Below are 288,358 nucleotides of genomic sequence, written 5' to 3'. Positions count from 1 at the left end.
TTTCCTCAGCTCGTTAATTTCAATGGGCTGCTTAATGTGTGGGAACATGCAAAAATACTGCAGGCATATTATTTTAAAAGTGTGTTGCACCTAACTGCGCACATCTGTAAAGGGCATTGCATTTCTTTGCTGTGATGGAAAATGTGTGTTCTTGCATGCGTTTCTGCACCACCAATGGTGTGAACAAGTCCTAAGGGCCAGTTCACACTATAGAAATAGTCTATATGTGTTCTGGATGCTTTTGCATGCCCTTTTGGCATGCATGTTTAGTGTGTTCCAGTACATTTTGGATGCGTTTTGGACACGTTGCATTGAATTTTTGTATCCTTCCAGTTAGTTTTTTCTACTTTCTTTTTATTCAATTTAATTAGGGACATGTGCGTTTTAGTACATTCAAGTACGTTTCAATGTGTTCCAGTACAGTTCTGTGCAGAAACAATGCAGCGTGGTCAACTTTGTTTACAGCACCTGCAATGCACTGAAAATGCAAGCGCTGATGTGAACTATGACATTGACAACCATATAACCTTCTTTCTGTGCGTTTGTGATGCCGAAAAAGTAACTGAAACACATGTAGTGTGAACTAGCCCTAAAGATTATTAGAGGTAAGGGAACGGGACTGACCAGTGAATTCAATCAGACTAGTGGTGATATACAATCAGCAATCGTATAATTATGTGAGATCTGAGCTGTAGCTGATAGAAAATGAGACACATTCACTTGATCAGTAAATAGTTAGAAAGAGTGGGGCGGTGATCCATAGATTTGCATATGGGACAGGTGATGATGGGGTGGGGGAGGGTGTCAAGTTGTATAAGGAGACAGATTTAAAAGAAGAGAAAAAAGTTACAATGCACAATACACAATACGCAGCATGAATTTCCTAATTTGCAGAAGAACAGGACGCAGGTAACATTCATCCACTTTCTAGTCATTAGGCAAAATCATAATTGATTGATCAATATTCCTGGCACTGACACAACCCAGAAAATTGATCACCATTTTTTTCACGTTCATAAATGTCAAGGAGCTTTTAATCTAAGGACAGACACTCAGTCATGTAACTAGGTCCAATGAACCTAACAGCATGTCTTTTGAGTGTTGGCAGAAACACATCCATACAGAGAAAGCATGCAAACTGGGATGCAGCCATGACTGGGATTAGAACCCATGACCCAAGTGCTGTAAGTTCTGAGCTCTAACCACTAAACATTGTTTAAAAATGATAAAGCGAGCGCTGGTCAAATTATATAGACTACTAAAATGGTATTACACAAGATAAATATAACCACGAACAGTAGTGCATGAACTCGTGAACGGTCACCCACCCTTGTGACAGTGTACTACACTATTAAGCACCTTTCTGGCTCCTGTGGCTGAGCTAATTCCTCCCCAGGACAATTTGGGCACCCACCCTGATGGATGGATGGCTGGAACTGGATGACTAACCCATAGCTGCCAGCATACCGCTGCACCCCCAGATGTGTGATGTGTATAACCCATGCGCATTAATACTTTTGTTCTGGTGAGTGTAGACCAGTCCCAAGGGTGGTTTATCTTTCACGAGTTCATGCACTACTGTCCGTCACGGAGAAACCACACGTGCCATTCATAGGCACTCTCTGAGTTGGTACTCTCACACGAAGGACATTCCATTATTCAGGAATGATTATATGAACTTATTTTAGCACCATTTACCATTTTACATCATTATTGCAATTATTTGCACTTTTTGGTTTTTACATGCGTTCATTATTGATCACATGCATTTATAGCGCTGCACTTGACTTTAACATAGAATAGTTACATGATTAAAGAGAATGAAGATATATCATTATATTGGGAAATTAGAACTAGACATATTTGAGATATAAGTGTGAAAATGTTTAACATTTGAAAATAGAATATATGACATTCATTAGTAAATGCATTAGTTGTCTGATCCTTTTGGAGAAACAGCAAAAATAAATAAATAAATAATATAGGTGTACTAATTATGTTACATTCTAAGTATTCTCTTTTGCTAACAGAAAAACGCCAATGCTACAAAGCCCGCGCTTGTGCGCCATCTAGCGAACATATCCGGTATTGCACCTAAAAATGTGCCAGACAGGATTTCACATTTACTAATAGCAAAGTAGACGTTCATCAATGAGATTACTAGACGCCGCTCAGAAGACTGACAGGTTGATTGATTTAATTGAGTCTGAATGTTCAGAGTCTGCTGGTAGACTCAAGTCTTAGTAAATCAGGGCCTTTGAGTCACCTCACATGAGTTCATATCTAGGAAAATAAGGTGGAGTCCAGTCCGGGTTTTAGGCCACTTTGGCAGATTTCGTTCTGTACCGGATTTTGCGGTCCACTGATGACCACCAGCAGGTGGTATAAATAAAGCAGGACTGAAGCAAGATGTTGATCTTGGCCTGGGACTCGGGGAGCCATACTCGAGAGAGCTGTGGATGAAAGAGTTTGCTTTGTACAAGAAAGTAAAAGATTTGCACACCGTTTTGTTCTGGTGGTGACAGGGAGAAGCCCTTCACCTGTGAGATAGGAATCTCTTCTGTTTAGTTAGTGCATGGATGGCGAGGGTTTATTTTCTGTTCTGTTTATGATGCATGCAACCTTTTAAATAAAACTGGCTACCTTTTTCCCAGGGAAGGTAATCCCCCATCTGAGCTAACCCCCACAGTTGTTATCACGGTGCCACAGAAACCTTAGGAAGTTCCTACAGTCTTCTCTTACTATAGAACAATAGAACATTTGTTTAATGTTATGGCAACTGGCTCTCTTCTGAACCTCATCAGTACTCCTAAAAGTTTCTTGGGTAGCCTCCCTAGCGGTCTGATTATGTCCATATTTCTGTGCTCAAAGTGGTACTTTTTTTGCATGGAAATATGTATTTTTTTTTTATTGTAGGCCTGTAATTTTTAGGAATAACTCACTGAAATCTGTCCAAACAAGAGTCTAGTAAGCAGCCCGGGAATGTTAAAATTTGAAACACGAAATCATAAATTATAATTTAATAAATAATCATAAAAAAGAATAATAAAATAATAATAAATTTAATTAAATAATATAATCAAACCAAAAACACTGAAATTTGAAATATAGCGCCAAGTTCGCACATCACTAAGCAAAGTCGCACAATCGTTTTCAGTGTCTGATGACGAATTTCCCCACAAATAATTATCACTCAATTCTGAAAGTGATTCTAATTTACTATCGCTGTTCTCTAGCTGGTCTAAAACCGCTTTTGACCTAAAGGGACGCTTTTTGGTTTGCCGTGGACATTTCTGTTTCCAGACAGAAAGAACAGTAAAAATGCAGGCAGGGCACAGGACAAAGCACTAGGGACAAGGGAGCAGCGCTGCAGGGTATTCCCGAGTGTAGCTCAGGGTTACTGCTTGTGGTGCTGAAACTTTACCCAGAGCTACACTCGGGAATACCGCCAGGGAGGTTAAGTTAAGACCAATGAGAAGAACATCATTCGTCATTAATATGGGGCATTGTCAAGATTTCAGCATCCATGTCCAATGGAGGAATCTTAGTAACCAGGTGCCTTAAGTGGGGATATGCAGTTTCCGGAGTAGGAATTTCTTCTCTGTTGTCTGGTATTTGGTCACGCTCAACTAATGTTGGCAAGGGTATCCCCTTGTTTGGATTTGCCTTGATATTCCTTGACCATGAACCCATCAGTTCCTCCTGCCAGTGGTTTCTACATAACCAGAACAGGTGTTGAGAGTATATGGTGCTGCATGTCCCTTTATGGCAAAGCTCTCAAAGAATTCTCACATTCTCCATCTCCCCCTCCCTCAACTCCCCCCCCCCCCGCCGAAGCGTCTAACCATCACCCGCAACCTCCGCAATCTGAACCCGACCCATCTCCACCCAACAGCTGACCGTCTGTATGACAGCATCCTCCCTCTGTCATGCCCTGACCTGGCCACTACTGCATACAACGACTCACTGTCAGCTGCCCTTGACTCCCTGGCACCCCTAACCACACGTATCATTAGACCCCGACCGCTTCAACCCTGGCAAAATGACCACACGAAATGCCTCAAATGACGCAGGAGCGCTTATGGCGCAAAAACAGATCCCCTCCCGCGTTCTCCCTCTATAAAGCTGCCTACCTCGCCTACACCACTTCCCTCCATGCCGCCAAGCAAGCCTATTTCATAACCCTTATCAACACCCTCTGCACCTGTCCTTGCCGGCTCTTCTCCACTTTCAAATCCCTGCTCTCTCCCCCCCCCACCCCCACCCAGCACCTCACTCACCACCCTTGAGATTGCCACTCACTTCCAAAACAAGATTGACGCAATCCGTAAGGACATTGTCAACTCACATTCCACCTCTCCACCCAGCCTCCCGCCCTCCTTCAACCCCTCAACCCTCCCCTCCCCTGACCTCATAGTCGCACTACCCCCCACTATACCTAACGCCCCGCACATCATCACCTCCCCAACACTCCGCTTCTTCAGCCCAACTACCCCCGAGGAGGTCTCTAAGGTCTTCAATGAAGCCCGCCTCACCACCTGCCCCCTGGACCCTATCCCCTCACAGCTCCTCCAGTCACCCCCCCCCCATCCATCATTCGCTCCCTCACCCACATCTTCAATCTCTCCCTCTCCACCGGCACCTTCCCCTCCCCTCTAAAGCATGCACACATCACCCCCATACTCAAAAAACCCTCCCTTGACCCCACTAACCTTAACAACCTTAGACCCATCTCCTTGTTGCCCTTCACTTCCAAGCTCCTTGAGCGCCTGGTCTACAATCGCCTAAGCGCCCCCTCACTGAGAACAACCTCCTTGACCCCCTACAGTCTGGCTTCCGTTCCCTGCACTCCACCGAAACCGCCCTACTTAAAATTACCAATGACCTGCTAACCGCCAAAGCCAATGGCCACTATGCTATCCTCCTGCTCCTCGACCTCTCCGCGGCCTTCCACACTGTTGACCACCCTCTCCTCCTTGCCAAACTGCACTCACTTGGCATCAAGGACGCTGCTCTCTCCTGGTTCTCCTCCTACCTTTCCCAGTGCTCCTTCAGCGTCACCTAAAACACTGCCACCCCCTCTCTGTCGGGGTCCCCCAAGGCTCTGTCCTCGGGCCCCTCCTCTTCTCCATCTATACCTCCTCCCTTGGCAATATCAGACTGGATGTCGCTCCATTTCCTCAAACTTAACCTATCCAAAACCGAGCTCCTGGTCTTCCCCCCACCCCGTGCCCACCCCCATCCTCTCCATCACTACTAACAACACCACCATCTCTCCCACCCCACACGCCAAAGTCCTGGGTGTCACCCTGGACTCCCACCTCTCCTTCCTACCCCACATCCAACTGCTATCTAGATCTTGCAGGCTCCACCTCCGCAACATCTCCAAGATACGCACATTCCTCACCCCAGACACCACCAAACAACTCGTACACTCCCTCATCAAACGAAACGCTATCCCCACTCCAGTCGATCCTACACTCAGCGGCTAGACTCATCCACCTCACCAACCGGTCCACATCTGCCTCCCCCCTCTGCCAATCCCTTCATTAACTCCTGATTGCCCAATGCATCAAATTCAAACTGCTAACTCTGACCTACTAAGCCATTCACAATGCCGCCCCGAACTACATAACTGACCTGATACCCAAATACTACCCTACCTGTGCCCTCCGCTCCTCACAGGACCTCCTACTCTCTAGCTCCCTGGTCTCCTCCCACGCCCGATTGCAGGACTTCTCCAGGACTTTCCCCATCCTCTGGAACTCCCTACCCCAATCCATCAGATTGTCACCTACCCCCCTCACCTTCAGGCGCACCCTGAAAACCCTCCTCTTCATGGAAGCCTACCCCAACCTCACCTAACACCCGACCTCACCTAACAACTAACCTCCTCCACTCCTCCCACCACTCCATCCCCCACAGCCATCTCCTCCTGTACCACCTTCCCCTCCCTCCTAGATTGTAAGCTCGAAAGAGCAGGGCCCTCGAATCCCTCGTGTAGTGTATTATTACTGTCTTGTCTCATGTTCTGTCCCCCTTGCTACTGTACAGCGCTGAGCATACCCTTTGGCGCTATATAAAGACTGTATAATAATAAAAATAATAATAATTTAGGTCTAACCAGGAATCTGTTGTTCTGCTCATCTGTTATGGCATACAGTATGTCCTGGTAACTTTCTCAAGTTGATCCTTTGGATATATTTTGACTAGACATACCTTGGCACATAATGTGTGTCTCAATCCTTTTCTACAGACTTCAATACATGAAAATACATTTGTTCTTACTAAAGCATGGCTTTGTTGCTACCCGCCATGATTGAAGCAGAGCTTGATGTAGATGGCTGCAGTGGGTTGTCTGGAAGTGAAGCAGGATGCATAGCTGTAACGTGTTTGTCACTATGGCATTCTGTGCTCTTGATGACAACTTTACAATTTGTAGCAAAATGTTCATGGGAAGCACAGAACATATAGCATATTCCAAGTTTCTGGAGCATCTCCCTGTTTTCTTGTACAGTCCTTGTCCTAAGCCCACAACATTTCTTAAGGGGGGGGGGTTTGTGAATAGGGCGCTGACGATTAGGTTCTTTATCTCTATCACCTGAATCACTCTGGTGAGCAGGAGATGATATGGGAGGTGAGATGCCTGCCTTTTTAGCAGATACTGTTCTATTTAAGTCTCTATGTTTAGCTGCTTTCTTATCATACCTTGATGATGCTGAATCAGACAAGCTAGATTCTCTAAAGCTGAAGCTAGGATCATTTCTCCAGGTCCAGGTTTGTTCACTGATGAACCTGCAAAAATATGAGAATGGAATAAAGGATACATTATAGTTTTTAAAAATATTTTGAGCCCTGTTGTGCCCATTTCTTTTGCGGGTTGTATGGCAGTTTAGACATCACTGGATACATGCCATGAGCGTTGTCCAGATAGCTTACTCCAAGTAGACAAGGATCTGTCTGTGCTAACTATAGCTCTATGAGGAGGTCGCTTAGTTCTTGAAGCTTGTGATAATCTTTGTTACCTATTTTTGGAAAGTTTTGCAGTCTCTTGAATAGAGCGTTTTCTATGGATGCAGAGCTACTATAGGTTTGCTCAAGTCTTGCATGGGCCTGTATTAGCTTGTCACTTAATGTGGAGCTTCTGGAGTGGGAGGATCTACAAGAAAGTGCTGTGAGCTAAGCAGATGTGGATTTTTAAAATCTGGTCTCCTGCAGTTGAGCATTGTGGAGTTCTGCCTCATCATTAGCATCCTGCAATAGAAGATCTCTTTGTTGGTTTAGTGCATCTGTCTTAGTCAGTTCTGCTAAAGAGCCCTCTACATTAGAGTCCTTTGAGAAAGTCATGTATTTTGCAGACAGACCCTAGTAACATTCATAGAATGCAGAGAGGTGATCTATAGTCTTCTAATTCAACAGGTTGATCATTGAAGCTTGACAAAACTAACATGCAGTATGTAGTTCTGTCTTGTATATCTGACAGATTGCTGGAGAACTCATCTCTAATGGTTTCATGGTTTTTTCTAAGTTTCTGCAATGGTATTATTGTGCATTTACACTTTGATGTGAGATATCTGCAGAATCTGCTTCCTGTACATACGTGTGGTCAGAGGCATAATGTATCTGTGTTGATTTAGCAATAATAGAATGCTCAGAACCTTGTCTAGACATTTTTTCAAGTTTTTGCAAACAATAGTTACAATCTTTTTAAGAAGATGAACAGCAGCTTAGACAGGTGGGATAACACACTCCGATGCAGAAAAACAGTTTTCAGCATTCACAGGTGAAGCGCAGTAAGCTTGTGCAACCATGTGTTTTCACAAAATGGCGGATGGCATTGAGCTTGATTGCAGATTGGATACACACATCTACACAGCAGGCTTTAGGAAGTCTACTATATTTTTACTATTCTGACTCCAACTGTTGTATTAGTGACCTATCCCTTGATGAGATCTCTATGCCTGACCTGTATAAGCAGATACAGTCATTGCGGACAGTCTTTATCAGATAGATGGACTCACCAAACAGCTATTTTTCTCATCCACAGATGTTTATTGCAATGGAAAAGGTACATCAAACAACAAGATGTAGCAGATGAATGAAGGGATGGTATTTGTAGGTTAAAACATGGTAATGTGTTCACAGATATGTGCAGACTACATGTGGCTTAGAGACTAGCAGCCATATTCATCCGAAAAAAACTGTGAAGAAGGAAGAGGAAATGCATCACTAGCCAGTGGGAGGGGGCCGGATGAAAGACAGAAAATTAAATTGCAATAACCAAGATGTCCACAAATTGGCAGTATATTAAGACTATCCATAACTATGCATTGCATTATATTGTTACACAATAAGTGTAACAGTACACTCCTACTATGGAAGCTCCGGAAAATTAGAGTTAGGACCACAGTATGTACAGAGGTCCATTGACGTGGGCACTGCTGCTTATGTGTGCAAAGAAAACACTCCGCTTTTAATGTAAACTGTTGGGCATGGCCAACTTGGTTGTTCCATGTGTTCCTTGCTACAAAGGCTAGTTATAGATTGGGGCACTTGCCATTTGCTTGTACTGTTGATATACTGGGGAGGGGCACACTGGATACCTTAGCCGCCATTGTGTTATATGCTGGATGTCCAATGCTCCCCTGTGCCTTTAACCACTTGCCTACAGGGCACTTATACCCCCTTCCTGCCCAGGACAATTTTCAGCTTTCAGTGCTGTCGCACTTTGAATGACCATTGCGCGGTCATGGAACACTATACCCATATGAAGACAGAGCTTTCTTTTGGTGGTATTTAATCACCTCTGGGTTTTTATTTTTTGCTAAACAAACCAAAAACAACTGAAAATTTTGAAAAAAAATGGTTTTCTTAGATTCTGTTCTAAAATTTTGTTAATAAGTGATTTTTCTCCTTCACTGATGTGCGCCAATGAGGCTGCAGTGATGGGCACTGATGAGCACTGATAGGCGGCACTAATGGCCACTGATAAGGAGGCACAGGTAGCTGGCACTGATGGGCATTGACAAGCATCACTGATGGGCACTGAAAAGCAGCACTCATTTATGGCACTGATAGATGGCACTGATAGGCGGCACTGACTTGCACTGTTAAGCGGCACTGATAGGCGGCACTGATGCACACTGTTAGGCGGCGCTGACTGGCAATGGTAGGTGGCACTGATTGGCAGCACTGATATGTGGCAATGACTGGCACTGATAGGTGGCACTGAAAGACAGCTCAGATGGGCACTGATATGTGGCATTGATGTGCACTGGCAGGCACTGATATGTGGCATTGATGTGCACTGGTAGGCACTGATATGTGGCATTGGTGGGCACTGGCAGGTGGCATTCATGAGCACTGACAGGTGGCATTGATGGGCACTGACAGGTGGCACTGATGGGGCTACACTGATCATCAGGGCACACTGATCATCAGTGCCCTGATGATCAGTGTACATGTCCCCTTTTAGTTATGCCGATTACCAGCTCTCCTCTCCTCATGAGGTGTCAGCGTGACAACTTGTGAGGAGAGGAATGCCGATAACCAGCATTTCCTTATTTACATGTGATCAGTTGTGATTGGACACAGCTGATCGCATGACAGAGCCGACGTCATCGGCTCTTTCCATTGATTGGTGATCCGCTGTGTCCCAGGGACACAGCACACCACCAATCGCTGCGCTGTATGCCCCAGGGGGAACGCACACGAGATTAGAGTGGGAGGACGTCATATGATGTCCTGCCAGAATGAGAGAACCACCTTGCACCCATCATTACCTTACATGGCTAGCGGGAGGCGGCTAAGGAGGGCTTGGCTCCCTTCAGGTTTACATGCCTTCAGTCTATCCATTATTATGCATGTGCTTCTACTATGGAGGCTCTCAAAATTTATAGAGTTAGGACTGTAGATAATACTGGGGTGCTGTGATGAGGCTCTGCAGGTTACGCATGTATTTACAAATGTGTGCAAAGTAAACCCCTGTTTTTAATGTGAACTGTTGGACAGGACAATTCGGTTGGTTGCAAGCTTGTTGGTAAGTTGAGCTGGGAATTTTTCTTTGTTGTTGTTTGACATGCATCGCCCTTCCACGTGCTCCTTGCTGCAAATGTCAGTTTTGGGGCAGTTGCCATTTGTTTGTACTATTGGTTGTTTTGTATGCTGGCTGGTAAGTGTGCTGGGAAATCCTTTGTGAATTTGTACCGGTTCAAGCAGTCCCTGACAGCCAGGATCTCTTTTTCCCATGAGTCGCACAGTAGGTACCTATAAATTTAGTGGCCAAAATGTCCAAAGAAAATTACTCTAGTGAAGAGGCCTACAGGGTTCTGAGGATGTCAGATAAGAGTGAAGGAGAGTCCTCACTGACAGAATCTGCCTCAGAATACGAAGCAGTAGAGAGCAGCGGCAACCTGTCAGGGGGCTTGGACGATGGAGAAGTCGTCCCTGCTAAGGTTATTCTCATATGCAGCAGAGTGCCAGTACTAGCACTGCACTAACTTTCAGTGAGCTGGTGAGCACCAGCAGCCTAGTACTTCCTGGCCTTTTACACCCCAGCACTGCAGTATAACTTGGTGGCGTGGCAGTATAAGAAGCACAGTCCAAGCTGGTGAGGTGACTAGCACTAGTAGCATCCCAAGAATGTGAACACAGGCTCATAGATGCATTTTCCTGATGTCTTCCCTGGTACCTTGACCCACATGTCAACCCAAAAAAGATGTTGTGTCTGTAGCAGACACAGAAATAGGCATGACACTAGTTATTTCTGTCCCTTCTGTCCTGGCCAACCTGGTCTCTGCTTCAAGGACTGCTTCCATTGCTACCACACGCTAGTGGAATATTAGTTTAGGGTGCAGAATGGCACAGTCTAGGGTACACAATTCACATGCAAGAGTCTTGAAAGATATTAGGTAGTCAGGAAACTGTCTATCACATTTTGAGAGACCCTAAAGTCACAGGCTACAAAGTATATGGTTAAGTTACAAAAAAAATGACAAAAGTAAAAAAAAAAATACAAAATACTTGCATGTTAACCACTTGCCCTCCAGAGGATTTACCCCCCCTTCCTGACCACGCCATTTTTTGCCATACGGCACTGAGTTACTTTAACTGACAATTGCGTGGTCATGCAACACTGTCCCCAAATTAAATTTATTTTCTTTTTTTCCCACACATGGAGCTTTCTTTCGGTGGTATTTGATCACCTCTGCATTTTTTTGTAATTCTTTATTTATGTAAGATTTTCAACAAAGCAGGGGGAACCAAACAGGAGGTTCACCGTAATACAAACGAAACAAGAGGATGCAACATACAAACGTCACAGTACAGAAATCAGCCAAGGCCTGGTGCAAGAATACTAAAAATTGAGAGTAAACAATCAGGTTGCAGGAAGCAGAGGATCTGCTCCATTGCCAAAAAGGTTAAAGCCTCGGGCACTGCCAGAAGACATGGAAGAGAAAACCACTCCCCGATCCACAGCGCCAGCATACATTAGAGAGCTGCGGAGAGATGCGGTGAAGAGTTGATGGAACCCAGTACCAGCGCGTCAAGACTTTGTAGTTGTTCTCCTGGATTTTAGTGGCCAAAGAAGACTTGTGAGCAAGAAGAAAAATTTTCCCTTTTTGAGCCGGGGTAAAGGTCCTTCCCAAATCCCGCTCCCACTTAGAGAGAAAGGGGGGTGCAGAGTCCGGCTGGATCAGGAATGAGTAGATGGTAGAGAGGCTGTGTCAATGTCACATACCTGGTTGGGGAGCCTGAAGTGGAGAGAGGGCATCCTCTTACAACTCCCGCTCGGAGCCCCTGGAAGTGGGAACAGAGGCGCAGAGCCAGGAGTGGTAGGTGTGCCGTGTAGATCTTGAAGCTGTCGACAGGTAGCTGGGGACCCAGGAGATCCGGACACAAGCCAGGTGTGGGTGCAGGAATGTAGGTGCAGCAGCGAGCAGGTGAGGCGGCAGTCAAGATGCAGGTCTTGGGACCGAGCACCGGTGCGTGGATGCGGTGGCTGACAGGTATGATGGTGATCCGGATGCAGGCCAGATGCAGAGCCATGGGTGCAGCGGTAGGTGAATATGGTAGCCGACAAGATGCAGGTCAGATGCAGGTGCAGGCAGGATAATATAGCAGAGTCAGGCAAGCCGGGTCAGTATCCAGCGGGCAGATAAGTACCAAAGGAGCAAGCCAGAGAATGGTCAGGGATAGCCGGGGTCAGTGCAGGCGAAGTTCTTTCTTAGTTGGGTAATGCAGAATACAGGTATCAGGATCAGGAATGTATGCAGAAACGTAGTAGACCAGAAGACAGTGATTTTACTACTAAGCAGGTTTAAATAGCTCGCCTGACGTGACTTGTGCGCTTACTGCACATGTGCAAGTTTTCTGTGCTACTGCGCATGCGCGGCCACACGCTCCCGCGCCTGCGCACTTGCACCGCTGCGACTCGAGGGGATCCGTCGCCGTTGCACCACTGCATGGCGACAGGATCCCTGAAAGTGCCTCCTCCCTAAGGGCAGCCTCCAGATGCCCAACTGGGACATCTTCTCTGGATGCCTGCGTTTAAATGCCTCGATTAACTATTTGGCATGGATGTTAGACTCCGGCAAGAATTATCTTCAGGACCATACCCTTTCCATTTAATCAGATATTGGAGTTGGTTCCTCCTCTCCCTGCAGTTAAAAATGATTTCAACTTCATATTCTTCTTTGTCGTCAACGATTACTGGTTTGGGCGGCCCCACTTCCAGACCTAGGAAGGGGTTAGAGGGTGCAGTGTTGAGTAGTGACATATGGAATACAGGATGAATCTTTAGGGAATCTGGTAATATGAGCTCATATGCTACATCATTGATTCTCCTCTTTATGGGAAAAGGACCCACAAATTTTGGGCCTAACTTCTTTGATGGACAGGTTAATCTCTTGTCCCGGTTCCAGGACAAGTTCTCCTTTCCTCTTCCTGTCAAAGAACTTCTTATTATCCAGCTGAGCCTTTGAGATTGTTTCCTGTAGTATTTTGTTATTCTGTTGTAAGAATCCAGAGATATCCTGGACTGCTGGGATCGCTGATTCAGGTATTGAATTAGAAAAAGATGCAGGGTGATATCCATAGTTCGAAGAGAAGGGAGATTGTCTTGTGGCCGAGTGTCTTGAGTTATTATAGTCAAATTCCGCCAAGGGTGAGAGTGATACCCAGTCATCTTGAAAGAAGGATGTAAAACATTGAATATATTGTTCCAAGGTTTGATTGGTTCTCTCTGTCTGGCCGTTAGTCTGGGGGTGATAGGCAGAAGAGAGCTAGAGTCCTACTCTCAATTTCTCACAAAGGGCTCTCCAAAATTTTGAGGTGAACTGCACCCCTCGATCTGAAACAATGTTTCCTGGAACACCATGGAGCCTCACCACTTCCTTAATGAAGACTTGGGTTGTTTCCGCTGCAGATGGTACTCCTTTCAAGGCAATGAAGTGGGCCATTTTGGAAAATCGATCCACTATAACACATATGGCTGAATATCCTTCTGATGGAGGTAGTTCCATGATAAAATCCATCGATATCATCTTCCAGGGATGGTCAGGTACTGGTAGAGGCCTCAATAATCCCCAGGCCTTGCTCTTATTGCCCTTATTCTGGATGCATGTTGGACAGGAGCTTATGTTGGCCTTGCAATCCTTCTGCCATTCAGGTCACTAGAACAGACGCTGTACTAAGTCTAGGGTCTTGTGGACCCCGAAATGTCCAGCCAGCGGATGATCATGGCATAGCCTTAAAATTGTCAGTCGGGTGGCTTCGGGTGCAAAAATTTGGTCCCCTGACCATAGTAATCCTACTCTGGATGACAGGGTTACTCCTGGAGGAGAAGGAGCCCCAGCAGATACCTGCTGGATCTGCAAAAAAAGATCAGGTTGCAAGAGGCAGAAGTTACCTGCTGAGAGCACTGTATCTGGGCTAGGTGGATCCCTCGGATCATCAAATATTCTAGACAGGGCATCCGGTTTGACATTCTTGGAGCCTGGTCTGTAGGTAATATGGAAGCTGAATCGAGAAAATAAAAGCGCCCACCTGGCTTGTCAGGGTTTTAGACGTCTTTCCGTCTTTAGATATTCCAGATTTTGTGACCAGTGTAGATTAGGATGGGATGTGCTGCGCCTTCTAACAGGTATCTCCATTCTTCCAAGGCGGATTTGATGGCCAGTAATTCCCGATCTCCTACATCGTAATTTCTTTCTGCCGGGGATAATTTCCTGGAAAAGAAAGCAACAGGGTGAAGCAGAAGTTTTAGACCTTGTCGCTGTGAGAGGACGGCCCCAACAGCACTTTCTGAAGCATCTACTTCTACCACAAAGGGTAGTACGGGTCTGGATGCCTTAGTATGTGTGCTGATGTAAAGAGTCTCTTTAAAGTTTCAAAAGCACCTTGAGCTTCCGGTGTCCAATGGAATCGGACCCCCTGTTTGGCCAGTTGCGTAATCGGTGTAATGATGACCGAGAATCCTCTGATAAATCTTCTATAAAAATTCGCATTTCTCTGGTTTAGCATAAAGTCCATGCAGACGGAGGCGACCAAGGACCCTTTGCACATGAGCCCGGTGAAGCTCGATGGAAGCAGAAAAGATCAGAGTATCATTGAGATTTATGATCACAAAAATGTCTAGAAAATCCCTGAAGATGTCATTCACCAGATGCTGGAAGGTTGCTGGCGCATTACATAGCCCGAAGGGCATAACTAAATATTCGTAATGCCCAAATCTGGTACGGAAGGCTGTTTTCTACTCGTCCCCTTCTCTGATCCTTACGAGGTTGTAGACCCCTCTTAAGTCTAGTTTGGTAAATATGGTTGCTGCTCTGAACCTCTGAAAGAGTTCTGGGATTAGTGGCAGAGGATATCTATTCTTCACCGTGATATTGTTGTAGTCCACAGATGGATGGAGGGAATGGTCTTTCTTTTCGACAAAAAAGATTCCTGCCCAAGCTGGAGAAGTAGAGGGGCGGATAAACCCCTTTTTGAGATTATCATCAATATAATCCTTTAGTGCTTCCAACTCACGCTCTGACAGTGGGAAAATCCGACCGAAGGGGATCTCACCTCCGGGTAGTAGCTCAATTGTAAGGCCTGTGAGCTGGAAGGCTGTCTGCACCACGTTTGCTGAAGACATCTAGGAAGCTGATAAGCTGCTGGGACTAACTGGCCTACTTCGGTATCGTTTTCCACACACAGCAAGGGCCCGAACAGAGCAGGAACTTGAGGGAAGCAGTGCTCATGGCATTAGGCCGAGTTAAAGTCCACTTTACCGGATACCCAATTTATGCCAGGGTCATGGGCCTGTAGCCATGGAATCCCCAGGATAACAGGAGATAGTGGTGACAAATGACATCTAGGCGTAATAGTTCCTTGTGCCCAGATGAGATATAATCACGGGAAGTGGAATCGTTTCCTGTGTGACTTCCCCAGATTTAATGTTGGATCCGTCCGCCAGAAATACTTTCAGTCTCTGCGTTTTGGCCCTTAAGGGTATCTGATGTTGCTGAACAAAAGTTGTGTCAATGAAGCAATTGCAGGCTCCAGAGTCAATAATAACGGTTACTGGTAGAGTTCTTCCTGAAAGCTGAAATGAAACGGAGATGGTGAGCTGAGCAGGGTTGACAGCAGGCATTTTAGCAGGCAGGGTCGTCAGAGACTTACTTGATTTTGCAGGGCAGTTTCACATATAGTGCCCGAGGCAGCATCCATGTGGGGCGAACTTGACCTGCGGATCTCTCCAGCCTTCGTTCCCTGAGTCGGCGGTCAATCTGAATAGTCAGCTTAATAAGTTGCTCCAAGGTATTCGGTGCTCCAACTCGAGCTAACTCGTCTTTCAGGGGTTCGGCCAGACCTAAGCGAAATTGATAACGTAGGGCAGCACCATTCCAACTGGTATCAGCACTCCAGTGCCTGAACTTGGTTACATAGTCCTCAGCTGCCCTACGACCTTGCTGGAGAGAGTGTAGCGCAGCTTCCGCAGACGCAGATCGTTGGAGGTCATCGTACAGTTGTGCCATAGCTTCAAAGAAACTGTCTAGGGAAGACAGTTTGGCATCTGCCTTTTCCATTAAATGATGGGCCCATGCTTGTGGCTCACTCTGGAGAAGGGAGATCACAAATCCCACTTTGGTTACTTCTAGCGAGAAGGTGCGAGGTTGCCATGCAAAATATAACCCACATGCGTTTCAGAAGGCTCTGAATTTGTGGCGGTCGCCAGAAAATCTCTCGGGCGTAGGTACCCTAGGCTCAGGAGGCAACATCATCACAGTGGGACTTGCCACGGCTCCTGGAGCAGCAGTTGGAGGGGTGGAGCTGAGATGTTAGCAGCGGATGCCGGTGGAGATCGGGCCTGAAAACGATCCTCCAGGCGGTTGTACCCCTCTTGCAGACCCTTGACGGCTTGCATTAGTACTGCAATGTGTTGGCAAATTTCTTCCAGAGGAGAGGCCCCTCTCTCAGGCTCCGACATGGCCTTCTGCTACTGTCACGTACCTGGTTGGGGAGCCTGAAGTGGAGAGAGGGCATCCTCTGACAACTCCCGCTCGGAGTCCCTGGAAGTGGGAACAGGGGCGCAGAGCCAGGAGTGGCAGGAGTGCTGTGTAGATCTTGAAGCTGTCGGCAGGTAGCTGGGGACCCAGGAGATCCGGACACAAGCCAGGTGTGGGTGCAGGAACGTAGGTGCAGCAGTGAGCAGGTGAGGCGGCAGTCAAGATGCGGGTCTTGGGACCGAGCACCGGTGCGTGGATGCGGTGGATGACAGGTATGACGGTGATCCGGATGCAGGCCAGATGCAGAGCCGTGGGAGCAGTGGTAGGTGAATATGGTAGCCGACAAGATGCAGGTCAGATGCAGGTGCAGGCAGGATAATATAGCCAGTCAGGCAGGTCGGGTCAGTATCAAGCGGGCAGATAAGTACCAAAGGAGCAAGCAAGAGAATGGTCAGGGATAGCCGAGGTCATTTCAGGTGGAGTTCTTTCTTAGTCGGGTAATGCAGAATACAGGTATCAGGATCAGGAATGTATGCAGGAACGTAGTAGACCAGAAGGCAGTGATTTTACTACTAAGCAGGTTTAATAGCCCGCCTGACATGAAGTGTGCACTTACTGCACATGCGCAAGTTTTCCGCGCTACTGCACATGTGCGGCTGCACACTCCCGCGCCTGCACACTTGCACCGCCGCGACTCGAGGGGATCCGTCATCGTCGCACCGCTGCACGGAGACAGGATCCCTGACAGTCGAATTGGTTCACCATTATGGCAAAGTGTTTAGAAAGGAGTCAGCTTACAGGAGATATCCGTTTGGCGCAGGAGAAAACAGAGGTAAAAGCAGAGTTGTAGACCCCTCCAGAAGTTCAGTGGAGGGTTTATCAGATCAGAAGTCAGGTCTGTGTCCAACAGACCTCAAGAGGGGCTGAGTAAATCCACAAGAAGAGAGTAGCGGGAGACAGCAAGGTGAACAAAGTAAGGGTCAACGCGCCCCGAGGGAAAATTGGGGTTCCCACGCACGGGGATAAAGGGGAAGACAATGGGAAAATGTGGGTAGAATGCATAACTACGTGTTTCTAATAGAGCTGAGCCCAAAGTCAGATGGAACTTGATCTCAGGAAGAAGGGGGATATGAAGCCAAGCAAGGCTCAGGGCTGTGCCACCCGAATCCTCCAGCTCCATCGACACCCAATGTTTAGCTGCCCTGTGACAATGCCAGTCCACCAGGCGCGTAAGGTGAGTGGCCTTGTAGTAGGAGAGAATATCTGGTAGACCAACCCCCCAGCAGACTTTGGGAGGGACAAGGTGCGAAAACCTAAGCACGGGCCCCCCTTATGCCAGATGAAAGAACGGAATGAGAAGTCAACCTTGTGGTAAAAAGAGACCGGGAGTTTGATGGGCAAAGCTTTCATCAAATAAAGAATCCGGGGCAAAACCATCATTTTAAGAGCCAAACCAGGTAAGGGTAAGAGATTGCCAGCGAAGAAGGTCTTCTTTGATGTCAATGAGCAGTGGTGCGAAATTTGCTTCAAAAAGGTGCTCCAAGATATCTGATTGAAGCTGAGGACCAGCGGAAGGAAAAAGAAGGGCGCAGGTTGTCCAAGACCAAGGATGCCGTGGAGATATTCAGAGCTGAAGATATTGAATGATTGATTTTAAAGAAGGATAGGTTGCCATTATCCTTGAGTGCCTTAATGAGATTAGGAAGTGAAATAAGAGGGTTAGTCAGGAAGAAAATTAAGTCGTCTGCAAAAGCGGCAACTTTGTATTCCCCCGAAAATTTGTGAAATCCAGAAATCGAGCTGTCAGCGCGGATTGTGCATAAGGAGGGCTCCAACGTCAAAATGAAGATCAGGGGGGAAAGGGGGCAACCCTGACGAGTTCCGTTAGTAATGGGAAAGAAAGGAGAATGGGTTTCATTGACGATGATTGAGGCTGAGGGACATGAATATAAAGAAGCGATCCAGCGAAGCATAGAAGTTTGAAGCCCAATATAAGCCAATGTTACTTGCAAGAACTGCCTGTTAACCCAGACAAAAGCCTTTTCAGCATCTGTGAATAGTAACAGAAGAGGGGACTTGGCCATCCGTGCAGCATGTATCAAGTTCAAAACCCGGATTGTGTTGTCTCTGGGTTCTCGAAGAGGAACAAATCCCGCTTGATCCCTGTGTATCAAGCTAGGAATATAGGGTAAAAGTCGTTCAGCAAGTATTTTTGCAAACAATTTCAAATCCGTATTAAGGAACGCAATAGGGAGGTAACTTCCGCACTGTGCAGGGTCTTTACCCTCCTTTGGGATCAATGAGATTTACGCACGCAGTGCATCCGATGATATTGGGGAGCCCTGTGCCAGAGAGATAAATTCTGCCAACATGTGGGTAGAAAGGGAAGAGAGAAAGGTTTTGTAGTACATAGCCGTGTAGCCATCTGGGCCAGGGGCCTTTTTAGGTTTAGAACAAGATAGCGCTAGTCCCAGTTTCTCCGCCGAGATTGGAGCCTCCAGTCCCTCGCAAGTGGAAGGGGGAAGGGATGGCATGCCAGAAGCAGCCAGGTACGACTGTATCAGCTGCGGTATATCGTGAGAGGGACCCCGGGGAGTCATCACAGAGATGTTGTATAAGTTCCGGAAGAACTTAGAAAATTCCTTAGCCATCCCGTCGGAGGTAGATAGTAGTTGACCCTTGGACGACTTAAGCTGCATTATGTGGAATCGGGTAATGGTGCCGCGAAGAGCACAAGCCAGGAGGGTACCAGATTTGTTGGAGTACACGTACATGGTGCGATGGGACCATGCCAGTTTCTGTTTAACTTTGTGAAACAGAAGACTGTTCAGTTCCTCCCTGATTTTCAGGATCTCTTAGCAATACTGGCCTTATATGTACCCCCCAGCATCTGAGGATGGTCCATGAGAGCATCTACTTGGGAAGAGCGCTCCCTTTTGATTTTGGCAGATATAGAAATCAACAAACCTCCAAGGCCTCGGCAGGGGGCAAGCAGCTGGTTTAATATGGCAGCCACTGTCGGACACAGGTCCGAGTATGTTGTGGCCTCCGGGATGCCCCTCAACCATAGGTTGTTTACCCTGCTCCGGTTCTCCCCATCGTCAACCAGCAAACGTACCTCTGTGAGCTGATGGCAGTAGACAGAGTGTGCCCTCTCTACGGTAGTGAGGTGGAATTTGGTGTCTGTGGAGGTGGTTTTCAGGGCTGAAACCCTCTCCTCCACTTTGTCAATCTGCTGGCGAAGGTCATGGATCTCCCTAGAGAGGGTGGTGACGATGGAGGATGCCAGGACCTGCATGTCCTGTTTAAATGGTAGGTCGGCCAACAGGCCCCAGAGGTCACCGGGAGCCAGAGAGTCAGGTCCGGGGTCTCCCGGGACATCCGGGTCAGGTGGGTTTGGAAGGTGAGGGTCACCCCCAGAGAGGGGAGAGGGTGAAGGATCGCAGGTTTCCTGATGGTCGAGGATGCGGCCTGGCCAGACTTCATCCGTGCAATCTTAGGTGAGGAGGCTGCGGGTGAGTCTGTCGTAGGAAATAGTGGGTAATCTCCATATTATAGGGTCCCCCCGTGTGCCGGTCTCCTCTCCCCAGGAATATGTCGCAAGTGACAGAGCAGTCTGGATAGAGTGTCTTGGCGGCAGTGCCCGCAGAGCTCTCAGAAAAAACGTGCTCACGCCGCCATGCCCCACCTCTGCATTTTTAATTTTTTGTGCTATAAACAAAAAAAGACCCCCAATTTTGAGAAAAAAAACTATATTTTTGACTTTTTGCTAATAAACATATCCAGTAAAAAATTTTAAAAAATCAAATTTCATCATAAATTTAGGCCAGAATGTATTCTGTACGTCTTTGCTAAAAAAAAATCCCAATACGTGTAAATTAATCGGTTTATGTGAAAGTTATAGCGTCTACAAATGGCGGTATATATACTGGAATTTTTTTTTTTAATGGTTTCAATCAGCGACTTATAGCGGGACTGTGGTGGGCAATCTGACACTGGGGGGAACTGACTAACTGCCACTGACATCTCCAGTGACACTAACACAGTGATCAGTGCCAATAAAAAGCACTGACGGGCGCATGTGCGGCCAGGGACGATGGCGGTGGTATAGAGCCTGAGCTCCGCTCATCCCTGGCCAGCACGGACTCACCCGACTGCCTCCCATCCGATATAGGTGAGTCAAACGCACTTGGCACCTAGGGAGGGACCTATATGGGGAAGATAGGGTGCTAGAAGCCCCCCTCCCCGCAGCCACAGGATTCGCAGCCCTCGACGCTCCGGCGGTTCCTGTCCAGGCCTCAATCCCCGGCCTCCAGTATGGCCAGGAACCCAGGGAGAGATCCCGCCCCCCGGTGGTCACGGAGGGTACTGCACCCTCATGCATCTCAGCTTCCATGCCTGCCTCTGGCCTGATCCAGCCCCAGATGGAGGATTCTGACCCCCAGAACATAACTGGGGGAGCAGTGGATTACTCTGCATCAGGGAATCATCCTCCCTCCACCCAGATTTCCCAACAGGCCGTTTCATCATCTTCCCTCACAATTTTAGCGTTAGATGATAAGCTGCAAATATTCTTACTAGAGATGAGCGAATCGAACATGACGAAGTGGAATTCGTTCCGAAGATTTGGAAAAATTCTATTCGCGACGAATCCGAAGATTAGCAAACTTCGGATGCACGAATCGAATTTTCCCAAAAATGGCAGCGACATGTGCGGCAACGGAGAGAATGGACAGAGAAGATGGGGCGGGGATCTCTGGGAAGGCGCGCAGACAAGGCGCACTGACCCATAATGCATTCATGACATGTGATCGCATTAGCCAATCAGCAGCCAGCCAGCACTGTGTAATGGTGGAGCTATAAATCGCGGCCATCTTAGAATTCTCCATTAGCCTCCGGTCATTCAAGAGAGACAGACCTGTGTGTATTAAGGGACAGAGTTAGGGCCACAGAGACTTTAGGACCACAGAATCGTTACTCAGGGACACAGAATCGTTACTCAGGGACACAGAATCGTTACTTAGGGCCACAGCTATCAAAGAATCGAAAATTTAAAGTGACATACACCCTTTTTTTTTTTGGTGGCTGTCGTGCACAGTTGGTGCTGCAGTTTGCCGATTGTGCAAAATAAACTGACTTTCTGCTTCACAACCACTATTGTACGTTCAAAGAGTTAAATCCATTTACACGCCGGCTGACGGTAATATTTTTTGGGTGATTAGTGCATTCCAGTGACATAAACGTACAGTTTCCAGCCAACGGCAAGCTGCAATTGACCGATTGTGTACAATAAACTGACTTTCTGCTTCACAACCACTATTGTACGTTCAAAGAGTTAGATCCATTTACACGCCGGGTGGCGGTAATATTTTTTGGGTGATTAGTGCATTCCAGTGACATAAACGTACAGTTTCCAGCCAACGGCAAGCTGCAATTGACCGATTGTGCTAAATAAACTGACTTTCTGCTTCACAACCACTATTGTACATTCAAAGAGTTAAATCCATATACACGCCGGGTGGCGGTAATATTTTTTGGGTGATTAGTGCATTCCAGTGACATAAACGTACAGTTTCCAGCCAACGGCAAGCTGCAATTGACCGATTGTGCTAAATAAACTGACTTTCTGCTTCACAACCACTATTGTACGTTCAAAGAGTTAAATCCATTTACACGCCGGCTGGCGGTAATATTTATTGGGTGATTAGTGCATTCCAGTGACACAAACGTACAGTTTCCAGCCAACGGCAAGCTGCAATTGACCGATTGTGTACAATAAACTGACTTTCTGCTTCACAACCACTATTGAACGTTCAAAGAGTTAGATCCATTTACACGCCGGGTGGCGGTAATATTTTTTGGGTGATTAGTGCATTCCAGTGACATAAACGTACAGTTTCCAGCCAACGGCAAGCTGCAATTGACCGATTGTGCTAAATAAACTGACTTTCTGCTTCACAACCACTATTGTACGTTCAAAGAGTTAAATCCATTTACACGCCGGCTGGCGGTAATATTTTTTGGCTGATTAGTGCATTCCAGTGACAGAAACGTACAGTTTCCAGCCAACGGCAAGCTGCAATTGACCGATTGTGTACAATAAACTGACTTTCTGCTTCACAACCACTATTGTACGTTCAAAGAGTTAGATCCATTTACACGCCGGGTGGCGGTAATATTTTTTGGGTGATTAGTGCATTCCAGTGACATAAACGTACAGTTTCCAGCCAACGGCAAGCTGCAATTGACCGATTGTGTACAATAAACTGACTTTCTGCTTCACAACCACTATTGTACGTTCAAAGAGTTAGATCCATTTACACGCCGGGTGGCGGTAATATTTTTTGGGTGATTAGTGCATTCCAGTGACATAAACGTACAGTTTCCAGCCAACGGCAAGCTGCAATTGACCGATTGTGTACAATAAACTGACTTTCTGCTTCACAACCACTATTGTACGTTCAAAGAGTTAGATCCATTTACACGCCGGGTGGCGGTAATATTTTTTGGGTGATTAGTGCATTCCAGTGACATAAACGTACAGTTTCCAGCCAACGGCAAGCTGCAATTGACCGATTGTGCTAAATAAACTGACTTTCTGCTTCACAACCACTATTGTACGTTCAAAGAGTTAAATCCATTTACACGCCGGCTGGCGGTAATATTTTTTGGCTGATTAGTGCATTCCAGTGACAGAAACGTACAGTTTCCAGCCAACGGCAAGCTGCAATTGACCGATTGTGTACAATAAACTGACTTTCTGCTTCACAACCACTATTGTACGTTCAAAGAGTTAGATCCATTTACACGCCGGGTGGCGGTAATATTTTTTGGGTGATTAGTGCATTCCAGTGACATAAACGTACAGTTTCCAGCCAACGGCAAGCTGCAATTGACCGATTGTGCTAAATAAACTGACTTTCTGCTTCACAACCACTATTGTACATTCAAAGAGTTAAATCCATATACACGCCGGGTGGCGGTAATATTTTTTGGGTGATTAGTGCATTCCAGTGACATAAACGTACAGTTTCCAGCCAACGGCAAGCTGCAATTGACCGATTGTGCTAAATAAACTGACTTTCTGCTTCACAACCACTATTGTACGTTCAAAGAGTTAGATCCATTTACACGCCGGCTGGCGGTAATATTTTTTGGGTGATTAGTGCATTCCAGTGACATAAACGTACAGTTTCCAGCCAACGGCAAGCTGCAATTGACCGATTGTGTACAATAAACTGACTTTCTGCTTCACAACCACTATTGTACGTTCAAAGAGTTAAATCCATTTACACGCCGGCTGGCGGTAATATTTATTGGGTGATTAGTGCATTCCAGTGACACAAACGTACAGTTTCCAGCCAACGGCAAGCTGCAATTGACCGATTGTGTACAATAAACTGACTTTCTGCTTCACAACCACTATTGAACGTTCAAAGAGTTAGATCCATTTACACGCCGGGTGGCGGTAATATTTTTTGGGTGATTAGTGCATTCCAGTGACATAAACGTACAGTTTCCAGCCAACGGCAAGCTGCAATTGACCGATTGTGCTAAATAAACTGACTTTCTGCTTCACAACCACTATTGTACGTTCAAAGAGTTAAATCCATTTACACGCCGGCTGGCGGTAATATTTTTTGGCTGATTAGTGCATTCCAGTGACAGAAACGTACAGTTTCCAGCCAACGGCAAGCTGCAATTGACCGATTGTGTACAATAAACTGACTTTCTGCTTCACAACCACTATTGTACGTTCAAAGAGTTAGATCCATTTACACGCCGGGTGGCGGTAATATTTTTTGGGTGATTAGTGCATTCCAGTGACATAAACGTACAGTTTCCAGCCAACGGCAAGCTGCAATTGACCGATTGTGTACAATAAACTGACTTTCTGCTTCACAACCACTATTGTACGTTCAAAGAGTTAGATCCATTTACACGCCGGGTGGCGGTAATATTTTTTGGGTGATTAGTGCATTCCAGTGACATAAACGTACAGTTTCCAGCCAACGGCAAGCTGCAATTGACCGATTGTGTACAATAAACTGACTTTCTGCTTCACAACCACTATTGTACGTTCAAAGAGTTAGATCCATTTACACGCCGGGTGGCGGTAATATTTTTTGGGTGATTAGTGCATTCCAGTGACATAAACGTACAGTTTCCAGCCAACGGCAAGCTGCAATTGACCGATTGTGCTAAATAAACTGACTTTCTGCTTCACAACCACTATTGTACGTTCAAAGAGTTAAATCCATTTACACGCCGGCTGGCGGTAATATTTTTTGGGTGATTAGTGCATTCCAGTGACAGAAACGTACAGTTTCCAGCCAACGGCAAGCTGCAATTGACCGATTGTGTACAATAAACTGACTTTCTGCTTCACAACCACTATTGTACGTTCAAAGAGTTAGATCCATTTACACGCCGGGTGGCGGTAATATTTTTTGGGTGATTAGTGCATTCCAGTGACATAAACGTACAGTTTCCAGCCAACGGCAAGCTGCAATTGACCGATTGTGCTAAATAAACTGACTTTCTGCTTCACAACCACTATTGTACGTTCAAAGAGTAAGATCCATTTACACGCCGGGTGGCGGTAATATTTTTTGGCTGATTAGTGCATTCCAGTGACATAAACGTACAGTTTCCAGCCAACGGCAAGCTGCAATTGACCGATTGTGCTAAATAAACTGCCTTTCTGCTTCACAACCACTATTGTACATTCAAAGAGTTAGATCCATTTACACGCCGGGTGGCGGTAATATTTTTTGGGTGATTAGTGCATTCCAGTGACATAAACGTACAGTTTCCAGCCAACGGCAAGCTGCAATTGACCGATTGTGCTAAATAAACTGACTTTCTGCTTCACAACCACTATTGTACGTTCAAAGAGTTAAATCCATTTACACGCCGGCTGGCGGTAATATTTTTTGGCTGATTAGTGCATTCCAGTGACAGAAACGTACAGTTTCCAGCCAACGGCAAGCTGCAATTGACCGATTGTGTACAATAAACTGACTTTCTGCTTCACAACCACTATTGTACGTTCAAAGAGTTAGATCCATTTACACGCCGGGTGGCGGTAATATTTTTTGGGTGATTAGTGCATTCCAGTGACATAAACGTACAGTTTCCAGCCAACGGCAAGCTGCAATTGACCGATTGTGCTAAATAAACTGACTTTCTGCTTCACAACCACTATTGTACGTTCAAAGAGTTAGATCCATTTACACGCCGGGTGGCGGTAATATTTTTTGGGTGATTAGTGCATTCCAGTGACATAAACGTACAGTTTCCAGCCAACGGCAAGCTGCAATTGACCGATTGTGTACAATAAACTGACTTTCTGCTTCACAACCACTATTGTACGTTCAAAGAGTTAAATCCATTTACACGCCGGCTGGCGGTAATATTTTTTGGGTGATTAGTGCATTCCAGTGACATAAACGTACAGTTTCCAGCCAACGGCAAGCTGCAATTGACCGATTGTGCTAAATAAACTGACTTTCTGCTTCACAACCACTATTGTACGTTCAAAGAGTTAAATCCATTTACACGCCGGCTGGCGGTAATATTTTTTGGCTGATTAGTGCATTCCAGTGACACAAACGTACAGTTTCCAGCCAACGGCAAGCTGCAATTGACCGATTGTGTACAATAAACTGACTTTCTGCTTCACAACCACTATTGTACATTCAAAGAGTTAAATCCATTTACACGCCGGCTGGCGGTAATATTTTTTGGGTGATTAGTGCATTCCAGTGACATAAACGTACAGTTTACAGCCAACGGCAAGCTGCAATTGACCGATTGTGTACAATAAACTGACTTTCTGCTTCACAACCACTATTGTACGTTCAAAGAGTTAAATCCATTTACACGCCGGCTGGCGGTAATATTTTTTGGGAGATTAGTGCATTCCAGTGACCTAAACGTACAGTTTCCAGCCAACGGCAAGCTGCAATTGACCGATTGTGCTAAATAAACTGACTTTCTGCTTCACAACCACTATTGTACGTTCAAAGAGTTAAATCCGGTTTTATTTTTGGGGTGCTTATTGAATTAAAGAGTATGTCAGACAACACGCAGAGGAGTGGCAGAGGAGGCAATGTTTCAGGAGCGAGCAGACGTGGCAGCAGAGGAAGGGGTCGAGGCAGCACTAGTCGCAGCCAGAGGCCAGTGCTCCCGGTGTCATCCAGCGGTCGTGTCTCCACCGACAACCCTGCCGTCATCGATTGGTTGACTCGGTCGTCTTCTTCTTCCCAGGTCACCTCTGACACCTACAGCCAACGGTCGGTGGGTACGTCAGACATAACCGTTAGTTGGCATGGCCCGGGAGCAAGCCCACTGAAATCACGTGTCCTCGACCTGCCCCTGTCCTTTGGTGTTCCCTCACCAAGCGAAGTATCGCATGCTGTGGGCTCAGCCCCACTGTACAGTGAGGAAGAGCTAACAGAGGGCGGTCAGGAACGGGGGGAGACATCCGCCTCTTCAGCAGCCAGGCGAAGAAGTACTGGTGAGGAGAGTGGCTCGGTAGCCGGTCTAGAGACAGGTCTGTCTCCTGACCCACACGCAGCCGAGGGGGCTAGCAGTGACGTGGAGACCCTAATTGATGATGATGAGGCTGATCGCACTTGGCAGCCTCGTCGTCATCAGGCTATTGCTTCCGCATCATCAGGAGAAGAGGGTGCCAGCTTGCCAGCGAGCAAAACAGTCGGTGGGTTGCCCAGGAGGCAGCAGGGTCGCAGCAGTGTCAGTGGAGCCAAACGGCCACGGAGTAGAGCACCAGCTCCACTGCAGCCTACCACCACGGCCAGTAGTGGTGCCGGTGTGCACGGAGGAAGTAGCAGTCAGCCAGTGAGGAGTAGCGGGGGCAAAGTTTCCTACTCGGCGGTGTGGCAATTTTTCGTCAAGCCGCCCGAGGAAGTAAACGTAGCCATATGTTGACTATGTGGCCAGAAAGTCAAGCGTGGCCAGGGGGCCAATGTTGGGACTACAGCGTTGCGTCAGCATATGCAGCGTCGCCATTCGGTGGCCTGGGAAAACCGTGATAAAGATACGGCGGTTCTGCCTGCCCCAGCCCCCGCTCCATCACCCGCTCCGTTACTTGCTCCGTCACCCAACGTCAATCGCCCTCTATCAGCCAGTCAAGGCTCCAACACCTCTGCTGAGGGGAGTTGTCGCTCATTGGCATCTTCCGCTCGTTCAGATGCTCCTTCTCCTGCTACTCCTCTTCACGGATTCCGTCAGCAGTCTTTCTTGGAATCCGTTTCCAAGAGACAACAGTTTGCGAGCACGCACCCGACGGTGCAGAAGCTGAACGTCCTCCTGTCCAAGTTGCTGGTGCTGCAGTCCCTCCCTTTCCAAGTGGTGGACTCAGCACCTTTCCGAGAAATGATGGCTTGTGCCGAGCCGCGGTGGAGAGTGCCAAGCCGGCATTTCTTCGCCAAAAAGGCAGTGCCAGCCCTGCATTCACATGTAGAAGAGATGGTGGGCCAGTCTTTGAGCATGTCGGTCTCTGCCAAAGTGCACGGCAGCGCCGACGTGTGGAGCTGTAACTACGGTCAGGGACAGTACATGTCATTTACGGCCCACTGGGTGAACGTGGTGCCGGCACAGCCGCACCAGCAACTTGGACAGGTCACGCCGCTTTTGCCTCCACGTTTGCACGTCCTTGGTCCAGCAAAGATGTCCGCCTCTACCACCTCTTCTTCCGCCATGTCCTCAGCCGCCACCCCCGTGCCAAGTCCCATTACCCGACCGGCATATCACATGTGCAGGGCGCAACGGTGTCACGCTGTGCTGCACCTGGTATGCCTTGGCGAACGTAGTCACACAGGGGAGGAACTTCTGAGTGTAATGAACAGAGAAATCGACAGATGGCTGTCTCCGCGCAAACTGAAAATCGGAACCATGTGGACCGACAACGGAAAGAACATGGTGTCTGCTCTGCGTCAAGGAAGGTTGTGCCATGCGCCATGCATGGCTCACGTGTTCAATCTGGTTGTCAAGCGGTTCCTAAAATCCACCATCCCACTGCAAGACATCCTTAAAATGTCACGTCAACTTTGCATGCATTTCAGCCATTCCTACACCGCAAAGCACACCCTCCTTGAGCTGCAGCGACAGAACGGAATTCCACAGCATCGCCTGATCTGCGACGTTGCAACAAGGTGGAATTCAACCCTACATATGTTAGACCGCCTTTACGAACAGCGAAAGGCCATCACCGATTTCCTGATGTTACAAGCGGATAAAGGTACTCCCCTGTGTAACTTAGATGTCAGCCATTGGCAGCTCATGCGTGACACCTGCCGCTTGCTCAGGCCCTTTGAGGAGGCCACGCTATTCGTGAGTCGGCAGGACTATGGGATGACAGATCACAACGCCACATGACCCCTGTGGGGGCAGGACAGGAAGAAGAGGAGGAGGTAGAGGAGGACATTGGTGCTCAGGAATTATTGAGTGAAATGGGTGGTTTTTCCACTCAGCGGACAGGAGTGGAGGAGCAGGAGCATCTGGTAGAGGAGGAGGAGACAGAGGACCCAGACGCACCGTGGCAGTATGCTGTGGAGATGGAGGCAGGGAGTCCCTCGCATTCCTTGGCACAAATGGCCCATAGCATGCTCGGTTGCTTGCGTAGCGACAGCCGAATAATAACCATCAGACAGAGGGATGACTTTTGGCTGTCCACCTTGTTGGACCCTCGCTACCGTTCAAAAATGGTGGCCTTTTTCACACCTGCTGAGAGGGAGGCCAAAATAAAGTACTATAAAAACCACCTATGTAGTCAGTTGGTCTGTGCCTTTCTGCGCCAACGTCCATCCTCAGACACTGTGGGCCCTGTGCACTCGCGTTCCGCTGCCATGGCAGCAGGGGAGGGGTGGGGTGGTAGGAGCAGTGGCAGCTCCACCAGCAGCGGCTGCCTCAGTCTGCAGTCGATGATGAGTAGCTTTCTTCACCAGCGCAGTGAGGAAACTACTAACCAGCCGCAGCAGCATCAGGTGGACCTGGAGCAGGACCTCAAACAACAGGCTTGGGCCTACTTGGACAGCACCCTGCCAACCGAGGTAGACAATCCCCTTGACTACTGGGCATCGAAACTTGACCTTTGGCCCCAACTAGCTGAATTTGCCCTTGAAAGGCTGTCATGCCCGGCCAGTAGCGTGGCATCGGAGCGCGTGTTTAGTGCGGCAGGAGGTATTGTAACTCCGCGGAGGACACGACTGTCCACCCAAAGTGTGGAGAGACTCACGTTTGTGAAAATGAATCAGGCGTGGATTAGTCTGGATTTCAAACCACCAGTTCCTGACACAACTGACTAAATCCGCCATGAATCATGCCCCAAACATGTTATTAGGGACAAATGGAAGACCTCCACCTGATCCGTACATTTGTATATATATTTTATTGAGAGGCTGCTGGTCGGCCGACTCATGTTTTGCACATTTTTAATGACTTATACTCTGCAGGTCGGGCCCCTCATGAATTGGGGTTTTTAAATTATTTATACTTTGCTGGACGACCGTCACATGAATTGAACTTTTTTAATGACTTATACTCTGCTGGTCGGGCCCCTCATGAATTGGTGTTTTTAAATTATTTATACGTCGCTGGACGACTGTCACATGAATTTAAACTTTTTAATTATTTATAGTCGACCAGATCCAGACCGATGGAATAGCAATTTTTTTAAATATTTATTTGACACGTGTTGTCCATCTCATCAATGAGGTGGACTGTTTATTTATTGGCCACGGTTTGGCCCCCTCCTGTTTCTTACATTGTTAACTTGTTGTATCGGTCATGGTTTGGCCACATGTTTGGTTGTCTTGTTAAGATTTTCTGTAATGTACACAGTTACGCTTGACTTGTCGACTTTCCACAATCTACTAAGGTATAGCATCGCATCAAAGTTTTTTTTTTTTTTTTGGTCTAAACCATTTCTTATAATGTTAATTTGTAGGATACGCCGCTGTAAGGCGACCTACTTTTTTGTCACTGTGTAGACATCTATTTATAGGCCGATGTTTGGCCAGAAAGATATATTTAGTAATAACCTAGCCATTCAAGCCGCTCACTGAACACCTCGGGAATTGCTTTGTATATCTGTCGCCTTAGGGGCCGCTGTCTGACGACATAATTTTTTGTCACTGTGTAGACATCTATTTATAGGCCGATGTTTGGCCACAAAAATATATTTAGTAATAACCTAGCCGTTCAGGCCGCTCCCTGAACACCTCGGGAATTGCTTTGTATATCTGTCGCCTTAGAGGCCGCTGTCTGAACAGCTCATGAATTGCTTTCTATATGTGTCGCCTTTGAGGCCGCTGGCTGGACAGCTGATGAATTGATTTGTATATATGTACTTATTGTCCGCTGTCCGGACAGCTCATGAATTACTTTTTGTATATAGCCTTCCAAACCACTCTCAGAATAAGTCATGATATTCATGCTGTGTATAGCCTTATAGGCCAATGGTCAATCAAGTCATGATTGTTATAGTGTGTATAGCCTTATAGGCCGCTGTCTTTACAACTTTATAATTCCATGCAGTATATAGCCCTATCGGCCACTTTCTGGCATCCAGTTGCTGTAGCCCCCATCACCACACTGTGCCACGGGCCCCTGTACCGCCTTCTCATACTGCTGCCAGATCCATCCTCTGCCATGTGCATCTTTGTCGTCTGCTCACGCTGCTGGGTTCCAGTTTTAAACCTAGGCCTGTGTATGGCTTCCGAATACTGCTGCCTCCACCGCCACCCTGCGCCATGTGCCTCTGTCGTCTGCTCACGCTGCTGACGGCTTCCGCTTTTTAACCTAGGCCTGTGTATGGCTTCCGAATACTGCTGCCTCCACCGCCACCCTGCGCCATGTGCCTCTGTCGTCTGCTCACGCTGCTGACGGCTTCCGCTTTTTAAACTCGTCCTGTGTATGTCTTCCGAATACTGCTGCCTCCACCGCCACCCTGCACCATGTGCCACTTTCGGGTCTCGTCACACTGCTGCCAGGTCCATACTGATTCATGGCCCCCTGTACCGGCTCCTCATGAACGTGGTTCAGCGGGTTTGCATCACTTAACGGCAAATCGTTGACAAATGCTGGGACGTTCAGTGTTGTGCGCATTAAGCCAGACACCAAAGGGCAGCACAGACCTGTTATTACTCGCTCAAGCATGGCTGAACAAAACCAGTCTCTACCACAAATTGGACCCAGACCTGCCCAGGGTCTCGTAACTAGATTGCACGGAGGAGTAGAGTCCGTTATCGGAATTAAATAGACAAAACGCCACACCAAAAAGAGTGGCCATTTCCAACACTTATTCCAGAAAGAGGAACAATCCGTTTCATATACGGCCCGTAGACGTTTCACGTCTGCCACATTCAGTCGATTTAAGACGCAAGCTCCACTTCCTGTGGTCTCTGACCGTCGATATACCTTTAAGTGTCAGCTTTGAAGCTATATTCCCTCCGGAGCACTGACACTGGTGCCCTTCCGTCAACATGCCTTTAAGTTTCAGTTTTCAACCATATTCCCCACAGAAGCCAAACTCTTGGGTATCCCAGAAGCTGCTCAGCGGGTCAGGGCAATAAAGCTCCCGGTTCGCAGGTTGTTCCGTCTTATGGATGGAAGTACGACGTTATATGATCTTCTTCGCACCCACGGCATTACTTCGTAGAATTTCTGCATTGCATCTGCAATCACAACGCTGACTTCCCGGATCGCCACTCAGCCATTGGACTCTTGATAGTCGTCTCCCCACACTGCTGCTGGGGGGAATTTTTAACCTAGGCCTGTGTATGGCCTTCAATTGAAGCTGCTTCCGCTCCGCCACTCTGCCATTGGACTCTTGACAGTCGTCTCCCCACGCTGCTGCTGGAGGGACTTTTTAACCTAGGCCTGTGTATGGCCTTCAATTGAAGCTGCTTCTGCTCCGCCACTCGGCCATTGGACTCTTGATAGTCATCTCCCCACACTGCTGCTGGGGGGACTTTTTAACATAGGCCTCTGTATGGCCTTCAATTTAAGCTGCTTACGCTTCGCCACTCTGCCATGGGCCCTTGTACCGCCTCCTCTTGCTGCTGCCAGGTCCAGAGTGTGTCATGGGTCCCTGTACGGCCTCCCATTGCTGCTGACTTCATCGCCAGACTCTGCCATGTGCCACTTTCAGGTCTCCTTACACTGTTGGTGGGTTCCATTTTGTAATAGGGTGCTGTATGGCCTTCCATTGCTGCTGCCTCCACCGCCACCCTGCGCCATGTGCCTCTGTCATCTGCTCACGCTGCTGACGGCTTCCGCTTTTTAACCGAGGCCTGTGTTTGGCTTCCGAATACTGCTGCATCCACCGCCACCCTGCGCCATGTGTCTCTGTCGTCTGCTCATGCTGCTGACGGCTTCCGCTTTTTAACCTAGGCCTGTGTATGGCTTCTGAATAATGCTGCCTACACCGCCACCCTGCGCCATGTGCCTCTGTCATCTGCTCACGCTGCTGCCAGGTCCATACTGATTCATGGCCCCCTGTACCGGCTCCTCATGAATGTGGTTCATCGGGTTTGCATCACTTAACGGCAAATCGTTGACAAACGCTGGGACGTTCAGTGTTGTGCGCATTAAGCCAGACACCAAAGGGCAGCACAGACCTGTTATTACTTGCTCAAGCATGGCTGAACAAAACCAGTCTCTACCACAAATTGGACCCAGACCTGCCCAGGGTCTCGTAAGTAGATTGCACGGAGGAGTAGAGTTCGTTATTGGAATTAACTGTGAGGGACTTTTAAACCTAGGCCTGTGTATGGCCTTCAATTGAAGCTGCTTCTGCTCCGCCACTCTGCCATTGGACTCTTGATAGTCGTCTCCCCACGCTGCTGCTGGGGGGACTTTTTAACATAGGCCTCTGTATGGCCTTCAATTTTAGCTGCTTACGCTCCGCCACTCTGCCATGGGCCCCTGTACCGCCTCCTCATGCTGCTGCCAGGCCCGTAATCTGCCATGGGCCCCCGTACCGACTCCTCATGCTGCTGCCAGGCCCGTAATATGTCATGGGCCCCTGTACCGCCTCCTCATGCTGCTGCCAGGTCCAGAGTGTGTCATGGGTCCCTGTACGGCCTCCCATTGCTGCTGTCTCCATCGCCACACTCTGCCATGTGCCACTTTCAGGTCTCCTCACACTGCTGGTGGGTTCCATTTTGTCATAGGGTGCTGTATGGCCTCCCATTGCTGCTGCCTCCACCGCCACACTGTGGCTCCACACTCTGGTTTTGGCCCCGTGACTGCCCAAATGAGTGAAGTGTGCGGTGATTCTAAGATCGACGGCACTCATCTGCATGTCATACTGACTGACAGTATTATTTCTCTTCCCCAGCAGACTCCAAGGGCATTTAAATTAAAGGTACAGTGTTCTGCACTAATATAAAGGCTCTCTGAAGCCTAGAAACACCCTTTTTATAAGTTAAATTCGCAGCGAATTTATTCGGCGAATCAGCCGAACCGAATTTTTGAATAATTCGCTCATCTCTAATTCTTACGCAATATCACCGCATCTATATCCACTGAAATTGGAAAACTGGCCTTGGATCTCAGAGGGGAAATAGCTCAGATTGGAGACCGCACGGATAAATTGGAAAATGAGTTTGATGATTTGGTGCAATACGTTCATGTTCTGGAAGAGGATAACGCATATCTGAAGCTTTCCATGTCCCAAATGCAGCTTCAGCAAGAGGATTTGGAAAACGGAATGGCGCCAAAATATCCGTATATGCGGTATGTCCGAATCTATTGCTGATGCACAATTATACCGTCACCTACTGTCCTTCTTCACCGCTACTGCTCCCTTGCTTCCAGAAGCAGATTGGCGAATGGACAGGGCTCATCACCCCTTGGGCCCAAAACCTGTTGAAGGCACCAGACCACGCGACGTCATAGTTCGCTTCTATTTTTTTCAAAGCAAAGAAGCCTTATTATCAGCTGTTCGCCACAAATCATCTCTGGAATTTAAAGGTGACAGACTCCAACTCTTCTGCGACCTGTCCCCGATTACCCTGGCCAAGCGGTGAGCTCTGAAGCCGATCACCACACACCTTCAACAACACCGTGTCCCTTACCGGTGGGGGTTCCCCTTCAGGCTGGTCGTAACTAGGGACAATACCCAAGCTGTGCTCCGTGATCTTCATGAGGCGGATTCTTTTTTAAAGCGCCTGGGACTTCCACCTTTGTCAGATGATGTGTCCCCACTGCCACCAACTCCATCCCGTCCATCCGCCACCCCCAACAAGATCTGGACTCCAGTCCGCGGAGGTTGGAAGAGACTCTCACGTACCCCACAACATCCACGTCATCCTCAGTCAACCGATCCGCCTGTCTGATGATTCTCTGGGGTGACCTTCTGATGTGAATCCGGTGACGACCCTTCCCTCCTGGTTTATACATGATTTTTTCACAGGTTTTTCTTTTTTGACCGGCCAAACCATTGTTGGGTGCATTTTTCACTTTTGTTTTTTCTGGCCGGGTTTGACGACCTTCCTGATGTCTTGGATGTCATGCTGCTCCCAATTTTGTCTAGCCATAGGCCTAGACGACTTGGGTCAAATTGTTGCTCCCAAGTTTATATCCTTGCGGATACTTATGTCACTCACTGTGTTTATTCTTTCCTGTGTTATTTTAATGTTTTTTGTTTCCCATTCTATTACATCGATGGTATATCATTCATTTTTCATGCTAATACATGTGCTTCATTCATTATTATTTTATAATGGCTTTGAGGTTTCTGTCATATAATGTCAAGGGCCTCAACTCCATTCAAAAATGGTGGATGGCTTTGAAGGAATTTCGATCCTCAGGAGCAGACATTATTTTTGTCCAGGAGACCCATTTCAAATCAACTGGCTCCTTTTGTTTTGCCTCGAAATTTTTTTCCCAAGCCTATTCGGCCTTTGATCTTTCCAGGAAGGCTGGGGTGGCAATTTTGATTAGGTCACACTGCTCCCTTCGGGCTGTTTCTTCCAAAGTTGACCAACAGGGTCACTTCATTATTTTGGAATGTATGCTGGGTGACACTCCCCTTGTTTTGTTGAATTTATACGCCCTAAACACAGGTCAATTGCAATTTCTTTCGCAAACAACTTAGATTCCATTTCCACTTTGCATGTGATTGTTGGGGGTGATTTTAATTTGATTTTTTCCCCCCATAAAGACAGGAAAGTCCACACCCTCAAGGCGGCAATGCCCCTCTTCAAAATCCTGTCGTAGACTGATAAGGGAGCATCGTCTCTTTGACGCCTGGCGGATTAAACACCCCCTCCATAAACAATTCACTTTCTCACCATAGCTTCTCCCGCCTAGATCAATTTTTCGTCTCTACCCACTGCTTCCTCTCCTGGTCTTCTCTGAAATCAACCCCCATTACCTGGTCTGACCACGCCTCTCTGACTTTAAACCTTTTCTTCCCTCCTGTTATACCCAAACCATGTCATTGGCGCCTTAATGAGACCTTTTTTTCCACAGAACATCTTAGGGATGAACTGTCTCGGGGACTTGATACTTATTTTACCCACAATGTTGGCTTCGTAGCTTCTTCCTCAACTCTGTGATAGGCCCATAAGGCGGTATTTCGAGGACTCTGTATTTCTATGGGTTCTCGTTTAAAAAAGTCCTCGTCGAGTGCTAGTGCCTCTCTTATTCATCAGCGACGGTTATTGGCCAAACTGTCCATTTCTGGGCTCCAGAGGGTAACATCTCTACGTGACCAAATTAAAACTCTCGACTCCAGTAAGTCTGCACAATCCCTCCTATGGGTTAAGCAGAAATTTTACAAATTTTCCAACAAACCTCATCGTATGTTAATCAATCGACTCAAAGCTCAGTCTCCTTCTACGATGCCTGATCTTTTAATCCAACCAAATGGAAGCCCTACCTATGATCCTCAGGTCATGGCATCCCTTTTTGGCTCATACTATGAGAAACTGTATAACTGTCTGACCCCAGACCTTCACCCGCTCTTCACACAGTTATCTTTTGATAATTTTTTTTACCCCCTGTCACTTCCGATACTATCACCCTCAGGCATTGCCACCCTTCATGCTGACATTACGCCAGAGGAATTACTTGACACAATTAAACATCTCCCCTCTCGTAAAGCCCCGGGACCGGACGGATTGCCCTACTCCTACTATAAATCCTTTATTGGTATCCTGGCTCCTCATCTCCTCCCTTTTATCGAGATCTTTTTAAGGGGGTCCCACCCCAGACTGAATTCTCCCGTGCATATATCTCGGTTATCCCTATACCCGATAAAGATCACTCTATTGTAGACAATTACCGCCCCATTGCCCTACTTAATTCCGATTACAAGATTTTCACCAAAATTCTGGCCAACTGACTGTCCGGAATTATTTCCAAATTCATACATAGGGACCAAGTGGGCTTTGTACCTGCCAGACACGCTACAGATAACACCAGGAGATCTATTGATCTGGTTGACTTGGTTAACCGATCCTACACCCCTGCTATATTATTGAGCTTGGATGCTCAAAAAGCTTTCGACCGGTTAAGTTGGCCTTACATGTTCATGGTTTTGGAAAGATTTGGTTTCAGGGGTCCATTTGTAGCAGCCTTGAAGGCCCTTTATTCTTCCCCCTTTTTGGAGGTCAGATTAGCCTCTTTTTTTTCACTCCCCTTTCAGATGTCAAATGGTACACGTCAGGGTTGCCCACTCTCTCCCTTGCTGTTCATTCTTTGTCTGGAACCATTAGCCATCGCCATCAGGTCAAATCCGGATATTCGCAGGATAAAATCCCATACCCATGAGTACAAATTATCGCTGTTTGCAGATGACATCCTCCTCACACTTACGAGTCCCCATACCTCCCTACCGATTTTGCAAAAGACCTTGAAACAATTTGGGGCTATATCAGGCTACAAAGTTAACACATCTAAAACTGAGGCACTCCCAATACATGTCCCACCTGTCGTTCTATCCTCTCTTCAGGAAGCCTTTCCCTACCGGTGGTGCACCCATTCTTTAAAATATTTAGGTACTAATCTTACTTCCTCTTACCAATCCATATATGAGGCCAATTTCCCCCCACTATTTATAGCAATTTCTCGGTCTCTGAAACACTGGGATGCCCTGCCCATTTCTTTCCTCGGACGCATTAACGTACTAAAAATGACTGTGTTACCCAAACTTTTATACCTGTTTGCGACCCTCCCGTTCCTATGTCCAAACTTCACTCCCTTCAGAAATCTTTCCTGCATTTTATTTGGCACAACAAGCGGCACAGGATTGCACGTTCTGTTTTGCTCTCCCCGCGTTCTAGGGGAGGCTTGGGGGCACTGGATATAATAACATACTACTATGCTACTCACCTTCGTTTTCTCATGTCATGGTCCACCCACTATCCTCCCAACACATGGACTGAGATTGAATCTTAGCAACTGTCTCCAGCTCATCCATGCTCTCTCCTTTGGTCGACCTCAGCAGTGGATGTCTCTTCCTTTCGCCACCTATTCCTTGGTCCCATGCACTTTTCTCTGACTGTTTGGCAGAAATGTAAGGCTAAATTTACACTGGCCTCTGATTGCTCCCCACTGACAAATACCCTCCATAACCCTAATCTTCCAGACAATATGGCCATGTCCCGGATGTCTCTTTGGGTAGTAGCTAACCTTTTTCAGTTGCGTCACTTGGTACACCCGGTGACTCGTAAGTTACACTCATTCCCAGATCTCCAGAAAAAAGCTCTTCTACCTTCTCAACACCTATATATTTACCTTCAAATACGCCACTTCTTTTCCACTTTATCACCCTCATTATTCCTGGGGAAGCCTACTCCCTTCGAACATTTATGCATGCAGGGTCCCCACCAAAGGGGTATTATTTCTAATATTTATAAACTTCTTATGGATGCCCCCTCTTTATCCAATGACACTCACCTTTACATGAGAAGGTGGTCTCAATTCGTACAATGTGATATTGATGTATTAACGTGGAAGAAAATTTGGGAAAATGCATCTACAGTTGCAAGAAAAAGTATGTGAACCCCTTGGGATTACGTGGAGTTTTGCATGAATTGGGCATAAAATGTGCTCTGAACGTCATCTAAGTCACAACAATAGAAGAACACAGTCTGCTGAACATAATACTACACAAACATTAGATGTTGCCATGGTTTAATTGCACATAACATGTAAACATTCACAGTGCAGGGAGGAAAAAGTATGTGAACCTTTGGACTTAATAACTGGTTGACCCTCCTTTGGCAGCAATAACCTCAACCAAACGTTTCCTGTAGTTGCAGATCAGACCTGCACAATGATCTGGAGTAATTTTGGACCACTCCTCTTCACAAAACTGTTTCAGTGTAGCAATATTATTAGGATGTCTGGTGTGAATCGCTCTCTTAAGGTCATGCCACAGCATTTCAATCGGGTTGAGGTCAGGACTCTGACTGGGCCACTCCAGAAGGCGTATTCTGTACTGTTGCAGCCATTGTTTTGTTGAATTACTTGTATGCTTTGGGTCATTGTCCTGTTGCATCACCCATCCTCTGCGGAGCTTCAGTTGGCAGACAGATGGTCGTACATTTTCCTGCAAAATGTCTTGATAAACTCTGGAATTCATTTTCCCATCAATGACAACAATCCGTCCAGGCCCTGAGGCAGCAAAGCAGCCCCAAACCATGATGCTCCCTCCGCCAAGATTTACAGTGGGGATGAGGTTTTGATGTTGGTGTGCTGTGCCTTTTTTTCTCCACACATAGTGTTGTGTGTTCTTCCCAAACAACTCAATCTTGGTTTCATCTGTCCACAGTATATTTTGCCAGTAGTGCTGTGGAACATCCAGGTGCTCTTTTGCAAACTTCAAACGTGCTGCAATATTCTTTTTGGACAGCAATGGCTTCCTCCGTGGTGTCCTCCCATGTACTCCATTCTTGTTTAATGTTTTCCTTATTGTAGATGTGTCAACAAAAATGTTAGCATGTGCCAGAGATTTTTGTAGGTCTTTAGCTGACACTCTGGGATTCTTCTTTACCTCATGCAGCATTCTGCGCTGTGCTTTTGCAGTAATTTTTACAGGACAACCACGCCTAGGGAGAGTAGCAACAGTGCTAAGCTTTCCCCATTTGTAGACAGTCTGTCTTACCGTGGACACATGAACATCAAGGCTTTTGGAGGTACTTTTGTAACCCTTTCCAGCTTCATGCAAGTCAACAATTCTTGATCGTAGGTCTTCTGAGAGCTCTTTTCTGCGAGGCATGGTTCACATCAGACAGTGCTTCTTGAAACCAGTAAACCCAAAACAGGTGTGTGTTTTTTAAGGGCAGGACAGCTGTCAGCAACACATCCAATATCATCACACTGATTGGAGTCAAGGTTGGCTCACTCCTGGCTCCAATTAGCTCTGGGAGAAGTCATTAAGCTAGGGCCTCACATACTTTTTCCTCCCTGCACTGTGAATGTTTACATGTTATGTGCAATTAAACCATGGCAACATCTAATGTTTGTGTAGTATTATGTTCTGCAGACTGTGTTCTTCTATTGTTGTGACTTAGATGACGTTCAAAGCACATTTTATGCCCAATTCATGCAAAACTCCACGTAATCCCAAGGGGTTCACATACTTTTTCTTGCAACTGTAGATCTTTTGTCTGTGTGGTTTTTAAAGAAAACATATACAAGATCATGGTACAAAACACCTGAAGTTCTTCATGCTTATAATCTGAATGCTTCTCCTGTCTGCTGGCGCTGTAGTAGAGACCTCGGTTCTCTCTACTATATCTTTTGGACATGCAGCTCCATTACTCCTTTTAAGGAAGATGTTCTCTCCTGTTATAATCACTATTGCATACAATACCTCTCTCCCACTTGATCCACTACATTTTTTGCTAGGTTTACCATTCCCGGGACTACCTAAACCATCCAGAAAACTTGCTGTACATGTTCTGACCGCGGCCAGGAGAAGCATTCCTATGTGTTGGTTATCTTCTACTCCTCCTTCAATGCCGATTTTGTACAAACTTATTGCTGACGTAAGACAGATGGAATATTTGCCTGCACCACATAGTTGTTCGTTTGCTGTGTTTGAGATGATTTGGCTCCCATGGGATACCTTCACTTCCTCTATGCTGGCCCAAATTGTAAGGTCCTGATAACCTTCACACTGTTATTTTATGATTCTGCTGGTCCTGACCCTATGTAGTTTTGCCATCGATGTACCTTTCTGTTATGCTTATTTTCTTTTCTTATCCTTTTTAAACATACTGTTTGTCTTTTCATGAAAACCCAATAAAAATTGTTAATATAAAAAAAAAAAAGCACTGACAATATACTAATGATACTGGGCAGGAAGGAGTTAACATCTGTGACGATCAAAGGGTTAACTGTGTGCTGTTTTACTGTGTGTTATGTGTGTGTTTTTAAGTGTAAGCATGCTGCTTTGTATTGCTCTGCTATGAAGAGCAATTCAAAGCAGCATGCTGGACCTGATGGGAAAGATCTGTATTGTTTACATACAGACCTCTCCCCCATCAGTGAACTCGGTGATTGCTAGGTGCCAGTGGGGAATTACCGTCCGGGACCTGGTGATCGACAGCTGAAGCCGCCAATGATTTTGCACTGCCATGCAGCCTTGTAGCAGTATTTCTGCTATAGGGCGGTGGGCAGCAGTTAAAGCAATCCTAGTGATTAATGGCTCAGGAATGGCTCTGATCATCTCAATGGTCTAAGAAACCGGAAGCAATGAGCATTTCATCACTTCTGCTTTCGCCAGATGTAAACAGCGCAATTTTAAATTGAGTAAGCATCTGATCCCACTGATCTTGGTGTGATCAAATTCTGTTAAGGGCTGAGGAGAGATCTGAGTCTAATAGACCCCAGAGTACTCAGTAAAGAGTGTCTGTCATGGTCTATTTCTATCACATGGGATAGTGTAAAAATTTTTAAAAAATGTAAATGGCATCACCCACCCACCTCACACACCCCCAACACTCACACGTAAACCTGCTACTAAAGTGTGTTTGTGAAAGAGTTTCTTGTCACAGGTCATACACCATGGCAAGACTAGGCACAGCAACAAGACACAAGGATGTTATACTGCATCAGCAAGGTCTCTCCCAGGCAAAGATTTCAAACCAGACTTGAGTTTCAAGATGCGGTGTTCAAGTAATTTTGAAGAAGCACAAAGAAACAGGCAATATTGAGGACTGTAGACATGGTACTCGGCCAAGGAAACTTAATGTGCAGATGAAAGACATATCATACTTACTTCCTTTCAGCATCAAAAGATGTCCAGCAGTGCCATCAGCACAGAACTGGTGAAAACCAGTGAGACCCATGCACACCCATTTACTGTCCGAAGAAGTTTGGCCAGAAGTGGTCTTCATTGAAGGATTGCGGCCAAAAAGTCATACCCTCAATGTGGAAACAAGGCCAAGGGACTCAACTATACACAAAAATATAGGAAATGGAGTGCAAAAAAATGCACTGAGGGGTCATATTTTGACATATTTGGCTCTAGCAGGAGGCAGTTTGTTTGCCAAAGGGCTGGAGAGCAGTACAATAATGAGTGTCTGCAGGCAAAAGTGAAGCATGATGGAAGTTCTGTGCAAGTTGGATCTACATTTCTGTAAACAAGTTTGAGATGTGGTCAGGATCAATGGTGTCCTCAATGCTAAGAAATACAGGCAGATATTTATCCATCATGCCATACCATCTGGGAGGTGTGTGATTATCTCCAACTTATTCTGCAGCAGAAAAACAAACCCTAAACATACAGCCAATGTCATTAAGCACTATCTTCAGTGTTTCACCCCCACAGAGCCTTGATCTCAACATCATCGAGTCTGTCTTGGATTACATGAAGTGACAGAAAGATCTGAGGCAGCCTACATCCACAGAAGATCTGTGGTTAGTTCTCCAAGATGTTTGGAATAAGCTACATGCTGAGTTCCTTTGAAAACTCTGTGCAAGTGTACCTAGAAGAATTGATGCAGTTTTGAAGGCAAAGGGTGGTCATGCAAAATATTGATTTGATTTGGATTTGTCTTCTGCTCATAATTCATTTCATAATTAGCATTTTTAGATTTTTGTCCAAATGAGCCTGTAAAGCATTGCACCAGCGATCAGGTCTCCTGAAGACATGTCAGAATATCTGCTTGACGTACGGGATGTACGAACAAGCAGATATTCTGAAGGAAGCATCAATGAACTACTACGGCGCTCCACAGGGCTGTGGTAGTTCACTGAAAACTACAAGCCCACAGTTGCTAAGGCTATCAGGACTTGCAGTTCATTCCTTCACAGAAATCTGTGAATAAATGATGCGGACTTCAGGGAGGAGCCCCGCACGGCCATGCTGTTTTCAAATCTGACAGATAGTACGGGGAAACTTCTAACTAACTACACAGACATGGGGGTTAGCAATTTCAAACAGTAGACTGGCTGAATACTTCAGCCAAAGTAACATCTTCTAATGTACTTGCAAAAAAGAAGGCACGGTTAAGCACAACCTAGATTTGGAGCATCACCTCCAAGGAGGTGATCCTCCAGCAAAACAACCCACTAAATACCCTATCACCTAAGTTTATGAACAGACTTCGGCCAACAGGTACTAATAATCACAACAAAGAAAAGTAAAACTCTTCAGTACGGTGCTGGCTGGCCCACCAACTCCAAACTAACTCCGACACAAGTGGGGTCTGAACTTCAGGCAACAGGCCCTAAGAGGAACAGGTTTGAAAAGTTTAACTTTGGCAGTTGGCTCAGTTTCAGCAAGCCTGTAGCAGATGAACACAGAAATACCCCCCCCCCCCTTTTTTTTTCTCTCTCAACAATAGAAGTCAGGGTAAGAGACCTGAGTCATCTGACCGTCTGGGCCCCAGACATTGAGAGACTACTCCTGATCTCTTCTAGATTTGCGAAGTACCGTCCTGTCCTTTCCAAAGTTTCAGATAATGGGAGCTCCTGGGTGGCTTGGGGGCATGTAGAAACCTCCTGATTTCTTCATCTTTCCATTCCTTGCACCTAACCTCAATCTACTCCATAAGATGGCGGGGCACATGTGGGTAATCATACCCATACTTCAAGGCTGCTGTCCTACACACCAGTCTTTGTAATCTAGAAAAGGGGGGCAATTCTTTAAGCTGGAAAGATGTAAGGATTGTTGTCCTTTTTAATAAGGTCTCTGCAAGCTTTGTTTTGTGCAAGGGCTTGGGCCCAAGGGTGAGGAGGGGACAAGTCCACCTAACACTGTCATTATTCTTTGCTGAGCTGCAAATTTTCTGCATTTTGTAAGGAGTATACAGTACGCTCTTGCTCTGCCAATTCAAATCCAGTGGGCAAGGTGAACCTCATTGCTACACTAGTAGGCAGGGGTAAGTTGTCTCAGGAACCTTGGTTTAGGTAGATGGTGCTTCCTTTGGCCTTGCACTGCTCCCCCAAGACCACTCTGATGATGACCCCTCTGTGAAGTCCCCTTCACTGTCCTCAACTTGATATTTAGCTGATCCAGGATCAGACTCAGTCTCATTTTGCTTCCCCCTGGACTCACCTGTGGTGTCTGCTTCCTCCACCTTTCTTTAAATTCTGATTCTGGCTTTGTGGTCTCCAGTTCTGCCTCTTTAGGCTGTAGCTCTGGAGCCTCCACTTCTGTGGGCTGTTCTGCAGACAGTTCTGCACTAACAGGGATTTCCTTGAGGGGCAGCCGTTTCCCCCACAACCTGCAGGATGGGGCCACTCCTGCGGCTGTAGACATAACCTCAGGTCCTGACACACAGCCATAGTGGTTCCCCACCTCCTCTTGACTCCACTGAAAGAACTGTGTCCTGTGATTCACAGTTCAGCACTCTGGACTAATGCAGTAACTTCTCAGCAAAATGCAGTCTCCCACCTTACTGCATAGGTAGCTGGGGGCAAACAGCTTGGTATGAGCTCAAGCAGTGGCTCTGCACAATGTTCACACTTGCTCCATGCTTTGACCACTGCAATGGGTCTCTGGCAGCCTGGACACAGCAGGCACTGTTCATTTCCCCACCCGGTCACTAGGGTGAAACACTCACCGGTGCCATGTCTCCTGCAAATGCAGCCATCCTCCAAGGAGCTGGTATCCACCACGTATGCAGCACACACGTGCAACTCTCTCCACTTCCACACCAACTCCGCCCCCTTCACCGGAGCCACTGGCACCAACTCTCCCACACCAACACATAATCCTGTCTTCACAAGACCACAGTCCATCTCCAACAGGCTGTAATCTTCAATAAAATCAGTCTTCATTGCACTGTACATATACTAGTTCAACCCGCACGAACATGCCCTTGTCACTGGCTATGTTTTTGTTGCACAAGTCTCTTCAGCAATCACCCTTAGCAATGGTTGCTTGGGCCAGGTGAGGATCCAGGACAGAGCCCCCACATGTAGCACAGACCCCAGACCTGGCTGACCATTTAGTTTCAGGTTCCATTCTCTGATAAGCACATGGCAGCCAGGCACACAGTAGTTCACAATCACTCAAGTCAGAAAACAGGCCTTGCGTGTCTTTCTGCAGTTTATTTGCAGGTTCAAATTGGATGGAGTGAGGGTGAGCCTTGGGATACGCCAAAACTATGTATATAAATATTAGGACCAGGGTCTAACTCTCCTACCCACTATATTCCAGAGCTCATTGGAATGCAAGGGGAGGTAGTTAAACATGCGCCAGCAGAACCCAGAACAGCCGAAAGCAATTCAGCAGTGCTTCCCTGCTAAAAGGGAAGCCAAAAACTAAACTTTGCCTAAACTCTAGCAACATGGTTAGGAGATTGCTACAGATATATTTGTACACTTTAATCATATCCCCTTTTAAGTGCCTCTTTTCCAGAATTAACAACAGTTGAATTTGCAGGTTGTTTTTTTTTAATGATGTTTTGCCTACTATAATAGATTCCTGATGTCCTCATGTCTCATCCACATGCCACATCTCATAGGGGCTAATAACCCCTGGTTATATTACCAAATAGAAGAAAATAAAAATGTAAAGAAACAAATCTAATAAATAAAAAAAACATATTTTAGAAAATAGTTAATTTCAGCAATTACCTGGATAGGGTACAGGGATGTGGGATACTCCACATTACTAAGTAGAACAGTGAGAACACTCTTCCTTGTAGTAGCTCTACAGAACAGTCCCTTAAGCATTGGGACAACAGGTGGACAGCACTGGAGCACCATAGAAATGTACCAGGCCAGACAAGCCTTGTACTGTGAGCAGCAGCGGTGATAAAAGCAAACAGTCAATGAAATTCTTCCCCCTTTGGATCAGTACTCACAGTACCCTTCCAGCTTGGAATGTTACTCCCTGATTCCAGCATACAAGCTCCCCCTGTTAACTCCCATAGCAGATCACTGGCATCCCTATTTATTCCCTGAATGGATTTGTGGTTGAGCAGGCCCTCTTAGCATGGCTGGGATCCTAATGATTAGCCTTGACCTTCGAGAGGACAGCAAGGAAGGCAGGCAGCCCTCCCTGGCTGGGAACTTCTCCTCCTGAACAAGAACCCAGGCCTATGTGCTCCAGACTATTTATATACTCTCCAACCATTATCTGGATGCACCTCTCCAGAGATTGGCTGGGACTGAATATATATTCAGGCTGCCTATCTGACTCTTCCACCCATTAATGTATATTCTAGAAAGCTACGGAAAACAGGAGGAAGATGGAGTGCTGAGGAGACTGTCAGTGGCATGGGAGGGGTCCCCTAGGTTTAGGGAGGCTGACCTCCAGGCTGGGCTTGGGCTGGCTCAGAAGGATCCATTCAGCATCACAGTATGAACAGGATCAATGCCTGGGAGCAGTGGGAGCAAGGAAGACAGAGTGAGTACATCAGCACACCCAGGGATTTACAAGGGGAGAGACTGCCACATGTAGTAAGCTTTCAAAGGACAGCATTGTGCCTAATTCTTTATACTTGTCCTGGGAGATCTTCAGGGCAGCAAGGAGGACTGGTAGTGTCTGCAAGCTGTGGAGCTGGGAGCAGTTCTACAGGGGAAAGGAGATACTTCTGCATATAGTTTGCAACAATCTGTGCTAACTTTAAGAGGGGCTGAGAGTCCCTAGCCTGTAAGAGGCTTTTGCTACTGATCTGTAAAGACTGGCCGCATTCAAGGAGAAGAACAGTCCAGGATCTGTTTCTGTAAATAGAAAGGAAGTTGTCCCTTTTGCATTGATTCACCCTATCCAAGTTATTTCACCTATTAAAATAACAAAAAACCAAGCTCATGGACTGTTCAATGACTGTGGATGTAAGCGTGGAAAATGTGTGCTGCTTGGCTGTGCAGAGCTTAGGGGGAACCAGAAACACAGTGGCCGTAAAGAGGATAGAGCTGCATTTACAAGTTGTTGTCAGCTTGTGAAGCAGCAGATGAAACCAGATCTCTCCATAAAGAGAACCTGTCACAGGCCATGCTATCACCAGGGATGCTGTTCGATAAAATGCAATAAAAAAAAAGTACAGTGTAAAATAATTTAAATAAATGAAAACATTTAAAAAATGTTAAATGTTCCTGTTCCCCCATGCTCAAAGGTGAACGCACGTGAAGGTCCTGCACGAATATGTAAACAGCTATTCCATCACATATTAGACATATCACTGCAAATGCCAAGCAAGAGTAATAATTCTAGCACCAAACCTTCTGTGTAAATTTAAACTGGTAACCTGTAAAGGCTTTTTTTTTCCATAATAGTTTTTATTCAAAAACAAAAATAGAGGAACAGGAAAAGAAATTTGTCCACAGATTATAAAAAAAAAAAGGTCAACATCCAAGCTGATACAACACGTAGAATCATACATAATACAGTGCCAATATATAAGCACAAGAATGTCTGTGATGTCAAAACCCCCAAGGGGTGTAAGAAGCCACAACTATTTGCAAAATGAGAGACAGAAACTGAATTAGAGACAGAAATAAAATAAACATCAAACAGGGGACCAAGAAACTACGTCACACATCAAATGTAAGGTGGGTAGGGGTAGAAGTTCATTGTACCAAGCCCAAAACTGCTAGGTGACCCCGATTAACTCTTAGCAATATACTGAGGAAGATGCCAGGTAAATCTGCTCCGCCTCAAACACCCAATTGTCGACAGCTTCCTGGGAACAAAAAAAACCCCAACAACCCCTTGGGGGGATGGGTAAGAGCCAGGTTGGTAAGGTAAAGAACAAGAAAAAGATAAGAAAGAGACAGAGAGAAAGGATGAAGTAAAGAGACTCTTAGGTCTAATGGAACGGTCCCTTGGAAAGAGAGGGGACACCCCTCCTGCAGGGAGCTAGGAAAAGGGATGCAGTTCGATTACTGAAAAATCATCAGTGATTTGTCCTTCGTCCTCTCGGCAAAGCTGTGTCACATCCCGGAAAAAAACAGGGCTCCCTGATGTCCTGTAAAGGCATTTAAATTGTTGTCTATGAATAATTTAATGTACCACAATTTGTCGCCACAGTTTCACAGGCATGTGCAATTTTAAAGAGTGAAAAGTGTGGTATCAATTCATTATTATGTTTGTGTTCACTAAAATTCTTTAAAGTATATTTTTTTCCCAAAAGTTGCATTTGAAAAACGTGTAACCAAATCCAGTGTGACATAAAAAATTGTGATACCCATGCCATTTTTATTCTCTAGAACCTCTGCTTAAAAATATATATATAAATGTTTGGGGGTTCTAAGTAATTTTCTAGCAAAAAATGCATATTTTTACATGTATGACAGAAATGTCAGAATTGACCTGGTAGGCAAGTTGTTAACCAAGACAGAGTTGTAACAGGCTCACTCTAACACTGTTTATAAACCTTTCAGCCAGCCACTTAGTTTTTTAAACTGACAAGCAATAAGCAAGCAAAACTTGCTCTGTGCAATGGTTTTGCACAGAGCAGCCTGATTCTCCTCTTCTGGGGTCCCCCAGTGGTGCACCCTGCCGAGTGCCCCTATAAAAAGACACTTGCTATGGGGGCACTTATGCTGGCTGGTCTTGAGCCACTGATTTTTTTAGGTACCTCTAATTTCGACATGCCAGTAGGGCCCAATTTCTGAGTTTCTGTCATCCAGCAGATCTTGACCCTCACATCAACTTTTGCCCACCTCATAACTCCTCATGGTGTTAAGACCCGTTCACTCTTCCAGAAATTGCAACACGACATCCCTACTACTTCTGAAGAGGAATGGGAAGATGTGGTGGCCCAATACACAAAACTGATGATCGCTGCTAGGGATACACTTGTTCAGGTGAGGTTTTTACATATATCCCCTAGAAGCTGCATTACATCGATACCACTCTTTCTGGAGTCTGTAACAAATGTGAGGATACGAATGGCGCTTTATATCACATGTTGTGGAGATGCCCTCAGATGTTTGAGTATTCAAAACAAGGTACAACCTAAGTGACTAAGGTGCTGAAGGTATCCTTGACTTTAGATACTTATTTTCCATTGTTAGGTCTTTACTACTTCCTCTCTATTTTGAAACATGCTAAGCTACTGTTTTCCTACACATTCTACTATGCCAGGAGGGAAATCTTCCTCAAATGGAAACTCTCTGCCCCACAAATCACATTGCTTGGTGCTCAGCTATTAGGGCAAGCCATAGATTAATTGATTTTCTTTCCTTTTGCCAGTAGGAAAGAAAAACACTTGATTCCCCCATCAACACAGTCAGTGTTGGTGGGGGGATGCCTCCAGCAGTGCTATTGTGTCGTGCCAGCGGGAGTGCAAAGGTAGCCTTCCTGGATGTCAGAACACAATGATAACTGCTCCTAGATTGTAAGCTCCAAGGAGCAGGGCCCTCTTATCCCTCTTGTTTTGAACTGTATGGTTGCTGTATTGTCTCCCGTTATATTGTAAAGCGCTGAGCAAACTTTTGGTGCTATATAAATCCTGTATAATAATAATAATAATAACTGCTAGCGGCTATAGCTGCTGGAAGTAATTGCATGCTAAAAATCTGGCAAGCTGGTTGTACCCGTCAATCAATGGATCTACTTGAGTACAATCAGCCTACCCATAGATGGACTGAATTTCAACCGGTACCCTGCTGAACCAACCAACATTTTATCCATCTATGGCCAGCTTAGGTCTGCACTTCCTCTTTACCAGTTGACCTAAAATGTACAGTCAGGTCTATAAATATTGGGACATTGATACAATTCTAACATTTTTGGCTCTATACACCACCACAATGGATTTGAAATGAAACGAACAAGATGTGCTTTAACTGCAGACTGTCAGCTTTAATTTGAGGGTATTTAACGGTGAACGGTGTAGGAATTACAACAATTTGCATATGTGCCTCCCACTTGTTAAGGGACCAAAAATAATGGGACAATTGGCTTCTCAGCTGTTCCATGGCCAGGTGTGTGTTATTCCCTCATTATCCCAATTACTATGAGCAGGTAAAAGGTCCAGAGTTCATTTCAAGTGTGCTATTTGCATTTGGAATCTGTTGCTGTCAACTCTCAAGATGAGATCCAAAGAGCTGTCACTATCAGTGAAGCAAGCCATCATTAGGCTGAAAAAACAAAACAAACCCATGAGAGAGATAGCAAAAACATTAGGTGTGGCCAAAACAACTGTTTGGAACATTCTTAAAAAGAAGGAACGCACCGGTGAGCTCAGCAACACCAAAAGACCTGGAAGACCATGGAAAACAACTGTGGTGGATGACCGAAGAATTCTTTCCCTGGTGAAGAAAACACCCTTCACAACAGTTGGCCAGATCAAGAACACTCTCCAGGAGGTAGGTGTATGTGTGTCAAAGTCAACAATCAAGAAAAGACTTCACCAGAGTGAATACAGAGGGTTCACCACAAGATGTAAACCATTGGTGAGCCTCAAAAAACAGGAAGGCCAGATTAGAGTTTTGCCAAACGACATCTAAAAAAGCCTTCACAGTTCTGGAACAACATCCTATGGACAGATGAGACCAACATCAACTTGTACCAGAGTGATGGGAAGAGAAGAGTATGGAGAAGGAAAGGAACTGCTCATGATCCTAAGCATACCACCTCATCAGTGAAGCATGGTGGTGGTAGTGTCATGGCGTGGGCATGTATTGCTGCCAATGGAACTGGTTCTCTTGTATTTATTAATGATGTGACTGCTGACAAAAGCAGCAGGATGAATTCTGAAGTGTTTCAGGCAATATTATCTGCTCATATTCAGCCAAATGCTTCAGAACTCATTGGACGCCGCTTCACAGTGCAGATGGACAATGACCCAAAGCAGACTGCAAAAGCAACCAAAGAGTTTTTTAAGGGAAAGAAGTGGAATGTTATGCAATGGCCAAGTCAATCACCTGACCTGAATCCGATTGAGCATGCATTTCACTTGCTGAAGACAAAACTGAAGGGAAAATGCCCCAAGAACAAGCAGGAACTGAAGACAGTTGCAGTAGAGGCCTGGCAGAGCATCACCAGGGATGAAACCCAGCGTCTGGTGATGTCTATGCGTTCCAGACTTCAGGCTGTAATTGACTGCAAAAGAATTGCAACCAAGTATTAAAAAGTGAAAGTTTGATTTATGATTATTATTCTGTCCATTACTTTTGGTCCCTTAATAAGTGGGAGGTACATATGCAAACTGTTGTAATTCCTACACCGTTCACCTGATTTGAATGTAAATACCCTCAAATATAAGCTGACAGTCTGCAGTTAAAGCACATCTTGTTTGTTTCATTTCAAATCCATTGTGGTGGTGTATAGAGCCAAAAATGTTAGAATTGTGTTGATGTCCCAATATTTATGGACCTGACTGTATATAAGTAGGGCCTGCCCAGCCAAACATGATGAAATCTGGTCTTCATGGTTGAATTCCATTTGATCCCCCTCATAGCCCTCTTTTTTCTTTCTCCTTTAAACCCTCCCCATCACCGACTTTTCTCTCATGTGACTTAAAAACCTATGTCTTGAAAAAGCAATATATTATCACAATATTGTTTCCAGCATTTTGTCTCTGAATTAAAATGTTGCAAGGTTTATACAAACTATTTCTATATGTATATTGGGCTTATCTGCAATACTTCGAACTGTGGCACTACTTTTCACATTTTATGGCGCATTGTATTTTTAAAAAAACTTTTAATAAAATTTGCTACTGATAAACAAAGAATTGTTGCATATCCAGGTGTTCTTGGCTTTCACTTTATCCTGAGAAATTATAATGAACAAAACATTTTTTGATTTTTTTATAAATACAGTTACCTACATTTTTTTCTACAGCCAGAGGAGGAACCAGGCTGATAAATGATCAGCCACCAATGTTCAGTGCTGCAAAGGAATGTAAACAATTCAGGCCCAGCCTAACAATTAGGCCAGTTGTTACTGTGGTAACCACAAAGCTTTATATACACAACAAGGTCTAGCTAAATGCCATAGTATGACACTAGCAGGCTTTTCAAGACCATGCAGTGAAGATGTGGAAGAATCCATCAGAACGTTTAGCCAGAGCAACAGTGAAATATTTTCAGAGGCATAAAGGGGAGGTCAGTGCATTGATGTCATTTAGCAAAATCTAAATCTACAAATCTCATCGATGAAAAGCAATGTGTTTAACATTTTGATTTAGTAGTACAAACATTGAAAAACTTTAGTTCATAACTAAGATACCTTAAACTTTAGTTTGCATTCATAGATTATTCTTCCTGCAGATTATACTAACATTTTCTTTTTATATTTTTTAACATTGTTCTTTAATTATTTAAGTATAATTTTAGGATTTTGTATAATTTGCCACTGGTTTTATTCCAAATGTGCCTGAAAGGTCTGGCTAGTTACAGCCAGAGAGTGTCTGGCATTACTGGCATTCTACAACCAGCCCAAATCTTCCAAATGTTCTAATTCAGTAAGTAAAGAGCAGTAGTGACAGTCAGAACCACTTTTTTAAATTCTTTATTTAATAAAAAATCAAGCAAGTTGACATCATACATGCATTCATATATGGAAGAGAAGCAATACAGTATATGTAATTGGAAAAATTAGCATTGAAGCACCATAGTGTTCTATATCCACTTGAAAACCCACTAATTTTAAAGTGGTTTATCGGCAATATGGCTGCAGCTGTCAGCCATAATTCCAGTATTAAAATTTTCAGCCAGCGATTCTCTTCTGTCTAAAAGTGATCCAAGCAGCTGATTACCCGCTGGATCGTTTTTAGAAGCAGCGGGAGGAGTTGTACCCACCCTCCACCTCTCGCCGGTGTTTCTTGGGCTTATCAGAAAGCCTGGAATCCGATCCAACAGTTTTTGCAGCTAGGCATAGAGGTGAAGATTGTAAGCTCTAACGAGCAGGGCCCTCTGTTTCCTCTTGTACCAAATTGTATTGTAACTGTAATGTCTACCTTCATTTTGTAAAGCACTGCGCAAACTGTTGGCGCTATACAAATCCTGAATAGTAATAATAATAATAATAATAAGAGACCAAATTGTCTCTGATCACCTGTATGATCTAGGAGGCCAGAAGCGACATCATGGCGTCACTTACGGTTTATGGCAAATGTAAACACTACCTTTTTTGGGGGGTGGGGAAAGTTTGGAAATTACATCAATGTTTTTTTTTTTTTTTTATCTGATACTTTCAAGGGTAGAGGCGAGATCTGGTGTCTTATAGACCCCATATTTCTCCATAAAGATGACCAGATCGAGGATCATGCTTTATTTTTATCACAAGGGATGTATACATTTCTTGTGATAACAATAAAAAGGATAAAAAAAAAATACAGGCACAGTGTAAAAATAAAAAAAAATTTAATAAAATAAATTGAAAAAAAAAAAAAATGTTATGTGCCTCTGTTCCCCTCGTGCTTGTGGGCAGTAGCGAACACATATGTAGGTTGCACCCGCATATGTACACAATGTTCACACCACACATGTGAGGTATTGCCAGGAATGTTATATCGGGAGCAGTAATTCTTGCATTAGACCTACTCTGTCACTCTAACCTGGTAACCTGTAAACATTTTAAAAGGTCACCTATGGAGATTTTTATGTACCGTATTACCTGCGCAATTTTATAGCGTGACATGTTATGTATCTATTTACTTGACATAACATCAAATTTTATATGGTACGGTATGGGATATATTTTGTGTTTTTTTGCAATAAAACACATTAACCCCTTTGTGCCTAAGTCTTAATCTTAATGCCTAAGCACAATTTTGCAACGTTGACATGTGTTGGCAAAACTGTACATATCATCACAACTACTTTGCACGCCCAGGTAGATTATACCTTGTTTTTTTCAGGACAAATTGGGCTTTCATTTGGATGGATATCTATTGACTTTATTTTTTATTACCAAATTAAAACTGGCCCAAACTAGTAAAAAAAAAAACCAACATAACCTACCACCAAAGAACAACCCAAAATAATTTCTCCTGCTCCTGATGATCTCAGTGATATCACATGTGTGTATGTTAGTTGTTGTTTTTACCCGTAGTACAGGCCAAAATCAATAGTGTGCAATTTGCTTCTTTTTTTTTTAATCCTGCCACTAACTGAAACTGATACTCATTTTAAAGAAAAATGAAAAGAAAACCCTGGAAAAAAAAACTGACCCTGACCTATGGAGATTTTTAAGTACAGTAGTACCATGTGCCTGTGCAATTTTAAAGCGTGACATGTTAGGTATCTATTTACTTGACATAACATCATGTTTTATATGGTACCAAAATGGGGTTATATATTGTGTTTTCTTTCAATACAACACAATAAAGTGTATTTTTTCCAAAAAAAAAACTGCGTATGAAAAATTGAGGCACAAATAACATGTAACATAACAAATTGCAATGAACACCATTTTATTCTCTAGGGCATCTGCTAAAATATATATATATATATATATATATATATATATATATATATATATATATATATATATATAAAATGTTTGGTTGTTCTAAGTAATTTTCTAGCAAAAAAATGCAGATTTTTACTTGCAAAGAGTGTCAGAATAGGCCAGGTCATTAAGTGGATATGAAATTACTAAATGACCTGTGTGCCCTGTGGCGCAAAAGCGCGCATCAGAGATTGACACAATTCAACCATTTTGGTTTCAACCTCCATCTTGGGAAGGGACTACCCATCGTGCAATATATTTTCCTGCATCCTCCCCCCTTCCCACTCTGTTCAGCCACAGCGACATCTGGTTGTGGGTCACTAGCAGGTTAGAGCAGCAGGGGGCCCAGAGCTACAAAGCCCCCCAAGAGAGACAGAGCCGCTCTGCCCAAGAACCTGTGGAATCTCTCACCTCATAACAGAGATAAGGCAGCTTTTCCCAGGAATTGAAAGAGATTTTAACCTCATAAAACCTAGCAGCGTAGGTGGCAGAATTAAATGAACATTTCTCAAGTCAGTTTTTCCCCTATGTTTCATCTTGAAATATGGAAGACTTACATAAAAACCGGACACCTCGTCAGATGGCCAACACGCAGACGGACATTCTGATAGGTCTCTCCACTCGTTTTGCATGCTCCGGGGAGCCAAAACATAGAACTCCGTTGTCAGGGCAGGAACGCTGGAATGGGCAGGCAGGCCTATGGTACGGTCACGCTGCGACTGACGACAGCCACTACCCACAGACCAGAGTCCCTCAGGGCGCGGAGTCTAAGCCCCAGGCTACCCTTCACCAGGGCCCCTGATGGTAGGGATGGACTTGACGCAGCCTGAGACCAGGTCGCGGCCCCCGAGTGACCCCAGCTGCGATAACGACTGCCGCCAATGCTGTACAGCTGGTGGGAGCTAGATGGGAACACGAGTAGAGTAGTCAGACAAGCCGGGTCAATAACAACGGAGCAGACAGTACTAGACGGTAGGCAAAGAATACTCAGGTCACGAGCCGGGTTCAGCAACGGGAGGTCAGTTAAAGGGTTAACGCAGAGAGTAGTCTTGTCCAAGCCGAGTCGGTTACCAGGAGAGCAATGGGAACAACACAAGAGCTTGCAACAGGGCAACATACAGGACACAAGTGCAGCGCACACTTGCAGACAGGAGGTTTAAATGTGCTCAACCACACCCTTCTGAGGAGGAGCCGCAGAAGCCTGAAGGCATAAAGGTTCCCACCATGCTTTGCAGAAAACCAAGATGGATGCCAGCTCATGGAGATGCACAAGCTCTGAAGAAAGGTAGGACCTTGACATCCGTGTAACGTACAATCTCATAATTCATATCTACATGATCCCTAGACTTATTTGCATAAGAAAATACCCGCGGAGAGATTGTCGCTTGTGCAGCTGGAAAGTTATAGGCCAAAATGTGGATTTTGAAAGATGTTGGTTCTAATTCAGAGTTCCACCCAACGATCCCTCACTAAACAGAGTATTGGTCAGTTACTCAGAGCCACCCCCCTGCTGGGAGACTTTAAAAAACAGGCTAGCAGGGCTAAAAAAGTGGTTGAAGACATCTCCCATTTGTAACATCAATACCACCTGGGGAGACCCTTTCGCTCTGCAACTTGGATCTGCTTACATCAAAGGCTTAAATGGCAAGTAACTTAACTCTTTAACTTCTCCCTGTTATCTCTTTGCTGTGCTATGGTTCTTTGTGTGTGTGTGTGTGTATATATATATATATATATATATATCTTAGTTGCATCTTTTTCTGTAAATATTTTATTGCACGTTCTTGACTCTTTTAGTAATAAATCTTTCTTTCTGAAAGTGTTAGACTGTTTCTCAAGCGCTTAGTTGCAATTTATGAATTCCTGCCTCTAAAGAGACGCTACTGTGTTTGTTTAATCCTCTGCCCAATCGGCCTGCGGTAACCGTATTGGACAGACGACTTTTCAACCATTATAGTGTATATTTGATAAAGAGTTTCCTCTTTCTCTGTACAAAAAAGGGTTGGTGGCAGTGTGTAAGGGTCAGTTGCGTAATTAACCTGACCCAGTAACAAGCGCATCCAGGCTGCAGGCACAGATTGAAATCCATTAGCTGGAAAATCGCTGTGTAGGGTGCAATTGGGTGTGGCATTGTTACACACGTCACATCGCGGTCTGGATCGGCCAGTCCTTTGGTCACGAGTTTGGTGAGAAGGTCTGGGGTCTGACGCCGCGATCGTGACACCCTGGTTGATATTTCACAGCTGGTGGCATCTTAGTAGGTGTACTTGCAACAGGGACATTGGACTTTCTTGTGCCACCGTCTGAGTACATGGTCATGACTTAAAGCAGAACTCCATGTAAAATTTTTATTTTCCCATGCAGTGGGTCTGTACCCGCACTGCATGGGAAAACTGCTCGTTTTGTCCAGGGGTTTAGTGGAAAAGCTATAATTACCCCATCCTCCGATCCTCCGCAAAACCATGCTCCCCCACATCCAGTGGTGGACTGTTCCTGCCATCCTCGTGCTCAGAGCCGGCCTATGGGCATGATGGAGTAAGGAACAGTTCATTCACAAAACTGTTAGCATGCAGGGAGGGGAAGAAGCGTCAGGGACTGGTCTTGCGCTCCGAGGATCGGCAGATTCGGTAAGTATACCTTCACTCTTATGACAACTATGCAAAAACGAGCAGATGGCCCATGGAGTGCAGGCATAGTTTTGCCCGGATTTCTGCTTTAAGTGAGTGTAGCGCCATCCCCAAAGGACCCACTTGGTAATCTTGAGTTCCCTGTTCTGCGCCTAACAACCTCATCTGCTCTTACACACCTAGTTAAATTTAAATCACTGCAAGTACAAATAAGGACACAAGTGGAAAATGTCTTTATCCTGGCTGTGGACTATTACAGTGAATAGACACACACCTGAGGGAACAAACATACACTTTTGCTAGACAATTATTTTGTTTACCGTATTTTCCGGCGTATAAGACGACTGGGTGTATAAGACATAAAAAACAGTGCAGCGCTCTAAGAAATTAAATAATAATAAATCAATAGCATAAATAAAATTAGTATATTAATAGTGCCAAAACACATATAAAAAATTAGTGCCAAACCATGATAGAGAAATAAAAATAAGGTGCCAGACCATAACCATATAAATGGTGTGTACACAATTAATAATAATAAATCACACTCCAAAAATACCATCCAATATAAGAAAACTTAGCAGTGCTCACATAGTGCCACAAAAAAATGAACATGAATAAATGCATCCAAAGCAAATGTCCTTTTAGTGAAAAATGACATAAATCTTAGCAGTGCTCACATAGTGCCACAAAAAAAAAAATATACATAAATAGATGCATCCAGACCAATGTCCTTTTAGTGCAAAATGACATAAATCATGCGACGTGCAATAGTGATATTGAATGCAACACGTGACTGTGCCAAACTCCTCCTCGTTAGCGGCTAAATTGCCTCCTCACCTCCTCCTACTGACCCCTAGGGGCCAACAGGCTTGCAGGATCACCCTGGATCCTTAATAGATCATAGCCAGCAGCTTCCTTCCTTCCCTGGATCTCCTTAGAGGGGCTCCTATTTCCCCTATTCAGTCAGGGCGGTCCTGAAGAGTAATAGCTCACAATCCAGTGAGCCACAAAAAAAGCCTCTAAGTGCAGTATTCGATTAACTTGGTTTTATTTTAAAGAGTAAAAAAGGTTTCACTCACATTACAGATAATCTCCCTCCTCACTGATGTGTGGGTGTACTGCATGTGGCTGGGACCTCTTGGGTGTAGCAAAATGGCGTCTCCCGCCGGAAATGCGTCACCACGCACCGGAACTACGAACTCGCGTACCTACGCGTTACGTCACCATCTACTCGTGACTTCATCTGGGGATATACCCAGATGAAGTCACGAGTAGACGGTGACGTAACGCGTAGGTACGCGAGTTCGTAGTTCCGGAGCGTGGTGACGCATTTCCGGCGGGAGACGCCATTTTGCTACACCCAAGAGGTCCCAGCCACATGCAGTACACCCACACATCAGTGAGGAGGGAGATTGTCTGTAATGTGAGTGAAACCTTTTTTACTCTTTAAAATAAAACCAAGTTAATCGAATACTGCACTTAGAGGCTTTTTTTGTGGCTCACTGGATTGTGAGCTATTACTCTTCAGGACCGCCCTGACTGAATAGGGGAAATAGGAGCCCCTCTAAGGAGATCCAGGGAAGGAAGGAAGCTGCTGGCTATGATCTATTAAGGATCCAGGGTGATCCTGCAAGCCTGTTGGCCCCTAGGGGTCAGTAGGAGGAGGTGAGGAGGCAATTTAGCCGCTAACGAGGAGGAGTTTGGCACAGTCACGTGTTGCATTCAATATCACTATTGCACGTCGCATGATTTATGTCATTTTGCACTAAAAGGACATTGGTCTGGATGCATCTATTTATGTATATTTTTTTTTTTGTGGCACTATGTGAGCACTGCTAAGATTTATGTCATTTTTCACTAAAAGGACATTTGCTTTGGATGCATTTATTCATGTTCATTTTTTTGTGGCACTATGTGAGCACTGCTAAGTTTTCTTATATTGGATGGTATTTTTGGAGTGTGATTTATTATTATTAATTGTGTACACACCATTTATATGGTTATGGTCTGGCACCTTATTTTTATTTCTCTATCATGGTTTGGCACTAATTTTTTATATGTGTTTTGGCACTATTAATATACTAATTTTATTTATGCTATTGATTTATTATTATTTAATTTCTTAGAGCGCTGCACTGTTTTTTATGATTTATTGACACTGTGGATTGGTATCAGTTTTGAGTGCTGGCAGCTAGTCAATAGGTTGAATACTTTCACTCACATAGCGCAGGAGGACCTTGAATTATTTTGGGTGTATAAGACGACCCCCTACTTTTCCTGTTAAAATGTAGTGCTTGGGCTATACTCGCCGTATAAGACTACCCCTCTTCCAATGCACACCAGTGGGAAGAATCGTGCCCCATCATTGGTGTCAGTGGGAAGAATTGTGCCCCATCATTGGTGTCAGTGGGAAGAATCGTGCCCCATCATTGGTGTCAGTGGGAGGAATAGTGCCCCATCATTGGTGTCAGTGGGAGGAATAGTGCCCCGTCATTGATATCAGTGGGAGGAATAGTGCCCCATCATTGGTATTAGTGGGAGGAATAGTGCCCCATCATTGGTATCAGTGGGAGGAATAGTGCCCCATCATTGGTATCAGTGGGAGGAATAGTGCCCCATCATTGGTGTCAGAGCGACGAATCGTGCCCCATCATTGGTGTCAGTGGGAGGAATAGCATCCCATCATTGGTGTCAGTGGGAGGAATCATGCCCCATCATTGGTGTCAGTGGCAGGAATAGTGCCCCATCATTACTATCAGTGAGGGGAATAGTGCCCCATCTTTGCTGTCAGTGGGAGGAATCGTGCCCCATCATTGGTGTCAGTGGGAGGAATCATGCCCCATCATTGGTATCAGTGGCAGGAATAGTGCCCCATCATTAGTATCAGTGGGAGGAACAGTGCCCCATCTTTGGTGTCAGTGGGAGGAATAGTGTCCCAACATTGGTATCAGTGGGAGGAATAGTGTCCCAACATTGGTGTCAGTGGGAGGAATAGTGTCCCAACATTGGGGTCAGTGGGGGGTGGAATAGTGCCCCATCATTGGTGTCAGTGGGGGATGAAATAGTGCCCCATTGTTGTTGTCAGTGGGGGGGAGGAATAGTGCCCCATCGTTGGTGTCAGTGGGGGGGAGGAATAGTGCCCCATCATTGGTGTCAGTGGGGGGGGAGGAATAGTGCCCCATCGTTGGTGTCAGTGGGAGGAATAATGCCCCATCATTGGTATCAGTGATACCAATGATGGGGCACTATTCCTCCCACTGACACCAATTACACTTGCTGACCCCTGTTCTAGTATGGTGCTGCTGCAGCCAGCATATGTTGTTGCAGCAGCACCTCTGGACGGCACACTTACCGGCCGCTCCTTCACTCGATTTTTGCGGGGCCGCTCGGCTCCGCCTCCTCGCCGGTGATTGGCCACCTGTGTGCCTTTCCTGAGCTACAGTTCTGGCGGCCAATCACCGGTGGGGAGGCGGAGCCGAGCAGTCGTGCGAACATCCAGTGGCCGAACCGAATGAAGGAGCAGCCGCGCTTCCTGGACCAGATCGTCGTGGGACCGGAGCCAGGTAAGAGACAGCAGCCCCTGCCCACCCCTGTACTTAGTGTCCCTTGGAAGGGGGGAGGCGGCGGCACCGCGCCGTCCCCCTAAAAAGTGTCAGCATGCCGTATACCGGCGAATAAGACAACCCCCAACTTTAGAGAAGATTTTCAAGGGGTAAAAAGTCGTCTTATACGCCGGAAAATACGGTATATTGAAGTCAGATTAGCAAGAGTATAATCACAGAAAGGTCAATGTCTGTTGTACACAAAAGCAACTACATATTGGAATAAACAATACAACACTGTCCAATACCACTTTAAGTAGACCTAACTGTCCTGCAGGACTCTTACTGAGAGGTTCCTCTCCCAAGTGAGCAGAGAAGAAAAGAGAAAGAGATATTAGGCTAGCTCACTGATGGACTCCCAGTAACCAGAGTCAGGGTTTTACTCACTGATGAAGAGGATAAGAAATATTGCATTAAAAACTAAACATACAGTGAGGAACAGAAGTATTTGAACACCCTGCGATTTTGCAAGTTCTCCCACTTAGAAATCATGGAGGGGTCTGAAATTCACATTGTAGGTGCATTCCCACTCTGAGAGACAGAATTTTAAAAAACAATTCAGGAAATCACATTGTATGATTTTTAAAGAATTTATTTGTCTTGCACTGCTGAACATAAGTATTTGAACACCTAATGTCAGCACCTGTGATAGTGAGCTCTTAATCCACAGCTTGGGGTTCCCCAGGGCGCGGAGTCTAAGCCCCAAGCTTGTTCACCAGAGCCCCTGATGGTGGGGATGGACTTGCAGCAGGCTGGGACCAGGTCGCGGCCCTAGGTACACCCAGCTGAGGTAGAAGAGACTGCCAGCAGGAGCAGAGTACGATGGGAGTAGACTCAGAAGATCCAGTAGGCTAGTCAGGACAGGCGGAAGACAGGCAATGTCAGGAACGAAGCCGAGGTCGGTACACGGATAGACAATATAGGAGGAATGTCAGGGATAAGCCGGGGTCAGTACACAGATATACCAGAACGGATTCTCAGAGAACCACAGGGGAGCTCAGACAACAAACATTGCTAAGGCAAAGTGAGACAGACTGAGCATGTCTTAAATAGACAGGCCAGCTAGGAGGCGGGCCAGGAAGTGATGAAAGGGAAGCACATAAAACCCAGGGAATAGCAGACGACGCCCATAGGTGAGCACAGAGAAACACACATGTGAAAGAACAGCAAGGAGGTAAGACAAACAAACAAGAGGCTGCAGGCTAACTTGTGACACCTAAGAAACAGCAAGAACTCTGGCTCTCAAAGACCTGTTACTGTGCCTTTAAAAAGGCCACCTCTACTCCACTCATTAATCTAACTTAGTAGCACCTGTCTGAGCTCTTTAAAGACACCTGTCCACCCCACAGTCAGTCAGACGACAACTACTACCATGGGCAAGACCATAGAGCTGTCAAAAGACACCAGAGACAAAATTGTGGACCTCCACAAGGCTGGAAAGGGCTACGGGGCAATTGCCAAGCAGCTTGGTGAAAATAGATTAACTGTTGGAGCAATTGTTAGAAAATGGAAGAGGCTAAAGACGACTGTCAGTCTCCCTCGGACTGGGGCTCCATGCAAGATCTCACCTCGTGGGGTATCACTGATGATAAGAAAGGTGAGGAATCAGCCCAGAACTACAAGGGAGGAGCTGGTCAATGACATGAAGAGAGCTGCGGCCACAGTTTCAAAGATCACTGTCGGTAGAACACTACGCCGTCATGGTTTCAAATCATGCATTGCACGGAAGGTTGCCCTGCTCAAGTCATCACATGTCCAGGCCCTGCTGAAGTTTGCCAATGACCATCTGGATGATCCAAAGCAGGCATGGGAGAAAGTCATGTGGTCAGATGAGACCAAAGTAGAACTTTTTGGTCTAAACTTCACTCGTCGTGTTTGGAGGAAAAAGGATGAGTTGCATCCCAAGAATACCATCCCTACTGTGAAGCATGGGGGTGGTAACATCATGCTTTGGGGGTGCTTTTCTGTGAAGGGGACAGGACGACTGCACTGTATTAGGGAGAGGATGAATGGGGCCATTTATTGTCAGATTTTGAGCAACAACCTCCTTCCCTCAGTCAGAGCATTGAAGATGGGTCGTGGCTGGGTCTTCCAATATGACAACGACCCAAAGTACACAGCCAGGATAACCAAGGAGTGGCTCCGTAAGAAGCATATCAAGGTTCTGGAGTGGCGTAGCCAGTCTCCAGACCTAAATCCAATAGAACATCTTTGGAGGGAGCTGAAACTCCGTGTTGCTCAGCGACAGCCCCGAAACCTGACAGATCTAGAGGAGATCTGTGTGGAGGAGTGGGCCAAAATCCCTGTTGCAGTGTGTGCAAACCTGGTCAAGAACTACAGGAAACGTTTGACCTCTGTAATTGCAAACCAAGGCTTCTGTACCAAATATTAACACTGATTTTCTCAGGTGTTCAAATACTTATGTTCAGCAGTGCAAGACAAATAAATTCTTAACAAATCATACAATGTGATTTCCTGAATTTGTTTTTTTTTTTAATTCTGTCTCTCAGAGTGGGAATGCACCTACAATGTGAATTTCAGACCCCTCCATTATTTATAAGTGGAAGAACTTGCAAAATCTCAGGGTGTTCAAATACTTCTGTTCCTCACTGTAAGATATAGGAATGACTCTTCTGCTTGCTTGATGGGGCCCTTATGTTGGTGCACAGGGGATGTATAGTCCCTTTGTGTGGAAAGTGGCACTTCCCAAAAGATAGTGAAATAGCAGAGTCCCCCTTTTAATAAATGGTGACAAACTTTTTTGGTCACTTTAAGGACAGAAAGTGTTTAAACTGGAAAGGGGTGGACTGAATTTAGCAGCATTATGTCCCTTTACGTGCAGAACTGAATTTGTAAAACATTTCTTTTCCTTCCTTGGATAGAAAAAGCTTGTAGTGGAATGTACTCAGAATTCCTGCTTACCAGGGGCACAGAAAGTACTGTACTGTAAGAAATCCTGAACTTGAACAACCAGCAACAACAACAGCCTGTGACATGTAATGGCATAGTAAGTATTAGGAACCCTCTCACCTGGTCTTCTGATGTAGAAAGCAAAGTGATGACCTTGCTGTTTGGGATGCCCCCTTTGCCGCTTGGTCCTCCCACAGATGAAGTCACACCATTGGAGTGGATCTGATCTGCCAGACTGCCCCACAGTAGGCTCAGCAATCTGGACTCTCCCTCCTTGAGGGGGACACAAATAAAATAGGGGAAATAAAAAATATAAGGTCATCTGCACAAGCAGAGGTGTCCTGTCGGAGTTTGATCTTAGTGAGAGTGATGTAATAAGCCCAGGGGTGGACTGATAACCCATGGGGCCCCGGGCAATAGGGGATCATGGGGCCCCTGTGTCCTTGCCCAAACTCAAAAAAGCCTATGAAGAAGGTACCAGGGGCATCTCATGGGGACCCCTACTGACCCCGGGCCCTCGGGCAGTGCCCGAGTTTCCAAATGGTCAGTCCGCCCCTGAATAAGCCTTTATATGCTTCGAATTAAACTGTTGGAATGTTTCATAGTAGATAATCTGAAAAACTCATACAACTGGACAGTAACAGTGTGGTTGATTCTGGTTGAGCAGCAGCTAAAATGTTCACTAGGCTAGGCATAGATTAAATCTATTTTTTAAGTGCTTGGCACCAGCTTCTCTGGCGATTGCCTAAGTTTTTCCTGACTTTTTACATTTTCATTCATATAATTGTGCTGATATCCTGTATGCTTCTGTTTCTTTGGAGGAAGGTGTATATATTTATTTTCGTGATATTGTCTTCTTCTATTATAGTTGAAAATAATGCATCATTTCTGTTGTTTGTTTCAGGTGAATTCTTGTGCTGTGTCTCCAGACTGCCAGCTTATCCTCACATGTTCAGATGACACCAGGATACATGTTTGGGAAGCAAAGAATGGATTGCTAAAGCAAAAAGTAACAGGACATACAGGTAATCAAAAATTTAACCAAAAATTATTTCAGATGCTGGTGGTTATTACCTTTCCAAACCTGAGCAGTAAGAACTGCATTCTCTAGATCAAAATTCTTACAGTCAGGGCTTTTTTTCAGCGGCAACAAGGGGTAATGCAGTTCCGGCACCCCCACCACTGAATGTAGGTAATGGCAAGGGGGGCTGGAGTGTGCTGCAAGGTCTATTGATGCTGGCTGCACAGAGATCTTTTGTTGCTGGAGGAATCTTTTTCTGCGGGAGGTATCTAATGCTGCTGTGGAGGGCTACTGTTGCTGTGGTGGGTCTTATTTTGCTGAGAGGTCAATTGTTCCTGGGAGGGATCTATTGTTGCTCGCTGCTGAAGGGCCCATTGATGCTGGCATGCTGGCTGTGTATTCTGTTGTTGCTGGGGTGGGTCTTATTTTGCTGGGGAGTGAATTGTTCCTGGAAGGGAGCTGCTGTTGAGGGAAGGGTCTATTGTTGCTCACTGCTTAAGCATCCATTGATGCTGGCTGTGGGGTTGCTGTTTGGGAAGGGAGGGTCTTTTGTTGCTAGGCGGGGTCTTCTGTGGCTAGGGGGGATTTTCTGCGATGGGTGATCCATTGTTACTGGGGAATTTATTGTTGCTGTAGGGCAGGGATGTCAAACTGGCAGCCCTCCAGCTGTTGTGAAACTACAAGTTCCATCATGCTTCTGCCTTGGGAGTCATGCTTGTAACTGTCAATCTTGCAATGCCTCATTGGGGTTGTAGTTTGGCAACAGCTGGAGGGCTGCCAGTTTGACACCCTTGCTGTAGGGGATCAATTATACTGCTTATCTGGTTATCATTTACAAATTAAATAAAATTTATATAGCACCACAAAAAACTATGCTTGCTTCTGTATGCTTTCAAAGGGACAGTACCGGGAGGTGGGTAGGGGGTGGAACCAAGGAATGGTGCTCAGAGGTGGGTATAGGTGTAGACAAGGGGTGGCACAGAAAGGGGAGTTGTTGCACCTATTCTCTGAGAGAAAAAAACCCTGCTCACAGCCATCACATATCTCACTATTTGTAGGATTTCTCACTTGACATTGGTTACAGTGGCGGTAGAGAAATTGCTACTAGATTTACAAAGAAATATAAGAATCTATTGGGTTACTCAGCCTGTTAATATATACTCATATATTCTATGTGAAGGTAGTTGAAGCACTGAAAATATGTGAAGTGAAACTTCAGCTTGATGAGCTTTGTTTGATAGCAGGGGACCAAGTTCCTCTGAAAAAAAAAAAAGTATATATTGTCACCTTCTGCCAGCTTCAGAAACGTTCAAATTTTTTTTAAATGACAGGTGTTTAGATCATGTTGTTGTCAGTTTGGTCCTAAAATATCAAATGAATGAAGACCATTCTAGTCTATGTGACAGAACAACAGTAAGGCCTGTTTCACCTGGGCTTCAGCTTGTATAGGAGCATTGTGAACAGCAAGCTTTGACAAAGCATTTGTAGAGCTCTTAGCAAGCTTTTAAAGTATCATTTAAGTCTAGTTTGTAAATGCTGAACACAGATCCTAATGGGAGTGTTGATTGCCACTTTAAGGAATCTGCTAGCAGACTTCAGCAGGCTTTTAACAAGTGTGAAGAAGTGCTGGAGCCTGCTAGCAGCTTATTAAAAGTGACAGTCAGCACTCCCATTAGGATCTGTGTTCAGCATTTACAATCTGGAGCTGAATGGTGCTTTAAAAGCTTAAACAAGCTTGCTGAAAGCTCTGGAAATGCTTTGCCAAAGCTTGCTGTTCACAGTGCTCTTATACAAGTAGAAGCCCGTGTGAAACAGGGCTAATAAGCACATTAATTGATACATTGCATGCAACCACTTTTTTAGCAAGTGACCAGCCTGCATGTTAGTAAATGAGCTAACAAAAATACATACAAATCAAGGGCATTACTAGGATTATGAAAGACCTTAACAGAGCCTAAACGTACTCACTGTATGCACAGCACACATATGCCATATACCTTATATCTACAAACTTTTGTTTAAATACTGTGCCAAAAAAGTGCAAGCCCCACTGACGCCGAAACCTCAGCATAATAATTTTTTTTAAAATGCCAACTCTTTCATTATATATACTTGTAGCACTACCCCCTTAGGGATTGCTGTCTGAATTTGGGTCCCCCTATAGTCATGCACAGTCAGGCAATTAGCATCTTCCACACAGCTTTCAACCACAGACAGAAATCAGGCCTTGAGCTTTGGTTTTGTTGTTTTATTGAGATTAAACCTAGATAGGGTTTAGGGGTGTACAGGATGCCCAAGGGAACTGAAATCTGAGGACAACTTCCTGAACTAATCACAGCTTTTCTCTCTTATAGAAAAGCTCCATAAAAGCTCCATTTATATTACCCCAGGCTGTAGAGCAATGGAGAGGAGCCCAGCAATCTGGAGGTTTTCCTTCTGAGCAGGGGACCTGACTTCTGTTCCCTTAAATAAGGTGCACAGAGGGCTAATCTGGTTGCTCACCAGAGTGATCCTTCCCCAATCTGCCCAGGGGGTGTAGGTGTACTCACTCAGATACTCTTCTGTACAGCTTGTGGAATGGCTGCTGCTACCAGGCCTATCAGCTGGGCTGCTCCTTCCTTGCCACAGAGGTGGTCCTCTCTCAGGGGGCCAGTGCGTCCTAAGGGTTTTCTTCTCCTCTCTGGCAGGCCCCATCCCAGCAGGCCTCCTGGTAGCCTTCTTCCTCCAGCCTCACATCTTCCTGACTCACACTCCTCTCCCACCACCACACTCCAACTCCCCCTACTGAGCAAACTAACACCTTTAAAGGAAGTCCAGCCCCTTGCCAAACCTCCTGTTGTAGATTGGCTGAGGTCTCCCAAAAGTGCAGCCAACCACTCCTCAGATCCACTCACTGCTTCCAAGGCCCTCCCCCTGAAAGCCTCAGAGCGGGTGGAAAATTCCAGAGGGGCTGGCCTGCAGAGTCCCTCAGCCCTGACCTGAATTTGACCCCTCTGGATATTGCACCAGAGCTGCTGTTCAGCTCCTATTCAACCATTAGGGATCTAGCTCCACCTAGTGTAACTAGGAGGGTGCTACATCCATTTTCTGCACACAGAATATAGACATAGAGCTAACACTTTATCGTACCTTAAAGAAGCACTTCAAATAAATAATCAGAGATGGGACATGACTCGTCTATGGTGGGGTAAGGAGCCCCATGTCCTGCTTTTCCTCTGGGCTACCTACCTCTGGCTTCTATCTTACCTATTCAGGTATTTTAACACCTTATGATGGGTAACAAGAGTAACCCCAAGTTCTAGTTGTGTCCAAAGCCAGAAACATTCACAGCTTGTACCAACAAGGAGGGTGAAACCAACACAGCTGCTTCATGCAGAAATTCATCCCTACCTTAGAGACTGACTGTGAATGTTTCCACTGCCTCACCACCAGCAGACTTACTAGAAAAAGAGCAACTTTTTCCCACATGAAAAAACACAGACATCAACACAGACCTGCACTCCTACATCAGGTCACTGCCGACAAAATAAGATCTGAAAGAGCATGTTTTCAGGACAGTGGAGTCTCATACACTGGATTTAAGGCAGTTAAACAGGACATTTTGCAGATCACTAACAGGGTGGAAAGGTTCAGAGGTCTAGAGAACATATTCTTGCTAGACTTGATGATCATGTACCAGCGGTCTCTCCCCACGCCAGCCAAATCCTTGATTTGGTAGATGATTAGGAAAAAAATCACATGAGAAGAAAACATATTTTTGTTCTTGGCATTCCTGACACCCCAGAAAGGGCCTCTATGCTCCAATTAATTTTTAACCAGCTATTAAAGTGCCCAAAAGGTGACCCATTGTGAATTGATTGGACTAACCATTCTCTTGGACCAAAAAGGGCAGATCTAAGGCAACCGAGGGATATTATGACAGGTCCACTATTATGGGGTAAAGGAAGCCAGCATGAAAGCTTCAAGGAATTCAAATAAGTTCTTATTTAACTGTACTTAGATTCAACTACCTCCTGATTTATCCAGAAGGACCCTTTTTCTGTATAAATCACTGAAACCATTGCTAGATCTGCTACGTGAACACCAGATAAAATGTATCTGAGGATACCCATTCCAGATGACTGCATAAAAAGATGAAGTCAGTCACCTTTAAATCACTGGGTGATTTGTCAAACCTGCTGGTAACACATCAGCTTCCTCATGTCCAGTTACTGGGTTACTCCCATTTTACCAGGCCTTGATACCAGGGATGCCTGGAAAACTACCCCACAACCCCCTCCCCCTCTCCGGGCCAATATGTTGCAATACATTTGTAAGTCTCAACTAGACACATAACTTTATTAGGCACAACAGGAGGAAATTTACATAGACTTTTCTAGTATCTGGAAAATCCATTATTCTTGCTTGTTCATCTGCCCAAAGTAAGTATGTCATCAGTGAACACCTTACCTGTTTTTCCTTTTTTGGAACATTTACTGTTTCTCCTTTTCAGAGCATTTACAATTTAAAACATTTGAAATTTGAAACAGTTGCTGTAGTTCAGAGTTTTTCTTTTCCTTTTTTATTTTTAATAGGTTTGTTACCAGAGACTCTTTAACCCTTCTCAACACCTATTTAATCCTTTTGTCCTTCATATGCCTATGCTTTCACATTACTGACATTCCAAGAATTCCTACTGTTTACAATATGGTATTTATGTTCAATGGCTACAGAACAGATCTTACAATGTTAGCCAAGGTCTCCTTCACTAGACTGTTGCTATTTTACCCACACCTTTGAACTTTTGGTACTGTCCACGCATAGGCGACTGCCTCTATTTGATAGAAAAAGGATTCCCTATGGTTGGCAGACATAAAAACACCCACTTGCCACACTACTGTTTCCTGCATGGTATAATGGAAAACCCACTGACAACCCCACTCATTCATTGCTAGGCTTCATGTACACAAGCCTACTCTGACCGCCAGCCATGAAAAAATGCAAAACGCAGCAAGACCGCGGCAACTGCAGTACCGTGTTTCTGCCACGGTTTTGTGTTTTCCCACTGTCAAAAGGTTTCTATCCTGAACGTGATTCTTTTGCGTTCAGGAGAGAGAGGTTTGACCTCACCTAAACGTGGCAGCTCCTAAACTCTGCTAAAAGCCTATGTGTACATGGACACATAGGCTTTTATGGAATTGAGTTTAGGAGCTTTGGCAAAAAAATGCCAAAAGTTCCTAAACTCAAGTTTAGGAGCTGATCGTGTACATGAAGCCTAGGATAACATGTATTCATTGTTAGGCTAACGTATCCTCACTACTTATGTGCATCCTTCCTTCAACTCACATTGCATTCTTTTGTCTAATCTAGGTCTGCATGTGGAGGGCACAGTATAATGCAGAGCTGCTAATTATAATATACTGTACGTATATCTGAGACCATGTGTTGTCTCATCCACATGCTATGGCCCCTGGGGATGACTGGTCTTACAAGTCGTCTCTCTTAGGCCTTCAATATCAATAAAAAATACTTTTTGGAAGGATTACTATTTTGGATCCTGCAATATTGTATACTGACCTTAAAGCAGTATTAAGCCCAAAAGAAAACATTTTTATATTGCACCTTACCAATTCTTAGATATGGTGTCTGCATTCAGTTTCCTTTTTAGGCTTTCATTCTTGTATTTTCATCTGGACAAGTCTGTTGTTCCTTTAACAGAACAAGCTGTCCTGCAGATGTAGCAGAGGGTTGAGCCAAAACCATTTAACACTGACAGCAGTACTTATAATGACCAGCTTTTGTTTCTTTATTTAAAACTTTTATCCCAAAACAAAATAAAAATGAATGTTGTAACTGCTTAAAAAGTGTTAGCTGGGAATTGGCTTTAATTTTTTGATTATCTTTCCAAGCAATAAAAACATGCAAATAGAAGTCACAAACTATGACAACAGTACACAGACAATACATTGCTCCAGCACCAGCAGTCAATACAGCCAAAGGATCTTGTAGAACAAATAATACATATTTGTCATTATACAGTATAGATTTAGGATACATAAATCAAGACATTACCAATCCACCACAATTGAATAATCCATAATCAACCACCCCATTAATAACATATAGCAGCTACATCTCCCAATGGGACTCATAGACCTACACAGAGCCCAGAAAACAATAAAAAAATGCATCACAGAATCCCCATAGAACCAAAAATGCAATTCTGGAAAGATGGGTGTACATTGCAAACTTATTGGTTATGTATTGTAATTTCTGTAAGAATGCTCCAAAGATCGCTGGAGATAAATGGGAGCAGTTTGAAATGGTCGACCAATTTAGGTAAAGTATCAATTTTTAAGACATTGATTCTACCAAACTCCAACAATAGCAAAGAGGACTAGCACCAGAGGTCAGATTTGATAGACTTAGAAATCCTACATATAATTTAAAAATAAAAACTTGGTGTGGTCCCTTAAATATATCAGGGAAGCAAATTGTAATCTGAGGAGAAAGAAGCTTATATAGCATTTACTGAGTTTGAGAGGGATGTGTGTAAAAAGTTCAGGCTACTAAGCCTAGGTTCACATTGTGAACCACAAGTGAATTGCACCACATCCGCAATTCTTATTTGATTCTGTGAGGTGCGATTTGAGCCTATTAATTTTGGATTGCTCAAATGGCACCACATCCGCGTCAAAAAGGCAGCTTTTTTTATCACACTGGAACTAGATCGCATGGGTGTTTATATCCATGTGACACGGTTCAAGCAACCACACTGCACTTGCGACCTAATTTTGGGGTGTTGTTAACATTCCATTGACACCAGCAGCAGATCACAGAACACGGTGTGATTGCTATGCGATGTGGGAAACACAGCAATCGCTGTGTTTCTCGCATCGTATCAATGTGAACCGGGGCTCAAATCACCAAAATGCTTGGGTTCTCTCAACACTGCAGCTAAACTGGTCACAAGTGAAGTATCTTAGATCAATAATTCATCTGCATCAAGTGCAAGCCTATTTTCTGCTGGGCCAAAAGTCATGCCATGGATACAATGATTTTTACATTAGGCATCAGCAAGAGATATATTTTTATCATGTTCCATTAGCAATGGTGAAACATAGTAACATTTAGTACAGCATACAGAGCATAATGTTTCTGAGTGTGTAATGAACAAGGAATGTTGCAAAATCCTGAACGCTGCACCCTGTAGGGTCTATTCACTAACAGTAATAAAAGTATCTCATGCGATAATAGACAAGTCAGTTCATCAAAAGTAAATTGCCGCAAATTCGATACATTTAGAGTTAATTCACTAAAGATTATCACATGTGATATTTGTTGTTTTTTATTAAATATCACATGCTATAGTAAGAGAATCAATTCATCAAAGTAAAATATTGAATTTGAGGAAAATAGCATAGAAATTTGAGATAAATAATAAAGTAAATTCACTAAAAAAAACATTCATTATTTGTCTCATGGTTCAGGAATGTACAACACAACAATGAGGGGAACTCTGTTCTGGCCAGTAAGCAAAATAAAAGCAATATATTAGGACTGGTTCACACTTAGGTACGTTCCTGTGTGATACACGTGATCCCAGTGCAGTGCAATTTCAGGCCACTCATTTGAATGGGCTGAAATAGCACCAGACCGCAGAAAAAAACACAGAGCAACCCAATTACATGGTACTACTGTACCATGCAATCCGGTGAAGGCAAGAGCACTGTGTTTTTGACCTGCATTTGGGGTGTCATTACGTTTACATTGACACCTCCTTCAGATTGCAACTGCAATGTATTTAGAAAGCAGCACAAGAAACACACACAGAATGCAGGTTTCCTGCCCTATATTCTGGGGTAAACTGGCCCTCAGTGTGAAATGTTATGCCTTTAGCTCAGGAATGTAAATAAATTGTAACACTGCACCAGAGGGAGATCATTAGCTGATTGAAGGCACACTAACAATGTATTAATACATGTATTAATTCACAATATTTCATTCACAGATCAATTCTGCCTGTGGTGCAGTGTTAAAAAATGTGATAAAACAACATAACTAATTCAAAAAGTGCTAAATATTGTAAAACACAAATATTTGACACATTTGTGAAATCATTTTTTTAGTGAATTGACTACTTTTGAGATAAATACCACATAAATGATTTTAAAATTATGCTGTCCTCCAGTAAAATTTCCCTCCTCATACCCAAGCAAAAATCACCTGTCACGATCGCGGCGTCAGACCCCAGCCCTTCTCACCAAACTCATGACTGAAGGACTAGCCGATCTAAAACCGCGATGTTACGTGCGGAACAATGCCACACCCAGCTGCACCCTGCACAATGATTTTCCAGCTAATTGGACCACAATCAATGTACCGACAGCCTGAGCGATTGTTACTGGGTCAGGTTAATTATGCAATTAACCCTTTAAACTGCCACCACCTCCTTTTTGTACAGAGAAAGAGGAAACTCGGCGATATCAGTTATAACACTATAATGGTTCAGGTAATTGTCTGTATAACATGGTTATACAGAGGGTTAAACAAACACAGTAGCGTTCTCTTTAGAGGCAGGAATTCATAAATTGCAATAGAGCGCTATAGAAACAGTTCAACACTTTCAGAAGGAAAGATTTATTACTAAAAGGTCAAATGGGTACAATAAAAATATTTACAGAAAAAAATGTAACTAAGATATATATATAAATATACAGAGACTAACAGCACAGCAGAGAGAGGTGAAAGGGTTAAGGTACTTGCCAAAGTCCTGGGTTAGCAGATCCAAGTTTCAGAGCGAAAGGGCATGGGTCTCCCCAGGTGGTACTGATGTTAAAAATGGGAGAAGTCGTCCACACTTTTCTTAGGCCTGAAAGCCTAATTTGTAGTTCCCCAGCAGGGGGTGTCTCTGAAGTCAAGGACCAATACCCCGTTTAGGGCGTGGAGGTCTGGGCGTGGACCTAAACTAGAGACAAAATCCTGTGTAGTTCATATTTTGGCTCATAACTTTTCCTATGCACAAGTGACATTCCACTTGCGGGTAGATTATTATGCAGACATGTCTGAGGATTGATTAGATATGAATTATGAAATTATACACTGAACGGTTCACAAAATCTATTTGTCAGCTTTCCTATGTATTCGAGACAAGGCGAGTGACCTATCAAATTGTTTGTCTTCTCTTAGCCAATCTGACGATATGTCTGGTTTTTATGTAAGTCTCCCATATTCCAAGATATGAGACACAGGGGAAAAATGGATTTTTAAAAGTGTTAGCTGGTCCCGCCTTCCTTGGAATGTCTTGAACTCCAGGGAAAGCTTGCCTTATCTTATACGAGGGGTTACATTTTACTGGTTCTTCGGAAAGCTAGGCCCCAGCTCCCTTGGGGACATTATAGCTCCTAGCCCCCTGCTGGGCCCTGCCCTCCTGTGACACTCCTAACACACATACACACTGGCCAAATGTCGCTGTGACTCTCAGAAAGGGAGGGGGAGAATGAGGGGGAAATATGTTTGTCAGGATGGTTAACCCCTTTGCCAAGATGGTTCTTAAGAAAATGGAGGACTGCGTCAGTCTCTGGGTATACGCTGTTACATCACCTTTCCCTCAAGTAACCTTCCCAAATTAACTATCAAACATTCACCTTTCCTCTTTTACAGCCTACTTCTGCACCGCCCCCAAATCAACAAATCACCTCTCTGTCCACAGGTCACCTCTGCACCCCCCCTTCCACAAGTCACCTCTGCACCCCCCTTCTTTCCACAGGTCACCTCCAAGACCCCTGTCCAAAGATTACCTCTGTACCCCCCCCCCCCACCTACAGCTGACCTCTGCACCCAGCCATCATCTATACACCGCTCTCACCTTAACACGTCTCCCTCCCTGTCCACAACTTTTAACTCTACACCCAGCCCCCCTCCATATCTCTCACCTTTCTACCCGCCTATATCTACAACTTTCACCTCTGTACAGCTCTCTCATCTACATTCACAGATGTCATCTCTGCACATCCTCTCCATTCACAGCCCTTACCTTTGCACCTCCTTCCTTTATCTTCAGCTCTCACCTCTGTGTCTTCCCTCCATCCACAATTCTCACCAATTCTCACCTGTGCGCCCAACTCCTCACCTATATCCACAGCTCTCATGTGTGTCTTTATAACAGTTGCAGCTGGCATAGCTCTGTTAGTATATCACACTGATTCGGTTTTGCCTTGTATATCAGACAGATCCCTTTTAAGACCTGTAGCACAGAGATCCTGTGCACCAAAAAAGTTGAGTGTATTCTATTTTTAAGTAATAAATGGTGTTTTTTATTCAGAAAGCACTATATTTCCTTCTTTATTCTGAGTGTATTACCAATATCCATCCAAGGATTGCTAAGGATGGAGATGGATTAAAAAGCATTAGTGGATTGGAGGAAGCCATCAAATCTGTGGTATAGGGGACCCCACTACAAGGGGCAAATGCATTAGACCTACTTGTGAGATGTAATAAAAAGGTGAGAGCATACCATTGCTGGTGAAGGGTTATCTGCACGTGGTGACTATAAAAAAGGAGAATTATTAACACAGAATGAGAAAGTGATAGATGACACGGTTGAATTATTGGACAAGAAGGATATCAATGAGAATATATGAACACTTGGGACTTTTTTTGTCACAGTAAATGGTGTTGATTTTGCAAGATATATTGTTTGATATAAATGCATATGATATATGCATGTTCATTTAATTTTGTTTTTTTGTATAGTTGGAATGTATGTGATGTCTCTATAGTAGCACACAGCATATGATTTTATATTTTATCACTAGGAATAATTGTACTGCAAGGCACTGATTCATTTATATTGTTCATTGCATAACCTGCTCATGTAATCTACAGTATGTTGGCTGCACCATAAGAACCCTACATGTTTGAATTGGCGAACACAGGAGATTGATTGGGAGTTGAAGCTTAGACCATAGCATGCCCTACCACTTTGCTACAAAACACCAAAAATCCACAAAGTGTTCGCCATAGAATTCATTTCTTCCCAAATCATGACTACTAAGAGATTCCATAAGCTTGACCAGCAGGAAACTTAATGGATCTACACACTATACACATTATCACCTATAGGCTTAAGTAAGGATCCCATAACTCTTTTATATATGCTATGAATTAAATTTTTTCTGAGGTTCAACCATTAAGAAACAGACATCCATTATATTAATTCAGACATTACCACTTACATATGTACACTTTAGCCACAGTTGCTACTTTACTACTTTTTTTATTGAATCAATTACTGTTTCCAGTACATAGATTCTCTTTATAGCTGGCCTTTGGCCACTTTTGGTATCAATAATTTTATGAATGAAATATTAGTATGTAAAATGTTTTATTTCTATTGGATCAACTACAATCAATAAAACTACAAACAATAGGAACCCCCATTTTTAAGTGTTTTTTTTTTAATTGCAGATTTTATAGCAGCTGTTAGCCTGCAGTTTCCCATCCACCTTTCCTGCTTTTGATCACTATGTATACTGTAGCACCCCTGCCAAACTCCAGGCTTGAAAACAAGGTTTTGTCCTCAAATGCATCACTTTGCTCCCCAGCTCTCCACCCTGACATTGTCTGCCCCCCATCTTCCCAGAGGTACAGCCAAGGGACTGTGGACATTGCTATCGTGCAGATCAATGAAGTAGCTCATGGTATATAGTAATGACAACAGCAAGAATAACTTCACAGTCCCACCACTGGCCATGGCATATGGACTGCTACTGCAACTGGACTGTTCCCTTTTTGCCTGAAGTGTGATATCAGTGGAAATGTGTGAGCTGTCACTTTTCTTTTAATAAACAAATGTTACCCTAATTTATTGCTTAAGATCCATGTGCTCTATTTTTTGCTGTTATTGTTCTGGCCTGTGGGTGCCCTCCCACAGGGCACTAGGAATAATTGTACAAATGGCTGCAGCTGCAGGATCAAGTGTAACTGCTCCTAATTCAGTTTCTCCATCCTGCACATTTGCTACAAACTCTTACGATTACATGGCTCTGTGGACATGGCTTACTAAGTACCTTGCACTTTTGTTTGCCATTTTAATTTGTTAAAATTTAAATATTACTTAGTGACCCTGCCATGAAGAACCTGCTTTGCCACTTCATGTTATGGGGTGATAACCTCCTTCTACTGATCACCTGCATTATCATTCTGTCACATGTTCCTGGCTAAAGCTATATATGGCAGTATCATTGGCCATTGCATAGGCACTGTCAACGGTTGTCACCATCAGAAAGTCCAGTCCAGAGCAGGAAAGAAAATTGCTTGATTCTCCCATCAACAGTCAGCGTTGATGGGTGAATCCCTCCCACCGAGCTGCTAGCAATAGTTGCATGTAAAAACTGACATTCTGATTATACCCAAGTCATACAACAATCAACTTGGGTACAATCAGTCTACCCATAGCCTACCCTGCTTAACCTGCAGAGATTCAAGCCATGTATGGCCGGCTTAAGGCTTATATCTCCTTTAACCACTTTCTGACCGTAGGATGTCCAATGACTTCCTCGAGTTGAAGTGATTAATCTGGGTATCAAAGTGTTCAGCCGGTGGCTGTTTTTTAAGGTAATAATTGGTTAAACGAGTGCTAGGTAAAAAGGTAAGCTGCAAGCATAAACGGTCAAACCTCCAATCCTCATAAAACGTTCATAATCATAAAATGCAGCGCTAATCAAGTGATAAATAAAATGATAAATAAAACAATAATAGATAAGATAAAAAAATGTGCACTGTGGAGCGCTAGGGTGTTAGTGATATCAGTGTTTGAATATGACGCATAAAGTGCAATACTGACACAGATCTATATACATAGGTAAAAGTGTTCAATATATATAAAAGGGTGAATCCTGTGACTCCAGTGGATGGAAAAACGAGTATATATTGCACTAACAAGAAAGCGCAATTATAAGCACATTCGAGTAAATTATATCACTCCTGGTCATCTGTATCCTAAAAGGTAACCTCGGGGATCATCTGGCACATGTCTGCACATCAGTTGATCATCCGGCTGTTACTCTCCAGGTGTCCAGGGTAAAGGAGTAAATGGACCAGTATGGCAGTGGGAAAATCAGGAATCCACCTTAAACAGCTCATCAATAAACGAGCCAGAGAAAGAGTGCCTAATAGTGCTGTAATGTTTTATTGGAATTGGAAAAAATACTGTAAAACATAATGCACTCACATCTGGCAGTATAAACAGAAACAAAGATGGCCGCCGGCCTTCCTTGTGGCCCGTGCGGCATGAGCCAAGCCAGTGACATCACGCCACATGGGCAACGAGCCACCTTATCAAATCAATCTCACTTTTATCAGATGCTTTGGAGGCCAGAGGAGAAATCTGGGGTCTAATAGAACCCAGATCTCTCCATAAAGAGGACCTGTCAAGACCCATATTATCACAAGGGATGTTGTTCATCCCTTGAGATAGCAATAAAGTTGATTAAAAAAAAAAAAGAGGTAACAATGTACCGTAGTTTGTCGCTATTCTGCAGGTGTGCACAATTTTAAAGCTTGACATGTTTGGTATCTATTTACTCGGCATACCATCATCTTTTCTATTATGCAAAATTTTGGTTTTATTAGGTTTGTGTTCACTAAAATGCATTAAAATGTATTTTTTCCAAAACATTTGTGTTTGAAAAATCACTACATAAATACTGTGTAAAAACAATTGCAACACCCACCATTTTATTCTATAGAGCCTCTGCGTAGAAATATATTATTACATATATGAGGGAAATGTGAGAATCAGGCTGGTAGGCAAGTGGTTAAACTAAATTTAGAAGATTTGAACAAGTTGCTTTGGGCAATTTACTTTGCCTTTGGTTTTTAGGAAGGGTGGTGATGGATATTATTGGACCATTATCAACCCCAAGCACTTCAGGCAAAAGTTACTGTATATCCTGGCAGTTGTAGACTATGCCACTGGAATCCTTAAGCCATGTCACTAACTTCCCTCCAGGTACAATGTGGCGGGTGATTTACTGGGGCACATGTGTAGGACGTCTGGCAGATCAATTCTGGTGGAATCTATGCATATCATGGTTAGCCCTTACCATCCACAATTGAACAGCTTGTTCAAACAGTTCAATGGAACCTTGAAACAGATACTGCAGACGTTTGTGGAGTCCCAAGGCAAGGACTGTGAATATCTACCTCATTTGCTGTTTGCCTACAGCACTTAGTGTTTAAAACATCACAATTTGATATCTTCTCCGATGGAGTCCATGGTGATGATGTGATCATAGCATATACAGTAACTTCCATCCCTGTGATCTCAGTACAACCTGGGGGTTTTCATTTGGCACACTACAGATCTTTTTCTGTTTACCTTTAATGAGCTCTGGTCACTGACAATATCTACAGTACTTCACAGAAGATATGACTCAAACTCTCCTGCTCTCTGATTGGCTCAAGTCCACTGCCAGGAGGGGCATTTACACAGTGCCTGCTATGCTCACACGGCAGGGACGCTAAGGTTGAAAGGCAGCTGCTGCAGCACAATGAAGATGGGGAGAGGAAAGTGAAAGGAAAGAGGCACATGCAGTCACAGCACACCCATCTACAACAACATTTTCATATATACAGTTGCAAGAAAAAGTATGTGAACCCCTTGGGATTACATGGAGTTTTGCATGAATTGGGAATAAAATGTGCTCTGAACGTCATCTAAGTCACAACAATAGAAGAACACAGTCTGCTGAACATAACACTACACAAACATTAGTTGCCATGGTTTAATTGCACATACCATGTAAACATTCACAGTGCGGGGAGGAAAAAGTATGTGAGGCCTTAGCTTAACGACTTCTCCCAGAGCTAATTGGAGCCAGGAGTGAGCCAACCTTGACTCCAATCAGTGTGATGATATTGGATGTGTTGCTGACAGCTGTCCTGACCTTAAAAACACACACCTGTTTTGGGTTTACTGGTTTCAAGAAGCACTGTCTGATGTGAACCATGCCTCGCAGAAAAGAGCTCTCAGAAGACCTACGATCAAGAATTGTTGACTTGCATGAAGATAGAAAGGGTTACAAAAGTATCTCCAAAAGCCTTGATGTTCATGTGTCCACGGTAAGACAGACTGTCTACAAATGGAGAAAGTTTAGCACTGTTGCTACTCTCCCTAGGCGTGGTTGTCCTGTAAAAATGACTGCAAGAGCACAGCGCAGAATGCTGCATGACGTAAAGAAGAATCCCAGAGTGTCAGCTAAAGACCTACAGAAATCTCTGGCACATGCTAACATTTTTTGTTGACACATCTACAATAAGGAAAACATTAAACAAGAATGGAGTACATGGGAGGACACCATGGAGGAAGGCATTGCTGTCCAAAAAGAATATTGCAGCACGTTTGAAGTTTGCAAAAGAGCACCTAGATGTTCGACAGCACTACTGGCAAAATATACTGTGGACAGATGAAACCAAGATTGAGTTGTTTGGGAAGAACACACAACACTATGTGTGGAGAAAAAAAGGCACAACACACCAACATCAAAACCTCATCCCCACTGTAAAACATGGCGGAGGGAGCATCATGGTTTGGGGCTGCTTTGCTGCCTCAGGGCCTGGACGGATTGTTGTCATTGATGGGAAAATGAATTCCAGAGTTTATCAAGACATTTTGCAGGAAAACGTACGACCATCTGTCCGCCAACTGAAGCTCCGCAGAGGATGGGTGATGCAACAGGACAATGACCCAAAGCATACAAGTAATTCAACAAAACAATGGCTGCAACAGCACAGAATACGCCTTCTGGAGTGGCCCAGTCAGAGTCCTGACCTCAACCCGATTGAAATGCTGTGGCATGACCTTAAGAGAGCGATTCACGCCAGACATCCCAAGAATATTGCTACACTGAAACAGTTCTGTGAAGAGGAGTGGTCCAAAATTACTCCAGATCGTTGTGCACGTCTGATCTGCAACTACAGGAAACGTTTGGTTGAGGTTATTGCTGCCAAAGGAGGGTCAACCAGTTATTATGTCCAAAGGTTCACATACTTTTTCCTCCCTGCACTGTAAATGTTTACATGTTATGTGCAATTAAACCATGGCAACATCTAATGTTCGTGTAGTATTATGTTCAGCAGACTGTGTTCTTCTATTGTTGTGACTTAGATGACGTTCAGAGCACATTTTATGCCCAAATTATGCAAAACTCCACGTAATCCCAAGGGGTTCACATACTTTTTCTTGCAACTGTATGTAGTGCTCACTTCCACAGGAGTCCACGTTTTTAAGCTCCCTAGGGTATTTTCCCGTAATTATTCCACGGCCAGACCCATGGTCACAGTTACTCTGTTGGCTCAATTAACAGTCTAGGGGTATGCTTTTTTGATGCTTTATTGCAAAACTTGAACTAGTAACTTTTAGCAGCACCTTGAGGACACCAATCTTCCTCTTAAGATCTGAGCAGAGTCCTTGCACCAACAATTAATGAACTGAGCTTTTCAGGACACCAGATGCAATGTCCTCTTTGAACAAAACTGACTCTAGCACAGTAGCACACAGTCTGTCATGCACCGTCTGGCGGAGTCTCCAGCAACCCACAGCGCGGGGTTCCTCAGGGGGCGGGGTCTAAGTCCCAATCTGCTTATTCACCAGGGCCCCTGATGGTGGGGATGGATTTGGAGCAGACTAAGACCAGGTCGCGACCCCCGAGTACGTCCGGCAGTGGTAGAGAGCACCGTCAGGGGTGTGTGGAAAATAGAGCCTGACGTGAAGAGGCTGGCAGGCCTGGTAACAGCGATAGATCCATGTGGGATGGATGGATGGATTGTCAGGGTAGCGTAAGGAGTAGTCAGGCAGGCCAGGTCAGCAACGTGCGGGCAGCGAGGTACCAGAGGAGCAGGCAGAGAATGGTCAGGGTCACGAGCCGGGTTCAGTAACTAGAGGATCAGGCAGAAGGATGGTCGGGTCAAGCCAGGGGTCAAGCAGGAGACAATCAGCAGGGTCAGGATCAAATGCAGAGGTCGGCAACAGGAAGCTTCACAGGATCAGAATACAGGAACAGGACAATAAGACCAAACAGCAACTTGTGTCTGTGCAGGGCTGGTTTAAATAGCCCGCCCGGCACTGACAGGCGCGCCTGGGTCCTAGTGCCCGCCTGCCTGCATGTCTTGTCGGACACCTACGCATGTGCAGACTCGTGCATCGCGGTGATCCCTGACACAGTCTCAAGGATTGCTCACATCATCCTGTACTCACTAATGGCCTTGGATAATTGGTTGCCTCCTTCCAATATCTTCCAGATACTTTTCTAGTAATACTAGCCCAGATCCCCAAACGAAAAGTCACCCAGTCTGCTCCAGCAATTTTCAGTAGAATAGGCCCCTCAGCTAGCCTAGCTGAGACCTTGTTGAGCAGCAAACACATGGCAGGCTTGCACAAGAGGCAAACAGCCCCCAGGCTGTGATCTCTTCCTCTTAGGACAAGACCCCTTGTTCCAGTTATTAGAGTATTTATACACTCTTCCAGCCACTATCTGGGCACACTCTCCATAGGGATTGGCCAGAGCTGCACAAATACGCAGCTGTTGATTTGACTCTCCCAGCCCACTATCTTCCAAACCTTTTTCAGACAGACAGGGTGAAGTTGCAGTCGGTAAAACACAGAACAAACCAAAATAATTAAGCACAGCTCAACTGGCTACAGTGAGTCCAAACTAAATGAACCTAACACCTATCTAGGAGGGTACTATTCACACACACACATACATCTGTATATATTTCTGTATATATTTCAGACAACAAAGCACTGTTCTGTATGTATCAATGTTTGTGTTTTGCCTCCAAGCAAAAGTGTTTGCATATACTCTCCCTGTGCTACTTTAGTACTCCTACCATTTATAGATTGCAAAACAAGCAAAAATCCTGCCTTTATTTTTCCCAGCACACTTTAAACCTTTTTTTTGCAGGGAGAAGTGGGGGGGGGGTTGATTTCTTTATATAAATAGTTACAATGAGAACACTTTTTTACTACACTTGGACATTTCTGATTAGCAATTGCTTTTCAATTTGGGTGCCAATCTTAGGCCTGGCTTGTTTATGGGCTGCCCTTTCAGTTGGTGTCAAGCCTGCAGCACATCAGTTTCCGATCAGATTCTGGACTTGTAGATAACAGGTATACTAGTCTGAGTTAACATTTTATGACAATCATGTTTATACATACTGTAATTGTAGAGTAGCAAGAAAATGACAAAAAAAAAAGAAAATGTCTATGAATTGAGGTCCGATCTACCTTATACTTTTTTTTTGTTGGTCCATGGGGGTAATAAAACAGGAATTTCTATTTCTTCACAATTTCCATTGTCACATAGAACATGTTCTTTTTGTAGGGCCTGTCAAGTCATGCTGCTTTTCTCCAGATGGCACCATTTTTGCCAGCTCATCACTTGATTGTACAGTGAGGATTTGGAAGGTGGACAATGCAGAATGTATTCATGTGCTAACAGGTATGTTGGAGAAATGCAAACATGGCAGACAATGGTAATTAATACGTGGCATTTTGCAGTTCACTTCTTCATTATATGGCTTTGGTACATCTAACTGTAGATATCAACTGTACAATATGCACAACTGTCTGCACACCCCAGCTACGAGAGCAGAGAAAAACTAATGATAAAGGGATTTTGGATGTGCAACAAGGAATACCACTATACCATGAAATAAAAACAATCAACTTTATTACAAATTTAAAAACATTATAATGTATAATGACAATTGATGTAACAAAACAAAAAGATAAATCATATATTATAATAGGAAGGAAAAGAGGAGAAAAAAAAAACCAAACAACTCACCAAGCCACCCAAATAAAAACCAAACCATCCATAATAATCTTCAGTGACACTGTGGGTATAAAGATTTTTATAGTTTTGCTAATATACAGATAAGAGTACTGCTCATTGTGTCCCTGTGTCTAATTCTGTTTGCCCATGGCTTTTTGATCCATATGGTGGGGTATGTTGGGGGGTTGGCCATATCCTTGTTTTTTTTTGTGACTGCAGGTTTAGGGTTTTAGGATGATTTGGTTTTCATTTAGTTTTTTTCCCCCACCTTCTTTATACACCAGTAGTTCTCTATGTATTTCATTATTAAATATATAGCTGTTTTAATAATCTTCTTTTTTTATGTATTTATATTATAATATATGATTTATCTTTCTGTTGAGTTACATCAATTGTCATTGGATCCTGATGAACCTGTTTTTATGGCGAGACACGTTGACATGATACTTACCTAAGATTTACCACTTGCAAACTGCCCACAGTACTTTTACTGCAGACGAACAGCAGCTACAGGCAAAGTTACATACTGGTATGTCACCCTGCCTGTACCAACACAGGGAAGGTGCTGCACGCACACTGGGTTTCACAACATGTCCCTCCGCAACCACTGTGTCTATCGGACACAGCGAAATGTGGACCCGGTGATCATGTGATCACTATGCAACCACATGATCACAATGCTAGCAAAGCTTTAATGAATCAATCTGATTCATAATATCTTTGCTTCTGTTCCTGGTGAGCTGTGACTGGCCCACAGCTCTCATATGGTACATGGGTCAATCACAGCACCTGTTCTGTTGGCTCCAATCTAAGCATTGATAGTGTGATCTCTGTAACTTACAGTTGTGATGAGATAGCAATAACTTCAACCTCTGATGGATACCACAGTCAGTGACTCAATGAGAATGACATCTCGTAGATCTTGTGAAGTTTATTTCATAAACTGAGAGAATCTTACAACAATGAAATTCGATAGGTCAAAAGAACATGCTGTTTCCTGCTCCATGCCATGAGGCTTACTGCAATGCATCTCTTGGAGAGGGGGAGGGCTATCTATGCAGCATTAGCTAAACTAAAGGAAAGGGAGGAGCAGAGACAAAACACTGAAAACATTTAAAGGCATATGACAGTCAACATGACAGTCATGTGACACATGACAGCACCCTTTATCATGTAACCAGTTGGAGCCAAATTACAGATCAATGTAATTTGAACTCTCATGAACTTAACCCATTCATGACAGTCCAAAGCAAGCATTGCATTGCAGAGCAATAATCTTTATTGCTTTTGTAATGCAAAGTGTAAAAAAACCCCAAAAACCCTGATCACCCCCCCCCCCCAAGTAATACAATGTTACTATGGTAACATTGCACTACTCTTATGAATGATTTAAAACAAAATATAAAAAATTAAACAAGAAAAATAATGTTAAAAAATAAAAATAATATATTGAGGGTTTTTTTATTATTTTAAGGGTTTTTTTAAACTACTTGACCACCGCCCACCCACAATGTGTGGGCAAGCAATGGCTCTGGGCAAAGTGATGTACCTTTGCGTAGAATTCTATTTCCGGATGTGCTTGCGCTCCCTGTTGCCCCCTATGCCAGTACAGGGAGAGAATAGAGAACACCACACTGCGTAAACGCACTACATTTTACACACACATTAGATTAGCACATTTAACCCATTTATTGCCCCTATTAACCCTTTGATCACCTCGTCACCCAGCCAGTGCCATTAGCACAGTGTCAGTATATAAAATTTTTCACTGATCACTGTATTGCTGCTACTAGTGACATCAAATAGTGTCAGGGTCTGTAAGCGCCCCTCCCAGCCAGGGTCAGCTAGCGTTAGAATGCCTGCACATTATCGCACTCATGCTATAGGTTGCTGATCACCACCATTACTAGTATAATGTTTGTACGGATCAATATATTGATCATGAACAGAACTATACTACTGCCTCCTTAGTATAGTGTCCCCAAAAACACAGCATTAGTAGTATCAGCCAGCACTAGTGTTTAGCCCCTACCCTGTTTTTCACAGATTTGTATGAATTGATTGCGGGCCAAAGCAATTTATACACACAACAATACATTGCCGCCCACCCAAATGCACCTCTTGCCAGACAATTTGCATGAAAAACTGTCACGGTTTCTGAATGTAAAATTTTTTTGGACCTAACCCTCAACATGGGTATTACAAAAAAGAATGAATTGTGGTCATATTGGTCCACAGACCTGATTCATTATATGCCCATGTTCTCTGCTGTTACATATATGCCCAACGAGGACCAGCAATGTACTGGTATGTCACTGGACTTTGAGTGATTATAATGGGATGATGCCTGCAGCTACAGGCTTCATCCTGGTATCATTTACTTCAGCTGGCGATCAGCTTTCATGTAAAAGCAATCCTAGTGGCTAATTAGCCACTGGATCACTTTTACCAGCAGTGGGAAGAGACGAACCCCACGGCTTCCACGGCTTTCATGGGCTCTCCCGTTCCACAGGAAAACCTGAGAATGCAGCCGGTGCTTCCCCCGGCTGACCATAGAGCTGATCAGAAATCGGAATAGCTCCAATTATCTCTATACTCTAAGAAATCGGAAGCTAGGAGCATTTCACTATTTCGGTTTTCTCAAATAAAAACAGCATCATTTTAGAATTGGGAAAGCGACTGATCACACTGATCTTGGTGTGATCAGATGCTTTAAGGGCAGAGAAGATATCTAGAGTCTAATAGACCCCAGATTTCTCAGAAAAGAGTACCTGCCTATTGCTATCATAGGGGACATTTACATTCATACATGAAAAAAAAGCAAAATAAATAATTAAAAAAAATAACCCCTGACCCCCACTGTCACGATCGCGGCGTCAGACCCCAGACCTTCTCACCAAACTCGCGACCGAAGGACTAGCCGATCTAAAACCGCGATGTCACGTGCGTAGCAATGCTACACCCAGCTGCACCCTACACAACGATTTTCCAGCTAATTGGACCACAATCTATGTACCGGCAGCATGACTGATTGTTACTGGGTCCGGTTATCAGCTATCCACTATAATGATTGAAATAATCGTCTGCATAACACGGTCACTGCAGGCCGATTATACAGAGGATTAAACAAACACGGTAGCGCCCTTTTAGAGGCAGGAATTCGTAAATTGCAATAAAGAGCTGTAGAAACAGTTCAACACTTTTCAGAAGGAAAGATTTATTATTAAAAGGTCAAACGGGTGCAATAAAAATATTTACAGAAAAAATTTAACTAATATATATATAAATATACAGAAAACAGCACAGCAAAGAGATAACAGGGAAAGGTGAAAGGGTTAAGGTACTTGCCATTAAGCCTTGGATTTAAGCAGATCAAGTTTCCGAGCAGAAGGGCATGGGTCTCCCCAGGTGGTATTGATGTTAAAAAGGGAGACTTCTTCAACTCACACTCCTAGGCCTGACAGTCTATTTTGTAGTCCCCAGCAGGGGGTGTCTCTGAAGTCAGGGACCAATACCCCGCTTAGGGCGTGGAGGTATGGGTGGATACCTCAACTAGAGCCAAAATCTCCCGTAACTCATATTTTGGCCCATAACTTTCCACCTGCACAAGTGACATTCCACCCGCAGGTAGATTATTATGCAGACAAGTCTGAGGATTGATTAGATATGAATTATGAAATTATACACTGAACGGTTCACGAGATCTATTTTTCTGCTTTCCTATGTGTCCGAGACAAGGCGAGTGACCCATCAAACTGTTCGCCTGCTCATCGCCCATCTGACGATATGCCTGGTTTTTATGTAAGTCTCTCATATTCCAAGATATGAGACATAGGGGAAACATGGATTTTAACAAAGGTTATCTGATTCTGTCACCTATGCTGAGTTAGGTTTATTAGGTTGGAATCTCTTTCAACTCCTGGGAAAGCTTGCCTTATCTCTTCCGAAGTGTTACAATTTGCAGGTTCTTAGGACAGGGAGGCCCCGGCTCCCTTGGGGGCTTTATAGCTCCTATGACCCTCCTGTGACATTCCTAACTCACACACATCTGGCCAAATGCCGCTGGGCCTCTCCGATAGAGAGGGGGGAAGAATGAGGGAGAAATATATTTGTCAGGAGGGTAATCCCTTTGCCAAGATGGAGGTTGAAGCCAAAATGGTTGAACCGCGTCCATCTCTGGGTATACGCTGTTACACCCACCCCTTCTCCCGCTCGCGCAAAGACGAACACAAGCGTCGGTTCAGTGTCTGTATGCAAACAGATATTTCGCCATGCATGTGAAGTATCAATGTGAACATCAGATTGAGGGCAGTAATTCTAGCATTAGACCTCCTGTGTATATCTAAAGTGGTAGCTTTACATAGTTTGCCACTGTTGCATGGGTGTGTACAATTTTAAAGCATGTCATGTGTTTGGTATCTGTTTATTCTGCCTAACATCCTCTTTATATTTTATCAAACAATTGGGCAATATACTGTTGTTTTGTGCATTAAAACTTCAAAAAAAGTGTATATATTTTTTTTTTAAATTGTGTTTGAAGAATCGTTGTACAAATACTGTGTAACAAAAATGTGTAAATCCCACCAATTTATTTTCTAGCGCCTCTTTAAAAAATATATAATATTTGGGGGTTCACAGTAATTTTCTAGCAAAAAAACAGTTTTTCTTATGTAAATAAAGAGTGTCCAAAAAGGCTTGGTTTTCAAGTTGTTATAAGAGTGGGTGATGTATGGTATAAGCTTCTAATGTTGGGCATAAAATTCCAGGATAGTAAAGGCCCCCCCCCCAAATGACCCCTTTTTGGATAGTAGACACTCCAAGGTATTTGCTAAGGGGCATGATGAGTATTTTGTAGATCTGATTTGTTGCCACAAGTGTTTGGAAAATTAAGAAAAAAAACAAAAATGCATTTTTTTTCTGTTCTTTTTCAAAACCCTGTGAAAAGTTATATCTGCAAAATACTCACCATGCCTCTAATCAAATTGTGATAGGTAGTGAGGAAGTTACATGAGGAAATGGTATCGCCATACTGAGGAGAAGAAGCAGAATATATTTTGGGGTGTTAGTCCACATATACCCATGACAATATATCATTTATGTGACAACTTTGTGTAAAAAAAAAAATGTTTTGTCATTTTGTAAAAATTTCTGGCAAAAAAAAAATCTTTCATGGGCTCAACATGACTTTCAGAAAATTTCTTGGGGTGTCTACTTTCCAAAAAGGAGTCATGCGGGGTTTGTTTGTACTTTCCTGGCATTTTAGCACCTCAAAAAATGTGATAGGCAGTCAGAAAGTAAAAGCGGAGTAAATTCCAATATACTGTATATACTATAGTTTGTAGCCGCTATAACCTTCACACAAACCAATAAAAATAATGTTTCGAGATTTTTTTTTACCAAAGACATGTAGCAGAATACATTTTGGCCCAAAGTTTTGACTAAATTTGAGTTTATTGGATATTTTTTATAACAGAAACAGGTTTTTTTTCAAAATTTTTGTCTTTTTTGATTTGTATCGCAAAAAATAAAAAACCCAGTGTTTATCAAATACCACCAAAAGAAAGATCTATTTGTTTGAAAATAAGGACATAAATTTTGTTTGGGTACAGTGTTTCATGACAGCACAATTACCAGTTCAATTAGCACAGCGCCAAATAGCAAAAAATTACCTGGTCAGGAAATGGCTTGAAATTATGACATCTATTCAAGATTTTACACTTTTAAGTTATGATTGTGATATGAGTCATTATTTTGATGGAAAGTTGGCACTGATGAATTTTTATTATTGTCTATAATGTTCTTAAATTTTTAATAAGGTTGATTATTTTTCTTTCATGGTATAGTTGTATTCCCTGTAAGGCATATCCAAATCCCTTTACCATTAGTTTCTCTCTGCTCCCGTTGCTGGGGTGTGCAGGATACAGATAACTGTGTACAATGTATTAGAGAAGGATGGTGCCTTACGGGCAGCATGTGTGTTTGCTGGTGTCACCCCAGATTAAGATATAAGTGTACATTAACAACAATAAAATTATCTAAAAAAAAGAATCATAAACACCTCATACATACAGTGATACATGAGTGACATCTAATACTGACAGCTTGGGCAGTAGTTTAAACCCACTTCTTCGGGACGTTTAACCCTTTTTCCTATTTTTTACAAGTTATTTGCCTTCTCTTGGTTACTCCTGTTGGTTCTGTGACATATTTGTGCCTGTTGCCTTTTGGGCCCTGGGGCTGTGGCTCGGGGTTAGTTCTTAGGTGACACCGCCCCCGCTTGCTGCGGCGGACTGGGGTGCCTCCGGCCATGGTCTTACGGGCCTTGGGCCCTCCCACCATGTACCTCATCTACGCCTGGTTAGTGCCAGGTTATGTTTATATGTTTATTTGTCGAGGGTGGAGTCTCGTTTTTTCATGCCTGTTTGAGGGTTCATTGAATATGTTTTATGAGGGGGGTCATCCTCGTCTGAGGGGGACCTTCCTCAAAGTTATTATTTGCCTGTGGGAGGCCTGGGTCAGGATCAGATACATGCGCCTTTGATGTTCCCCACCTAGGTCTTCAGTGTACTGTGTTGTACCACACTGTATGTTTTTTGGACAGCTTGTCTGTCTATTAGTTTTTTCTTCTTTTCATTCTTTCTGCTCTTTTTTTTTCTCTCTTTTTCTCGGGGTTGGGGGCGGTTTTGCGAAGCACTGTTGGTAACAAGTTTTTTTCCTATTTGATCCACTACAAATGAATATGACTCCAATTAAATTTTCCTCTATTAATTGTAGGGGCTTTAACACCCCAGAGAAGCGGGGCCAGATGCTCTATCATTTCCATAAACATGGCTCGCAGATATTGCTCCTTCAGGAGACTCATTTTCGCACCGATGGTATCCCAGTCCTCCACAATCGTTATTATACTCAATGGTATCATAGTACTAATCCGCTGGCTAGGTCTAAGGGGTGTCAGTGGCTTTTCATCATACCTTTGGCCCAGAGGTCTTGGACTCACTAATAGACCCAGTTGGGCGCTACCTCTTCCTCAAATTAAAGTTCCAAGATTTTGTTTTCACGGTGGCGAATGTAATATCAGGCTCCATTTCTTGTAATGGTCCTCTCTAAGCTGTCCGATTTTGGGGGACTTCAACATATCTCTCTCTCCAGACCTGGACACTTCCATGGGTAAATCTTCTCTCCCTTCATCTGTCTTATCTCTTATTAAGTCATGCCTGCATGACTTACACTTAGTGGATGTTTGGCAAATCCAACACCCTTCGGAGCAAGACTATAGTTATTGTTCTGCAGCTCACGTGTCATACAGTCGTATTGACTATTTCTTTGTGTCACAGTCTTTCCTAGATTGTCCGACTTCTTCCTCTGTCGGTCATTTCCTGTGGTCTGACCATGCCCCAATACATCTTATGATTCAGGACCGACCATCATCTTTGCGCCACTTTTCTTGGCACTTGAATGATACTCTGCTCAAGGATTCTTTGTGTGTCAAGGAGGTTGTGCAGACTATTCAACATTTTGTTCTTGATCACTCATCGGACACAACCGGACCTCTCAATCAATGGGAGACTCTTAAATGTGTTCTTAGAGGGGTTCTTATTAAACATGGCTCTTGTTTAAAAAAGGCTCGAATGATGGAGGTGAATCACTTGTTTTCACTCATTGCGCGCCTGGAATCTTCTCACAAAAGCACGTTGGACCCGAGGATTTCGGTGGACTTAACTAATGCTCGCAGAGATTTACTCCAACTTTTAGATTCTTCCTCTCTTGTTGCACGAGACAAAGCACGCAACACTCACTACTCCCTAGCAAATAAATGTGGTCAACACCTGGCACGTGTACTCCACCCCCACCCATCAAGGCGCCTGACAATACTAAACTTTATCATAATCGGGGAATTTCATCTGTGTTCGAGCGTTACTATTCTCGACTCTATAATCTATCCTCGGTGCATCCTGATGCTCAACCCGCTTCTTCTCTTACAGTTATGTCCCAATACATTACGGCGATCAAGGCCAAGAAAACTGTTAAGTGCCCGGGCCCGGATGGGTTTACCCCTCCCTTTTACAAAACGTTTGCTGCCCCACTGGCCCCGCTTTTGGCCCAAGCTTTTAATATCATTGACGATCTGAATGTGCCTTAATCAGCCTTTTTGTCCGCCAACATTTCGGTTATCCCAGAGCCAGATAAAGATCCTTCTCTTTGCGGTAGCTACCGCCCAATCTCTCTACTTAACCTAGATGTTAAGCTGTTTGCTAAACTTTTGGCGAACCACCTCTCCCCTTTTTTACCAACCTTGGTCCATTGTGATCAGGTTGGTTTTGTCCCAGGTCGTGAAGCTAGGGATAATACTTCTAAAACTATCCATCTTATCTCTTATATCAAACAACATGGCTTAAAGGCTTGCCTCCTTTCATTTGACACTGAGAAGGCATTTGATCGCGTTGATTGGCGTTTTCTACGTCTTACCTTAGAACAGATTTGAACAGGTTTAGGCTCGTGGTTCCTTGCTCGGATTATGTCCCTCTAATCTCGCCCCTCGGTGTCTGTCCTGGTGAATGGTACGGTCTCTTTATCCTTCCCCATTTTGAATGGGACTAGACAGGGTTGCCCACTCTCACCTCTTCTTTTTGTCTTGGTAATGGAACATCTTGCGAGAGCCATACGAGCGAATGACTCAATTTTGGGCATCCACACTCCCTCTGCGCATCACAAACTGTCTTTATACACAGGTGACCTTCTAGTATACATCCAACAACCACTTATATCACTCCCCAGTCTTTTTCATTAATTCCGCAGATTCAGTCTCTTCAGTAACTTCAAACTTAAGATCTCTAAAACAGAGGCCTTGAATGTATCGTTACCTGTCCATGTGTTGGTGAACTTTTTCTCTTTTCAATGGCGCCCAAAGGCTATTAAGTGTCTAGGGATTATGATTCCTGCTGACCTTACTGCTCTGTATTCCCTTAATTACTTACCCTTGCTTTCTCGTATCCGAAAGGATCTGGCATCCTGGGGTGCTTCGGCTCTGCCCTGGTTCGACCTTATCAACACCCTCAAAATGGATACCCTACTGAAGTTACTATACGTTTTCCAGACTGTACCAATTACTGTCCCTAAGAGTTTCTTCCTTTCCCTACATTCCCTTTCAATTAGATTTATTTGGCGCCATGGTTTCTCACAGGTAAAATATAGGGTACTTACGTACCCGAAATCCGGAGGCGGAGTGGGTTTACCAGACTGTGAACTATACTATAGAGCTACATTGCAAGCCCGGACGCTTGACTGGTTTCCCAGGCCCTTCCATAAAGCCTCTTGTATGATTGAACAAGATTTGTCTTCGGTTGACCTTCGGGCTTTGCAATGGGGCTATAATCAAGACCACCGGCGTTTTCTCGGCCTGTCCCCGTTGACTGTCGCTGTATTGCAATTGTGGTACCAACGGGGCATTGTTGCTCTTTTATCATCTGATCCCTCTCCCTTATCACCCCTATTTCACAACCCTGCTCTTCCTCAGGGGTTGGGCTCTTCTGTCATCGGTCCCTTTACGCGCATCTTATGGCCTGTAGCTCGAGACTTTATTTGCCCTCAATCAGGTCTTCCGCTCCTTCTGGGCGGACCTGGGGATTGGTTGACCACTTTACATTTATCCACATTTTGCAAACACCTACACTCTTCTTCCGACATTTATCGTCCACTTACTGAGTTTAGAGAGGGAGCACAGCCGCTTAATCTGCCTAGACATGTCCTAGCCTCCCTATATAAAGTACTGCACAATGCTCTTCATTCCGATCTCCCTCCCTACACCAAGGCGTGGGCTCGGGATATAGGTAAAGACATCTCGGCTGCAGACTGGTCCACGTCGTTCCACTTCACTCATAAATCGACTATTTCTTGTTATTCACAAGAAAAGAACTTTAAGCTCCTTTCTCGATACAGGACCCCCTCTCCCTACCCAAAATATTTCCTTCTACATCTAATCTATGCTGGTGCTGTACTAAAGCTGTTGGCACACAGCTCCATATCTGGTGGGATTGCGACCTAATACAACCCTTCTGGCGACAGGTCTTTGCTATATATGACAAGATCTATGGTGAGTCCTTGGCCCCCTTGCTGGAAATTGCTCTCCTCTATATTACAGGCTCGCTGGCTGCGCAGAAGAAAAATTTGGTGTGCTTCTTTCTATCCGCGGCCCGCCAATTGACACCTCTCTTTTGGAAGTCGACTACTCCCCCGTCTCTTCCACTGTGGGTCTCTGTACTTAATGATACCATGCGTATGGAGGAAATGCTGGCATTTGGCAATGATACCTACGATAAACATAAGTTGCTGTGGTCGGACTGACTCCATTTCTCCTCCTCTTTGTCTCTCCGAGATTTGTGTTTCCCTGTCGTGCCTTAATGGAGTTGTGCCCTACTCCCCCGAGTCTTTTTCATTCTAGCATGTTCATCAGTGTAGCCCTGCGGTCCGTATTGGGGTGCGACAGGTGGGATCATTCTGATGGGATACTGATGGATGATAACCTTGTCTCCACTTGTTGCCGTGTCCGTCTCCCGACCCTCTTCTTTTGCTTTCCTCTCTTCCTTCAATATCTTTACATCTGGTGTCTCCCTTCCCCTTTTTCCTCCCCCCCCTTTTTTTTCTTTTCTCTTTCTTCTCTCCTTTTCTTTGTCTGGGTGTATTCACTTGGTTTTATGGAATTATCTCATTATTGTTGAATATCGCCTGTCTGGGGATGCCCCCCTTGTATCTATGTTTGGATTCATCTTCCTTCATCCCATGGATCATACTGATACCTATGTTGTTGTTTTTTTTGCCCATTCCATTGTCGATGTTATTATTTTCTTGCCATGTATTGTTTAATTTGATACAAAATCTAATAAAGACAAATTTGCCTTTAAACCCACTTCTTCTATATATCCAAAACATTTTAGATCACAGCAAAAGTGTGGAAACAGTGTGCTTCAGCCCAGATTCAAAGTATATAGTATCTGCAGGCTGGGATCGTCTTGCCATCTTGTGGAAAGTGCAGGTAATGCGTTTATTTCCTAGTAAATCCATAATAACAAATAGTAATTAGCACAGATCTCAAAAATCCCTGTTTAATTTCTGAAAAATTTGGAACTTGTCAGGAATAGATGTAAAATATCCTAAAAGCCAACTCATGGCAGGTCTTTAAAGTACATCTAAACCTACTCATGAATTTATCATGTAAGATTTAATTTGTTAATTAAAGTTGTGTTAAATATAGGAAAACCTAATGAAACTGGCATTAAGGTCCTTATTGAGACATGTCCTTTTAATGGGGCAACAACTGTCTCCCAATTGTGCTTGTGCTGTTACCCTGGCATGTGCAAAGTTAGTGGAAGCTACAAGCTCCCATGCCAAAACACATTCCTACAGACATGATCACTTCTATCTCTATCATAGAAAGTCAGTCCAGATTAGTGATGTGCAAATGGTGCCGGAGCAAGTCTATGTGGACAGAAGTGGCTATAGAGTATAGGAGATAAATGGTACTGGGATGAAAAAAAATTTATGAAAAAAAGTTAAAAGCAAAAATGTTATTATTAAAACAATGGTAACATTTATCACACAGAGTGGTTTTTCAAACTAAATGACATGCAGTTAAGGTTTAGCAGTACTTTAATTTTTCCTTTTCTTCATTATTCTGGGAAATATCCATAGAAACAGGGAGTTTGTAGGTGGAATAGCGTGATTTATGGGCACAAATGCCTTGAGCAATAACACAATTTTGAGATTGTTACCTCCCAGTGGAAAAGCACAAAAACATAGGGAAAAAAGTATCTAAGGGGCTATTCCCAATTGAGAACCCCCTAGAAAACACTTTAATTTACCACCTTTACAGTGCCATATCCTCACTGCAGTCTTAGTAAAATTAAGTTGCTGCCTGTGAAATAAGTGATCATAATAGTGTGCCCAGATAAGCATCCTTTGGCCTTCTTCAGGCATCATCGTTCCCCATGTGTTCTTGATGATGCATTCTTTTTTACCTACATCCCATCCTCTATTGCAGGGGCGGACAACCTGAGGCTCTCCAGCTGTTGTGGAACTACATTTCCCATGAGGCATTGCAAAGACCGGAAGTTACAAGCATGACTCTAAAGGTCCCATGAGACATCTCAAAACTGACAGTACAGCTATGACTTGCAGGGGCATGATGGAACTTGTAGTCCTGCTACAGCTGGAGAGCCGCAGGTTGCCCACCCCTGCTCTAGAGTAGTGATTCTCAAGCTTAGTAAGACTGAGGTCGTATTTTTTTTTTTCAAATGTTTGCCCCAACAGTACCGGCATCATTCAGAGAACACTTTGCAAGAAGATGTCCAGCTTCCACAGAGATGAAGGTCTGGCTAAGGCGTGATGTTCAGTGAGCTGGGGATAATGGGCTACACCGGGAGTGGGGGGGGGGGTGGAGTTGTAGAGAGATATATAAGGGTTCAAATAAAGTAGATGTGTGTGTGGCACTCACCATAATTAATTCCTGAGGGAGCTCAGACTTGTGCATATTGAAGAGAGTGCCCCTGGAGATCCCACACTTCTGACTTCTGTGAAATCACAGCAGCAGTTTCAGGGCCTCTAGTAAGTAACCAAATACTGCAATACTGGAAATTAAACTACAGTGCTCTCACAGCATACCACTCTTCTTTTTTAACCCCTTTATGCCTAAGGGTAAAACAAATCTTAACACCCAAAAATAATTTTGCAACTTTGACATGTGTTAGCAAAGATCATCACAAATACTTTGTGCATCCAGGTGGATTACACATTTTTTTTCCAGGACAAATTGGGTTTCCCTTTGATGGTAAATGGTAATGGATATCTCCTGATTTTTTTTTATTGATGATATCATGTGTGTATGTTAGCAGTTGCTTGTACCCGTAGTGCAGCCCAGAAACCATAGTGCGCAATTTGCTTTTTTTTTTTTTTTTTGAATTCTCCCACTAACTGACACTGATATTAATTAAAAAAATTAAAAGAGACTTCCGGTTCCGGCGCTGCATGGGGTAGGGAAGACATCCCGTGGCTCCGGAGCGTTCTGTATATAAATACAGCCTCCTGCACCGGAGGGCTGCGATACACGGCACGGAGTCCCCCCCGCCTCCCCCGCTCCCGACCAGCTATGGAGCGGTATTTGCGGGCGGCAGCACCCGGCCAGGATCCCGCTCCCTGCATGCAGAGGGACAGATCTCCCATTCGTGCAGCCAAGATGGCCACCGCTGACAACGCTGCAGATACTGCAGATAGCAGCTTACACTTACCTGAGCCAGCTACACAGCGCAGCAGCCACAGCTCCTCTACCCTGATGGCCAGCATGGAGATAGAACGAGGGCCAGACCCAGATCCAGGGTCAGGATCAGGTAGGAGAGAGGCACAGCCACCCCACATTATCTTGCAAGGACATGCTGATCATAGTAGTCCCGCGGACCAAGATGAGCAAATCGCACAGGCTGTTGCTTCTCTGTTGCTACCAAACATTACACAAGCAGTAGACAGAGCAGTGAACCAGGGAATAGAACAGCTTAGAAGAGATTTGGGAGAAAATGCCAAACGCATAACTGAAGTTGAACAACGCCTTTCTGACTTAGAGGATGAATGCCAAGCTATGCAGGCAAGTGCTACACAAGCCAAACGTGAGCAGCAAGCCATCCTAGAAAAGCTGGATGATTTAGAGAGCCGTTCACGTAGGCACAATTTACGGGTGGTGGGCCTTCCAGAATCTTGCAGTTCAGGTCAGCTGTCTGAAATCTGCTCTAAACGTATACCCGCAACATTGGTAATTACGACACACTTCCAAGTTGAAAGGGCGCATAGGCTGGGTGCCCCATCAAACGACCGACGTACGCCACGGTCCATAATCGCTAAATATCTAAATTACGCTGACCAAGTGGCCATTCCCAACTCGTTTCGTAACTCACGATCCCTGCAACTGGATGGGCACAAGCTTTTATTGTTTGCTGATTATTCGCCAGAAGTTTCTCGCAAACGCAAATCATTCCAGTCAATTTGTACTACACTATTTCAGAAAGGGGTAAATTTTACCCTTGCCTACCCTGCTACACATTTCGCTTCACTACTCCTGCGGGGGAATCCAAATCATTTGCGCACCCAGAGGAAGCCCTTCTTTACTTGCAAAGCAACATTCTTGATGCCGGTGGTCCTCAACAACCGCCACGAGATCTTGGCCCGCGAGACCAACGCAGTCCCAGAAAGGACCCACCGAAACGCCAACGCATTAACCGTGCATCAACAAACCAAAGATCACCCTGACGGCTGAGTCACACGTTACTGGCTAATCTATAAATTGATCTTCCTTACCTATTGACAAAGCCTAGTTTAAGTGCATTAGTATCGGTTAACTACGATGTTTAAGTTTGCCCTCTTTGGAATTGCTTTCTCATGCTTCTCATAGCTTGTTTTTTAACCTGTCTACACTGTGTTATTACATCTTTGGTTGCTGCGCTGCCATAGATGATGGGGTGATCTGATCCCTTCCCACCTTCACTAATGGCCTATGCTTCCATAGGGGGCTCTACCTTTCTCCTCTCTGTTTATACACCTCCTTGTTGCGGGATCTACAACCCATCATTTCCAGTAACGCAGGCTACTGAAAGGAGATCACATGCGGAATAATGTGAAGTCCAGGATAACTATGCAGTTTATCGTTCTTTTTGTTTTTCTGAGCGCCCCATGTTGGGTCGGTCGGATTATTGTATGTTCTCACCCCCTTCTCCCTCCCTCTCTTTCTCTTTATCTTTCTTTCTTATTACTCGGAGATCCCACAACGCCTCTTCCTCTCATACAGAGTCAAGGGGACACAGACCATGGGACTGATTTCACGGATCGACGGCTAGCTAAGCTCGATTTAGATACTTTTCTGATCATCTCTACACCTAGTTCTTTATGCTTCGGGTGATCTCTTGGAATGTTAAGGGCCTGAGATCGCCGCATAAATGCATGGCCATTCTTAGGCATTTAAAACGCATAAAGGCGGATATTAAACTCCTTCAGGAAACTCACCTCACCCAAACGGATCTTATACGTATGAAAAAATTGTGGGTGGGACAGGTATGGGGATCACCATCTCCCTCTGGCAAAGCAGGGGTGCTTATCCTTTTTCATAAACGTCTTACACCGGACATTGTCCAGTTAGTCACAGATGAGGAGGGCCGGTATGTTGTAGCACATGTCATGCTAGACTCCTCCCCTTTAGTGTTGGCCAATACATACGCCCCAAACTCCTCGCCCAAACCTTTTTTTCAAGATTTGTCCTCAAAATTGTCCAATTTTTTACACCTCCCTGTACTAGTAGGAGGTGACTTCAATCAATGTATGGACATACGGGAAGATAAACAAAAACCTTTTATACATTAACACCTTCATTACTACACAACTTCACAGAGTCGCTGCATTTCACAGATGTGTGGCGATTGACTCACCCAGAGGGGAGGGAATTCACGTTCTTCTCTCCGGTACATCATACTCTGTCCAGAATTGATTATTTCTTTGTTAATCACGCGCTTTTACAAAACATCTCAGATTCTGAGATACATGATATAGTGATCTCCGATCACTCCCCGATTTCTATTTACATACGACACGCGCAAAATAATCACCACCCACGTATCTGGCGTTTCCCCTCTTTTCTAGCACACAATCGGGACTTGCTTCAACTACTGAATACTGCATGGAGCGAGTTTTGTGAAACAAATGCAGAACATCAATCAGATCCCAACCTTTTTTGGGAGACAGGCAAAGCGGTCTTACGTGGCAGAATCATAGCGTTCACTTCTACATACAAGAAAAACCTTCTTCGCAATTATTCAGCAGCAAGTCTCTGTTTAAGACAAGCACAGCAAGATCTAGCAAATCTAAATTCCCATGAACATAGAACTGCATGGTCAGAGGCCAAGCATCAATTTGACATGTGGGCTGCTGCCCAAGAGTCCATACACAAATTGTACAATGACCTGCATTTTCATAAATTTGGCAATAAGCCAGGCAAATTGTTAGCAAGGTTGTGCAATAAACCGTTCACACCTACTCTTTTTACGTCCCTGAGAGATGCACAGGGAATGCTGAAAACGGACCCTCTAGACATTATACACGTTTTAGAACAATTCTATCAGACTCTGTATGGCCCGGACCCTATAGACATATCTGAAGCTACCTCTTTCTTGGACCAGGTCACATTGCCTAGGTTAGACCTCACCTCACTTCAAGCTTTAAATGCTCCCATTACTTTATCGGATGTGTCCCTAGCTATTAAATCACTTGCAAATGGTAAAGCCCCGGGCCCGGATGGCTATACAGCCAAATTTTACAAGTTAATGGCGGAATCCATTTCTCCTACATTACAATTGGTGTTCCAGACCATTCAGGCAGGAGGAGATTACATTCCCTCAGGTTCCCAAGCCTACATCAAATTGATAGCCAAAAAAGACAAAGACTCGCTGGAACCGTGCTCGTATCGTCCTATATCGCTGCTGAATCTAGATGCGAAACTTTTATCAAAAATCATAGCATCCCGCCTAGCATCTATCTTACCTGCTCTTATACACCCTTCCCAAGCGGGATTCGTACAAGGGCGCTCAGCGGCTTCAAATATTCGGAAGGTGATATCCGCTTTGAATCAAGCCACGACCCTAGACGCGGCAATAGTTTCATTAGACACCGAAAAGGCTTTTGATAATGTTAGTTTTGAATGGCTTTTTTTAGCGCTCGGAAGGTTTGGATTTGAAAGCTCATTTATGCATTTGATTCACACCATGTACTCATCTCCAACAGCCGGAGTTGTAGCAGCAGGTCACATATCTAACCCTATTTGCCTTCATAAAGGCACAAGACAGGGGTGCCCACTGTCCCCGCTACTTTTCAATCTAGCTCTAGAACCACTAGCTTGCTTCTTATTGTCTAAATCTGATCTACATGGCATCAATATTGGACAAGAAGAGTTGAGACTTGCATTGTTTGCGGATGATATCTTAATTTTTACTTCAAACCCCTCCCTTGACTTGCCCTATATCCAACATATCTTCTCTTCCTTCCGCCTATACTCCGGACTTCGTATTAACTTTTCAAAAAGCGAGGTGCTTCCGCTATTCCATTCCCGCCTTCCGGTATGGACTCGCAATTCATAAACGCTCCCAAATATATTACCTATTTAGGTATAAAGATAGGGAAACTTGCTTCATCATTATATACGTTAAATTATACGCCAACAATTACAAAGATTATTGGGGAATTGGACATGTGGAAGGAATTACCACTTTCCCTCCTGGACAGATCACATCTCTTCAAGATGGTCAGCTTTCCGAAACTCCTTTACCCACTCCAAACCATACCTCTTTTGCTCAAACACAAGGACATAGCGAGGCTGAACAGGGCGATATCGACTTTCTTATGGAAAGGCAAACGTCCCCGTATAGCATTGGACAAGCTGTTTCTACCTAGATGTGAGGGAGGCTCTGGGCTCCCGAATATTCGCATTTACAATCTTTCCTGTCTACTTCGTATAGAACTAGACTGGCTCACCCAATCCTCCAAATACTCTAATTATCACTTGGAATCTGCACTAGCATTTCCGTATGATCTTTCGGCCCTGTTGCACTCCAAGGTTAATTCTCTGCCACCCCACTTAAAACATAACCCACTCATCCAAGACACCCTTATTACATGGAGGGAAGTCAGGCGAAAATTGGGGGTCTCTCCTTGGCTTTCACGCTTCCTTCCTATTCATCATAACCCCTCTTTTCCTCCCCCTCAATCTCACGATGCATATGATACTTGGCGATCTCAACAACTGACTTTGGTACACCAACTATATGACATCTCTACAGGTTCCCGAAACTTCTTGATAGTATTCTACAAACCTATGGACTTCCGGCACATCATTTCTTCTACATACTACAAGTAAGGAACTTTGTTAATTCTATGGCCCCCCACTAAATCTACCAGATTTCAATCGACATTCATTGACGTCTTAGTGAACTCTCGCAAATACAACATCTCAAACATATATAGTCTGCTGAATCTTCTGTTTACCAAGCCTTTAGAGACATTCAATACAGCGAAATCCTGGATCAAGGACTTCAATAATACAATTACAGCAGACCAACTATTGTCAGGTTTTCAATCCACTTGTGCCTTTAATAGTAACGAGTTCTGGCGTGAACAACAGCTCAAGATTTTACATCATGCTTACATACCATGTCTTTACTCTAAAACAGACCCGGCCCTGTCTACCTGCCCTCTGTGTGGAATTCAAAAACCATCCCTACAACACAGATTGTGGACCTGTCCCCCTATTTTGGCATTCTGGCAGCAAGTGGTTCATTTCATATCCATCATTACAGCTTTCTGCTTACCCATCCACCCGCTGCCGCTGCTCTTCGGATTTCTGGAACATCCAATCATTGGCCTCTTTTCTTCACAAACATCATCCTTCAGAGACAATAAATCCTGGATATCAACCTGCCTTTTAATTGCAAGACGTCTCATTCTCCGTCAATGGGTATCCGACTCCCCCCCAACCATGATGGGGGTCAAACAAGACTCAACACTCTCTTACGCCTGGACAGGCTTCACCTAATCACCTCTCCCACTACATCAAATTACTACTATACCATTACTATAGAAAATGGAATTCATATATTACAGGCTCACTATCCATACAGGAGCAGGCTTTCTTTACCCAGACAAGGACTCGCTATAACTTTATTTGTTAATCGGCTGTGTACATTGGTTACCTATCTAATTGCTTATGTCCATCTCTAATTTCCATATTCTCATGTATATACTCCAACTCCATATTCACTTTCTCGATCTACGATCCTTTATAAACTCGACACTGTTCTTACACAATTGACCTTCATTAGCTGGATGGCAGATGACACTTCTTTCACACCACATCACATCACATTACATCACCCAAGGTGGAACCTGTACTAACATACATTTGATACATATGCAAGCTATCTGATCGATGACCTGTATCTTCTTGCTTTTTCCATATCTCGGTCCCTTTTTTCTCTTGCCTCTTTTTTCTTTTTCTTTTTCTCTATACTATCTCTACACCTTCGAGTATAATCCTCTCCATTCCTGGGTGCTTACTGATTTGAGGCCAAATTGTCTCATCGCCTCCACTTCCGCACTTCCACTTCCACTTCCACACTGCCCTCTTTGATTCTTCATAAACTTTACCCCCCTCCTTTCCTACTCATTTCTTTTCTCTTTTTTCTTCTCCTGCCCCTTTTCCCACTGTTATTTATCCCTGCCAACTAATTCCTCAGTTGTTCTCTCCTGTATTGTGTTTTGTGTTTTGGACACGGTATGGGCGGTCTACTGTGGATGTCTATGTACACTGACATTACTTAACATTAGATACTGGCAAGTTACACCATCGTCAGCTCATAATTGGATTGTATAATCCCGATGGAATGCTATTGTTTTCCCCATGCACGAACCTCTTCATTCACACCTTCCCATACTACTTTTCCTACTTGTTTATCATCATGATTAGTATATCATAGTATTGTAATAGCGCCCATTTCTAGCGGCTATCATTACCGATTTAGGGCTGTGTTCGGTTTATTTGTCACACTACTGCACCTAGTTAGACTTGATGTCACATGGGTACTATAACTGTGTCATTATTTCTTTATGTTTTAATTTGTTAAAACCTAATAAAATTTTTCTCAAAAAAAAAAAAAAAAACTGACCCTGACCTTAAAACACTAACCCTGGCACAGACCTAGAACAAACCTTGATCTAGGATTTTTTGTTTATTTTTTTATTATTTTTATTTATTCATTTTTTTTTTTAACACACTTGTTTTTTTTCTCTCTCTTTGAAAGGACAGAGGACAATGTATTTCTCTCCTCCATCAAGAGAGAAAAAACAAGGGGGGTGGGCTTCACAGTGACTGATCACTGTGACAGCCAATCGGAGGCTATCACAATCAGGTCACCCGGAATTTGGAATTTTGGGTCCCGATTGTTAGAACGGGACTTGGGGATCTCAGTGACACCCCGGTCTTCATGCTGGGAGTGTCCCGTGCAGTGTGCTCCCAGCACAAAGACAGGTACGCAAATTAGCGGCCCCACGGAAAAAAGCCCAGTTCTGTGAGGCCGCTTTGCATGTAGTCGATGTCAAGGGGTTAAAGCAGAATTACACTGTATCTGAGCACCACAAACCAAAAGTGCTATGTAATTCATTTTTAATATTCAAAACAAACTCCCCTATCCATCCATGTCTCCATGCTTTATTTTTCTGAGAAATCATTTACAAAAACACCCCGTATCATTTCTGGTCATGGTCATCTTGATTAAGGGCAGATGACATGTAGCAATTATTTCCTGGAATCCATGTGCCCTTAGCTCAGGCATGCAGACAGGAGGGTGTGCTTATCTTTGTGAACCCCTCCACCCCTCCTGAAGACTCCTGAGATGTATGATATCATTTGCCAAGACATGGAAACTAGGAAGTAACTAAAGAAATGTAAAAAAAAAACTATTTAAAACAAGTAAATATGATATACTTTCCTATTTACTAATGCTGGCAGGATACGGATTCAAAATAGGCAATGTTGATTGAGAGAATGAAATCCCACTTTAAGTCATGAATTACAAATGCTAAAAACAATTAATGTACACACAGCCAAACGTAAGAGGATTACAAAGCACACACTATCTTTGCATGCCCTTTGCAAAAGAAGCTTCATCGGCTGGAGGTGTTTTAATTGTTCTTCATTTAGTCATAAATTCCAAAGATTAAAAAGGAGCAATATGCCAGGACACTCCTAGCATATCAGATCCTTATTTAGCTTTGTTCAGGCATGCTGTGTTCATACCATCTGTTCACAATGTTATGTTGATGCAATTCTGCAGCCACACTCCACCCAGATAAGCACAAGGCTAGAATCTGGTTCAACACATCAGAAAAGGTATCAATACTCTGATTCTAAGAGCCTTTCCTGACATTAATCTCATCTGTTACTAATATCATAGCTCAGCTAGTCTTTATTGTCTGCTCATGAGCTGTTTTTGGTTTGAACTTAGCTTGCTTGCCAAGTTAGGGCTCATGTACACTGCAGCTGATAAACTGATGTTCAGGAGCAGTTCTGAGTTTTTTTTTTAGCAGTCCCTGAACTGTCCCTAATGTTTTCCTATGTGTCCATGTACACATAGTCGTTTACAGTCGTTTACAGGCAGTTGAGTTTACAGTCGTTTTTTTCAACGCACCAAACTTGCGTTCAGGAGTAGATTTTAACAGCGTTTCAAAAGCCAAATGCTTGTAAATGCGGCTAACCGCGTTTATAAGCGTTTGCATTTAGAAGCTTTTCTTTTAACTGTTCCATATCCAGATGCTGTTCAGAGCCTTTTTTCATCATCAGAAATGCATGCAAAGTGCTTTCCATGTATTCAAATGAACCCAGTACACCAGCACAGTCAGTTCCAGGTTTTGTGTGAAGGGAAAAATGGTAGAACGTGACGCATTATAATCATGATGGGATCCATAGTGAACACAACCAGAAAAGACAACTAATCTCAACACATACTGCTCTCTCTGCTTCTGCTCTCTCAATTTCTCTCAAAATGTCTGAAATAGTTAATTTTTTACTGTTTTCAGTGCATTCTGGGCATTTTGGAAGGTCTCCTGAGGTTATCTTTAAAAAAACGCTTCTAAACACAAAACGTGCATACATGTGGTATGCAAACGTGGCTAAACAGACGTTTTTTAACCTACATTTTCCAGCAGTCAGTTGCCATCATTCAGAACTGTTTTCCAAACGTCCCGTGTACATGAGCCCGTACTCTTGGTTAGAACCAGGGGCGGACTGACAACTCATGGGGTCCCCGGGCAATAGGGGATCATGGGGCCCCTGTGTCCTTGCCCAAGCTCAAAAAAGCCTATGAAAAAGGCACCAGGGGCATCTCATGGGGCCCCCTACTGACCCTGGGCCCTCGGGCAGTGCCCAAGTTTCCAAATGGTCAGTCCACCCTTGGTTAGAACATAGCTTGGATTCTCAGCTCTGTTCCTTTTTCATCCTATGTCTAGCTCTTTGACATCACTTGCCACCCTCTTTGACCTCTGGCAAGATCATGACTTCACAATGTTGTAGCCCTTCTGGTCTTAACTGTCAATTGCTGCCAGCCAGGCAACTCCAGGGGACATAATTAGAAGTTGCTGGATCCCATTCACATCGTCAGGAGTTCTGGGTGAGAAAGGACACTTCTGGGGACTGCACCTTACTGCTTCTTCTGCAAATAATACCCTCTTTGCCTGCTAATAGCTCTTTAAAGAAGGCAAATTAAATTAATAACTAAATATTTTTTGTAAAAGAAAAACTATGAATACAAAAACGTAGAATTCACTCTTCCCTCTTAATGAGAAAAAGCACAGCGTGGCTACCAACAACTTTCAGTGATCTCATTATACGGAGAAAAGACACTAAAAAGGTGTATTTGTAAAGCAATAAATCTGACATTCACCAGAAATTCACTGCAATGACTCTCAGCTGCATGTTTTGAAAGGTCAGTGTGACTGATTTCCCACAGTAAATGTTTAGTGAGTCACATGCACTGCTTCATAAGTATGCCTCTAAATAATTTAACATACATTATAAATTAAAGAACTTTACCCATAACAACTTGATACATTCCACATGAATAATTATACTGCCTGAATTGGTGTGTGTTGTAAATTGCCTCCAGCATTGTTCGTTCCTTCTTACTGCAGGCTGCCATTTTGCTGAAGCCCAGAGCCTCTGAGCAGCAGTAAATCTTCAGGCTATCAGCAGATTGGTCTCTAGTCTCTACATTTTTGGCACAATGCCAAAAAATAGAGAGCAACTGAGCATGTGCAAACCAGGGTGAGACTGTGTATTACTGGATTTTTAACAGTGTAGGCAATTATTTTTCACATTCAATAGATTTTTGGGGGGGGGATTTTTAAAAGACACAGAGCACAACCACAGCAAAAATATGGGTGAGAAGGAATACATCACTGAATTCCAAAGTGTAGAATAATAACTATGCCAGATAACATGTTAATAATATGGTTATGGTTTAACAATGTATACAGGATGATCAGATGTTTGGTGCGGGTGTTGGGTCTGCCCCAGAAAGTGTAAAGTGTGCAGGCTTTGAAAAATCCATATATAAATGGATAGAAAACTGGCTAAAAGACTGTATTCAGAGCGTAATAATAAATAAATAATTTGCGCTAGTAAATGTGTATAAATATATATAAAGAAATCATCAAATCATAAGTCCAGAAAAAAATATATATATATGCCAATACCACAAAAAAATAAATAAAAAAACTTTTAAGTGCAAAAAACTTTTGTGCAAAAAAAGTGTCTAAATATGAAAAATTTCACCAAAAAACCTTGATAATATAATGGCAGATCATCCATAAATATATCTTCAGAAACGGAAACTCTGCAACACACCGATCCTCATCGATCGAAATAACAGGATGAAAAACTTTGTAATTAATCGAAAATCCACTTCTCCAATAGATAAAGGACCACCTTCAAACGTATCCATGGGGGGAAATGCCAAGCACTCGAGAGAAACAGAAAGACTTCATGGTGCAATATTATAAAAACCAATTCCTTTATTAGATACTCATTGCACTTACTCAAGAGGTGTCCCAGCCGACACCAGCATCAACAGCATAACAGCAATCACATAAACGAGCCTGGCTACTCAGCACATGCGCAGTAGCTGGCAGCCAAAAACGTAATGACGTCACATCAATCAAGCTCCGCCCTACGCGTTTCGTCATCGACGTCCTCACGGAGCGGATAGATGTGAGACGTCTCAACCTCCTTAAATATTCACTCACAGGAAACGAACAGCTGACATCAATGGGGAATCAAGCAAAGCAAGCCGCCCCACAGATGACAGGAGTCCACAAAGGATATACAATGTATCCAATATATTTGCCATCACAGGCAAAAAAACTTTAAAACAAGAGAACAAAAATAGAATAAAAAGAAATTTAAATAAAACACTAATGATAAATAAATTAAATAAGTAAATACATTAACGGGCCAGCACCCTCTAAGACTGTGTTTCAAAAAGGGAACTTAAAGGGCCAGTAACACTTTCAACACAAATAAAGGGGAACTCTAGTAATAATACAAAAATAATGCAAAAATTGTACAAAAAACATACAATCTCCCATATATCATCTTTAAACAGTTGCCTATATAAAAATATACTTAAAATAACATAAAATTTAAAAATTAAAAATTTGTGAGAAAACAATTCAAATCTATATCGACATTTAACCCAAATGGTTGCAAGGAATTTAGTTCATAAATCCAAAACGTCTCTTTTTTGGAAATCTCATTAACCAAATCCGAGCCCCTCCAATGGGGTTTTACCATCTCAATCCCATAAAAGGTAAGTAAGCTCGGATCACAATTATGTACCAATTTGAAATGTTTGGATACACTATGTTTATCAAATCCTTTTACTATGTTTCTTATATGTTCGCCTATTCTTGTTTTTAAACATCTCCCAGTTCTCCCAATATATCTCAAATGACATGGACATTCTAAAACATAAATCACATGTGTAGAATTGCATGTAATCAGGGATTTAATATCATATTCTTTTTTGGAAAATGAAGAGCAGAATGACTTTCTTTTTTTATTATTACCAACTTTTACAGTCCTACAAACTTTACACTTCCTACAAGGAAAAAAACCATTTAAATTTGGAAACAGATCGAACTTTTTTGGGGGTTCGATGACATTGCGAGCCAGTTTCATCCTAAGAGACTTATTTTTCTTATAAATGAATTTAGGAGTTTTAGATAAGAATTTATTTAGTATATCATCTTTTAACAAACTGGGCCAATATTTTTTAAAAATTCGTTCAATATTTTTGTATTGCATATTATAGTTAGTAATAAAGGGTACATTATTTTCAAATCCCAAATGAGCCTTTCTATTTCCAAGAAACGTCTCCCTATCTTTAATACTAATCGAATTTCTCTCTTTAATCAAAAAGGTCTTATCATACCCTTTCTCTATAAATCTTTCAATTAACACCTCAGATTGATCGAAAAAATCTTTGTTAGCGCTACAATTTCTTTTTAATCTGGTAAACTGACTTTTTGGAGTGCTATATAACCAATTTGGATGATGTCCACTAGAAATAGGTATATAGCTGTTTTTGTCCACTTCCTTGAAGTAAGTTTTGGTACAAATTTGGCCATTATCTTTATATAGGACCAGATCCAAAAAATTAATTTGCTCAAAATCACTCATAACAGTGAATCTCAATCCATAGCGGTTCATATTAATATATTCCATAAAGGAATCGAGCTTTTCTCTGGATCCATCCCATACCATTATAATGTCATCAATATACCTCTTGTATAGCGCCATCTCTGGCCATTTATTGAAAATACTTTCTTCCTCCCATTTATCCATTACCAGATTTGCCACACTGGGAGCATACTTAGCTCCCATGGCAACACCCTTACATTGCTGAAAAAAAGTGTTGTTGTACCAAAAGAAATTGTTATTCATCGCAAATTCAAGTAATTCAACAACAAATTTCCTCTGCGATCTTTTCAGGAGTGATTTATGTTTAAGGGCCCATTTTACTGCATTAATTCCATCATTTTGATCGATGTTAGTATATAAAGATTCTACGTCTATAGTAACCAACATACAATTATCAACATTATGTAATTTTTTAAGGATGTTAATAAGATGTCCACCATCTCTCAGAAAAGCCCTATTTGTCATAACAATGTTTTTCAGAAAAGTATCAACATATTCACCAACTCTTGCAAATAAAGAATTTATCCCACTCACAATGGGTCTCCCCGGTGGGTTCTCCTTATTTTTGTGTATTTTTGGTAAATAGTATATAGTAGGTATTTTCGGATGTTTAATCAATAAATATTTTGCTTCTTTTTCAGTTAATACCCCCAACTTTTTTCCTTTGTTAATAATACACTTAAGTAATAATTTAAGTTTCTTAGTGGGATTTTTTTGCAAAATTTTATATGTATCTTCAGATTGTAATAATCTCTTCATTTCTTTTTCATAGTCATTCTTATTTAAAACAACAATACTTCCCCCTTTATCAGCACTTCTAATTACTATATTCTTTCTCTTTTCAAGATCCTCAATACCCAATTTTATATCTGGTGGAATACAGTACGAATTTTTAACATTAATACTCTTAATCTCATTTTCTACCATATTTTTAAATACCTCCAGAAAAGCATTACCAGAAATCTTAGGGTTAAATGTAGAAGCATTTTTTAAACCACTATTTTGAAAACCATGAGAAGATGAAGTAGGATTGTTTCCTTGAGATTTATTCAACTCAAAAAATTTTTTAATATTAAGTTTTCTCACAAATTTTTGCAAATCAATAAAAACATCGAATTTATTTAAATTCGTCCTAGGTATATATTTCAAACCAAGGTCCAAAACTTTAATTTCTCTTTCAGAAAAAATAACATCACTCAAGTTATAGATTCCTGCCCCTATTATTCTCTTTTTCTCTTTTTGTCTCCTTCCACCTCTTTTGCCTCTGTATTTCTTATTCCCTCTTCTCTGCCATAATTCCCTTGTTCTCTCCAATCTTTCTCCTGTGGTCTGTAACCCCTTGGTGCCATATTCCACCCTCGGTGATGGTATGAAAAACCCCCCCTCGATGGACTCGAGAGAAACAGAAAGACTTCATGGTGCAATATTATAAAAACCAATTCCTTTATTAGATACTCATTGCACTTACTCAAGAGGTGTCCCAGCCGACACCAGCATCAACAGCATAACAGCAATCACATAAACGAGCCTGGCTACTCAGCACATGCGCAGTAGCTGGCAGCCAAAAACGTAATGACGTCACATCAATCAAGCTCCGCCCTACGCGTTTCGTCATCGACGTCCTCACGGAGCGGATAGATGTGAGACGTCTCAACCTCCTTAAATATGCACTCACAGGAAACGAACAGCTGACATCAATGGGGAATCAAGCAAAGCAAGCCGCCCCACAGATGACAGGAGTCCACAAAGGATATACAATGTATCCAATATATTTGCCATCACAGGCAAAAAAACTTTAAAACAAGAGAACAAAAATAGAATAAAAAGAAATTTAAATAAAACACTAATGATAAATAAATTAAATAAGTAAATACATTAACGGGCCAGCACCCTCTAAGACTGTGTTGCACCATGAAGTCTTTCTGTTTCTCTCGAGTGCTTGGCATTTCCCCCCATGGATACGTTTGAAGGTGGTCCTTTATCTATTGGAGAAGTGGATTTTCGATTAATTACAAAGTTTTTCATCCTGTTATTTCGATCGATGAGGATCGGTGTGTTGCAGAGTTTCCGTTTCTGAAGATATATTTATGGATGATCTGCCATTATATTATCAAGGTTTTTTGGTGAAATTTTTCATATTTAGACACTTTTTTTGCACAAAAGTTTTTTGCACTTAAAAGTTTTTTTATTTATTTTTTTGTGGTATTGGCATATATATTTTTTTTTTCTGGACTTATGATTTGATGATTTCTTTATATATATTTATATATTTATACACATTTACTAGTGCAAATTATTTATTTATTGGTACACTTTATATATGGTGATTTTTTGCAGCTGGTACACTATTAGTAAGTTATATAATTTTGACCATAGGCGCTATTATTAATTTTTCTTATTTTTAGTAATTTCTCTTTTTAGAGGGATTTTATAATTGGCAGCCATGGATATTTTTGGATATATGGAAAAAAGAAAAGTTGATCTTAGTGAAGTTTTCAATCCCATGGGTATTTCAAATAGTATGAATTTAGAAGAAAATTTCAAAAGTTTAAAATATCTTTTGGAGAAGCAAATTAAAATATGGTGGGATGTGAATACTTTGGAACTCTATCTAAAAGAGAAAATTACTCCCAGGAGGCTGAGATGGGATATACAGTTGTGACCAAAATTATTCAACCCCCACTGAAATTGAGTGTTTTGGCCAGTTTGACATTGCTTTTGATCATTCAGTCATCTTGCTTACATTTACATTAAAGAGGCACTTGTAGGTCAGACAAATATAACATAACAGTTATAATGAAATAACCACAAATGTCTTTTCTGTGCTCACAGCATTATCAGTTTTATTCAACCCCCAAGTGACATTCAATCTTAGTACTTAGTACAGCATCCTTTTACAGTTATAACAGCTTTTAAACGTGAAGCATAGCTTGACACAAGTGTCTTGCAGCGATCTACGGGTATCTTCGCCCATTCTTCATGGGCAAAGGCCTCCAGTTCAGTCACATTCTTAGGCTTGCGCACTGCAACTGCTTTCTTTAAGTCCCACCAGAGGTTCTCAATCGGATTTAAGTCTGGTGACTGCGATGGCCACTCCAAAATGTTCCAGCCTTTCCTCTGCAACCATGCTCTAGTGGACTTGGAGGTATGCTTGGGATCATTGTCCTGTTGAAAGGTCCAACGTCTCCCAAGCCTCAGGTGTGTGACGGACTGCATCACGTTTCCATCCAATATCTCCTGGTACTGAAGAGAATTCATGGTACCTTGCACACGCTGAAGCTTCCCTGTACCTGCAGAAGCAAAACAGCCCCAAAGCATGATTGACCCTCCACCATGCTTCACAGTAGGCAAGGTGTTCTTTTCATCATAGGCCTTGTTCTTCCTCCTCCAAACATAGCGTTGATCCATGGGCCCAAACAGTTCTAATTTTGTTTCATCAGTCCACAGAACACTATCCCACAACTTTTGTGGTTTGTCCACATGGCTTTTGGCATACTGCAGTCGACTCTTCTTATTCTTTGGAGACAGCAAGGGGGTACGCCTGGGAGTTCTGGCACGGAGGCCTTCATTACGCAGTGTGCGTCTTATTGTCTGGGCTGAAACTTCTGTACCCACATCTGACAAATCTTTTCTCAGTTCCTCAGCAGTCACACGGGGACTTCTCTCCACTCTACGCTTCAGGTAGCGCACAGCAGTCGAAGTCAGCATCTTCTTTCTGCCACGACCAGGTAGCGTTTCAACAGTGCCCTTTGCCTTGAATTTGCGAATGATGCTTCCTAAGGTGTCTCTTGGTATGTTTAACATCTTTGCAATCTTCTTATAGCCATTGCCCTTCCTGTGAAGAGAAATCACCTCTTCTCTTGTCTTCCTGGACCATTCTCTTGCCTTCACCATGTTTGTAACCACACCAGTAAATGTCTAGAAGGAGCTGAGTATCACAGTCATTTTAAAGCTGCCTAATTGGTGCTTATTATGCTTGATTGCTGCTCGGTGACATCCACAGGTGTTTTCAATACCTGATGGAAAGCACCTGTATGAACCTCTGTTCTTCAGAGTGGTAGTCTTTAAGGGGTTGAATAATTGTGGCAATGAAGAAACCACATAAGAACCATTTACTACTGTATTACATAAACAATTGATGTCATTTTAGTTGCATTTGGGTAGTTACAACGTCCTTGTAGGATTTGATTCTGAATACAATTCCAAATGTACACTATAGTCCCTAAACCCCTTTACAGCATTGGGGGTTGAATAATTTTGGTCACAACTGTACCTGCCAATGATGGGATGGATGATAGAGAATTAGTAGATGAGTGGTTTCAGTTTTTTAACCATTGTGAAAGCAGTTTATTGGAATTAATTATAAAAAGGCGACAGGTTAAATTGAGGAAAGTAGACTTTAAAATTAAAGAGTTGAAGGATGTGATGTTACCTTTTGCAGATACCAATGATTATAAAGATCGATCAAAGAATTTACAGGTTCATATTGTTAAAGTCGATAAGGATACTAAAAATAAAAAGGTTAAAAAATATAAAAGAGACACTGAAGATTATAGGAATAATAGAGTGTATAAATGGCAAGATAAGATCACTACAGATGGGTGTGACTCCCAACTTTCTACACCTGAAAAAATTATTATACCTAATTTAAAATCCCCAACGGTTAATCAAACCACTATATCTCCTCCTAAACAAAAAGTGACATTTCAGAATTCTGGCAATAGAACACCTGAAAATGTTCATGATAAATCACCTCATCAATATGAATATAGTGGTAGACCTTCAAGAGGTTTTTCCAACTATAGAGGTCAAGGTGGATATAGGGGCAATGGATATAGGAGAGGAGGTTATCAAAACCAAAATTTTTTTCCATCGAGGGGGGGTTTTTCATACCATCACCGGGGGTGGAATATGGCACCAAGGGGTTACAGACCACAGGAGAAAGATTGGAGAGAACAAGGGAATTATGGCAGAGAAGAGGGAATAAGAAATACAGAGGCAAAAGAGGTGGAAGGAGACAAAAAGAGAAAAAGAGAATAATAGGGGCAGGAATCTATAACTTGAGTGATGTTATTTTTTCTGAAAGAGAAATTAAAGTTTTGGACCTTGGTTTGAAATATATACCTAGGACGAATTTAAATAAATTCGATGTTTTTATTGATTTGCAAAAATTTGTGAGAAAACTTAATATTAAAAAATTTTTTGAGTTGAATAAATCTCAAGGAAACAATCCTACTTCATCTTCTCATGGTTTTCAAAATAGTGGTTTAAAAAATGCTTCTACATTTAACCCTAAGATTTCTGGTAATGCTTTTCTGGAGGTATTTAAAAATATGGTAGAAAATGAGATTAAGAGTATTAATGTTAAAAATTCGTACTGTATTCCACCAGATATAAAATTGGGTATTGAGGATCTTGAAAAGAGAAAGAATATAGTAATTAGAAGTGCTGATAAAGGGGGAAGTATTGTTGTTTTAAATAAGAATGACTATGAAAAAGAAATGAAGAGATTATTACAATCTGAAGATACATATAAAATTTTGCAAAAAAATCCCACTAAGAAACTTAAATTATTACTTAAGTGTATTATTAACAAAGGAAAAAAGTTGGGGGTATTAACTGAAAAAGAAGCAAAATATTTATTGATTAAACATCCGAAAATACCTACTATATACTATTTACCAAAAATACACAAAAATAAGGAGAACCCACCGGGGAGATCCATTGTGAGTGGGATAAATTCTTTATTTGCAAGAGTTGGTGAATATGTTGATACTTTTCTGAAAAACATTGTTATGACAAATAGGGCTTTTCTGAGAGATGGTGGACATCTTATTAACATCCTTAAAGAATTACATAATGTTGATAATTGTATGTTGGTTACTAGAGATGAGCGAATCGAAGTATCCGAAGTGGAATTCGAGTCGAATATCGGAAAAATTTTGATTCGTGCCGAATCCGAAAAACAGCCTAATTCGGACGCGCGAATCGAAATTTTTCCGAAAATGGCGGCTGACATGTGCGGCGACGGAGCGGGGATGTCGGGGAAGGCGCGCAGACAAGGCGCGCTGCCCCATAATGCATTCCTCAACGACATGTGATCGCATCAGCCAATCAGCAGCCAGCCAGCCAGCACTGTGTAATGGTCGAGGTATATATAGCGGCCATTTTGGAAATTTTCATTTGCCTGCAGTCATTGAACAGAGGCAGACCACTCTGTACTAGGGACAGGGACAGAGTTAGGGCCACAGAAACGAGAATTGGGGACAGAGAGAAGTTACTTAGGGACAGAGAACCATTACTCAGGGACACAGACTTGTTAATGAGGGCCACAGAATCGTTATTTAGGGACAAAGAAACGCTAGTTAGGGCCACAGAATTCATACTCAGGGACAGACAGAATTTTCACTCAGTGCCAGAGAATTGTTACTTAGGGCCACAGAAACGTTATTAGGGCCACAGAATTTTTACTCAGGGACAGACAGAATTGTTACTGAGTGCCAGAGAATTGTTACTCAGGGACAGACAGAATTGTTACTGAGTGCCAGAGAATTCTTACTCAGGGCCACAGAATTCATTCTCAGGGACAGACAGAATTGTTACTCAGGAACAGACAGAATTGTTACTGAGTGCCAGAGAATTGTTACTCAGGGACAGACAGAATTGTTACTGAGTGCCAGAGAATTGTTACTCAGGGACAGACAGAATTGTTACTGAGTGCCAGAGAATTGTTACTCGCACAGACACAAAATTGTTACTTGCACAGACACAGAATTGTTACTCGCACAGACAGAATTGTTACTCAGGGCCACAGAATTCATACTCAGGGACAGACAGAATTGTTACTGAGTGCCAGAGAATTGTTACTCAGGGACAGACAGAATTGTTACTGAGTGCCAGAGAATTGTTACTCAGGGACAGACAGAATTGTTACTGAGTGCCAGAGAATTGTTACTCAGGGACAGACAGAATTGTTACTGAGTGCCAGAGAATTGTTACTCGCACAGACACAAAATTGTTACTTGCACAGACACAGAATTGTTACTCGCACAGACACAGAATTGTTACTCAGGGCCACAGAATTCATACTCAGGGACAGACAGAATTGTTACTGAGTGCCAGAGAATTGTTACTCAGGGACAGACAGAATTGTTACTGAGTGCCAGAGAATTGTTACTCAGGGACAGACAGAATTGTTACTGAGTGCCAGAGAATTGTTACTCGCACAGACACAAAATTGTTACTTGCACAGACACAGAATTGTTACTCGCACAGACACATAATTGTTACTCAGGGCCACAGAATTCATACTCAGGGACAGACAGAATTGTTACTGAGTGCCAGAGAATTGTTACTCAGGGACAGACAGAATTGTTACTGAGTGCCAGAGAATTGTTACTCAGGGACAGACAGAATTGTTACTGAGTGCCAGAGAATTGTTACTCGCACAGACACAAAATTGTTACTTGCACAGACACAGAATTGTTACTCGCACAGACACAGAATTGTTACTGAGTGCCAGAGAATTGTTACTCAGGGACAGACAGAATTGTTACTGAGTGCCAGAGAATTGTTACTCAGGGACAGACAGAATTGTTACTGAGTGCCAGAGAATTGTTACTCAGGGACAGACAGAATTGTTACTGAGTGCCAGAGAATTGTTACTCGCACAGACACAAAATTGTTACTTGCACAGACACAGAATTGTTACTCGCACAGACACAGAATTGTTACTCAGGGCCACAGAATTCATACTCAGGGACAGACAGAATTGTTACTGAGTGCCAGAGAATTGTTACTCAGGGACAGACAGAATTGTTACTGAGTGCCAGAGAATTGTTACTCAGGGACAGACAGAATTGTTACTGAGTGCCAGAGAATTGTTACTCGCACAGACACAAAATTGTTACTTGCACAGACACAGAATTGTTACTCGCACAGACACAGAATTGTTACTCAGGGCCACAGAATTCATACTCAGGGACAGACAGAATTGTTACTGAGTGCCAGAGAATTGTTACTTAGGGACAGACAGAATTGTTACTGAGTGCCAGAGAATTGTTACTCAGGGACAGACAGAATTGTTACTGAGTGCCAGAGAATTGTTACTCGCACAGACACAAAATTGTTACTTGCACAGACACAGAATTGTTACTCGCACAGACACAGAATTGTTACTCAGGGCCACAGAATTCATACTCAGGGACAGACAGAATTGTTACTGAGTGCCAGAGAATTGTTACTCAGGGACAGACAGAATTGTTACTGAGTGCCAGAGAATTGTTACTCAGGGACAGACAGAATTGTTACTGAGTGCCAGAGAATTGTTACTCGCACAGACACAAAATTGTTACTTGCACAGACACAGAATTGTTACTCGCACAGACACAGAATTGTTACTGAGTGCCAGAGAATTGTTACTCAGGGACAGACAGAATTGTTACTGAGTGCCAGAGAATTGTTACTCAGGGACAGACAGAATTGTTACTGAGTGCCAGAGAATTGTTACTCAGGGACAGACAGAATTGTTACTGAGTGCCAGAGAATTGTTACTCGCACAGACACAAAATTGTTACTTGCACAGACACAGAATTGTTACTCGCACAGACACAGAATTGTTACTCAGGGCCACAGAATTCATACTCAGGGACAGACAGAATTGTTACTGAGTGCCAGAGAATTGTTACTCAGGGACAGACAGAATTGTTACTGAGTGCCAGAGAATTGTTACTCGCACAGACACAAAATTGTTACTTGCACAGACACAGAATTGTTACTCGCACAGACACAGAATTGTTACTCAGGGCCACAGAATTCATACTCAGGGACAGACAGAATTGTTACTGAGTGCCAGAGAATTGTTACTCAGGGACAGACAGAATTGTTACTGAGTGCCAGAGAATTGTTACTCAGGGACAGACAGAATTGTTACTGAGTGCCAGAGAATTGTTACTCGCACAGACACAAAATTGTTACTTGCACAGACACAGAATTGTTACTCGCACAGACACAGAATTGTTACTCAGGGCCACAGAATTCATAACTGTGAAGGAGAACAACAAAAGAGAAGCGCACCAACCTTGCGCATTACCTCAGTAACCAAAAATTTATTGAATAAAAGAATGGTACTCACAAACAGCGAATAAAAACAAGCATGTAAGTCCTCAAGGGGACTTTAAAGGCAAGATGCCAATGCGAATCCCGTCATGGAGGAAGCCACTCAGTACAGCTGACGCGTTTCGAAGGACATGCCTTCTTCCTCAGAGCTCCCTTCCTTTTGGAGTTTGATTCCATCTACTTACCACCGGCCTGGGTCCCGGAGCGCAGGAGATATTGCATTTGGTCCACAGAATTCATACTCAGGGACAGACAGAATTGTTACTGAGTGCCAGAGAATTGTTACTCAGGGACACCTAATCGTTGAATTAAATAGTATGTCAGACAACATGCAGAGGAGTGGCAGAGGAGGCAATGTTTTAGGAGCGAGCAGACGTGGCAGCAGAGGAAGGGGTCGAGGCAGCAGTATTCGCAGCCAGAGGCCAGTGCTCCCGGTGTCATCCAGCGGTCGTGTCTCCACCGACAACCCTGCCGTCATTGATTGGTTGGCTCGGTCGTCTTCCTCTTCCCAGGTCACCTCTGACACCTACAGCCAACGGTCGGTGGGTACGTCAGACACAACCGTTAGTTGGCATGGCCCGGGAGCAAGCCCACTGAAATCACGTGTCCTCTACCTGCCCCTGTCCTTTGCTGTTCCCTCACCAAGCGAAGTATCGCATGCTGTGGGCTCAGCCCCACTGTACAGTGAGGAAGAGCTAACAGAGGGCGGTCAGGAACGGGGGGAGACATCGGCCTTTTCAGCAGCCAAGCGAACAAGTACTGGCGAGGAGAGTGGCTCGGTAGCCGGTCTAGAGACAGGTCTGTCTCCTGACCCAGACGCAGCCGAGGGGGCTAGTAGTGAGGCGGAGACCCTACTTGATGATGAGGAGGTTGATCGCACTTGGCAGCCTCGTCGTCATCAGGCAATTTCTTCCGCATCATCAGGAGAAGAGGGTGGCAGCTTGGCAGCGAGCAAAACAGTCGGTGGGTTGCCCAGGAGACAGCAGCAGGGTCGCATCAGTGTCAGTGGAGCCAAACGTCCACGGAGTAGAGCACCAGCTCCACTGCAGCCTACCACCACGGCCAGTAGTGGTGCCGGTGCGCACGGAGGAAGTAGCAGTCAGCCAGTGAAGAGTAGCGGGGGCAAAGTTTCCTACTCGGTGGTGTGGCAATTTTTCCTCAAGCCGCCCGAGGAAGTAAACGTAGCCGTATGTCGACTATGTGGCCAGAAATGCAAGCGTGGCCAGGGGGCCCATGTTGGGACTACAGCGTTGCGTCAGCATATGCAGCGTCACCATTCGGTGGCCTGGGAAAACCGTGATAAACATACGGCGGTTCTGCCTGCCCCAGCCCCCGCTCCATCACCCGCTCCGTTACTTGCTCCGTCACCCGACGTCGTCAATCGCCCTCTATCAGCCAGTCAAGGCTCCAACACCTCTGCTGAGGGGAGTTGTCGCTCGTTGGCATCTTCCGCTCGTTCAGATGCTCCTTCTCCTGCTACTCCTCTTCTCGGATTCCGTCAACAGTCTTTCTTGGAATCCGTATCCAAGAGACAACAGTTTGCGAGCACGCACCCGACGGTGCAAAAGCTGAACGTCCTCCTGTCCAAGTTGCTGGTGCTGCAGTCCCTCCCTTTCCAACTGGTGGACTCAGCACCTTTCCGAGAAATGATGGCTTGTGCCGCGCCGCGGTGGAGAGTGCCAAGCCGTCATTTCTTTGCCCAAAAGGCAGTGCCAGCCCTGCATTCACATGTAGAAGAGATGGTGGGCCAGTCTTTGAGCATGTCGGTCTCTGCCAAAGTGCACGGCAGCGCCGACGTGTGGAGCTGTAACTACGGTCAGGGACAGTACATGTCATTTACGGCCCACTGGGTGAACGTGGTGCCGGCACAGCCGCACCAGCAACTTGGACAGGTCACGACGCTTTTGCCTCCACGTTTGCACGTCCTTGGTCCAGCAAGCATGTCCGCCTCTACCACCTCTTTTTCCGCCGTGTCCTCAGCCGCCACCCCCGTGCCAAGTCCCATTACCCGACCGGCATATCACATGTGCAGGGCGCAACGGTGTCACGCTGTGCTGCACCTGGTATGCCTTGGCGAACGTAGTCACACAGGGGAGGAACTGCTGAGTGTAATGAACAGAGAAATCGACAGATGGCTGTCTCCGCGCAAACTAAAAATCGGAACCATGTTGACTGACAACGGAAAGAACATGGTGTCTGCTCTGCGTCAAGGAAGGTTGTGCCATGCGCCATGCATGGCTCACGTGTTCAATCTGGTTGTCAAGCGGTTCCTAAAATCCACCATCCCACTGCAAGACATCCTTAAAATGTCACGTAAACTGTGCATGCATTTCAGCCATTCCTACACCGCAAAGAACACCCTCATTGAGCTGCAGCGGCAGAACGGAATTCCACAGCATCGCCTGATCTGCGACGTTGCAACAAGGTGGAATTCAACCCTACACATGTTAGACCGCCTTTACGAGCAGCGAAAGGCCATCACCGATTTCCTGATGTTACAAGCGGATAAAGGTACTCCCCTGTGTAACTTAGATGTCAGCCATTGGCAGCTCATGCGTGACACCTGCCGCTTGCTCAGGCCCTTTGAGGAGGCCACGCTATTCGTGAGTCGGCAGGACTATGGGATGAACGACATCATTCCTCTGTTGCACGTCCTGGAACAAATGCTGTTAACAATGGCTGGTCAGGGTGCGGTAGACGTGGCGCACAGATCTCAACGCCACATGACCCCTGTGGGGGCAGGACAGGAAGAAGAGGAGGAGGTAGAGGAGGACATTTGTGCTCAGGAATTATTGAGTGAAATGGGTGGTTTTTCCACTCAGCGGACAGGAGTGGAGGAGCAGGAGCATCTGGTAGAGGAGGAGGAGGAGGAGGAGACAGAGGACCCAGACGCACCGTGGCAGTATGCTGTGGAGATGGAGGCAGGGAGTCCCTCGCATTCCTTGGCACAAATGGCCCATAGCATGCTCGGTTGCTTGCGTAGCGACAGCCGAATAATAACCATCAGACAGAGGGATGACTTTTGGCTGTCCACCTTGTTGGACCCTCGCTACCGGTCCAAAATGGTGGCCTTTTTCACACCTGCTGAGAGGGAGGCCAAAATTACGTACTATAAAAACCACCTATGTAGTCAGTTGGTCTCTGCCTTTGTGCGCCAACGTCCATCCTCAGACACTGTGGGCCCTGTGCGCTCGCGTTCCGCTGGCATGGCAGCAGGGGAGGGGTGGGGTGGTAGGAGCAGTGGCAGCTCCACCAGCAGTGGCTGCCTCAGTCTGCAGTCGATGATGAGTAGCTTTCTTCACCAGCGCAGTGGGGAAACTACTAACCAGCCGCAGCAGCAGCAGCAGCATCAGGTGGACCTGGAGCAGGAGCTCAAACAACAGGCTTGGGCCTACTTGGACAGCACCCTGCCAACCGAGGTAGACAATCCCCTTGACTACTGGGCAACGAAACTTGACCTTTGGCCCCAACTAGCTGAATTTGCCCTTGAAAGGCTGTCATGCCCGGCCAGTAGCGTGGCATCGGAGCGCGTGTTTAGTGCGGCAGGAGGTATTGTAACTCCGCGGAGGACACGACTGTCCACCCAAAGTGTGGAGAGACTCACGTTTGTGAAAATGAATCAGGCGTGGATTAGTCTGGATTTCAAACCACCAGTTCCTGACACAACTGACTAAATCCGCCATGAATCATGCCTCAAACATGTGCCACTTTCAGGTCTCCTCACACTGCTGGTGTGTTTAATTTTTTGACATAGGGTGCTGGCAGATTACGGGCCTCCTATAGCTGCTGCCAGGCCCCTAATCTGCCATAGGCCCCTATATACCGCCTCCTCATGCTGCTGCCAAGTCCAGAGTCTCTCATGGGTCCCTGTACGGCCTCCCATTGCTGCTGTCTCCATCGCCACACTCTGCCATGTGCCACTTTCAGGTCTCTTCACACTGCTGGTGTGTTTAATTTTTTGACATAGGGTGCAGGCAGATTACGGGCCTCACATAGCTGCTGCCAGGCCCCTAATCTGCCATGGGCCCCTATATACCGCCTCCTCATGCTGCTGCCAAGTCCAGAGTCTCTCATGGGTCCCTGTACGGCCTCCCATTGCTGCTGTCTCCATCGCCACACTCTGCTGCCATGTGCCACTTTCAGGTCTCTTCACACTGCTGGTGTGTTTAATTTTTTGACATAGGGTGCAGGCAGATTACGGGCCTCACATAGCTGCTGCCAGGCCCCTAATCTGCCATGGGCCCCTATATACCGCCTCCTCATGCTGCTGCCAAGTCCAGAGTCTCTCATGGGTCCCTGTACGGCCTCCCATTGCTGCTGTCTCCATCGCCACACTCTGCTGCCATGTGCCACTTTCAGGTCTCTTCACACTGCTGGTGTGTTTAATTTTTTGACATAGGGTGCAGGCAGATTACGGGCCTCACATAGCTGCTGCCAGGCCCCTAATCTGCCATGGGCCCCTATATACCGCCTCCTCATGCTGCTGCCAAGTCTAGAGTCTCTCATGGGTCCCTGTACGGCCTCCCATTGCTGCTGTCTCCATCGCCACACTCTGCTGCCATGTGCCACTTTCAGGTCTCTTCACACTGCTGGTGTGTTTAATTTTTTGACATAGGGTGCTGCAAGATAACGGGCCTCACATAGCTGCTGCCAGGCCCCTAATCTGCCATGGGCCCCTATATACCGCCTCCTCATGCTGCTGCCAAGTCCAGAGTCTCTCATGGGTCCCTGTACGGCCTCCCATTGCTGCTGTCTCCATCGCCACACTCTGCTGCCATGTGCCACTTTCAGGTCTCTTCACACTGCTGGTGTGTTAAATTTTTTGACATAGGGTGCAGGCAGATTACGGGCCTCACATAGCTGCTGCCAGGCCCCTAATCTGCCATGGGCCCCTATATACCGCCTCCTCATGCTGCTGCCAAGTCTAGAGTCTCTCATGGGTCCCTGTACGGCCTCCCATTGCTGCTGTCTCCATCGCCACACTCTGCTGCCATGTGCCACTTTCAGGTCTCTTCACACTGCTGGTGTGTTTAATTTTTTGACATAGGGTGCAGGCAGATTACGGGCCTCACATAGCTGCTGCCAGGCCCCTAATCTGCCATGGGCCCCTATATACCGCCTCCTCATGCTGCTGCCAAGTCCAGAGTCTCTCATGGGTCCCTGTACGGCCTCCCATTGCTGCTGTCTCCATCGCCACACTCTGCTGCCATGTGCCACTTTCAGGTCTCTTCACACTGCTGGTGTGTTTAATTTTTTGACATAGGGTGCAGGCAGATTACGGGCCTCACATAGCTGCTGCCAGGCCCCTAATCTGCCATGGGCCCCTATATACCGCCTCCTCATGCTGCTGCCAAGTCTAGAGTCTCTCATGGGTCCCTGTACGGCCTCCCATTGCTGCTGTCTCCATCGCCACACTCTGCTGCCATGTGCCACTTTCAGGTCTCTTCACACTGCTGGTGTGTTTAATTTTTTGACATAGGGTGCTGCAAGATAACGGGCCTCACATAGCTGCTGCCAGGCCCCTAATCTGCCATGGGCCCCTATATACCGCCTCCTCATGCTGCTGCCAAGTCTAGAGTCTCTCATGGGTCCCTGTACGGCCTCCCATTGCTGCTGTCTCCATCGCCACACTCTGCTGCCATGTGCCACTTTCAGGTCTCTTCACACTGCTGGTGTGTTTAATTTTTTGACATAGGGTGCAGGCAGATTACGGGCCTCACATAGCTGCTGCCAGGCCCCTAATCTGCCATGGGCCCCTATATACCGCCTCCTCATGCTGCTGCCAAGTCCAGAGTCTCTCATGGGTCCCTGTACGGCCTCCCATTGCTGCTGTCTCCATCGCCACACTCTGCCATGTGCCACTTTCAGGTCTCTTCACACTGCTGGTGTGTTTAATTTTTTGACATAGGGTGCAGGCAGATTACGGGCCTCACATAGCTGCTGCCAGGCCCCTAATCTGCCATGGGCCCCTATATACCGCCTCCTCATGCTGCTGCCAAGTCCAGAGTCTCTCATGGGTCCCTGTACGGCCTCCCATTGCTGCTGTCTCCATCGCCACACTCTGCTGCCATGTGCCACTTTCAGGTCTCTTCACACTGCTGGTGTGTTTAATTTTTTGACATAGGGTGCAGGCAGATTACGGGCCTCACATAGCTGCTGCCAGGCCCCTAATCTGCCATGGGCCCCTATATACCGCCTCCTCATGCTGCTGCCAAGTCCAGAGTCTCTCATGGGTCCCTGTACGGCCTCCCATTGCTGCTGTCTCCATCGCCACACTCTGCTGCCATGTGCCACTTTCAGGTCTCTTCACACTGCTGGTGTGTTAAATTTTTTGACATAGGGTGCAGGCAGATTACGGGCCTCACATAGCTGCTGCCAGGCCCCTAATCTGCCATGGGCCCCTATATACCGCCTCCTCATGCTGCTGCCAAGTCCAGAGTCTCTCATGGGTCCCTGTACGGCCTCCCATTGCTGCTGTCTCCATCGCCACACTCTGCCATGTGCCACTTTCAGGTCTCTTCACACTGCTGGTGTGTTTAATTTTTTGACATAGGGTGCAGGCAGATTACGGGCCTCACATAGCTGCTGCCAGGCCCCTAATCTGCCATGGGCCCCTATATACCGCCTCCTCATGCTGCTGCCAAGTCCAGAGTCTCTCATGGGTTCCTGTACGGCCTCCCATTGCTGCTGTCTCCATCGCCACACTCTGCTGCCATGTGCCACTTTCAGGTCTCTTCACACTGCTGGTGTGTTTAATTTTTTGACATAGGGTGCAGGCAGATTACGGGCCTCACATAGCTGCTGCCAGGCCCCTAATCTGCCATGGGCCCCTATATACCGCCTCCTCATGCTGCTGCCAAGTCCAGAGTCTCTCATGGGTCCCTGTACGGCCTCCCATTGCTGCTGTCTCCATCGCCACACTCTGCTGCCATGTGCCACTTTCAGGTCTCTTCACACTGCTGGTGTGTTTAATTTTTTGACATAGGGTGCAGGCAGATTACGGGCCTCACATAGCTGCTGCCAGGCCCCTAATCTGCCATGGGCCCCTATATACCGCCTCCTCATGCTGCTGCCAAGTCTAGAGTCTCTCATGGGTCCCTGTACGGCCTCCCATTGCTGCTGTCTCCATCGCCACACTCTGCTGCCATGTGCCACTTTCAGGTCTCTTCACACTGCTGGTGTGTTTAATTTTTTGACATAGGGTGCTGCAAGATAACGGGCCTCACATAGCTGCTGCCAGGCCCCTAATCTGCCATGGGCCCCTATATACCGCCTCCTCATGCTGCTGCCAAGTCCAGAGTCTCTCATGGGTCCCTGTACGGCCTCCCATTGCTGCTGTCTCCATCGCCACACTCTGCTGCCATGTGCCACTTTCAGGTCTCTTCACACTGCTGGTGTGTTAAATTTTTTGACATAGGGTGCAGGCAGATTACGGGCCTCACATAGCTGCTGCCAGGCCCCTAATCTGCCATGGGCCCCTATATACCGCCTCCTCATGCTGCTGCCAAGTCTAGAGTCTCTCATGGGTCCCTGTACGGCCTCCCATTGCTGCTGTCTCCATCGCCACACTCTGCTGCCATGTGCCACTTTCAGGTCTCTTCACACTGCTGGTGTGTTTAATTTTTTGACATAGGGTGCAGGCAGATTACGGGCCTCACATAGCTGCTGCCAGGCCCCTAATCTGCCATGGGCCCCTATATACCGCCTCCTCATGCTGCTGCCAAGTCCAGAGTCTCTCATGGGTCCCTGTACGGCCTCCCATTGCTGCTGTCTCCATCGCCACACTCTGCTGCCATGTGCCACTTTCAGGTCTCTTCACACTGCTGGTGTGTTTAATTTTTTGACATAGGGTGCAGGCAGATTACGGGCCTCACATAGCTGCTGCCAGGCCCCTAATCTGCCATGGGCCCCTATATACCGCCTCCTCATGCTGCTGCCAAGTCTAGAGTCTCTCATGGGTCCCTGTACGGCCTCCCATTGCTGCTGTCTCCATCGCCACACTCTGCTGCCATGTGCCACTTTCAGGTCTCTTCACACTGCTGGTGTGTTTAATTTTTTGACATAGGGTGCTGCAAGATAACGGGCCTCACATAGCTGCTGCCAGGCCCCTAATCTGCCATGGGCCCCTATATACCGCCTCCTCATGCTGCTGCCAAGTCTAGAGTCTCTCATGGGTCCCTGTACGGCCTCCCATTGCTGCTGTCTCCATCGCCACACTCTGCTGCCATGTGCCACTTTCAGGTCTCTTCACACTGCTGGTGTGTTTAATTTTTTGACATAGGGTGCAGGCAGATTACGGGCCTCACATAGCTGCTGCCAGGCCCCTAATCTGCCATGGGCCCCTATATACCGCCTCCTCATGCTGCTGCCAAGTCCAGAGTCTCTCATGGGTCCCTGTACGGCCTCCCATTGCTGCTGTCTCCATCGCCACACTCTGCCATGTGCCACTTTCAGGTCTCTTCACACTGCTGGTGTGTTTAATTTTTTGACATAGGGTGCAGGCAGATTACGGGCCTCACATAGCTGCTGCCAGGCCCCTAATCTGCCATGGGCCCCTATATACCGCCTCCTCATGCTGCTGCCAAGTCCAGAGTCTCTCATGGGTCCCTGTACGGCCTCCCATTGCTGCTGTCTCCATCGCCACACTCTGCTGCCATGTGCCACTTTCAGGTCTCTTCACACTGCTGGTGTGTTTAATTTTTTGACATAGGGTGCAGGCAGATTACGGGCCTCACATAGCTGCTGCCAGGCCCCTAATCTGCCATGGGCCCCTATATACCGCCTCCTCATGCTGCTGCCAAGTCCAGAGTCTCTCATGGGTCCCTGTACGGCCTCCCATTGCTGCTGTCTCCATCGCCACACTCTGCTGCCATGTGCCACTTTCAGGTCTCTTCACACTGCTGGTGTGTTAAATTTTTTGACATAGGGTGCAGGCAGATTACGGGCCTCACATAGCTGCTGCCAGGCCCCTAATCTGCCATGGGCCCCTATATACCGCCTCCTCATGCTGCTGCCAAGTCCAGAGTCTCTCATGGGTCCCTGTACGGCCTCCCATTGCTGCTGTCTCCATCGCCACACTCTGCTGCCATGTGCCACTTTCAGGTCTCTTCACACTGCTGGTGTGTTTAATTTTTTGACATAGGGTGCAGGCAGATTACGGGCCTCACATAGCTGCTGCCAGGCCCCTAATCTGCCATGGGCCCCTATATACCGCCTCCTCATGCTGCTGCCAAGTCCAGAGTCTCTCATGGGTCCCTGTACGGCCTCCCATTGCTGCTGTCTCCATCGCCACACTCTGCTGCCATGTGCCACTTTCAGGTCTCTTCACACTGCTGGTGTGTTTAATTTTTTGACATAGGGTGCAGGCAGATTACGGGCCTCACATAGCTGCTGCCAGGCCCCTAATCTGCCATGGGCCCCTATATACCGCCTCCTCATGCTGCTGCCAAGTCCAGAGTCTCTCATGGGTCCCTGTACGGCCTCCCATTGCTGCTGTCTCCATCGCCACACTCTGCTGCCATGTGCCACTTTCAGGTCTCTTCACACTGCTGGTGTGTTTAATTTTTTGACATAGGGTGCAGGCAGATTACGGGCCTCACATAGCTGCTGCCAGGCCCCTAATCTGCCATGGGCCCCTATATACCGCCTCCTCATGCTGCTGCCAAGTCTAGAGTCTCTCATGGGTCCCTGTACGGCCTCCCATTGCTGCTGTCTCCATCGCCACACTCTGCTGCCATGTGCCACTTTCAGGTCTCTTCACACTGCTGGTGTGTTTAATTTTTTGACATAGGGTGCTGCAAGATAACGGGCCTCACATAGCTGCTGCCAGGCCCCTAATCTGCCATGGGCCCCTATATACCGCCTCCTCATGCTGCTGCCAAGTCCAGAGTCTCTCATGGGTCCCTGTACGGCCTCCCATTGCTGCTGTCTCCATCGCCACACTCTGCTGCCATGTGCCACTTTCAGGTCTCTTCACACTGCTGGTGTGTTAAATTTTTTGACATAGGGTGCAGGCAGATTACGGGCCTCACATAGCTGCTGCCAGGCCCCTAATCTGCCATGGGCCCCTATATACCGCCTCCTCATGCTGCTGCCAAGTCTAGAGTCTCTCATGGGTCCCTGTACGGCCTCCCATTGCTGCTGTCTCCATCGCCACACTCTGCTGCCATGTGCCACTTTCAGGTCTCTTCACACTGCTGGTGTGTTTAATTTTTTGACATAGGGTGCAGGCAGATTACGGGCCTCACATAGCTGCTGCCAGGCCCCTAATCTGCCATGGGCCCCTATATACCGCCTCCTCATGCTGCTGCCAAGTCCAGAGTCTCTCATGGGTCCCTGTACGGCCTCCCATTGCTGCTGTCTCCATCGCCACACTCTGCTGCCATGTGCCACTTTCAGGTCTCTTCACACTGCTGGTGTGTTTAATTTTTTGACATAGGGTGCAGGCAGATTACGGGCCTCACATAGCTGCTGCCAGGCCCCTAATCTGCCATGGGCCCCTATATACCGCCTCCTCATGCTGCTGCCAAGTCTAGAGTCTCTCATGGGTCCCTGTACGGCCTCCCATTGCTGCTGTCTCCATCGCCACACTCTGCTGCCATGTGCCACTTTCAGGTCTCTTCACACTGCTGGTGTGTTTAATTTTTTGACATAGGGTGCTGCAAGATAACGGGCCTCACATAGCTGCTGCCAGGCCCCTAATCTGCCATGGGCCCCTATATACCGCCTCCTCATGCTGCTGCCAAGTCTAGAGTCTCTCATGGGTCCCTGTACGGCCTCCCATTGCTGCTGTCTCCATCGCCACACTCTGCTGCCATGTGCCACTTTCAGGTCTCTTCACACTGCTGGTGTGTTTAATTTTTTGACATAGGGTGCAGGCAGATTACGGGCCTCACATAGCTGCTGCCAGGCCCCTAATCTGCCATGGGCCCCTATATACCGCCTCCTCATGCTGCTGCCAAGTCCAGAGTCTCTCATGGGTCCCTGTACGGCCTCCCATTGCTGCTGTCTCCATCGCCACACTCTGCCATGTGCCACTTTCAGGTCTCTTCACACTGCTGGTGTGTTTAATTTTTTGACATAGGGTGCAGGCAGATTACGGGCCTCACATAGCTGCTGCCAGGCCCCTAATCTGCCATGGGCCCCTATATACCGCCTCCTCATGCTGCTGCCAAGTCCAGAGTCTCTCATGGGTCCCTGTACGGCCTCCCATTGCTGCTGTCTCCATCGCCACACTCTGCTGCCATGTGCCACTTTCAGGTCTCTTCACACTGCTGGTGTGTTTAATTTTTTGACATAGGGTGCAGGCAGATTACGGGCCTCACATAGCTGCTGCCAGGCCCCTAATCTGCCATGGGCCCCTATATACCGCCTCCTCATGCTGCTGCCAAGTCCAGAGTCTCTCATGGGTCCCTGTACGGCCTCCCATTGCTGCTGTCTCCATCGCCACACTCTGCTGCCATGTGCCACTTTCAGGTCTCTTCACACTGCTGGTGTGTTAAATTTTTTGACATAGGGTGCAGGCAGATTACGGGCCTCACATAGCTGCTGCCAGGCCCCTAATCTGCCATGGGCCCCTATATACCGCCTCCTCATGCTGCTGCCAAGTCCAGAGTCTCTCATGGGTCCCTGTACGGCCTCCCATTGCTGCTGTCTCCATCGCCACACTCTGCTGCCATGTGCCACTTTCAGGTCTCTTCACACTGCTGGTGTGTTTAATTTTTTGACATAGGGTGCAGGCAGATTACGGGCCTCACATAGCTGCTGCCAGGCCCCTAATCTGCCATGGGCCCCTATATACCGCCTCCTCATGCTGCTGCCAAGTCCAGAGTCTCTCATGGGTCCCTGTACGGCCTCCCATTGCTGCTGTCTCCATCGCCACACTCTGCTGCCATGTGCCACTTTCAGGTCTCTTCACACTGCTGGTGTGTTTAATTTTTTGACATAGGGTGCAGGCAGATTACGGGCCTCACATAGCTGCTGCCAGGCCCCTAATCTGCCATGGGCCCCTATATACCGCCTCCTCATGCTGCTGCCAAGTCTAGAGTCTCTCATGGGTCCCTGTACGGCCTCCCATTGCTGCTGTCTCCATCGCCACACTCTGCTGCCATGTGCCACTTTCAGGTCTCTTCACACTGCTGGTGTGTTTAATTTTTTGACATAGGGTGCTGCAAGATAACGGGCCTCACATAGCTGCTGCCAGGCCCCTAATCTGCCATGGGCCCCTATATACCGCCTCCTCATGCTGCTGCCAAGTCCAGAGTCTCTCATGGGTCCCTGTACGGCCTCCCATTGCTGCTGTCTCCATCGCCACACTCTGCTGCCATGTGCCACTTTCAGGTCTCTTCACACTGCTGGTGTGTTAAATTTTTTGACATAGGGTGCAGGCAGATTACGGGCCTCACATAGCTGCTGCCAGGCCCCTAATCTGCCATGGGCCCCTATATACCGCCTCCTCATGCTGCTGCCAAGTCTAGAGTCTCTCATGGGTCCCTGTACGGCCTCCCATTGCTGCTGTCTCCATCGCCACACTCTGCTGCCATGTGCCACTTTCAGGTCTCTTCACACTGCTGGTGTGTTTAATTTTTTGACATAGGGTGCAGGCAGATTACGGGCCTCACATAGCTGCTGCCAGGCCCCTAATCTGCCATGGGCCCCTATATACCGCCTCCTCATGCTGCTGCCAAGTCCAGAGTCTCTCATGGGTCCCTGTACGGCCTCCCATTGCTGCTGTCTCCATCGCCACACTCTGCCATGTGCCACTTTCAGGTCTCTTCACACTGCTGGTGTGTTTAATTTTTTGACATAGGGTGCAGGCAGATTACGGGCCTCACATAGCTGCTGCCAGGCCCCTAATCTGCCATGGGCCCCTATATACCGCCTCCTCATGCTGCTGCCAAGTCCAGAGTCTCTCATGGGTCCCTGTACGGCCTCCCATTGTTGCTGTCTCCATCGCCACACTCTGCTGCCATGTGCCACTTTCAGGTCTCTTCACACTGCTGGTGTGTTTAATTTTTTGACATAGGGTGCAGGCAGATTACGGGCCTCACATTGCTGCTGCCAGACATGTAATCTGCCATGGGCCCCCGTACCGACTCCTCATGCTGTGACGTTGCAACAAGGTGTAATTCAACCCTACATATGTTAGACCGCCTTTACGAACAGCTAAAGGCCATCACAGATTTCCTGATGTTAAAAGCGGATAAAGGTACTCCCTGTGTAACTTAGATGTCAGCCATTGTCAGCTCATGTGTGACACCTGCGCTTGCTCAGGCCCTTTGAGGAGGCCACGCTATTCGTGAGTCGGCAGGACTATGGGATGAATGAGGTCAAATCGGCCATGGGCCCCCGTACCGCCTGTTCACGCTGATGCTGGTCCCACAGTGTGACCTGGGTCCCTGTACGGCCTCCCATTGCTTCCACTCTGCCATGTACCTCTTTGAAATCTCCTCACACTCCTGCGGTTGTCCATTTTGTCATAGGTTGCTGGCAGATTAGCGGCCTTCCATAGGTGCCGCCAGGCCCCATATCGACCATGGGCCCCCGTACCTCCTGGTCACGCTGCTGCTGAGCCCACAGTGTGACCTGGGTCCCTGTACGGCCTCCCATTGCTTCCACTCTGCCATGTGCCACTTTGAAATCTCCTCACACTCCTGCGGTTGTCCATTTTGTCATAGGTTGCTGGCAGATTACAGGCCTTCCATAGGTGCCACCAAGCCCCATATCGGCCATGGGCCCCCGTACCGCCTGGTCACGCTGCTGCTGGGCCCACAGTGTGACCTGGGTCCCTGTACCGCCTCCCATTGCTCCCACTCTGCCATGTGCCACTTTCAGGTCTCCTCACGCTCCTGCTGGTTTCCATTTTGTCATAGGTTGCTGTATGGCCTCCCATTGCTGCTGCCTCCACCGCCACACTGTGGCTCCAAACACTGGTTTTGGCCCCGTGACTGGCCAAAGGAGTGAAGTGTGCAGTGATTCTAAGATCGACGGCACTCATCTGCATGTCATACTGACAGACAGTATTATTTCTCTTCCCCAGCAGACTCCAAGGGCATTTAAATTAAAGGTACAGTGTTCTGCACTAATATTAAGTCTCTCTGAAGCCTAGAAACACCCTTTTTTAAGTTAAATTCACAGCGAATTTATTCGACTCGAATCGAATATTGTCCACGAATTCGCCGAATCAGTCGAATCGAATTTTTCATTTCTTCGCTCATCTCTATTGGTTACTATAGACGTAGAATCTTTATATACTAACATCGATCAAAATGATGGAATTAATGCAGTAAAATGGGCCCTTAAACATAAATCACTCCTGAAAAGATCGCAGAGGAAATTTGTTGTTGAATTACTTGAATTTGCGATGAATAACAATTTCTTTTGGTACAACAACACTTTTTTTCAGCAATGTAAGGGTGTTGCCATGGGAGCTAAGTATGCTCCCAGTGTGGCAAATCTGGTAATGGATAAATGGGAGGAAGAAAGTATTTTCAATAAATGGCCAGAGATGGCGCTATACAAGAGGTATATTGATGACATTATAATGGTATGGGATGGATCCAGAGAAAAGCTCGATTCCTTTATGGAATATATTAATATGAACCGCTATGGATTGAGATTCACTGTTATGAGTGATTTTGAGCAAATTAATTTTTTGGATCTGGTCCTATATAAAGATAATGGCCAAATTTGTACCAAAACTTACTTCAAGGAAGTGGACAAAAACAGCTATATACCTATTTCTAGTGGACATCATCCAAATTGGTTATATAGCACTCCAAAAAGTCAGTTTACCAGATTAAAAAGAAATTGTAGCGCTAACAAAGATTTTTTCGATCAATCTGAGGTGTTAATTGAAAGATTTATAGAGAAAGGGTATGATAAGACCTTTTTGATTAAAGAGAGAAATTCGATTAGTATTAAAGATAGGGAGACGTTTCTTGGAAATAGAAAGGCTCATTTGGGATTTGAAAATAATGTACCCTTTATTACTAACTATAATATGCAATACAAAAATATTGAACGAATTTTTAAAAATACTGGCCCATTTTGTTAAAAGATGATATACTAAATAAATTCTTATCTAAAACTCCTAAATTCATTTATAAGAAAAATAAGTCTCTTAGGATGAAACTGGCTCGCAATGTCATCGAACCCCCAAAAAAGTTCGATCTGTTTCCAAATTTAAATGGTTTTTTTCCTTGTAGGAAGTGTAAAGTTTGTAGGACTGTAAAAGTTGGTAATAATAAAAAAAGAAAGTCATTCTGCTCTTCATTTTCCAAAAAAGAATATGATATTAAATCCCTGATTACATGCAATTCTACACATGTGATTTATGTTTTAGAATGTCCATGTCATTTGAGATATATTGGGAGAACTGGGAGATGTTTAAAAACAAGAATAGGCGAACATATAAGAAACATAGTAAAAGGATTTGATAAACATAGTGTATCCAAACATTTCAAATTGGTACATAATTGTGATCCGAGCTTACTTACCTTTTATGGGATTGAGATGGTAAAACCCCATTGGAGGGGCTCGGATTTGGTTAATGAGATTTCCAAAAAAGAGACGTTTTGGATTTATGAACTAAATTCCTTGCAACCATTTGGGTTAAATGTCGATATAGATTTGAATTGTTTTCTCACAAATTTTTAATTTTTAAATTTTATGTTATTTTAAGTATATTTTTATATAGGCAACTGTTTAAAGATGATATATGGGAGATTGTATGTTTTTTGTACAATTTTTGCATTATTTTTGTATTATTACTAGAGTTCCCCTTTATTTGTGTTGAAAGTGTTACTGGCCCTTTAAGTTCCCTTTTTGAAACACAGTCTTAGAGGGTGCTGGCCCGTTAATGTATTTACTTATTTAATTTATTTATCATTAGTGTTTTATTTAAATTTCTTTTTATTCTATTTTTGTTCTCTTGTTTTAAAGTTTTTTTGCCTGTGATGGCAAATATATTGGATACATTGTATATCCTTTGTGGACTCCTGTCATCTGTGGGGCGGCTTGCTTTGCTTGATTCCCCATTGATGTCAGCTGTTCGTTTCCTGTGAGTGAATATTTAAGGAGGTTGAGACGTCTCACATCTATCCGCTCCGTGAGGACGTCGATGACGAAACGCGTAGGGCGGAGCTTGATTGATGTGACGTCATTACGTTTTTGGCTGCCAGCTACTGCGCATGTGCTGAGTAGCCAGGCTCGTTTATGTGATTGCTGTTATGCTGTTGATGCTGGTGTCGGCTGGGACACCTCTTGAGTAAGTGCAATGAGTATCTAATAAAGGAATTGGTTTTTATAATATTGCACCATGAAGTCTTTCTGTTTCTCTCGAGTGCTTGGCATTTCCCCCCATGGATACGTTTGAAGGTGGTCCTTTATCTATTGGAGAAGTGGATTTTCGATTAATTACAAAGTTTTTCATCCTGTTATTTCGATCGATGAGGATCGGTGTGTTGCAGAGTTTCCGTTTCTGAAGATATATTTATGGATGATCTGCCATTATATTATCAAGGTTTTTTGGTGAAATTTTTCATATTTAGACACTTTTTTTGCACAAAAGTTTTTTGCACTTAAAAGTTTTTTTATTTATTTTTTTGTGGTATTGGCATATATATTTTTTTTTTCTGGACTTATGATTTGATGATTTCTTTATATATATTTATATATTTATACACATTTACTAGCGCAAATTATTTATTTATTGGTACACTTTATATATGGTGATTTTTTGCAGCTGGTACACTATTAGTAAGTTATATAATTTTGACCATAGGCGCTATTATTAATTTTTCTTATTCAGAGAGTAATGGTTAATGATTCATACTCTGAATGGGCTAGGGTCGATAGTGGTGTTCAGTGTTGGGACCCTTACTTTTTAATATATTTATAAATGATATAGGGCTCAATTCATGAAATGATATCTACCGCTTTAAGATCAGCAGTAAACTAGCTTATATAATTTTTAAAACATTTTTTTGCAATTCACTAAAAAAATGCTACAAAAACAGCAAAAGTAAAAATACTGCATGTGCGGTTTCTTGAAGTGATCTAGTTTTTTAGTAATGAAAACTAGTGGTATTTTATTGCCGGTACCCACCACATCTTTAGCACTTGCCTACCGGGCACTTTTGCCCCCTTCCTGCCCAGGCCAATTTTCAGCTTTCAGTGCTGTCGCACTTTGAATGAGAATTGCAAGGTCATGCAACACTGTACCCATATGAAATTTTTATAATTTTTTAAGACAGATAGAGCTTTCTTTTGGTGGTACTTAATCACCTCTGAGTTTTTTATTTTTTGCTAAACAAACCAAAAACTGAAAATTTCTTGTTAAAAAAGTTTTTTCTTAGTTTCTGTTATAAAAGTGATTTTTCTCCTTCGCTGATGTGTGCTAATGAGGCTGCAGTAATGTGCACTGATAGGCTGCATTGATGGGAACTGATAAGCGGCACTGATGAGGAGGCACTGGTAGGTGGCACTGATGGGAATTGACAGGCATCACTGATGGGCACTGAAAGGCAGGACTCATATGGCACTGATAGGTGGCACTGTTAGGTGGCACTGACTTGCACTGTTAGGCGGCACTGATAGGCAGCATTGACTGGCACTGACTGGCACTGATAGGCAGCACTGATAGGCGGCACTGAAAGGCAGCTCACATGGGCACTGATATGTGACATTGATGTGCACTGGTAGGCACTGATATGTGGCATTGATGTGGCCCTGATGGGCACTGGCAGGTGGCATTGATGGGCACTGGCAGGTGGCACTGATGGGGCTACACTGATCATCAGTGCCCTGATGATCAGTGTACATGTCCCCTCTGAGTAATGACGATTATCAGCTCTCCTCTCCTCATGAGCTGTCAGCGTCACAGCTCATGAGGAAAGGAATGCCAATAACTGGCATTTCCTTATTTACATGTGATCAGCTGCAATTGGACACAGCTGATCACATGACACAGCTGATGTCATCGGCTCTTTCTATTGATCGGTGATCCGCTGTATCCCAGGGACACAGGGCACCACCAATCGGCGCGCACGTGCGGTTAGAGTGGGAGGACGTCATACAGTCAGGTCCATAAATATTGGAACATCGACACAATTCTAACATTTTTGGCTCTATACACCACCACAATGGATTTGAAATGAAACAAACAAGATGTGTTTTAACTGCAGACTGTCAGCTTTAATTTGAGGTTATTTACATCCAAATCAGGTGAATGGTGTAGGAATTACAACAGTTTGCATATGTGCCTCCCACTTGTTAAGGGACCAAAAGTAATGGGACAATTGGCTTCTCAGCTCTTCCATGGCCAGGTGTGTGTTATTCCCTCATTATCCCAATTACAATGAGCAGATAAAAGGTCCAGAGTTAATTTCAAGTGTGCTATTTGCATTTGGAATCTGTTGCTGTCAACTCTCAAGATGAGATCCAAAGAGCTGTCGCTATCAGTGAAGCAAGCCATCATTAGGCTGAAAAAACAAAACAAACCCATCAGAGAGATAGCAAAAACATTAGGCGTGGCCAAAACAACTGTTTTGAACATTCTTAAAAAGAAGGAACGCACCGGTGAGCTCAGCAACACCAAAAGACCCAAAAGACCATGGAAAACAACTGCGGTGGATGACCGAAGAATTCTTTACCTGGTGAAGAAAACACCCTTCACAACAGTTGGCCAGATCAAGAACACTCTCCAGGAGGTAGGTGTATGTGTGTCAAAGTCAACAATAAGAAAAGACTTCACCAGAGTGAATACAGAGGGTTCACCAGAAGATGTAAACCATTGGTGAGCCTCAAAAACAGGAAGGCCATATTAGAGTTTGCCAAACGACATCTAAAAAAGCCTTCACAGTTCTGGAACAACATCCTATGGACAGATGAGACCAAGATCAACTTGTACCAGAGTGATGGGAAGAGAAGAGTATGGAGAAGGAAAGGAACTGCTCATGATCCTAAGCATACCACCTCATCAGTGAAGCATGGTGGTGGTAGTGTCATGGCATGGGCATGTATGGCTGCCAATGGAACTGGTTCTCTTGTATTTATTGATGATGTGACTGCTGACAAAAGCAGCAGGATGAATTGTGAAGTGTTTCAGGCAATATTATCTGCTCATATTCAGCCAAATGCTTCAGAACTCATTGGACGCCGCTTCACAGTGCAGATGGACAATGACCCAAAGCATACTGCAAAAGCAACCAAAGAGTTTTTTAAGGGAAAGAAGTGGAATGTTATGCAATGGCCAAGTCAATCACCTGACCTGAATCCGATTGAGCATGCATTTCACTTGCTGAAGACAAAACTGAAGGGAAAATGCCCCAAGAACAAGCAGGAACTGAAGACAGTTGCATTAGAGGCCTGGCAGAGCATCACCAGGGATGAAACCCAGTGTCTGGTGATGTCTATGCGTTCCAGACTTCAGGCTGTAATTGACTGCAAAGGATTTGCAACCAAAGATTAAAAAGTGAAAGTTTGATTTATGATTATTATTCTGTCCCATTACTTTTGGTCCCTTAACAAGTGGGAGGCACATATGCAAACTGTTGTAATTCCTACACCGTTCACCTGATTTGGATGTAAATACCCTCAAATTAAAGCTGACAGTCTGCAGTTCAAGCACATCTTGTTTGTTTCATTTCAAATCCATTGTGGTGGTTAGAGATGAGCGAATTGGAATATCCGAAGTGGAATTCGAGTCGAATATCTGAAAAATTTCGATTCGTGCCGAATCCGAAAAATAGCCTAATTCGGACGCGCGAATCGAAATTTTTCAGAAAATGGCGGCTGACATGTGCGGCGACGGAGCGGGGATGTCTGGGAAGGCGCGCAGACAAGGCGCGCTGACCCATAATGCATGCCTCAACTACATGTGATCGCATCAGCCTATCAGCAGCCAGCCAGCCAGCACTGTGTAATGGTCGAGCTATAAATAGCGGCCATTTTGGAATTCTTCATTTGCCTGCAGTTATTGAACAGAGGCAGACCGCTCTGTACTAGGGACAGGGACAGAGTTAGGGCCACAGAAACGATAATTGGGGACAGAGAAAAGTTACTTAGGGACAGAGAACCATTACTCAGGGACACAGACTTGTTAATGAGGGCCACAGAATCGTTATTTAGGGACAAAGAAACGCTAGTTAGGGCCACAGAATTCATAATCAGGGACAGACAGAATTGTTACTCAGTGCCAGAGAATTGTTACTTAGGGCCACAGAAACGTTATTAGGGCCACAGAATTGTTACTCAGGGACAGACAGAATTGATACTGAGTGCCAGAGAATTGTTACTCAGGGACAGACAGAATTGTTACTGAGTGCCAGAGAATTGTTACTTAGGGCCACAGAAACTTTAATTAGGGCCACAGAATTTTTACTCAGGGACAGACAGAATTGTTACTCAGTGCCAGAGAATTGTTACTCAGGGACAGACAGAATTGTTACTGAGTGCCAGAGAATTGTTACTCAGGGCCACAGAAACTTTACTTAGGGCCACAGAATTTTTACTCAGGGACAGACAGAATTGTTACTGAGTGCCAGAGAATTGTTACTCAGGGACAGACAGAATTGTTACTGAGTGCCAGAGAATTGTTACTTAGGGCCACAGAAACTTTACTTAGGGCCACAGAATTGTTACTCGCACAGACACAGAATTGTTACTCGCACAGACACAGAATTGTTACTGAAGGCCACAGAACTGTTACTTAGGGCCACAGAATTGTTACTCGCACAGACACAGAATTGTTACTCGCACAGACACAGAACTGTTACTGAGGGCCACAGAACTGTTACTTAGGGACAAAGAAACGCTAGTTAGGGCCACAGAATTGTTACTCAGGGACAGACAGAATTGTTACTGAGTGCCAGAGAATTGTTACTCAGGGACAGACAGAATTGTTACTGAGTGCCAGAGAATTGTTACTTAGGGCCACAGAAACTTTAATTAGGGCCACAGAATTTTTACTCAGGGACAGACAGAATTGTTACTCAGTGCCAGAGAATTGTTACTCAGGGACAGACAGAATTGTTACTGAGTGCCAGAGAATTGTTACTCAGGGCCACAGAAACTTTACTTAGGGCCACAGAATTTTTACTCAGGGACAGACAGAATTGTTACTGAGTGCCAGAGAATTGTTACTCAGGGACAGACAGAATTGTTACTGAGTGCCAGAGAATTGTTACTTAGGGCCACAGAAACTTTACTTAGGGCCACAGAATTGTTACTCGCACAGACACAGAATTGTTACTCGCACAGACACAGAATTGTTACTGAAGGCCACAGAACTATTACTTAGGGCCACAGAATTGTTACTCGCGCAGACACAGAATTGTTACTCGCACAGACACAGAACTGTTACTGAGGGCCACAGAACTGTTACTTAGGGACAAAGAAACGCTAGTTAGGGCCACAGAATTGTTACTCAGGGACAGACAGAATTGTTACTGAGTGCCAGAGAATTGTTACTCAGGGACAGACAGAATTGTTACTGAGTGCCAGAGAATTGTTACTTAGGGCCACAGAAACTTTAATTAGGGCCACAGAATTTTTACTCAGGGACAGACAGAATTGTTACTCAGTGCCAGAGAATTGTTACTCAGGGACAGACAGAATTGTTACTGAGTGCCAGAGAATTGTTACTCAGGGCCACAGAAACTTTAATTAGGGCCACAGAATTTTTACTCAGGGACAGACAGAATTGTTACTGAGTGCCAGAGAATTGTTACTCAGGGACAGACAGAATTGTTACCGAGTGCCAGAGAATTGTTACTCAGGGACAGACAGAATTGTTACTGAGTGCCAGAGAATTGTTACTTAGGGCCACAGAAACTTTCATTAGGGCCACAGAATTTTTACTCAGGGACAGACAGAATTGTTACTGAGTGCCAGAGAATTGTTACTCAGGGACAGAGAGAATTGTTACTGAGTGCCAGAGAATTGTTACTTAGGGCCACAGAAACTTTAATTAGGCCCACAGAATTTTTACTCAGGGACAGACAGAATTGTTACTGAGTGCCAGAGAATTGTTACTCAGGGACAGACAGAATTGTTACCGAGTGCCAGAGAATTGTTACTCAGGGACAGACAGAATTGTTACTGAGTGCCAGAGAATTGTTACTTAGGGCCACAGAAACTTTAATTAGGGCCACAGAATTTTTACTCAGGGACAGACAGAATTGTTACGGAGTGCCAGAGAATTGTTACTCAGGGACAGACAGAATTGTTACGGAGTGCCAGAGAATTGTTACTCAGGGCCACAGAAACTTTACTTAGGGCCAGAGAATTTTTACTCAGGGACAGACAGAATTGTTACTGAGTGCCAGAGAATTGTTACTCAGGGACAGACAGAATTGTTACGGAGTGCCAGAGAATTGTTACTCAGGGACAGACAGAATTGTTACTGAGTGCCAGAGAATTGTTACTTAGGGCCACAGAAACTTTAATTAGGGCCACAGAATTTTTACTCAGGGACAGACAGAATTGTTACTGAGTGCCAGAGAATTGTTACTCAGGGACAGACAGAATTGTTACCGAGTGCCAGAGAATTGTTACTCAGGGACAGACAGAATTGTTACTGAGTGCCAGAGAATTGTTACTTAGGGCCACAGAAACTTTAATTAGGGCCACAGAATTTTTACTCAGGGACAGACAGAATTGTTACTGAGTGCCAGAGAATTGTTACTCAGGGACAGACAGAATTGTTACGGAGTGCCAGAGAATTGTTACTCAGGGCCCCAGAAACTTTACTTAGGGCCAGAGAATTTTTACTCAGGGACAGACAGAATTGTTACTGAGTGCCAGAGAATTGTTACTCAGGGACAGACAGAATTGTTACGGAGTGCCAGATAATTGTTACTCAGGGCCCCAGAAACTTTACTTAGGGCCACAGAATTTTTACTCAGGGACAGACAGAATTGTTACTGAGTGCCAGAGAATTGTTACTCAGGGACAGACAGAATTGTTACTGAGTGCCAGAGAATTGTTACTCAGGGACAGACAGAATTGTTACTGAGTGCCAGATAATTGTTACTCAGGGCCCCAGAAACTTTACTTAGGGCCACAGAATTTTTACTCAGGGACAGACAGAATTGTTACTGAGTGCCAGAGAATTGTTACTCAGGGACAGACAGAATTGTTACTGAGTGCCAGAGAATTGTTACTTAGGGCCACAGAAACTTGAATTAGGGCCACAGAATTTTTACTCAGGGACAGACAGAATTGTTACTGAGTGCCAGAGAATTGTTACTCAGGGACAGACAGAATTGTTACGGAGTGCCAGAGAATTGTTACTCAGGGACAGACAGAATTGTTACTGAGTGCCAGAGAATTGTTACTTAGGGCCACAGAAACTTTAATTAGGGCCACAGAATTTTTACTCAGGGACAGACAGAATTGTTACTGAGTGCCAGAGAATTGTTACTCAGGGACAGACAGAATTGTTACCGAGTGCCAGAGAATTGTTACTCAGGGACAGACAGAATTGTTACTGAGTGCCAGAGAATTGTTACTTAGGGCCACAGAAACTTTAATTAGGGCCACAGAATTTTTACTCAGGGACAGACAGAATTGTTACGGAGTGCCAGAGAATTGTTACTCAGGGACAGACAGAATTGTTACGGAGTGCCAGAGAATTGTTACTCAGGGCCCCAGAAACTTTACTTAGGGCCACAGAATTTTTACTCAGGGACAGACAGAATTGTTACTGAGTGCCAGAGAATTGTTACTCAGGGACAGACAGAATTGTTACTGAGTGCCAGAGAATTGTTACTTAGGGCCACAGAAACTTGAATTAGGGCCACAGAATTTTTACTCAGGGACAGACAGAATTGTTACTGAGTGCCAGAGAATTGTTACTCAGGGACAGACAGAATTGTTACGGAGTGCCAGAGAATTGTTACTCAGGGACAGACAGAATTGTTACTGAGTGCTAGAGAATTGTTACTTAGGGCCACAGAAACTTTAATTAGGGCCACAGAATTTTTACTCAGGGACAGACAGAATTGTTACTGAGTGCCAGAGAATTGTTACTCAGGGACAGACAGAATTGTTACCGAGTGCCAGAGAATTGTTACTCAGGGACAGACAGAATTGTTACTGAGTGCCAGAGAATTGTTACTTAGGGCCACAGAAACTTTAATTAGGGCCACAGAATTTTTACTCAGGGACAGACAGAATTGTTACGGAGTGCCAGAGAATTGTTACTCAGGGACAGACAGAATTGTTACGGAGTGCCAGAGAATTGTTACTCAGGGCCCCAGAAACTTTACTTAGGGCCACAGAATTTTTACTCAGGGACAGACAGAATTGTTACTGAGTGCCAGAGAATTGTTACTCAGGGACAGACAGAATTGTTACTGAGTGCCAGAGAATTGTTACTTAGGGCCACAGAAACTTTACTTAGGGCCACAGAATTGTTTCTCGCACAGACACAGAATTGTTACTCGCACAGACACAGAATTGTTACTGAGGGCCACAGAACTGTTACTTGGGGCCACAGAAACGTTAATCAGGGACACAGAATTGTTACTGAGGGCCACAGAACTGTTACTTAGGGCCACAGAATTGTTACTCGCACAGACACAGAATTGTTACTCAGGGACACAGAATTGTTACTCAGGGACACATAATCGTTTAATTAAAGAGTATGTCATACAACATGCAGAGGAGTGGCAGAGGAGGCAATGTTTTAGGAGCGAGCAGACGTGGCAGCAGAGGAAGGGGTCGAGGCAGCACTATTCGCAGCCAGAGGCCAGTGCTCCCGGTGTCATCCAGCGGTCGTGTCTCCACCGACAACCCTGCCGTCGTCGATTGGTTGGCTCGGTCGTCTTCCTCTTCCCAGGTCACCTCTGACACCTACAGCCAACGGTCGGTGGGTACGTCAGACACAACCGTTAGTTGGCATGGCCCGGGACCAAGCCCACTGAAATCACGTGTCCTCTACCTGCCCCTGTCCTTTGGTGTTCCCTCACCAAGCGAAGTATCGCATGCTGTGGGCTCAGCCCCACTGTACAGTGAGGAAGAGCTAACAGAGGGCGGTCAGGAACGGGGGGAGACATCCGCCTTTTCAGCAGCCAGGCGAAGAAGTAGTGGCGAGGAGAGTGGCTCGGTAGCCGGTCTAGAGACAGGTCTGTCTCCTGACCCAGACGCAGCCGAGGGGGCTAGTAGTGAGGCGGAGACCCTACTTGATGATGAGGAGGTTGATCGCACTTGGCAGCCTTGTCGTCATCAGGCAATTTCTTCCGCATCATCAGGAGAAGAGGGTGGCAGCTTGGCAGCGAGCAAAACAGTCGGTGGGTTGCCCAGGAGACAGCAGCAGGGTCGCAGCAGTGTCAGTGGAGCCAAACGGCCACGGAGTAGAGCACCAGCTCCACTGCAGCCTACCACCACGGCCAGTAGTGGTGCCGGTGTGCACGGAGGAAGCAGCAGTCAGCCAGTGAGGAGTATCGGGGGCAAAGTTTCCTACTCGGCGGTGTGGCAATTTTTCGTCAAGCCGCCCGAGGAAGTAAACGTAGCCGTATGTCGACTATGTGGCCAGAAAGTCAAGCGTGGCCAGGGGGCCCATGTTGGGACTACAGCGTTGCGGCAGCATATGCAGCGTCGCCATTTGGTGGCCTGGGAAAACCGTGATAAAGATACGGCGGTTCTGCCCGCCCCAGCCCCCGCTCCATCACCCGCTCCGTTACTTGCTCCGTCACCCGACGTCAATCGCCCTCCATCAGCCAGTCAAGGCTCCAACACCTCTGCTGAGGGGAGTTGTCGCTCGTTGGCATCTTCCGCTCGTTCAGATGCTCCTTCTCCTGCTACTCCTCTTCACGGATTCCGTCAGCAGTCTTTCTTGGAATCCGTTTCCAAGAGACAACAGTTTGCGAGCACGCACCCGACGGTGCAAAAGCTGAACGTCCTCCTGTCCAAGTTGCTGGTGCTGCAGTCCCTCCCTTTCCAAGTGGTGGACTCAGCACCTTTCAGAGAAATGATGGCTTGTGCCGCGCCGCGGTGGAGAGTGCCAAGCCGTCATTTCTTCGCCAAAAAGGCAGTGCCAGCCCTGCATTCACATGTAGAAGACATGGTGGGCCAGTCTTTGAGCATGTCGGTCTCTGCCAAAGTGCACGGCAGCGCCGACGTGTGGAGCTGTAACTACGGTCAGGGACAGTACATGTCATTTACGGCCCACTGGGTGAACGTGGTGCCGTCACAGCCGCACCAGCAACTTGGACAGGTCACGCCGCTTTTGCCTCCACGTTTGCACGTCCTTGGTCCGGCAAAGATGTCCGCCTCTACCACCTCTTCTTCCGCCGTGTCCTCAGCCGCCACCCCCGTGCCAAGTCCCATTACCCGACCGGCATATCACATGTGCAGGGCGCAACGGTGTCACGCTGTTCTGCACCTGGTATGCCTTGGCGAACGTAGTCACACAGGGGAGGAACTTCTGAGTGTAATGAACAGAGAAATCGACAGATGGCTGTCTCCGCGCAAACTGAAAATCGGAACCATGTTGACCGACAACGGAAAGAACATGGTGTCTGCTCTGCGTCAAGGAAGGTTGTGCCATGCGCCATGCATGGCTCACGTGTTCAATCTGGTTGTCAAGCGGTTCTTAAAATCCACCATCCCACTGCAAGACATCCTTAAAATGTCACGTAAACTGTGCATGCATTTCAGCCATTCCTACACCGCAAAGAACACCCTCATTGAGCTGCAGCGGCAGAACGGAATTCCACAGCATCGCCTGATCTGCGACGTTGCAACAAGGTGGAATTCAACACTACACATGTTAGACCGCCTTTACGAACAGCGAAAGGCCATCACCGATTTCCTGATGTTACAAGCGGATAAAGGTACTCCCCTGTGTAACTTAGATGTCAGCCATTGGCAGCTCATGCGTGACACCTGCCGCTTGCTCAGGCCCTTTGAGGAGGCCACGCTATTCGTGAGTCGGCAGGACTATGGGATGAACGACGTCATTCCTCTGTTGCACGTCCTTGAACAAATGCTGTTAACAATGGCTGGTCAGGGTGCGGTAGACGTGGCGCACAGATCTCAACGCCACATGACCCCTGTGGGGGCAGGACAGGAAGAAGAGGAGGAGGTAGAGGAGGACATTTGTGCTCAGGAATTATTGAGTGAAATGGGTGGTTTTTCCACTCAGCGGACAGGAGTGGAGGAGCAGGAGCATCTGGTAGAGGAGGAGGAGGAGGAGACAGAGGACCCAGACGCACCGTGGCAGTATGCTGTGGAGATGGAGGCAGGGAGTCCCTCGCATTCCTTGGCACAAATGGCCCATAGCATGCTCGGTTGCTTGCGTAGCGACAGCCGAATAATAACCATCAGACAGAGGGATGACTTTTGGCTGTCCACCTTGTTGGACCCTCGCTACCGTTCCAAAATGGTGGCCTTTTTCACACCTGCTGAGAGGGAGGCCAAAATAACGTACTATAAAAACCACCTATGTAGTCAGTTGGTCTCTGCCTTTGTGCGCCAACGTCCATCCTCAGACACTGTGGGCCCTGTGCGCTCGCGTTCCGCTGCCATGGCAGCAGGGGAGGGGTGGGGTGGTAGGAGCAGTGGCAGCTCCACCAGCAGCAGCTGCCTCAGTCTGCAGTCGATGATGAGTAGCTTTCTTCACCAGCGCAGTGAGGAAACTACTAACCAGCCGCAGCAGCAGCAGCAGCATCAGGTGGACCTGGAGCAGGACCTCAAACAACAGGCTTGGGCCTACTTGGACAGCACCCTGCCAACCGAGGTAGACAATCCCCTTGACTACTGGGCAACGAAACTTGACCTTTGGCCCCAACTAGCTGAATTTGCCCTTGAAAGGCTGTCATGCCCAGCCAGTAGCGTGGCATCGGAGCGCGTGTTTAGTGCGGCAGGAGGTATTGTAACTCCGCGGAGGACACGACTGTCCACCCAAAGTGTGGAGAGACTCACGTTTGTGAAAATGAATCAGGCGTGGATTAGTCTGGATTTCAAACCACCAGTTCCTGACACAACTGACTAAATCCGCCATGAATCATGCCTCAAACATGTGCCACTTTGAGGTCTCCTCACACACTGCTGGTGTGTAGATTTTTTTGACATAGGGTGCTGGCAGATTATGGGCCTCCTATAGCTGCTGCCAGGCCCCTAATCTGCCATAGGCCCCTATATACCGCTTCCTCATGCTGCTGCCAGGTCCAGAGTCTCTCATGGGTCCCTGTACGGCCTCCCATTGCTGCTGTCTCCATCGCCACACTCTGCCATGTGCCACTTTCAGGTCTCCTCACACACTGCTGGTGTGTAGAATTTTTTGACATAGGGTGATGGCAGATTATGGGCCTCCCATTGCTGCTGCCAGGCCCCTAATCTGCCATAGGCCCCTATATACCGCTTCCTCATGCTGCTGCCAGGTCCAGAGTCTGTCATGGGTCCCTGTACGGCCTCCCATTGCTGCTGTCTCCATCGCCACACTCTGCCATGTGCCACTTTCAGGTCTCCTCACACTGCTGGTGTGTTGAATTTTTTGACATAGGGTGCTGGCAGATTAAGGGCCTCCCATAGCTGCTGCCAGGCCCCTAATCTGCCATAGGCCCCTATATACCGCCTCCTCATGCTGCTGCCAGGTCCAGAGTCTCTCATGCCATGTGCCACTTTCAGGTCTCCTCACACACTGCTGGTGTGTAGAATTTTTTGACATAGGGTGCTGGCAGATTAAGGGCCTCCCATAGCTGCTGCCAGGCCCCTAATCTGCCATAGGCCCCTATATACCGCTTCCTCATGCTGCTGCCAGGTCCAGAGTCTGTCATGGGTCCCTGTACGGCCTCCCATTGCTGCTGTCTCCATCGCCACACTCTGCCATGTGCCACTTTCAGGTCTCCTCACACTGCTGGTGTGTTGAATTTTTTGACATAGGGTGCTGGCAGATTATGGGCCTCCTATAGCTGCTGCCAGGCCCCTAATCTGCCATGGGCCCCTATATACCGCCTCCTCATGCTGCTGCCAGGTCCAGAGTCTGTCATGGGTCCCTGTACGGCCTCCCATTGCTGCTGTCTCCATCGCCACACTCTGCCATGTGCCACTTTCAGGTCTCCTCACACACTGCTGGTGTGTAGAATTTTTTGACATAGGGTGCTGGCAGATTATGGGCCTCCCATTGCTGCTGCCAGGCCCCTAATCTGCCATAGGCCCCTATATACCGCTTCCTCATGCTGCTGCCAGGTCCAGAGTCTCTCATGGGTCCCTGTACGGCCTCCCATTGCTGCTGTCTCCATCGCCACACTCTGCCATGTGCCACTTTCAGGTCTCCTCACACTGCTGGTGTGTTGAATTTTTTGACATAGGGTGCTGGCAGATTAAGGGCCTCCCATAGCTGCTGCCAGGCCCCTAATCTGCCATAGGCCCCTATATACCGCCTCCTCATGCTGCTGCCAGGTCCAGAGTCTGTCATGGGTCCCTGTACGGCCTCCCATTGCTGCTGTCTCCATCGCCACACTCTGCCATGTGCCACTTTCAGGTCTCCTCACACACTGCTGGTGTGTAGAATTTTTTGACATAGGGTGCTGGCAGATTATGGGCCTCCCATTGCTGCTGCCAGGCCCCTAATCTGCCATAGGCCCCTGTATACCGCTTCCTCATGCTGCTGCCAGGTCCAGAGTCTCTCATGCCATGTGCCACTTTCAGGTCTCCTCACACACTGCTGGTGTGTAGAATTTTTTGACATAGGGTGCTGGCAGATTAAGGGCCTCCCATAGCTGCTGCCAGGCCCCTAATCTGCCATAGGCCCCTATATACCGCTTCCTCATGCTGCTGCCAGGTCCAGAGTCTGTCATGGGTCCCTGTACGGCCTCCCATTGCTGCTGTCTCCATCGCCACACTCTGCCATGTGCCACTTTCAGGTCTCCTCACACTGCTGGTGTGTTGAATTTTTTGACATAGGGTGCTGGCAGATTATGGGCCTCCTATAGCTGCTGCCAGGCCCCTAATCTGCCATGGGCCCCTATATACCGCCTCCTCATGCTGCTGCCAGGTCCAGAGTCTGTCATGGGTCCCTGTACGGCCTCCCATTGCTGCTGTCTCCATCGCCACACTCTGCCATGTGCCACTTTCAGGTCTCCTCACACACTGCTGGTGTGTAGAATTTTTTGACATAGGGTGCTGGCAGATTATGGGCCTCCCATTGCTGCTGCCAGGCCCCTAATCTGCCATAGGCCCCTATATACCGCTTCCTCATGCTGCTGCCAGGTCCAGAGTCTCTCATGCCATGTGCCACTTTCAGGTCTCCTCACACACTGCTGGTGTGTAGAATTTTTTGACATAGGGTGCTGGCAGATTAAGGGCCTCCCATAGCTGCTGCCAGGCCCCTAATCTGCCATAGGCCCCTATATACCGCTTCCTCATGCTGCTGCCAGGTCCAGAGTCTGTCATGGGTCCCTGTACGGCCTCCCATTGCTGCTGTCTCCATCGCCACACTCTGCCATGTGCCACTTTCAGGTCTCCTCACACTGCTGGTGTGTTGAATTTTTTGACATAGGGTGCTGGCAGATTATGGGCCTCCTATAGCTGCTGCCAGGCCCCTAATCTGCCATGGGCCCCTATATACCGCCTCCTCATGCTGCTGCCAGGTCCAGAGTCTGTCATGGGTCCCTGTACGGCCTCCCATTGCTGCTGTCTCCATCGCCACACTCTGCCATGTGCCACTTTCAGGTCTCCTCACACACTGCTGGTGTGTAGAATTTTTTGACATAGGGTGCTGGCAGATTATGGGCCTCCCATTGCTGCTGCCAGGCCCCTAATCTGCCATAGGCCCCTATATACCGCTTCCTCATGCTGCTGCCAGGTCCAGAGTCTCTCATGGGTCCCTGTACGGCCTCCCATTGCTGCTGTCTCCATCGCCACACTCTGCCATGTGCCACTTTCAGGTCTCCTCACACTGCTGGTGTGTTGAATTTTTTGACATAGGGTGCTGGCAGATTAAGGGCCTCCCATAGCTGCTGCCAGGCCCCTAATCTGCCATAGGCCCCTATATACCGCCTCCTCATGCTGCTGCCAGGTCCAGAGTCTGTCATGGGTCCCTGTACGGCCTCCCATTGCTGCTGTCTCCATCGCCACACTCTGCCATGTGCCACTTTCAGGTCTCCTCACACACTGCTGGTGTGTAGAATTTTTTGACATAGGGTGCTGGCAGATTATGGGCCTCCCATTGCTGCTGCCAGGCCCCTAATCTGCCATAGGCCCCTATATACCGCTTCCTCATGCTGCTGCCAGGTCCAGAGTCTCTCATGCCATGTGCCACTTTCAGGTCTCCTCACACACTGCTGGTGTGTAGAATTTTTTGACATAGGGTGCTGGCAGATTATGGGCCTCCCATAGCTGCTGCCAGGCCCCTAATCTGCCATGGGCCCCTATATACCGCCTCCTCATGCTGCTGCCAGGTCCAGAGTCTGTCATGGGTCCCTGTACGGCCTCCCATTGCTGCTGTCTCCATCGCCACACTCTGCCATGTGCCACTTTCAGGTCTCCTCACACACTGCTGGTGTGTAGAATTTTTTGACATAGGGTGCTGGCAGATTATGGGCCTCCCATTGCTGCTGCCAGGCCCCTAATCTGCCATAGGCCCCTATATACCGCTTCCTCATGCTGCTGCCAGGTCCAGAGTCTCTCATGGGTTCCTGTACGGCCTCCCATTGCTGCTGTCTCCATCGCCACACTCTGCCATGTGCCACTTTCAGGTCTCCTCACACTGCTGGTGTGTTGAATTTTTTGACATAGGGTGCTGGCAGATTAAGGGCCTCCCATAGCTGCTGCCAGGCCCCTAATCTGCCATAGGCCCCTATATACCGCCTCCTCATGCTGCTGCCAGGTCCAGAGTCTGTCATGGGTCCCTGTACGGCCTCCCATTGCTGCTGTCTCCATCGCCACACTCTGCCATGTGCCACTTTCAGGTCTCCTCACACACTGCTGGTGTGTAGAATTTTTTGACATAGGGTGCTGGCAGATTATGGGCCTCCCATTGCTGCTGCCAGGCCCCTAATCTGCCATAGGCCCCTATATACCGCTTCCTCATGCTGCTGCCAGGTCCAGAGTCTCTCATGCCATGTGCCACTTTCAGGTCTCCTCACACACTGCTGGTGTGTAGAATTTTTTGACATAGGGTGCTGGCAGATTATGGGCCTCCCATAGCTGCTGCCAGGCCCCTAATCTGCCATGGGCCCCTATATACCGCCTCCTCATGCTGCTGCCAGGTCCAGAGTCTGTCATGGGTCCCTGTACGGCCTCCCATTGCTGCTGTCTCCATCGCCACACTCTGCCATGTGCCACTTTCAGGTCTCCTCACACACTGCTGGTGTGTAGAATTTTTTGACATAGGGTGCTGGCAGATTATGGGCCTCCCATTGCTGCTGCCAGGCCCCTAATCTGCCATAGGCCCCTATATACCGCTTCCTCATGCTGCTGCCAGGTCCAGAGTCTCTCATGCCATGTGCCACTTTCAGGTCTCCTCACACACTGCTGGTGTGTAGAATTTTTTGACATAGGGTGCTGGCAGATTAAGGGCCTCCCATAGCTGCTGCCAGGCCCCTAATCTGCCATAGGCCCCTATATACCGCTTCCTCATGCTGCTGCCAGGTCCAGAGTCTGTCATGGGTCCCTGTACGGCCTCCCATTGCTGCTGTCTCCATCGCCACACTCTGCCATGTGCCACTTTCAGGTCTCCTCACACTGCTGGTGTGTTGAATTTTTTGACATAGGGTGCTGGCAGATTATGGGCCTCCTATAGCTGCTGCCAGGCCCCTAATCTGCCATGGGCCCCTATATACCGCCTCCTCATGCTGCTGCCAGGTCCAGAGTCTGTCATGGGTCCCTGTACGGCCTCCCATTGCTGCTGTCTCCATCGCCACACTCTGCCATGTGCCACTTTCAGGTCTCCTCACACACTGCTGGTGTGTAGAATTTTTTGACATAGGGTGCTGGCAGATTAAGGGCCTCCCATAGCTGCTGCCAGGCCCCTAATCTGCCATAGGCCCCTATATACCACCTCCTCATGTTGCTGCCAGGTCCAGAGTCTGTCATGGGTCCCTGTACGGCCTCCCATTGCTGCTGTCTCCATCGCCACACTCTGCCATGTGCCACTTTCAGGTCTCCTCACACACTGCTGGTGTGTAGAATTTTTTGACATAGGGTGCTGGCAGATTAAGGGCCTCCCATAGCTGCTGCCAGGCCCCTAATCTGCCATAGGCCCCTATATACCGCCTCCTCATGCTGCTGCCAGGTCCAGAGTCTGTCATGGGTCCCTGTACGGCCTCCCATTGCTGCTGTCTCCATCGCCACACTCTGCCATGTGCCACTTTCAGGTCTCCTCACACACTGCTGGTGTGTTGAATTTTTTGACATAGGGTGCTGGCAGATTATGGGCCTCCTATAGCTGCTGCCAGGCCCCTAATCTGCCATAGGCCCCTATATACCGCTTCCTCATGCTGCTGCCAGGTCCAGAGTCTCTCATGCCATGTGCCACTTTCAGGTCTCCTCACACTGCTGGTGTGTAGAATTTTTTTGACATAGGGTGCTGGCAGATTATGGGCCTCCTATAGCTGCTGCCAGGCCCCTAATCTGCCATAGGCCCCTATATACCGCCTCCTCATGCTGCTGCCAGGTCCAGAGTCTGTCATGGGTCCCTGTACGGCCTCCCATTGCTGCTGTCTCCATCGCCACACTCTGCCATGTGCCACTTTCAGGTCTCCTCACACACTGCTGGTGTGTAGAATTTTTTGACATAGGGTGCTGGCAGATTACGGGCCTCCCATAGCTGCTGCCAGGCCCCTAATCTGCCATGGGCCCCTATACCGACTCCTCATGCTGTGACGTTGCAACAAGGTGGAATTCAACCCTACATATGTTAGACCGCCTTTACGAACAGCAAAAGGCCATCACAGATTTCCTGATGTTAAAAGCGGATAAAGGTATTCCCTGTGTAACTTAGATGTCAGCCATTGGCAGCTCATGCGTGACACCTGCGCTTGCTCAGGCCCTTTGAGGAGGCCACGCTATTCGTGAGTCGGCAGGACTATGGGATGAACGACGTCATTCCTCTGTTGCACGTCCTGGAACAAATGCTGTTAACAATGGCTGGTCAGGGTGCGGTAGACGTGGCGCACAGATCTCAACGCCACATGACCCCTGTGGGGGCAGGACAGGAAGAAGAGGAGGAGGTAGAGGAGGACATTGGTGCTCAGGAATTATTGAGTGAAATGGGTGGTTTTTCCACTCAGCGGACAGGAGTGGAGGAGCAGGAGCATCTGGTAGAGGAGGAGGAGGAGGAGGAGACAGAGGACCCAGACGCACCGTGGCAGTATGCTGTGGAGATGGAGGCAGGGAGTCCCTCGCATTCCTTGGCACAAATGGCCCATAGCATGCTCGGTTGCTTGCGTAGCGACAGCCGAATAATAACCATCAGACAGAGGGATGACTTTTGGCTGTCCACCTTGTTGGACCCTCGCTACCGTTCCAAAATGGTGGCCTTTTTCACACCTGCTGAGAGGGAGGCCAAAATAACGTACTATAAAAACCACCTATGTAGTCAGCTGGTCTCTGCCTGTCTGCGCCAACGTCCATCCTCAGACACTGTGGGCCCTGTGCGCTCGCGTTCCGCTGCGATGGCAGCAGGGGAGGGGTGGGGTGGTAGGAGCAGTGGCAGCTCCACCAGCAGCGGCTGCCTCAGTCTGCAGTCGATGATGAGTAGCTTTCTTCACCAGCGCAGTGAGGAAACTACTAACCAGCCGCAGCAGCAGCAGCAGCAGCAGCAGCATCAGGTGGACCTGGAGCAGGACCTCAAACAACAGGCTTAGGCCTACTTGGACAGCACCCTGCCAACCGAGGTAGACAATCCCCTTGACTACTGGGCAACGAAACTTGACCTTTGGCCCCAACTAGCTGAATTTGCCCTTGAAAGGCTGTCATGCCCGGCCAGTAGCGTGGCATCGGAGCGCGTGTTTAGTGCGGCAGGAGGTATTGCAACTCCGCGGAGGACACGACTGTCCACCCAAAGTGTGGAGAGACTGACGTTTGTGAAAATGAATCAGGCGTGGATTAGTCTGGATTTCAAACCACCAGTTCCTGACACAACTGACTAAATCCGCCATGAATCATGCCCCAAACATGTGCCACTTTCAGGTCTCCTCACACTGCTGGTGTGTTCCATTTTTTGTCATAGGGTGCTGGCAGATTACGGGCCTCCCATAGCTGCTGCCAGGCCCCTAATCTGCCATGGGCCCCTATACCGCCTCCTCATGCTGCTGCCAAGTCCAGAGTCTCTCATGGGTCCCTGTACGGCCTCCCATTGCTGCTGTCTCCATCGCCACACTCTGCCATGTGCCACTTTCAGGTCTCCTCACACTGCTGGTGTATTCCATTTTTTGTCATAGGGTGCTGGCAGATTACGGGCTTCCCATAGCTGCTGCCAGGCCCCTAATCTGCCATGGGCCCCTATACCGCCTCCTCATGCTGCTGCCAGGTCCAGAGTGTGTCATGGGTCCCTGTACGGCCTCCCATTGCTGCTGTCTCCATCACCACACTCTGCCATGTGCCACTTTCAGGTCTCCTCACACTGCTGGTGGGTTCCATTTTTTGTCATAGGGTGCTGGCAGATTACGGGCCTCCCATAGCTGCTGCCAGGCCCCTAATCTGCCATGGGCCCCCGTACCGACTCCTCATGCTGCTGCCAGGCCCGTAATCTGTCATGGGCCCCTGTTGTCGCTTGTTGGCATATTCCGCTCGTTCAGATGCTCCTTCTCCTGCTACTCCTCTTCACGGATTCCGTCAGCAGTCTTTCTTGGAATCCGTTTCCAAGAGACAACAGTTTGCGAGCACGCACCAGACGGTGCAGAAACTGAACGTCCTCCTGTCCAAGTTGCTGCTGCCAGGCTTGTAATCTGTCATGCGCCCCTGTACCGCCTCCTCATGCTGCTGCCAGGTCCAGAGTGTGTCATGGGCCCCCGTACCGACTCCAAATGCTGCTGCCAGGCCCGTAATCTGTCATGGGCCCCTGTACCGCCTCCCCATGCTGCTGCCAGGTCCAGATTGTGTCATGGGTCCCTGTACGGCCTCCCATTGCTGCTGCCAGGCCTGTAATCTGCCATGGGCCCCCCTACCGACTCCTCATGCTGCTGCCAGGCCCGTAATCTGCCATGGGCCCCTGTACCGCCTCCTCATGCTGCTGCCAGGTCCAGAGTGTGTCATGGGTCCCTGTACGGCCTCCCATTGCTGCTGTCTCTATCGCCACACTCTGCCATGTGCCACTTTCAGGTCTCCTCACACTGCTGGTGGTTTCCATTTTTGTCATAGGGTGCTGCATGGCCTCCCATTGCTGCTGCCTCCACCGCCACACTGTGGCTCCACACTCTGGTTTTGGCCCCGTGACTGGCCAAATGAGTGAAGTGTGCGGTGATTCTAAGATCGACGGCACTCATCTGCATGTCATACTGCCTGACAGTATTATTTCTCTTCCCCAGCAGACTCCAAGGGCATTTAAATTAAAGGTACAGTGTTCAGCACTAATATTAAGTCTCTCTGAAGCCTAGAAACACCCTTTTTTAAGTTAAATTCACAGCGAATATATTCGACTCGAATCGAATTTTTTCTACGAATTCGCCGAATCAGTCGAATCGAATTTTTGAATACTTCGCTCATCTCTAGTGGTGGTGTATAGAGCCAAAAATGTTAGAATTGCATTGATGTCCCAATATTTATGGACCTGACTGTATGACATCCTCCCAAAATGAGAGAACCACCTTGCGCCCGTCATTACCTTACAGTGAGGAACAGAAGTATTTGAACACCCTGCAATTTTGCAGGTTCTCCCACTTAGAAATCATGGAGGGGTCTGAAATTCACATTGTAGGTGCATTCCCACTCTGAGAGACAGAATTTAAAAAAAAATTCAGGAAATCACATTGTATGATTTTTAAAGAATGTATTTGTCTTGCACTGCTGAACATAAGTATTTGAACACCTGAGAAAATCAGTGTTAATATTTGGTACAGAAGCCTTTGTTTGCAATTACAGAGATCAAACGTTTCCTGTAGTTCTTGACCAGGTTTGCACACACTGCAACAGGGATTTTGGCCCACTCCTCCACACAGATCTCCTCTAGATCTGTCAGGTTTCGGGGCTGTCGCTGAGCAACACAGAGTTTCAGCTCCCTCCAAAGATGTTCTATTGGATTTAGGTCTGGAGACTGGCTAGGCCACTCCAGAACTTTGATATGCTTCTTACGGAGCCACTCCTTGGTTATCCTGGCTGTGTGCTTCGGGTCGTTGTCATGTTGGAAGACCCAGCCACGACCCATCTTCAATGCTCTTACTGAGTGAAGGAGGTTGTTGCTCAAAATCTCACAATAAATGGCCCCATTCATCCTCTCCTTAATACAGTGCAGTCGTCCTGTCCCCTTCGCAGAAAAGCACCCCCAAAGCATGATTTTACCACCCCCATGCTTCACAGTAGTGATGGTGTTCTTGGGATGCAACTCATCCTTCTTTTTCCCCCAAACACGACGAGTGAAGTTTAGACCAAAAAGTTCTACTTTGGTCTCATCTGACCACATGACTTTCTCCTATGCCTCCTCTGGATCATCCAGATGGTCATTGGCAAACTTCAGACGGGCCTGGACATGTGACGACTTGAGCAGGGGAACCTTCCGTGCAATGCATGATTTGAAACCATGACGGCGTAGTGTTCTACCGACAGTGACCTTTGAAACTGTGGTCCCAGCTCTCTTCATGTCATTGACCAGCTCCTCCCTTGTAGTTCTGGGCTGATTCCTCACCTTTCTTATCATCAGTGATACCCCACGAGGTGAGATCTTGCATGGAGCCCCAGTCCGAGGGAGACTGACAGTCGTCTTTAGCCTCTTCCATTTTCTAACAATTGCTGCAACAGTTGATCTATTTTCACCAAGCTGCTTGGCAATTGCCCCGTAGCCCTTTCCAGCCTTGTGGAGGTCCACAATTTTGTCTCTGGTGTCTTTTGACAGCTCTTTGGTCTTGCCCATGGTAGCAGTTGGCGTCTGACTGTGGGGTGGACAGGTGTCTTTAAAGAGCTCAGACAGGTGCTACTAAGTTAGATTAATGAGTGGAATAGAGGTGGACTTTTTAAAGGCACAGTAACAGGTCTTTGAGAGCCAGAATTCTTGCTGTTTCTTAGGTATTCAAATACTTATGTTCAGCAGTGCAAGACAAATTAATTCTTTAAAAATCATACAATGTGATTTCCTGAATTTTTTTTTAAATTCTGTCTCTCAGAGTGGGAATGCACCTACAATGTGAATTTAAGACCCCTCCATGATTTCTAAGTGGGAGAACTTGCAAAATCGCAGGGTGTTCAAATACTTCTGTTCCTCACTGTATATGGCGGGCGGGAGGCGGTTAACAACTATGACTCATCTGCTGACAGCGGAACATAAACAAAAGGACAGGCATAGAAAATTAAAAGAAAAAAACAGTGTGGCGGTCCCATCCCAATCCATACCAGCCCTTAGGGAATCCTGCTGACAGCAAATGAGTCATAGTTGGTAAGGACACGGCGATTGCCAGCTCCTTAACAGTCAATTATTGGTTGTTAAGGACACTGCTGGCCTCTAAAAACCAGCTATTTCCTGGTTGTTAAGGATGCCCACATGTGCCGGCTCCTTGACAACCAGCTAAATGTAAACATTTAAGCATTTAACACAAGCTATGCAGTGGAATAACGTCCTTACAGGATGTCTCCAACTTACCAGCTGACCTCAATGCACTTAATTGGGAGACTATGTGGCAAATGAGGTTTAATGTTGATAAATGAAGGTTATGCACTTGGGGGCTAAGAATATGCATGCATCATACATACTAGGGGGAGTACAACTGGGGGAATCAATGGTGGATCAATAGAGAAGGATCTGGGTGTTTTGGTAGATCATACACTTAATAAAAGCATGCAAAATCCCTTCTTGTATTAAAAGAGGTATAGAATCAAGAGAGAGACATCATCATTTTGCTCCTGTATTCTTTTGCCCCTGTACACTATGGAGTAAGACCTCAAGTTCAGTTTTTGGGCACCAGTTCACAAAAGCAGACTAGCTATGTAATTATGTGGAGAGCAAAGGAATATGTAAACAAGGATCTCTACAGCGGGAGAACCAATAAAAGTAGGAAGGGAAAAAGTTTAAAGGAGAAAAGGAAAAAGGGAAAGGAGAGAAGGATGTCAAGGACACCCCATCCTAGGGCCTCAGTGTCTATAACAGCACATAAGGGGGGTGAGCATATTGAATCCACGGGGTTCATATTTTTAGAAATTTCTCATGGACCAGATTTGTGACCAGTCTTCCTTGTTTTTGGTACCTTTGAGATTGTGTTCCCATTTAGAAATTTAAGTGTTCCTATTAGAGCTGTTGAGACTATTCAACTGCAAGTAAAAATAGAGATACGTCTGGGGGAGAGAAGTGCAAATGTGCTCAAATAGCGAGAGTTAAGATGTCAGACCTTTATTAGTGAGCACCGCGGTTAGCCAATGTTTAATTTACAAAAAATGAAAGAGTTCAGTAAACAGGGTCTGGTGCTTGTCTCTGATTTCAGCCTAGGTGTGAACAGAGTGACCAAATGTGCTGGGTGATTCTAAGCCCGAAATAAATATTGGATTGCGTAAGAGAAAAGGAACAGGCAGGTGTGGAGAAATTAATTTACTAAAGTACTTCGTGGAGTCCAAAGCTTGGAGTGAGTGGTTCAGTAAAGGGTTTACAGATGTAGGTCTGAATTTTGAAGGGAATAAACAGAATGAACAAAGGGAGACCGGGGAGCAATAGAACACTTACAAATTGACCCACAAGGGGGCATGTTGCTCAGTATAAAAAGAAGTCAGGGAAGCAATCTGTGTGGCTTAAAATTATTTTGTGAATTTTGGAACTCCAAAGCCTCCTTGTTTTCTGTGTTTGAATGTGGTTTCTTTTGGGACCTGAGGCTTTTATTGACTCAGATCAATCGTAGCACATGATTCTCAAGTGATTTAAGGGCATAGGAAGGAATGGGGACAGGGAGAGTGCAGAACAGATAGAGGAGCTTTGGTAGATCTGCAATTTTTACAGAATTGATGCTTCCTATCCATGAAAGGAGACCAACTTTTTGTTGGTATACATTTGGGCTCATAGCGTGTGATATAATCATACACTCTATGAGAAAGGCGAGTTCCTAAATAATTGAGGTAGGAGGTGGGCCAGGTGAAATTATAATTTTGCTTTAATGAAGTGATCACAGCATTGGCGAGGGAGATATCAAGGGAAGAGGATTTGTCTTAATTTACCAGTAGACGAGATATTTTGAAAAACTGTGCAAGCATGAAAAACAAGACTGGCAATATGGTGTGGGGTTGGGTTAAAGTTAGAAGTAGCTCATCATCAAACAGGCTAACCTTGCAAAATGTAGCCCTAGGGAATAAATTGTACATTGAAAGTTTAAATGTAGGAGTAAGTGCTAAAGGTAGAGCATTAGGCAGCAGTGGAAGGTAAGAGTGAGCACGGAACCCAAAGATGGAATTGCGGAGGGGGGGAGGGAGGAGAAAGGAGAGATTGCTAGGCACTTATTTTTAATGTTTGACATTATTATTATTATACAGGATTTATATAGCACCAACAGTTTGCACAGCGCTTTACAAAATGAAGGTAGACATTACAGTTACATACAATTTGGTAGAAGAGGAAACAGAGGGCCCTGCTCTTTAGAGCTTCCAATCAAAGAATTTTACATAGCTACACCTGCAAAAGGGGCCATCCTGAAGTGATTTTCAGACTAAAGTCCCACTTTAGCATATTGGTAGCCACTTCAGAAACCGAAAAATTGGTTACGTGGTCTAAACAATAGTAGACTATATGCAGTAGTAGTTGTATTCGCCAATTACTTATTATATTAAAACACTCTAATTCATCCCAAAGGTGTTCTATCGGGTTGAGGTCAGGACTCTATGCAGGCCAGTCAAGTTCCTCCACCCCAAACTCGCTCATCCATGTCTTTATGGACTTTGCTTTGTGCACTGGCACACAGTCATGTTGGAACATGAAAGGGCCATCCCCAAACTGTTCCCACAAAGTTGGGAGCATGAAATTGTCTAACATGTCTTGGTATGCTGACTCCTTAAGAGTTCCCTTCAGTGGAACTAAGGGGTCAAGCCCAAACCCTGAAACACAACCCCACACCATTATCCCCCCTCCAAACTTTACACTTGGCACAATGCAGTCAGGCAAGTACCGCTCTCCTGGCAACTGCCAAACCCAGACATGTCCATCGGATTGTCAGACAGAGAAGCGTGATTGGTCACTCCAGAGAACACGTCTCCACTGTTCTAGAGTCCAGTGGTGCCATGCTTTACACCACTGCATCCGATGCTTTGCATTGCACTTGGTGATGTAAGGCTTTGATGCAGCTGCTCAGCCATGGAAACCCATTCCATGAAACTTTCTATGCACTGTTGTTGTGCTAATCTGAAGGCCACATGAAGTTTGGAGGTCTTTAGCCACTGACGCTGCAGATAGTTGGCAACTTCTGCACACTGTGAACTTTAGCATGCGCTGACCCCGCTCTGTCATTTTACGTGGCCTACCACTTGGAGGCTGAGTTGCTGTTGTTCCCAGTTGCTTTCACTTTATTATAATACCACTAACAGTTGACCGTGGAATATTTAGTAGCAAGGAAATTTCACAGATGGAGTTATTTTACAGGTGGCAACCTTATCACGGTACCACGCTTGAATTCAGTGAGTTCCTGAGAGTGACCCATTCTTTCACAAATGTTTGTAGAAGCAGTCTGCGTGCCTTGGTGCTTGATTTTATACACCTGTGGCCATGGAGTTGATTGGAACACCTGAATCCAATGATCTGGAGGGGTGTCCCAATACTTTTGGCAATATAGTGTGTGAGTGTGAGAGAGAGAGACAGACAGACGCTTTCCAGCGTGCATCTATTTTTTTCTTGTAAGGAAACCTTGGCACTAGAATATTTTAACTTTCTTTAAAACTTTTCTCAACAGACTGGCCAAAAAGTGAACGTTTTCAGTGGACATCAGGACACCATCAATTGCAGTGGTTTTTCAACAGACAGTTTATACATTGTAAGTAACTGAAGTTCTTATATAGACTCAAAAATTACAGGTGCATTCTGCACTCAGCATGCCCTTGTAGAGGAAAACACTCCGTTCTTACTATGCTAGTGAACAGCTGCAGCTGCTAGCAGTAACACTGCCAATTTGCAAACTATGTTTGGCTGACATGATGGCCCTGATTTACTAAGTTTTTAGTCTACCAGCGTCTGGCAGGCAGACTCAATTCAATCAATCAAGACCTGTCAGTCTGCAGAAAGGCGTATAGCAAACTCATTGAAAAGAGTCTACTTTGTAGACTCTTTCCTGTTAGTAAATCCGGGATCACGTCAGGCACATTTCTAGATGCAATGTCGGATATGCTAGGTGGCGCACAACTGAGAGCTTTGTCCCATTGGCATTTTTCTGTTTGCATATGAGAATACTTATAATTTAAAATAAAAAGCACACCTATATTAAAAAATGTTATTTATTTATTTTTGGTTTCTGTTCCTCCAGAAATGATCGGACAACTAATGCATTTCCTAATGAATAGCATACATTCTATTTTCAAATGTCAAACATTTTCACACTTATATTTCAAATAATTGAGAATGTCTAGTTCTATTTTCCCAATATAATTATATATCTTCATTCTCTTTAATCATGTAACTATTCTATGTTAAAGTAATAGTGCAGCGCTATAAATGCATGTTATCAATCATAAACATGTTATCAATCAAAAAAGTGCAAATAAGTGCAATAATGATGTAAACTGGTAAATGGTGCTAAAAAAGTTCATATAATCATTCCTGAATAATGTTAAAGTAATATGTTAAAGTAATAGTGCAGCGCGATAAATGCATGTTAACAATCATAAACGCATGTAAAGTCAACAAAGTGCAAATAAGTGCAATAATGATGTAAACTGGTAAATGGTGCTAAAAAAAAGTTAATATAATCATTCCTGAATAATGGAATGTCCTTCGTGTGAGAGTACCAACTCAGAGAGAGCCTATGAATGGCATGTGTGGTTTATCCATGACGAACAGTAGTGCATGAACTCGTGAAAGGTAATCCACCGTTGGGACGGATGTACACTCACCAGAACAAAAGTATTAATATGCATGGTTTATACACATCACACATCTGGGGGTGCAGCGATATGCTGGCAGCTGTGGGTTAGTCATCCAGCTCCATCCATCCATCCGGGTGGGTGCCAAAATGGTACTGGGGAGGAATTAACTCAGCCAAAGGAGCCAGAAAGGTGTTTAATAGTGTAGTACTTTATTATAATGGTCACGAGTAACAATTTAAAATATCCACGTGGATTAATAAAAATAATAGCAAAGTGAGTACCAAGATGGCCAGCGATCCTCAATGGCAGCGGCGTGGCGTCAGAAATAGGGCTCCACCCAATGCGTTTTGTGTACCCACACGTCCTATTGGTGTGCCCCTGAGGACGTGTTGGTACACAAAAATACTTTTGTTCTGGTGAATGTACACCCGTCCCAAGGTTGGATTACCTTTCACAAGTTCAAGCACTACTGTTCGTCATGGATAAAACACATGCGCCATTCATAGGCACTCTCTGAGTTGGTACTCTCACACAAAGGACATTCCATTCTTCAGGAATGATTATATGAACTTTTGTTAGCACCATTTACCAGTTTACATCATTATTGCACTTATTTGCACTTTTTGGAATTTACATGCATTTATGATACTCTGAGTGCTAGCTGCTACCTTCATATCTATACCTATATTTATCTTGTGTAATACCATTTTAGTGGTCTATATAATTTTACCAGCGCTTGCTTTATCATTATTTTTAAACACTGTAACTATTCTACATTCCAGCTCAAACACTGTCTCCTACAGTGACTTAGTGGTTAGAACTCAGAACTTACAGCACTTGGGTCATGAGTTCTAATCTCAGTCATGGCTGCATCTCAGTTTGCATGCTTTTTCTGCACAGGTGTGTTTCTGCCAACACTCCAAAGACATGCTGTTAGGTTAAGTTGTCTGAGGTTCTAGTCTTAGATTGTAAGCTCCTTGACATTTGTGAATGCCCAAAATTTGGACATCACTTTCCAGGGTTCTCTCAGTGCCATGACTATTGATCAGTCAATTAAGATTTTGGCTACTGACTAGAAAGTGGAAAGGGAGTGAATCTTACCTGCGTCCTGTTCTTCTGACAAGTTTGAAACTTTCAATTTTCCCTTTCTGTTTATTTTTCATTACAACTTTGTTTATCTTCTCTAAGGCTACATTCACAATAGCTTTGTCAGTAGGCATCAGACAGGTGTTTAGGAAGCATTTTTTGTGCTTCTCAAATGCCTATGAAAATTCTGCACATGGCAGCACACAGTGCTGTTCACACTGAAGCGTCAGCATTGCGTCACGGCAAAACTGGCGCCTCATGCCGAGTCAGGAGGAGTTGAAGCATCTCATTCAAGCGTTAGCGTTGCGTCATGGCCAGGGGCGGACTGACAACTCATGGGGCCCCCAGGCAATAGGGGATCATGGGGCCCCTGTGTCCTTGCCCAAACCTAAAAAAGCCTATGAAAAAGGTGCCAGGGGCATCTCATGGGGCCCCCTACTAACCCCGGGCCCTCGGGCAGTGCCCGAGTTTCCAAATGGTCAGTCCGCCCCTGGTCACGTCAAAACTGGCACCTCATGTCCAGTCAGGAGGAGTTGAAGCCTCCCATTCAAGTCTATGGTGCCGCTCCTCAAACGCCTGTCAGACGTTAGCGCTGCGGTTGCGAGGCATTTTCGGAGCGTTAATACCATTTGTGGTGCAGTTTTAATGCATGGCAAATGCTTATCACATGCCTCAAAATCGCGCATAGGGCATTTGGGGAGCATTTGAGGAGCGTTAAAAACGCTTCCCAAAGGTCTGTCTAACGCTATAGGGCCATTTGGCAAGAGTTATAAATAAAGTCAATTGTGAACGAGCCCTTAAACCTCTCTCCTTATATAACTTGACCCCCCTCGTCATCACCTGTTCCATCTGCAAATCTATGTATCCCCACCCCACTCTTTTTATTTAAATATTTATTTACTGATAAAAATGTGTCTCATTTCCTATCACCTCCAGCTCAGATCTCGCATTATTATATGATTTCTGATTGTATCTCACCACTAGTCTGATTGAATTCACAATTCCTAGTCAGTCCAGTTCCCTTACCTATAATAACCTTTAGGGCCAGTTCACACTACATGTGTTTCAGTTGCTTTTTTTGCATCCAAAATGCACAGAAAGAAAGTTATATGGTTGTCAATGTCATAGTTCACATCAGCGCTTGCAGTTCCAGTGCGTTGCAGGTGCTGCCAAAAAAGTTGAACAGGCTGCATTGTTTATGCATAGAACTGTACTGGAATGCGGTAAAACGTCCTGGAACGCACTAAAACGCACATGTCTCTAATTAAATTGAAGAAAAAGAGAGGAGTAAAAATAGACTGAAATGCATAAAAAAATGCAAAAAAAATGTCAAAAACGCATCCAAAATGCATTAGAACACACCAAAAACACATCCAAAATGCAGTGGAACACAAAAAAAACGCATCCAAAATGCAGTGGAACACATCAAAAATGCATCCAAATGCACTGGAACACACCAAAAACGCATCCAAAATGCACTGGAACACGTCAATAACTCATCCAACATGCTCTGGAACACGCTAAACATGCATCACAAAAGTGCATGCAAAAACGCATCTGGAACACATCTAGACTGTGTTTCTATATTGCGAACTGGCCCTTAGGACTTGTTCACACCATTTGTGATGCAGAAACGCATGCAAGAGCACGTTTTTTCCAGCACAGCAAAGAAATGCAATGCCCTCTGCAGATGTGTGCAGGTACCATGCAAAACTGAATTGCACCTCCACACGTCTGGTAAACACAGACACATTCACAGCCACCAAAACGCATGACACCACACTACTGTGCGGTTAGGTGCAACACACTTTTAAAGTAATATGCCTGCAGTATTTTTGCATGTTCCCACACGTTAGGCAGCCCATTGAAACTAATGAGCTGAGGAAATAAAAAAGTAAAAAATGCCACATTTGCACGGGTCCTCTGGTCTGTACAGCATGAATGAGGGGGTTGTTCATGTGGCTGGAGCCACCTGTTACACTATGGGGACACAGCAGCTGTATGAACACAGGTTTTAATCTGACAGGTATGAAGGCGTGGGGAAGTGGCCCTGAATGCTCACTGTCTGTGTTCAGGGCCGTACACCTGCACCAATATGCTTGCCAAATTATGACCTGCAGCATTTCCATAATGTAACATAGGTTGCCTGCAAACAGCGACAGCCACAAAAGCAAACCACTGATTCCCACTCTACAGGTCACAGCACCCATGTGAATGAGCCCCAAGACCTCAATTACACACACAGCTTTATTTATGAACTCAGTACAATTTTATCATTTAGATTTCACAGGAATATGGTTGAGATTGTGTCAATTAATAATGTTTTTAGTGTATTTTTACCATAAATATAATTTGGATATTTTCTCTGGCGGTGGGGGGCTGTCAGGTATGCTGTACTGGGGCCCCGTGATATCTGAGAGTGGCCCTGGGTGTATGCTTGTGTCTGTGCCACCTGTATAGTTAGGAAGAACAATAACTTCTTCTATGGAATACCTTGAACCTCTGCTATGTACCTCAATGTATCTAGGAATTGAACATGTTTTCAACTGAAAATACAACAACTATTAGTAATGTTTCTCCTGCAAATGAGGAACAGCTCCTTGGTGGAGAACAGCGATCTCGCCATGTCCAGATGTGGTCTGGAATTCCACAAAAGAACAATTCATAAAGCCAAAAAAATAGACTTGCAAATTACCATTAAATTCTCCTAACTACACTCCCATCCACTACCACTTCCGGGTGCGCGCGAACGTCCTTCCGCAAACGGTATGACAGCTGCTCTAACACCTCCTCCAACAGCCGTCTTGGCATTTATTTGTGCACCATAGCAATTTTTCATGTGGCTCCATTCTGTATATGACATTCGCAAATATATGTTTGTAGCTCTACTGTGTATATGACATTTATTTATTATTTCAGGTACTTATATAGCGCCGTCAATTTACAAAGCGCTTTACATATATATTGTACGTTCACATCAGTCCCTAACCCTCAAGGGGTGTACAGTCTAAGGTCCCTAACTCACATATACATACTAGGGCCAATTTAGACAGGAGCCAATTCACCTACCAGCATGTCTTTGGAGTGTGGTAGGAAACCGGAGTACCCGGAGTAAACCCACACAGACACAGGGAGAACATACAAACTCCAGGCAGGAGGTGCCGTGGTTGGGATTTGAACCAGCGACCCTGGTACTGCCAGGCGGAAGTGCTAACCATTTAGCCACTATGCTGCCCCATGGTGAATGTTTGCAGCTCAACTGTGTATATGACATTGGTGAATGTATGTTTGTAGCTCTATTGTGTATATGACATTGGTTAATATATGTTTGCCGGTAAAGGCCCAAAGTCAACAAAAATTGGGGGCCTAATTTATTACTGTTAAGAGGATTGTAGAAAAAGAGCTAGCTGCACATTGAACACAACCAGTGGTACATAACATGGTCTTGTGGTGCAATAGGGGGCAGGGGCGGACTGACCATTTGGAAACTCGAGCACTGCCCGAGGGCCCAGGGTCAGTAAGGGGCCCCATGAGATGCCCCTGGTACCTTTTTCATAGGCTTTTTTGAGTTTGGGCAAGGACACAGGGGCCCCATGATCCCCTATTGCCTGGGGGCCCCATGAGTTGTCAGTCCGCCCCTGATAGGGGACTTTTGGTTTGTTAGTTTGGACATACTTACATATGTGCACTCTAACAAGTTAGATTTGGGCATATTATACAGCTCACAAAATATAAGTGTTAGGGGTGCTAGTATATTGAACTTGAACATGAAATAACCCCCCCAAAAATAAACATAGTCCAAACGTTTATTGATCAAATACATACAGGTGAAACTCGAAAAAATTAGAATATCGTGCAAAAGTTCATTTATTCCAGTAATTCAACTTCAAAGGTGAAACTAATATATGAGATACACTCATTACATGCAAAGCAAGATAGTTCAAGCCATGATTTGTCATAATTGTGATGATTATGGCTTACAGCTCATGAAAACCCCAAATCCACAATCTCAGAAAATTAGAATATTGTGAAAAGGTGCAATATTCTAGGCTCAAAGTGTCCCACTCTAATTAGCTAATTAAGCCATAACACCTACAAAGGGTTCCTGAGCCTTTAAATGGTCTCTCAGTCTGGTTCAGTAGGAATCACAATCATGGGAAAGACTGCTGACCTGACAGTTGTGCAGAAAACCATCATTAACACCCTCCATAAGGAGGGAAAGCCTCAAAAGGTAATTGCAAAAGAAGTTGGATGTTCCCAAAGTGCTGTATCAAAGAAAATTAATAGAAAGTTATGTGGAAGGGAGAAGTGTGGAAGAAAAAGGTGCACAAGCAGCAGGGATGACCGCAGCCTGGAGAGGATAGTCAGGAAAAGGCCATTCAAAAGTGTTGGGGACTTTCACAAGGAGTGGACTGAGGCTGGAGTCAGTGCATCAAGAGCCACCACACACAGACGGATCCTGGACATGGGCTTCAAATGTCGTATTCCTCTTGTCAAGCCGCTCCTGAACAACAAACAACATCAGAAGCGTCTTACCTGGGTTAAAGAAAAACAGACCTGGTCTGTTGCTCAGTGGTCCAAAGTCCTCTTTTCTGATGAGAGCAACTTTTGCACCTCATTTGGAAACCAAGGACCCAGAGTATGGAGGAAGAATGGAGAGGCACACACTGCAAGATGCTTGAAGTCCAGTGTGAAGTTTATACAGTCTGTGTTGATTTGGGGAGCCATGTCATCTGCTGGTGTTGGTCTACTGTGCTTCATTAAGTCCAGGGTCAACATAGCCGTCTACCAGGAGATTTTGGAACACTTCATGCTTCCTTCCACAGACGAGCTTTATGGGGATGCGGACTTCATTTTCCAGCAGGACTTGGCACCTGCCCACACTGCTAAAAGCACCAAAACCTGCTTCAATGACCATGGGATTACTGTGCTTGATTTGCCAGCAAACTCTCCTGACCTGATCCTCATAGAGAATCTATGGGGCATTGCCAAGAGAAAGATGAGAGACATGAGACCGAACATTGCAGAAGAGCTGAAGGCCGCTATTGAAGCATCCTGGTCTTCCATAACACCTCAGCAGTGCCACAGGCTGATAGCTTCCATGCCACACTGCATTCAGGCAGTAATTGCTGCAAAAGGGGCCCAAACCAAGTACTGAGTACATATGCATGCTTATACTTTTCACAGGTCCGATATTGTTCTATGTACAATCCTTGTTTTATTGATTGCATGTAATATTCTAATTTTCTGAGATTGTGGATTTGGGGTTTTCATGAGCTGTAAGCCATAATCATCACAATTATGACAAATCAGGGCTTGAACTATCTTGCTTTGCATGTAATGAGTCTATCTCATATATTAGTTTCACCTTTTAAGTTGCATTACTGAAATAAATGAACTTTTGCACGATATTCTAATTTTTCGAGTTTCACCTGTATTTCACATTTATTTGGACAGCAGCAACAAGTAGGTAGTCAATTTCTTGGTGGGAAAAAAAAGCAGGATTGATGTTGCTAAAATAGAACGGTCCTGCTCATAAGAGCTTACAATCTAAAAGATTATACTTCTAATGAACTGTGCTTTCACAGGTTACAGCAGGAAACAAATGGTTAATATGAATCATGTAGTAGACTTATCCACAAAACAGGCTGCAGATCAAAATATCAATATAAAAATGCATACGTGCCAAAATAAAACATCTCCCACCTCCCCAAATCCCCCACACATACATTTCTCATCAGGTTTGTCTGAAAACTGCATTTCAGTATAAAAGAGCAAACTATAGCCAAGTGCAGATTTGGAAGAGCAGAGCAATTGACGTGTTAGGATTGCAATGCAAAGATAATAAACACACAATCATTGTACAATAACACACAAACACACTTTAGAAGGAAAAAATGCAAAACATTTACAGCCCACATCAAAACACAGTGTGAGTGTGGTCTGGGGCAATTCACCACAATATCTCTTCCTCTCCAAACCAGACTTGCAGAAAATACCTGGCCTCTACCAAGGCAAAAATCACCCACTACTGCAAATTTTTATATAACATATGGCTTAAAATTTCAAGTCATGAGCTACTAGCCAGGCCTTAAGAGTTACTCCCGAGGATAGCTGCTCAGCCTTCTGCTGTGAGCTTGGGTGACAGCTCTTAAATATGTAAGGGGCGGGGCCACCCGGGGACACCACGCATGTGACAAGGGGCGGAGTCACTGGGATGATGTCCTCGGTTGGCCCCTTACATATTTAAGAGCTGTCACCCAAGCTCACAGCAGAAGGCTGAGCAGCCTTTTTTTTTCTTTTTTCGGTTCGCTGGCGCCTTACACCATGATTGACGTTGGATCTACTTCGGGGGACATTCTTTGAGATTTTTTTATTATTAAAGGACTTGTCAAAGACATACCAGGCCACATGCCCTCAACATGGGGGGGTGCTTTGGGGCAGGGGGGCTCCCCCCTAAAGCACCTCGTCCCCATGTTGATGGGGACAAGGACCTCTTCCCCACAACTCTGGCCGGGGGTTGTGGGGGTCTGCGGGCGGGGAGCTTATCAGAATCTGGAAGCCCCCTTTAAAAAGGGGGCCCCCAGATCCCGCCCCCCCCCCTACGTGAATGAGTATGGGGTACATGGTACCGCTACTAATTCACAAAAAAACCCAAAGTGTAGTGTAAAAAAACACAGTACACAGTCTTTGACAAGTCCTTTAATAAAATAATGTCTCCCAAAGTAGATCCAATGTCAATCACGAAGCCCACCGTCGGCGACCTGAAAAAAGAAAAAAAAAAAGTTTCCGCTCCTGACGCTGGCTGTGGGGCCTTCTGCTGTGAGCTAGGGTGACAGCTCTTAAATATGTAAGGGGCGGGGCCACCCAGGGACATCATGCATGTAATCTCACCCCATGTGACATCAATGATGTCACATGGGGCGGGGTCACTCGGATGATGTCCCCGGGTGGTCCCGGGGACAAAATGTGTTCTGCATACGCGCATTTATATCTGTCCATAGACTTTGGAAAAGCATCTAGTTCTCCACTGTCATGATTTCCTTTATAAAACAATTTTTTACATATTTTAAAAATTTTTTGAAATGTAAAATATTGTTTAAAGTGAAGTCCCGATATTTGGGAAAGCAAATTTCAATGTGAACATGTCTCTGCAGTGATTTTTCGCGGTGTTAGACGTGCTTCTTAGCAAGTCCGCTTTTTGAGACCGATTCCTGGATTGTACCTGGTTAGTAAATTTGATTTTGTGTCTACTTGTTGACGCTTTCTTTAGTAAATGTCTTTGCCATCTAAAAGTAGACAGGCGCTATTAAAAAGTAGACGTTAGCCCACGGAAATGCTCCTAGGCACATTAGTAAATCAGGGTCCATGAGTCATGGGTTGCAGTCTTAACAAAAGCCCTGATGTCAGGTCTGCTTAGATGTGCACAGGCATACATGACAGACTTACTAGAAGACTTATGCTCCCTTACTTGCGTACAATTCAGCAGGGACAATAGGAACATTTATTGATTTATCCTGCATTTTTGTTAATGTATTTTAACCAATATTTACCCTTGGTTTTTTTCTTTATAAGACACAGGATACCCGCATATGACACGGTAAAAAGACATTGCAATATACAATTTATGACAGATACTGCACACACAGAGCTGGATTTACTCTTAGGCATGCAAGGCAAGTGCAAGAAAGAGCTCCTACCTTAGCCGAGGACTAAAAGATTTTCTCACTTTCACTACCATAACACCCATTGCATTTGGGACATGAGCCAAAGCATCATTACTAAGCAATTTATTTTCTTCCACCACACTTGTCAACAGGGGTGCCCCAGCTCCAGATAATTGTGTTTGTTGATTCTTCAACTAGTGTCTGTGATAAGACAACGCCAACATGTTAAAGCCCCTTCAGCAGGTTAATTCTTGCTGGAGAGCTACGGTATATTCCTTACCAGGAATTAAGGGTGGTCAGAAACCAAGTGTATGTTATCCCAACATTTAATTTTTCTGATATTTGTCTGTTTTACCATGTACATGTGTTAAAAATACCCTGTTCTATTTCATCTTGTGTGTGCAATACCTGGTGATCCTAACAGTCTCCTGCTTTCTTATTTCAAACTGACCACACTAGGCATAGAAGCACATCCTTCCCAGTGTGGTCAGTTTTCTGGCTGTGCTGGGAACACAGCCTTCATGTCCTCAAATGGCTAAGACTTGTACTGACACGCCCCCTGTACAGCTAATCACTGGGAAGATCAGTGTATTGCTGTTTCTCTGTCTCCTGCTGTCACATTACTTGTAAGAAGAAAAAGTTATATATATATATATATATATATATATATATATATATATATATATAAAAAACACACACACACACTGTATACATATACACTACTGTGCAAATGTTTTAGACAGGTGTGAAAAGATGCTGTAAATCATGAATGCTTTCAGAAAAAAAATGTTCAGTGTATATTTTTATCAATTAACAAAATGGAAAGTAAATGAAAAAATGCAAAGTGAGCAAAATCCAAATCAAATCAATATTTGGTGTGATCACCCTTTGCCTTCAAAACAGCATCAATTATTCTAGGTACACATGCACACAGTTTTTAAAGGTACTCGGCACTTAGGTCATTCCAAACATCTTTGAGAACTAACCACAGAGCTTCTGTTGATGTAGGCTGTCTCAAATCCTTCTGTCTCTTCATGTAATCCTGGACAGACTTGATGAGGTTGAGATTAAGGCTCTGTGAGGGTCAAACCATCACTTCCAGGACTCAACACTGAAAATAGTTCTTAATGACATTGGCTGTATATTTGGGGTTGATGTCCTGCTGCAGAACAAAATTTAGGGCCAACCACATGCCTCACTGATGGTTATGTATTTATCAGCTTTGAGGACACAATTGATCCTTACCAAATCTCCAACATTATTAGCAGAAATGCAGCCCAAGCTTGCAAAGAACCTCCACCATGCTTCACTGTTGCCTGCAGACATTTTTTATTGTACCCCCTCCAGCCCTTTGGTGAACAAACTGCATCCTGCTACAGCCAAATATTTCAAATATTTACACATCGGTCCAGGTCAACTGCTGCTATTTTTCCACAACCCAGTTCCTTTGTTTTCATACATAGTTGAGCTGCTTAGCTTTGTATCCACATTGGAGATATGGCTTTCTGGCTCCTTTTCTTCCATGAAGACAACTTCTGGCCAGACTTCTCTGGACAGTAGATGAGTGCACCTGCTGGTTTCTGTACGTTCTCTGCTGATGGCACTGATGGACATCTTTTGATGTGGAAGGGAAGTAATCTTGATGTGTCTTTCATCTGTTGCATTAAGTTTCCTTGGCTGACAACTATGTCTATGGTCCTCAAGCTTAAACGTTTCTTTGTACTTCTTCAAAAGAGCTTGAACAACTCTTCTTGAAACCCTAGTCTGCTTTGCAATCTTTGCTTGGGAAAGCCCTTGCTGATGTAATCTAACTACCCTGTGTCTTGTAGCTGTGCTTGTTTTTTTCCATGTTGTATGACCTGTGACATGAAACTGTCTCCCACAACCTCACCTTAGCAGAAGAATTTGGCTGTTCCTCAACCAGTTTTAAGCCTCCTACACAGCTTTTTCTGATTCATGACAGTTAGGAGGAGATTTACTAAAACTGGAGAGTGCAAAATCTGGTGCAGCTCTGCACAGAAACCAATCCGCTTCCAGGTTTTATTGTCAAAGCTTCATTGAACAAGCTGAAGTTAGAAGCTGATTGGCTCCCATGCACAGCTGCACCAGATTCTGAGTGCTCCAGTTTTAGTAAATCCCCCCTTAATGACTGTGTTTCAATCTACATATGTAATGGATGATCATTAGCACTTGCTTCATATAACTGTTTAATCATACACCTTACTCAAATCCTGCAAAATCTATGGGCCAGTTTGACAAGCGGTGCCACACTCAGTGTCAAACTCTAGAGCCCAAGTTAAAAATGCTGCATCAGTGAAGCTAAGCATTCTGGCAGCAGCATATGAACAGCCCCTTTCAGCTGTTATTCCACAGTTTGGGTGGATTGCCAGGGGATGATAACACTGGTTTAGATGCCTGTTTTTCCACCCATTGACCACCCATCTGAAAGAGACCTATTTCAAAAGCAGTTGTACCTATTATTCCTAGCACCATGTGTTGTTTTCTATAGGTTTACATGCTTACGGATGATACCACATCCACCATTAATAGTGAGCAGAATTAAGTTCAATCCCCACAACATTCTCAGTTTCTGATGTGGCCCCTTGGAAAAATTAATTGCTTACCCCTGCTTTAGCTCATAGTTCATTTCTGCACAGCTTTAGTGCTAGACAGTGCAAAACCTCTCTTCACACAAGAAGTTCAAAACATCTGCCTCCAGGGTCCCACTGCAACACTGACAGCAGGGCACAAGATTTACTGAATATTTCAGAAGGGGAACCCATACACCCTATGACAGTGCAGTGGCAACCCATTAGGAGACCAACTTCCCCAATCTAAATCCTTAATGCGCTGTGTCTGATGGACACAGTGGTCGCAGGAGCAGCGCACTGTGTGTCCTCTTCTGGATCCAGCCTTCCTAAGCCACCCACTCACAGTAGCAGCCTTTCTTAACTTCTGGTAAAAATCTTTGCAAATAAATAACCTTTCTACATGAATTTAGGCCAAAATGTATTCTGGCACATTTCTTTGGTGCAAAACAACAAATGGGTTTACATTATTTAGTATGATGGGTCTTTTGAAGACTTCAGTTTTTGCCACAAGGGAAAATGTGGAAAGAAAATTAAAATATATATTTTTTTACCCAAATTTGTTGATTTAATAAGATAATTTTAAACACAGCATGAGCATACTTAGAATTTTACCCAAAAAAACAACACAAACAATATACCATGACGCTAAACCTTATTGTCCAAGGTCTCCTAGATTTGACAAAGAGATAGGACCTCAAAACATGTCATCTTGGACACCTTGTATCCTCACTGGCACTATAGACTCCAGCAATATGGCCACCTGAGGACTTCCTGTTTGCAGTGATGCACTTCTGGTCCAACATAGCAGCTCTAGCGTCCCCACTTTGGGAACAACAGTGTTACAGCTGCAGCATGAATGCTGCAGCTGTTACACTGTTGTTCCCAGAGCCGATAGGCAATGTTTCGGTGGCCACCAGCGGGTGTCTACCAGCAGCCAGTTTATCCCAGCAATTAGGCTACACCTGACACTGGCTGCTGGGAAGGTATATAATCCCCCCTTAATGGATACTGTTGCCTCAGTATTCTGCCTGTGTGCCATATCTCTGCGTGATCCAGTACCGTGTCTTGCTCCAACCCTCTTGTTTCCAGTCCCTGTTTTGATCCTGCCCTGTTCATGTGAGCTCCCTCCATATTTGTACATAGTGTGTGTTAGGTTGTTATCCTGGAGTTGCTGCACTTTCACGTTTATTTCTCCTTTTCACCTTGCTCATGGTTTGTTAGTGTTGGAAGGGTGTTATTTATATTAACTACTTGCCCTCTAGAGAATTTACCCACTTTCCTGACCAGGCCATTTTTCACGATACGGTGCTGCGTAACTTTAACTGACAATTGTGTGGTCATGCAATGCTGTACATAAATGAAATTTTTGTCATTTTTTCCAACAAAGAAAGCTTTCTTTTGGTGGTATTCGATCACTTGTACATCTTATTTTTTGCACTATAAACAAAAAAAGACCAACAATTTTGAAAAAAAAATATAATATTTTTGACTTTTTGCTATAAAACATATCCAGTAAAAAAAATTTAAAAATCAAATTTCATCATAAATTTAGGCCAAAATGTATCCCAATACATGTAAATTGATTGGTTTACGTGAAAGTTATAGCATCTACAAATGGCGGTATCAGGGACGGATTGACAACTCATGGGGCCCCGAGAAATAGGGGATCATGGGGCCCCTGTGTCCTTGTCCAAACTCAAAAAAGCCTATGAAAAAGGTACCAGGGGCATCTCTTGGGGCCCCCTACTGTCCCCGGGCCCTCGGGCAGTGCCCGAGTTTCCAAATGGTCAGTCTGCCCCTGGGCGGTATAGATACTGGAATTTTTTTTTCTACATATATACTAGTAATCGTGGCGATCAGCAACCTATAGTGGGACTGCGGTTGGCATTCTGACACTGGGTGGGAACTGACTAACTGCCACTCACATCCCAAAGAAACTAATACAGTGATCAGTGCTAATAAAAAGCACTGACACTGTACTAATGACACTGGGCAGGAAGGGGTTAACATTTGGGGTGATCAAAGGGTTAACTGTGTACCGTCTTACATGATGTGCTGTGTGTGTTTTACTAGAGAAACATGTTGCTGTGTATTTCTCTGCTGTGCTAGAGAGAGACCTGTGTTTACACACTGGTCTTTCCCCTGTCAGTGTTACTCGGTGATCACCGGGTGTTGACGGGGAATCTCTGGCTGGGACCCAGTGATCAACATCTGTAGCTGCCAATGGCAGCGTGCGCCCCCTACCCAGAAATGCAAATCACACACACACACACACACATACATACACACACACATATATATATATATAGTGCAGCCCACTGATCTGGTATTCGGTATCCCTTACAGCTAGTATCAATGCACATGATCATTAATGTAAAAAACATACACAATTATATTGTTTCATTCTTAATGATAATACACAGGTTATACACTGATCAACCATAACATTATGACCACTCACTGTAACTTTAACATCACCATCCTAGTATTGAGTAGGTCCCTCTTCTGGCACCAAAACAGCCCTGTCCCACTGAGGCATGGGCTTCACTATACCTCTGAAGGTGTACTGTAGTATCTGGAACCAAGCTGGCAGTCGCAGATCCTTTAAATCCTGTAAGTTGTGAGGGGGCCTCCACGGATTGGACTTGTTTTTCCAGAACATCCCACAGGTGCTCGATTGGATTGAGATCTAGAACATTTGGAGGACAAGTCAACACCTCAGACTTGTTCTTTTGTTACTCAAAATATTCTTGAACCATTTTTTTAGTATGACAGTGCACATTATCCTGCTGAAAGAGGCCACTGCCATCAGGGAATTCCGTTTCCATGAAGGGGTGTTTTTGGTCAGCAACATAGTTTAGATAGGTGATATATGTCAAAGTAAAATGCACAAAAATAGCAGTACGTTTTGCAGCAGAACATCGTCCAAAGCATCACACTGCCTCCACTGGCTTGCCTTCTTCCCATAGTGCATCCTGGTGCCATCTCCTCCAAAGGTAGGGCCTGATGAAGGGGTCCTGAGAGGCTCCAAAACTGCTCTTGCTCTTTGGACCAACATTGGAGATCCACGGTGTGATGGTGACATACTTCTCTCCCCCAGGTAGGTGACACACACACACAGGCATCCACATGCTGTAAAAGAAAAATGTGATTCATCAGACCAGGCCACCTTCTTCCATTGCCTCCATGGTCCAGACCAGGCCACCTTCTTCCATTGCCTCCATGGTCCAGATCTCTATGACTTGGAATAACTATATGCAGACAAAGTGTTTTGTTTTAGAAATCTAAAGCTGGCCAGAGAGGGCTCAAATTTTGTCTGAATCCTGCTGAATCACCTTAAATTTGAGCTGTGGGCGACTTTGTCAGCAAAAATCATCCAAGCTGGGTGGAAACACTGGCCAAACAGCAACAGCATCCTAGGTGATGCAGTCACCATTCAGGTATTTAGGCAGCTGTGGGTTGTGATGACAACTTATCAGATTTATTCTTTCTTTGTATCCAGCCTATTTCAGTCTTTTTAATGATAAGGGGCTAGAAAAATTAAGTTACTAACTGTGATGCTTTTATACCTTGCAGGCTACAGGCTCCTGGGATTATATAGTTAGACTATGGAGTGTTTACAGTGATGGGACAGACAGAGCATTGAAAGGACACAATGGCAATGTCAGCTGCGTGTGCTTCTCGGTGTCTGGGATGCTGGTAAGAAATTGCAATTTCAGTTTACTTTAACAAATAAATAATCCTGCGCTAGGTGGAACAATGCTAAAAGATCTGCAAAAAATCTGCGTTAATGAGTCCCTCATTAATTTTTCTGGTCAACGTGCATTCAAACAATTTCTCCCCAGCAAGCGTACCAGATATGGGGTCAAGATGTGGAAGACCTGTGAGAGGGCAACAGGCTATACATATAAGTTTCGGATTTACAAGGGAAAAGATAGTCAAGTGGAGCCCCCCAGATACCCAGACTACATGGGGAGTAGTGGCAAGATAGTTTGGGACTTGGTGTCATCCTTTTTCTATATGGGGTACCACTTATACGTGGGCAATTTTTATTCATGCATGCCACCATTTAGACATTTGTACAATCTTGGAACTGGCACATTTGGCACCATGTGACCTAATGCATGCCCAGCATTAGAAGTGGGTGGATGCAGGGCAGAATATTCTAATGGTGGGCATACCACACACTTTTTCTGGCAGAGATTTCTTCTTTTTTTCTTTTTTTTTTGTATGCAGCCTGTGGGCTGAATGAAAAAAAGAGAACATAGCATATATACCCAACAAGGATCATTGATATACTGGTACATCACTGGACTTTGAATGGTTATACCAGGATGATGCCTACAGCTGCAGGCATCATTCTGCTATCATTTTTTTCAGCCAGCAATCGGCTTTCATGTAAAAGCAATCCTAGTGGCTAATTAGCTGCAGGATTGCTTTTAAAAGCAGCAGGAGATGATGTCTCCCTCCCCTGCTGCCTTCCACGGCCTTCTCGGGCAGTCCCGTGCCATCAGGGGAACCTAAGAATGCAGTCAGTGTTTCTGCCAGCTGACCATAGAGCTGATTGGAGACCAGAATGGTGGCAATCATCTCTACAGTCTAAGAAATCGGAAGCTACGAGCATTTCATCACTTCAGTTTCGCAGAATATAAACAGCGCCATTTGGAAATTGGGAAAGCATCTGATCACACCGATCTTGGTTTGATTAGATAATGTAAGGGCAGAGGAGACATCTAGACCCTGATTTACTAATGTGCCTAGGCGCATTTCCGTGGGCTATAATGTCTACTTTTTAAAAGCAACCGTCTACTTTTAGACGGCAAAGACATTTACTAAAGAAAGCGTCAACAAGTAGATGCGAAATCGGATTTACTAACCAGGCATAATCCAGGAATCAGTCTCAAAAAGCAAACGTGCTAAGAAGCATGTCTAACACCATGACAAATCACTGCAGAGACATGTTCACATGGAAATTTGCTTTGCCAAATATCAGGAGTTCATTTTAAACGATATCTGACATTTCCAAAAAAAATTTAAAATGTGTAAAAAATAGTTTTTTAAAGCAAGTCATGACAGTGAAGAACTAGACGCTTTTCCAATGTCTATGGACAGATATAAATGCGCGTGTGCAGAACACATTTTAGCAGTCTGCCCTGGGTGCTTTCTTTTTAGACGCTGTTCAATAGTAAATCTCTGTGTGGAGTCCACTGACAGATGGCACTCGATCGTGTCTACTGTGTTTAACAAACAGCACTATTTGTAGCTAGGCATATCTTTATGTATTCTAATTTGATTTCCTTCATTCTATTGATTCTGTTTTTGTTTCTTATCCTTAATAATTATTTCTGTAATGATTTTACATATGTCGAAGGTCTAGATAATATATATTTTGACAGCTGAATCTAAAAATAAAGGTTTGCAATTAAAAAAAAAAAATGACGTGGGGTCCCCCCTCCCATCCATACCAAGCCCTTCGGGTCTGGTATGGATATTAAGGGGTAACTCGACGCCAAATTTAAAAGAAAAAAAAAAACTGGCGTGGGGCCCCCCACACAGTCCATACCAGACCCTTATCCGAGCATGCAGCCCGGCAGGTCAGGAAAGGGGGGGTACGAGCGTGCACCCCCCCTCCTGAACCATACTAGGCCACATGCCCTCAACATGGGGGGTGCTTTGGGGCAGGGGGGCTCCCCTCCCCAAAGCACCTTGTCCCCATGTTGATGGGAACAAAAGCCTCTTCCCCACAACCCTCATTCACAAAAAAACTAAAAGTGTAGTGTAAAAAAATGCAGGACACGGTCTTTTGACAAGTCCTTTAATAAAAGAAAAATCTCAAAGAATGTCCACCGAAGTAGATCCAATGTCAATCACGAAGCCCGCCGCCGGTGACCCGAAAAAAGAAAAAAAAAAAGGCTCGCTCGCCCCCTCCCTTTCCTGACCTGCCGGGCTGCATGCTCGGATAAGGGTCTGGTATGGATTTTGGGGTGGACCCCACGCCATTTTTTTTTACATTTTGGTGTGGAAGTTCCCCTCTAAATCCATACCAGACCCGAAGGGCTTGGTGTGGATGGGATCGGGGACCCCATGCGGTTTTTTACAATTATTTTTTGTTATATAAATATTTTAAAAAATGGCGTGGGGTCCCCCCTCCCATCCATACCAAGCCCTTTGGTTCGCCAAAATGTACAAAAAAAATGACATGGGGGTCCCCCCAAAATCCATACCAGACCCTTATCCGAGCATGCAGCCCAGCAGGTCAGGAAAGGAGGGGGATGAGCGAGCGCCCCCCCTCCTGAACCATACCAGGCCACATGCCCTCAACATGGGGGGGTGCTTTGATGGGGACAAGGGCCTCTTCCCCACAACCCTGGCCAATGGTTGTTGGGGTCTGCGGACAGGGGGCTTATCAGATTCTGGAAGCCCCCTTTAACAAGGGGGCCCCAAGATCCCAGCACCCCCCTACGTGAATGAGTATGGGGTACATGGTACCGCTACTAATTCACAAAAAAAGAAAACAAAGTGTAGTGTAAAAAAAACACAGGACACAGTCTTAGACAAGTCCTTTAATAACAGAGAAATCTCAAAGAATGTCCTCCGAAGTAGATCCAACGTCAATCACGGTGTAAGGCGCCGGCGACCCGAAAAAATAATTTTAAAAAAAGGTTCCGCTTCCCCGCTTCCGACGACGGCTGCCCAGCCTTCTGCTGGTGTGAGCTTGGATGACAGCTCTTAAATATGTAAGGGGCAGGGCCACCCGGGGACATCATCCGAGTGACCCCGCCCCATGTCACATCCCTAAAGGAAACAATGTTTACTCCCCTTAATGACCAGGCCTCTTTTTGCTACTCGGCGATGCACTAAGTCAACTGATAATTACGCGGTCATGCAATGCTGCACCCAAACAAAATTTACGTCCTTTTTTTCACACAAATAGAGCTTTCTTTCGGTGGTATTTTATCACCTGTGCGCTTTTAATTTTTAACGCTATAAACAAAAAAAGACCAAAAATTTTGAAGAAAAACTATATTTTTTACTTTCAGCTATAAAAAATATATAGTAAACTCAAAGTTAGTTATAAATTTAGGCCAAAATGTATTCTGCTACATGTTTTTGGGTGGGGGTGTGTACTGCGGGGGGGGGGACAGCTGATCGGGAGAGATAAACTCTTCTCTCCTGCTCAGCATGTTAGGAGCGGACACTAAACAGGCTGAACTGCTGTAATACTGACACTCAGTGGCTGAATATCTCCTTGCCATGGGAACTCTGCCATACTGAAGTCTCTATCTGCTCAACCCAGCTCTGATTTAGAAGGGAGCACCCTTCGAAATGCGTTAGCCTTCATTCCCCCCCCCCCTTTTGGATTTAACTGTAACCCTGTTTGGATTATGGATACTTATGCCTGTTATACCATCACTTTGTGAGTATATTTCCTTAATAATAAAATTAGTCACTATTTATTGAGGTAATGCGCAAGGTTTGTGTGCTCTTTCTTTCATCTTTGCTGACAGGGAACTGACAGAGAGCAGAGCTACTGCAGCCCTGCTCTCTGTCAGTGATTGCCACTAATCGGCGGGACACAGCTGGTATTGACCGGCTGTGACCCGGCGACTGACATCCGCGGCCGTGATCGACGGGACAGGTAGGGCGGTGGCACGCCTTGTGCGCGCCCCCTACCTGTTTTGCAGACACACGTTTTAAAACGTGGTTTTGCCCAGCCGTGCCGCCCTGCCAACGTATTTCTACAGTGGCTGGGCGGCATGTGTTTAAAAGATACAAAGTTTTCTGTAACTTCAGGGAAAGTGACATCTAAGCTTGTGAACTATAGTGAAGAAAAAAAAAGTCTGGCATTTGCATTTAAAAATCAGCACCGACATACACTTTATTTTGCAAAAAAAGTTAACAATTGTGTAAACCGAGGCATTATTTTCAATGGATTTTCATTCGTAAACCGAAAATTATGTTAACCGAGGCGTTGGTAAACCGAGGTACGCCTGTATTAGTATTGCAATCTTTTGTATTGGGATACATAGAACCAACATACATCTGAATTGGCAACATAGTACAATACTTGTGTCACATTTGAGATATCTGGCTAGTTACACTGACCTTGCCCAGGGACTTAGGGTTGATTCACACCACAGAAATACAGGCAGGATTAGTGTTCAACAGCTCCGTGGGTTAGTGGTTAGCACTGCTGCCTCACAACGCTAGGGTTGTTGCTTTGAATCCCAACCACAGCAATGAATTTGCATGATCTCTGTGTGACTACCCTAACATATATGTGCTGGTGGCAGCATCTTTGCTTTCTGTCTAAATGATCCCTAGAATGTGAATTAGAATGAGGCCTTGTCTGTTCAAACACTTTTAAAGCTGCATCTTATGTGAATGTCAAACGATGGGATGAGAGGACTAATGATTGATTTGATAATGCTGGTTTGCACTCCGCCCCCTTTTGGGAAGGTTTGTCAAACCAAGAGCTGAGAGAGTGAGAGAAAAGCGGGAGAGAGAAAAGTATTTAAATAAATAAATATAATAATGGCATGGAGTCCCCCCCCAAATCCATAACAGACCCTTATCCAAGCATGCAGATACCGCATGCCTTCAAAGATTTATTTCCTTTGTTGAATTGCCTGCTTGGTTCACACTAGATGTGATTTAAAATTGTGCTTTTTGTTGGCAATTTCACCGTGTTTTCTGTAGATTTACCAATGAGTTATTGCGTTTTCAATTGTGTTTTGCATTGCGATTTCTATTGTAGTCTATATGTGAAATCGCTACAAAATGCAGAAAAAGTTAGATAAGAACTACATTTGAAATTGTGCTGCAGCAAATCGCTTACGTTAAGACACTCACATCCACATTCATTAGATCCGATATCAGGTACAATTTCAATTCCCAAATCGCACCTGAAATCATGCACCCTGGATGCGACTTGGCATGCAATTTGCATGCCCTGCGACTTGCAAAATCACATGCCAAATTGCACCCGATGGGACCGGGGGCTAACACCACAGTCACATCTAATCCGATTTGGAAATTGGGCAACTTACAGTGAAGTCGCACGATTTCAAAATCAGATTGCATGTGAATGGAGCCTATAGTGGACAATAGGGTGCAACTTGGCCTACGATTTGCAAGTCGCCTAGCATGCAAATCACATGCCAAATTGCACCCAATGTGACTGGGGGCCACCCCGGTCACATCAAAGTGGATTTTGAAGTGGTGCGACTTACACTACGGTCACATCATGTGACTTACAGTGAAGTCTCATGATTTCAAAGTCGGGGGACATGCTGATTTAAAGTGCGATTTGCAAGAAGACATCTGACACAGATCTCTCTGCAAATCGCACGTAGTGTATTCATTACTTTAGAAATTGTTGCAGCTCCAACCAAGTTTGAACCACACCAATACGAACACTCTAATAGCGGTCACATTGAGTGTGACTTGGCATGTGATTTGCATGACATGCGACTTACAAATCGTATGCCAAGTCGCACCCTATTGTCTGCTATTAGAGCAGTCACATGGGTGCATTTCCGAAACAGATTTCTAAAGTAGTACATGTACTACTTTTGTGTCGATTTGCATGGATATCTGTGTCAGATGTCTTGCAAATCCATTTGGAAACTCGGGCACTGCCCGAGGGCCCGGGGTCAGTAGGGGGCCCAATGAGATGCCCCAGGTACATTTTTCATAGGCTTTTTTGAGTTTGGGCAAGGACACAGGGGCTCCATGATCCCCTATTGCCCGGGGGCCCCATGAGTTGTCAGTCCGCCCCTGTGCAAATCGTAAGGAAATTGGCATCTTCACTGTACGTCGCACAATTTCTAAATCGGCTTTGATGTGACCGGGGTGTAAGGCCTTTTTATGTTTGATTTCCTGAGTGTTTTTCCGATTTATGGGAAATCCCGCATACTAGCAAAGGTGAATTGACATTTTCAGTATTGCATGCGAGATGTGGTCATGTGACTGCCTTAACTCAGGCGATAATCTGGAGGGATTTGTGCCCATAGTGCCAATAAATATTGCCAATAGGGTTCCCTTTTACATCCCTGTTCAATGTTCTGTTGTATGCTGCACAGGTACACTTCACTGTGGCTTTCTTTTTGACTCTAATTTGTGGGGCCTGTATACCAAGGGTTAATGCAGGTGGGAAGAGAATGAATCAGGTGCAAACACTTTCTCTGACCAAATGAATGACAGTGCTGGCTGTGGCCTATGTTATATAAAGAGTTGCAGTAGTGGGTGATTTTTGTGTTGTACAGGCCACGTTATTTTCTGCAAGTCCTTGCCTGTGGTGGTTTGGGGAGGAAGAGATATTGTGGTGAATTGCGCCAGGCCACACTCACGCTGTGTTTTGATGTGGGCTGTAAATGTTCTGCATTTTTTTCCTTCTAAGGTGTGTTTGTGTGTTTATTATCTTTGCATTGTAATCCTAATACATGTTAACTGCTCTTTTCCAAATCTGCACTTCACTATAGTTTGCTTTATTTAGACTGAAATGCAGTTTTCAAACCTGATGAGAAATGTATGTGTGGGGGATTTGGGGAGGTGGGAGGTGTTTTGTTTTGGCACGTATGTATTTTTGATATTTTGATCTGCAGCCTGTTTTGTGGATAGATAAGCCTACTACGTGATTCATATTACCTGTTTTTTTCCTGCTGTAACCTGTGAAAGCACAGTTCATTAGAAGTATAATCTTTTAGATTGTAAGCTCTTATGAGCAGGACTGTTATATTTTAGCAACATCAATCCTGCTTTTTTCTTTTCACGAAGAAATTGAATGTACCTACTTGTTGTTGCTGTCCAAATAAATGTGGAATGTGTATTTGATCAATAAACATTTGGACTATGTATTTTTGGGGGGGATTATTTCATGTTTTAGTTGAATGTACTAGCACCCCAACACTTATTTTTGCTAGCTATATAATATGCCCAAATCTTCCTTGTTAGAGTGCACATATATAAGTATGTCCAAACTAACAAACCAAAAGCTCCCTATTGCACCACAAGACCATGTTATGTAACAATGAATAGGTTGTGTTCAATGTTCAGCTAGCTATTCTTTTTCTACAATCCTCTTAACAGTAATAAATTAGGCCCCCAATTTATGTTCACTTTGGGCCTTTACCGGCAAATATATATTCACCAATGTCATATACACAGTAGAGCTGCAAACATATATTTGCCAATGTCATATACACAATAGAGCTGCAAACATACATTCACCAATGTCATATACACAGTAGAGCTGCAAACATACATTCACCAATGTCAAATCTACAATAGAACTGCAAACATATATTTGCGAATGTCATATACACAATGGAAAATACGCATGGAAAATTGCTATGGTGCACAAATAAACGCCAAGACGGCTATTGGAGGAGGAGCTAGAGCAGCTGTCATACCGGAAATACGTCATGATGTTTGCAGAAGGACGTTTGCACACACCCGTAAGTGGTAGTCGGGAGTGTTAGTGGATGGGAGTGTAGTTAGGAGAGTTTAGTGGTAATTTGCAAGTATATTTTTTAGCTTTGTGAATTGTTCTTTTGTGGAATTCCAGACCACATCTGACCATGGCGAGATCCCTGTTCTCCACCAAGGAGCTGATCCTCATTTGCAAGGGAAAAATTACTAATAATTGTATTTTCAGTTGAAAACATGTCCAATTCGTAGATCCATTGAGGTACATAGCAGAGGTTCAAGGTATTCTATAGAAGAAGTTATGGTTCTTCCTAACTATACAGGTGGCACAGACACAAGCATACACCCAGGGCCACTCTTAGATATCACGGGGCCCCAGTACAGCATAGCCGACAGCCTCCCACTGCCAGAGAAATTCCAAATTATATTTATGGTAAAAATACACTAAAACATTATTAATGGACTCAATCCCAACCAAATTCCTGTAAAATCTAAAAGATAAAACCTTTACTGAGTTCATAAATAAAGCTGTGTGTGTAATTGAAGTCTTGGGACTCATTCACATGGGTGCTGTGGCCTGTAGAGGGGGAATCAGTGGTTTGTTTTTGTGGCTGTCGCTGTTTGCAGGCAACCTATGTTACACTATGGAAATGCTGCAGGTCATAATTTGACAAGCATATGGGTGCAGGTGTACAGCCCTGAACACAGACAGTTAACATTCAGGGCCACTTCCCCACGCCTTCATACCTGTCAGATTAAAACCTGTGTTCATACAGCTGCTGTGTCCCCATAGTGTAACAGGTGGCTCCAGCCACATGAACAATCCCCTCATTCATGCTGTACAGGCCAGAAGACCTGTGTAAATCGGGCATTTTTTACTTTTTTTTTCCTCAGCTCATTAATTTCAATGGGCTGCCTAACGTGTGGGAACATGCAAAAACACTGCAGGTATATTATTTCAAAAGTGTGTTGTACCTAACCACACAGTAGTGTGGTGCCATGCATTTTGTTGGCTGTGAATGCGTCTGTGTTTACTAGACGTGTGGAGGTGCAATTATGTTTTCTTCATGGTAGCTGCACACATCTGCAGAGGGTATTGCATTTCTTTGCTGTGCTTGGAGTCTAAGCCCCAATCTGCTTGGTCACCAGAGCCCCTGATGATGGGGATGGACTTGGAGCAGACTGAGACCCGGTCGCGGCCCCTGAGTACACCCAGCTGTGGTAGAGCGAACCGCCGGTGGCACATAGCAGGATGAGAGCCTGATGTGAAGAGGCAGAGCGGTCCATGCAGGACGGATGGACAGAACACACTGGAAAAATAGGGGAGTCAGACAGAGCGGTACAGAGCAGCAAGCAGAGGGTCGTCAGGTCACAGGCCAGGTTCAGCAGCAGGAGATCAGACAGGCCGGAATAGGCAGAAGAATGGTCAAATGAGCCAGAGGTCAGGGCAGGAGAAGGTCAGCAATGGTCAGGATCAAGCAGGATTTGGCAACAACAGGAACTCTCTCAGGAACAGGAACAACAAGGAACAAGACCATACGGCAATGTGAGCATTGCAAGAGCTGGTTTAAATAGTCTGCCCAGCGCCAACAGGCGCGCCTGGGTCCTAGTGCCTGCCCGGCGCCGTCATTGGTGACAAGCGCGCCTGGGTCCTAGTGCCCGCCTGCCTGTATGTCTTGTCGGGATCCTACGCATGTGCAGATTCGTGCTGCACGGTGAAACTTGGGATCCCTGACATTGCCCCCCCCCCTTATGGGCAGCCTTCGGATGCCCAACTGACTTCTCTTTTGTGGGTTGCTGCGAAAAATTCCTGAATTAACCTTGTAGCATGGACATTTTGGGCTGGTTCCCACTAATTTTCTTTTGGCCATAGCCCTTCCACTTAATGAGGTATTGTGTTAACCCTCTCCTCTTCCTGCAGTCTAAGATTGCTTCAACCTCAAATTCCTCTTCTCCATCAATGTCTATAGCCTCCAGGGGTCTAGACCTACGATCTGAAAAAGGATCCGGTGCTGCAGGTTTTAACAGAGACTCATGAAAGACAGGATGTATCTTAAAGAATTCAGGAAGCGCTAGCTCATAAGCAACCTCGTTAATTTTACGCTTTACCCGGAATGGGCCCACGAACTTGGGTGCCAATTTCCTTGATGGACAAGCCAACTTCTGGTTAATCATTGCCAACCAGACTTGGTCTCCCAGATGCAGAATCAATTCGCCTCTTCTCCTTCGATCAAAGGCTTTTTTATTGTCTTCTTGAGCCTTTGCAACTGCCTCCTGTAACACCTTATTATTGAACGAAAAGAAATCCAGCGTATCCTGAGCGGCAGGGACCAAAATTTCCGGAAGCAGATCAGGCAGGAATGTAGGGTGGAATCCATAATTGGCAAAGAACGGGGATTGCTTGGTGGCAGAGTGACTTGCATTATTGTAGGCGAATTCTGCTAAAGGCAGGAGTGCCAGCCAGTTATCCTGGAGGAAAGACGTGTAACACCTGAGGTATTGCTCGAGGGTTTGGTTGGTCCGTTCAGTCTGCCCATTTGTCTGTGGATGGTAGGCCGAAGAGAAGGATAGCTTGATTTCTAAGATTTCACACAGGGCTCTCCAAAACTTCGAGGTGAACTGAACCCCTCGGTCCGAGACAATATCCCTAGGCACCCCATGGAGCCTTAGAACTTCCTTGATGAAGATCCGTGCAGTTTCTGGCGCCGAAGGTGTATTCTTCAATGGTAGGAAGTGGGCCATTTTGGACAGACGATCCACTACCACGAAGATCGCAATGTGATCCTGGGAGGGTGGAAGTTCCACAATGAAGTCTATGGATATAATTTTCCATGGTCTATCGGGTTTTGGCAAAGTTCGTAACAAACCCCAGGCCTTGTTTCTAGTGGGCTTGTTTCTGTTGCAGATAGCACAAGTCTTCACGTATGTCTCGCAGTCTTTAGCCATACTTGGCCACCAGAATGTGCGCTGCATCAACTCCAATGTTTTGAACACTCCGAAATGGCCTGCCAATGGATGGTCATGGCAGTAGCCCAGGACCAGGGTTCGAGCTTCCTCGGGTATCACAATCTGTTCCCCCTTCCACAAGAGTCTGTCTCTGTTCTGCACCGAAACTCCGAGGTGGACTGGGTATTCCCACAGAAGCTGCTTGCAACTTGGACAGGTCTGAACGAATGCAGCAATAAAAAATTCCCTGCAGGATAGTGTCAGGTTTAGAGATTTCCTCCAGGTCCTCGAACATGCAAGAGAGAGCATCGGGCTTTGTGTTCTTAGTCTATAGGTGATGTGAAACACAAATCTTGAAAAGAACAGCGCCCATCTGGCCTGATGTGGTCTCAGGCACTTAGCTGTTCTCAAATATTCCAAATTTTTATGGTCAGTGTAGATTAAGATCGGGTGCATGGCCCCCTCCAGCAGGTACCTCCATTCCTCCAATGCTGTTTTGATGGCCAAGAGCTCTTGGTCTCCAATGTCATAATTCCTCTCCGCTGGTATGAGTTTTCTGGAAAAGAAGGCTATGGGGTGCATAAGCTCCTTAAGGCCCTTCCTTTGTGACAGGACTGCCCCTACTGCGTTTTCTGATGCGTCTACCTCCAGTATATAGGGCAAGGAAGAATCCGGGTGACTTAGGATGGGAGCTGCTGTAAATAGCTTTTTCAGGGTCTCAAAAGCCCCCTGCGCCTCGGAGTCCACTGGAACCGAACCCCCATCTTCGTGAGTTGGGTGATGGGGGACACGAGGCCTGAGAAGTTCTTGATGAACTTCCGATAAAAATTGGTGAAGCCAATGAACCGCTGTATACCCTTCTTATCAGAGCGTACTGGCCATTCTAGGATTGTAGAAATCTTTTGAGGGTCCATGGCAACTCCTGTGGTGGAGATGATTAATCCCAGGAACGGGATGCTGTGCTGCTTGAAACTGCACTTATCTGCCTTGGCATAGAGCCCGTGCTGGCGAAGTCGCTCCAACATGCTCCTGACTTGCTCCCGATGCGCCTCCAGGAATGGAGAAAAAATCAAAATGTCATCTAAGTAAACGACTAGAGATGAGCGAATCGAAGTATCCGAAGTGGAATTCGAGTCGAATATCGGAAAAATTTCGATTCGTGCCGAATCCGAAAAATAGCCTAATTCGGACGCGCGAATCGAAATTTTTCAGAAAATGGCGGCTGACATGTGCGGCGACGGAGCGGGGATGTCTGGGAAGGCGCGCAGACAAGGCGCGCTGACCCATAATGCATTCCTCAACTACATGTGATCGCATCAGCCTATCAGCAGCCAGCCAGCCAGCACTGTGTAATGGTCGAGCTATAAATAGCGGCCATTTTGGAATTCTTCATTTGCCTGCAGTTATTGAACAGAGGCAGACCGCTCTGTACTAGGGACAGGGACAGAGTTAGGGCCACAGAAACGATAATTGGGGACAGAGAAAAGTTACTTAGGGACAGAGAACCATTACTCAGGGACACAGACTTGTTAATGAGGGCCACAGAATCGTTATTTAGGGACAAAGAAACGCTAGTTAGGGCCACAGAATTCATAATCAGGGACAGACAGAATTGTTACTCAGTGCCAGAGAATTGTTACTTAGGGCCACAGAAACGTTATTAGGGCCACAGAATTGTTACTCAGGGACAGACAGAATTGTTACTGAGTGCCAGAGAATTGTTACTCAGGGACAGACAGAATTGTTACTGAGTGCCAGAGAATTGTTACTTAGGGCCACAGAAACTTTAATTAGGGCCACAGAATTTTTACTCAGGGACAGACAGAATTGTTACTCAGTGCCAGAGAATTGTTACTCAGGGACAGACAGAATTGTTACTGAGTGCCAGAGAATTGTTACTTAGGGCCACAGAAACTTTACTTAGGGCCACAGAATTTTTACTCAGGGACAGACAGAATTGTTACTGAGTGCCAGAGAATTGTTACTCAGGGACAGACAGAATTGTTACTGAGTGCCAGAGAATTGTTACTTAGGGCCACAGAAACTTTACTTAGGGCCACAGAATTGTTACTCGCACAGACACAGAATTGTTACTCGCACAGACACAGAATTGTTACTGAAGGCCACAGAACTGTTACTTAGGGCCACAGAATTGTTACTCGCACAGACACAGAATTGTTACTCGCACAGACACAGAACTGTTACTGAGGGCCACAGAACTGTTACTTAGGGCCACAGAATTGTTACTCGCACAGACACAGAATTGTTACTCAGGGCCACAGAACTGTTACTTAGGGACAAAGAAACGCTAGTTAGGGCCACAGAATTCATACTCAGGGACAGACAGAATTGTTACGGAGTGCCAGAGAATTGTTACTCTGGGCCACAGAAACTTTACTTAGGGCCACAGAATTTTTACTCAGGGACAGACAGAATTGTTACTGAGTGCCAGAGAATTGTTACTCAGGGACAGACAGAATTGTTACGGAGTGCCAGAGAATTGTTACTCAGGGCCACAGAAACTTTACTTAGGGCCACAGAATTTTTACTCAGGGACAGACAGAATTGTTACTGAGTGCCAGAGAATTGTTACTCAGGGACAGACAGAATTGTTACGGAGTGCCAGAGAATTGTTACTTAGGGCCACAGAAACTTTACTTAGGGCCACAGAATTGTTACTCGCACAGACACAGAATTGTTACTCGCACAGACACAGAACTGTTACTGAGGGCCACAGAAACTTTACTTAGGGACAAAGAAACGCTAGTTAGGGCCACGGAATTCATACTCAGGGACAGACAGAATTGTTACGGAGTGCCAGAGAATTGTTACTCAGGGCCACAGAAACTTTACTTAGGGCCACAGAATTTTTACTCAGGGACAGACAGAATTGTTACTGAGTGCCAGAGAATTGTTACTCAGGGACAGACAGAATTGTTACGGAGTGTCAGAGAATTGTTACTCAGGGACAGACAGAATTGTTACTGAGTGCCAGAGAATTGTTACTTAGGGCCACAGAAACTTTAATTAGGGCCACAGAATTTTTACTCAGGGACATACAGAATTGTTACTGAGTGCCAGAGAATTGTTACTCAGGGACAGACAGAATTGTTACTGAGTGCCAGAGAATTGTTACTTAGGGCCACAGAAACTTTACTTAGGGCCACAGAATTTTTACTCAGGCACAGACAGAATTGTTACTGAGTGCCAGAGAATTGTTACTCAGGGACAGACAGAATTGTTACTGAGTGCCAGAGAATTGTTACTCAGGGCCCCAGAAACTTTACTTAGGGCCACAGAATTTTTACTCAGGGACAGACAGAATTGTTACTGAGTGCCAGAGAATTGTTACTCAGGGACAGACAGAATTGTTACTGAGTGCCAGAGAATTGTTACTCAGGGACAGACAGAATTGTTACTGAGTGCCAGAGAATTGTTACTTAGGGCCACAGAAACTTTACTTAGGGCCACAGAATTGTTACTCGCACAGACACAGAATTGTTACTCGCACAGACACAGAATTGTTACTGAAGGCCACAGAACTGTTACTTAGGGCCACAGAATTGTTACTCGCACAGACACAGAATTGTTACTCGCACAGACACAGAACTGTTACTGAGGGCCACAGAACTGTTACTTAGGGCCACAGAATTGTTACTCGCACAGACACAGAATTGTTACTCAGGGCCACAGAACTGTTACTTAGGGACAAAGAAACGCTAGTTAGGGCCACAGAATTCATACTCAGGGACAGACAGAATTGTTACGGAGTGCCAGAGAATTGTTACTCTGGGCCACAGAAACTTTACTTAGGGCCACAGAATTTTTACTCAGGGACAGACAGAATTGTTACTGAGTGCCAGAGAATTGTTACTCAGGGACAGACAGAATTGTTACGGAGTGCCAGAGAATTGTTACTCAGGGCCACAGAAACTTTACTTAGGGCCACAGAATTTTTACTCAGGGACAGACAGAATTGTTACTGAGTGCCAGAGAATTGTTACTCAGGGACAGACAGAATTGTTACGGAGTGCCAGAGAATTGTTACTTAGGGCCACAGAAACTTTACTTAGGGCCACAGAATTGTTACTCGCACAGACACAGAATTGTTACTCGCACAGACACAGAACTGTTACTGAGGGCCACAGAAACTTTACTTAGGGACAAAGAAACGCTAGTTAGGGGCACGGAATTCATACTCAGGGACAGACAGAATTGTTACGGAGTGCCAGAGAATTGTTACTCAGGGCCACAGAAACTTTACTTAGGGCCACAGAATTTTTACTCAGGGACAGACAGAATTGTTACTGAGTGCCAGAGAATTGTTACTCAGGGACAGACAGAATTGTTACGGAGTGCCAGAGAATTGTTACTCAGGGACAGACAGAATTGTTACTGAGTGCCAGAGAATTGTTACTTAGGGCCACAGAAACTTTACTTAGGGCCACAGAATTTTTACTCAGGGACAGACAGAATTGTTACTGAGTGCCAGAGAATTGTTACTCAGGGACAGACAGAATTGTTACGGAGTGCCGGAGAATTGTTACTTAGGGCCACAGAAACTTTACTTAGGGCCACAGAATTGTTACTCGCACAGACACAGAATTGTTACTCGCACAGACACAGAACTGTTACTGAGGGCCACAGAAACTTTACTTAGGGACAAAGAAACGCTAGTTAGGGCCACGGAATTCATACTCAGGGACAGACAGAATTGTTACGGAGTGCCAGAGAATTGTTACTCAGGGCCATAGAAACTTTACTTAGGGCCACAGAATTTTTACTCAGGGACAGACAGAATTGTTACTGAGTGCCAGAGAATTGTTACTCAGGGACAGACAGAATTGTTACGGAGTGCCAGAGAATTGTTACTCAGGGACAGACAGAATTGTTACTGAGTGCCAGAGAATTGTTACTTAGGGCCACAGAAACTTTAATTAGGGCCACAGAATTTTTACTCAGGGACAGACAGAATTGTTACTGAGTGCCAGAGAATTGTTACTCAGGGACAGACAGAATTGTTACGGAGTGCCAGAGAATTGTTACTCAGGGCCACAGAAACTTTACTTAGGGCCAGAGAATTTTTACTCAGGGACAGACAGAATTGTTACTGAGTGCCAGAGAATTGTTACTCAGGGACAGACAGAATTGTTACTGAGTGCCAGATAATTGTTACTCAGGGCCCCAGAAACTTTACTTAGGGCCACAGAATTTTTACTCAGGGACAGACAGAATTGTTACTGAGTGCCAGAGAATTGTTACTCAGGGACAGACAGAATTGTTACTGAGTGCCAGAGAATTGTTACTTAGGGCCACAGAAACTTTACTTAGGGCCACAGAATTGTTACTCGCACAGACACAGAATTGTTACTCGCACAGACACAGAATTGTTACTGAGGGCCACAGAACTGTTACTTGGGGCCACAGAAACGTTAATCAGGGACACAGAATTGTTACTGAGGGCCACAGAACTGTTACTTAGGGCCACAGAATTGTTACTCGCACAGACACAGAATTGTTACTCAGGGACACAGAATTGTTACTCAGGGACACATAATCGTTTAATTAAAGAGTATGTCAGACAACATGCAGAGGAGTGGCAGAGGAGGCAATGTTTTAGGAGCGAGCAGACGTGGCAGCAGAGGAAGGGGTCGAGGCAGCACTATTCGCAGCCAGAGGCCAGTGCTCCCGGTGTCATCCAGCGGTCGTGTCTCCACCGACAACCCTGCCGTCGTCGATTGGTTGGCTCGGTCGTCTTCCTCTTCCCAGGTCACCTCTGACACCTACAGCCAACGGTCGGTGGGTACGTCAGACACAACCGTTAGTTGGCATGGCCCGGGACCAAGCCCACTGAAATCACGTGTCCTCTACCTGCCCCTGTCCTTTGGTGTTCCCTCACCAAGCGAAGTATCGCATGCTGTGGGCTCAGCCCCACTGTACAGTGAGGAAGAGCTAACAGAGGGCGGTCAGGAACGGGGGGAGACATCCGCCTTTTCAGCAGCCAGGCGAAGAAGTAGTGGCGAGGAGAGTGGCTCGGTAGCCGGTCTAGAGACAGGTCTGTCTCCTGACCCAGACGCAGCCGAGGGGGCTAGTAGTGAGGCGGAGACCCTACTTGATGATGAGGAGGTTGATCGCACTTGGCAGCCTCGTCGTCATCAGGCAATTTCTTCCGCATCATCAGGAGAAGAGGGTGGCAGCTTGGCAGTGAGCGAAACAGTCGGTGGGTTGCCCAGGAGACAGCAGCAGGGTCGCAGCAGTGTCAGTGGAAGCAGTGTCAGTGGAGCCAAACGGCCACGGAGTAGAGCACCAGCTCCACTGCAGCCTACCACCACGGCCAGTAGTGGTGCCGGTGTGCACGGAGGAAGCAGCAGTCAGCCAGTGAGGAGTATCGGGGGCAAAGTTTCCTACTCGGCGGTGTGGCAATTTTTCGTCAAGCCGCCCGAGGAAGTAAACGTAGCCGTATGTCGACTATGTGGCCAGAAAGTCAAGCGTGGCCAGGGGGCCCATGTTGGGACTATTTGGGCCATGTTGGGACAATGGGAGACCTCCCATTGCTGCTGTCTCCATCGCCACACTCTGCCATGTGCCACTTTCAGGTCTCACACACTGCTGGTGTGTAGAATTTTTTGACATAGGGTGCTGGCAGATTACGGGCCTCCCATAGCTGCTGCCAGGCCCCTAATCTGCCATGGGCCCCTATATACCGCCTCCTCATGCTGCTGCCAGGTCCACAGTGTCTCATGCCATGTGCCACTTTCAGGTCTCCTCACACTGCTGGTGTGTTGAATTTTTTGACATAGGGTGCTGGCAGATTATGGGCCTCCTATAGCTGCTGCCAGGCCCCTAATCTGCCATAGGCCCCTATATACCGCTTCCTCATGCTGCTGCCAGGTCCAGAGTCTGTCATGGGTCCCTGTACGGCCTCCCATTGCTGCTGTCTCCATCGCCACACTCTGCCATGTGCCACTTTCAGGTCTCCTCACACACTGCTGGTGTGTAGAATTTTTTGACATAGGGTGCTGGCAGATTATGGGCCTCCCATAGCTGCTGCCAGGCCCCTAATCTGCCATGGGCCCCTATATACCGCCTCCTCATGCTGCTGCCAGGTCCACAGTGTCTCATGCCATGTGCCACTTTCAGGTCTCCTCACACTGCTGGTGTGTTGAATTTTTTGACATAGGGTGCTGGCAGATTATGGGCCTCCTATAGCTGCTGCCAGGCCCCTAATCTGCCATAGGCCCCTATATACCGCTTCCTCATGCTGCTGCCAGGTCCAGAGTCTGTCATGGGTCCCTGTACGGCCTCCCATTGCTGCTGTCTCCATCGCCACACTCTGCCATGTGCCACTTTCAGGTCTCCTCACACACTGCTGGTGTGTAGAATGTTTTGACATAGGGTGCTGGCAGATTATGGGCCTCCCATAGCTGCTGCCAGGCCCCTAATCTGCCATGGGCCCCTATATACCGCCTCCTCATGCTGCTGCCAGGTCCACAGTGTCTCATGCCATGTGCCACTTTCAGGTCTCCTCACACTGCTGGTGTGTTGAATTTTTTGACATAGGGTGCTGGCAGATTATGGGCCTCCTATAGCTGCTGCCAGGCCCCTAATCTGCCATAGGCCCCTATATACCGCTTCCTCATGCTGCTGCCAGGTCCAGAGTCTGTCATGGGTCCCTGTACGGCCTCCCATTGCTGCTGTCTCCATCGCCACACTCTGCCATGTGCCACTTTTAGGTCTCCTCACACACTGCTGGTGTGTAGAATTTTTTGACATAGGGTGCTGGCAGATTACGGGCCTCCCATAGCTGCTGCCAGGCCCCTAATCTGCCATAGGCCCCTATATACCACTTCCTCATGCTGCTGCCAGGTCCAGAGTCTCTCATGGGTCCCTGTACGGCCTCCCATTGCTGCTGTCTCCATCGCCACACTCTGCCATGTGCCACTTTCAGGTCTCCTCACACACTGCTGGTGTGTAGAATTTTTTGACATAGGGTGCTGGCAGATTATGGGCCTCCTATAGCTGCTGCCAGGCCCCTAATCTGCCATAGGCCCCTATATACCGCTTCCTCATGCTGCTGCCAGGTCCAGAGTCTCTCATGGGTCCCTGTACGGCCTCCCATTGCTGCTGTCTCCATCGCCACACTCTGCCATGTGCCACTTTCAGGTCTCACACACTGCTGGTGTGTAGAATTTTTTGACATAGGGTGCTGGCAGATTACGGGCCTCCCATAGCTGCTGCCAGGCCCCTAATCTGCCATAGGCCCCTATATACCGCTTCCTCATGCTGCTGCCAGGTCCAGAGTCTCTCATGGGTCCCTGTACGGCCTCCCATTGCTGCTGTCTCCATCGCCACACTCTGCCATGTGCCACTTTCAGGTCTCCTCACACACTGCTGGTGTGTAGAATTTTTTGACATAGGGTGCTGGCAGATTATGGGCCTCCCATAGCTGCTGCCAGGCCCCTAATCTGCCATGGGCCCCTATATACCGCCTCCTCATGCTGCTGCCAGGTCCACAGTGTCTCATGCCATGTGCCACTTTCAGGTCTCCTCACACTGCTGGTGTGTTGAATTTTTTGACATAGGGTGCTGGCAGATTATGGGCCTCCTATAGCTGCTGCCAGGCCCCTAATCTGCCATAGGCCCCTATATACCGCTTCCTCATGCTGCTGCCAGGTCCAGAGTCTGTCATGGGTCCCTGTACGGCCTCCCATTGCTGCTGTCTCCATCGCCACACTCTGCCATGTGCCACTTTCAGGTCTCCTCACACACTGCTGGTGTGTAGAATTTTTTGACATAGGGTGCTGGCAGATTACGGGCCTCCCATAGCTGCTGCCAGGCCCCTAATCTGCCATAGGCCCCTATATACCGCTTCCTCATGCTGCTGCCAGGTCCAGAGTCTCTCATGGGTCCCTGTACGGCCTCCCATTGCTGCTGTCTCCATCGCCACACTCTGCCATGTGCCACTTTCAGGTCTCCTCACACACTGCTGGTGTGTAGAATTTTTTGACATAGGGTGCTGGCAGATTATGGGCCTCCTATAGCTGCTGCCAGGCCCCTAATCTGCCATAGGCCCCTATATACCGCTTCCTCATGCTGCTGCCAGGTCCAGAGTCTCTCATGGGTCCCTGTACGACCTCCCATTGCTGCTGTCTCCATCGCCACACTCTGCCATGTGCCACTTTCAGGTCTCCTCACACACTGCTGGTGTGTAGAATTTTTTGACATAGGGTGCTGGCAGATTACGGGCCTCCCATAGCTGCTGCCAGGCCCCTAATCTGCCATGGGCCCCCGTACCGACTCCTCATGCTGCTGCCAGGCCCGTAATCTGTCATGGGCCCCTGTTGTCGCTTGTTGGCATATTCCGCTCGTTCAGATGCTCCTTCTCCTGCTACTCCTCTTCACGGATTCCGTCAGCAGTCTTTCTTGGAATCCGTTTCCAAGAGACAACAGTTTGCGAGCACGCACCAGACGGTGCAGAAACTGAACGTCCTCCTGTCCAAGTTGTTGCTGCCAGGCTCGTAATCTGTCATGCGCCCCTGTACCGCCTCCTCATGCTGCTGCCAGGTCCAGAGTGTGTCATGGGCCCCCGTACCGACTCCAAATGCTGCTGCCAGGCCCGTAATCTGTCATGGGCCCCTGTACCGCCTCCCCATGCTGCTGCCAGGTCCAGATTGTGTCATGGGTCCCTGTACGGCCTCCCATTGCTGCTGCCAGGCCTGTAATCTGCCATGGGCCCCCGTACCGACTCCTCATGCTGCTGCCAGGCCCGTAATCTGCCATGGGCCCCTGTACCGCCTCCTCATGCTGCTGCCAGGTCCAGAGTGTGTCATGGGTCCCTGTACGGCCTCCCATTGCTGCTGTCTCTATCGCCACACTCTGCCATGTGCCACTTTCAGGTCTCCTCACACTGCTGGTGGTTTCCATTTTTGTCATAGGGTGCTGTATGGCCTCCCATTGCTGCTGCCTCCACCGCCACACTGTGGCTCCACACTCTGGTTTTGGCCCTGTGACTGCCCAAATGAGTGAAGTGTGCGGTGATTCTAAGATCGACGGCACTCATCTGCATGTCATACTGCCTGACAGTATTATTTCTCTTCCCCAGCAGACTCCAAGGGCATTTAAATTAAAGGTACAGTGTTCAGCACTAATATTAAGTCTCTCTGAAGCCTAGAAACACCCTTTTTTAAGTTAAATTCACAGCGAATATATTCGACTCGAATCGAAATTTTTCCACGAATTCGCCGAATCAGTCGAATCGAATTTTTGAATACTTCGCTCATCTCTATAAACGACAACAAAAACGTCTAAATAGTCCTTGAACACATCATTAATGAAATGCTGAAACGTGGTGGGTGCACAACCCGAACGGCATGACTAAATACTCGAAATGGCCAAATCGGGTGCCGAATGCCGTTTTCCACTCATCCCCTTCTCGTATGCGGACCAAGTTATAGGCACCTCTCAGATCCAGCTTGGTGAAGACAGATGCCGACTTCAGCCTCTGAAACAGCTCGGGGAGTAAAGGAAGGGGATAGCGGTTCTTTACAGTCACCTTATTTAACTCCCCGATAGTCCACACAGGGTCTCAGGGACTTGTCCTTCTTCTCCACAAAGAAGATACCAGCTCCAGCTGGTGACGTGGAAGGACGTATAAAACTTTTTCAGAGATTCTCATCTATGTAGTCCTTCAATACCCCCAACTCACGCTCCGATAAAGGAAAGAGTCACCCGAAGGGAATCTCAGATCCCGGGAGGAGGTCAATCAGGCAATCATATGCTCGATGCGGAGGAAGAACGTCTGCTCCCCGTTTGCTCAACACATCGAGGTAGCCATGGTAAATTGAAGGAACGGCTTGAGTTAGCTCAACATCAGCGTCCACACATAGTAGGACCCGTGGGACCGAAGGCGTCTTGGGACAACAATGTTCTTGACAGTAAGGTGAGCAGAATTGGATCGCCCCTGTCTTCCAATTGATTTGGGGTTCATGCGCTCGTAACCAGGAAAGTCCCAAAATGACTGGGAATAAGGGGGACGCAATGGCGTCTAGGCGAAGGAGTTCCTGATGGTGGCCGGCAACCGTAGTACAGATCGGTGGGGTCTCATGGTCTACCACCCCGGATTTAATACAGGACCCATCAGCCACAAAGATGTCTAGACCGTGCTCCTTCGTCTGTAGGGGGATCTGCTGCTGGGTTGCAAAGTCCAGATCTATAAAGCAGCTGCAAGCCCCTGAATCAATAACCGCCATCACTGACATGGTTCTTTCGGGGAGCTGGAACGAGATAGGCACGGCTAGATGATTTGAGTTGTGTAGACAAGCTGGAGACACAGCAGAAGAGATAGAGGTACACTTACTCAGTTTTGCCGGACAGGAACGCACAAAGTGGCCTGCTTCCCCACAGTAAAGGCAGAGGTTATTTGTTCGACGTCTTTGGCATTCCTCGAGTGTCAGTGAAGGTCGAATCAGCCCCAGTTGCCAATGTTGGTAGTCTCAGGATTCTGTTTACCAACAAGGGGACTTGATTGGACCGGGAACCGAGGTAACACCCATGTCGGTCTCTGACCTTGGCTGGACCTTTCTAGCCTGCGTTCCTGCAGCCTGCGGTCCTTCTGAATGGCCAGAGTTATCAGATCTTCCAAGGAGTCAGGTATGCCCACTCTGGCCAGCTCATCCTTAAGCGGTTCAGACAGGCCCAAGCGAAACTGATGGCGGAAGACTGCGTCATTCCATTTAGTGTCGCCACTCCAACGTCTGAATTCAGAGGCGTAGTCTTTCGCCGCTCGGCGACCTTGTCGGAGCCAGTGCACGGCCGCCTCAGCAGAAGCTGCCTGCTGCGGGTCGTCATATAACTGCGCAATTGCCTCGAAGAACGTAGACACTGAATTTAGTTGCGGATGGCGGGCTTCCAGTAGATGATGGGCCCAGCCCTGGGGTTCATCTTGATATGATGAACCCTACCTTCACGGATTCCGAGGAAAATGTCCGCGGATGCAGATCGAAGTACAACTGGCATGAGTTCTGAAAAGCCCTGAACCTCCCTCGATCTCCATTAAAACGCTCCGGCGTCGGTACGCGGGTTTCAGGTGGAGGTAATGTGACCACTGCTCCGGCGGAGGGTTCTGTGGAGTACCTGGCTGGAGGCAGAGAAGCCGGATCCGGAGGTATGGATGCCGGTGAGGTTAGGGTCTGAATACGACCTTCCAAATGCGTATATTCCTCCTGTAGCGTCTTGACTGCTTGGGTGAGTGCCGTCAGATGTTGGCAAATCTCATCCAGGGGGGATGGTCCTCTTCCAGGCTCAGACATGGCCATATGGTACTGTCAGGTACCTACCTACGGTAGCTCTAGCGCTCCACAGACCGGCTTTCCCCAGGGCGCGGAGTCTAACCCCCAATCTGCTTGGTCACCAGAGCCCCTGATGGTGGGGATGGACTTGGAGCAGACTGAGACCCGGTCGCGGCCCCTGAGTACACCCAGCTGTGGTAGAGCGAACTGCCGGTGGTACGTAGCAGGATGAGAGCCTGATGTGAAGAGGCAGAGTGGTCCATGCAGGATGGATGGACAGAACACACTGGAAGAACAGCGGAGTCAGACAGACCGGGTTGATAATGGTGGAGGCAGAGCGGTACAGAGCAGCAGGCAGAGGGTCGTCAGGTCACAGGCCAGGTTCAGCAGCAGGAGATCAGACAATCGGGAACAGGCAGAAGAATGGTCAAACGAGCCAGAGGTCAGGGCAGGAGAAGGTCAGCAATGGTCAGGATCAAGCAGGATTCGGCAACAACAGGAACTCTCTCAGGAACAGGAACAACAAGGAACGAGACCATACAGCAATGTGAGCATTGCAAGAGTTGGTTTAAATAGCCCACCCGGCGCCGTCATTGGTGACAGGAGCGCCTGGGTGCCCTGGGTCCTAGTGCCCGCCTGCCTGTATGTCTTGTTGGGATCCTACGCATGTGCAGATTCGTGCGCCGTGGCAAAACTTGGGTTCCATGACAGATACAGATGCCAAAAAAAACGCAGCCCCCTCGCCCACCGATGCCGCCCTTCACTGCCACCCGCACACCATCAGCTGCTGCTCAGTAGTTCTCAGCCTTACCTGAGAAACCACCAAACGATGCCAGTGCTGGGCATGGAGATAAGTGAAGGAAAGATGGCCTCCACTTATCTCTATGCCCTAAGGGACAGTGTAAAAATAAATAAATTATTAGAAAAAAGTTTAAAAGTGCCCCCGTGCTCGCACATAGTGGTGAACGCATATGTAGGCCACCCCCACAAATGTAACACTGTTCAACAGGTAAAAAGTTTTGGGCATAAAATTAGCTAATCTTACATAATTTTGGGGTGCTGAAAACGAAAATGACCCTAAAAAATGTTGATTGGCTCTAGTTTCTATGATATATTCACCCATCTAATGACGTAAGCCATTCAAAATTATGATGCAACTTCAGCTGCATATTGCGCAATTGATACTGGTGACCAATAGAAAATTGCATGTATACTGAGATGATGCAATATTAGCCTTTAAATGCATCACTTCACTGCATAAAAGCTGCAGTATCTGTAGCCGATTGTAGTTCGACAGCGTCTTTACATTTCGTTTTATGCTTATATAGGCTACTCAGTATAGCCTCGAACTTGTGTGAATAAAGCAGATGCTTTCTGCTATATCTGCGGTGAAATAACTTTTATCTCACAAAAAAAGGAGGATAACAGGAATGATTAAGAAAGCCTACAACGTGTATTTTGGCTGCAAGATAGGAGACCAGGACAAGAGCTGGACACCACATATATGCTGCAATTCTTGTGGGATGGCACTGGAGCAATGGTTGAATGGAAAAAAGGCATCTATGCCTTTCGCTGTGCCAATGATTTGGAGAGAGCCAACAGATCATGTTAGTAATTGTTACTTTTGTATGGTGCCTCCAATTGTAAAAGGGCTAAATAAGAAGAAAAAGTTATCTGTGCACTATCCAAATATTCCATCGGCAATACGTCCAGTTCCTCATGGAGAGGGGTTACCAATTCCTAAAGCACCAGAATCCTTCGTGGTTGAGTCAAGTGAGGAAGAACCTGAAGCGTGTAGTCACGTGCAGTTGTAAGAGATAGCCCTTTCCTCGAATACAAGAGAAAAGCCAAGAGAAGCAAAACCGACACAAACTGAAGACAAAACTAGTGAGAATCCTAAGTATTAAAATGATTCAACTTAGCTTATGGCTATAATTTTTCTTGGTAATCCTATGCAATATATTATGCCATTTAGGCTTTGTTATGTAGTCAATATCACTTGCTTTATATTTGTGGAAAGACATCTATCTATATAATTATTGTGCATTATGTAGTCATTACACCTATAGTAGAAAACTTTCCGTTTACAGAAAAACTAGAGCCAATTGACAAATTTCATTGTTATATTTGAACTCAGAATGTGAAATTCATTAAGAAATGGATCCTTTTGTTTCCAAAACTGGCAAAAAATAAAAATTTGTTGAACAGTGATAAACGGTGTTCAAACCACACATATGAGGTATCGCCATGAACGTCAGAGCAAGAGCAATAATTCTAGCACTAGACCATCTCTGTAACTTTACACTGGTAACTTGTAGAATTTTTAAAGTGTCACTCATGGAGATTTTTAAGTACCGTACTTTGACGCCATTCCATGAGCGTGCGCAATTTTAAAGCATGGCATGTTGAGTGTCTATTTACTCACTGTAACATCGTCTTTCATACTTTACAAAAAATTGGTGTATATTGTGAGGGTTTTTAATCATTAAAGTGTATTTTTTTCCAAGAAATATAAATTGATTTTTAAAAAACTGCCCATCTCGGTTTTCAGCCAAGTGCATTCTGAATTTTTATTTTTGATTTTGGCACCAGAATTTTAATTTCAGTGCACCACTAATGAAAACCCCTTTTTTTTTTTTTTTGCTGTCTCTGTCCATGTTAAGGAAATTCACCATCTCTATTTGTACTGTTTATCAAGTGAAAGAATATACCAAACTGGGTTGTCCCCAGAACAGTAATTGTGGGAATATTTTTAAATTTTTAATGACCCTGGTGACAACCAGGGATTCCCTCACTTTTTCAACAACACTATTTCAACTTGTAATTGTGTAGTCATGCAACACTGTACCCAAACAAAATGTATGCCCTTTTTTCACACAAATAGAGCTTTCTTTTAGTGGTATTTGATGGGACTTGCTAAACTGCATATTGGGATCATTGGATTATTGGCAACACTCCCAGTAAAGCGGAGCTCCACCAAAAAGGGGAAGTTCTGCTTTAAAGACTGGTCCCCCACTCACCATTATGGATTGGCACTTTTGGGGAATGGGGGGGGGCGATCGGAAGCAGAAGTTGTCTTCTTACCCACCCTCCCCATAGTCTTCTGGGATATGTGACAGGTTCCAGAAAACTATGGGACCATTCAGGAAGCACAGCACTACTCCCGCATGCGCAGTGGGCACCCACACTGAAGATGCCGACACCTGGAACACCAGACGGCTGGTGAAACGGGCTGGAGGACACTGCGGGATTGTGGGACAGGTGAGTGGCTGTTTTTTTAAAAGTCAGCAGTTTTTGTACTTATTTTCTCACAGTGCGACTGGAACTCCGCTTTAAGTGTCAGTATAGTTTTACACACATATATGGTAATGATTGTTACTCAAAATATGTTTCTCTTTTCTGCAGTACTTGATACTATGTTGCAAGTAGTAGTGGCTAATGTTTAACTCTACATTTACGGATATATATGTAGCTGTAAAATGGCATCATAGTAAATTATACAGAAATAATGGAAACATTACTCAATATATTATTAGGAATATATTTACTGATTTCATACAGTACATGTATGTGTACAGCTCTAGAGTTTGAACTGTTTTATTAGGAACCTGGAAAATGATCTTTAAAAAATAAAGATGAAAAAAATAAAGATTAAAAATTACAAATGCCAAGGAAAAAATTTATGCATTTCTGATAACAATGTGGTTAGTATTGATCTGCATGGGGATTATGGCTGGAATATAATGGTTACACATCCCATACAAATTAAATTTCACTTTTTTAGATGAAAATATGGGTAAAATTACTTTTATATATGGGGATTATGGGGGGAATATCATGGTAACTCTTAACCTATTTCTGATAAGCAAATGCATATACTTATTTTTCTACATGGGGATTTTGCATGCATTTTTGTGGATACACATGCCAAGGATCATATTTCATCTATTTCTGACAAGATTCTGGGTATAATTATTTTTCTACATGGGGATTATGGGTGGAATGTCAAGGTTAAGCATGCCTAGGAACACATTTGACCCCTTTCTGATAAAAATGTGAGAATAGTTATTTCTCTACATGGGGATTATGGGTGTATTATTGTGGATACACATGGCAAGAACCGTATTTGACTTATTTCTGAAAACATTATTATTATTATTATACAGTATTTATAAAGCGCCAATAGTTCGCTCAGCGCTGTACATTACAAAGGGGGACAGAACATGTGCTGGAACAATACCAATACAATGGAAAACATGAGGGGATTGAGGGCCCTGCTCTTTCGAGTTTACAATCTAGGAGGGAAGGGATGGTGGCACAGGAGGAGATAGCTGTGGGGGATGGAGTGGAAGGAGGAGTGGAGGAGGTCGGCAAGTTAGCAGGGGGTGGGGTAGGCTTCCCTGAAGAGATAGGTTTTCAGGGTGCACCTAAAGGAGAGGAGAGTAGGTGATAATCTGATGGGTTGGGGCAGGGAGTTCCAGAGGATGGGTGACACCCTGGAGAAGTCCTGGAGGCGGGCATGGGAGGAGGAGACCAGGGAACTAGAAAGAAGGAGGTCTTGTGAGAAGCGGAGTGTGCATGCTGGGCAGTACTTGGAATATTAGGTTAGTGATGTAGTTCGGGGCAGTATGGTGGACAGCTTTGGGCATAATTATTTTTCTACATGGGGATTATGGGAGGAATAACATGGTTAAACATGCCTAGGAACACATTTTACTTGTTTCGGATTGGAATATGGGAATAGCTATTTTTCTACATGGGGATTATGAGTGGAATATTGTTTTTTAACATGCCTAGGAACACATTTGACCCCTTTCTGATAAGAATATGATAACAGTTATTTTTCAACATGTGGAGTAACGGTGTATTATTGTGGATACGTATGGCAAGAACCACATTTTACCTATTTCTGAAAAAATTATGGGCATAATTATTTTTCTACATGGGGATTACGTGTGGAATATCATGGTTAAACATGCCTAGGAACAAATTTGACCCCTTTCTGATAAGAATATGAGAATAGCTATTTTTCTACATGGGGATTATGGGTGGATTATTGTGAATACATATGCCAAGGACCATATTTGACCTATTTCTGAAATATTTATAGGTATAATGATTTTTTACATGAAGGTTATGGGTGGAATCAGGGGCGTATTTGCCACGAGGCAACCTAGGCATTTGCCTAGGGTGGCACTTTTCAGGGGGGCGGCACGGCGGCAGTGCCGCCCCCTCCTTTACATACAGGAGCAGGGCCGCCATGGCTGAGGGACCGGCTGCAGAGGAGAGCGGAGTGGTAGGCGGATCCCCGGAGCGCGTGAGGGGCAGAGCCCGCTGTCAGTGTGCCGGTATCCAGGTGAAGGCCAGAAGGAGGAAGCAAAAGAGGACGAGGTCTGGGGGGTGGAGCCGGCCCGCTCATTTGCAGCCGCCGCCGGAGATCGAGGGGGAGAAGGGACACAGGCGCCCGTCCTGGAATGATCCTGACACCATCTGGAGGAGCCGCTGCTGGACAGGTAAGTGCTTGGAGGACTGGTGCTCCCTCGGTCCTGTCTCACTGTCCCCTGATACACTGCCCCCCACTTGTTCTACTTCCCTCCCCTGTCCCATTGCCCCCCATCCATCACACTGCCCCCTGCCCCCACATGTCACCCTGCCCCACACCTGTTCCACTTCCCCCTCCTGTCCCCCACATTGTCCCACTACCACCCATCTGTCCCCATTGCCTCCCACCTGTCCCTCTGTGCTCCTCCTGTCCATCTGCCCCTCACCTGTCCCTCTGTGCTCCTCCTGTCCAGCTGCTCCGATCCTGTCCCATGTCCCCTGTCATGCTGCCCCCCACCTATCCCTCTGCGCTCCTCCTGTCCCACTGCGCCTCACCTATCCTTCTACGCTCCTCCTGTCCATCTGCCCCTCACCTGTCCCTCTACACTCCTCCTGTCCAGCTGCCCCGATCCTGTCCCATGCCCCCTACCTATCCCTCTGCGCTCCTCCTGTCCCACTGCCCCTCACCTATCCTTCTGCGCTCCTCCTGTCCCTCTATGCTCCTCCTCCTGTCCCACTGCCCCTCACTTGTCCCACTGCACCTCACTTGTCCCTCTGTGCTCCTCCTGTCCATCTGCCCCTCACCTGTCCCTCTGTGCTCCTCCTGTCCAGCTGCTCTGATCCTGTCCCATGTCCCCTGTCACACTGCCCCCCACCTATCCCTCTGCGCTCCTCCTGTCCCACTGCCCCTCTCCTATCCTTCTGCACTCCTCCTGTCCCTCTATGCTCCTCCTCCTGTCCCACTGCCCCTCACTTGTCCCACTGCCCCTCACTTCTCCCACTGCGCTCCTCCTGTCCCTCTGCCCCTCACCTGTCCCATTGCACTCCTCCTGTCCCACTGCCCCTCACCTGTCCCACTGCCCCTCACCCATCCTTCTGTGCTCCTCCTGTCCCTCTGTGCTCCTTCTCCTGTCCCACTGCCCCTCACCTTTCCCACTGCGCTCCTCCTGTCCCACTGCGCTCCTCCTGTCCCACTGCCCCTCATCTGTCCCTTTGCACTCCTCCTGTCCCGCTGCCCCAATCCTGTCCCATGCCCCCTGTCATGCTGCTCCCCACCTGTCCTCTGCGCTCCTCCTTTCCCACTGCCCCCCACCTGATCCCTCTGCGCTTCTCCTGTCCCGCTGCCCCAATCCTGTCTCATGCCCCCCTGTCACGCTGCCATCTACCTGTTCCTCTGCACTCCTCCTGTCCAGCTGCCCCGATCTTGTCCCATGCCCCCCCCCGTCACGCTGCCCCTCACTTGTCCCACTGCGCTCCTCCTGTCCCACTGCCCCTCAGTTGTCCCAGGGGTGTATTTGCCATGAGGCAAACAAGGCATTTGCCTAGGGCGGCACTTTTCAGGAGGGTGGCACGGCAATGTAAGTATAATTGGTGTCAGTGGGAATAATAGTGCCCCATCATTTGTGTCAGTGTGGGAGGAATAGTGCCCCCTCATTGGTGTCACTGACACCAATGAGGGGGTACTTTTCCTCCCACTGACAGCAAGGATGGGGCACTATTCCACTGACACCAATGATGGGGCACTATGCCTCCGGGCCTCCCACTGACACCAATGATGGCGCACTATTCCTCCCACTGACACCAATTATGGGACACTATTCCTCCCACTGATACCAATGATGGGGCACTTCCTCCCACTGACACCAAAGATGGGGCACTATTCCTCCCACTGACACTAATGATGGGGCACTATTCCTCCCACTGACACTAATGATGGGGCACTATTCCTCCCCATGACACTAATGATGGGGCACGATTCCTCCCACTGACACCAATGATGGGGCACTATTCCTCCCACTGACACCAATTATGGGACACTATTCCTCCCACTGATACCAATGATGGGGCACTTCTTCCCACTGACACCAAAGAAAGGGCACTATTCCTCCCACTGACACTAATGATGGGGCACTATTCCTCCCACTGTTACTAATGATGGGGCACTATTCCTCCCACTGACACTAATGATGGGGCACGATTCTTCCCACTGACACCAATGATGGGGCACGATTCCTCCCACTGACACCAATGATGGGGCACGATTCCGCCCACTGACACCAATGATGGGGCACGATTCCTCCCACTGACACCAATGATGGGGCACGATTCCTCCCACTGACACCAATGATGGGGCACGATTCCTCCCACTAACACCAATGATGGGGCACTATTCCTCCTACTGACACTAATGATGGGGAACTTCCTCCCACTGATACCAATGATGGGGCACTATTCCTCCCACTGACACCAATGATGGGGCACTATCCTCCCCCTGACACCAATGATGGGGCACTATCCTCCCACTGACACCAATGATGGGACATGATTCCTCCCACTGACACCAATGTTGGGGCACTTCATCCCACTGACACAAATGTTGGGGCACTTCATCCCACTGATAGCAATGATGGGGCACGATTCCTCCCACTGACACCAATGATGGGGCATGATTCCTCCCAATGATACCAATGATGGGGCACTATTCCTCACACACTGACACTAATGATGGGGCACCATCATTGGTGTCAGTGGGAGGAATAGTGCCCCATCATTGGTGTCAGTGGGAGGAATCGTGCCCCATCATTGGTGTCAGTGTGAGGAATAGTGCCCCATCATTGGTGTCAGGGGGAGGAATAGTGCCCATCATTGGTGTCAGAGGGAGGAATAGTGCCCCATCACTGGTGTCAGTGGGAGGAATAGTGCCCCATCATTGGTGTCAGTGGGAGGAATAGTGCCTCATCATTAGAGCCAGTGAGAGGAATCGTACCCCATCATTGGTGTCAGTGGGAGGAATAGCGCTCCATCGGTGTCAGTGGGTGGAGCTCTGATAGGAAGAGGTGGAGCCTAAAGAGGAAGGGGGGGTTTCCAGATGAAAGGGTGGGACCAATTTAGATGCGGGGGGGGGTGCCCGATTTTAGTCTTGCCTAGGGCAGCACAAAACCAAAATACACCACTGGGTGGAATATCATGGTTAATCATGCGTAGGAATACATTTGATGATTTTTTTCTGATAAGAATAGGAGAATAGCTATTTTTCTACATGGGGATTATGGGTGGAATATCATGGTTAAACATGACTAGGAACAGATGTGACCTGTTTTTGATAATAATATGGGAATGGTTATTTTTCTATGTAGGGATTATGGGTGGATCATTGCAGATGCACATGTCAAAGATCCTATTTCTCATGTTTCTCCTCAGAACAAGGATATAGTTATTTTTCTATATGGGGATTATGGGTGGAATATTATGTTTAAACACAGGGGCGGACTGACAACTCATTGGGCCCCCGGGCAACAGGGGATCATCGGGCCCCTGTGTCCATGCCCAAACTCAAAAAAGCTTATGAAAAAGGTACCAGGGGCATCTCATGGGGCCCCCTACTGACCCCAAGCCCTCGGGCAGTGCCCGAGTTTCCAAATGGTCAGTCCGCCCCTGGTTAAACATGACTAGGAACACATTTGACTATTCTCATAAAATATTAAATAGTTCTATATCTACATGGGGATTATGGGTGTATTGTTGTGGATATGCATGGCAAGAACCATATTTGACCTATTTCTGGAAAAATTATGGGCATCGTTATTTTTCTACATGGCTACATGGGGATTATGGGTGGAATATCATGTTAAACATGCCTAGGAATAAATTTGACCGGTTTCTGATAATAACATGAGAATAGTTATTTTTCTACATGGGGATTATGGGTGGATCATTGCAAATACACATGCCATGGACTATATTTGACATGTTTATCCTAAGAATATGGATATAGTTATTTTTCTATATGGAGACTATGGGTGGAATATCATGGTTAAACATGCCTAGGAACACATTTGACTTGTTTCTAGAAAGAATATGAGAATAGCTTTTTTTCTACATGGGGAATATGGGTGGAATATTGTTTTTTAGCATGCCTATAAACACATATGACCCCTTTCTGATAAAAATATGAGAATAGATATTTTTCTACACGAGGATTATGGTGCACACACATTCCAAGGACCATTTTTGACCTATTTATGAAATGGTTATGGGTATGTTGGGGTTTTTTTCTACATGGGGATTATGAGTGGATTATTGTGGATACATATGCAAAGGACCATAGTTGACCTAATTCTAAAATGATTATGGGTTTAGTTATATTTATACATGGAGATTATGGGTGGAATATCATGGCTAAACATGCCTAGGAACATATTTGACTTGTTTCTGATGAGAATATGAGAATAGTTATTTTTCTGCAATGGGATTATGGGTGGAATATTGTAGATACATATGCCAAGGAACAGATTTGACCTGTTTCTGATAACAATATGTGTATAGTTATTTTTTACATGGGGATTATGGGTGGAATATCATTGTTAAACATGCTTAGGAACAAATTTGACCCCTTTCTGATAAAAATATGGGTATAGGTATTTTCTACATGGGGATTATGGGTGGAATATCATGGTTATACATGACTAGTAACACATTTGACCCATTGACCACTTTGCCCAGAAAATCATTGCAATTACAAATGTTTAGGCATTCTCATGTTTATTTCTTTTGTTTGTATTGGTATGACACAAAAAGGTTGAGAAACAAAAACCCAAATCTGACACATTCCACGCAAAACCTTAGAAAATGAATTGGACAAAGTAATCGGCAGAGGTGTTAGGAGATCTGGCACCCCTGCCAGTACCTTGCATGGCCGCAGAACTTCACTTCGGCTCAAATTTGGCGCCAAAAAGCCATTATAAGGAAGCCCTGCACTACTCTCAGTTGTTGGTTGTTCTCTGGCTCCCTAGTACCTTCATTCCCTTGCTATCCTGACTTGTGATTTCCTGTTAACGACTTGGCTTGCTCCTGGACCTGTCTGCTCTGTTTAACCCCAACCTAACCCCCGCTTGTCTAACGGATCTTCTCTCCTGCACTCTGTGTATGACCTCGGCTATCCCTTTTGACTACGTCTGCTCCGATGCACACCTGGCAGCCGACCTTGGCTCGAACTGGTTATCCTGTGTTCCTCTGTTCTCTGGAAGACCTGCAGACCCCATTTCAGCTCATCAGCCATGCTCCTGGGTGGACCACCAAACAAGCACTCCCACAGGCGACCTGTGCTACTCTGGGCCTGACTCCTGCTGTCCCACCTTCAGAGGAGTCTGGAACTTAGCCACAAGGGAAGCCCTCTCCATTGGCCCCTGTCACCAGGTACATGATATATTGGCACTTTCTCAAAATTGTAAACAAAAAAATTGCATTCCAAGTTTGTAATGCTTCTTTAATTTGTAATTAAGCTCACCTGCATCAATTAGCAGGTGCTGACAATATAGAAATCTCACCAGCAACCATTTAAAATGGTGTCTGAGGGTTTGAGAACAAAAATTGTGGAAAAGCATGGACAATCTCAAGTCCATCTCCAGAGATTTTAATGATTCTGTGCACAACATTGTCAAGACGTTTACAGCCCATGGCACTGTAGATAATCTCCCTGGAAATAGTCAAAAGAGAAAAATTGATCAAAGATTTAAGATTGAAACAAAGGATTGTTAGAATGGTGGCTAAAGAGACTCGATCAACTTCCACACAAATTCAAGCTGAGGGTACAACTGTGTCAGCTTGTACTATACGTCGCCATCTGAATGAAAAGGACCCCACTGCTGTCACAGAAACCTAAAAAAGACAGACTGGAGTTTGCCAAAACTTACCTGATGAAGCCAAAGCCCTTTTGGGAGAATATGCTGTGGACAGACAAAACAAAATTACAGCTTTTCAGTAAATCCCATCATTTTACTGTTTTCAGAAAAAGCAGAGGCCTTTAAAGAAAAGAATAAAGTCCCTACAGTCAAACATGGTGGAGGGTCACTGATGATTGGGGTTGCTTTGCTGCTTTAGGTACTGGATGTCTTGACCATGTGCATGGCATTATGAAATCTGAAGACTACCAAAGAATTCTGGGGTGCAATGTAGGGAGGACATGGGTCTTGCTGCAGGACAATGACCAAAAGCACATGTCAAAAAGCACCCAGGTTTCAAACAAAGCACTGGAGAATAATGAACTGGCCATCAATTAGTCCAGATCTCAATCCCTTGGAGCACCTGTGGAGAGATCTCTAAACAGCAGTTGGGAAAAGGAACCCTTCCAATCTGAGATACCTGGAGCAGTTGGCGAAAGAAGAGGGGTCCAAAATTCCAGTAGAGAGCTGTAAGAAACTCATTGATGGTTACAGAAAGAGATTGAATTCAGGGGGTGTGCTACTAAATATTAAAATTGAGGGTGCCAATAATATTGTCCAGTCCATTTATGGAGTTTTGCTTGGAATGTGTTAGATTTGGCTGTTTGTTTCTCCACTTTTTTGTGTCATACCAATACAAACAAAAGAAATAAACATGAGAATGCAAAAACATTTGTCATTGCAACAAATTTATGGGTGAAGTGGTACATTATCTGACAAATGCAGGTGTGCCAATATTTTTTCCATGACTGTATTGCTAATACCAATATATTTCATTGATATTTGCAATCATTGTTACTGAATGAAACTGACTCAGTCTTTTGTTGTGGTTTGCTGTGATTGGCTAAACCTCATCACATGATACAGATGGGCTATGATTGGCCCTGTCTGTACCATATGACTGCTTTGACCAATCACAGGTAACAACACGAATGTATACAATGAATAGAATGACAGGAAGCCATCCATTCTATACAATTGACATGTGGTCTGCTGTATTGGTCACAGTGGTCACATGACTCTGGCAAGGGGCCAGTGTAGTGATATGTCATCGGCTGTGTCACCAGCTGTGACACAGCTAGTGACAGATCATGCTGCTGCACAGCCCCACGGCTGCGTGAGCAGCTCCTTTTGACAGGACATCACATGAAGCCCAGTCACAACAAGGATTGTCCCGCCTGGCCGTCAATCTGCTATAGGCCAGGAAGGTGTTAAAATACAATTTCTCTGTTTTATAATCCCCATATAGAAAACGCAATCTTTCTCATATTCATATCAGAAAAAAGTCAAATGTGTTCCTAGGCATGTTAAACCACAATAATACACCCATAATCCCCATGTAGAAAAATAACTATTCTCATATTCTTATCAGAAATGGGTCAAATGTATTACCAGGACTGTGTATAACCATGATATTTCAACCATAATCCCCATGTAGCAAAATACCTATACCATATTCTTATCAGAAAGGGGTCAAATCTGTTCCTTGGCATGTGTATCCACAATAATCCATCCATTATCCCCATGTAGAAAAATATTCTTATCAGAAAAAGTCAAATGTGTTCCTAGGCGTGTTTAACCATTATATTTCACCCATAATCCCCATGTATAGAAATAACAATACCCATAATCATTTCAGAAATAGGTCAAATATGGTCCTTGGCATGTGTATCTACAATATTCCACCCACAATCCCATTGCAGAAAAATAACTATTCTCATATACTTCTTAGAAAAAGGGCAAATATATTCCTTGGCATGTGCATGAACAATCATTCACCCATTATTTCCACGTAGAAAAATAGCTATTTTCATATTCGTATCAGAAACAAGCCAAATATGTTCCTAGGCATGTTTAGAAATTATAATACACCCATAATCCCCATGTAGAAAAATAGCTATTCTCATATTCTTATCAGAAATGGGTCAAATGTATTACTAGGACTGTGTATAACCATGATATTTCAACCTTAATCCCCATGTCAAAAATACCTATACCATATTCTTATCAGAAAGGGGTGAAATCTGTTCCTTGGCATATGTATCCACAATAATCCATCCATAATCTCCATGTATAAAAATAGCTATTCTCATATTCTTATCAGAAAAAAGTCAAATGTATTCCTAGGCATGTTAAACAATATCCCACCCACAATCCCCATGTAGAAAAATAACTGTTCTCATATTATTATCAGAAAGGGGTCAGATGTGTTCCTAGGCATGTTTAAGCATGATATTCCACATGTATAAAAATAATTATGCTATAATCTTTTCAGAAATAGGTCAAATATGGTTCTTGCCATGTGTATCCTCAATGATACACCCATAATCCCCATGCAGAAAATAACTATTCTCATATTTTTATCACAAATGGGTCAAATGTCTTCCTAGGTGTGTTAAAAAAACAATATTCCACCCATCATCCCCATGTTGAGAAATAGCTATTCTTATCAACAACAGGTCAAATGTCTTCCTAGGCATCTTTACCATGGTATTCCACCCATATTGCCCATGTAGAAAAATAACTACACCTGTAATTATTTCATAAATAGGTCAAATATGGTCCTTGGCATGTGTATTCACAATAATCAACCCATAATCCCCATGTAGAAAAAAAAATTATTCTCATATTTTTATCACAAAGGGGTCAAATGTGTTACTAGGCATGTTCAAAAACTATATTCCCTTCATAATCCCCATGTAGAAAAATAATTATGCCCATAATCCTTTCAGAAATAGGCCAAATACAGATCTTTCCATGTGTATCCACAATAATACACTCATAATCCCCATGTAGAAAAATAGCTATCCTCATATGCTTATAAGAATTAGGTTAAATGGGTTCCTAGGCATGTTTAACCATGATATTCCCCACCTAATCGTCATGTAGAAAAATACCTAAACCATATTGTTATCAGAAAGGGGTCAACAATGTTCTTTGGCATGTGTATCCACAATAATCCATTCATTATCCCCATGTAGAAAAATGGCTATTCTCATATTCTTATGGGAAAAAAAAGTCAAAATGTGTTCCTAGGCATGTTTAACCATTATATTCCACCCATAATCCCCATGTATAGAAAGAACAATACCCATAATCATTTTAAGAAATAGGTAAAATATGGTCCTTGGCATGTGTATCCACAATATTCCACCCACATTCCCATTGCAGAAAAATAACTATTCTCATATTCTCAATAGAAAAAGGGCAAATATATTCCTTGGCATGTGCATGAACAATCATCCACCCATTATTCCCACGTAGAAAAATAGCTATTCTCATATTCGTATCAGAAACAAGGCAAATATGTTCCTACGCATGTTTAGCCATGATATTCCACCCATAATCTCCATGTATAAATATAACTAAACCCATAATTATTTTAGAATTAGATCAACTATGGTCCTTGGCATTTGTATCCACAATAACCCACTCATAATCCCCATGTAGAAAAAAAATAATATACCCATAATAATTTTAGAAATAGGTCATATATAGTCCTTGGCATGTATATCCACCATAATAAACCTATATGCCGAAAAATAGCTATTCTCATATTCTTTTCACAAAGGGGTCAAAATGTGTTCCTAGGCATGTTTAACTATGATATTCCACCCATAATCCCCCTATAGAAAAATAACTATACCCATAATTATTTCAGAAATAGGTAAATATGATCCTTGGAATGTGTATCCACAATAATCCACCCATAATCCCCATGCAGAAAAATAGCTATTCACATATTCTTATCAGAAAGAGATCAAATGTGTTCCTAGGCATATTTAACCTTGACATTCCACCCATAATCCCCATGTAGAAAAATAACTATACCCAGAATCTTGTCAGAAATAGATGAAATATGATCCGTGGCATGTGTATGCACCCATAATCATATTAATTATATGCATTTGCTTATCAGAAATAGGTTACCATGATATTCCCCCCATAATCCCCATATATAAAAAAGTAATTTTACCCATATTTTCATCTGAAAAGGTGAAATTTAATTTGTATGGGATGTGTAACCATAATATTCCAGCCATAATCCCCATACAGATCAATATTAACCACATTGTTATCAGAAATGCATTAATTTTTTCCTTGGCGTTTTGTAATTTTTAATCTTTATTTTTTAAAGGTTCCAAATAAAACAGTTCAAAATGTAGTGCTTTACACATATATGTACTGTATGAAATCAGTAAATCTATTAATATATTGAGTAATGTTTCCATTATTTCTGTATAATTTACTATATTGTCATTTATAGCTGCACATATATCAGCAAGTGAAGAGTTAAACATTAACCTCTACCACTTGCAACATAGTATCAAGCACTGCAGAAAAGAGAAACCTATTTTGAGTAACAACAAAATTCTTACCATATACCATATGTGTGTAAAAATATACTGACACCTAATGAGAGTGTTGAGCATTGCAGCCAACCATCCCATCATCCCAATATGCAGTTTAGTATGTCCTGTATTTGATCATCACTGGGTTGTTGTTTTTTTTGTGATATAAACTAAACAGACCGAACATTTTGAAAAAAAAACACAATATTTTCTATTTTCGGTTATAAAAAAATATCCAATGAACTCAAATCTAGTCATAAATTTAGGCCAAAATGTATTCTGCTACACGTCTTTGGTAAAAAAAAGAAATCTCAATACGTGTATATTAATTGGTTGGTGTGAAAGTTATAGCATCTGCAAACTGTGGTATACAGTACATTATATTGGAATTTACGCAGCTTATACTTTGTGACTGCCTGTCACATTTCTTTTACTCACAGTGTGGTGTTCTCTCTTTTCTCCCTGGATCGACGGGGGGGGGGGGCCACAGGGGGCACGCACATGCGTGCTCACACCCGGAAATACAGAGCAACATAAGGGTACGTCGATTTACCCAGAGCCGCCTCTTGCTTGCAGATTGCGGGTGGGTGGTTAGCAAGTAGTTAAAAAGAAAAAAAAGCCACTGAAATAGGGAAACAGGTTCTTCTCACTACTGATGCAACTTCCTGTAGTCTGTAATGTATTTCAGGATTAGCTAAACCCTGTCTATACCTATTAATTATCAGTAGATGGCATTACCCAGGACCCTGCATTCACTATATCTGGTCTCCCACAGTACACAGAACATGGAAATGCAATTATTTTAGTAAATGTAAACTGCTAAATACTTTCTCATCTGCAGTATATAGCATGGTTACATAGTTAGTCCGGTTGAAAAAAAAGACACAAGTCCATCTAGTTCAACCAATAAAAAGGGGGAAAAGTTATACAATCCTAATCTTATACCAACATTTGATCCAGAGGAAGGCAAAAAAAAAACAAAGCATGAACCGCCCTCCTTTCCCTCTTGTATTGAACTGTATTGTTGCTGTATTGTCTCCCGTTATATTGTAAAGCGCTGAGCAAACTGTTGGCGCTATATAAATCCTGTATAATTATAATAATATTATTAATAATAATAATAATAATAATAATGAACCAGTTTACTCTAGCAGGGGAGAAAAATCCTTCCTGATCCCCCCCAAGAGGCTATTGGATATTCCGTGTAACAACTATAAATATTAGTATCCAGTTATATTGTGTACATTTAAGAATTTAACATTTAAGGCCTTTCTTAAAATATTCTATTGTGCTGCCCAGAACCAGTCTATTCCACATTTTCACAGCTCTTACTATAAAGAAGCCTTTCCGTATGTGGAGATTTAATCTCTTTTCCTCCAGATGTAAAAAGTGCCTCCTTGTCCTCTGTGATGGCCTTAATGTGAATACCTCTACACCGAGTTCACTATATGAACCACTGATGTATTTATACATTTTGATCATGTACCCCCTTAATCTTTCTTCATAGCTGAGCTCCTCCATGCCTCGTATCAGTTTGGTTGCCCTTCTCTGTACTTTCTCCAGTTCCCCAATGTTCTTTTTGTGAATTGGTGCCCAAAACTGAACTGCACATTCCAGATGAGGTCTTACTAATGATTTTTACAGGTGTAAAATTATATCTCTCTCTCTGGAGTCTATACATCTTTTAATACAAGAGAGGATTTTGCACGCTTTAGAACCCGCAGCTTGGCATTGCATGCCATTTTTAAGCTTTTGATCTACCAGAACTCCCAGATCCTTCTCCACCATTGATTCCCCCAGTTGTACCCCCCCTAGTATGTAGGATGCATGCATATTCTTAGCCCCCAAGGGCATAACTTTACATTTGTCAACATTAAACCTCATTAACAGTCTTGTGATATCTATCAGTGTCCGGCCAAGCACTGGTTAACCTTGTAAGAAGAGTTTTCATTCTCCTCTGAACTCTCCTGTGAGGCTGCATGATCCCTAACCCTCTGTCCAGACAGAGCTGATTGTGCCCTGTGCTGCTCAAATGCACGTCCCCAAAAAAAAAAAAAAAAAAAAAAACTCTTAAGCAATACAAAGCAAACAGAGCATGTGCAGACTTCCCACTGCTGCTGTGTACCATGGCAGATGGATTGGGGACAGTAGAAGGGGAGAATCAGGATAAAAAAGCATTTTTATACAAGGAGGAAGATTTACTCCTTAGGTTCCACAGGGAGTATGGCAAGTATGATTCACTGTATATGGAGATTCATTTTACTGTTGTGGGTTTAGTAACACTTTAACAAACTCAGTACTTCCAGTATACTATAACGTCCATATGAATAATGGCAGGACATTGGGTAGGGTAAGGCCCTCTAATTCACAGTGACAGTTCCATAGCAAAACCATAAAAGCAACATAAAATTTACCGAACAATTTTTATTTTTTTATGTTCCATTTAAAAATCCATTGAAAGATAATTAGTAGTTTAGCCTGGCAGTACTAGGTTCGTTGGTTTGAATCCCAACCACAGCACAACCTGCCTGGAGTTTGCATGTTCTCCCTGTGCCTGCATTGATTTCCTCAAGGTATTCCGGTTTCCTCCCACACTCCAAATACATGTTGGTAGATTAATTGGAACCTGTCTAAATTGGCCCTAGTATGTGTATGTATGAAAATAAGTTAGAGACCTTAGATTGTACGCCCCTTGAGGGTTAGGGACTGATGTGAATGTACAATATATATATATATGTAAAGCGCTGTGTAAATTGATGGCTCTATATAAGTACCTGAAATAAATAAATAATAAATATTGTAATTACCTTCGCAGGCATCCGGTTCCTGGGACAAAACTATTCGTGTGTGGAACCCGAGCAGTGGCTCCCTCATCTTTCTCCTGACTGGACATGCAAATTGGTTGAGGACCCTGTCTTTCTCCTGGGATGGTATCTTGTTGGCCTCTGCAGGACATGATAACATGGTAATTATAATTACAGTCATAGAATAAATAATCACCACTCTCTTCAAGCTTCCTAAAGAGTCCACAGTCATGAGATTGAGTGATATTGACATAAAAACACAAACCAAGTGCATATGTCTATGTACTAAACAGAAAGACCTTATCTTTCTGTTTAGCACATAGACATATGCAGCCTTATCTTAGGAAACCATAGGGATCCTCTACAAAAAAGTTCAACTGAAGCAATTAAGTCTTTCCCCGGGATAATTAAAGCAGATGATGACTTTCAAGAGTAACTCCACAAACAAAAACAAAACACAACAACAATCTCTTCTGGGTGTACATTACAAGGATTTTAACAACATTTGCTGCTGCAAAGGAATAGCTCTTCATTATATCATGTCTTGTGCAGGACTGATGCCGAATGGGAGTGACTTTTTCATTTTTGATCAAGTGATACACTTGCAGGACTCTAATGAGGAGAGTATTCGGGTCTGCATTCCTTTAGAAGTAATTAGCCTTTTAGGATCATCTCACCAAAACTAAAATGTTTGTTGCAGAGGATGCCTAAAATCTGACTTGTATCTTTTTACAGACTTCTAGGAAAATCAAGCAAGCAGGAAATTACAACTCTGGAGGTGTTTCGTACACTAACTTTGTACAGAATGCCTCTGGGTTGCCATATTATGTTAAATTTTGCAGAAAATTACAACTCTACATATTGAAAAGGAAATACAATGTTTAACCACTTCCAGTCAGAGCCAATTCTGACATTCCTTTCCTACATGTAAAAAACATTTTTTTGCTACAAAACTACTTAGAACACCCAAACATTATTATTTTTTTTTTTTTTAACTACAGGTCATAGAAAATAAAAGGTTGGTGTTGCAAATTTCTATGTCACACGGTATTTGTGCAGTGGTTTTTCAAAGCAGTTTTTTTTTAAATAAATACACTGAATTTTAATGCACAAAAACACAACATAATACCCAAGTTTGTGGTAAAATATAAAAGCTAATACGCCGAGTAGATACCAAACCTGTCACACATTATCATTGCGTACGCCCATGGAACGGCAGCCAAACTAAACTACCTAAAAATCTCCATAGTAGTTACACAAGAGGTCTGCTGCTAAAATTATTGCTCTCACTCTGGCGTTCACGATGATACCTCAAATGTGTGGTTACATATGCGTGTGGGACTTACATGTGCTTTCACCTTTGCGCAGGAGCACAGTGGGACAGGGTGCTTTAAAATGTTTTGGTTTTTTGACTTTTTGTTTGATTTTTTTTTTTTTACCCTGTAACTTTAATTTTTTTAATCACTTGTACTGCTATCACATGGAATGTAAACATCTCATGATAACAATAAAGCATAACAGATCTTTTTTGGAGACATCTGGGATCTATTAGACCCCATGGCTCTCCTCTGGCCTCCAAAGCGTCAGATCACACCAAGATCGATATGATCTTTTTCAACAATCAGCTCCAGGAAGATGAAAGAAGGTCTAAAGTTACCTGTGAGTACTGTTACAATTAGAAGACACCTATTTGAAGCCAAGCTATCTGCAAGAAGTCCCCACAAAGTCCCACTGTTGAAAAAAAGACGTGCTGAAGAGGTTACAATATGCCAAAGAGCACATTGACTGGCCTAAAGAGAAATGGCACAACATTTTGTGGACTGATGAAAGTAAGATTGTTCTTTTTGGGTCTAGTGGCTGGAGACAGTTTGTTAGATTACCCCCAAACACTGAATTCAAGCCACAGTACACTGTGAAGACAGTGAAGCATGGTTGCACAAGCATCATGGTATGGGGATGTTTCTCATACTACGGTTTTGGGCCTATTTATCGCATACCAGGGATCATGGATCAGTTTGAATACATCAGAATAATTGAAGACGTCATGCTGCCTTATGCTGAAGAGGAAATGCCCTTGAAATGGGTGTTTCAATGAGACAACGACCCCAAACACACCATTAAACATGCAACATCTTGGTTCCAGACCAACAAGATTGACAGTATGGAGTGGCCATCCCAATCCCTGGATCTTAATCCAATAGAAAACTTGTGGGGTGACATCAAAAATGCAGTTTCTGAGGCAAAACCAAGAAATAGAGAAGAACTGTGGAATGTAGTCCAATCATCCTGGGCTGGAATACCTGTTCACATGTGCCAGAAGTTGGTTGACTCCATGCAACACAGATGTACAGCAGTTCTCAGAAACCGTGCTTATACAGTTGTGACCAAAATTATTCAACCCCCACTGAAATTGAGTGTTTTGGCCAGTTTGACATTGCTTTTGATCATTCAGTCATCTTGCTTACATTTACATTAAAGAGGCACTTGTAGGTCAGACAAATATAACATAACAGTTATAATGAAATAACCACAAATGTCTTTTCTGTGCTCACAGCATTATCAGTTTTATTCAACCCCCAAGTGACATTCAATCTTAGTACTTAGTACAGCATCCTTTTACAGTTATAACAGCTTTTAAACGTGAAGCATAGCTTGACACAAGTGTCTTGCAGCGATCTACGGGTATCTTCGCCCATTCTTCATGGGCAAAGGCCTCCAGTTCAGTCACATTCTTAGGCTTGCGCACTGCAACTGCTTTCTTTAAGTCCCACCAGAGGTTCTCAATCGGATTTAAGTCTGGTGACTGCGATGGCCACTCCAAAATGTTCCAGCCTTTCCTCTGCAACCATGCTCTAGTGGACTTGGAGGTATGCTTGGGATCATTGTCCTGTTGAAAGGTCCAACGTCTCCCAAGCCTCAGGTGTGTGACGGACTGCATCACGTTTCCATCCAATATCTCCTGGTACTGAAGAGAATTCATGGTACCTTGCACACGCTGAAGCTTCCCTGTACCTGCAGAAGCAAAACAGCCCCAAAGCATGATTGACCCTCCACCATGCTTCACAGTAGGCAAGGTGTTCTTTTCATCATAGGCCTTGTTCTTCCTCCTCCAAACATAGCGTTGATCCATGGGCCCAAACAGTTCTAATTTTGTTTCATCAGTCCACAGAACACTATCCCACAACTTTTGTGGTTTGTCCACATGGCTTTTGGCATACTGCAGTCGACTCTTCTTATTCTTTGGAGACAGCAAGGGGGTACGCCTGGGAGTTCTGGCACGGAGGCCTTCATTACGCAGTGTGCGTCTTATTGTCTGGGCTGAAACTTCTGTACCCACATCTGACAAATCTTTTCTCAGTTCCTCAGCAGTCACACGGGGACTTCTCTCCACTCTACGCTTCAGGTAGCGCACAGCAGTCGAAGTCAGCATCTTCTTTCTGCCACGACCAGGTAGCGTTTCAACAGTGCCCTTTGCCTTGAATTTGCGAATGATGCTTCCTAAGGTGTCTCTTGGTATGTTTAACATCTTTGCAATCTTCTTATAGCCATTGCCCTTCCTGTGAAGAGAAATCACCTCTTCTCTTGTCTTCCTGGACCATTCTCTTGCCTTCACCATGTTTGTAACCACACCAGTAAATGTCTAGAAGGAGCTGAGTATCACAGTCATTTTAAAGCTGCCTAATTGGTGCTTATTATGCTTGATTGCTGCTCGGTGACATCCACAGGTGTTTTCAATACCTGATGGAAAGCACCTGTATGAACCTCTGTTCTTCAGAGTGGTAGTCTTTAAGGGGTTGAATAATTGTGGCAATGAAGAAACCACATAAGAACCATTTACTACTGTATTACATAAACAATTGATGTCATTTTAGTTGCATTTGGGTAGTTACAACGTCCTTGTAGGATTTGATTCTGAATACAATTCCAAATGTACACTATAGTCCCTAAACCCCTTTACAGCATTGGGGGTTGAATAATTTTGGTCACAACTGTACAACTATTAATTAAGTGATTCAAAGGAAAGCAAAATCTTCAAACATTTTTCAGTTTATATAGTGAATTTTTGAGCTATTATTTTGAACACAACTGTATATGCAGACTGGACTTCTGTGAAAAACATTTCCCGTACTCTGAACAAGGGTATGGCTGCTCCCTCTTGTATTATCACTGGTATATATAAAAATAGTACATGAAAAACATTTCCTGCACTCGAAACAGGAATACTTCTCCCCCATGTGAGATCTCTGGTTTCTATGGGATTGAACTTCTCTGAGAGACTTTCCTGCACTTTATGACATCTCTTCATTTACTCCAAGTGAGGGGTGAGGCGCCTCCAGGTACTCTCTTCTGGGGAACATTGCACTCATTCCCCTCTCACAATGAGTGGATTGCAGGGGGGGTTCACCCAGCCCGTTTCCGCGTGTCTCCAGCTGCCACGGTCCTGTGTGCAGGAGGAAGAGAGCCGGTGTCTCCCTTGCTCCAAGAAACGCCGGCTGGCTCCTCTGCCTCCCAGAGCTCCTTTGCGGCAGATCACCTGATCGCCCGGCGTCCACTGAGCTCCGGGGAGGTCCTCAGCAGGACACTGGAGGTGCTTGGGAGTCCTCACATCAAGCTTCTGCTCCAAGCCATGGTCAGGCTCCTTCCTGGGTGTGGGCCCCAGCCCGATCGATGTGATCTGATGCTGGTTGAAGCTTGTAATGGCTTGTTTACTGAGCCCAAAACCAGAAGTAACTAAATCAGGGGTGCTCAACCTTTTGAAAAGTAAGGGCCACTTAAGTGATTTGGTAACCAGTCGTGTGCCACATTGAAATGAAATGGTTTAAAAAACTTTTTATTCTTAATAGTACAATTAACATTTTCCTCCTGCAGTTGCTGAATGCTGGTAGGAGGGGGAGAAGAAGAAGCCATCTTTCAGCGGTTCCAGGAGAAAATGGAGCAGATCAGTTTCTGTATATGTCACTCCTGCCGCACCTCCTGTCCAAATTTAAACAGAGATAGGCCACACGGGCCTCCTGGAGCATGGGTCAGGGTCACCATTGCCACCCCTGACTCTACACCAGTGGTTGGGGGGGGCTCTGGTTTTACTGTCCCCCAAACCACAAACGTATACAAGTCCTTACTGCCTTGAGCCCCCTATAAGTCTGCTTTCACACTGATGCACTACAGTTTACCTGCACCAGAGTGCAGTGCAGAGCACCTGTGGGTTAGCTGAGCTTTGCCATAGACTTCTATTATATCTTGTCGGTGTAGTGCACTTTCCTAAAACACACCAAAACCCCTGCATTCAGTTTGAGGTGGAGGGCCACATTAGAGGGCTCTGAGGGCCACAGGTTGGACACCCCTGGACTAAATCCTTGTCGCTCCTAGTTGCTGATGTCAAACAGTGGAAGAACGACATCAGTTCTTTCCGCTGAATTACAGGAACAGGATGCCGCTGGATGCATCCTTACCGGTCTCCTCAATTGCACAAGAGAGCCCGGTAAAGGTGGCGAAGCTAGGGGGACCCCCTTCTGCCACCTGTAAAAGTAATACAGCAGATCTTTAGCCACTTTGATTACTTTTACAAGACACACAATCGCCGGCTGAATGCAATTATATGCTGCAATGACCAAGATATCACCCTTCACATCCAAGGACATTCAGGTACCTCCTATGGAACAATAAATTACATTATTACTTGTGTATATACTATATTATTTATTTTTATTTGCAATATTTTGCCCACAAAAGTGGAGTTACCCTTTAAAGGTTACAGAGTGTCTTTAAACTTTAGGTACTGTATTTTCTTCTACTTTTTTCCAATGTTATCAGCTGGATTAAGTTTCATATCAGCCTTTAAGACAGAACTGATAAATTAATGCCAAAGTCTTCAAAACATGAAACTAGCCATTTAAAACTAAATACCTCCGCTGCACATCACTCAATTCTCAATTTATTACAAAGGCTTTATAAGGCTAAATTCCACACATGTGCCATTTTCCTGACCAGTGAGAGTAGTTTATTGGTCTTCTCTTGATGTGCTCACCATCAACACCTCGATGCACCAGGGCTAGATGGAAAGAAGGCACAGGAGAGAGGGAGGGAAACCAGTCCCCAAAGTGAGTTTCTCACACAGGGATCACCGTAACAGGACAGCGGAGCCACTTCGGTGGCTTAAAAGGCCAAAAATGGATCTAGATCCAGTGGTGTATTTTGGTTTTGTGCTGCCCTAGTCAAGACTAAAATCTGGCACCCCCTGCATCTAAATTTGCCCAACTCCTTCCTGTTTAAGACCCACCCCTTCATCTTTAGGCTCCACCTCTTCCTATTATAGCTCCACTCACTGACAACGTCAGGCGCTATTCCTCCCACTGACAACAACAATGGGGCGCTATTCCTCCCACTGATACCAACGATGGGGCACTATTCCTTCTACTGACACCAACGATGGGGCACTATTCCTCCCACTGACACCAACGATGGGGCACTATTCCTCCCACTGACACCAACGATGGGGCACTATTCCTCCCACTGACACCAATGATGGGGCACTATTCCTCCCACACTGACACCTCGCGGCAAATATGCCCCAGCCTAGATACCCATGAGGCAAGCTCGTTGTAATGTGGCAAATCATACATTTTCCAGGTTCACGATCTCCGGCCGTCTGACAGGCCAGGCCATGATCCCGCGCATGCAAATAGGAATCCCAGGCCATGACACACAGCACTGAAGGAACGGCACAGGTATGCCGTTCCTTCAGAGCATGTGCGCCTGCTTCAGGAAAGAGAGAATATCTCCTAAACGGTGCAAGTTTAGGAGATATTCATTTTACCTACAGGTAAGCTTTATTATAAGCTTACCTGTAGATAAAGAAAAAAAAAACAAATAAAAACACAAGTTTACTACCACTTTAAAATTCTTGTGTTCAGACTTGGGCTTTAAAGCTGAGCTCACAACTTCTAGTTATGGAGTAATTTAAAAACATTTAATGTATATTGCTAAACGAACTAACAAAAACACAATTTGTCTTGGCATCAACCTCCAGTAATACTCGGGGTCAGCACAGTGGTGTATTTTGGTTTTGTGCTGCCCTAGGCAAGACTAAAATCGGGCACCCCCCGCATCTAAATTTGTCCCACCCCTTCCTGTTTAAGATCCACCCCATCATCTGTAAACCCCATCCCTTCCTATTTAGGCTCCACCTCTTCCTATTAGAGCCCCGCCCACTGACAACGATGGGGCGCTATTCCTCCCACTGACATCAACGATGGAGCACTATTTCTCCCACTGACACCAATGATGGGGTACTATTACTTCCACACTGACACCAGTGATGGGGCACTATGCCTAACAAAGACACTAAGGGTGGGGCATTATTCCTCCCAATGACACCAACGGTGGGGAACTGTTCCTTCCACTGACATCAACAGTGCCCCGTCATTGGTGTCAGTGGGGGGAGGAATAGTACCCCATCATTGGTGTCAGGAATAGTGCCCGGTCCTTGGTGTCAGTGGGGGGAGGAATAGTGCCCCGTCATTGGTGTCAGTGTGGGGAGGGGGGGGCTTAGTGCCCCGTCATTGATGTCAGTGTGGGGGGGATAGTGTCCCAACATTGGTGTCAGTGGGAGGAATAGTACCCCATCGTTGGTGTCAGTGGGGGAAGGAATAGTGCCCATCGTTGGTGTCAGTGGGGAGAGGAATAGTGCCCCATAATTGGTGTCAGTGGGGGGAGCAATCGTGCCCCATCATTGGTATCAGTGACACCAATGATGGGGCACTATTCCTCCCACTGACCCCAATGACACTTAACTTGCTGACCCCTGCTCCAGCCTAGGTGCTGCTGCAGCCAGCATACCTGGTTGCAGCAGCACCATCTGCACTGCACACTTACCGGGCGGTCAGCTGTCCTCCTTCATGCACTGCAGCGGCTCCCTCACTCGATGTTCGCGCTGCCGCTCGGCTCCGCCTCCTTGCAGGTGATTGGCCACATGTGTGCCTAAATATAGTGGCTAAATGGTTAGCACTTTGGCCTGGCAGTACTAGGGTTGTTGGTTCAAATCCCAACCACGGCACTCCTGTTTCCTCCCACACTCCAAAGACATGCTGGTAGGTTAATTGGCTCCTGTCTATATTGGCCCTAATATGTGTATGTATGAATATACATAGTCAATGTTGACTGCGTAAGTGAAATCCTGCTTTAAGAGAGTGAAGGTATGCTACTTGGTTGGGAAATCTAAATCATAGGACTGGCTGCACAGAATTACATAGTCTTTGGCAGGTAAGACAGTTTATAGGTATGTGGTTCAAATACCTATGTAGATGTTTTGTGGATTTCAGTTTTCACTTCAGTTATTCAGGAATTCAGTTAAGATTTTTTCTGTCCTGACACTTCCAATGCTTGCATTTCTAAATAAATAGTTTAATGTTAGAATAGAATGATTATAGGGCAAAGTATCCTAAATGTACCAAAACAGGACTTTGTTATTTTTGCAGGTAAGACTATGGGACTGTGAAAATGGCAAATGCATAAAAGTCCTCAAGGTAGGTAAAATATTAGCGTATGCCATGTTTCAGTTTTGTTTTTAAAAAGATCTAAATAATAAGTTGTTGTTTGAAATAGCATGCCTTAACGACCACACGGGTATGTACTGTATGATAAAAACCAGTAAGCACCTGCACATACCTTTCAGTTTTTTCTGGTAGCTTGAAAGCTGGGATACACCAAAATAAATTAAATATCATGGAGGAAGGAAAACCAAAGAAGGCCTGCTTCCTCCTATGTCATATAAGAGGGGCATTCAAGTCAAACTGGGATTTGTAAGTTACAAACATACAGAGCACATTTCACAGCAGACATATTACTTCCTGAAGAGATGATAGAGAGAGAGGAACAAACAAGTTTTCAGATATACACAACTAGTAACCTTTAGTGTATAGTGCCATCTACTGGTCAAGTGATATTAACACACAATACTATATATAGTACATTATAGTACATGCTGTTGCATTCCCAACACCCCTTCTCAATGGCATGTGCATAATTATATGACATTTAGTCTCTTTTGTAGAAAACAATAACGTTCCCTTGTTTTTGGATAATCTGGTTCCATTGGTGTTTTCACTTCCTTTGCATCTTGCATGTGAAACTGTTCTAACATTTCTGTAATTTTCTGACTTTGGTTAAGAAGATAGCTTCCATCCTCTTCCCGCTCTATTTGAATTCCTAGATAGTGAGTAATGTTCCCCAACTCTTTAATTTCAAAATTTTGTTTCAGTTTGTGAACTATTTGGTCATAGTCCCCTTCTTGTTCAAAACACGTCAAGATGTCATTGACGTATATTAGAATGTATGTCCATTTGTTCTCTTGATTCTTTGAATACAGACATGGATCTGCTTTACTTTTTGAGAACCCTTCTTTTCTGAGTATTTCGTTAACTTTTTCATTCCATGCTCTCGCTGCTTGCTTGAGCCTATAGATGCTCTTTTGCAGTTTGCAAACAAGGTTCTTTTCTTTCTCAAATCCTGGTGGCTGTTCCATGTACAGATCCTCCTTGATGACTCCATACAAAAAGGCAGTTTTGACATCTAGATGCTTTACTTGCATTCCCTTTCCAGCAGCAATACTAAGGAGTGTTCTTATGGTAGAATGTTTCACAACTGGAGCAAATGTCTCATCGTAATCTTCTCCAAATTTCTGGGAGTATCCCTTGGCAACTAATCTTGCTTTGTATCTATAGATGTTTCCTTCTGTATCATATTTCACTTTAAAAGTCCATTTGCTTCCGATGGTTTTGCGACCAGGAGGGAGTTCTGTTAGTGATCAAGTTTTATTTTCTTGAAGTGATTTTATTTCTTCTTCAGCTGCTTTTCTCCACTGATCGGCTTCCCTTCTCGGCAAAGTTTCTATGTCTTCCCAGGATGTAGGCTCCTGTGTTTGATGTGTTTTAGCAGCGTATGATAACCTGCGGGGTGGTATCCCTTTTGTCATTCAAGAGGATCTTCTGATTTCTTGTTGTTCAGTGGGTTCTATTGGCTCATTGATTGTAAGTTCCACTTCTTCTTGTTCTGGCTCTTGTCCTGCTTCGCATGGGTCAGTGTCTCTTGCTGATTCAGCGCGTAAATCCTCTCCACATATTTCAAGAATTGTATTATCTGGTGCTTCACTTTCATCAAAATAAACACTGCGGCTTACTGTGACCTTGTTGGTCTTTGGACAAAGGATTCTATATCCCTTACTCTGCTCACTGTAGAAAACCAGAATGCCTTCTATGGCTTTGTTCTCCAACTTGGAGCGTTTCTGACTTGGAATGTGGGCATATGCTTTACAGCCAAATACTCTGATGTGTCCTACATTAGGTTTTGATCCATTCCACATTTCATATGGTGTACTCTGAATAGCTTTTGATGGGAGCCTGTTTTGTAGATATGTTGCAGTCATTATTGCTTCTCCCCAGTATTTGTTAGGTAAGGCAGCGTCCGAAATCATACATCTGGTCATTTCTACAAGAGTGCGATTCTTTCTTTCCGCTACACCGTTTTGCTCAGGAGTGTATGGTACAGTTGTTTGGTGTATAATACCTTGTTTCTTTAGGTATGATTCCATCTCTTTATTCATATATTCCCCTCCATTGTCAGTGCGTATTATTCCAGGTTTCCTTTGAAACTTGTTGCTTGTCATAGCTACAAACTCTTGAAGTTTTTTCTAATGTCTCACTTTTGTGCTTCATTAGATACGTTATTGTGTACCTGGAATAATCGTCGATGAAAGTCAGTAAATACCTGTTCCCGCCAGGTGTGATGGTTTTCATTGGTCCGCACACATCACTGTGTATCAGTTCCATGGGTTTAATGGTTTTACTCTGACTGGTCTGTGGAAGAGGGGTTCGGGTGGCCTTTGCTTTGATGCAACACGTGCACTTGCTGAGTTTGTGGCAAGGCAATATTTTCATGTCTTCTGATAGACCTCTCTTTGCAAAGTCCTTTATAGCTTCTGGGTTTCGATGCCCCAGTCTTCTATGCCACAGGTGGATGCACTTGTCATGTGGGTTATGAGTTGCCGCATTAGCCTTCTCACTTTCAGTGATGAGTTTGTACAGATGTTCATTTAATCTTCCTCTTGCTAGAATTTGCTTTCCATTTTGAATTGTGCATTCATTACCTCTGAACTGAACAGTGAGTCCATTGCTTGCAAGGGTTTTAACTGATAGGAGGCTTCCTTATAGGCTTGGAACATATAGAACATTCTTTACAAGGATGCTCTGCTTGCCCCCTGATGGTGTTTTGCAGTTCAGAAATCCCTGACCTTTACCTTCTGCTGTAATACTTTTCCCATTTGCTAGGAAGACTTTATCTTTTACACTAAAATCAATTTCTGTGAAGAATGTCTCGTCGCTTGTCATGTGACTTGTTGCCCCTGAATCAATGTACCATCCATGTGAGGTACTATTCTGAGTCACTTTAAAAGTACCACTCCATGATGCACTTTCATTTTCTTTCATGACTGCTTTAGCTCTTTCTCTTGTGGGTAGCTCCCGCTTTCGCTGCTCAGCTTTCCAGATTGAACAGTTCTTTTTCAGGTGACCGGCCTTTTTTGCAGCGAAAACATACCCTGGTTTCTTTGCTTTGTCTTATGCCTTCATGCACCTTCAGAGCTGCCTCTGGTCTCTCGTTCTCTTCACTATGCAAATTTTCCTTTCTTCTGCTGTATTCATCAATTAATTTTCCCTTAACATATTCTAGCATCAGTTCAGTTTCCGGTCTAGTTTCTAGAGCATTTATAAGGGCACTGTATGATTCTGGAAGGCTGCACAGAAGTAGCGCCACAACATGGTTGCCTTTTATTTCTTCACCTATTGCACCCAGCTGGTCCACAATTTCTAGCATAGCATTTACATGTTCACCTATTTCCTGCCCTTTTCCAGCCTCATCTTGTACAGTTTGCGTAGCAGATATAGTTTACTGTTTAGGTTTGCACGTTCATGCAGCTTTTGTAATGCAGTCCACATACCTTTAGCTGTGCTTTCTTTCCTTATATGAATGAGTTGATCGTCCTCCACTAACAGGCTTATGACTGCTTTTGCTTGCCTGTTTTTTCTGTTCCATTCTTCCGGGTTGTCATTGGGTCTGTGTGTATCTAGTACCTGCCACAAGTCATCTTTGGATAACAGCATTTCAAGCTTAAACTTCCATAGCTGGTAGTTGGTATTGTTGAGCTTTGCTATTGTAAACTTCATATCTGAAGCACTTGCCATCTTTCAGTGAATTGGTAGGATTGTAAATGCAGCACTTACTTGCTTGTAGTTTTCCTTTTTCCAGTGTCTGGAGCTGGGCCCATAACCTGTTGGTTATGTGTTAGAGAAGACACTGGTAGTGATAGCAGAATTCAGACTTTACTTGTGTGGCTTAAGTTACAAACATACAGAGCACATTTCACAGCAGACATATTACTTCCTGAAGAGATGATAGAGAGAGAGGAACAAACAAGTTTTCAGATATACACAACTAGTAACCTTTAGTGTATAGTGACATCTACTGGTCAAGTGATATTAACACACAATGCTATATATAGTACATTATAGTACATGCTGTTGCATTCCCAACAGTTCGTGCGTGGATGGAACAGCGTTTGGTGATGAAGTTTCTTGTGAACAAAAGCAGTATGGTGATCAAACGCTGAGCCACAGTAAGACATTTGAATGGTGTAAACATTTCAAAGATGGCTGTACATCTGTCAATGACAATCCAGGCCATGGTGGTTCCCAGCCCACAGCAGTGTTTCCTGTGAGCATTCAGCATGTGGAATGCCTGATCCTGGATCCAGAAGGATGTGCATACGCATCTGCAGAAAAAAACAGCCTGGTTTAACCACTTGCCTACTGGGCAATTTCACCCCCTTCCTGCCCAGGCCAATTTTCAGCTATCAGCATTGTCGCACTTGCGCGGTCATGCAACACTGTACCCAAACCAAATTTTTAGCTTTTTTTTTTTGACAGATAGAGCTTTCTTTTGGTGGTATTTAATCACCACTTTTTTATGTTTTGCTAAACAAAATAAAAGACAAAATTTTGAAAAAAAAAGTAGTTCTTTAATTTCTGTTATAAAATTTTGTAAATAACTTTTTCTCCTTCACTGATGTGTGCTGATGACGCTGCACTGATGGAAACTGATAGATGGCAAAGATAGATGGCACTGATGGGTACTGACAGGCATCATTGATGGGCACTGAAAGGCAATACTGATGGGTGGCACTGATGTGGAGGTACTGATTGGCATTGACAGGCAGCACTGATCAGCAGCATTGATGGGCACTGAGACAGTGATGGGGCTGCACTGATAATAAGTTCACTGGTGATCAGTGCCCTGATTTTCAGTGTAGATGTCCCCTCTGAGGAATGCTGCTTACCAGCCCTTGAAGGTCAGCATTTCAGCACTGATGACGAAGTGAAGCAGGCTGTCTTAGGATGGTTGAGGTGTACTGACAAATCTTTCTATGCCAAAGCTTTCCAGGCATTAAACGCTGGGATAAATGTATAAATGTTGCAGGAGAGTATGTCAAAAAATAAATGCAGATTCCACTCCTTGAAATTCGTTCTTTTATTATATAAACTCAAAAGTCCCAGTTTGACTTGAACGCCCCTTGTAAATAGCCTTTTTACAATAGTTGTGGCTTAGTCCGATGCTGGATACTAATAAATGTTTACATTTTACCTGTTTGTAATGTTATTTCATTGAGGGATCATCCTCCATAAAAGTCCTATTTATTTATATATATATATATATATATATATATATATATATATATATATATATATATATATTTAGCACTTTTAAGGATGATGATGTGATATATACAATTCTGTTCAAAATAATAGCAGTGTGTTGAAAAAAGTGAATAAAGCTCAAAATCCGTCTAATAGCTTTTATTTCCATACACACAAATGCATTGGGAACACTACACATTCTATTCCAAATCAAAACATGCATAAAAATATATCAAATGTGTGTTGTTCCTCTAAAAAATTGAAGAAAAGTGAATATTAGACTGTTCAAAAAAATAGCAGTTTGTATTCTTCTTTATAAACTCAAACATTCACTATATAAACTGAAAAATGTTTGAAGATTTGGCTTTCCTTTGAATCACTTAATTAATATTTAGTTATATAAGCACTGTTTCTGAGAACTGCTGTACATCTGTGTTGCATGGAGTCAACCAACTTCTGGCACCTGTGAACAGGTATTCCAGCCCAGGATGATTGGACTACATTCCACGGTTCTTCTCTATTTCTTGGTTTTGCCTCAGAAACTGCATTTTTGATGTCACCCCAGAAGTTTTCTATTGGATTAAGATCCGGGGATTGGGCTGGCCACTCCATAACGTCAATCTTTTTGGTCTGGAACCAAGATGTTGCACTTTTACTGGTGTGTTTGGGGTCGTTGTCTTGTTGGAACACCCATTTCAAGGGCATTTCCTCTTCAGCATATGGCAGCATGACCTCTTCAAGTATTCTGATATATTCAAACTGATCCATGATCCCTGGTATGTGATAAATAGGCCCAACACCGTAGTATGAGAAACATCCCCATATCATGATGCTTGCGCAACCATGCTTCACTGTCTTCACAGTGTACTGTGGCTTGAATTCAGTGTTTGGGTCATCTGACAAACTGTCTCCGGCCACTAGACCCAAAAAGAACAATCTTACTTTCATCAGTCCACAAAATGTTGTGCCATTTCTCTTTAGGCCAGTCAATGTGCTCTTTGGCAAATTGTAACCTCTTCAGCACATCTTTTTTTCAACAGTGGGAGTTTGTGGGGGCTTCTTGCAGATAGCTTGGCTTCACATAGGCGTCTTCTAATTGTAACAGTACTCACAGGCAACTTTGACCTTCTTTGATCTTCCTGGAGCTGATTGTTGGCTGAGTCCTTGCCATTTTGGCTATTCTTCTATCCATTCGAATGGTAGTTTTTCGCTTTCTTCAACATCTTTCAGATTTTAGTTGCCATTTTAAAGCATTTGTGATCATTTTAGCTGAGCAGCCTATCATTTTCTGCACTTCTTTATATGTTTTCCCCTCTCCAATCAACTTTTTAATCAAGGTACGCTGTTCTTCTGAACAATGTCTGGAACGACCCATTTTCCTCAGAATTTCAGAGAGAAATGCACTGTAACCAGCATGTACAACATTTGCTGCCTTCCTTCCTTAAATAAAGGGCAATAATTGCCACCTGTTTTTAAAGAATGAATGACCTCACTAATAGAACTCCACACTGCTATTATTTTGAACATGCCCCTTTCAATTAGTGATTCAATTACACAGAATCAGCAGCATGCATGTCATGACTGTTGGGTCTGTTGGATTTCTATTACTCTACTACACCTGCTAGTAAATTATTTGCCATGTAGAAATATAATTTCTACCAAAAACAGTGATTGATCAGGTTAGTGATGTCTGACTGCTTTTATTTTGAACACAACTGTATATATATGTGTGTATGTTTTCCATGCATGTTCTGGTAAAAGATTAAACTTAAGTATTGGTGATGTGGTGGCAATTGATTTACTTTACCCTTGACATTAATATGCCTCAATATAAGCTTGATATTTGCATTTGAGAGCATCCCGGGTTTCAGGGACCTTGGGAACCTGAGAGAGAATGGATATTAATGAGAAAAATATACCGTTAGATACGTGTAAGCACTTTAGTGTGGTTCTTTTTTTTTTTTTTGTATTAATGGTTTAAAGGAACAACTCTAAGCAATATGTGAAAACAGCCCGTTAAGTGTCAGTGATATGCTGGAAACAGTTAGGTATTTACCTTAGTCTGAGTATTATGGAAGCCATTGGAATTAGATGCAACAAGTTCTAACATGTGCGTGTCAAGGTGGGACTGTAGCTTTATAATTATTTGGGGCAACTTTGCTTTCTGTCAGAGACAACAAGGATACTTCAGTGGTGAAAGTGGTGACTTTAGCATAAATGTTATATTAAGCACTATGTTTGCTCTTGAAAAGAATCTAAAAGTATACACAAGCACCATTGTGGTCCAACAACCATTATAGTACCTAAAGGCTTACTTTCAATTTCACTTTTGAGTTTTTAAAAACTTTAACAGTTCCTTCTGTCCATGAAGCAGGCTGATGACTTTTCATTAACATGGATTTTTTTATCTTACAGGGAACAATGGACATGGCCCATACTTGTACATTTTCTCCTAAGGGCACTCTGCTGCTAATTGGAGCCATGGGGTTTTATGAATCTGATTGAAGCATATTATGAAGGAATATGAAACTGCCTTTTAGCTGCCATGCACATCGCTGCTGGGTCTCTTTTTTGTTTTGGAGAGCATAGTCTTTAGACCCAGGCAGCAGTCTTCTGTGGGGGTTCTACTTTACAAACGATGCAATGTAGCAGCATTACTGAAATAATGGAACAGTACAAGTGGATGGGTACTTCTGTAATGAGCAAAAGATCCGTGGATTTTTAAAAGGAACCGATGCTATAGCTGTGGAGGAAAAAGCAACAATTTCACTTTAAAGTCAGCATACACAGTAGCTTAGGCCTGCTGTACCTTTGCTTCCCTGTCAACAGCACTCAGGTGTCCTGCATAGATCAATCACAGGTTTTCTTTAACCATTTTGGCTCCGGAAGGTTTTACCCCCATCATGACCAGGGCATTTTTTTTCTGTCTATTAAGCACCCAAAATAAATGTATATCATTTTTTTTTCAGCACAAATAGAGCTTTCTTTTGGTGGCATTTGATCACCACTAAGTTCTTTATTATATAAATGAAAAAAAGATTGAAAATGAAAAAAGAAAAACAAAACAATATTTTCTACTTTTTGTTACATACCCAATAAAATCAAATTTCTTACACCAAAATGTATTCTGCTACACAAGTATATCTGTTAAAAAAAATCCCAATTAGTGTACAAACTATGGTAAATACTTCTGTAAATTGATCAATCCTGATGTACTGATGGCCTATTTAATTTCTTCAGGCCCTTAAAATTCCAGGACAGTACAAATATCCCAAAATTTTGGGAAGTAGACAGTCCAAGATATTTAGTAAAAGGCATGGTGAGTTTTTTGAATGTGTAATTTTTATTTTTCACAATTATTTGTAAAAATGAATACCATTTTTTTTTCACATGCTGGCACCAGTGCAGTACAGTGTCATCATATGACCGGTGTGGCAGTAATACTGACTAGTGACAGTATGTAAAAAAAAAATTTGAAATTTTTTTTTATACTTTTCTATTAAATATTTTTTTTTCTTTTTAGTGTTTTTTCACATCTTGTCAACAGAGTAGCTCAGTGTCACCATAGTGACACTATACTACTCTTAAGGGGGGGGGGGGGTGATCAGAAGTTTTTTTAAATTTTTTTTTTTTTTTACACTTTTTGCTTCTACAGTGATGAATGGGTTTCCCCATTCATGAACAGGTTGCTGTTATGGTTGTGACCAGGGGCGGACTGACAACTCATGGGGCCCCTGTGTCCTTGCACAAACTCAAAAAAGCCTATGAAAAAGGTACCAGGGGCATCTCATGGGGCCCCCTACTGACCCCGGGCCCTCAGGCAATGCCCGAGTTTCCAAATGGTTAGTCCGCCCCTGGTAGTGACCTGTGGTTGACTACACTGAAATCACATGCTACAGGTATCCATGCACTATATGATTGTTGTGGGACAATCACAGATAAAAAAAAACTGTCAGAAAGTTATTCATGAATGGAAAGCATTCATGACAGGTTGTTTACATTGTTATCATGTGATTGCTATGACCAAGTATTGCTATCACATGATACCAGGTTACTAGTAACAGTACTTTGCTGTGCCCAGTGGACACAGCGGTCACAGGAGGAACACCTTGCACGCCCAGAACCCAAAAGAGGCACAATCATGTATATATACAGCTGCAAGAAAAAGTATGTGAACCCCTTGGGATTACGTGGAGTTTTGCATGAATTGGGCATAAAATGTGCTCTGAACGTCATCTAAGTCACAACAATAGAAGAACACAGTCTGCTGAACATAATACTACACAAACATTAGATGTTGCCATGGTTTAATTGCACATAACATGTAAACATTCACAGTGCAGGGAGGAAAAAGTATGTGAGGCCCTAGCTTAACAACTTCTACCAGAGCTAATTGGAGCCAGGAGTGAGCCAACCTTGACTCCAATCAGTGTGATGATATTGGATGTGTTGCTGACAGCTGTCCTGCCCTTAAAAAACACACACCTGTTTTGGGTTTACTGGTTTCAAGAAGCACTGTCTGATGTGAACCATGCCTCGCAGAAAAGAGCTCTCAGAAGACCTACGATCAAGAATTGTTGACTTGCATGAAGCTGGAAAGGGTTGCAAAAGTATCTCCAAAAGCTTTGATGTTCATGTGTCCACGGTAAGACAGACTATCTACAAATGGAGAAAGTTTAGCACTGTTGCTACTCTCCCTAGGCGTGGTCGTCCTGTAAAAATGACTGCAAGAGCACAGCGCAGAATGCTGCATGAGGTAAAGAAGAATCCCAGAGTGTCAGCTAAAGACCTACAGAAATCTCTGGCACATGCTAACATTTTTGTTGACACATCTACAGTAAGGAAAACATTAAACAAGAATGGAGTACATGGGAGGACACCACGGAGGAAGCCATTGTTGTCCAAAAAGAATATTGCAGCACGTTAGAAGTTTGCAAAAGAGCACCTGGATGTTCCACAGCACTACTGGCAAAATATACTGTGGACAGATGAAACCAAGATTGAGTTGTTTGGGAAGAACACACAATACTATGTGTGGAGAAAAAAAGGCACAGCACACCAACATCAAAACCTCATCCCCACTGTAAAACATGGTGGAGGGAGCATCATGGTTTGGGGCTGCTTTGCTGCCTCAGGGCCTGGACGGATTGTTGTCATTGATGGGAAAATGAATTCCAGAGTATATCAAGACATTTTGCAGGAAAACGTACGACCATCTGTCCGCCAACTGAAGCTCCGCAGAGGATGGGTGATGCAACAGGACAATGACCCAAAGCATACAAGTAATTCAACAAAACAATGGCTGCAACAGCACAGAATACACCTTCTGGAGTGGCCCAGTCATAGTCCTGACCTCAACCCGATTGAAATGCTGTGGCATGACCTTAAGAGAGCGATTCACACCAGATATCCCAAGAATATTGCTACACTGAAACAGTTTTGTGAAGAGGAGTGGTCCAAAATTACTCCAGATCGTTGTGCAGGTCTGATCTGCAACTACAGGAAATGTTTGGTTGAGGTTATTGCTGCCAAAGGAGGGTCAACCAGTTATTAAGTCCAAAGGTTCACATACTTTTTCCTCCCTGCACTGTGAATGTTTACATGTTATGTGCAATTAAACCATGGCAACATCTAATGTTTGTGTAGTATTATGTTCAGCAGACTGTGTTCTTCTATTGTTGTGACTTAGATGACGTTCAGAGCACATTTTATGCCCAATTCATGCAAAACTCCACGTAATCCCAAGGGGTTCACATACTTTTTCTTGCAACTGTACACATAACAGAGCCTGTAGCTGCCACCTCACCAAGTATTGTACTGTAGATAAAAAGTAAAGTGATCTCTTGCTAGTGACGCATAGCCCAAAAAATTGGAAAATTGTATACTTACCTGACAATAATGTTCCTTTCCTGATGCATAAGGCATGATAGCATACACATATGGGCAGGCTATGCCCCCTACCCAATCAAAGGACTGGTTATACTAGATAAAAAAAGTCACCTCCCCCCAGGCGGCATTCTCGTAAGTACTGTACACTCAATGCAAAACCCTTAGGGAGGGACCTTTATGTTGTTATGCTTATGCACCAGGAAAAGGAACATTTCCATCAGGTAAGTATACATTTTTCTGATACAAACATGACAGCATACATGTATGGGATGTAGCACACGTAATGCTGAAGTGTTTTAATCAACATATCATTAGATTCAGTTAGAACTGAAGTCAAACTTCCCTGTTTTCAGTGTTGCTTGACCAACTTTGTAATGGGCTAGAAATGGTTTGTATTACATGAACCTGGTTGGTGTCCTGTAGAATAATTCTGGACCTCAGAATTCTACCCAAGAGCATGCAATCCATCTGGTAAAGTGGACATGGCACTCAATTGATGGATTCATCTTTTCCATATAATAAGCCCATCAGATTACCTTGACCACCGACAATAGAATTATCCTAGTGGACAGTAAAAGTTCTCTTCTGACAGTGCTAGGCTGGAAGAGTCCTTGTCTGAATTTCTGAAAGAAGGGGGACTTTCATGTATTTCTTCAACATTTAGTCTTCTTCCAATGCCTGTGGTGTCTCAGACATTTCAGTTTGGGCACGCTGGAAGGACGATGTCCTGACCTAGATGCAAAGATTTGCAGATCTTTGCATGGTGCTGAAGAGAAGATTAGAGCTACCGTGTTTGAAAATGGTAGCAATAAGGTAGTTTACATCTTGACACTTGAATATCTGAGATCCTTCTTCCAGACATGATAACTATAAGAAATACTGCTTCAGTGTTACTGAGGAAATTGAGGAAGTCCTATTCAGAAGAAAGTAGAGTGGGACAACATATACCACAATAGTGCCGCACTCCTAATTACTGAAAAATATATACTTATATAATAGTGTAATACCAAATAATATCTCTTATTAATAATATAATGAAAAAATATATAGGGGTTTATTTACTAAAGCTGAAGAGTCCAAAATCAGACTCCCTTCTGCATAGAAACCAATCAGCTTCTAACCTCAGCTTGTTCAATGAAGCTTTGGCAATGAAACCTGGAAGCTGATTTGTTTCTATGCAGAAGGGAATCTGATTTTGGACTCTCCAGCTTTAGTAAATAAACCCCATAGTGTCTAGTAAAAACCAACCAATATTCAATGTGCACAAAAATTAATATGGTCAAAAAATAATGAATAAATAGTGAATAAATCAGTCTCTGGTGGTACACGTGACAAGTCCAAGGTGATATTAGATCCAATTCCCAGTGATTTTAATTATAATCTTATTATGCGCTCACCTCATACAAAGCCTATGAAAAGGCTAAAACAGCTTATATTCACCAGATGGAACAATATCCATGAATTGACCGTAGCAGTAATGGTGGTTACTCCTTCAACGTGGCTCTCCTCTCCTGCCACTATCCCCACAGGGATCTCTCACTCTCTTAATAGACTGGAACACTCCTCCTTGGTATATCCCTCAGTATAAGAAGAAATAAAGACATAGTGTCTTATCCTTTTAAAATATAGAGCCTTTAATGTGTACGCATTACACTCACATGTATAAATGTGGCAGATGTTATGGCTGCAAAAGAACATCAGCCAATCCCAAATTTAGACAGTATTTTATTAATCCAAAAAAGGGGAAACAATACATGATTAAGGAATTTATATCATGTGACACTAAAGGTGTTGTATATGTTATAAAATGTCCATGTAACAAGTTATATGTAGGACATACTAAACGTAACTTACAGGCACGTATTAAAGAACATATACATAATATTAGCATTGCTTTTAAGTACCATCATTTATCACTTCATTTTCAGAAATATCATAAGAGTGAGGTTAATAAGGTTGAATTCTGGGGTATAGTCAAACACATACCGCATTGGAGAGGAGATAATATGGTGAGAGAGCTTAGTAAAAAGGAATCTCTGTGGATAAATGAGTTAGGAAGTTTGGCCCCTGGTGGCCTCAACAAGGAATTTGATCTTTCCTGCTTTATTAGTAACACCTGATATAGCATCGATATGGTATTAATATCATATTGTTATATTTAATTGAGTATTCTTTGTAATTTATATTACACCATTTGATATATTTAGATCTGGTTAATAGGTCTATAGTTTTTAGGATTAGGAATAGGGTGGGTTTTATATTTCATGTTTTAGTAGGTTTATATATATGTAGTTACATATGTGTCTTTATATTTATTTATCTAAATATATTGATGTATTTTAATTTTATTTTTATTTTATATTTTTTTTATTTTGATGTATATTTATTTTCATTTTATTTTCATTTTTTATTTCTATTTTTTATTTCTGTTTTTATTTCTATGTAATTTCAATAAAGATATTTTATTTAGTATTATGGCTATAAGTATATATGTAATTTTCAGATATAACAGATAAGGATAGAGATTGTTGTGGTGTATGCAAATAAAATGTAATACATTGTATTTGTAATGCCCTCCGCCAGTGTACTTGCGAATCAGGAAGGTGCCGAAAATTATAGCAGTTACAAAGTATCAGGATCTGTTTAATATTATTGTTTGCATACTGAGCGTGTTAACCATATGGCTGATGGCCCCAAAAAGATGGCCGCGCCCATGATCAACAATATATATAGACAGACGGGTGTGAGGAACGTCCAATCAAACTCCCTGATGAAGCTGCGTGACCTGCGGCGTAACGCGTAAGGAGGGCAGTGACGTCACCCGGCACTCGAGGACGACAAGTACACAGTGCGAGAGGCGCACTTGTTTTATTTACTGGCTATTGACTTTTTACAAAGCGTTTTAAACCTTTTTACATGTGAGTGTAATGCGTACACATTAAAGGCTCTATATTTTAAAAGGATAAGACACTATGTCTTTATTTCTTCTTATACTGAGGGATATACCAAGGAGGAGTGTTCCAGTCTATTAAGAGAGTGAGAGATCCCTGTGAGGATAGTGGCAGGAGAGGAGAGCCACGTTGAAGGAGTAACCACCATTACTGCTACGGTCAATTCATGGATATTGTTCCATCTGGTGAACATAAGCTATTTTAGCCTTTTCATAGGCTTTGTATGAGGTGAGCACATAATAAGATTATAATTAAAATCACTGGGAATTGGATCTAATATCACCTTGGACTTGTCATGTGTACCACCAGAGACTGATTTATTCACTATTTATTTATTATTTTTTGACCATATTCATTTTTGTGCACATTGAATATTGGTTGGTTTTTACTAGTCAATATTTATGTTTTTTCACTATATTATTAATAAGAGATATTATTTGGTATTACACTATTATATAAGTATATATTTTTCATTAATTAGGAGAGCGGCACTATTGTGGTATTTGTTGAGTCTATATACACATTGGATGAGTATGTGTTTGGTGCTGACGAACCTATTTTAAAAAGTATTTAAAAAAATATTTAGTGACTCACAAGTTCAATTTATAATTTAACATAAGAGTGGGACAACATGTCTAGCACTATTTGCACTAATTGCAAGTCCCAAAGGGAAAGAACAATCTGCACAGGCTTCAGAATTGGCTTACCCAGATACGCGACAATTACTTGATCCCAGAGAGTGAGAACATGACCAAGACTCGATTACCACTTAATCTCATATCTAGCCTTAGAGCAGGGAGCAGAGGATTCAATCCTTTAAAATTCTACATGTTCTAGTATACATGAAGTTTGTAGCAGGTGCCCTGGCTTTACAGAGTTTCAAACACTGAAGGCGAGACCCCCAGGTGAGCCTTCACCTTTTGGTCTCCCAGCAGCTAGATAGAACTTCGCTGAATTGGATGATACACCTGATCACGCTGCATAGGGTCTGAAATCTCAGGAGGAGAATATGAGGTTCCCGGACCAGATACTTTACTTGAGGATACCACAACCTTTAAGACCACTGCGAAATTATTGCCCTAAAATCACAACTTGACAACTGCGAATCCTGATGAGGAGTCTGGAGACCATTGGATCTGCTGGGTTTATATATAGGCTAACCTGCCGACCCAGCTGGATGTTAAATAGTTCCATTCCTTCCAGCTCTGGGAAGCTCATTCTTGCAGGAACCACTGCCATTTATAACCTTATTTATTGAAGATCCACTGAACTGCTTGTTGATTTAGGGACCAACCCTTGACATCCAAGGATTTGTATCTTATAGTGTCTGACAGGAAGTTCTGGGAAGCCAGAACACAGAGCAATGAGATGAGACAGGTTCTACTGTTGGCAAATCTGAATGGGAGATACCTTTGACATATAGTGCCTTGAAAAAGTACTCATATCCCTTGAATTTTTCCACATTTTGTCATGTTACAACCAAAATCATAAATGTATTTTATTGGGTATTTTATGTGATAGACCAACACAAAGTGGCACATAATTGTGAAGTGGCAGTAAAATGATAAATGGTTTTTAACCACTTGCCATCCGGCAAATTGTATATAAATAGCCGGACGGTGGCAGTCCAGGGGCGGGTTGCTGTTCATAAACGGCGCCTGCCATTTTGGACTGTGCACGCTCCCTGGGAGTCGCAGCACCGCGATCCGGTGCCTGCTGTGTCCTCTGGACACAGTGGAACACCGATTGTTGTATGGGACCTCTGTGCGAGGTCCCGATCATGTGATTACCGATTGGTCAATCAGTGATCACATGCAGAATAGTAAGCAAGATGTCACTTCTGACATCATTGCTTACTACGTGTGAAATCTGTGAATGATCACAGGGGTCGCATGGTACAAGGCTATTCACAACAGCCTTGTACCATGTGACAAGTTGTGACCAATCACAGCTCACACAGTATTTCTCAATGGCTGCAAGAATGCAGCCAGAGAGAAGGAGAAATGATTGCTTTTACACCCATAAAGGCTGTAAATGCAATCAGTATAAAAAAAAAAATCTTCATCACCCCCCACAAGTAGTACAGTGTCAACATGGTGACACTGTACTGCTAGGGTGACCGCATGAAAAAAAAAAAAAAAGAGAAAAAAACAAATAAAAATTGGATAGCACAGTGGCTAAATGGTTAGCACTTCCGCCTGGCAGCACTAGGGTCATTGGTTCAAATCCCAGCCATGGCACCACCTGCCTGCAGTCTCCCTGTGCCTGCGTGGGTTTCCTCCAGGTACTCCGGTTTCCTCCCACACTCCAAAGACATGCTGGTAGGTTATTTGGCTCCTGTCTAAATTGTCCCTAATATGTGTATGTATGAATGTATGTATGAAAGTTAGGGACCTTAGATTGTATGCCTCTTGAGGGTTAGGGACTGATGTGAATGTACAATATATATGTAAAGCGCTGCATAAATTGACGGCGCTATATAAGTACCTGAAATAAATAAAATTTAAATTAAAAAAAAAAAAAATTTAAAATGATAATTTTTGGTTATAAACAAATTTGGGTTATTTTTTTTACTAAATAGATAACTGAATAAAATTTGGCCAAGATTTATGATGAAATTCTATTTATTTGCAAAATTTTATAAGAAAAACACTTTTTCAAAATTTTGGGACTTTTTAATTTATATAGCAAAAAAAATAAAAATCCCAGTGGTGAATAAATACTACCAAAATAAAGCTTTATCTGTCTCAAAAAATGCTAAAATATAGATATGGGTACAGTGTTGCATGACCGTGCAATTGTCATTCAAAGTGTGATAGTGCTGAAAGCTGAAAATTGGCCTGGACAGGAAGAGGGTGAAAGTGTTCGGACTTGAAGTGGTTAAAATTATTTACAAATATTTGAAAAGTGTGGCATGCATTTGTATTCAGCCCCCCTGAGTTAATACTTTGTAGAACCACCTTTCACTGCAATTACAGCTGCAGCTCTTTTTGGGGATGTCTCTACCAGCTTTGCACATCTAGAGAGTGAAATTTTTGCCCATTTTTCTTTTCAAGTCTTGCCACAGATTCTCAATTGGATTTAGGTCTGGACTTTGACTCGGTCATTCTAACACACGAATATGCTTTGACCTAAACCATTCCATTGTAGCTCTGGCTGTATGTTTAGGGTCGTTGACCTCCTGGAAGGTGAACCTCCGCCACAGTCTCAAGTCTACCGCAGACTCTAACAGGTTTTCTTCTAAGATTGCCCGGTATTTGGCTCCAACCATCTTCCCATCTACTCTAACCAGCTTCCATGTCCCTGCTGAAGAAAAGCATCCCCATAACATGATGCTGCTACCACGTTTCATGGTGGGGATGGTGTGTTTTGGGTGATGGGCAGTGTTAGTTTTACATCACACATAGCAATTTCCTTTTAGGCAAAAAAGTTCAATTTTGGTCTCATCTGACCAGAGCAACTTCCGCATGTTTTCTGTGTCCCTCACATGGCTTCTCACAAACGGCAAACAGAACTACCTATGGCTTTCTTTCAACAATGGCTATCTTCTTGCCAGTGTTCCATAAAGGCCAGATTTGTGGAGTCCAAAATGTCTTGGTATGCTGACGCCTTAAGCCCAACCCCTAAAAGACAACCCTGCACCATAATCCCCCCTCCTCCAAACTTTACACTTGGCACAATGCAGTCAGGCAAGTACCGTTCTCCTGGCAACTGCCAAACCCAGACAAGTCCACCGGATTGCCAGACAGAGAAGCATAATTTGTCACTCCAGAGAACATGTCTCCACTGCTGTAGAGTCCAGTGGCAGCGTGCTTTACACCATTGCAACCAACGTTTTGCATTGCACTTGGTGATATAAGGCTTGGATGCAGCTGCTCGGCCATGGAAACCCATTCCATGAAGCTCTCTACACACTGTTGTGCTAATCTGAAGGCCCCACAGAGTTTGGAGGTCTTTAGCTATTGACCCTGCAGACAGTTGACGACTTCTGCGCACTGTGCGCTGACAACGCTCTGTCATTTTATGTGGCCTACCACTTGGTGGCCGAGTTGCTGTTGTTCCCTGTTGCTTCCACTTTGTTATAATACCACTAACAGTTGACCGTGGAATATTTAGTAGCAAGGAAATTTCACAGATAGACTTATTGCACAGGTGGCAACCTATCACGGTACCACGCTTGAATTCACTGAGCTCCTGAGAGCGACCCATTCTTTCACAAATGTTTGTAGAAGCAGTCTGCATGCCTAGGTGCTTGATTTTATACACCTGCGGCCATGGAGGTGATTGGAACACCTGAATCCAATGATTTGGATAAAGCGCTGAGCAAACTGTTGGCGCTATATAAATCCTGTATAATGATAATAATTTGGAGAGATGACCAGTACTTTTGGCAATATAGTGTATGTTGAGCAAGGGTCTGCCTGACTGAATACATATTGGATAGATAGGTGTGTCCTTCTATTATATAGTTTTGGTAAAACTAAAGGAAATTGTACAATCATATTGTACAGTGTATGGCCACCTTTATACACCTATAATTAACTAGTTGTACTTTCAGTGCCATTAATTGTTAACTGCACCCCAAACACAAAACCAAACACACATTTTGCCATGTGAAAAAGCGAGAATCAAATGCAGCAAAACACGGTAAAAAACATGCAACCCGCAACATGCCAAAATGTCCCATGAGCTACTTTGCCACATGTAGGGCAGCCCATTGAAATCAATGGGCTGCCCTATGCATATTGTGAGCCAAACAAATGTGTGATCCCACTACACAAGGTGAATGGAGCCGGAAAGTGAAACAGGTGTGTTTACACATAGACAAGGCTTCACTCACATTTCAGTGTTTCTGAACAGAAAATGCATGTGCCGCTGCGTGTTTTGGTAAAAAATGCCCCCTCATAAAACACGTATGGGAATGTAAATTCCCACCATGCAGAGATGTGAATGGGGCCTGACAGCTGAGTCAGGCCCCATTCACATCTCTGCATGGTGGTCATTGTCCACTCCCATCAATGTACTTGTAGAAAGCTGGCCATACAATATACAATCTGATTGTACAATCTATGTACAATCTCCTTTAGATTTATCAAAACTATATAATAGGATACACCTATCCAATCGCTATAAAAAATAGCTGTACATCCGTCAGTGATGATCCTGGCCGTGATGGTTCCCAGCCCGCAGCAGTCATTCCTGTGAACATTCAGGGCGTGGAACGCCTGGTACTGGATAATTGAAGCATAACCTGCCATGAAATTGCACAAGAGACAAACCTTTCTGTGGGAACGGTGAACACAATGATGATGAAGTGAAGCAGGCTGTCCTAGGATAGTTCAGACGTACTGACAAATCTTTCTATGCCGAGCTTTCCGGGCATTAGTTAAATGCTGGAATAAGTGTATAAATGGACAAGGGGAGTATGTTGAAAAATAAATGCAGTTTCCATTTCTTGAAATTTGTATTTTTATTATATAAACTCAAAAGACCCGGTTTGACTTGAACGCCTCTTGTATATACAGTACTTCCAACTTACTAAAAGCTATGCTATGAAAAGTTAATGTCTTTCACTTTGTTTCCTCAGTGTGTAATAAAGTTTTTTTTTGTTATTAACCACTTGCCCTCCAGAGGATTTACCCCCCTTCCTGACCAGGCCATTTTTTGCGATACAGCCCTGCGTTACTTTAGCTGATAATTGCGTGGTCATGCAACATTGTACATAAATTACATTTATGTCCTTTTTCCCCACAAATAGAGCTTTCTTTCGGTGGTATTTCTTTCGGTGGTATTTAATCACCTCTGCATTTTTTATTGTTTGCATTATAAACAAAGACAGACAATTTTGAAAAAAAAAAATATATATTTTTTACTTTTTGCTATAAAACATATCCAGTAAAAAAAGTTTAAAAATAAAATATCTTCATGAATTTAGGCCAATATGTATTCTGCTACGTCTCTGCTACAAAAAAAATCCAAATTTGTGTAAATTTATTAGTTCATGTGAATGTTATAGCGTCTACAAATGGCAGTATACAGTTGCAAGAAAAAGTATGTGAACCCCTTGGGATTACGTGGAGTTTTGCATGAATTGGGCATAAAATGTGCTTTGAACGTCATCTAAGTCACAATAGAAGAACACAGTCTGCTGAACATAATACTACACAAACATTAGATGTTTACATGTTATGTGCAATTAAACCATGGCAACATCTAATGTTTGTGTAGTATTATGTTCAGCAGACTGTGTTCTTCTATTGTGACTTAGATGACGTTCAAAGCACATTTTATGCCCAATTCATGCAAAACTCCTCGTAATCCCAAGGGGTTCACATACTTTTTCTTGCAACTGTATATACTGGAATTTTTATTTTACTAGTAATGGCAGCGACCAATTACTTATTGAGGGACTGCAGCGGCATTCTGTCACTGGGGGAAACTGCCACTGACATCCCCAGTGACCCTAATACAGTGATGAGTGCTAATAAAAAGAACTGACTGCGCCCACCAACGCCTAGCCCATTCCGGGCCTTCAGCACCCCCTGACGCCAGGCACTCAGCACCCACTGACGCCCGCCGGGCCTTCAGCACCTCCTGACACCGGACCTCAACACTCTCCAACGCCGGGCCTCCAGCACCTCCTGACGCCGGACCTACAACACCTCCAAACACCCCGCCCAGTCGCCGAACCACTGTACCCAATGACGCTGTGCCACAACACCCACGGACGCCGACCTACAGCACCCACAGACTGCAACCAGCCAGCTGCGGACCCAGCCGCCCACCACTTTCACTCCCCTCCTACAGATGGAAACAGATGAACATGGCATGACAGACTCTCCGCATCCTCACGTCCTGACTGAAACCTCCCTCCTCCCCGACCTGACCAGCACTCCGCTCACCCTAACATGCCACCTGCACTCCTCCTCCTCGTTCTCCTCTCCTCCATTCCCAAACTCGCCTCCCTCTACCCCCCTACTCCCCCAAAACAGCTCTACATTGCACCTTCACTTCTTCCTTCTCCCCACTACGGCTCTCACCACCTCCTCCTGATACTCCACTCCCCCGCTGACCCACACGCCACCACCAACAGACCCACACACTCCTGCACATCCCGTTCCCATGCCACCTTCCTCACCCTTCTCCTCCTAACCACCGGGGACATCTTCCCGAACCCTGGCCCCCCTCCTCCCTACTCCCCCTCTCGGCACCATCCCTGCTCCCGCCAGCCGCCGCAACCCCCTCAACCTTATACCTGTTGCCCTCCTCCCCGCATCCACCCCTCCTCTCTCGGTTGCACTCCTGAACGCCTGTTCGGTTTGCAACAAGCTCATCGCCATCCATGACCTCTTTGTCTCCCACTCCCTCAACCTCCTAGCGGTCACCGAAACCTGGATCCAAGCCACTGACTCCACCTCCCCTACAGCACTCACCTATGGAGGCCTCATCTGGACCCACTCACCCAGACCGAGTGATCGCAGAGGCGGTGGGGTCGGTATGCTCCTGCCACCGCTGAGCACCTTCCAGGTCCTCCCTAACCCCCCCTCCCTATCCTTCTCCTCCTTTGAAGCCCACTGCATCTGGCTCTTCTCTCCCACCCCCTGAGGATTGCGGTAATCTATCGGCCTCCTGGATCCGCATCCCTCTTCCTAGACGACTTTGCTGCCTGGCTTCCCTTCTTCCTCTCCTCCGAGCTACCGACCATCATCCTCGGGGACTTAAACATCCCCATCAACGCCAACAACCCGGCTACTTCCCAACTCCTCTTCCTAACCTCCTCCTTCGCGCTCACACAGCACACACAGTCCTCCACCCACACCAATGGAAACACCCTGGACCTCGTTTTCTCCCACCTCTGCACCCCCCACGACTTTACTAACATCCCCTTCCCCCTCTCTGACCACCACCTCCTCACATTTGCCGTCTCCCCCTCCTCTAACTCCCCCCCCCCCAAAGCGTCAAACCATCACCAGCCGTAACCTCCACAACCTGAACCCGGCCCATCTCCACCCGGCAGCTGACCGTCTGTACGACAGTATCCTTCCTCTGTCATGCCCTGACCTGGCCACTACTGCATACAACGACTCACTGTCGGCTGCCCTCGACTCCCTGGCACCCCTAACCACGCGTAACATCAGACCCCGACCGCTTCAACCCTGGCAGAACGACCACACAAAATGTCTCAAACGACGCAGTCGCACGCTGGAGCGATTTTGGCGCAAAACCAGATCCCCTCGCGCGTTCTCCCTCTACAAAGCAACCTTCCTCACCTACACCACCTCCCTCCACGCTGCCAAGCAAGCCTATTTCGTAACCCTTATCTACACCCTCTCCATCTGTCCTCGCCGGCTCTTCTCCACTTTCAAATCCCTGCTCTCTCCCCCTCACCTCCACTCAGTACCTCACTCACCGCCCACGAGATTGCCAATCATTTCCAAAACAAGATTGACGCAATCCGTAAGGACATTGTCAACTCACAATCTACCTCTCCACCTTGCCCCCCTCCCTCCATCACCCCCTCAACTCTCCCCTCCTCCGACCTCATAGCCGCACTGCCCCCCACCATACCTAACGCCCCGCACACTATCACCTCCCCAATGCTCCGCTCCTTCAGCCCAGCTACCACTGAGGAGGTCTCTAAGGTCCTCACTGAAGCCCATCTCACCACTTGCCCCCTGGACCCTATCCCCTCACAGCTCCTCCAGTCACCCCCCCCCCCCCTCCATCATTCGCTCCCTCACCCACATCTTCAATCTCTCCCTCTCCACTGGCACATTCCCCTCCCCTCTAAAGCAAGCACACATCACCCCATACTCAAAAAACCCTCCCTTGACCCCACTGACCTAAACAACCTTAGACCCATTTCCCTGCTACCATTCACTTCCAAGCTCCTTGAGCGCCTGGCCTACAATCGCCTAAGCGCCCACCTCACTGATAACAACCTCCTTGATCCACTACAGTCTGGCTTCCATCCCCTACACTCCACCGAAACCGCCTTACTTAAAATCACTAACGACCTGCTAACAGCCAAAGCTAACGGCCATTACTCAGTCCTCCTGCTCCTTGACCTCTCCGTGGCTTTCGACACAGTCGACCACCCCCTCCTCCTTACTAAACTACACTCCCTTGGCATCAGGGATGCTGCTCTCTCCTGGTTCTCCTCCTATCTATCCCAACGCTCCTTCAGCGTCACCTATAACACTGCCACCTCCCCCTCTCTGTTGGAGTCCCCCAAGGCTCTGTCCTCGGACCCCTCCTCTTCTCCATCTACACCTCCTCCCTTGGCAAACTAATACACTTCAATTATCACCTCTATGCCGACGAAACACAAATTTACCTCTCCACCCCCCACCTCACCCCCTCACTCTCCGCCCGCATCGCCCACCTCCTGAACGACATATCAGACTGGATGTTGCTCCATTTCCTCAAGTTAAATCTGTCCAAAACCAAGCTCCTGGTTTTCCCCCCAGCCCGCGCCCCCCCCCATCCTTTCCATCACTACTAGCAACGCCACCATCATTTTCACCCCACACGCCAAAGTCCTGGGTGTCACCCTGGACTCAAACCTTTCCTTCCAACCTCATGTCCAATCACTATCAAAGTCATGCAGGCTCCACCTCTGCAACATCTCCAAGATACGTACATTCCTCACCCCAGACACTACTAAACAACTCGTACACTCCCTCATCATCTCATGCCTGGACTACTGCAACTCCCTTCTCACTGGCCTACCCAAACGCTATCCCCACTCCAGTCTATCCTGAACTCAGCGGCGAGACTCATCCACCTCACCAACTGCTCCACATCTGCCACCCCCCGCTGCCTATCCCTTCACTGGCTCCCGATTGCCCAGCGCATCAAATTCAAATTACTAACTCTGACCTTTAAAGCCATTCACAATGCCGCCCCAAACTACCTAACTGACCCGATAGCCAAATACCACCCTACCCGTGCCCTTCACTCCTCACAGGACCTCCTACTCTCTAGCTCCGTGGTCTCCTCCTACCACGCCCGACTGCAGGACTTCTTCAGGACTTCCCCCATCCTCTGGAACTCCCTACCCCAATCCATCAGACTGTCACCTACCCTCCTTACCTTCAGGCGCACCCTGAAAACCCATCTCTTCAGGGAAGCCTACCCCACCCTCACCTAACAACTGATCTCCTCTACTTCTCCCACCACTCCATCCTCCACAGCCACTTCCTCCTGTACCACTTTCCCCTCCCTCCTAGATTGTAAGCTCGAAAGAGCAGGGCCCTTGAACCCCTCGTGTATTGTATTGTTACCGTTTTGTCTCATGTTCTGTCCCCCTTGCTATTGTACAGCGCTGAGCAAACCCTTTGGCGCTATATAAATACTGTATAATAATAATAACTGACACTATTAATGACACTGGGCAGGAAGGGGTTAACATCTGGTGTGATCAAAGGGTTAACAGTGTGCTGTGTTGTGTTATACATAACGTGCTGTGTGTTTTACTATGTAGACAAGCTGCTTTGTATTTGCTGTGCAGAGCAATACAAAGCAGCCTGTTCGTGCTGACAGGGGAGAGATGTGTTGTTTACATACAGATCTCTCTCGTCAGCTCCGCCGACGATCACCGAGTCCCAGCCGAGACCCCATGCTTGACATGCCAAAGAGCCAATAGCAGCGCGGGTAGGGAGCACGCGCATCCCGTACACGGAAATGCAAAATCGTGTGTGTGTATATATTTATACACGTATACATATATATATATATATATATATATATACACACATATACAGTTGCGTTCAAAATAATAGCAGTGTGTTGAAAAAAGTGAATAAAGCTCAAAATCCTTCTAATAGCTTTTATTTCCATACACACAAATGCATTGGGAACACTACACATTCTATTCCAAATCAACACATGAAGAAAAATATATCAAATGTGTGTTGTTCCTCTAAAAAAAATTGAAGAAAAGTGAATATTAGACTGTTCAAAAAAGTAGCAGTGCTTGTATTCTTCTTTACAAACTCAAACATTCACTATATAAACTGAAAAGTGTTTGAAGATTTTGCTTTCCTTTGAATCAATTAATATTTAGTTGTATAACCACTGTTTCTGAGAACTGCTGTACATCTGTGTTGCATGGAGTCAACCAACTTCTGGCACCTGTGAACATATATTCCAGCCCAGGATGATTGGACTACATTCCACAGTTCTCTATTTCTTGGTTTTGCCTCAGAAACTGCATTTTTGATGTCACCCCACAAGTTTTCTATTGGATTAAGATCCGGGGATTGGGCTGGCCACTCCATAACATCAATCTTGTTGGTCTGGAACCAAGATGTTGCACGTTTACTGGTGTGTTTGGGGTCGTTGTCTTGTTGGAACACCCATTTCAAGGGCATTTCCTCTTCGGCATAAGGCAGCATGACCTCTTTAAGTATTCTGATGTATTCAAACTGATCCATGATCCCTGGTATGCGATAAATAGGCCCAAAACCGTAGTATGAGAAACATCCCCATATCATGATGCTTGCGCAACCATGCTTCACTGTCTTCACAGTGTACTGTGGCTTGAATTCAGTGTTTGGGGGTCGTCTGACAAACTGTCTCCGGCCACTAGACCCAAAAAGAACAATCTTACTTTCATCAGTCCACAAAATGTTGCGCCATTTCTCTTTAGGCCAGTCAATGTGCTCTTTGGCAAATTGTAACCTCTTCAGCACGTCTTTTTTTCAACAGTGGGAGTTTGCGGGGGCTTCTTGCAGATAGCTTGGCTTCACATAGGCGTCTTCTAATTGTAACAGTACTCACAGGTAACTTTAGACCTTCTTTGATCTTCCTGGAGCTGATTGTTGGCTGAGTCCTTGCCATTTTGGCTATTCTTCTATCCATTCGAATGGTAGTTTTTCGCTTTCTTCCACGTCTTTCAGATTTTAGTTGCCATTTTAAAGCATTTGCGATCATTTTAGCTGAGCAGCCTATCATTTTCTGCACTTCTTTATATGTTTTCCCCTCTCCAATCAACTTTTTAATCAAGGTACGCTGTTCTGAACACTGTCTGGAACGACCCATTTTCCTCAGAATTTCAGAGAGAAATGCACTGTAACCAGCATGTACAATATTTGCTGCCTCCTTCCTTAAATAAGGGCAATAATTGCCACCTGTTTTTCAAAGAATGAATGACCTCACTAATAGAACTCCACACTGCTATTATTTTGAACATGTCCCTTTCAATTACACAGAATCAGCAGCATGCATGTCATGACTGTTGGATTTCTATTACTCTACTACACCTGCTAGTAAATTATTTGCCATGTAGAAATATCATTTCTACCAAAAACAGTGATTGATCAGGTTAGTGATGTCTGACTGCTATTATTTTGAACACAACTGTATGTATATATATATATATATATATATATATATATATATATATATATATATATATATGTGATTTTGCACGTACCTGTAGCAGTACTTCTGCTATGGGGGGGGGGGGGGGTCAGGAAGCGGTTATAGAGGTTCTTCACCCAAAAAGAAATCAAGTCAGCTGCTACAAATCCTGTCACTAACCAGTCCAAAGATCCAGTGCCGTCCTTCTCCGAGTCAGTTCTTTGCCAGTCCTCAGTGCTGGCATCTTTACTGTGGGACGTCCTCTGTGACTTCTTGACACTTCACAGCAGGCCTCCCACTGCACTGCACTTTATGAATTGGGTTATTAGAACTAAGGGAGCTATCACTTGCCCTTTGTGTTTACCAGCCCCCTTCCCTTCCTAAATTAATATGTGATTTGTACAGAGTTTACTATAGTTTATGAGTGAATAGGAGTCTCTATGCTCATTGATGTCAATTGGGATGTAGCAACTACATGGGCACAGTCGCTGCTCCCAATTTGACATCCGTGTGCATTATTATACAGGATTTACATAGCGCCAACAGTTTGCTCAGCGCTATACATTATAATAGGAGACAGTACAGTAACAATATGATTCAATACACAAGGGGTTTGAGGGCCCTGCTCCTTGGAGCTTACAATCTAGAAAGGAGGGGATAGTGGTACAGGAGGAAATAGCTGTGGGGGATGAAGTGGTAGGAAGAATGGAGGAGTTCAGTAATTAGCTGAGGGCGGGGTAGGCTTCCCTGAAGAGATAGGTTTTCAGAGTGCGCCTAAAGGTGAGGAAAGTAGGTAATAGTCTGATAGATTGGGGTAGGGAGTTCCAGAGGATGGGGGAAGTCCTGGAGACAGGCATGGGAGGAGGTGACCAGGGAACTTGAGAGTAGGAGGTCTTGTGAGGAGTGGAGAGTACGTTTTGGGTGGTATTTGGATACCAGATCTGTGATGTAGTTTGGGGCAGTATTATGAACAGCTACATCAATGTTAGCATTTTGAATTTTATCCATTGGGCGATCGGAAGCCAGTGGAGGGATTGGCAGAGGGGGGTGGTGGATACAGGTGCATATCTTTGAGCTCACACTGTCTGCGTTCAGGGTCGTGCACCCACACCCATGCGGATATCAGATTAGGAGCAGTAGCTGTGGTCATGAAGACGCTGCATTCCAATTAATCTTTTTATGAATAAAACTGCCTGCACGGGGATGCATGGAACACCTGAGCATCCCTGTGCAGGTAAAAATAGCCCTCCATGGACATACACTTTAGTACGCCTCATGTGAACGAGTCCTTAGTAGGAATTTTGTAAATTATGTTGTATTTCACCGCAGTTTGATATTTACAAAACTATTGCAGGGATTAAAAAAATCCCTAGCACTTTTTTTTTTTTTTACAGGCGATGTGCTTCAGAAAATGTATGGTTTGGGGGCGTCTTTTATAAACTCTGAAAGCTGTAAATGAAACCTCCGATTTTTGCACACCATCAGTTGTCACCATTTCACAAAAATGCGCCATTTAAAATTTACAAATATTTATTTCTTTATTAACTGTGCAGTTTTAGATTTCATATTTAGTAGGAATTTAGTAAGTTTTGCTGTGTTTGTATCCATAAATAATGATTTTAGTGTATTGTTTAGTAAAATTATTGTTTGCTAAACATTTGCACAAATACCACAATGCTTAAAAAAGAAACAAAAAAAAAACAGTAGAACCTTCCTTTTACTCTACTGGTCCTATGCTTTCAGAAAAAGTATGGTATGGTCTTTTACAAACTCTGAAAGCTGTCAGAGAAAAATAGAAAAAAAACTATGGAAAAATTGTAAAAATGGTCTGGCCATCTGAGATTAAAAGTGGAGTGCAGAGCCTAGCATTGAAAGAGTTAAACCAGCATCAGTTCTTTCAGGTACCCACAGTGCTTGTGCACACAATTTTGGAAGGAATTCGGCAGACAGGTGATTCCAAACTTATTGGAGAACTAACCACAGATCTTCTGTGGATGAAGGCTGCCTCAGTTTCTTCCTGTAATCCCAGACACACTCAACGATGTGGAGATCAGAGCTCTGTTACTGATGGAGCCCAAAGAGGTACTGGCAGGTGGCAGGGCAACCCCTCCTGCCACTTGTAAGTGCCATCCAGAGGTTAATTAGCCACTAGGATGACTTTTATATAAAAGCTAGCTGCGGCATCATCCCAGTACAACCACTTAAAGACAAATGTACGTGATTTGGGGCCAAGTGGTTAAACGGAAGAAAGTTCTTAAAGGATAAGTTCATCTTCTGAAAAAGGAGCCTGTAGAGCAGATCGACAATCTGCTGATCACAGGATCAACAGATCCCCGATGCAAATTCAGGCTTCTGAAGACTCTGCATAGCTGTCTGCCTGTACCTCATATGGGCAGATGTACCTGAGAGCAGGAAGCTCAATGGAATATAGGAGAGCTCAGCAGTCTTCCAAGGTTCATTTAGAGCTGCAATGGCTGACAGTACATGTATGCATTAATTCAGAGAACTGAATGAATGACACAGCTTATGACAGGGGGCACAAAGAACCCCTGCCGTCACAGGGAGGAGGGGAGAGAGGCTGCAGCTGCTGGAACATGTTGAACTTATCCTTAAGAGCTTGAACAACACATCTTGAAATCCAAATCTGCTTTGAAAATTTTTCCCTGGGAAAGACCTTGCTGATGCAGTATTTTGTGTCTTGTTGCTGTGCTCAGTCTTGCCATAGTGAATGACCTGTGGCATGAAACAGTATTCTGCAACCTCACCTTAGTAGCAGAGATTGGCTATTTCTCACCTAGTTTAAGCCTCCTACACAGTTGTTTCAGCCTACATATGAAGTTGATGATCATTAGCCCCTGCTTGGTAAAATTGACAAACACCTGACTCTAATCCTACAAAATCTCTGTGTAAGTGTATGCTGGTTTGAAGCCAAAAGCGTAGTCACACTAAACACAGATTTGATTTAGATTTTTCTTCTTCGCTCAGTCAGCAATTTCTAAATTGATAAAAATAAACAACCTCCACACCTGCTTAAAACGTTTACATTACTGTATCTCACTGGTCTCTTTATTAGGTACACTTGTTCAATTGTTTGGCAACACAAATTGCTAATCAATCACATAGCAGCAACTCAATGCATTTAGGCATCTAGACATGGAGAAGACAACTTGCTTAAATTCAAACCATCAGAACGGGGATTTAAGTGACTTTGAACGTGGCATGGCTGTTGGTGCCAGACAGGCTGATCTGAGTATTTCAAAAACTGATGATCTACTCGGATTTTCACGCAACAACCATCTCTAGGGTTTACAGAGAATGGTCCAAAAAAAAGAAAATATCCAGTGAGCAGTAGTTGTGTGGACGAAAATGCCTTGAAGAGAATGGGCAGACTGAGATGAAAGGCAACAGTAACTTATAACCCCTCATTACAACCAAGGTATGCAGAACACAATCTCTAAACTCACAACACAGAAAACCTTGAAGCAGATGGGCTACAGCAGCAGAAGACAACACTGTGTGCCACTCCAATCAGCTGAGAAAAGGAACCAGAAGCTACAATTCATACAGGCTTACCAAAATTGGACAACCGAAAGGGAAAACATTGCCTGATCTGATGAGTCTCGCTTTCAGATGGGTCAGAATTTGGCATAAACAACATGAAAGCACAGATCCATCCTGTCTTGTATCAACGGTTCAGGCTGCTAGTGTAATGGTGTGGGGGATGTTTTCTTGGTACACTTTGGGCCCCTTAGTACCAACTGAGCATCATTTAAATGCCATGGCCAACCTGGAGTATTATTGATGACCATGTCCATCCCTTTGACTACAGTGTACAAATCTTCTGATGGCTACTTCAAGCAGGATAAAGCATCATGTCACAAAGCTCAAATCATCTCAAACTGGTTTCTTGAACATGACAATGAGTTCACTGTACTCCAATGGGCTTCACAGACACCAGATCTCAATCCAAGAGAGCACCTTACGTATGTGGTGGAATAGGAGATTTGTACCATGGATGTGCAGCCAACAAATCTGCAACTGCGTGATACCATCATGTCAATATGGACCAAAATCTGAGGAATGTTTGAACCACCTTGTTGAATGTATGCTACAAAGAATGCAGCTCTGAAGGCAAAAAGGGGGTCAAACTCAGTACTAGCAAGGTGTACCCAATAAAGTGGCAGGTGAGTGTATATCACAGAAAACTTTTCTTCTCTCGCTTTTTTAATATCTATCTATCTATCTATATATATATAGCAGAGCTGCAAGATCCTGCTTTAGCTCCAAGCCATTTCTGGCACATTTTGTTTACATTTTAAAATCAGTAATTTTTGCTAGAAAATGTCTTAGAACATTGTATATTTAACCACTTGCCACCTGCCCTATAGCAGAAGTACTGCTTCAGGGCAGCACAAAAATCACACACACATATATATATACATACACACATATATATATATATACACATACATACACACACACACACACACATATACATATACACACACATACATACAATATATATATACACACACACACGTTTTGCATTGCCGGGTAGGAGGCACGCGTGCTGCCCTACCCGCGTTGCTATTTGCGGCTGGGGATGTCAATCAACGGGTTCTGGCCAGCACTCTGATATGCAGCAAAGCTAACAGGGAAGAGACCTGTTTGTAAACACAGGTCTCTATACAAAGACAAGCATGTCTTGCCTACAGTCAAGCATGCTGGTGGGAGTGTTATAGTCTGGGGCTGCATGAGTGCTGCCGGCACTGGGGAGCTAGTTTGAGGGAGCCACGAATGCCAACATGACATACTGAAGCAGAGCATGATCCCCTCCCTTCAAAGACTGGGCTGCAGGGCAGTATTCCAACATAACAATCCCAAACACACCTCCAAGACGACCACTGCCTTGCTAAAGAAGCTGAGGGTAAAGGTGATGGACTGGCCAAGCATGCCTCCAGACCTAAACCCTATTGAGCATCTGTGAGGCATCCTCAAACGAAAGGTGGAGGAGCGCAAGGACTCTTAACAGTCACCAGCTCTGTGATATCATCATGGAGGAGTGGAAGAGGACTCCAGTGGCAACCTGTGACGCTTTGGTGAACTCCTTGGCTAAGAGGATTAAGGCAGTGCTGTAAAATAATAGTGGCCACACAACATATTGACACTTTGGGCATTTTCCTGCACAGATCTATACCGGAACATTGTAAAATGCATCAAAAACGTACTGGAAAACACTGGATGTTCTGATTGCTTGCACAAGACAGCCAACTCTACAAAAAATGGTATCAGAGTGCAGCCATCTGTCAGCGTCAACAGTAAACATAGCCCGAGTTCACAGAGGAGTGCATGCAGTCACGGAAGGAAAGGCTGGGGATTGGATATCCCCGCAGCTCTCTCCTCCAATCAGAAGCCGTCTAGCTCGAGTGGAACTAAATTGTCTGTGGCAAATTCCATCATTCTACCTATAAAATGGTTTAAGTTTTTATAATTTGTCTAAATATATGTCTTATACAAACTGTTTAATAGGTACAAAAATTTTCACAAACTATAGTGTGAAGTGTACGTGCCTAAAAAGTCTATATCTGAATTTTCCAAGGTTTTTGTCTAGCCTATACGGTCATCCCTGCAAGGAGAGGAGAAAGCCATGGGGATTTGAAATCCCTGTGGTTTTCTCCCCTCTTCTTGCAGGGATGACAGTACAACTGTATGAGACGTGCACAACCCCAGACAGATTTCATGCATTTATCCTCATACAGAAGCCAGGTAGCTGCAATGTTTACCTCCCCTCATTGTCTCTGGTGGTACCCTGCACAGAAAAAAAATGTGTCCATTTGACATCCTGGATGAGGACAAATGGCCCCAATAAGGATTTTCTTGAAAGACTTCATTTATAAAAGGAAAAATGAATAATTCTAAATGAAAAATAGAAATTGTCCATATAAACATCAGAAATTCTGGAAGAGATCCCATCGGCTCTCACAATCAATAACTCAGAGCTCCAAAGACCGAAGGTTGCTTAGGGTGATAATCAAACCTATATTTGCACACTGCATTACTGCTTCTCCAGTAATCGCAACATTGGGGGAGATACCAAAAATGGTGCAAATAAGCTTCAGTTTCTTGCATTGGATTATTGTCACAAGGCACATGTGGTCTCAATTTGAGGTCTAGTAACAATATGCAGATTATGTATTATATCTACAATAAACGGGTTTAAAAAAAAATAAAATAAAAAGGCCACAAAAGAATAACTGAACACATTTTATTAACACATGAGACTTATGCCTTGACAGCAAACTTGCGCATGGAGTACAGACGTTCTTTTCTTTGCTGCTTTTTAGTCCTCAAAGACTCTTCATGCTTGTTCAGCCTGCGCCGGAGAGCCCTGGTCTTCTTTGGCCTCAAATCCAAAGGCTTGTACTTCTTGCCCTGTTAAGGCAAGGTATATTAATTGTAATAGCACAATAGCAATAAAATACAAACAGGCTAAAGATCCTCAGATGTACTTGAAGCGTAGGATTATACTAGCTTGCAATTACATAACATCTAACCCAAACCAAAAATGTAATCATCTACAGCTAACCAATCTTTACATAAAGATGCCTGTGTTTTTATTCACCCCACCCACCTCCTTTATTTTTACATATAATCCTGTGAATAACACTTACTGTCCCTGGGTGGCTGTGCTTATTCTTCTAGGTCAGTTGTCTCCAAACTGCAGCCCTTTGCGTGCAGTTATCCGGCCCTTGGGTAGCATTTCATCCATTGATACCAACAATAGGGTATAACTACCCCCACTAATGCCAATGAAGAGGCACTACTCCTCCCAATGACACCGGCGATGGGACAGTTACTCACAATGACACCAATAGTGATGGGCCAAACAACCCCCTATTTGGTTCATGGTCGAACATTCGAACCTAATGAACATTCAACTGCGAACTTTGCAGGGACAGTTCACAAAGCGGTATCTTACCGCAACAGAGTATGTGGTAAGATACCACACAGCTACTAAAATACTGCATACTGAGTTCTATTAAGTCATATGGTATTTTAGTAGTGAAAACATTCTCTCATGTTTCAGCTGTCAGCAGGGTTCCCTACTGACAGATGAATGTAAAAAGAATTGCATAAAAAAAAAAAAAAAATTGTACGGGGCAAAGAGAACAATTGATGAAGTTGTGCTCTTGCAGAATGCGTGCAGAAAAACTGACATCTCTGGATCATGGTGTGAAGAAGGCCTCAAAGTTAAATTGCACTCAACAAGACCCAAAAAAAAGCACAGGAATATATTAGATCAGCAACCCCCAGGAACAGTATATTCTCCCTTAAAGATGTGAATACAGGTGCAGAAGTAAATATTTAGTCCAGTCTCCAATTTAGAGCTGTACTACCTCTGTAGTAAAGACTTTTACTGGCTATGAAAAAACAAACTTTTTTTTTAAATGTCCAACCTCCTGGTGGTAGGGCAAATACCAAAATGGATTACGGTGTCCTCCAATAAAAACAGAGAAGTTGTACTTTAAACCTTTAAAGACAGCTTATCTAACACAATGTATTCACTAGTTAGCCTGCTCCCCCTTGTAGAAGAAAAGCAGATTGTCACTTGGTGCAAGTTAATATAGCAAGAACTGATTCACACTGTTGCTACTAAAAGAGCACAATGCTGGGTGACTGTCTTGCAACGTAAGACTACCTAAAAGTGACACTAAACACTGGTTTAAAAAACGGGAAATTTCTCTCATGTAAAGGCCACATCTTAGGAGCACAGTACAGTACAAGAGCAACATTTACACCAAATTATAAACCAACGCCTTAAGGTGACTGGACTGACAAGATTTGCTATCATGTACCCCGGGGATGCCTCCACCAATACCCCTACCCAATTCTGTTGGGCCCTCCGTCTTGCAGCAAGAAACGCAGAGTAACCAGGAGAGTTTTGGGAGGGTGGCCTGTGTCCCGGTACTTTAAGATCAGAGGAAGTATGACTTACCTGTAAAATCTTTATCCTAATCACACAGGACACAGGCAACTAGTACACCATGGGATGTCCCCAAAAATTAACACAAGAATGGGCAACATCTAGGAACTGTGCAAACAGGTCCAACAAAAGGGATCAAAACCCTGGCTTCAGAGTGCCGCTGCAAGAACCTTTCAGCAGAAAGTTGCATGTGCTGAGGATTGGGGACCCACTTTTTAACAATGAAAAAGTATAAACCCATGACCAGGTGGCAGCCTTACATAGTTGAGCATGAAAGTCTTCGTGTCTAAAGGTCCAGGATACCCCAAAACACCTAGTAAAACAGGTATGTAATAGCACAGGAGGAGGGATGCGTTTTTGAGCACAAGTTCTTGTAACCAAATTCCTTAACCACCCTGCAATGGTGGATTTTTAAGCAGGGTGCTCCTTGTGAGGTCCTGCAGAATGAATACCAGGAATCTGTCTAATAGAAGCAGTAGCTTGTATTGGCTCTGACTACATGCAGGCAATGTAGAGACATCCCAGAAGCAAAACAGCAGCACCACCCTCTTACTTGCTTCTGAGATAGACTAGCAATAATCCATGGAACCTGTAGTGTGCATAGAGCAGTGCTCATGATTGCAATGTGCACTGCTCATTCCAAACAAAACTAAGGGGGGGGGAGAGGAGAGGTTCAGGAGCTTTCAGGTGGCATTACAAGGAGACAGAAATACTACCATTGAAAAAAAACAAAACATTAAAGCGGAGCTCCACCCAAAAGGGGAGGTTTCGCTTTAAGGATTGTTCCCCATTAAGGATTGGCACCATTGGGGAGCAGGTACCCGAATTTGACAAGTACCCACTCCCGGTCTGATTGCCTAGGCAGGTGTCCTCCCTCCCTGTAGTCTTTTGGGACACGTGGCAGGTCCCAGAAGACTACAGGACCATTCATGAAGTGCAGCGCTACTCGCGCATGCGCAGTGGGTACCCGGCTGTGAAGCCGCAAGTCATCACAGCCGGGTGCCCACACTGAAGATGCCGGCCTCCTGGAATACAGGACAGCCGGTGAAACGTACTGCAGGGGACACACCACAGGACCGAGGGCCAGGTAAGTGGCTGTTTTTTAAAAGTCAGCAGCTACAGTTTTTGTAGCTGCTGACTTATTTTTTGATAGGTTGAGTGGAACTCTGCTTTAAGAAAAACAGATTACAAGGCCATTAAGTACTGGATGTGTATGGATGACTTTGAAAGTAAGGATATTAAGTGTTGCTTTAAAACCATTCCAAAGAAACTAAGGTACTGAATGCCTTTTGCTTGATTTTGAAATCAAGAGTGCCTGATTTTCAAAGTGTAATAGAACAGGGGGCAGAAGGATCCCTCAGAGCTCCATCTCCTGGGCAGCAATTAAAATACACTTGCAATAAATGCATATATATCCACCTCTTGCTTATTCTGGGAACTAAAACTTGTTTACCGAATCCTCCACCCCCCTGGCAGACAGCGCTTCCCTATGCTTCAGCGGCCTATGGAACCTGCATCAGTCTCGAAGCCAGAACCTTAGACTGCTGGAGAACGAAGAGTCACTGCAGGGACTGGTCTAACAGCAGAGGAGAGAAGGATTGAATAAGTAAATCCCTTTCCGTGCCTCTTAGACCTAAACGAGCAGGTAACCCTTGCACTGCAAGGAAGAACTGTCACGTTTCCTGGCCTTCAGCTTTACACCCTGTTCCAAATTATTATGCAAATTCTATTTAAGTGTCACAAAGATTAAATATTTTGTTTTTCAGTTTAACTCATGGATGGCATTGTGTCTCAGGGCTCTTTTGATCACTTAAAACAATCTCGGACACCTGTGATAATTAGATTGGCAGGTGAGCCCAATTTAAGGAAAAACTACTAAAAAGGACGGTGTTCCACATCATTAAGCAGAGCACCATTTTCAAGCAATATGGGGAAGAAAAAGGATCTCTCTGCTGCCGAAAAGAGTGAAATAGTTCAATGCCTTGGACGAGGTATGAAAACAGATATTTCACCAAAACTTAAGCGTGATCATCGCACTATTAAGAGATTTGTGGCTGATTCAGAGCACAGACAGATTTGTGCAGACACATTGAGGAAGATTTCTGCCAGATCCATGCATCGGATCAAGAGAGCAGTTGCTAAAATACCATTACATAGCAGCAAACAGATATTTGAAGCTGCTGGTGCCTCTGGAGTCCCACAGTCAAGTTGTAGAGTCCTCCAGAGTCTTGAAACTGTGCATAAACCTTCTATTCTGCGACGACTAACCAATGCTCACAAGCAGAAATGGCTGCATTGGGCAGAAAAATACATGAAGACTAATTTTCAAACAGTCCTGTTCACGGATGAGTGTCGTGCAACCCTGGATGGTCCAGATGGATGGAGTAGTGGATGGTTGGTGGACGGCCACCCTGTTCCAACAAGGCTGTGATGTCAGCAAAGCGGTGGTGGAGTCATGTTTTGGGCCGGAATTTGGGAACAGAGCTGGTCGGCCCCTTTAGGGTCCCCGAAGGTGTAAAGAGGACCTCTGCAAAGTATGTGGAGTTTATGACTGACCACTTTCTTCCCTGGTACAGAAGGAAGAACTATGCTTTCTGTAATAAAATCATCTTCATGCATGACAATCTCATGCTGCAAAGAATACCTCTGCATCAATGGCTGCTATGGGGATAAAAAGGAGAGAAAGTCATGGTGTGGCCTCCATCCTCCCCTGACCTCAATCCTATTGAGAACCTTTGGCGCATCCTCAAGCAAAAGATCTATGAGGGTGGGAGGCAGTTTACATCCAAACAGCAGCTCTGGGAGGCTATTCTGACATCTTGCAAACAAATTCAAGCAGAAACGGTCTAAAAACTCACAACTTCAATGGATGCAAGACTTGTGAAGCTGCTATCAAATAGGGGGTCCTATGTTAAAAGGTAACGTGACCTGTTAAAATGTTTAAAAAGTTATTAAAAGTTTGACTGAAATAGCTTTTGATTTCAGTAAATCTGCTGCAAACACAACAAATGACAATTTTCAGTTCTTTACAACCTATAAAGTGTTTTGAAACTAAGGGCTCGTTCACACTTGGCTGTTTTACCAACACTTGCCAAACGCCCCTATAGCGTTTGGCAAGCGTTGGTCCGGAGTTTGCGGAGCGTTTTTTAACGCTCCGCAAACGGCGCATGCGCGGTTTAGCGGAGGTTGCTAGGCGTTTGCCGAGCGTTAATAACGCCCACAAACGCCTATAACGCAGTTTGAGTGGTGTTACCGCTCCACAAACACCCCGCAACCGCACACGAGGGCCGGGCGTTTGCGGAGCGGCACCATAGACGAGAATAGGAGGCTTCAACGCCTCCTGACTCGACCAGAGGTGTCCGTTTTGCCGCAACGCAAACACTCCCGTTAGAACAGCACCATGTGCTGTAATGTGCAGAATTGGCAGAGGCGTTTGGGAAGCGGTAAAAACGCTTCCCAAACGCCTCTCTGCCGCCTGCACACAATGCTAGTGTGAACGTAGCCTTACTGTGCGTAATAATTTGGAACAGTGCATTGTAAGTTTTTTATGTTTTAAAAAAAATACTATTAGGTTTGTTCAATAAAATTTGAATTGTACTCTTAATAGTTGATAACATAAGAATTATGCTGACTGTTATTTACATCAATTATTTAGGTAAATGAGAAATATAATTTGCCTCATAATTTGGAACAGGGTGTAAATATATACAACTGCAATACAGCATTAAGAGTAACAGCTACAACAATTATGCTCAGCCCATCTTGTGATGGCGGAATCAATGTGTGCGCACAGCGAGTCAAATCTTGTTCAACCAGTTCTATGATTGGGGCATCTATACCAGAGAGCACATCTCTATAGGCTACCCTGAGTTTAAGTGGCCACCATTGTCAGCACAAGGGCACTTGAATTATATACCTACTAAAGTCACTACAGCTACCTAGCAGTCCATGTGCTAAAACACAGTTCTTTGTTCCCTGTCTGCTGCAACTTTCCCACATTTTTGTGTGTGTGGAATACCCGCCTCCCTGCCACACAAGGATTTCTTCTGCTGGCTTGAACAGCACTACATGTACAAGCACTTCAGTGTGTGAAGGTGGCAAGAGATCGTTGACTCATTCCACTGCTTGAATACCTACAGTAGTCAGGAGAATAGAGGTGTCATCTTAACAAAAAAGCTGCATACTGGTAAACAGTGACTGGGTGGGTGTGTAGAATACCTTCTCCCTCACCACACACTGGTTTCTTCTGCTGGATGGTACAGCCCTACGGAAGTATGTGCCGGCTGGGAGGAAACCTAGAGCGACCACTGATCAAATACCTGAAGGGACTGGAAAGCAGCAAAGTGGGGTTTCAACAAACTGGCTGCATGAAAAGTAAGCAGTTACTTCTTTTACCAGCTATGTAAAATTCTATACAAGCAGCCCTATGCTGACAAGGGTAACAGTATAAGACATGCCCAACTGGACAGTGATGGTCTATAGAAAAAAGAAAAATCTCACTCACTTTGTAAAATTTCCTCAAGTTTTCTTTTTGTGTCTGGTTGATCACAGTCAGAACTCTGGCGATGGACTTGCGAACAACACGACTGAAAGAAAGTACATAATGGTTAAGAATATTAATGTAGAAAAATCTCTAATCCTGTTGGGTGCCTATAACAGACCATTAAGGTAGAATTTGCCTAGTAAATAATTATTTTATTTTTTGTACCAAGATTTCACCAGATTTCAGCCCTGCATGAAGCACCAATCTCATTTAAAACTGAAGTCCAAATATGTTTTATTACATAGTTATCCTGGCCCAATTTAAAGCGGAACTTCACTCATTCAACATTGAATATTTTTAAATCCTTATGCTGCTAGCATTAGTAAATAGATAGGAAAATATTTACTTGTTTTAAACTTTTTTTTTTTTTTATTATATATTTCTTCAGTTACTTCGTAGTTTTGAGGCCCAGGCAAATGATGTCATACATCCCAGGAGTCTTCAGGATGGGAGGAGGGGTTTTCTAAACTAAGCACGTCATTCTGCATACCTGAGCTAAGGACAGATGGATTCCAGTTAGTAAATGCTACATGAATCATCTGCCCTTGCTCAAGATGGCCACAGCCAAATATGCTAAGGGAGTGCTATTTCAAAGTGATTTCCCAGCAAAATATAGAATGGAGACACAGATGAAGTGCATTTGCTTTGAATGTTAAAAACAAAATAAATTGCATTTAAGGTGCTCAGATGCAGTGTAGTTCCACTTTAAGTATGCACATCTCTACAGTGAGAGCAACGATCTTTCAGGCTCTGTACCAAACGGCTTCCCTTCTGTATTGTAACCACAGGGTGTGCTTTGCATTGCCACCATTGACAGAACTTCCTGGTTTTTTCTTCTTCTTCAATGAACACAAGGCATGCTAGATTAATACAAAGTATGAGAAAGTGTTGTGCCTAGCACAAAACAAGTCCGAATAGAACGCTTTTCTGCTGACTATTTTAGGAAAGCAAGATCTTGCATTTTAGGTGCACAGCATTCCTGTTACTAGTACAATTGATTGCTTAGGTGGAGATGATGCCAGGTCCTAAGATGCAAAGTGTGGATCACACCTGGAGCAGCATGCAAAATATTGGACAATGGAAAGGGTCGCTTTAACCACTTGTCTACCAAGGTATGTTTCTTCATGACAGACAAGTGATATCAAGTGAACAGCTGGCACAGTTTCTTCTCTGATCTCTCCTGAGACTAAATGACCCTGGAAGTGAAGTTTATTACATTATTTCTGAGGTCACAGCTGTCACTCCTTGGCTAGTGTAGCCAAGGATGCAGCTATTCAAACATGATTTGTGTTTCAATAGTTGCACTGGAGGGCAGGTGAGACATTGGGGGGTTTAACAGATCCCCAATGGCTCCATAAAGAGGACCTATTACCTGCCCATGCGATCACATTGGAGACTTGTTAGCAATAAAGTGAAAAAAAAATGTCTAAAGTATAGAAAGTTGTAAAACAAACCCCCCCCCCCCCAAAAAAAAAAAACCCACCCCATATAAAAAAAGCACAGCATAGGGTGAGCACATGTATACAAACATCAATTGCTCCACACCAAGTGAGGTATCATTGTGAATGTCAGGAGTGAGAGCAACAATTCTAGGGTTATAGTTCATGGTTATTTCTAAACCTGTAAAAGGTGTTTTGGGAACCATCGTTTCTCCCCCCACAGCTGCTATTTAAATTGGCGTTCACCTGCAAATGAATAAAAGTTCCCTCTACCACCGCGGCAGTCTGCTTATAATTCTCAGTGGACTGCAAGCATGCTGATCGCTGCACCTTATAGTCCATTCACGCTCTCTACTTTCAAACACTTAGAGAGGTAGAAACCTGAAGAGGGAATGTACAGGAGCTTGACCTTGCAATACTTTGCAGGCTCCAATACAAAAAATAAATGCACATTTTTTCTGCTAAAATATGTGCATTTATTATTTTTTCTGTAAAAGTCAACTTAACCTTTATATATAGAAACAGACCCTAGAGGGAGAGTAGATTAGCAACTACAAGCATGCTGTCGCATTGTTAACACCTGCTGAGATAACACGGCTACAATAAAATGGGTAACATTTTCCCACAATTTAGAGGATGAGCGAGAGATGTGACAGTAAGCAAAATCTTAAGTACTGTAAGAAGTAGCGCTTGAAGTGAGCCTGTGTCCAGACTATGTACACAAAGTATTTACACACTTGCATTCCAAGCAAACATGGAAATCAGTTTAGATCAAGCACCCATTCACCATTTTTCGCTATTGGTATTGTGAAGAAGTGAATCTTTAAAGCAGAACTACATTGCATCAGACCCCCCCCCCAAAGAAAAATTGGATTAATTTTGAACATTCAAAGCAAATTCTCCTCATCCATGTCTCCAGGCTTTACTTTGCTGAGAAATCGCTCTCAAAAACACCCCCCCTAGCATTTCTGGCTGTGGGCATCTGGATTAAGGGCAGACAATTCATGTAGAATTTACTTCCTGGAACCCATCCATCCTTAGCTCAGGCATACAGGTGGGAGGATGTGCTTAGCTGATAAAACCCCTACTCTCATGAAGACTCATAGGATGTATGACATTTGTCTAGGCCAGGAATCAGAAAGTAGCAGAAGAAATGTGGAAGAAAAAAAAAAAAAAAGTTAAAGAAAAGGCAGCATAAGGATTACAAATAGTTCAGACACTGGTCTTGCGCTCACAAGAACGTCTGATTAGGCAAGTATATCTCTGCTCCCCTAACGCAGCCCTGATATCCTACTCATCTCGGGTGCCCCGCTGGTGCTCCTGGCTCCCTCCCTGCTGAATGCCCCCAGAGCAAGCCACATGGTAGTTCATTGAAGCTTCCTGTCAAAAGTATCTGCTTGCTCGCACATCCCATACAGCAAGCAGATATTCTGACAGGTCTGCAGGAGACCCGCATGGCATCAGCGATCTACTGATCGTTGGTTCAATGCTTTACAGGCTCCTTTGGAGAAAAATAATAAATGGACATTTTGTTTACCTGCAAAAAAAATGCATTTATTATTTTTGTCCAAAAGGTGAACTTATCCTTTAAATAAAAGTTTTTGGCATGAACAGTCATTTTCAATATCAATGGCAAAATTTCAAGATTTGTGCCAGGGGATGCAAACTTGAGCATCACTGTATATTTTCCACATCCTGAGGAAGCACACATGCCACTTATTTGGGCTAGCTCAGATGTTCTTAATCAAGTTCTCAACTAAGAACTGATGTGAATGATTCAACAATCTCAGGTGCAGTGGAAAATAAAGGGTCTGCACTATATAAAGTAGCAACAATCCCAGCTCAAGTGGAAAGGAAAGGGTCTGCATTATATAAAGAAGTAAAATATACTCACATTTTGGACAGCTTAGAGGCAGCTCCTCCTGTCACCTTAGCAACTCTTAGTTGTGACAATTCAACCTTGAGGTCATCCAACTGCTTTAACAGCTCTTCCTTCTTCTTACCGCGCAGGTCTCGGGCCTTAATTTTAGCCTATTAAAAACAAAACAATTTTACTAGTTAGCCCTATAAAGGTTCCAATTTTAAACTGAAGTGCTTACAGTTTCCAAGCTTTATATGAAAACAACTTCGTAGAGGTTTGCATTTCCTAGAATAGAATCACAATCATTTGTAGATATATCTCACAAACTCCCCAACTAAACCTGCTTTCAATGCAGCGGTGCTAAACCTAAAGCAAACATACAAGTATTACTGTGTGTTACTGCACCCTGCTGATACCTACAACACCACTATTGCTTTTACTGTACATTTCACATTTTTAAAAGAAAATCGGTGGTGCAAGTAGTGGGCTGCTATTACCAAGATTCTGAAAATGCCAATAGCTCAGCTATCAAGCTAATCCTCCAACTTTAAGATTTTGAGTAGGATCACAAATTAGAATCTGTAGATTCGTGGCTCAGACCACTGAACTTGCAAGATCAACTTCACAGCTTCGCACCAAAAATCCAAAAGAGGCTCTCAATGGCAAACTAGCCATACAATTTACTGGTGCACTGAAATTAAAATTCTGGTGCCGAAACCAAAAATTCAGAATGTACTTGGCCGAAAACCGAAACGGACATTTTTTAAAAATTTATATAATTTTTCAAATGCAATGTTTTTGGAAAAAAAAAAATACACTTTAATGATAAAAAAAAACAAAAAAAAAACACAACATATACCCCAATTTTTTGTAAAATATGAAAGATGTTACGCCGAGTAAATAGATACCAAACATGTCAAGCTTTAAAAAATTGTGCACGCTCGTGGAATGGCGTCAAAACTGCGGTACTTAAAAATCTCCACGGACGACGCTTCCAAAATTTCTACAGGTTACCCGTGCAAAGTTACAGGAGGTCTAGTGCAAATATTAGCATATTATTTTTGGCACCTGTATCAGTGCTTATTGTTATATCGGCCAACAGGCGATAAGGGTGTTTTCGGACAAATTGTTTCGGCCACCGAAATTGCGGTGCATCTCTAATACCATTACAAGCAAAACTATGACAAGAAAGGGCTGTACACAAGGCAGGGGTTACCAGAGCTGAGTGGTTCTGGATCCACAGCTCAAACTTTGGAGCAGTGAATGGGAAAGAAGAAGGTTGAGAGCATTCCGTCCCAGACTTGCTTTGGGTTTAGGCAGACAAGGCATCAGGGACTAATGGACTCCTGATATCTTCAGGAAGACAGCATGTCACTGCTAAGGTACTATAACAAGGAAAAGGAGTTAAATAAAACTTTAAACGAAGAACAAATTGAATATATTACTCTTTAACAGTTCTTAGATGCATTATTCTTCTTTCAGGCTCCTCCACCTTTGTTTTCACCTGGTGACCATACTGGCAACTCTTTCCGCCCTAGTGTGAGATGCTCACTTTACTGTATATACGGAAAGGCAGGTTTAACAGCCCAGGAAAGGACTACAAAACAGCTCAACCTCTCCATTAACAGAATGCGGTTCTGTAGTTCTTGGATATAGCTGGGGACTCTGGTAAGAATGCAGCAAAGGTAGACAGCACTAGAAGCTAACATGATTTCAGGCAAGATCAGAGGGGTGAGAACATCAGGATCTTCATCTCATCAAATCAGAGGATGTCAAGTAATCATTAAGAAATACAAGTCTTCTGAATAGCAGAGATGTGCTATGGCCAACTCTCTTTATATCCAACAGCAGAGGAGAGGTTGCTTGAATTGCTGTTAAACACAGCTTCAGGTAGTGCATGTAGCTAAATGCTACTATAGTCCAATACAGCAGTCCCAATGGCCAGACCATTCTGACATGGAAATAATGGTTTGGACCACCTTTGACCAAATTAACTATTTAAAGCAAAAGTAAACCTGGAATTCTATTTTAAAGAAATATTCCTTAGCCTCACTTTCAAACCTCCATAATTCTCTCCAGCACGTTGAAAACTAGTTTACAATGACAAGGTACTGCTGTACTTACCAGTCACTATAGATGTAAGCACAGCAAGTCTCAAACCTCAGTCATGTCTCTGACCCGCTTCCCCCTTGGACAACCGCAAAGCAGACAGCCTTGCGCTTCATTTGATTGGCCAGCAAGAGGGTATGGACACACAAATGCGGGGCTGGGGGTCTATGAGACCTACAGTACTTGCATCCATAGCAGTGTGGACGTACAGCATTAACTAATACTGATGTGCAAATAATTTTTTAAAACACTGACAAGGACTTGCATGAATAGAAGTTTTCAGCTGAGTCTTCATTCACAGACGAACATACAGCATAAACAGGACATTCATGCAGCTAGGGCCGGTGCATTCAGGACTGTGCACCCATCCCCGTTTGCCTGCCAGATTACTAGGTGTGTCTGTTGTCACTAGAAAGTAATATAGGCTGGCCATGAGCAGCTCTAGCTCTAGACAGCCCATTCAAGCTGTATAGGCCACAGCACCCATCTGAATGAGGCTAAAGGCATGTTTATGGCTCTAAATAGGGTAAGGTTGCTATGCTCCAGCCCTAAAGTGATGAGCTATAGAGAATAGTGTGTAAGCCATTTACAATGCTGGATATCATACTACTTTTAAAGGCATAAATTATAAAGCAGAACTAAACCCATCGACTTAGACCCCATACACACTTGTACGAATCGTCATGCAATTTCGGACATCAAAAGTCGCATGTCAAGACATACCCCATGTTTCCCAATGATAACCATTCATATATGTGCAACTTAAAGCTGCAACGACTCTAAAAGTAGTTCATGCACCACTTTGGTCTGACTTTCGTGCAACTTGAGGGGCATAGACATCAATGTAACCTTCAAAAGTTGCATGAAGTCGCAACTGAATGTTTTACATACAATAGTGGATCTGACTTTGCAGAGACACAAGACACATCCAAGTCAAACCCAAAGATGCACTCTAAATTTGTGCAACTTTGTAGTTATACAAGTGTGACTGGAGTCTCAATGGTTTAAAAAAAAAGTTCCATTCCTGGAATGCTGTCACATTTGCGTGTGTCCTCAACCAAACTGTCAAAACATCAAATGGCTGGTGTCATAACTGATCACATGTGTAGCATTCATGGCAGTTACAGATCAAACAAAAGCAGCTTTCTGAGTTGTAAAGGAGAGCTTATTTCTGCTGTAAGGGCTAGTTCACATCACATGCTGTCCACGATAGTATGTTACATGGTTTCCAATGGCATAATTCACACCAGTGCAGTTTGTTCCAGAAAACAAAAAAAAAAAAAAAAGGAGTAGAACATGCTGCATTTTTTCTGCACCGAACTGTATTGGAGCACAGCAAAACATTAAATTCAGCCATGCCTAAAAATAAAGAGCAACTGAGCATGTGCAGAGCAGGGTGAGCCAGTGTATTACTAGATTTTAAAAAGCAGACGCATTTATTTTTAATACCAGCAAAAGAAGCCAGACTGAAGTGATCTGGCATGACTTAATTTTCTGACTAAAGTTCCACTTTAACCACTTCTGGACCAACGGTGTACTCGTATGTTGCTGAACTTTCAGTGGTTATATTGGAGTGATGCATCACTCCGGTACCTTTTTTTTTTTTATATATAAAGCCGACGGCCAGCTCTCTTGAACAAGCAATTGGAGCAGCTAACTAGCTGCTCGACTGCTTGTACAAGCAGCGGGAGCAGACAACCCCCTTCCGCAGCTCTCCCGTCCCACCGACCAGCAGGCACGTCTGCCGGCTGGCCAGAGTACTGAACAAAGCCAGAATTGGCTTTGATTGGCTCTCTTATAGTCCTGACAGCACTTCTGGTTTACTCAAACTTTTGGTGGCATTTTTAAAATCTTAATGCAGTCAAAAACACCAATCTTGGTGTTTTGAATGCTTTCAAGTGCAGCCTCAGGGACCCCAGATCCCTCCATAATAAATACCTGCCACAAGGGATGTTTACATTCCTTGTGACAGCAATTAGAAAAAAAAAGAAAAATAAAAAGTGTGTGTGTATATATGTTTTTCATTCAAGATGGTGACCGGAGCAGCTGCATGATTCTCAGCTCCGGTCGCCTCCGCGCTCCCGCCCGCCATCCCGGCCACTACCACCCACCTGGAAGAGAGAGGGAGACCTACGGACAGTGCCACGCCCTCCTCAGCGGCAGACGATCCCGCCATCCTTCCTGGCATCCGTCCATCCCCACGTGGTCCCCTTCGCAGCGCCAATCCATCTCCACCTTGGCGCCCCTCCTCAAGCCGCACTGAGCTGCGACCCGCCACCGCCCAGGTACGTTGGGCACGCTGGAGGAGCGGCCGGCCGAGCCTCCCCACCGCTCCACCCCTGCCTCCACTATAGCGGCGCCCGTCCCGCAGGGCCCAGCCGCTGTCAAACCACTAGCCACCAGGGACTCATGAATACAGGAGCAACCACATAAGCCCACCAGCCCTCAACCCTGCTGCCTCCCACCGCCCGCTGCAGCCCCGCATCCAGGCCGCACATCGCACCCAGGCCGCACCGCTCAGCCCCCACCTCACAACCCAACCACCTGGGTAGCTTGAGGGCAGGGTGAGGGCACCAGCAGTCCCCCCGACCCTGCCGTGAAGCAACAAGGGACCCGCACCACCTAAGCCAAGGCCTACCTCAGCACCAAAGCACCTGGCCTGGCAGAGCCTACTGCGGCCTACCACGACACCCCCCGCCACCCGAAGGAAGCCTGCTCCTGGCCTAAAGGAGCTCCACCCGCACACCCCCATCCAGTGACCTGAAGCTAGCGCTTCCCACACCATTGAGCCCAGCAGATGATCTCGGCCTGGTGAGGCCCACCATCGCCTCCCACGACACAACCCTGCCCGGACCACTGAGCTCAACAGATGACCTCGACCTGGTGAAGCCTACCATCACCCACCACAGCGAAACCCTGCCTGGACCTGAAACCCATCTGATGAACCCCAGGAATACGGTGCGGGAGAAGACCCGACAGCTGGTTCTGCGATCCCCCAGTCCTACTAGGCCCATCACCCACATCTGATGCCCACCTCTCACAACCTTCTCTACACCCCATCTCCACACCTCCGCTGCTGACGACCACCCTTCATCTCCGCAAACCAAACCTCATCCCTCAAACCGAGACTTTCACAAACTGGAACTCGCAGCTTGACTACCCTTGGCTACAACCTATCGACCTTAACTCTACCCATCCTGTTCCTAGGCACGAGAACTCTAGCTACCAAAAGACACAGCGACGAGATACGCCACTGCACGCTAGACTATCTGCAACCAAGCTTCCCACCACACCTGTCCGCCGCTCCGTTTACCTCCCTAAAATGCCTCCTCATACTCCTATCCTCCGTTCCCAAAATCTCTTCTCTCTATCCCTCTGCTCCTCCCAAACAACTGTACATTGCACCCTCACTGCTTCCTTTTCCCCTCTACGGCACTCACCACCTCCTCCTAATACTCCACTCTCCCGCTGACCCGAACACCTCCACTGGTAGACTTACACGCTCTTGCACATCCCGCTCCCATGCCACCTTTCTCACCCTTCTCCTAACCGCAAAGGACATCTCCCCGAACCCTGGCCCTCCACCACCTCGCTCATCCACAAGGCACCCTCCCACATCCTGCCGCAACCCCCACAACCTAGTACCTGTCCCTCTGCTCCCCAAAACCACCCCCCCGTTTTCGTGTGCACTCCTGAATGCCCAATCAGCTTGCAACAAGCTCTCCGCCATCCATGACCTCTTTGTTTCCCGCTCCCTCAACCTCCTAGCGATCACGGAAACCTGGATCCAAGCCACTGACTATCTCCCCTGCAGCACTCTCCTATGGAGGTCTCATCTGGACCCACTCACCCAGACCCAACAGTCGAAAAGGTGGTGGGGTTGGTTTGCTCCTGTCACCGCTGAGCACCTTCCGAGTCCTCCCAAACCCCCCCTCTCCATCCTTCTGCTCCTTTGAGGTCCACTGCGTCTGACTATTCTCTCCAATCCTCCTGAGGATTGCTGTAATCTACCGGCCTCCTGGACCCGTATCCGGCTTCCTGATGACTTCTCCGCCTGGCTACCCTTTTCTCTCTTCCGAGCTACCCACTATCATCCTTGGAGACTTCAACATCAATAACCCGGCTATATCCCAACTCCTCCACTTAACCTCCTCTTTTGCACTCACACAGTGCATACAATCCACCACCCACTCCGACGGGAACATCCTGGACCTTGTCTTCTCCCATCTCTGCACTCCCCACAACCTCACAAACACCCCCTTCCCTCTCTCTGACCACAACCTCATTACCTTCTCTGTCTCCTCATCCTCACACACCTACCCCTCCAAATGTCAAACTATTACCAGCCGAAACCTCCGCAACCTGAACCCTGCCCCCTTCCACTCTGCAGCTGATCAACTTTACGACAGCATCCTTCCCCTGTCCTGCCCCGACTGCCTATAAACTCCTCAACCGCTCTAGACTCGCTAGCGCCTTTAACCACACGAAGCATCAGACCCCGACCGCTTCAGCCCTGGCAGATTGATCACACCAAAACTCTCAAACGATGCAGTCGTGCGCTGGAGCGACTATGGCGCAAAACCAGATCCCAACTAGCATTCACCCGATATAGATCTGCCTTCCACACCTCCTCCCTCCACGCTGCCAAACAAGCCTACTTTCTGACCCTCATCAATACCCTCTCCTCCAATCCTCGTCGGCTCTTCTCTACCTTCAGCTCTCTACCCTCTCCGCCCCCACCTCCACCTAGTACCTCACTCACCGCCCAACGAGATTGCCAATCACTTCAAAATACAAGATTGACACAATTCGCAGGGACATCGCAGCTGCTCAGACTTCCACCCCACCTATCACCTCTCACACGGTAACCCCCTCAACACCCCTCTCCCTTGGCCTCACCACTGTCCAGACCTCCAAACCACCTAACATCCCTCACACTGAAGCCCCCTCAACACTCCACTCCTTTGCCCTTACTACCACTGAGGAGGTCACTAAGGTCTTCTCTGAAGCCCGCCTCACCACCTGCCCCCTCACAACTCCTACGATCTCCCTTCTCCTCCTCCATCCTACGCTCCCTCACCCACATCTTTAATCTCTCCCTCTCTTCTGGCGCATTCCTCTCCCCTCTGAAGCACGTACACATCACTCCCATACTTAAAAAGCCCTCCCTGGACTCCACCGACCCGAACAACCTTAGACCCATCTCCCTGCTGCCATTTACATCCAAACTCCTTGAGCGCTTAGTCTATAATTGCCTAAGCTCCCACCTCAACAACAACAACCTCCTCGACCCCCTACAGTCTGGCTTCCGTCCCCTACATTCCACCGAAACTGCCTTACTCAAACTCACCAACAATCTGCTAACCTCCAAAGCTAATGGCCACTATTCAGTGCTCCTACTCCTCGACCTCTCCGCGGCTTTTGACACACTCGACCACCCCCTCCTCCTCAAAAAACTACACTCCCTTGGCCTCAGAGACTCCGCTCTCCTGGCTCTTGTCCTACCTATCACAACGCTCCTTCAGCGGTACCTATAACGCTACCACCTCGCCCTCACTCCCCCTCTCTGTTGGTGTCCTTCAAGGCTCTGTCCTCAGGCCCCTTCTCCGTCTACACCTCCTCCCTTGGCCAACTGATACACTCTCATGGCTTCAACTACCAACTCTATGCCGACGACACACAAATCTATCTCTCGACCCCTCACCTCACCCATTCAGTCTCCGCCCGAATCACTAGCCTACTGAACGACATGTCAGATTGGATGTCGCTCTACTTCCTTAAACTGAACCTCTCCAAAACCGAGCTCCTAGTTCCCCCCCCCCCCCCCCCCACTGACTTCTCCATCACGTCCAACAATGCCACCATTGGGCCCACCCTGCAAGCCAGAGTACTTGGTGTCATTCTAGGACTCCAATCTATCCTTCCAGCCCCAAGTCCAATCGCTAACAAACTCATTCAGACTCCACCTCCGCAACATCTCCAAAATACGCCCATTCCTAACCCCAGAAACTACTAAGTAACTCATCCACTCCCTCACCATAACACAATTCGATTACTGCAACTCCCTCCTCACTGGCCTGCCTCACCACAGGCTATCCCCGCTTCAGTCGATCCTGAATACAGCGGCCAGACTCATCCACCTTACCAACCGCTACATTTCCGCCACCCCCCTCTGCCAATCCCTCCACTGGCTTCCGATTGCCCAACGGATCAAATTCAAAATGCTAACACTGACGTACAAAGCTGTCCATAACTCTGCCCCAAACTACATCACCGACCTAATATCCAAATACCACCCAAAACGCACTCTCCGCTCCTCACAAGACCACCTCCTCTCTAGTTCCCTGGTCTCCTCTTCCCATGCCCGGCTCCAGGACTTCTCCAGGGCATCACCCATCCTCTGGAACTCCCTACCCCAATCCATCAGACTATCACCTACTCTCCTCTCCTTCAGGCGCACCCTGAAAACCCACCTCTTCAGGGACGCCTACCCCACCCTCTGCTAATTGCCGATCTCCTCCACTCTTCCTACCACTCCATCCCCCACAGCTTTTCTTCCCGTACCACTATCACCTCCCTCCTAGATTGTAAGCTCCAAGGAGCAGGGCCCTCGAACCCCTCATGTATCACTTTGTATGGTTATTGTACTGCCTCATGTATTGTCTCCCATTGTAATGTACAGCGCTGAGCGAACTGTTGGCACCATATAAATACTGTATTTTATATATATATAGTTTCTTTTTGTAAGATATAAAGGACATTGAGTAAATAGATTCCAAACAGGTCACACTTTAAAATTGCGCACGCCCATGCAACGACAACAAATGTACATTTTACTATTCATAAGCGACACTTTAAAAGCCCTTACAGGTTACCATTTCAGATTTACAGAGGAGGTCGTGTGCTAGAATTACTGGCCATGATCTGCTGTTTATGGTGATACCTCACATGTGTGGGACAATCGCTGTTTGCATACTTGTTTGCTTTTGCGCGCAAGCATGGGGGATGGATATAAAAATATATATATATTTTTTATTTACAATAAAAGTAATTAACCGCCTCCCACCCGCCATACAAGGAAATGACAGGCGGACGGTGGCTCTCCTCTCTCGTTCTGGGAGGATGTATATGAAGTCCTCCCACTCTAGCTGCACGTGTTCCGCAGGTGGCGCACCGCGCGGCGGTCCGCTGTGTCATCATCGATCACAGTAAAGAGCCGATGACACAGGCTCTATCATGTGATCAGCTGTGTCCAATCACAGCTGATGACATGTACATAGGAAATGCTAGTTATCGGCTCTCCTTTCCTCATCCTTACAGCACCGTAAGGAGAGCCGGAAAGCAGCACTTCTCAGAGGAACATCTACACTGATAAGCAGTGCAGCCCCATCAGTGCTGCCTGTCAGTGCCCATCAATGCCACATATCAGTGCCTACTGGAGCTGCCTTTCAGTGCCATATATGAGTGCTGCCTTTCAGTGATGCCTGTCAATGCCCATCAGTGAAGGAGAAAAATTACTTATTTGCAAAATTTTAGAACAAAAAAACTTTTCTTAAAAATTTGCAGTTTCTTTTTAGTTTGCTTAGCAAAAAATAAAAAACCCAGTGATTAACCACTTGCCTACTGGGCACATATACCCCCTTCCTGCCCAAGCCAATTTTCAGCAATGTTGCACTTTCAATAATTGCGTGGTCATGCAACATTGTACCCATATATGAAATTGTTATTTTTTTTCTCCACACAAATAGAACTTTCTTTCCATGGTATTTAATCAGCACTGGGTGTTTTATATTTTGCGCTATAGACAAAAAAAAAAAAAAAAGCATAAAATTTTATCTGTTTTCTGACAATTGCCGGTTATTGGCAGTACTTTCCTCACGTTGAGACAGCGTGAGGAAAGTGCAGCCAACAACCGGAAACTGCATTTACCCGGTTATCTGCTGTGCCATTGGACACAGCTGATCACGTGGTAAAAGGCCACTGTGATTGGCCTTTTACCACATCACGTAATCAACTGTGTTCATAGGACACAGCGATCATGGAGATTGCCAGCTGCACGCCGCTGGGGGTGTGCACGTTCTGGGAGTACGTCATATGACACCCTCCCAGAATTGGACAACCACGCTGTAGCCGTCATTCGGCTATAGCCCAACTGACAACTGTCAAGTGGTTAAATACCACCAAAAGAAAGCTCTAGGTCTCAAAAAAATGATAAAAATTGTTAAGGTGCAGGGTTGCATGACTGTGCAATTGTCAAAGTGGGACAACACTGAAAGCTGAAAATTGGCCTGGGCAGGAAGGGGGTAAAAGTGCCCGGTTGGCAAATGGTTAAAAAAAAAAAATTGCAAAAACCACCAACCTCCAGAGTATTTAACCCCATTCCTGACCAGGCAATTTTTTGCATTAAGGCACTGCGTTTAACTGACAACTGCGCAGTCATCCAACACTGCACCCAAATTAAATTTACATCTTTTTTTTACCCCATGAATTGAGCTTTCTTTTGGTGGTATTTGATCACCTGTGCTGTATTTTTTGCGCTATAAAAAAGACCAACAATTTTGAGAAAATATTTTTAACTTTTTGCTATTAAACATGTCCAGTAAAAAAAAAAAAATCAAATTTTGTCAAATTCAGGCCAAAATGTATTCTGCTACGTCTTTGCTAAACAAAATCCCAATACGTGTAAATTGGTTTATGTGAAAGTTGTAGCGTTTATAAATGGTGGTATATATACAAGGAATTTTTTTTTTTTTTTTAATAGCAATGGCGGCAATCAGTGACTTATAGTGGGACTGCGGCAGACATTCTGACACCGGGGGGGGGGGGGGGGGGTTGGGGGTAGAGGGGTAAGTGACGGTGTCACTGACAACCCCAGTGACACCAATACAGTGATCAGTGCTACATAAAAAAAAAATAAAAAAAAAAAACCACTGACACTGCACTAATGGCACTGGACAGGAAGGGGTTAACATGAGGGGTGCGCAAAGGGTTAACTGTGTGCAATGAGTGTTTTAGTAGTGAGTGGTGTCTGTGCTTCACTGTAAGCACACTGCTTTGGATGGCCAAAGCAGGCAGGGAAAACTGTTAGTAAACAAGACAGTTTGCCTCTCCACTGAAGATCATCGAATATCACTGGGCGCCAGCGAGCAATTATGGGCCAGGACCCAGTGACTGACAGGCGCAGCCACTTATGGCGGCGCAGGCAGGGTGTGCACTACCTACCCAGAAATGCAAAATCACATTTATACATGCGTGCGAGTTTGCGCACCCGTGCCACCCTGTGGCACTATTTCTGCTATAGGGCGATCGGGAAGCAGTTAAATTACAGTCTGACGGGGGTAACCACTTCCCCATTCTTTACAGAAGAGAGATAATTACATACAACTGTTTGTATGGGGACACTGGTCTCCCTGCACGGTGTATTGCTGGGCCTGGTCATAGGTGACAGGAGGACCCCGGGACATACATGACATTCCAGGACCGGGACATGGCTTCTCCAAGGATACAGAGCGCACTGCTCACTGCAGGCCGCATCCAGCCACACACACACAGAGGCCGCCTATCACAGACAACACGTCGCTCTCTGCTACTAAACACCTGGAACCCGCACAAGGCCTTCCTGACTCCAGCAGGGAATAAGAGCCACAACGACCCCTATCACTTAGCTAGAAACCCGCAATACGGCCTACACCTCAGTCCCGACACCGCCCCCCCTCTCCCGGCACCGTATAAGCGGCCGCCGAGCCTCTCACCGACAAGGATGACACCGGATTACACCGGAGCAAGTCATCTCACTCACCATGGTCGCCGCCAGCTGCTACCGGAAAGGGAGGAGAGTCTGAGGAGCGGAGTTCTTCCGGGTGACGGACTGGTCCACTTTACAGCGAGATAAGGGGAGGATGTGACAGTGTTGTGGTACAGTCCGAGTGTGGACTGGTAGAGCGTTGAGGTTGTCAGTGTGAGGTATACGATTTGTCAGATGTGGCTCATATCTGTTCTATGGACGGAGACTTGTTTCCACTACAATAAAAGCATTGTCACAACCTACCTGCTTCAGTCTCTGTGCCGTGTGTTAGGAGGGTTTTTATATTTTTTGCACTCATGTAAAAATCTTCCTTTTTGGCCATAAAGTTACTTAGAATTCTATATATTTTCTGATGATTGCAATGTTTTGTCACTATTTTTGCACAAATGTTTACCAAAACTCAGAATTAAAAAAAAATATATATATATAATTATTTATTACAGGTACTTATATAGTGCTGTCCATTTACACAGTGCTTTACATATATATTGTACATCAGACCCTAAAGGAGAGTACAGCCTAAGGTTCCTAACTCACATTCATACATACTAGGGCCAATTTATACATGATTCAATTAACCTACCAACATGTCTCTGGAGTAGGTTGAGGAAACCGGAGTACCCGGAAGATACCCACGCAGGCACAGGGGAAACATGCAAACTCCAACACAACACAACATTTTTAGTAAAAGATAAGGTTGTATTGAGTAAACACACTGCTCATTAAGATTAAAGGAACACTTTTTAACCAGAATAGAGCATCAAGTCAATGAAACTCCTGGGATATTGATCTGGCCCGTTAAGTAGCAGAGGGGTTGTTAATCAGTTTCAGCTATGTTGGTGTTAATGAAATTAACAACAGGTGCACTAGATGGGCATCAATGAGATGACCCCCAAAGCAGGAATGGTTTAACAGGTGGACTGTTTTTCACTAGTTTTGAATTTGGCTAGGGTCAGTGTCAATAGTGGTAGCATGAGGCGATACCCGGACCCTACAAGAGTGCACAGGCAGTCCAAATCCTCCAGGATTGCACACCAATACGTGCCATTGCCGGAAAGTTTGCTGTGTCTCCCAGCACAATGTTAAGAGCATAGAGGAGATTCCAGGAGACAGGCAGTTACTCTAGGAGAGCTGGACAGGGCCGTACAAGGTCTTTAACACATCAGCAGGACCATTATCTGCTCCTTTCAAGGAGGAACAGGATGAGCACTGCCAGAGCCCTACAGAATGACCTCCAGCAGGCCACTGGTGTGAATGTCTCTGTTCAAACAATCAGAAACAGACTTTATGAGGGTAACCTGAGGGCCCGACCTCCTCTAGTGGGCCCTGTGCTCACTACCTGGCACCATAGAGCTCAATTGGCATTTGCCATTAAACACTAGAATTGGCAGGTCCGACATTGACGACCTGATAAGAGCAGGTTCACCCTGAGCACACATGACAGATGTGAAAGGGTCTGGAGAAGCTGTGGAGAACTTTATGCTGCCTGTAACATTGTTCAGCATGACAATTTTGGTGGTATGTCAGTGATGGTCTAGGTCGGACTCTAGAGAGGCATATCCATGGAGGGACGCACAGACCTGTACAGGCTAGACAAAGGCACCCTGACTGCCATTAGGTATCGGCATGAAATCCTTGGACCCATTGTCAGACCCTACTCTGGTGCAGTGGGTCCTGGGTTCCTCCTGGTGCACGGCCATGCCTGGCCTCATGTGGCAAGAGTATGCAGGGAGTTCCTGGAGGATGAAGGAATTGATACCACTGAATGGCTCCCAAGCTCACCTGACATAAGTCCAATAGATATCATGTTTCGGTCTATCCTACGACGCCAGCTTGCACCTCAGACTTTCCAGGAGCTCAGTGATGCCCTGGTCCAGATCTGGGAGGAAAAATCCCAGGACACCATCCGTTGTCTCATTAGGAGCATGCCATGACATTGTCCGGCATGCATACAATCACGTGGGGAATATAGAAAGTACCGAGTACCATTTTGAGTTGCTGCAATTAAATTTTAGCAAAATGGACTAGCCTGCGGCATCATTTTTTCACTTTGATTTTCGGGGTGTCTGAATTCAGTCCTCTGTAGGTTGATAATTTTCATTTCCATCAAACGAGGCATCCTTACGTTCCTAACACATTACCCAGTTTATATCAGTACAGATATCCAGCATGATATTTTTTTTCATTGAGATCTGATGTGTTTTCAAAGTGTTCCTTTAATTTTTTTGAGCAATGTAGATACCAAACATGGCCTAGCTGTAAAAAGCTTCCTTTGATAGCCAACCATCCTTATATCAGCTCATGATTAATTAACAACCATCCACCCTTAACCTCCTTGGCGGTATGATTCTTTCCGATTTTTTGTGCTGAAAGCGGTACCATTTTTTTGCATGGAAATATGTAGTTTTTTATTGTAGGCTGTAATTTTTAGGAATAACTCACTGAAATCTGTCCGAACAAGAGTCTATTAAACATTCCGGATATGATAAAATTTGAAACACAAAATCATAAATTATAATTTAATAATCATAAAAAATAATAATATAATAATAATAAATTTAATTCAATAATATAATCAAACCAAAAACACTGAAATTTGAAATACAGAGGCAAATTCGCACATCGCTGAGCAAAGTCGCAAAATTGTTTTCAGTGTCTGATGACGAATTTCCCCACGAATCATTATCACTCAATTCTGCAAGTGGTTCTGATTTACTATCGCTGTTCTAAAACCGCTTTTGACGTAAAGGGAAGCTTTTTGGACGCTATGGACTTTTCTAAGTTTCCAGGCAGAAAGAACATTCAAAATGCAGGCAGGGCACAGGGCAGGGCACAGGACAAAGCAGTAGGGACAAAATGTATGTGAAATGCATTGAAATAGCAATGAGCAAAAATGACATTTTTTAAAAAATTCAAATTTCCCGCCGGTTCCGGCGCCCGTACGTCCCGACATCACAGGGACCGGAACACAGAAGCCGGATGCCGGCATCGGCCGGAGGAGATGGACGGGGACGCTGCAGGGGACACATCGTGGGAGCGAAGGACAAGGTAAAAGCTGCAGGGACCCCCAGAGCAGCGCCGCATGGTAAGCCCGAGTGTAGCTCGGGGTTACCGCTTTTGGTATAGAAATTTTACCCCAAGCTACACTCGGGAACACGGCTAAGGAGGTTAATAGTATAAAACAAGAGCACCTTCATAGGGAAGGCACTTTGCTAGGGGGAACGTTGCTGGGGTTATTTCTTTTGGTGATTCTTTCTACAAGTGATATGTACTTCAGCAAGTGCACAAATTCTACATACATTGCAAACTGCATTGAAAAGCACCATACAGGCTGCAGATTACCTTGCCTCTCCATTCAGCTTGCCTTCCTCTCTGTAGCATCAGTCCTCTCTCCTTAAACTCTCTTTCATCCCTCTTCTCCACCCCACAACTTATAAATATCACCTTCCTTTCTGTCCTCACCCTAATACTGTACTGACCAACTCCACTTATTCCAAATCCACATGCTCATAAAAACTCTAGGACACTGAGGCATGTCCGTTCATATAAAAGGAACTTCGTCTGCATTCATCTTCTTCCTAAACCCCACCTCCCCTTTTCCTTCACACTCTGGAATGCCTGTTCTGTCTATAACAAACTCACCTCCCTCCATGACCTATTTATCACAAATTCCTTTAACGTACTTACCATTACCGAAACCTGACTTCATAAATCTGACACTGCATCCCCTACTGCCCTGTCCCATGATGGTCTTCTTTGGGCTCACTGCCCCAGACCCAGTGGACAGAAGGGAAGTGGAGTAGGAATCTTCCTAGTCACACAGAGCATCTATCAGGTATTTCGCCCACCTCCCTCTCTGACACTCTCCTCTTTTGAGGCACATTGTATTCATCTATTTTCTCCTATTTCTCTTAGAATTGCTGTGATCTACTGCCCCCCTAGGCCGGAATAAACCTTCGTTGATAACTTATCTCCTGGCTGTATATTACATCCCTAGTGGTGTAGTGATTAATATTACTTAAACTGTGCAAAAAAAAGGTACTCAAATGCAATTAATCGGACCAATTTAAATAAAAAACAAATAGGATGGTGATGCCACACTGTGCAAAAACATAAAAAGTGTTCAAATAATATCACTCCATGCTGCAATAGTGCTCTTCGTGAAATCTTGACGTGACTCCCCTCAATGATAGCCAAAATGCCCCCTCACCTTCCACATTCGACCCTTGCGGGTCACAGAGCTTTTTTTATATATATAATTGCCAGATTTATTCTCCTCCACTGCCTCCACCGACCATGATCCTCCTCCAGGCAGTAAGTAATACTCCAAAAGCTCCCCTCACAAAACGGACTCTGCCAGATATAATTCTCCTCCACTGCCTTCACCGCTCAAAATCCTCCTCCAGGCAGTCAGTTACACTCCAATACCCCTCATAGAATGGACACAGGCACAGGGCGCATATGAAAAACAGAATCGCATCTCCATAGTGCAACACCGTTTAATACACTTCATCAGTAGAATCGAACATTACACTCACATGTCCTTCAGCAAGGTGAAGCAGTTCCCATGTACTATGGGTGTATACAGGTGTCCAAAGATGGCGTCCGAACCCGGAACCGGAAGTACGTCACCCCTATACGTCGACGCGTTGCGCCACAGTCACGTGGCTTCTTCAAAATACCGTATTGGATGGCCGCACTTCCTTATAACCGCTCTCCTAATCTACAAGGGGCGTGCATATTAACTCCATTTTCATGGAGCCCTCTACACAGGACGTCCGCGATCCGCCGCTACTTCCCCTACTCCCAACAATCAATGAAGGGCATGTATATCTATATTTACAAGGATGACCCATGTATAACGATATGCTTTAATAATACAATTAACCCCCATTAAAAACTTTTATTGCCCCATATTTAATATTTATTAAAATAGGTATATAATATATACCAAATACCAATCATAAGCCAAAAAGGGATTTATTCAGGGAATAAACCGATATAGGTATCAACACACCCATATCTACTACCAATACTTCCCTACTCCTAATTATTTGAAACCCCCATTCCATACGCTAAATTTAATACATTATATTTATTTTAAACACATTAATTTGAAGAAATATTACTTAAATAATTTATTTTAATCAATTCCAATAAAACCATGATTAAAAATCTACTAAAAAAATCTAAAAAATATATAAAAAAATATAATAAAAATCTAATACAGAACTCCTGTATACTACCCATACCACATGTACACATAGATGAAATCATACATTTCTAAAATCGCAACATCTCGCATCTTAGGTTTTAACCAAATATTATTTAAAAGTCATTAATGAAACAATTGAGGTCAAATTCAATATTTAAACCTCTAGGTGACAACGTTTGCATAAAATAAATCCACTTGGACTCCGCCTGACTAATTGTTCTCACTTTGTGGCTTCCTCTCCAATGTTTTTTATAACGCTCTACCCCCCAGAATTTCAATCCCGAGGGATCATTACCATGATGGCTCGCAAAATGTTTAGAAACATTATGTTTTGGGTTCCCCTTCAGTATATTTGTCACATGTTCTCTTAATCTCACCCACAAAGCCCTTTTAGTGCGTCCCACATACTGCAGACCACAGTTACATTCTAGAACATAAATGACCCCTTCGGTTTTACACGTAATGAAATCTTTAATCTCAAATGGCCTACCATTGCTATTGGACGCAAACTCTTTCTTCTTTTGATTTTGCCCTTTTGTGGCTTTGCAGACACTACATTTTTTGCAAGGAAAAAAAACGGTGACATTAAACAGGGTACCTTCTCTATTCGTCTTAGGTGGATCCAATACGTTCTTCATAATTTTGTTCCTTAAAGTGGGGGCTCTCCTATAGACAAACTTGGGTTGTTCTGGCAATATATTGCCTAATAACGGATCCATTTTTAAAATTGGCCAGTGCTTCTTAAAAACATTTTGAATTTTTTTATATTGTAAATTAAAATCCAGAATCACCGCTACTTGATCAACCTTCTCCTTATCATCACTTTTTATTTTATTCCCAATAAGTATCTTTCTATCCATATTGGCCACCTCCAATTTACTCTTCTTAAGATCAGACACAGCGTAACCTTTGGATGCAAACCTTTCTTCTAAAATCATGGCCTGAGTATTATAATCTTTTTCATATGTGCAATTCCTTTTTAACCTAATGAACTGGCCCTTTGGAATATTCAGTAACCACGAAGGAAAATGACAGCTCTCTATCGGGATGTAACCATTCCGGTCCACATCCTTAAAATGCGTTATGGTACTAATAATTTCCCCTTGTACTTGGATGTCCAAATCTAAAAATTGGATGGACTGGTTACTGCATTTCCATACAAACTTTATATTTTTATTGTTATTATTTAATTGTTTCAAAAAATCCATCAGTTTGCTTTCATCCCCTTTCCATATGATGAAAACATCATCTATGTACCTTTTATACAACGCCAGTTCAGCAGGTTTATCCTTATATACCGAATCTTGTTCCCAGTGGGCCATGAACAAGTTTGCCACACTTGGGGCAAACCGAGCTCCCATGGCTACACCCCTAATCTGTCTATAAAAAAACTTTGTCATACCAAAAATAGTTATGACTCAGACTAAAATCCAAACATTGTATAATAAATTTCCTCTGTGTCCAATTCAAATTACTTAATTCCCTCAGACCCCACCCCGTAGCTTCCAGTGCATCCTCATGATTGATAATCGTATATAACGAGGATACATCAGCGCTAGCCAATATTATGTTAGAGCTCCCCTTTTCCTCTTCCAGAAGCTGAATTAGATGTTTGGTATCTCTCAAAAACGATACCGTATTCTGGACCAATGGTTGTAAAAAGGTATCTATATATTGGCCCAATCTAGCCAATACCGATTGGATACCGTTGACAATAGGTTAAAAAGGAATTGCACATATGAAAAAGATTATAATACTCAGGCCATGATTTTAGAAGAAAGGTTTGCATCCAAAGGTTACGCTGTGTCTGATCTTAAGAAGAGTAAATTGGAGGTGGCCAATATGGATAGAAAGATACTTATTGGGAATAAAATAAAAAGTGATGATAAGGAGAAGGTTGATTAAGTAGCGGTGATTCTGGATTTTAATTTACAATATAAAAAAATTCAAAATGTTTTTAAGAAGCACTGGCCAATTTTAAAAATGGATCCGTTATTAGGCAATATATTGCCAGAACAACCCAAGTTTGTCTATAGGAGAGCCCCCACTTTAAGGAACAAAATTATGAAGAACGTATTGGATCCACCTAAGACGAATAGAGAAGGTACCCTGTTTAATGTCACCGTTTTTTTTCCTTGCAAAAAATGTAGTGTCTGCAAAGCCACAAAAGGGCAAAATCAAAAGAAGAAAGAGTTTGCGTCCAATAGCAATGGTAGGCCATTTGAGATTAAAGATTTCATTACGTGTAAAACCGAAGGGGTCATTTATGTTCTAGAATGTAACTGTGGTCTGCAGTATGTGGGACGCACTAAAAGGGCTTTGTGGGTGAGATTAAGAGAACATGTGACAAATATACTGAAGGGGAACCCAAAACATAATGTTTCTAAACATTTTGCGAGCCATCATGGTAATGATCCCTCGGGATTGAAATTCTGGGGGGTAGAGCGTTATAAAAAACATTGGAGAGGAAGCCACAAAGTGAGAACAATTAGTCAGGCGGAGTCCAAGTGGATTTATTTTATGCAAACGTTGTCACCTAGAGGTTTAAATATTGAATTTGACCTCAATTGTTTCATTAATGACTTTTAAATAATATTTGGTTAAAACCTAAGATGCGAGATGTTGCGATTTTAGAAATGTATGATTTCATCTATGTGTACATGTGGTATGGGTAGTATACAGGAGTTCTGTATTAGATTTTTATTATATTTTTTTATATATTTTTTAGATTTTTTTAGTAGATTTTTAATCATGGTTTTATTGGAATTGATTAAAATAAATTATTTAAGTAATATTTCTTCAAATTAATGTGTTTAAAATAAATATAATGTATTAAATTTAGCGTATGGAATGGGGGTTTCAAATAATTAGGAGTAGGGAAGTATTGGTAGTAGATATGGGTGTGTTGATACCTATATCGGTTTATTCCCTGAATAAATCCCTTTTTGGCTTATGATTGGTATTTGGTATATATTATATACCTATTTTAATAAATATTAAATATGGGGCAATAAAAGTTTTTAATGGGGGTTAATTGTATTATTAAAGCATATCGTTATACATGGGTCATCCTTGTAAATATAGATATACATGCCCTTCATTGATTGTTGGGAGTAGGGG

The 288,358-nt window shown here is 44.5% G+C and overlaps 2 protein-coding genes across 2 annotated transcripts; one reads left to right on the top strand and one right to left on the bottom strand.

The window, feature by feature from the left end:
- The first annotated feature begins 51,882 nt into the window (after window positions 1-51,882).
- Window positions 51,883-234,164, top strand: WDR38 (WD repeat domain 38). The gene is made up of 9 exons (XM_089693386.1): window positions 51,883-51,995; window positions 64,392-64,512; window positions 82,877-82,993; window positions 94,261-94,358; window positions 159,785-159,865; window positions 175,831-175,953; window positions 217,346-217,495; window positions 225,809-225,856; window positions 233,492-234,164. Exons 1-9 carry the CDS (start codon window positions 51,927-51,929, stop codon window positions 233,579-233,581), a joined length of 897 nt encoding a protein of 298 aa, XP_089549512.1. The 5' UTR covers window positions 51,883-51,926; the 3' UTR covers window positions 233,582-234,164.
- A 24,369-nt stretch (window positions 234,165-258,533) lies between these two features.
- On the bottom strand, window positions 258,534-280,145 carry RPL35 (ribosomal protein L35). The gene is made up of 4 exons (XM_089693385.1): window positions 280,018-280,145; window positions 268,143-268,279; window positions 264,771-264,852; window positions 258,534-258,714 (listed from the first exon to the last, which is right to left on the bottom strand). The coding sequence occupies exons 1-4, from the start codon at window positions 280,018-280,020 to the stop codon at window positions 258,565-258,567; spliced, it is 372 nt and encodes a 123-aa protein (XP_089549511.1). The 5' UTR covers window positions 280,021-280,145; the 3' UTR covers window positions 258,534-258,564.
- Window positions 280,146-288,358: the final 8,213 nt, after the last annotated feature.

Source organism: Staurois parvus, unplaced genomic scaffold (assembly GCF_062004578.1).
Source record: "Staurois parvus isolate SC_StPar_1 unplaced genomic scaffold, SC_StPar_1.0 ptg000630l, whole genome shotgun sequence".
Classification (NCBI taxonomy): Eukaryota; Metazoa; Chordata; class Amphibia; order Anura; family Ranidae; genus Staurois; species Staurois parvus.
This window is presented reverse-complemented; position numbering and strand designations above follow the sequence as displayed.

Coding starts and splice junctions, on each gene's coding strand:
- WDR38 (XM_089693386.1), top strand. CDS start 51,927: ATGTGGAAGAATCCATCAGAACGTTTAGCCAGAGCAACAGTGAAATAT. Junction 94,359..159,784: donor CCATCTTGTGGAAAGTGCAG/GTAATGCGTTTA, acceptor TTTTCTCAACAG/ACTGGCCAAAAAGTGAACGT. Junction 217,496..225,808: donor CTGCAGGACATGATAACATG/GTAATTATAATT, acceptor TTATTTTTGCAG/GTAAGACTATGGGACTGTGA.
- RPL35 (XM_089693385.1), bottom strand. Junction 264,853..268,142: donor GCCTCTAAGCTGTCCAAAAT/GTGAGTATATTT, acceptor ACTTTCTTTCAG/TCGTGTTGTTCGCAAGTCCA. Junction 258,715..264,770: donor ACTTGAGGAAATTTTACAAA/GTGAGTGAGATT, acceptor TTGCCTTAACAG/GGCAAGAAGTACAAGCCTTT.